The 249,233-nt window shown below is 39.0% G+C and overlaps 9 protein-coding genes, 1 long non-coding RNA gene and 1 pseudogene across 13 annotated transcripts in view; 6 read left to right on the top strand and 5 right to left on the bottom strand.

Moving 5' to 3' along the window:
* Nucleotides 1-1,834, bottom strand: part of LOC117291395 (nuclear receptor subfamily 4 group A member 2-like) — a 9,197-nt gene extending 7,363 nt beyond the window's left edge. Inside the window, exons 1-2 of the mRNA XM_033773048.1 lie at nt 1,819-1,834; nt 419-601 (exon numbers count right to left, since the gene is read on the bottom strand). Coding sequence (XP_033628939.1) covers nt 419-601; nt 1,819-1,834 — 199 coding nt within the window. The remainder of the gene's footprint in view (nt 1-418; nt 602-1,818) is intronic.
* A 28,908-nt stretch (nt 1,835-30,742) lies between these two features.
* On the top strand, nt 30,743-51,313 carry LOC117291796 (glycerol-3-phosphate dehydrogenase, mitochondrial-like). Of its 2 annotated transcripts, none has more exons than XM_033773712.1 (15): nt 30,743-30,885; nt 32,047-32,184; nt 34,056-34,227; nt 35,087-35,309; nt 36,549-36,712; nt 41,036-41,197; nt 42,495-42,639; nt 43,109-43,302; nt 44,384-44,518; nt 45,111-45,289; nt 46,109-46,240; nt 46,975-47,133; nt 48,246-48,431; nt 50,181-50,279; nt 51,018-51,313. In XM_033773712.1, the coding sequence occupies exons 2-15, from the start codon at nt 32,071-32,073 to the stop codon at nt 51,129-51,131; spliced, it is 2,178 nt and encodes a 725-aa protein (XP_033629603.1). In that variant the 5' UTR covers nt 30,743-30,885; nt 32,047-32,070; the 3' UTR covers nt 51,132-51,313. The 2 variants fall into 2 exon arrangements, with proteins under 2 accessions (XP_033629603.1, XP_033629601.1); XM_033773710.1 differs by having other exon boundaries at nt 32,042-32,184.
* Nucleotides 51,314-82,478: 31,165 nt separating this feature from the next.
* LOC117291475 (protein transport protein Sec61 subunit beta-like) lies at nt 82,479-95,600 on the bottom strand. The gene is made up of 4 exons (XM_033773198.1): nt 95,494-95,600; nt 92,697-92,800; nt 85,661-85,774; nt 82,479-83,413 (listed from the first exon to the last, which is right to left on the bottom strand). Exons 1-4 carry the CDS (start codon nt 95,494-95,496, stop codon nt 83,326-83,328), a joined length of 309 nt encoding a protein of 102 aa, XP_033629089.1. The 5' UTR covers nt 95,497-95,600; the 3' UTR covers nt 82,479-83,325.
* A 1,184-nt stretch (nt 95,601-96,784) lies between these two features.
* Nucleotides 96,785-113,475, top strand: LOC117291474 (aqualysin-1-like). 2 transcript variants are annotated; one of them, XM_033773196.1, is made up of 9 exons: nt 96,785-96,912; nt 101,649-101,773; nt 104,369-104,515; nt 105,151-105,283; nt 107,293-107,399; nt 109,889-110,033; nt 110,576-110,766; nt 111,385-111,556; nt 112,277-113,475. In XM_033773196.1, the coding sequence occupies exons 2-9, from the start codon at nt 101,654-101,656 to the stop codon at nt 112,408-112,410; spliced, it is 1,149 nt and encodes a 382-aa protein (XP_033629087.1). In that variant the 5' UTR covers nt 96,785-96,912; nt 101,649-101,653; the 3' UTR covers nt 112,411-113,475. The 2 variants fall into 2 exon arrangements, with proteins under 2 accessions (XP_033629087.1, XP_033629088.1); XM_033773197.1 differs by having other exon boundaries at nt 96,889-96,948.
* A 2,778-nt stretch (nt 113,476-116,253) lies between these two features.
* On the bottom strand, nt 116,254-179,222 carry LOC117291393 (ras-related and estrogen-regulated growth inhibitor-like). Its single transcript, XM_033773045.1, has 4 exons — nt 178,982-179,222; nt 129,735-129,791; nt 120,104-120,177; nt 116,254-117,918 (listed from the first exon to the last, which is right to left on the bottom strand). The coding sequence occupies exons 1-4, from the start codon at nt 179,220-179,222 to the stop codon at nt 117,478-117,480; spliced, it is 813 nt and encodes a 270-aa protein (XP_033628936.1). The 3' UTR covers nt 116,254-117,477.
* Nucleotides 179,223-184,275: 5,053 nt separating this feature from the next.
* LOC117291576 lies at nt 184,276-191,942 on the top strand. Of its 2 annotated transcripts, XM_033773383.1 has the most exons (11): nt 184,276-185,189; nt 185,330-185,355; nt 186,600-186,698; nt 186,838-186,891; nt 187,110-187,202; nt 187,315-187,572; nt 187,693-188,106; nt 188,226-188,303; nt 188,474-188,566; nt 188,761-188,823; nt 189,317-191,942. In XM_033773383.1, exons 1-11 carry the CDS (start codon nt 185,161-185,163, stop codon nt 191,011-191,013), a joined length of 2,904 nt encoding a protein of 967 aa, XP_033629274.1. In that variant the 5' UTR covers nt 184,276-185,160; the 3' UTR covers nt 191,014-191,942. The 2 variants fall into 2 exon arrangements, with proteins under 2 accessions (XP_033629274.1, XP_033629273.1); XM_033773382.1 differs by lacking the exons at nt 184,276-185,189; nt 185,330-185,355 and having other exon boundaries at nt 185,775-186,698.
* Nucleotides 191,943-192,425: 483 nt separating this feature from the next.
* On the top strand, nt 192,426-200,231 carry LOC117291482. Its single transcript, XR_004519154.1, has 3 exons — nt 192,426-192,518; nt 199,341-199,624; nt 200,193-200,231. It is a non-coding gene; the product is annotated as an uncharacterized LOC117291482 (long non-coding RNA).
* Nucleotides 200,232-201,707: 1,476 nt separating this feature from the next.
* On the top strand, nt 201,708-211,822 carry LOC117291390 (protein Hikeshi-like). Its single transcript, XM_033773042.1, has 5 exons — nt 201,708-201,729; nt 204,754-204,928; nt 210,443-210,666; nt 211,275-211,356; nt 211,622-211,822. The coding sequence occupies exons 2-5, from the start codon at nt 204,836-204,838 to the stop codon at nt 211,820-211,822; spliced, it is 600 nt and encodes a 199-aa protein (XP_033628933.1). The 5' UTR covers nt 201,708-201,729; nt 204,754-204,835.
* On the bottom strand, nt 201,734-203,418 carry LOC117291480 (annotated as a pseudogene).
* Nucleotides 205,826-210,436, top strand: LOC117291481. The gene is made up of 3 exons (XM_033773212.1): nt 205,826-206,748; nt 207,703-207,828; nt 209,891-210,436. The coding sequence occupies exons 1-3, from the start codon at nt 206,625-206,627 to the stop codon at nt 210,028-210,030; spliced, it is 390 nt and encodes a 129-aa protein (XP_033629103.1). The 5' UTR covers nt 205,826-206,624; the 3' UTR covers nt 210,031-210,436.
* A 32,557-nt stretch (nt 211,823-244,379) lies between the features above and the next one.
* On the bottom strand, nt 244,380-249,094 carry LOC117291816 (sodium bicarbonate cotransporter 3-like). The gene is made up of 4 exons (XM_033773736.1): nt 248,931-249,094; nt 248,129-248,278; nt 246,973-247,193; nt 244,380-245,540 (listed from the first exon to the last, which is right to left on the bottom strand). The coding sequence occupies exons 1-4, from the start codon at nt 249,075-249,077 to the stop codon at nt 245,351-245,353; spliced, it is 708 nt and encodes a 235-aa protein (XP_033629627.1). The 5' UTR covers nt 249,078-249,094; the 3' UTR covers nt 244,380-245,350.
* Between the last annotated feature and the right edge of the window lie 139 nt (nt 249,095-249,233).

The raw sequence follows: 249,233 nt of genomic DNA, 5'->3' as shown, positions 1-249,233 counted from the left end.
AATGACAGAAAATAAAATCTCTGACAAAAACAGCAAAACAAAACAAGAAATTGAAAGTTTATACGAACTGAAATTATAACACTAAAGATATAACACTAATTGTGCAAGGGATGTCATGGCGAACAGATGTTAAAATGCTGGGTACACGAGCGGTTCAAGTTTCATGCTAGAACTATTGCAACAATCTTCAAACGATTTGCATTATAAGAAAGCGTTTCACACTACAAAACAAGGAGCTTGTTGTGACATGACACCACAATACACAGCACTCTATAGTCAAAACCAATTCAAAAGCCAAAATCAAAACTTGTTTTCAGGGATTAAATGGCAGAGGGAAGGTAGGTGGGGATATATACAAAGACAGTTGGGTTTGGACATTTTTGAAGAAGCTAATTAAAAACAATGAACAATCATGCACCTTGGAGATAGTCAAAGATGTCGGCGAAATCCACGTTTAGTATGGACGGACCTGCCTGTGAGTGCATGGGATAGGTAGAAGACGAAGACGGGCTAACTAGCATCATTCTCGGTTGAATGTTCCCTCCCTGGAACCGGCTGCCTAATTCTTCTGGATCTGATCTCTCCTTGAATCTCAACCTTCCTGTAATTGGGAAGAGAACAAAAACAGAAAACAAAATTACTTATAGTTGTAAAAAAGAGCATAGGAGAGCTGACAAGAGCAGCGATTGAAATAGATTTCACCAAACTCTTCCTAACTTCGGATTAATCTTAGTACTTAAGACGAGTTAAGTTCCGTATATCCAAAGCCGTATGGACGCATTGAACCCATCCTAAGTTAGGTCGGGTTACTCGTCCTAACTCGATATAGGATTAATCCTAGCGTTTCATAAAATCGGCTGCAGGTGATGTCGGCGACTCCAGGCGTGCCGCCCCATAACATGTTTTAAGGATGAGGCGGCCACGGACGCAAGTCTTTGCCGAATGACGATGATGATGATGATGTAAAAAGAGATAGTTTCAACTGCAGTTTATAAAAGTAAAATACAAACTTTAGATTTTGTAGTCTAAATTTCATAATTGATAGGCTTACAAAACTTATGCAGTGCGTTTTTGAGAGAGTTCCAGTAAGCACGGTTCAGCAGGGGGGACGAGATTGAAGCTCCACATTCGAGGTTATCCCAGGTTCTACTAATCGTGAAGTGAACCAGTGTCATGATTATATATCTTGCCCCTCGCCCGAGAAAAAGCCCATGACGTACAAAGTCCACTCAGCCATAAACGGGCGAGCATTCGGGGAAACTGCGAATTTGCAACAATAATGTGCTGATCACACACGAAGCGATGGTGTGAACAAAGGGGCAACGCGCACATTGACACGTTCTGTTACCTATTGAGTCGATAAATAATGTATTTATTTAATAATGCATAAACATTCAATGAAATGTCTGGTGTGACGAAAAAACAAGTTTCTCTAAAAATAGGATGTAGGTTCACGCGGAACCAAGTTACACAAGTTTTATGATACGAGAAATTAGGGCCTACAGTAATTAACATTTTGCTTTGTCAGCGTTGTTGTGTATTTGGATAGTTTAGTCTCCCTATCATGCCTTTGTCTGAAAAAAAAAATTAATTTAAAAAACAATTTTTGCTTGGTGGTCTCGTCGGGCTTCGAAAAAAGAAGAAGAAGATTTCTGTACCCCTGTCAATAGCCATGAAGACCTGATCAAAGACGTCCAGCATATATACAAAGATGGGTTCCGTTTATGTGCGCAATTGTTGAGTGCATATTCAAGTACGCCATGAAGCCAAAACATGCGATTGAAACTTCTAAAATTTTGAATGATTAATTATTCGTACCTTCTAATGACACCATCTGTCTAAGAAATCAACTTGTTTACGAAGCTAGCATAAATCAACCGAAACATTTCGTTTCCTAAAATCGTGTCGCCAAAACTTCATTGCTGGATACCTTTGTGGTTTAGATTGGAACAGAAACCAGGAAACCAGTGGAGCTATACATTGTTTGTTTTACGAGCCCATTTTCTTTAGCCAAAAGCACCGAGCTCCACCGAAACTGTAAATTGTGACGTAGACCTGCGTCATTAGGGTGAACCTTGGGCCGCGCAGGGTCTAAAACGAGCCGACTCTTCCCGGAACTTTCTCGCGTGGCTGGCGTTCACACATACAGCATGAGCGATGGTTGGTTCCGAACTTCAACTTGAAAAAAAAAAACCGAACAATGAAAACTTATTTTTAGTGCACACAGTATCATTATAATAGATAGAGTCTATACAGCTGGCACTATTATAACAGGTCAACCATGGCGGTAGGCCAGAACGGTATAGAATACATCTGCGTAAGCCGAATTTCGAGAATTGGAAAGCGAGAGCGCACGTACGTGATCAGGCGCTTTGTGTGTAGGTAGTGCACTGCCGGCACAGCGGCCTTGATGCTGGTTGTTTTTGTCAATATAAGCGCCCCTCGATATCACAGTGGTAGTTCTCATCAGTGGCTGACTCCAGGCTCCAGGAGAATGAAGTACAATCTTGACTTGCTGAGGGACTTGATGAACCGACTGAGTTAAGAGGCTATCCAGCTCTGCCCGTATACAGTCATGACCAAGTTGTCGTTAGGCTGCATTGTCTTGCTATAGCCTCCTTTCCAAGTATTTCACTAATTCTCATCGATGAATCAGTTCTTGAATTTGTTGAACAATTGTTGATAGTTTAATCCACATCGGCGCAGATTTTCATCAGTGAAGATTTCCACAAAAAAACAATTGTCATCGGCAGATGTACAAACTCATTTCAAAAATGTACAAGTAAATCGTATACTTTGTCATCACTCACAAGTACAACAGCAGAACAGCAAAAGTCTGTTTGAAATACACATATGCCTTAAGAAAGACCGGAGGCCCACATCACAAAGCGAAAAATAAATACTGTGAAGAGTTTTAAAAACAGGCTTGATTTTATAACAACACGTAAACTGCAAGTGCTTTAAGTCTAAACACTGGATTTAGTTTGACAGATGCGCCAGGCATTGAGTCATATAACTAGTGATATAATTCTGTGTGCGATTATTTGATAATGTAGAGAGCCTTGGATCGAAGCTATCAAACGCACTCCGCCTACGTCATCCGATCTCTCCAGGGGCTATAGAGCTCTGACGTCAAATTCTGCACCCCATTTAGAACGTGAGCTCAAAACGTTGCCGCTAAACTACGGGCGATATAAATAGAACTGCGAGTGGGTATTAGCGCATGTATTATGTGGCGTAGAGGTTTGTGTACACGCTCTGCATGAGGTATAGGGAGGGACGGTGGAATATCATTATCAAGTAGAATCCGGAGAAATAAAAACAAGCCAGTCTACTCGCCTTCACGCGGCGATTTTTATAGGATAATCCAAGAAGAATTTTGTAATTTATTAGGACATTTTGGTGGAAAAAAAAGAAATGAAATTTAGATGTATTAGGAGAATAAATGTTGCTAACAGTTCGCATAGTGTGAGGTTAGGCTTGGTACTTAGTATGTAGTGTAATTGCAAGCATACCTGGAACCCCTGACCGCTGTCAGTGATGGGACCGTGTAATTCAACTCAACAGTAGGGCCGGCTGCCTGCCGCACCACACAGCTGATCGTTGCCACTTATTTCAAATGCTCCAAATATTTCACCCACAGAATCGATAGTCTCTTTTTTCTTTTGCTCGTTCTTGTTTGCTCATTCGACGAAATTGTAAACTCTTAATGACCAACGCGAATGTAACAACAAAATATCTCTTAGAAGTTTCGTAAAAATATGACGAAGGAAAATAAATAAATAACAACAAATATCGGTAACTGATATAATTGGTTTTTTTTTAACTAACTCAATTCATTGTTAAGAACAGACACAATGCTTTTTGCCTTTATTACAATTTTGGTTAAAACAAAGTATTGCCATGGTGATGCTTTTTCCAAGTGAAATGTCAAAAGTAGAATATGTAATGATTTTAACTCTAGAATCATCGCAATTCAAAGAACATTTTATTTCGAATAGTTATCAGCGAATTTTACACAATATTGAACAAGTGGTGTATTTATGAATCGAAATTAATTCACAAAAAGCAGAAATGAAGACAGCAAACAATTACATTCGGCAAATTTGACTTATCCACAATGATTTTGCTTTCGGTTTTGTATAACAAGAACATTTACGAATGCTTGCCTTGGAGTTTCGTAAGGCACTGCTTCGAATTTGTTTTCAGTCAGTCATTTATTTATTGTTTCTATAGAGTCTCTTTTGTCCACATTTTTAAAAGTCAGTATCAATAAATAAAACAGTTTTACTGTACTCAAAACTAAATATAGTTTTCATAGATATCCATAAATTAATTGACAAGCAATTCTTAAAAAACACCGAGTTATTGTAGAACCGTACCCCAAATCGCAGGATCGATCCCAAAGTTTACTCGTCCCAAAGTTTACTCGTTTGTTTCATAAAAATCTTTAGTTGTTTCACGAGTTTTTGTAATGTCACTTAAAAAAGCCGACTTGAATATTAAACAAGAAAAACCACCATAAAATGAATACAGACCCATCAAGCTGGGAAAGTAAAGTTATTTTAAATTTTTGAACTCTTGTTACACTTATTTTGTTTCACCATTATTTTGTATTGTTTTATAAGTAGAGCTGCAGCGAAACGAATTCTTCTGAACCTAGTGTGCAACACTGAACAAAAAGTTTTTCAAAATGTTTTACTAAAGTGACTATTGAGTTTTGAGTGGGTATAATAAAACAGGGCAGCATATTATAAATACATAAATCCACATTTTGGATAATTTACAGAAATTTTTGAGGTGAAAAATGCAGCAATTGCAAGGTTTTAGCTGGCTGTATCTGGGTACAAAAATCTCGAGAATTACTCACCCAATCGTGCGTTTCGTGTAGTGTCCACTTTGACGGTGTGGTTTTAAAAAGCTCCAAATGTTCCGTTAAGAGGTTTGCCGAGCCGTCAAGTTACCGGACGATGTATAGTATATGACCGGGGTATATATGCAATCACTGCACATCCAGGCTCAGGGTTGTAGCGTGTAGAGAGAGGAGATGTTGCCGACTCGCCGCAGACAGCCTATCTCACCAGACTCCGTCCGATCCGCTCAACACACAATGCCACGCTGGATTCAATGAACTCAAGGTATATGGCTATATGCCGCGAACGCCAGATCGCAGTCGTTAACGACGTCATCACAATCTACATTTTCGTCATAGGTTTTCGTCATGCATACCTTCACCAATGGAGACCGACCAATCAGAGCGCCTGAAAAATTGTGCTCATCGTACACACGGCAATGGAGCCTCATCGACGTGTGACGTCATACACACGCTTCTTGTGAATCGTTATAATTTATTCAGCAGAGAGAGAACATAGACAGTTGATTACCATAAAGCATTAGCATAATATAACCAGCAACGTCAATGGATGCGGTCCTCCAATGGGATGGTGCGTTACATGACCTGATTATACTGCGATTAATTTTCTCTCTCTATGAAGAAGACATCAAGGGCTTACGCACGGTCGTAATCTCGATGTATGTGGAGAGCTCCCGATATTTTTAGTAAGGAACGAGAGTGCTGGAAAATTAGGCAACTTGATTCAGTTGCAAATACTGCAACCATATGCCTTGGATTTGCCTAAGTATTCTGTGTATGCGATATGTTCAAGCAAACTGTCACAGAGACATGGGTTTGTGACTGGTTGCCTGTCGATGTGAAACTGTATTTTCATTTCTAGTTTGCGGTATATATATTGAGAAACCCTTGCTGTGGGAAAGGCTTGTTCTTTCTAGAAAATATTAAAACTAAGTTAGCAGAATGACGACAAAATATTTTAACGACGTTTGCTTTTTGCAATAAGAAAAAACCCTGTAATCCCCTTTTCAAGGAAAAATTAAAATATCACAACTTGTGCCCCTTTTGGTGGAATTGTGTGGGTTCAGTGTCAATATTGACTGTATCTAGAATAACTGACTTTTTAAGCAGTCACAAACTGTGTTAATCATACATTCACTACGAGCTCATCAACTTGTGGCTAGTCCAGCGTACTGAGAACGTGTGCATTATTCAGTGAGGCTCAAGTTTATTTTTAAAACAAATAAATTTAGTAACAGATTCTATATCGAAGCCGACTTCCGCTTTTAGCGTTTAATTATGCGTTTTGTTAGGACTGTTCTCGGAATAAAGAACCGTCATCAGAGGAAATAGACATGTTATAAAACCTTGTTTACTATTGAAGGGAGAAAACCGTCTGATGTGTTTTTTGATTTATTTATTTTTTATTTATTCATAAAAGAGGTTATGTTAGGACGAAGTTTTAGATGATGCTCTTGTTTCACAAGTATAAACAAAAACAACAGGATGCCGATGGCGTCATTATTGGAATTACGTGATTTGAAAATAATTGTGAAAACTCAACCATTACATAGATTTTAAAGTAATTTTTCAATAAAAGTAGTATAAACTATTCATCCAGTTCCAATACAAAACTGATTATTGCTCATGTTTAGCGCTCCATTATACAATTATCCAAGTAAGAGAAACGTACAGTTTCCGAAATACGTGAAAAGAGTATCTTTTAAACATCTTTCACAAAAAAAGAATCACACTATTTTTATCTAAAGAAGGGTCCAATTTTTATTGAAAAAAAGTAAAAAGCTGTTGGTCTCATTGCCTATAGAAACGATTTCAACTATTCTGGATAACGTCTTCAAGTATCATGACGTATTTGGACTGATAAGCAATACGAATTTAGGCGTGGTGGCTGAGTTAAAGTAAGATACTTTAAGAAAGTAAAACAAACTCAATTTTGTTCCCCCGCAACGCAAATGCCCCCCCCCCCCCCATTCTGGTAACCCATCGGCCCGTAACCCTGCCCACCGCCCCTGTATCGACGCTGGTACTCGGCCAGAAAAGTTGAGTGCCATGGGTTCTGACACGGATAGCAATCAGTCTATGCCTACCCCTCAATTTGGGGAACATTGTTGGTTTACAACTACCTCATCAACTCAATTAAAGTGAAAATATCATGTAAAAAATGTTGTCAATTACTGTTTAGCGATTCTCAAGAAGAGGTTTTTAAAACATTGACAAGTCCAAAAAAAGAGTTTAAAAGTGTATACTTATATAAAAAAGAGATTAACATCGATGGATGCACCGGTTCTAGATTCAGTGCAGCGCATGATTTTAAAAGTTCAAATACTTTCTACCGCTTTTGTTGATGGGTCGTAAAGACAGTGGGTGGGGGTGTATGGGTTTTTTTTCCAAACCGAAAAAGTACAGCGTACTTAAACGCTATACATCTATACAATACAGAAAAGTCCATCAAATATTCAGAGAATTGTGTTTTCTTTTGAAAAACATCATTGGACAACAACACGTATCATATTCAAAACAAAATTACCAAAGAAAACATAGAAATCTCTGATAGTTCATCTTGTTTTCCCCACAAATCAGACCCATCTTGTATTTCTTGTGGTGTTTTGCACCTGATAATGTCAGTATAACTGTTGAAGAAAAATCTAGGCTGGGGCTTTTGTCTCGTAAAGTTCGAGAGGGTTACTTGAAAACGCCTCCTTACAAAACACCGTTTCTTGATAATTTTAATGAGGAAAATATTTACCCAAATTTTACGCAAAACAACCTGTTAATGCATTCAGTATTATATGAAAAAGCACTGGCTATGTTTGTGTGCAGGCCAGTTGCGGGGCGCGTGTGTATCTTATCCGCCCACGTACAACTCAGTATTACGTACGTGTTTATGAATGAACTCGTTTTGCGTTCGAGTTGTATGACGACTGTTTATCGGCTCTTATGATTTTTTCGCGCCTAAAATTTTGAGCTGATTGTTGTGCGGTGTAACTTAGAGGTGATCAGGAATTTCATTTCATCAAGACAAATAAACAATTGAATGGTGAACTATAGTGAATTCAAAGCCAAGTTCAATCAATATATATATTTACAAATATTCGCGTTTTAAAACTCTAGAGTCTGATGATGGTAAGAGTGCTTGAAAGACAACAGTTTGTGAATTTGGAAAAACCTTATCAAAAACCGAAGATTTGGTTTCATGAAGATGAGCGTTAAATCTTCAGAACCCCAGTGAATCAAATAGAAAAACCACTTCCAGGAAAAAATAAATATGTGACCGCCCTCGAATCAGAGAAGCATTTGTTTCGTAACGCAAACTTTCTGATGATCTGTAAACCTCAGATTAAGGCTATTTCTTATACGTCTATTTTTCTTGTGGCGTTCCCCGAAAAACTCGTTTCGTAACTTTGAGAAGTGGACATTTCTAGATAGAGATTTATTTATTTTCTCCGGATGTATAAACAAACGCAGACGGAACAGCCGCATACAGGAAAACAGGGATCAGCCAAAAGATAATGTGGCGATTCAATTAGTTTAATTTCTTAGATGATCTAAACAATAGCAAAAACAAAAACAGGCGGCGGGGGAGTTCTGCTGTGGGAAAATACTTTTTTTTTTCGCCTCAAGGAAGAGTGTTGCTAAAGCCCAATGAATCTGTCACGATTTCCGGATTTCGTCTTCATACTGACTTTTAGTTTCTTAAAAAAGAACAAATTTGGATGTAATGAAGTTTGTACATCTGCAGACTGTTCAACTTTACAACGACCAAAACTATTTTTTAAAAGAACTTTTTGGAAGAGTGCGACGCGATTGAGATCATGAGACATCCCAATTTTTTTGAAGTCATTACAGTCGGCACAACAACACAATACAAGAATACAAAGTGATTCAAACCTACCAAGTCTGTTCTGAAGCAGTACGAAGAAACTTTAAATTCCTAGACCAAGTCCAGAAGCTAGCACCACCCAAGTTTGTGCCAGGGTAGCCCGTAAAGTTCAGCCTCTGCTTCAACACAAGATTCTATGCTTTGTCTTCCTTGCACAATAGTCCAAGTGTAGTGTATGGTAAATGACGCATTTAAACTCGCGAGTGCGTTAGTTTATAACGCATCTGTTTTGGAGACGGGAGTGGGGAAGAACACCCGACCAAGACCGTGTTTTGGGGAGAACAGTCAGGTGGGAATTAATGCTTTCTATAGCTGGAGCAGATCGTTCCCGGTTTGTAACGTTTGCTGAGGCCGTTTGACGTCAGAGTAAGACCTCGGCCAAGTCCGGTCGCTTCCTAATACGGCATCACAGACTCATTATCGGCTTGCTATGACGTGTATTTGACGTCATACAGGCAGACCCTGGAGCCTGGATATGTGAGCAACCGGGGAATGATAAAGAGGGTTATGACGGTGTTCCAGGGTCCGAAGTTTGACTGGGTGCGCCTAAGTCATCAAAGACTTATTTGCGTTTTGGTACCAAGCACACATCCCAAGCCAAACTTTCAAGCAGTTCCCAAACAGTTGTAAACTGCTTTACCAAAGTGCAACTCGCTACTACAAAATGGAATGACTTTAATACTTCTTGATTGTTTGCCATTTCAAGTTTTGTTGTCTGCAAGACGGTTGGAACTACATCTTAATTGATCTTGCCTGTGTTTCTACTCTGAACATCTTTTCACAACACGACTTTCATTAAGGAGCATTTATGTACAGACACCAGACTGGAGAAGTTTATCTGTTAAAGCTATCGTGCGTAAACTTCTCTGGTTCTACCATCATCAAGTCATTATACAGTAATTTCTTGATTACGCAAAGTTCACGCGGGGTGCATCTGAACTCTATGGCTGTAATATAGTATTGGGTCTGTTTGTGAAATGAAATCTTCAAAGTTGTTAAACTTAAGTTGTTAAACTTTGACTTTACAGAAAGTTTTTGAAAGTTTGTTGACGTTAATGATACCCACTCATAGTATTTGTCAGGAGTTTTAATGAATGGGATTTCTTAATGATGTAATTTACTTACCTCATACGTTCACGTGGGTCCAGGTAAACACAACAACATGATCCCAGTGATTACGTTCTTCCACTCCAGGACAAATATTTTGATATCGGGGCGTTCGTAAATCCCCTCCAAGCCATCGTCATCCGGGATCGTACCGTGAATATTCAATTTCACCACCCGCGTAAACCCCAGTATTTTGATCCGTAGACCCCTGGCCAAGGTTCTGTTTCTCCAAACATCCGGTCTGCTCTCCATACATATCGAAGCAGTCTTTTTCCATCTGAATAGCTCTGACGAACCCTTTCATTTCGACTCTGTAAATGAAGACGCGCTATTCCGGAATCCTCGCTGTAAAAAAAAAGAACCAAAAATAGATAAGTAACTGAATACATGAATCGCAATTGTACAGTTACATAAAAGTGTTTCATAAAATGCGTGGGAAGACACGTGGAGAGACCTATGAATGGAATTCTTGGGTATTTCTAGACCTGCTCGATGGGTTTAGAAGAGCATTTTCATGATAAAGTGGGACCGATCAGGACGTGGGTTTTTCCTCTAGCGGACCTTGTGGAATTTTTTGATGAAACAAAAATGCATTTTGAAGACCAAAACACAGCAATTTTACAGCAGCCCGCCCGGTACGTTTCGATGAAAAAGGTAAGGTTATTATTTTTTCTACAGACGGTAATTTTTACATCAGTTTGTACGACGGCTATTGATGGTTAACGTGTCGCATGAAATCGGGCATTTTCGTTTTTACGATTTTGTTTGTACCGGTACAAACGTTGGGGATAAACATAAATTTTACATAATGTGAGCGAAGGCAACACGGTATTTGATTCTCGTTTAACTAACATGTCATCCAAGCCTCGTTTTGGGTACATTGATCGGAATGTGATTAAAAACAAAATGGCTGCGTAATCGATGTAGGTGAAAGTAATTAGTACTGAACAGGATTTTGTTTTCAGTTTTAGCAAATCTGTTGTTTATTCGACGGTTGTATTCCCCGGATAATTTGTATACAAGGAAATCTTGCTCAATTTGCTCAATTGCTACTTGCAATTCCAAATAATGACGTCAGAATGGTCATTCTTTTTGAACTAACATCAGTGAAACAGTAAAAAAAAATTGTTTTTTTATTTGTGATCATTTTTTTTAATGGGATTTGTCATGGTTACAATTAAAATCAAGTTGAAACAATTAGTTTTTGTCTTTGAATTTCAGATCAAAATGAGATCAATGCACACGTAATAAAACTGTTCGCAAACCACAAAAGGTGACAGTTCATTTGCATAGCAATAATAAAATATCTTTAAAAAAAAAATGTGTAGTTATAACGTGAAACAATTATTTCTTACTGAATTTACCATGTCTATAATTTTCAGCAGTCATTAAATCGAACGACGCCACAAAATAATTTGCAAGTTTCAAAGTCCCTTTCTTAGCATTGAATTCGAAATGTAATTACTAATTGTTCGAGGTTTCCAGCTCAGATAAAAATCATTGTCGATCTAAAGAATGAGACAATGCTCCATCATCTTATATACTCTCCGTATACGGCTATCACTCACAGACCGTAATGAAAGCTCTCCCTAAAAATAGATTTCTTTATCACCCAGCTAAGGCCAAACCTCATCTTGATTTACGCACTGACGTCACAACTTGGCCCCGCGTAAGACATACCTCCCCAATATATACCCTGCGACCATGGCAAGCGTGCCAATGACGTCATTAGGCTGGAATATCTCATCATCTGTAGCCAAGCCCCAGTTAACAAGAAGACAGGTTTCTGCGCGGGCATCTGAAAATAAAGCATCTTTGCACACTTCTCCTACGTCATGTAGCTTGTCCCAGCGATGAAGTGACGTAAGCAGAATTATACAGTGCGCCATGGCAGCGGCGATTACTTTAGCCTTTTGAAGCGACATTACCTGTTATAATTTAACGCTGACGTGTGTGCAATGCTTGCCTACTTTGCGCTTTGACCCTTACCTTGCTGTATTTTTAGTTTTATTCTAAGTTGACAGCAGAGGACAATGTTCCAATTAACTGTTCATAATTTTAGAATTCAAATATTTGAAAGAATTTTTGTTGTGAGTTTTTCCAAACATGCTGAAATTAACACAACGGTTAGAAGCTTAATTTGTTTGCATCCCTTATAGTATATTTGCTGTGTCAAGTTTAACTCATTTAAATGAAGTTATTTTGAAGATGTAATTTGGTGAATAATAATGATTATTTGTTTATTATGTTGATTGCCAGTTTGTTTTCATTGGTCATTTTATTTGATCGATTTTATGATGTTTTTTTAAACGACTATCTTACACATGTTTTTATGTTAAACTTATTTTAAATAAAATATGTCAATTATTTATGTAACCAAACAAAAATAAATATTTTCAGGTGATTATTCAATTCCATTATAAATTAATTACTAATTAACTAAATGCAAATTGAAGTAATAAGTGATGTTTCTGGAATGTTCGATTTGTGGAATGTGACCGGGACATTTATAGTCTTGTTGCTAAATTCGAAGCGTTTTGCCTCGGGTTAGAACTTGATTGTTTTATACCAAATAGTGTTTGTTGTGGCTGAGGAGCAAATATATATCCCAAGATACTTTTCTTTCGATGAAATTAAAAGAGGAAAAAACAAAAAGAAAAAAAGAAAATTTAAACTAGATTTAGATCTGGTGTCGAGGGTCCAGTGCAAGGTTGAGCTAAGTGTTTTGTTTTAAAGATTCTTGACACTATTGGAAATTGTCAAAGACTAGTCTTCTCACTTGGTGTATCTCAACATATACATAAAAAAAACTGTGAACATTTTAGCTCAATCGGCCGTCAAAGTTGCGAGATAATAATGAAAGAAAAAACACCCTTGTCACACGAAGTTGTGTGCTTTCAGATGCTTGATTTCGAGACCTCAATTTTTTAATCTGAGGTCTCGAAATCAAATTCGTGGAAAATTACTTCTTTCTCGAAAACTACGTTACTTCAGTGGGAGCCGTTTCTCACAATGTTTTATACTAACAACCTCTCCCCATTACTCGATACCAAGTAAGGTTTTATGCTAATAATTATTTTGAGTAATTACCAATTGTGTCCACTGCCTTTAATCGCGCGATCGTAGCTTTATATTTTGACTCCCTTGATTTTTGCAGATTTATCGCAAAACAGAAGAAGAAGAAACACAAATATTTCACCCAAAATTTTAATTCCATTTAAATTAATGGAATGTGAATTAAATAATACTTCAGAGTTCAAAGCTGAATGACTTTAACCCAATTATTTTTTCTTAACAATTTGATCTAATTTATAAAAAAAAAAAAAAATTGTGAGCATTTTCGGGAACTATTTTGATTGTTCCGCCAGATTTGCAAAGTACACGTGGTTGTCGGCGTTTTCTTTGAGTTGTGCTTTTTGCACGCTGTAAATAATTTATACAGATGTTGATGTCATTAAAATTAAGCTGGTATAACTGCCAGTGCACTATCCTGGAATATTCACAATGAATGTGAATAAATTCATCAGTTATAATTGGCATAATAGTCGGCAATTTCGAGGGATGTATCACAAAGGAAAACAAATGTGTACGAGGTAAACAAAAGTGACACGTATGAATGGTTGAGATTGCGTTTCTGGCCATGTGTGGATAAAAAAACAACCACGAGGCCAACCTAATGATTCAACAAAAACACCATAAAAAAACTCTTTAAAATTTAAGCCTCGACAAACAACACACCCAAACTGTTTTGTTGGACCATGATGTTTGTTCAATAACGATGGCAGCTTTGTTTTTACTTGGGCATTGGTCAGTGCTTTGTATCAATTCATGAGGCAGCGCGGTGAAACACTTGTTTCATTTAATTGAATGTGCATGGCCATCTCACCTATTGACTTCATAGCATTCGCATGTCAACATTTCTCAACGGAATAATAATATTAAATTAATGATAATTCCAAAGTTTAAAAGGTTAGTTTTGGTCCAAAACAATCACAAAATAAACCACCACATTGCCTGATTGGTGATGAGCGATAGAAGTTTTTGGTGTGAATTCATATTATATTTTTCCCCGTGAGTGCAACACGGTATACGCGCATCGTGATGGCACAAAACCACTGTGGATCGATTGGTCTTGCATTTGTAACATAGACAACCTGTAACAAAGTCAGAAAGTTAGAATACAATATCAAAAACAAAGTATGGATGAACATTATGGGGAATATAATGTGTACAGTTAGACTGTTCAGACAAGCCTCGTGACTTACCGTGTTTTCTTTGTTTGAAAATATATATCCAAAAAGGGTGGTGTTGATATGCGTTCCAAGATAAAATTCAGTCCATATAAGTCACCAAAGTTAACGGCAGGGCAAGAACTACCAATTGTCCCCTCCGCGACATAACGGTCATATTCAACGAATGCTAGATGTTTCGTCTGGTTTTGGGTAAGAATGGGAGGACGGGAGCCCAGCTCTGGTCCTCGTGTGGCTCCCCTAAGACGTCATTCAACCGGATTTTCCGGCCAATACGAGACGCATGGAGCAGTGGCACAGTGCTAGCGATACCATGGTCGCACTGACGTGCCCAGTACACGGCAAGGCCTTAGTCAGTGTCGTACTCTCAAGCCTTTGTGCGTCAGCGCCTACGTCAGAGCCTTCGATTTTTTTTCTTTCGGTTACCCTGCAAGGTTGACGAGCCGTCGTCAAGAACACATCTCGTCAGTACGATGTACGTCAGGCGTGATAACCGTGCTCCGCTATTATCCTGACGCAGACATTATAAATGTAATTAGCCTTCCTCCATATAAGGAACGCTCGACGTACGCCATAGGCATTGGTAAATCAGCCCACTTATCTCACTACGCATGCTCCGGGTTGTTAATTAACATAATAAACTCAGGAGCGGTAGTTGTTAATTTCCAACCGGCATTATTCATGTCCGCCGTGTAAATGGCTCCTCGTGCAGTGTCGTCCTGTATCACACGTTTTGATGACATCATTCTACATATATAACCAGCTCAACTGTTATTTTACTAGCATGTATTTTGGGCATTAGCACGACTCTCATCTTGTTGTGGTTTGTCGGCTTTTCCATATGGTAGATTTTGGCCTCTTTTTCCGAAAGGTTGCCGTCGTGAATGAGTGAACGGGTGACACTCAACTCTATGATCATGTAGGTAGTTCTACCTCCATGGTATGAGTGAAGCGACGCTATAGTCTCGGAGGTTTGTTTTTTTAACCCACGCAGTAAAAAAACTTTGTTTGCCTACACTGGCCCAGTTTGACCATGGTATGACCCGTATATTATTTGCATTATTATCTTGGGTCGAGACTACTAGCAGGCGTGTTCACTTTGTAATGGATGGAGGTTGGACAATATTGATTCTAACAAGATAATAATATATTGATTCTAACAAGATAACGATGTAATTTAAAAAGCTAAAATTTACATCATAGGCGAATTTGTGTGTAACTTGTACAGCTAATTCATCTCGCACTTGTAATTTAGTGAGAAGAATTCTTTAAAACAAATACCTCTCGAAACCCAACCAACCTATCATTGAGCACATATTGCACTAGGGTTGTGTTGCATTGGCATGCAGTGCATGTCAGTTTTCTGGCTTTTAATCCTGCTCTGAAAGCATCAATATGCTATAAATAGCCCTTGACGCAAGTGGCGCCCTTGCTAACACATGGAGCACTTACGGACTGGCCGCTGGTCAAAAAAGGGCGGGAGTTCAATGTGTATGGCCCTTTTCGAATCCACGGCTTCTGCTCCAGATTCGGCTCAGGCTAGCTTGGCCCGGCCGGTTGTTTTGACAAAATGCGCGTGCTTTGAGTATTACGTGGTCAGGGCGGAGCCTGAAAACGAACCAAAGGTCGAAGCCTTGGATTCGAAAAGGGCCTACGCCTGCCTCTCGCTGACCGTTAGTGTGACGTAGTTCCAAAACGAGCCCCGCCCACTTTGCATAACCTGGCCCCCAGTCAGAGGAGTTGATGCATTGAGCTAGTTTCCCGATTTATGCAAAACAAAGTTAAACATTGTCCCGGGCTTGTCTTTTAATACGTCACTAAAAAATACTCTTTTTCTGTTTACGGTAATTTTTTTTTTTTTTTTTTTTTTTGGGGGGGAAATGCACATAAACGTATAGTTGTTTTTGAGCTTTTGGTTGTGAGCCGCAGACGCGAGTTTGACAAATGACCCGCCAAAACAACAACCAACAACAACATCAGCAACAACAAAAAATCGATACCGTCACAACTAACCTATTTCACTCGGTGTAATAAAAACAAAAATGATTGACTTATTCAATTACATGTTTGCATTCCTCACACCGAGAAGCGATTCCATCTGGAAGAGAAAAATTCCAACAGAATCTAAACAAGTTGTCCTCGAATAACATGAGCAGTTTGTAAAGAAATATCATCCTTTGCTTTATATACGCGTGGTGACTTCTACACTAAAACACGGCTGCCTGCATGCTCTATAAGCAACAATTGTGCAATGTTGTTTTGCCAAGAGAAGCAATTTGTATGATTGTATTATTTAAAATGTCAACCTAGAGTTCCACTTACAGACAAATATTTGGATTTCACAAACCTGTTGACACCGACTAGGACGTACAAGCCGTCAGTATTTCGAGGTATCTCGGGCCAAGTTGACGTCAGCGTAACGTCATTACCGAAGCGAGAGAGGCAGTTTCGTTCTCCACGATTTACCAGGAACTGCGGGACGATGACGTGGACATAAATTACTCGCCCAAAAAAAAAAAAAAAAACTCATTATACAAAACGTATAGCTTGTTGGTTGAATATAAAGAATGATTTATTCCAGGCACGTCGGCTACTAAACCGCAATTTCCATGAATGAGGTCGTTGTATCTGTCAGCTTGGCATCTCGACAGTATTCACAAAAACATTTTCTTTATTATTATTATTAATGTATAAAATTAGCATACTAATGTCACTAGAAGTGACGTCTATAGTTCCAGTCACATCACGTGATGATGCATCCGCTCACGACATACATAAAGAAGCCCGATTTTAGTGGAAACTTTTGTTGACATCGAATGGTTAACCACTTTACGTTTTTTTCTGATACTCATTTAAAGGAAATGAAAAGAAATTTTGAAACATTAACAGGTGAAAAAAAGACAGTATTTTGTGACGAAAGTATTTTTTGTCTTTCTGTATACATTCAACTCGCCATCCAATAGATTAAGTTTTCCTGGTGAAATTGGTTGACCAATTCACACTTGGATGGCTCACCCTGCAAATTCCACGGGTATAACCATTTCCCGGGAGTTACCCCTGCTTGGGAAAGTTGGGAGCAGGGTTGAGCATGCATTTTTTTAAGGGAAATTGAAGTGTGTGTGAAATGAACATGAGGTGGCAGCGGTGGAGTTAAAACTCCCTAGGAATTTCCTGGAATTTTATTTCCTTGAAATTGGTTCTGTAATGTGAACAGGGCTTTATTTGTCAAAAAAGCAGTTACCGTTTATCTTGTAAACGTAAGCTAGTTGAAAGACTTGTATACAAAAACAAGCAAGGCTAGTGGTTGACTCGATTACGTTGGGGAGCTTTGCGGTAGCGCTGTATTGCAACCACAGTGGTTGCGGTCGCTCCGAAAAAAGAGCCGTCGGTTTATACCATCGGTCGCAGGGTGGACCCAGCTCTATAAAGTTGCGTAGCAAGATTTTCGCCAAATGCATGAAATGTGTTAAAGATTGTATTTCTATGAACAAATTTTGACAGGTTGCACTGTTTCAACACGAAAGCCGGGTTGGGGGGGGGGGGGGGGTGTTATCAGAAAGCTTGAAATACTTACAGAGAAACGAACCTAGCACCTAGGATCAGAGAGTGCTGCTGAAAATCTGTAAAAAAAAAAAAAAGTGAAAATAAGGATTCAAAGCTTGGCTGGTTATCTCATCTCTCAGTTAAAATGAACACAAGGACTAAAATATAAACAAGAACCACAAAACACCTTGAAAGATTTGTATGTCAAAACAAGCAAGGCTAATAGTGGTAGTTTTACTTACGTGTGAAGCTTTGCGGTAGCACTATTATACCTTAATCATGTTGCCTCCATATTGGTCATGTTCCTTGTATCGAAGAACAACAATGAATGCGAATAACAATTTTGCAATTAGGAAACAGACTATTCTGTTCTTCCAGCCTCGGATTGGTCACATTGAAATCAATGGGAGAAATTCAAGACGGCAGCACCGTAATAAAGGTATATTTAAATCACTGTGGTTGCGGTTGATCTAAGAGCAGTTGGTTTATATCAACGACCGCAGGATGAACCAAACGCTTCAAAGTTTAGTGGCAAGAGTTTCGCCAAAAGAAAGTTGTTTACAAAATTCTCGTACCAACGAACGTTAACAGATGGTGCTGTTTCAAAACGAAAGAGGGGGGGGGGGGGGTATTAGAAAGCTTGAAATACTTACAGAGACAAACCAGCCCGGACATGGGAGTAGGGAGTGATGCAGTTCGACCGTAGTGTGTTGTAAATCTGAACATATATACCTAGAATAAATTAAAAAGAAAAAAAAGAGAAAACATGTGAAAATAATTATGTAGATTCAAAGCTTGGATGGTTACTTTCTCATTTTCATCTCTCAGTCAAAATGACACTTAGCCAGGGTCAAGAAACACGGGCGAGAGTTTATTGCAATCGAACGGGGTTCGATTCTGATGCCTCGGAACCTTCGGGTATTGTTAGTTTGTTCGTCGTCCGTTGTCTCACCACAAACTCCTCCACGGGTTTGGGTTGAACATCGCAAGGGTTCAGAGTGGGTTGAGGAAGTCATGCCTAGTGAACGATTGACGGGCTGCTCACGGGCCAATAAACGAAAACAGAACAACAAAAAGAACAACAGCAAACACATCAAGAAGAAGAATAAACGAACATTTATTAATATTACCTAAAAACAACTTTAAAAAACAATACCAACAAAACACCAACAAAAACACAGGTAGAAGAAAAAGAAGACTGAAGAAAAAGAAGGCAAAACAAGAACAAGATCAACAACAACAACCCAACAATTAGTGCCAAAGAAATCGTAGGAATTTTTGACGGATAACTTTCTCAAGATGTTACAAATTTGCCCAAGTGGGGCATAAACATATATATAAAAGTCAGATGCAATGAAGAAATTCACTGTATTTGGTCAAACTATAGAGACAAAGGCTTTTAATCTCATATGTCGATTTTAGGTGGTAGTTAATATTATTTAAGAAAGTTTGTGTTTTGAGGTTGACGGAAGAAAGTAATAATTTTGTAAATGATAGGATGAACGGTGCATATCTGTGATTGATGTACACCCTATGATAGTTGTACATCACTTCACTTAAAACCACAAAATCGCACTCCAAAGTAAACAAACCCTAAACTTACCCTTAACTGAACATCCAGCTTCTTTGATGTCGAGACCCAAATTAAGACGTTGCAAAACGCAATTGGTTTATAAGGGGACTCCTCTCGGAGAAAAATAAACACTAGGCATGACGTATCACTACGTCATCACCTCCTATCCAATGGAGTGTGGATAAACAGTGTAGCGCGGCCGTAACGAAGCACTCGGAATTTACCTGTGCGGTTCGAATATGCACGTGGTATTTGCTGGCTTTACTGCTTTTCGTATTCTAGGAAAACCTTGCTAATCACACGATTTCCTGTTGGCCTAAATAATATTTCTTGCGGAACTGATTCTTGATGTTGTTAAAGCGGTGCTCTATGCTGAATGTCACATGGTTTAGCCCCGTGCCTGGAATTATTTACGTGAAACTGGCATTCTCTCTTCTGGCATTGATTTGAATTTTAGGCCAGCTATTTCGGTGTGGACTGAGGACCAATGTGGAATTAAACTGACTTAATTTACTGTCTTGAAATTTCTCGTTGCAATCTTAAACCAGAGATATCTTCATTTGCTACGGTGCTCGGGAAGGGGCAACACTCGGTCGTTTTGAGGTTGGCGATTAAACTAGAAATGAATGCCCTCTCCAGTTGGAGTTATCATCATCTTCGTCATGCACAGCCTTGCGGCCGTCGGGGTGACCCTGCACAAGTTTTACCGGCACAAATTCAGCGTGCACATTAACCAATGAAGGACGCCCGCACCGCGAAGTTGCAGTAAGCATATTCTCTCTTTCAAAGTTTTATAACTTGTGTTCGAACAAAGAAACAATTACTGGGGCTGGACGTGAACCATCAACCTCCGCACTAACGTACCGGGGTTGTTTATTGAACTGCCAAGCCCGATGATGGCGGTCTCACTATAAGTCAATATCTTTGCTTGGTGCCAGTCATAATAATCCATATTTACCGGTAGCTAGAAATGTGGGTTATTTATAGGGCTTCTTGTACTGCTAGTCATTAAAATTTTATTTTGCACCAGTGGTTAGTTATTTTTAAGCAAAAATAAGTAAAGCAATTACTTTTTGATCTCACAAGAAAAAACTCAATTTTTAAAAGCAGCGAAATTTAAGTTTTCCCCCTCCCCCTTTTCTCGTCACTCCAACGACTGATTGTGCTGAAACTTCTACAGGTTTGTTATTTGGGTCACATAGTGTGGATACTGGCCGTGACAGTTACCAATGTTATACACGATGGGCTTTAGAGGGTCCCTAACCCCCGCTTCCAAGGTTGTATCGTAAACTTGGGTGGGACACCATATGGCTTTTGACCGGCTTTTGAGAGAGACTGCCAACACAGGTGCTAGCTACGTTGATTCGGAGGTTGCAAGTTCAAATTTCGTTAATTTGTCTTTGTTCACCCCAAAACTAAAATAAGAATTAATCGTGCACGCATATTGACTTATATCTCTTACACCAATAAAACACAACCTATAAATAGAATATTTCAGTGTATGTAATGGGTAATTTTTGCCATTACTGCAGTTAATGTACGAAGTGAAAAGATGTTTAAAACAAGATATTTGCTACCAAAGTAAAAATGATGTATGTGACGTGAGTAGAAGAACGCTCAGACGTATAATGATGTCGAATTTTGTCCCCTCTTTAAATCGGTTTATCGTCAACTGTTAACTGTAAACAAATGGGTAAAACTCAATATTTCTAGTCTTAATACTTTCAATCAGTATCGACTAAGATTAGTTTTATACCCGGTACAAATCTTAAAACATTAACAATAATATATATAAATTGGGATTTACTTTGTGATCGTACTATTTCATAGATCTTTCAGTGGTTGCCTTTTAAGGCCATCGCGCAAGAGTTAAAGGCAGTGGACACTATTGGTAATTACTCAAAATAATTATCATCATAAAACCTCACTTGGTAACGAGTAATGGGGAGAGGTTGGTAGTATAAAACATAGTGAGAAACGGCTCCCTCTGAAGTGACGTAGTTTTCGAGACCACGAACTTGTTTGGAGACCTCAATTTTTTTGAATTTGAGGTCTCGAAATCAAGCATATGAAAGCACACAACTTCGTGTGACAAGGGTATTTGTTTCTTTCATAGTTATCTCGCAACTCCGACGACCAATCGAGCTCAAATATTCACAGGTTTGTTATTATATGCATTATGTTGAAATACAGCAAGTGAGAAGACTGGTCTTTGACAATTACGAATAGAGTCCAGTGTCTTTAAACAGTCAAACTGCTTGTTTAAAACATTCTTTGTAACTATAATATTAACAATCATTTAGGGAAAATTTGTTTAGAAATTGACTGGGCTTACACAAAGGAACCATGTTTGAAATAAAGGTTGACGCCAATTCATTTTTAAATGGTTTGCCACTCAAAAGCGTAAAAAAAAACCCTAATTGTCTTGCTGTCTTGCTTGCACTCAACGGGTTTAATGCGGCTAATCGCTCTATGGAAACAATGTGTTTGCGTATATCCACCCGTAAGAAATTGCATCAAGTATTACAGACTGACTGCTAGTACCAATTATACTCAAAATTGTATATACACCGACCAATATACCCGAGTGTTATAATCTGCTGAGCAGATATTCAAGTATAGGCCTCTAACAACATAACACCCATCGTTCGCTCTCCTCATTGGCTTCCAATTCACCAACGCATCCACTTCAAAATTCTTCTTCTTGTGTAAAGCTGTTCATAGTTTTGCTCCGGTATATCTCCAAGACCTCATAGCCCTTCGTTCTTCTTCACTTTCATCAGCTACCCGATGCCTTCGCTCTTCTTCAATCGCTCCTTTCCAGCTTTCCCGGGACCCCGCACCATGACACGCTATGGCGATCGGGCCTTTTCAGTCATATAGCTCCAACATTTTGGAACAATCCCGCCACCCACATTCAAGCAGCTCCTCCATTGGACACTTTCAAATCTCAACTTAAAACCCATCTGTTTTGTCAATCTGGTTATAGCGCCTTAGAAACTTCCGTATTTAGCGATCTGTAAAATGTTGTCATTATTATTATTATTATTTTGTAGTAGTGACAGTTTGAAACTCGACAGTTAAGTTAGCATAATCTAGTTTATCACTCGGTTAAGACCGAAAATTAGAGGCAAACTATGGATTGTTTAATATTTTGGTACTAAGGTGGAAAATAGAACTTAGTTTGAAAGTGATAATAAAGTTTGAATAGACATTACTAAAACAAACGTGTTTACCATATTGCTTTTTAGGGATTTGATTACAAATATCTTATTTTTTTAGGAACAACATAATTCTTTCATTAACTTATACTTTATTATATTATATTTTGTAAGTTATTACACCAACATTATTGTTGTTTTAAAATGGTTATTGAAGTTCATCTGGTTGTTTTATAAATGTTATTTTGAAGTTCATCCGGATGTATAAAACGTATATCAATAAATCATCTGAAAATAAAAGCACTTGTTGACGCCGCTTCAGTCGCTTTACTACAGTATCCCGGTTGACCATTACAAACCTACAACAATAAAACCACCTGCCTCAGTATGCAAATGAGGAAATGACGTCATGCATCGTCCAGGTGCTCGCCAAAAAAACAAAAAAACAGCGTGTACTCACTTGAACGAATAAACAACGACATCATGACGTCATTAATGGCATACGGAACTTCCTTAAAACTGTATTCAGCAGCCCACGAAACACAGTGGGCTATCTTAAGCAGTGACGTCATCAAAATGGAGGTACTAGTTGTGCCTTTTGTCTTCTTTCGTTTTACTCAGAAATAGAAGCTAAATCGATGTTGGGGTTTTAATCCTAATAACATGGGCAGTGAGTAGGTTGTTTTACCCCCGGGGATATGGGAACAGGAAGTGCCGAAGCGGTGGAATTAACGAAGTTTTAATGTATCTCCCTGAGGAGTAAAATTATATTTTATTCAAACCGGATATGGCCTGATCCTAAAGAAATCCCTTTGAAGTTCCACCATTAGCACTTGTTTTGAGTTTGGGGCTTCACTGATGTGACGTCACTCATAAACTGCGTGATGTGATGTCACTTTATCACGTGACTTGCTTCTGATGATGTCAGTAAACCACGTGTGAACCTCTGATTGGGTTTTTGCCCAATCGGCATCGAGCTGCAGGTTAGCTACAAGTCACTGACTTTTTCCTTGTGTTTTAATTTGATTGGTCCAACTGGTCCTTCGTGGCATCACGTGTATGAAAAGTCCACCATTGAAACTCATTTGTCTGTCGCCTGCTCTTAGTGCATTAGAGTGTATTTATTTTTTATTATCAACATCCATGTAGAATCGGAATGAAAAACTATACGTTGTGAAACTGTGACAAACTTCAATATTGTGCCGTCCTAATTCGTGTCATTGTCCCTTTCTGTATGCTGATGTGCGGTATGACTGCAACTGCTCAAAGTAGATTTGTTTGCTGTATCTTAAACTGATTCGAATACAATAATACAGTCCATTAAAGGGACTCGTATACAAACAGTGTTCGCAGGAACATACCAATTTTGACAGTATTTTAGTTGTACCTTTTCTTGATTCAAAGAAATAAATGTTTTAAATATTTCAAAAGTAGATTTGTTTGCTGTACCTTATACTCATTCGAGTACATTATACAAACCATAGACGAAGGGCAAGTTTGTATAAACAGTGTTCAAACGAACATACCAATTGCGACAATATGTTTGCTGTACCTTTTATTGATTCAAAGAATCAAATTCAACATACTATATATCTCAGAAGTAGTATTTTTGCTGTGACTCTTGATTCAACATCAGTTTACAAAAACAATGCAGACGGATAGCTCCGCCAGCACAAATATAATTATGTTCGAATGAGCATAAACCAGTTGGGGGATTTTTGGTCTGTACCGTTTTTTATTCTAAAAGAGAAACGCTATATAAACACTCACGAAGTAGCATTTTCAGCCGTACCTTCTATTGATTCAAAGACAGTCTACATTGCATTGAAGTTTGGCAGCTTCGCCACCATAAATAGTGTTCAAACGAACATAAACCAGTATATATTATGTATATATTTTGTAACTGTACCTTTTCTTGATTCATAGAGAAGTAGTCTGTTTTTTTCTGATTCAACGACAATGCAAAATGTGACGAAGACGGGTAGCTTCGCGAACATAAACAGTGTTCAACATACCAGTGGTTACGCATTTTTCGCTCAAAAGGTATCCCTGAAAGAATACATTTTGACAAAAAAGAAACCTTTTGGGCTCAATGCCCACCCAAGTGTGTCTCCCATCACTGAAACTTTGGCCCAATAACTTCATCATTGGCGGGGAGAAGAAAAATAAACCCTCTACCGCAATTAAATCTGTAAAGCTTCACAGAAAAGGTCGGGAAAGCGGGTGGCGCTCGTACATTTTTACGAAATGTGAAAAAATTGTTCGAACAATTTGGTTCAAACTTTAACCATTACGGGGGTGGAAAGTGGGCACTGAATTTAAATTTTTCTCTTGACCATCTCAAGATACAATTTCTTTGTTGTTTTCTTGTATCCAAAACACACTTTTAAATTGTCACTATTTATTATTAATGACATGCTAAAGTATAGGTCTAAGCCATGGCATATCAAGTTTGTAATCTCATGGAAAAAGGTAAACAGGAAGAGTGGATTGTTGAGGACTTGAAGTCCTAGTTTTATCTAGTGGAGTGGGTGAACACAAAATGCAATCACATGAATTATTAATGATAATGGTTAATCACAATCGGTGTATGCCCTGTGTAATTTTAACTTGGTTCTCTGTTTTGATAGACTCTTAATTCCAGAAACTCCACCACTAATGAGAAACAAAACGCCGTCCTCATTCTGACTGGGGTTGAAATTTCAATAATCTATTCGTTTTGGCGTATTTCATCGTGAGGTTTATGCGAATATTATTGACTGCACAGACTGCGAAATGATCAATTTCATCACCCACGCTGTGAACAACAATTTGTTGTTGCCTCTGTTCATATGAACTTGAAGACGAAGCAGCGACTCAGTGAGAAGGAATCTTGACCAAGAGGAGCTCGCAATTAAACCATCCCTAAACAGCTTGGCATGTTTCTCAAACCAACCATAAACAATATGTAGTTGTTGCCACTGTTAATATGAACTTGAAGATGAAGCAACGGCTCAGTGGGAAGGAATCTTGACCAAGAGGAGCTCGCAACTCTAAACAGCGTAGCATGTTTCTCAAACCATCCCTAAACAGCTTAGCATGTTTTTCAAACCAACCGAACTGACATGCTTCTTAAACCATTCTTATACTGCTTATGTTTTTTCAACTTCAAGCCAAAGGCTTAGCATGTTTCTCAATCTACCCAATAACATGTTTCTTAAACCATCCCCATACCGATTAGCATGTTTCTCAAACCAACCAAAGGCTTAGCATGTTTCTCAATCTACCCAATAACATGTTTCTTAAACATCCCTATACCGCTAAGCATGTTTCTCAAACCAACCAAAGGCTTAGCATGTTTATCAACCTACCCAATAACATGTTTCTTATACCATCCCTATGCCGCTAAGCATGTTTTCTCAAACCAAACCAAAGGCTTAGCATGTTTCTCAACCTACCCGGTTTCTTAAACCATCTCTATATCGCTTAGCATTTTTCTTAAACCAATCAAAGGCTGTAAGCATGACCTACCCAATAACATGTTTCTTTAGCCATCCCCATACCGCTTTGCATGTTTCTTAAACCATGGAGGATGCTTAAACCAACCAAAGGCTTAGTATGCTATATTTCTCAAACCTACCCAACTTCAGATTTCTTAAACAATTACTAAAAAGCTGAGTATATATGTTTCTCAAACCAACAATTATGTCTGTCTTCTTGCTCAGTATAGTCCTTCCCGTTCCTCAAAATTCAATCTTCAGATTAGGGAATTATTTCCAAAACGAAGTTGGAAAAAATAAATCAAGTTTCGTACAGCAATGAGATTAAATAAACCCGCGTAATTTGAATGCACGTGGGATTTCAGACTGGAGCCTTAATCAAAGATAACACCTCGAAATTTTAAATAATTTGCAAATTTGATATCGTTTGTGTTTCACAGAAATGAAGTGGACCATTATATCAAATCCCGGATATATTTTTCGATAATGTTATTCGCCAGTTCTTTTATGTTATTTTTGCAAGATTTTCCTTTGGGAAAACCCATTAACAGCAACAGCTATAAGTAAGTCTGTCTAAAAATAAAACAATTTAAGATAATTAAGCAGGAATTACTGTCTAATGTTCCATTAAAAAAAACAAGCTCACTGTTTAGACTTCAAAAGAATATGAAATTTTATCGCCATCTTCGGTACTTTTTGTAGGACACGAAACACAATGTCAACAGATTTAACTCACACATGCAGTTTGAAGATAATGATGGTAGAAAGCTTTCCTTAAAATATTACTTGCTGAGGTGCTATAGTTTTTAAGAAATGAGTACAACAAGCCACAAAAATAATTTTCGTCTCAGGAGACGAACATGTAAAACGTACTTTCGTGAATTCGTTTACTCATTTCTCAAAAAACTATAAGCACCTCAGTTAGTCCTTTAAAACCAGTAAAACGTAACAAAGATTTTGGTGAAAACGATTCTGATGTACCATGTGTTTTTGCTCCTATTTCTTTATTTTTTCTCTTCGCAAATATTACCTTCTTAAAGACACTGGACACTATTGGTAATTGTCAAAAACCAGTCTTCTCACTTGGTGTATCTCAACATATGCATAAATAACAAACCTGTGAAAATTTGAGCTCGATCGGTCGTTGAAGTTGCGATGAAAGAACAAAACACCATTGTCACACGAAGTTTTGTGCTTTCAGATTCTTGATTTCGAGATCTCAAATTCTATATCTGAGTTCTCGAAATCATTTTTTTGTTTTTATTACTTCTTTCTCGAAAACTACATTACTTCAGAGGGAGCCATTTATCACAATGTTTTATACTATCAAAAGCTCTCCATAGATGTTACTGAGTAAGTTTAACAATTATTCTGAGTAATTACCAATAGTGTCCAGTGCCTTTAAGATAGATTAAAATAGCGTTTACCAGATTTAATATTGAATTACAGCAAAAGATCACTTGTAACTGTTTTCAACGTAAAATTTAAAGGGAGACTCTATGGAGGACCTTTGATATTCTAACTTGTGGGTGTTTGTGTTTCTTTAATCTGTATGGTAAACTCTCCCCCAATTTGAATAGATTCAATTACTTGTTGTAAACATCATGACATTTATGGTCACTATAGTGTTTTCCCGATCATGAGTAATTTGTTTTCTCTTGGGTGGGACTTGACCCAGCCAAGGAGTGAAATTCGTTTTTTGTGATGCACTTATATTAGACATAGTCCTCCTGAAAAGGTATGCAAATTACGATTTAGTAGGATTTGAAACGTTGCATGGTGGAAATACGATATGGAAAGGTTGGCGGTAACACCATGTAATGACATATATTTCATATTAGTTGGGGGTGTTTCTGAAAAGAACTGTTGATTTCAACTCTTTAAATTACAAGTCTCATAATTAAAGGAACACGTTGCCTTGGATCGGTCGAGTTGGTCTTTGAAAAGCGTTTGTAACCGTTTGTTATAAAATGTATATGGTTAGAAAGATGTTGTAAAAGTAGAATACAATGGTCCACACAAACATGCCTCGAAACTGCAGTGTTTTTCTTTTACTGTGCGAACTAACACGGTCGGCCATTTATGAGAGTGGCCGACCGTGTTAGTTCGCACAGTAAAAGGAAAACCACGCAATTTCGAGGCAAATGTGTGTGGATCATTGTATTCTACTTTTAAAGGACCTTTCTAACCATATGCATTTTATATAAAAAAACCGGCTACAAACGCTTTTTATAGACCAACTCGTCCAATCCAGGGCAACGTGTTCCTTTAAGTGTTTAAACTTGTATTTTTATTTTACAAATTAATGGGTCTGGATCATAGAGCTATTATATAGCACATGATCTGGATTCATTCCTAATTTTTTGTTGTGCCAGTCAAAATGTCACCTTTAATTGCATTTGATTGCAATCATTAACATTCAGGAATAAGTTGAAAATTCCCGGTACAAAAATGTTCAAACCACATTTTAAATATGTGACGTCATCGAACGTTTTTGTGTTTTGAAGATCAATGGCGTTTGACAGGTTAGAGACTTGCGCTGATACACTGTTTGATGTGTGGCCCGAATGCCAACCAATAATCATTGTTATATAACTGACATGCAGATCCTTGTTATTTGATTGGTGGAACTTACTTCACGTGACATTCACTATTACTCCCATCAAAAAGACCTATTCGGTACAATCATGGGGAATAGCATTTCCCTCAACAGTAAGGATCATCCTCGTTCCCAATGTTTTTGAGGAGTACAGCGCCGCCGCGCCGCTGCTAAAACAAAGGAGCACCTACCTGTGTGCAAAAGGTTGTGATCCGATTTGTGCATTGTTGCCGCAACGCGGCGCTATATGATTTTTGGTTGTCAGTAATTTGTGTGATTTTTCATATGTTATACTTTTAAAATACATCAAACATGACAAAGGATCTATATGTCAGCTATAAACAAATATTGAGTGACTTTAATTCGTGGAATGGAAGGAATATTATCCACTCTGAGCCACTCAATATATCCACCCTTAAAAACTAAAGAGTTGGATCATGGTCTAATCCAACACTCTTGCATGAGTTCGGTGAGTGACTACACTTTGAAAGTGTTGGATCCAGCGTTTTGTTTGCTGAAATCTAGCGTGTTACATTTTTTATCCGACGCAAAAAGGGTCAATTCAACAATTTAAGTGTTCTTCCATCAACATTTCTAAAAAAAATCCTTTGAATTGTTGGATGAGCTTTTTAAACGTTAAACTGGCACTTAAATTGGTGACCGAATATTTTAAAAAGCTGGATTTAAAGGCAGTGGACACTATTGGTAATTACTCATTATAGGTATTAACATAAAACCTTTCTTGATAACGAGTACTGGGGAGCTGTTGATAGTATAAAACATTATGAGAAACAGCTCCCTCTGAAGAGAAAGAAGTTATATTCCACGAGTTTGATTTCGAGACCTCACTTTTAGAATTTGATGTCTCGAAATCAAACATCTGAAAGCACACAACTTCGTGTGACTATAGGGTGTTTTGTTCTTTCATTATTATCTCGCAACTTCGATGACCGATTGAGCTCAAATTTTCACAGGTTTTATGCATATGTTGAGACACACCAAGTGAGAAGACTGGTCTTTGACAATTACCAATAGCGTCCAGCGTCTTTAACATATAAAATGCTGGATTCCAACACCTTCAAAGTGTAGTAGTCAACCACCGAACTCATGCAAGTGTTGGATTCAACTCTTTAGTTTTTAGAGTGTACAGTGGCTGACAAAACAGCTATACATCTCCTGCCTACCACTTATCCAGGCGTTGATCCGTTCACAGCTCGCTGATGCATATGAACTAAAATGTGCCAATAAATATTAATTTATTGATTAAGAATTGCTTGTTTTGCTAAAGGTCGCTGTTTCAATTATAGGCTTATCGACATTTAGTATAGATATGTGTATAATTAAAGAGAACTGCCACTAGTTTGGGTGAAAATTGTGAATGAACAAATAAATATCTTGGTTGGAACATTTCTTGGCCCGATTTTCGCCGTTTTAATTATTTTTTTTAATTAGGCCTACTTTGTATTTTTCCTCCATTTTGTTTCTCTTAACGGAAGGAATTTAGCAAAAACACAAAGCAAACCTCAGTCGCTCAACGAGCTTTACCATCCCTGGTTGTGGCAAAGTTTACGTGACTTATGCCTTTTCCATTTGGGAACGTCACGAAGAAATATATTTGAAGACAGTAATATTTGCTATTTGCGAGCAAATGACAGGCGCGGTATGAGTGTTGCGGAGTAGTTGCAATGTATTTTTTGATGAGCAACTGTAGTAATGTGTTCGAGTTTCTTGAAACAGTATTTTGAGCACGCTAGAAAAGAAACGGTTGAACCGACAAAGTCTCATCATCCGACATCTTGTAGTTGAACAGTTTAGCGAAGGTCTTCCACAAAATTATATTCGACATGCAACAGTCGTAGTTACTATAGAGCTGGATACGCATGCGTATGTTTACCATTGTTGAGCCGATAGACAGGCACCACCCCAAAATTATTTGAGTTACCTTTAGTATAGGTCTAGGTTTCTGACTCAAGTGCAACTTCCCAAGGATGAATTTTTTTATGGAGTCCACTAGTGTACATTCAATGATATTTTAACTCACAATTACTAAATAATTTTGTATAGATGGAAGTAAAAAGACTTGTAATATTTTTACGTAATTTGCAAATTAGTATGTGAAGTATAAATAAGTAAAGTTTGTGACAACCAAATAATAGATAATCTATATTTACTATTTTTATTTGAGAAATGTCATTAATCTGTTGGCCTCCGTACTATGGTGCTATGCCTAGCATGCACAAAATGCGTGCACACGACTATTTGGCACAAAAAAAAATCAACACTAAAGAATTTAATAGAGTGTGTGTGTACTAATATGTAACATGCTAAGGTAGGAAGTAACAACCAAAGTTAACGCAAAATGACGACAGTAGATAAACCAGCAACTTCTCAAGACTGCATTTCCAGTTGTCAATAATCAGGTAGGGCTCGAGTTTAACAAAATATCATGAATGTTTCGCCACAGGGTGGGGGGAGTGTCACTGTCAGTGATCCGGTAAATGCCGGTCAGCATGCGGTAGCGCCCTACCGTACTACCTAGCCCGCGCCCGGCCTAGCTCACCATAGCGCGGCAGTACAGAGACGTGACTTGACAGAACGGACCCGTCCCTTGGCCATGGGCCGGCTGCTCTTGGCATACAGCAATGAACAGTTTCCTTGACCTTGCTCTATGCTCTGCTGCTGGGAGAGCAGAGACAGCCAAGCCTTAGCCTAGCTACACTCATGACACTTGAGTATTTATATGATTACGTTTACGTTTACGTTGGTTTACTCAGCAGAATCCACAACTCAAGTTTGGACGTAAAGCCAAGGGTGGTGACTGCTCAAGCAGTAGGAATACAAATGACTCCAGGCTAACAGAATGGGCCTGAAGAAAAAAGTGCTATATTATAGTACACTTATTATATAATTACTACTACAGTACTAAAGCTATGATAAAGTAAAAGTTCTGTGTCTCGTTCGTGGAGACGATAGCTGAACGAACCTCAATCTCTAAAGTCAAGGAAGCTTCGAAGGGACAGTCTGATCAGAGACAGCGACTTAGACAGTTTTCGTACACTCGCCACTAAAGCTAACCAGTCCAGACCATTGGCTTTGACATATATAAAATTGCGACAACTCATGAGAAAGAAAGGCCAATATATTATAAGACTGTGATGACGACTTGGAAAAGAAATGTCATATGACATTGTTATGAATTGTTAAATACGGGTACTTTAAAAATAAGACATTCATTATTAATTTACTTTAAAAACTACATTAAGATTAATTTTTCCCGAGGGACTGTATATATTTGACCAGCAGAGTTTCAAGTTTGATACAACTATTTTAATTCAACAACTCATGAGCAATTAGTAAGCATAGATGCAATAATAAACACATTTAGTTTTCGCCAGATTCAGTTTTAGTTGCTGTTCACGAATCATGATAGGGCACTGTAACCATTAAAAAGGTAGCATGACAGAAGAAAGTAGTCTCTGAGGTACATGCATTCTTGGTTTCATTGCTTTTATTCATTCAGTCAATTTTTGATTTAGTTTTTTCATATTTTCTTGTTGTTTTCTTTGCATGATGAAGTGCAGTGCCAGTAGTGTGTGTAAATCACCATGGCTTCATCGGGCCGGCTACGCAAGGTAGTGATAGGAGGGGGACTCCTTGGTGCTGGAGCACTGTTTGCAGGATACGTCGTGAATAAGAACTCCTCTAAGCAAATATCAAAGGTACCTTAACTTTAGGCAGGCCTGGGCCCAATTTCATGGCTCTGCTTACCGTAAGCACAGAATCGGTGCTTACGGAAGCAGGGAATAGCTTATGGTTAGCAGCAAATTTTGGCTTGTGCACGTGCGTACTCCATGTTACTAGGCATTCTACGCTTACAAGGCTAGCGCAGAAACTCAACGCTAGCATGTCAAGCGGGAAATCGTGATCGTTAGCGCAGAATTTGGCGGTAAGCAGAGCCATGAAATTGGGCCCTGATACTTCACACGGAGGCGACGAAGGAGATTGCAGGCCTGTATGCTTCGTTTTTGAAAGGGCAATTGGGCACCAGGGCATGTTCTCCTTAGTTAAGGGCACCCTAAGAGGAAATTGTAAACTTCTAAGAGCAGTTCAATGGCACCAAGGCATTGACGTGGGGGCATGGAGGCAATTGCCTCTGTGAAGTATCAGGCCTGCGATTGCCTCCATGCCCCCTGGTCATTGCCTTGGTGCCCTTGAAATGCTTCAGTAGAATTTTACAATATCCTCTTAGTCATATGGTGCCCTTTACCAAGGAGAAAATCGCTTGGTGCCCTTGGAAGCACACAGGCCTGATTAGGTACCATGTGATTTCTTGCAGGATCTTTCCTGATTTCAGGATTTTTTAACATCATCTTGACTTGAGCTATTGCATTTTCTTGAAAGAAGTTAAACTCAATCACCAAAAGGAAAAAGAAACAGTCCACATTGGTTTCCAACCTGTAGTTTTTCCGATGATGAACAAAAGGCCATGTTTCACAGGGCAATTTACATGCAACCAGGTTTCAGGCAGTCTGTTTTCTCATTATTTTCCTGGGGATAGTAGTGAGTTACAGATGAAGGGCTAATCCTTTGCTGCCAAAGTTTTCCTTGTGCATACAGTGCAATTGGTTGCCACCAAGTTGCCTGTAAAAATTGCCCTGTGGGGTAGGTGGGACAAGGCCTGAAAGCCATTGGACACTTTAAAACAATATCTATTCTCGATATCAAGAATTATGTATTTATAAAAAAACATGTCATGACATGGCGAAACGTGCGGAAACAAGGGTGGGTTTTCCCATTATTTTCTCCCGACTCCAATGACAGATGAGCCTAAATTTTCACAGGTTTGTTATTTTATATGTAAGTTGTGATACACGAAGTGTGGGCTTTGGGTAATACTGTTTACCGAAAGTGTCCAATGGCTTTCAACCTCCTGAAGTGTAAAATCTTGTATGTGATTTCTCAGGAGTTTTCCTGATTTCAAGACGTTTTTAACATTGCCCTGAACCATCAAATTTTCTTGGAAAAATAAAGAGTCCCCAAAGGGAGATACATGTAGAAATAGTCAACAGATTCATCTTTGCTAAACAGAGTCTTTATTAAATCTCTTGAATAGGTGTGAGTTTCTGGGTAAATAAAAAGAATGCGGGCAAGAGAGCCATTTTCAGAAATTAGAATTTTGTCAAATGTCATCCTGTGTTCATTATTCTGTCATTCATTAAAGTGTTAATGATATATCACTACTCAGTAAACAACAAATCTTGGTTGCTGTGGTTATTATAATTAGAAATTTAGATTCAAGCCAGCGGACAATGAGGTAAAATAAAATGCAGACTTTACAAGTCTCTTTTAAGTTGCTTTTTTTTGTGAAGAAAATCCTGAAAAGAGCTGGTGGTTGACAGCTTTCTCCTAAAAACGTTACTGATCGAATTGGCAATCTCCATTTTTTCAGAACCAACACTTTTTTAAGAGATTTACACACAGTGCTACCGCGAATCTCACCTGATTACACCCCACCATGCAAAGTTTCAAATAATACGTTAGTGTAAAATGCACTAAAATATTAATGATTATTATATTTGTCCTGTGACAGAATCGTCAGGCACATGTGGTTGCTGCTGAACTTCGTAATGCTCACCTTAGCATTCCACTCCCTACTCGTGAGCAACAGATACAGACTCTTCAGAGTACTCACGAGTATGACGTACTCGTAATAGGGGGTGGAGCGACGGGCAGTGGGGTTGCTCTTGATGCAGTCAGTCGAGGTAAGAGTGCGTAGAATATTTAACCACCTTAGAAAGGTAATAAACAATTTGTCTTACTTGTATTGTTAAAATGGGTGTGATCCCTGGCTATACGGCAGTCTTAGGTTGTGTGGCTTCTGACTGACACCACCAAACCAAAAATATTTACAAAATAAGGAGACTGGCTGGCAACATAGTGCTGGATACATGGTAGAGCACTGGCGCGTTAATCCTGAGTTCGCAGGTTCAAGTCCTTGTAAAGTTTCTCTTTTTTGACCCCAATTTTTCAAAAATGTACACTATATTAAACCTTGGCTGAGTGTTAGCACAATGAAGACAAACAATTTACAGCTAAATTAAAGCCATTTTCTCCTTCCATACAGAGAAACCTTATATCAAAGCCTTTCTGTAGCATTCCAACTTCACTGGCTCTCACAACGAATCATCTTCAAGCTAAAACTCATTTTCCACAAAGCACTCAACGGCAAGGCTCCCACTGTATCTCAGAACTTCTTTCAAGTTTACACCCCATCAAGGAATCTTCGGTCAAGTTCCATGCTTCTCCTCAATGAACCCAAGTCTCGACACTCCTGGGGTGACAGGTCTTTTCCTTCAGCTGCACGATGCATCTGGAACTCTCTTCATGTACCATTGAATCTTAGATCTTGTCCTTGTACCACAACATTCAAATCTATTCAAAACTTATGGTTTTCAAGGACTTATTTTGTTTTGTCTGTTCTTTCGTTTGTTATTGGTTTTTACTGTGCCTTGAACACCCAACAGGGTGAATACATGTATGTGCGCATTACCCAAGTGTATTATAATAACATTAATATTATTATTTTTATTATTATAACACATCTGCTTGTCCCCGTTCCAGGGCTGAAGACAGCGATGGTGGAGAAATATGATTTCTCTGCTGGTACGAGCAGTCGAAGCACAAAGCTAATCCATGGTGGAGTCCGATACTTAGAGAAAGCCATTAAGGGTCTGGACTTGGAGCAATACCGTCTTGTCAAAGAAGCCTTACATGAGCGAGCAAATCTACTTGAGATTGCGCCTCATCTGTCTTCTCCTCTACCCATCATGCTGCCGGTTTATAAGTAAGTATCAAAGTTACTTTTGTCAACCATGGAAGTATTTACACAGTATCAACAGTGTTTTGTGCCTTTAAAGTCTATTGGAAACTTCTGAATGGGCAGCGAGGCCAAGCCCACGGGCAACAGAGTCCGTGGTCGTGTATTTTCAGGCCTGTGGTATATGAATTTAGAACTAATCTACTTGAGATTGGCCCTCATTTGTCATCTCCTTTACCTATCATGCTGCCGATTTATAAGTAAGTATCAAAGTTACTTTTGTCAAACATGGAAATTAGGCCTTGGTTACTATTGAAATTTACTACGTGACTAGTCGCGCTGCAAATAGTCGCGACTTTGACACTAGTCGCGACATATTGCTTGCAGCAGGCACAATAAATTAAATTATAACACACCTCTTGCTTTGTCTGTATTCTGGATGGCTGAAACACGGTCACGTGGGATGAACCAATATAGTTTAGTGATTGCGCGCGGTGTTTTGCTGGAGCTAGTTCCTGAGCGGGCACTAGTCTGAAAATAGTGCCCGGTTACAGCGCCCTCTCTTGACTTGAACGTGAACAGCAACTACAAAACTTCCTTCCTTTTCCAGATTTCTGTTCTTATTTCACATTTAAGACCGAGCTGTGTTATAAAACACATATTGACTGGCATAATTCGGTAACTAGTGTACTCTATTCCCCTTCGGGCCTGTGAGTGACCAGAAGAGGAGCTTATTTCCCTCGGCCCTTGGCCTCGGGAAATAGGTCCCTCAGGGGGAATAGACGTACACTAGTTCCCTCATTGCCAGTAAATATGTGTATAATAGATGCTAAAAGGATTGAAGGATTGTGCCACTGAGGTTTGATTGTATTTTGTAAGTAAATCATGTTGTTGTGAATAGTCGTGAGCGACACAATTGGTTCACAAAGCAGGTAGTCACGACTGATTTTGGAGCAGTCTAGGAAGCACGATTAACCGAGTAGTTGAGAAACAGTAATCGCAAATCTGGCTTACACTATGCATGCAGCTACTGTCTGTCTCACAATGTTTTATATTATCAACAGCTCTTTTTTTTTGCGTGATATCAAGTATGTTTTTATGCTTACAATTATTTTGAGTAATTACCAATAGTATTTAGTTTCTATGGGAAACCTCTGTATTGGCACCAGAGCCAAGGCCAGGGGAAACGGAGTCCATGGTCGTTTATTTCCAGGACTGTGGTAAACAAGTTTAGACGATACTCCTATTTTCTCTATTGGTCTACAGATGGTGGCAGTTGCCATACTTCTGGGCGGGCATCAAGATGTATGACCTCGTTGCTGGGCGACAATGTCTGAGGTCAAGCTACGTCCTCTCTAAAACCAGAGCACTAGAACTCTTCCCGATGCTCAAGAAGGAAAAGCTGGTCGGGGGAATTGTTTATTATGATGGTAAGTAGAATACTATGGGTGCGTTCATTTAGCTTCCCTTGGTCAACCCCGGTCTGCCCCTGGTACGTTCGAATAGCTTTGACGTCATTCAAGGGGCTCACCCGGGTCAGTGCCCTGCTTGTGGAGTGGGTCACTTGGGGGTGACCCGAGATGCATGACGTCACCACAAGAGGGCGAGTTTGATCGTTCGATAAGTTCTTGTCGGGGGGTCACCTGAGTGAGCATCGCGGGCTGACCCAGGGAAGCTTATCGAACGCACACCCTATGATTGTCGAATGAGGTTTTTATATATTGAATTATCCATTTTTTTCAATTAATTCTTTCCAGTAAGTGCAGTTTTTTGTTTTTTTCTCTGCATTTCTTCTGTAACTTTGTTGTGTCTCGGGCCAGGAATTACACGCAGGCCATGGCCTCCACTGCCCCTGGTCGTGGCCTTGGTGCCCCTTCACAAGTTTCCCTTTGACTCTAAGATTTTCCAAAGGAAGTGCCCTTTGCAAAGAGAAAATGGCCTTGCCCTTTTCAACATGTTCAAAGATGAAATTCCAGGCCCGGTGTCTACTTAATTCCAGACTGCTTAATTCTACTTACCTGAGCCCAATTTCAAAGAGCTGCTTAGCACAAAAATTTGCTTACATGAAACTTCTTCCTTGATAAAAACAGGATTACCAACCAATTTTCCCACGTGATTTTCAGGATAAGTGAACAACAGCTGAAAACAAGTAACGAGTAATATACAAACAAATGGAAATTTGGTTGGTAATCCTGTTTTTACTAAGTAAGAAATTTCATGCTAAGCAAATTTTTGTGCTTAGCAGCTCTATTCAATTTGGCCCTGGAGAGTCACTACTACAATAATGCATTTTTTCTAACTGACAGTTTTAAAAATACTTTATACAGTACATGCACACAACATCTCCAATCATACTTCATGATACATGCATGGAATTTTGGACATGGAGTATGTCATGAGAATAATAATTGTTTATAAGGCCATCACAGATTTGTCCTTTGACTGAAATATAGACAGAACAATACTTGAATACTCTGGACACTATTGGTAATTGTCAAAGACCAGTCTTCTCACTTGGTGTACCTCAACACATGCACAAAATAACAAACCAGTGAAAATTTGAGCTCAATTGGTCGTCCAAGTTGCTAGATAACTATGAAAGAAAAAACACCCTTGTCGCACAAAGTTGTGTGCTTTCAGATGCTTGATTTTGAGACCTCAAATTCTAAATCTGAAGTCTCGAAATCAAATTCGTGGAAAATTACTTCTTTCTCGAAAACTACGTCACTTCAGAGGGAGCTGTTTTTCACAACGTTTTATACCATCAACCTCTCCTCAATACTCTTTACCAAGTGAGGTTTTATGCTGATAATTATTTTGAGTAATTTCCAATAGTGTCCACTGCCTTTAAGCAAGTGGCAGCCTTTTTGATGGGTTTGAAATTGCTTGTTTTTCCACCATATTTTTTTCCAAATTCAAATCTGCGATGGCGCTACAGCCAAATATCTTTCTCTGAATGTGTGCCAAATCCCATACCTGTATCATCAAAGGCACAACTCACCCTAATTATCTGCCCATTTTTGCTACACTAGTGTACACACATTGCACAAAACATGTGTCTTAAAGACACCGGACACCTGTGGTAATTGTCAAAGACCAGTCTTCCCACTTGGTGTATCTCAACATATGCACGAAAAAAAACAAACCTGTGAAAATTTAAACTCAATTGATTGTCGATTGATTGAAAGAAAAACACCTTTGTCACACGAAATTGTGTGCTTTAAGATTCGGGACCTCAAAATCTAATTCTGAGGTCTCAAAATCAAACTTATGTATTTTAGTGGAAAATTACGTTTCTTCACAGGGAGCTGTTTCTCACAATGTTTTATACTTTCAACAGCTCTCCATTGCTTGTTACCAAGTATGTTTTTATGCTAACAATTATTTTGAGTAATTACCAATAGTGTCTAGTGCCTTTAACTGAGGTTGCTCTGCAGGAAACTATTTCCCTTGTGTCCATGTATCATAATGCTACATAAAATTTACCAGGCTTATTCAACTACCTCATTTCCTGTTCAATGTTTTATGTACACAAACCATATTCAGTCTGAACAATTTGCTCTGCAAAATTGCTGACAAAAGTGTTTCCTGCTGAAGGTACTAACCACGCATCCAGTTAGTGTTTTTTCTAATTTTATTTAATTTAACTTTATTTTTTTGAGGGAGGGGGGGGCCGGGGGAATTTGTCTCCCAATGTCATCACCCTTCCCCAATTTGAAATCTGAATTGTTAAGATTGAAGTTTACCAGAATTAAATGTTATAATTTCATAGGTTTTTATGTAGTAATTTCAATGTTTTTAACACATTTTTGTTCTGTTTACATGCAAACGGTGCATTCAATTACATCCACCTTAAATATTACCCTTTGAAAAAAAATGAATAGGAAACGGGGAAAGTCAAGAAGAAAGTCCATTTAAACAGGGACTTCAGACTCACTATGATTCTTCTCTATTATGTTGACATTTGATCCTGCCTTATTCGTCGATCGCTGTAGATGGTCAAGATAAACCAATATGAAAACTTCACTTGTTTTTCCTATTTACAGTATCATCTTACTTTTTAATGTCATCGGTGTATTTTTGTTGTAAAATTGTAAGCCGCCCACACGTTTAGTATTTGCCGTGTAGTCGACTCTTCATTTCAGCCAACTTGTTTGTTTCTCCCGAAGACGAACAGAGTATGTTTGAAACATTGAGACCAAACCGGCTCTTTTCAGAGCCAACACTCCCTCAAAAGAGAACTATTACATGGTTTATACCCACAAGTTTAATAATGATAGTTTATTCTTATCGATTACACCATGCAAAGCTCCAAGCATCACTTAGAGTAAACGACTTGCTCAGATGCGGACTGTGTAGATGCTTTCACCACATGATATTATATTGCATGCTCTGCTGTGCATCTGTTATTTAAAATCATGTTCATTATGTCGACTGGTCAGACAGTATAAGTGAAGGGTTAATGAGATAGCCAACTGGTGTATTCTTCATATGGTTGAATGATGAGAGTAATAATTAAAACAACGCATCAATGCAATGTGTAAAAGAGCCAAGTGTGGTTTGTTTCACTGTAAAACCAACAGATTTCAAAATAGCCCCTTGCCTTACCTCACCAAGCTCCTGAACACCTAAAACGATTTTAATGTAAATTTGCTGCTAAATTTTCTGGTCTTAATTGTATATAAATCAAATTGTTTGTACATTCCTGCCAGGCCTTTGTTTTGGGATTTTTATCATATTTTCATGATGTATTTTTTTTTGTAAAGCTTTTAATAATGATTTAAGATTGTGAATTATGTCGCAATTCAGCGGTATGCTGCGATGACATTTTAAAATAAATAAACCATTTATTATTTTAAAATTTATATCACGTTCTTGTAGTAGATAATAACATCCCTTTAATCTTTCTCAGCTCCCTGGGGAGTATACAGCACCAGCTATCGTGTTGCTTCAAAGGCTTTTTCATACACAATATCAACCTCTACCCTCGCAGATACCCATTTATACCAGAGAAGCAATTATAGCAAAGTATCTTGCTCAAGGACATAAATGCCATGATCAGTATTTGAACCTACTCTCCGATGACTTAACCACCAAAACTTAAATTTCTTGCTCTAAGCGGCTCGTCCATGACACCCTATGCCTTGTACCTCCATACTAAATGCTTTATGGTTGAACTTGTCACCAAGTCTGAAGGTGATCGTCAAAATGATGAAAATGACCTCCGATAATTACAGAGCCCACAATAGCAGACTTTCTGGGCCAATAGGTGGCAGGAGACTTGCCGGGTAAAGCCATTGTTCTCAGAATTATGCGCATGTTCAGAACTACGTAAATAATGGAAATTTACCCAGTAAGTCTGCTGCCACCTAGCGTTTGAAAGTCTCCCCTTGGTCGCTCAGCTAGTGGTTGCATTATTTAGTCTTTTCATTGTGAAATCAGCAGCTATCTTGGTAGGATTCAGACGGACAACCTTGTGATTGCAAGTCCTACATGTACGGTCTACAATCTCGGCCAAAATGCTTGGGTCACCCATTCTTAATGTTACACAAAACCATTCCCAGTCCCCGTACCCATGACAATAATCATTCTATCCCCCATCCCCCCGCTCAATGTTGACTGTAACGCAGAAGACCGTGCAATCAGAACCAACATTGAAAGGGGGCAGGGGGGCCCCCAACGAGATTGTAGCCACTGGACCATGATAGATAGAAAGTGAACATTTCTAAGAATATGTTTGATTTCTTTGCCAGGTCAACACAACGATGCCAGAATGAACATAGCTATAGCACTAACGGCTGCAAGGATGGGTGCCACCATTGCCAACCACACTGAGGTGCTCAGCCTGATCAAGGGGAATGATGAGAATGGGAATGAGGTTGTCAAAGGTGCTCGCATGAGAGATTGTATAACAGGTAAGGAACAAGGTTGTGCTCTGTTCATTGATTGCTAAAGACAGCTGTAATATACTGACTGTAATCTTCTTCACTTAAACAAACATTTCATTGTTGTGTGTTGCGCTCTAACCTTTACCAATCACAAGAACCATCTCTGCCCCGACAGGCACCCATTTTCCCCCCATGGTGATGAGAAGCAATTATAGTTTCAAGGGAAGGTACACCTTTTGTTATTGTCAAAGACCAGTCTTCTCACTTGGTGTTTCCCAACATAAGCATAAAATAATGAACCTGTGAAAATTTGAGCTCAATTGGTCATCGAAGTTGCAAGAAAATGATGAGAGGAAAAAACACCCTTGTTGGACGAATTTGCGTGCTTTCAGATAGGAATAAAAGACTTCTATTATTTTAGTGAGAAATTACCTCATTCTCAAAATCTATGGTACTTCAGAGGGAGCCGTTTCTCACAATGTTTTATACTATCAACAGCTCTCCAATGCTCTTTACCAAGTCAGTTTTTAGGTTAGTATTTGTTTTGAGTAATTACTAAACGTGTACCTTCCCTTAACAAGTGTCATGACCAGGATTCAAACCCTCATCATAATGACACGGCAATGAGAACTTGGCTCTTATGCACTAATCCACTTGGCCATGTCCAATAGTTAATAATTTTGAGATGTACACTGTATATGTACATTTGTAATGTATGTGAGGCTTTGGCTTTTGTCAACTTGATGTCAACACGTATGTACAGTGCGTGTCTGGCACAATTGGCTTGTGGGTAAAGCGCCTCTCACCAAGGTGACCCTGGTTCGATTCCCAGCCAGGGCCATATGTGAGTTGAGTTGTGCGCTGGTTCTCTGCTGTGCCACAAGGGTTTTCCAGACCATTTGGTTTTCCTCCCTCCGAGAAAAATCAAACACTTTTGATCTTGGCTGTGCTCCGTTGTCATAATGGGTTGATGTGGCTGGCAGCCAGAGGCGCCCTTGCATGCCTGCTTCTCGAACACGTTGTAGCCATGTCCTTCGCAATTCAGCTCTTAGCTGTGAGTAAGGATGATTTGCCTCCCCAAACTATTATTGTACTATTTTAAAATGCTGTTGACACGCCTTGACTTTCATCTGAAAAAGGGCAAGACCATTTTTCATTTTGCAAAGGGCACTTCTATGAATCATTAAGTCAATGGGGAACTTTTGATGGGGCACCAAGGCCAAACCCAGGGGCAATGCCTATGTGGCCTGCATGATATACCAGTGTAGAAAGTAGATACATTCATATATTGCTGTTTAAAAAATGACGACTGTTCAATCCACAGGGAAAAATTTCAGCGTCTTGGCAAAGTCTGTCATCAATGCCACTGGGCCGTTCACAGACTCGATAAGAAAAATGGCAGAACCGAATGTCACTCCGATCTGTGCTCCGAGTTCTGGAATTCACATTGTACTTCCAGGCTACTACAGGTAAGTTTGATTACTGATGACCATTTTATTCATATTGCCCTCATGTGAGCATAGAATGCATGATGGTAAGATCCCAAAGCCCTGGGCCCAGTTTCAGGGCTCTGCTTACCGCCGAATTCTGCGCTTGCGATCACCACTCTCCGCTTAATGTGCAAGCGCCGAATTTCTGCAGTAGCTGTGTATTGGTAGAATGCCTCGTAGCGTAGTGTACACACGCACACAAGCCAAAATTCTTAGCTAACCCGTGAAATATGCTTGACGTAAGCACTGGATTCCCTGCTTACGGTAAGCAGAGCCATAAAATTGGGAACCAGGAACCAGGACCTCCAACAGTATCCACTGCCTTCAAACGCGCTCTCATCAAGACCCACCTTTTCCCCTAGTCTGTAGCCGGTCGGCAGCGTCTATTTTCTCCAGCGCCTCTGGCAATTTGGCGCTTTATAAATACAACTACTATTATTATTCACAGTCCTGAAGCCATGGGTTTGCTAGACCCTGCAACCAGTGATGGTAGAGTGATCTTCTTCCTCCCATGGCAGAACTCGACAGTAGCTGGAACGACAGACAACCAGTGTGAGATCACCCATAATCCCGGTCCCACTGAGGATGAGATTCAGTTCATCCTGAATGAGATCAAGGGATACCTCAGCCCGGAGGTTGCAGGTACTCCTGAAATTATATTGTTTGTAAATAATGTTCAGGTGACGACCGTTAATCAGTTTGCAACTTAGTGTACGTTTGGTTATTCAGAACCCACTGTTTGTCTAAAGGTTCTATGCACTTTTTTCTAACACAAAACACAATGTCCAACGATTTCGCATTAAACTTGCACGGTTTGAAGATAATGGTAGTAGAAAGCTTCCAAGAAAAAGTACCCGAATCCTTTAAATCCTAATAAAATTAACCTGTGAAAATTTCATTTCAAAAGGTGGTAGTGTTATTGGGATATTGCTGTGAATCTGGAGCAGTTATTTTCAAGCAGGAAGAATAATCTGCAATTGAAATACACAATCTGATAAAATGTACTGTCAGTAACACTGCTCAGATTCTAATTTTTGGGGGATAAAAAGTGATATCTTTTGAATAACTGCATAAGTGAAAAGTTTCTCAAATTGCATTGCAAAGCTGCTTTACTCCTTATCAATTAAGTTGTTTCAGAGTGATTACCAAATCTATACAGACCAATTAAAGGCAGTGGACACTATTGGTAATTACTCAAACTTATTTTTAGCATTAACACTTACTTGGTGACGAGTAATGGAGAGCTGTTGATAGTATTAAACATTGTGAGAAACGGCTCCCTCTGAAGTAACATTGTTTTCGAGAAAGAAGTAATTTTCAACGAATTTGATTTCGAGACCTCAAATTTAGAATTTGAGGTCTCGAAATCAAGCATCTGAAAGTACAAAACTTTGTGTGACAATCTGTGACAAGGTTGTTTTTTCTTTCATTGTTATCTCGCAACTTCGACGACTAATTGTTATTTTATGCATACATGTATGTTGAGATACACCAAGTGAGAAGACTGGTCTTCATTTATTCATTCATTTCGTTCAATGGTTTATTAAAAATCTATTCAATTCGCTGCCAGCAGCAGAATTACATAAACAGTAACATTGATAAAAAATGGAGTAAAACATCTTTGACAATTACCAATAGTGTCCAGTGTCTTTTAATCACACATGTGTGGTCTGTTTTTTCGTTGTTTTTCACTCTTATTGATAATTCTGATTGTTGTTTACAGTAAGACGTGGTGATGTACTAGCAGCATGGAGTGGCATCCGACCATTAGTCAGAGACCCCAAGGCTAAGAATACAGAGTCTATAGCCAGGAACCATGTCATTGACATCAGCAGTAATAAGATGGTTACTATTGCAGGTCAGTCAATGCTAAGAAATTGTCATTATTTCAGAATCGGGAATCCAACAGCTTGGCATTTGGATATAATAATGGATGCATTCGATTAGCTTCCATGTTTCGACCCCACGGTGCTCACTCGAGTGAGCCCCTGACAAGAGCTAATCAAACGACCACTCACCGCTCTCGTGGTGGCATTATGCACCTGGGGCCAACCTCAAGTGACCCACTCCACAAGCAGGGCACTTGGGGCTGACCTGGGTGAGCCCCTGGAATGACGTCAAAGCTATTCGAACGTACCGGGGGCAGACCGGGGTCAACCAAGGGAAGCTAATCGAACGCACTCAATAATAAAAGTGGCTTCTTATATGGAGCTCTTATCAGTACTTTCCTTCAAGGTATTGTGGAGCTACATTTTAAAGTATTAGACGTATTCCTTAACGTATAATAGCACCATGTATTAACATGTGTAATGGTTTACTAGGTGGTGTGCCGCAATATGCTGCCATTCAAATCAGGAACACTGGGGGAACAGTTCATTGAAAACTGATGGAGCTACCCTTTTTAAATAAGATGAAATAAATAAATACAACTTTATTCTGTCTTTGTTAAGGTGGTAAATGGACAACCTATCGAAGTATGGCTAAAGATGCAGTGGATGCAGCCATTCAGACTTGTAAACTTCAACCCAAAAATGATTCCCTCACTGATGGTCTTCTCTTGGAAGGCTCCCACGGCTGGACACCCAACATGTTCATTCGTCTCGTTCAAGACTTCGGATTGGAAGACGAGGTGAGTGAATCTGGGCGTAAAAAATCCCCGCTTAGCAATAACGAGCAGAATACCAGTCACAAATTGTACTAGTGACTTGGTAGTTTGGTTGGTAACCTTACTTCGAACTGCCTCTAGCTACCGGGCAACCTCGGTAGTCTAGTTGGTAAGACACTGCTCTAGAATTGCAAGGGTCGTTGGTTCGAATCCCACCCGAGTAACATGCCTGTGATATTTTTTCACTGGACTCAGGAAAGTACTGAGTATACAGTGCTAACACACATCGGTGTATGGGTAAAAACCAAAAATTAATATTCTTTATCACGATGCAAATTTAACATCTATTATATCGTTGCGGTACCCGCTGCTAAAACATAGGATTCGAACTGCCTCTAGCTACCGGGCAACCTCGGTAGTCTAGTTGGTAAGACACTGCTCTAGAATTGCAAGGGTCGTGGGTTCGAATCCCACCCGAGTAACATGCCTGTGATATTTCTTTCACAGGACTCAGGAAAGTACTGAGTATACAGTGCTAACACACATCGGTGTATGGGTAAAAACCAAAAATTAATAACCTTACTTTGGTTAGCATAATTTTGTTTTGCTTAGCTTATTTTTATTTTTGACATGCAGGCCTTGAACTCTTGACGGGGCACTTGTGTGGAGAATTTTTAAAGTATGTATTGGAACCTTACAGAGGGCACCACAGCAAATACACAGGGTATCGTAGCAATTGCCGTAGGGTGCCGTGGGTTATTTTAAGTCTGGGCATTCTGTTAACTGATTGTATGCAAAATGCAGAAGTGTTACCCTTTATTTTCTATTTTTGAATGTGACTAGGTTGCGAAGCATCTATCGGAGACCTACGGTGACAAAGCAGTGGAGGTTGCAAGGATGGCAAATCTGACCGGGAAAAGGTGGCCAGTTGTCGGCAAGAAGCTAGCTGAACATTTTCCCTATCTGGAAGCGGAGGTAAGCAACATGATCATCTAACTGATCATCAGAGTCACTCAAAATCAGCAAATTTTAATCAGCATTTTATCAACCAGTTTTAGGGGGTTTTCCTCCTAAAAAACTCACTGTGATGCAACTCTCGTATACAAAGGCATTAAACAGGATTGGCAAAGGTGAACAAATACAGACAGCATTCATGTTTTATGTGATCAACCCTACACATGAGTTTTAAAATGACCACCTAGGTCCCTATTCTACTGGGTTTTGTGTACAGGGTTTAAGAACACCCCAGGGTTTTACCGCTTACCCCTACTCCAGAGCAGGGGGGGCTACTCCCCAGGTCACTATATGCTATATGCCCATTTACCGGGGTAGATCATGGGTAAAAGCGATCCAAGTGTGAAAAGGGCCGGCCGTTATTCTCCAGGGCTGCCCCCGAGAATGGAGTAGTGTGAAATAGGCTTTGTTGGAATGAATGTGCTCTTTCAGAAGCCATTGTAATTTCCATTTGAGTTCTTTACGACTACAGTCTCCTGACATGACTAGAGCAAGCTAGAACTCGCCCTGCGACAGTTCACAACGAGAAGTTCTTTTCAGATCTGAGAAGTCTTCCGAATTCCAAAAATGTACTCAGCGATGGTAGAATATAAAGCAGATAGTTCTCAAAAGAACATAGCCTACCTGGCAAGTAGATACACACATGGTGTTACCGCAAACCAAATATATACTCTCTGCAACTACTTGTAATCCAGGTGTCATATGCAGTGAAGGAGTATGCATGCACATCAGTGGATGTCATTGGTAGGAGAACAAGATTGGCGTTCTTGAATGTGATGGCTGCTGAGGAAGCCTTGCCCCGTATTGTTGAAATCATGGCCAAGGAGCTCGGATGGAGTAAGGCCAAACAACAGGTACGTGTCTTCTTCCATGTTTTTGGACGGATTGCTTATAAATATCAAGTAATAAACCATAAAGGTATACTTAAGGTGAACGCCTGGCTGCTACTTCCCAGGTAATATCGTAAACCTGGGTGTGATCCCTGGTTACATGGCAGTCACAGGCTGAATGGCGTCTGACTGGCACCCCAAACACAGATATTGAAAAACTAAAATAGGGAGACGACAAACATACTACTCTATTTTTTCATTGGACTACAGGCCCGAGCCAGTAGTGTTGGTATCAATAAAGCATATTACCTCATCGGGTGCGTTCGATTAGCTTCCCTCGCGGTGCTCACTCGGGTGAGCCCCTGAAAAGAGCTAATCGAACGATCACACTCGCCCTCTCGTGGTGACGTCATGCACCTTTGGCAAGCCCCAAGTGACCCACTCCACAAGCAGGGCACTGAGGGCTGACCCGGGTGAGCCCCTGGAATGACGTCAAAGCTATTCGAGTGCACCCGGGGCAGACCGGGGTCGACCCAGGGAAGCTAAACGAATGCACCCATTGTGTAACATCTTGTTCAAATGATGACTTTTGAATCTGATAAAATACATTTCAATTCCACTGAGTACCTTAATGAATGACATCATTCAGTATGGTTCACACCCATACAATGAAGTCAAAATTCTTTTGCACGTCTAAGCATTTTTTCAAATTAAAAAAGGGTCAACTTATTTTGCATGTTAAACTGGGTCCGGAAGTTATTCCTTATTTTGACACTGGTCTTGTAATAAACTAATTTCTTTGACATAATTTGGGTGTAATTAATAAGTAAGTGCCTTTCCCTGGAAATAAAACGGAGTGACTCTATCATTTTTGTCTGTTGGTCCATAGGCTGGGGAACAAAAGCTTTTGCTCCACCTCGGACCTAGATGTTGCCAATTGTTTAAAGTTCACTTTTCTCACTTTTAAAAAATGTACATGTACTATTAATTTGACTATTCGCTAACATTTTGTATTATTCCTTTTAAATAAACGTATTATTATTAATAAGGTTTTGTTCATCTACAACTTAGAGAAAAAACTTCCGCCAAAACTAAGAAGTGGAAAACGAGTAACCTGAGTTTCTTTTGTCCGTCAGGAAGAGCTAGCGAAGGGAATGAAGTTCCTGAGTGTTGAGATGGGTTTGAACTGCCACTCCTCCTTATTAAAAGTACCAATCAAGTTCAGCAGAGAAGAAGTAGATAAATACACCAAACGGTTCCATCTGCTGGATAAAGATAATAAGGGGTACATCACACCCGTTGACATGAGATTCTTCTTAACGGTGAGTCATTATGTAAGCACTCTGTTCTCGGTAGAGTGCTATCTAAATGCTTCATATCATTATTATTGAAGGAACACGTTGCCTTGGATCGGACGAGTTGGTCTTTGAAAAGCGTTTGTAACCGTTTGTTATAAAATGCATATGGTTGGAAAGATGTTGTAAAAGTAGAATACATGCCTCGAAATTGCACGGTTTTCCTTTAACCTTGTCGACTATTACGGTCGTCATTTACATGTATGAGAGTCAAATTTCTTACTCCCATAGATGGCCGACCGTGTTAGTTCGCACAATAAAAGGAAAACCACGCAATTTCGAGGCAAATTTGTGTGGATCATTGTATTCTACTTTTAAAACATCTTTCCAAAAAAACAATAATGCTTTTTATAGACCAACTCGACTGATCCAAGGCATTGTGTTCCTTTAAGTTGAAATTAAGCCTGGGTAACTAATAAGTTTAACAACTTGACTAGTCACGCTTCAAATAGTTTTAATTTTGACACTAGTCGCAGCTGTAATTTAGTTCCCAAGATGATGGCTTATTCACACTGAAAGCAATGAAGGATTGTGTAACTGATGTCTGATTGTGTTTTGTAAGTAAATTATGTTGTTGTGAATAGTCGAGAGTGACTCAATTGGTTCACCATCAGGAAGTTGTGACTATTTTTGTAGAAGTCATGGCAAAACGATAGTCGTGACTTGACTAAGCAATCAATAGTCGCGACTTTAGCATTAGTCGCACTAGTCACCTAGGCTGAGTTGAAATGTTTCAATAGAGCACCACGGCAGGAGTGGGAGAGGCATGTACAACTGAATGGGCACAATCATCATCCCGACGTAGCGAAGTTAAAAAGTGACCAGCGAGAAAAGTCTTGGTAAAAATTTCTCGGTTGCAGCCCCCCGCCTGTGGAACGGCTTGCCTCTCACCCTTAGATCACAACCTGACATTTCTTCATTCAAATCCAATCTCAAAACTTACCTCTTCAGTCAAGCCTACCATTAATTTTCCCTTGGTCATATCACGCAGTGAAGAGTTGTTTTCTAGATACCAGCGCCTTATATGGTTTATTTATTATATTATTATTAGCTATTCAAGTTGATCCCTCGGAAAAATCACGCATTTCACAACAAATCCATGTACATACTTATCAATTTAGTAAATGATCTGCATTTTTTGTGATCCCCATTGGCCTTGAAAGAGCCCATAAATAACAAAAACAATTACTTCAAGAGAAGGTATCCACCATGACTGATCTTCATACCATGTAGCTTATTTATAAATAAAATGTGAACAGTACCAGTAATTGTTTAAAAAACCATCTCCTGGAACTGTTTTTGTTTAAAGGCAGTGGACACTTGGTAATTACTCAAAATAATTATTAGCATAAAACCTTACTTGGTAACGATTAATGGGGAGAGCATTGTGAGAAACGGCTCCCTCTGAAGTGAAGTATTTTTCGAGAACGAAGTAATTTTCCACAAATTTGATTTAGAGACCTCAGATTTAGAATTTGAGGTCTCGAAATCAAGCATCTGAAAGCACACAACTTCGTTAGACAAGGGTAATTTTTTTCTTTCATAGTTATCTCGCAACTTCGACAACCAATTGAGCTGAAATTTTCACAGGTTGGTTATTTGATGCATCTGTTGAGAAACATCAAGTCAGAAGACTGGTCTTTGGCAATAACCAATAGTGTCCAGTGTCTTTAAAAAACCTTCTCCTGGAACTGTTTGTTGTTGATACCATGACAGAGTGTTGGTGAGACGATAACTGAAGACCAGCTGAGAGATATGCTGAATGAGGTCGACTGTAATAAGAACGGACGTGTGGAACTGGATGAATTCCTTCAGGTAAGTATCACAATAAAGATTCTTGAACATCCATCTGTGAAACTTCTATTTTAAGAGGGGGGGGGATGGGAATATAGCTGTCGTAGTAGACCAAACCTTTGTTTAAAAAAATCTACAGTACTTTCCAGGGCCTATTTGGGAAACTTCACGTTCTGCAACATAATTTCCAAACCAAAAAAATTAACATCTGAACAAGTTTGGAAATGAGCCCCTTTTCTTTGATAAAATCAGACAGTTCAATCTCCATAAAATATCACATTTAATGTCTTCTTCCAAAAATCTTGCCTGCAGGATGTCCATGCTCTGTACAGGAGCCAGTTTTCCCGCTATTGTCGGAATTCCGGCGGTGACCCCTTTCCTTCGCGGCGAATTTTGTTCAGGCTCTGAAGGAAAGAGTCACTGGCTTCCCTGTCTGTGGGTTTTTTGCAAACTTGTGATATCAGAGGTTGCATGGTCTATAATGCATATAATCAGAAGGTCTAAGACTTGAAATCCTTGCATCCGCCGTGCATTGTTAATAATGCAGTCCTTTGTAAGAAAACACATGCCAAAGATTGCACATAATTTTGAGTGATTTAGCAGTAGGAATTGTGTGTATTGTTTGGCATGTAATTTAGTTTTATGCATTGCGGACTAGGCACAACACATGACGGACGCATGGATTTCCGGGCTATAGTAACTTGACACTTTTATTTTAAGTTCTGAAATAATAGTTGATATTTTCTTTATCAATTACAGTTGATGAGTGCAATTAAGACTGGTGCCATGGCGAATGTTCGTCTAGAGATAGCCTTGAGTATGGGAGAAAAGCGTAAAGTCATCACTACCGATCGCAGCGGAGGGGGTCTGTAAAAGTTTCTCATTTTTGTTTGCGTTTGGTTGTTGGTTCTTTATAACCTTTTCTGAGGTAGCACAGTCTCTCTTCTTTTGCGTGCACCTCGGTATTTGGAATTATAATAACATTAAAGGCACTGGACACGTTTGGTAATTGTCAAAGATCAGTATTCTCACTTGTTGTATCTCAACATATGCATACAAAAACAAACCTGTAAATATGTGAACTCAGTTGGTCGTCGAAGTTGCGAGAGAATAATGAAAGAATGAAAAAACACCCTTGTCGCACAAGTTGTGTTCGTTCAAATGTTGATTTCGAGACCTCAGGTGTGAGGTCTCGAATTCAATTCAAACATTTTATTGAGAATATACTTCTTTCTAAAAATTTATGTTACTTCATCAGAGGGAACCATTTCTCACAATGTTTTATGCTATCAACAGCTCTCCATTTTTCGTCACCAAGTAAGTTTTTATGCTCACGATTATTTTGAGTAACTACCAATAGTGTCCAATGCCTTTTAATTATATATTGTAAGTTTCCTTGTAGACCGTAGCAAGTTTTGTAAATAGAATATTATGAAGTTTTATATATTATGAGGTATCTTTTATTCTACATTCATTTTCAAACCTTCACCAGTATCTAGCCCGTACCATTAGAGATGTGCTTAAAGGTAGGCTCATACTTTAGTAATGAGTGACCCCGAGAAAAAATGTAGCATTTGTATCTAAAAGCCTTCTTGTTGTAAAGATGATAAAGTGTTAGTAAGCATCATGCAATATAATTGTTTTCTGAAGTGTTGTCGTTGTACTTGTACAATGTATAAGGGTAAAAACCAATTAATATTTTTTTCTTCTAAAGAGTCTTTAGTTTTGTAGTCTTAAGTTTTTTGTTCGTTTACAAAGAGCAATACTCCATCTACATGTAGTGAAAGTATACATGTAGCTAAATTGAACATTATAATTCTTACATACATTATGTAAGTTTAGTTTAAGCTAATAGAGTCCACTCAAATTTTGTAAAGGGTTTTAGGTACTTTTTGTACAGCACAAAACAAAAACGCATTCACCTTAGATTTGCATTGTTACTAATGAATCACAATGTGCCGATGTACACGGATGTTCAATTCCCAACTTCAAACCTCTTTTCTCTCAGTTTTATTCTCTCACATCTTTTGGTGGTTCTTTTTTTTTCACAACTGTGTTGAACCAAAGGTGGTATCAACATGGGATTTAAACAGCATTAAAGCACAGATGCTCTTTTGTTTAAATGTTAAAAAAATTAACCTTTAATGACCTACATGTACATGTAGGTCGCAAATGTCAAATATTGACACTAGGTTTAACGAAGGCCTCTGAAATCATTTAGCAGCGTTTTGAGGGGATGTTGTGTTTTTCCCCCGATTTTTCATGTTTGTAGTTGCTGTAATTTACATATATAAAGAGTAGCTGTGTTAGTCAGATAGATACAACTAGGAAGGTAGTGGTAACACTTAAAGACTTATTACTTGCAAAACTGTACTATTTTTGTAGCAACTTACATACATGCACTTTACCAGATGCAAAAATAAAGTTCCGTAGTTGTTTTATTATTTTATTAAACACTGGACACTATTGGTAATTGTCAAAGACCAGTCATCTCACTTGCTGTTTCTCAACATAAATGCATAAATTAACAAATCTGTGAAAATTTGAGCTCAATCGGTCATCAAAGTTGGGAGATAATAATGAAAGAAAAAACACCCTTGTGTTAATTCAGAGGGAGCCGTTTTATTTTATCAACAGCTCTCCATTGCTCGTTTACCAAGTAAGGTTTTATGCTTATAATATTTTGAGTAATGACCGATAGTGTTCAATGCCTTGAATGACTCATTACATGAAAAACTGCAGTAGCTATTGTAACAACTTATTTCATTCAACTAAGTACCGTAGTTGTTTTTGTTATAAGTCAGTCGTTAAGTGCTACCACTATCTACAGTGTTTTATATAAACAGTGTAATGCCTGCATTCTCTATCCTTGGGTGCTACAACGTGAATCAGTTTGGTTGTGATCTCATCAAGCACAATCTTACAGTATTTTATTATCTAATTATGTCTAGAAACATATGAGCTAACAATTTGATTGTTCTCTGTATTTTTTCTGCGCTTTTGGATTGTACATGTTTAAAGTTGACAAAAGTGAAACTAACTTTACTGCAGTGTTTGTGGTTCACGTAGTCATCCTTTACTTTAAATTTGAAGATTTGCGAAAGGCGCTAACTTGTTATTATTATTATTAACCAATTTTGCATATTAACAAATTCAGAAATAATTGTAAATGATCATCCCTACACCAGATGTTCAGTACAGAGCCGTGTACTTTATCCAATCATGATTGTTGTAAATCTTTCTCATCTGTTAATAAATAACATCGTTTGATTACTGATCCGTGTATGTTTGAATTATAACTTTCAAATTTGCATCTTTAGTGATGAGACTAGTTAGCAAGGCATGATGATTTGTTATTAACGGACAACTTGCCTTTCTCAGCAGTCGCTGTAGCCTACTGTTGAAACCAATGTAATCAAAACTTGATCTGAATAAAACAATTTATTTTCACATTAGCCCATACGCGTATATCTCAATGCGTATGATCAGTGCGCAAAGGATTCTTGGTGAAGTCCAAGCCCAAGCAAAAACCGTAGCGCGCTCATCTTGAAGCAACGCGGTACACAAATACAAAACCTTGCATAGTAAACATGTACACTACGGCATGCCGTCCAATCCGCCCATCTTGACAGCATGATTGATTGCTGAACTTCTTGGTTCCCAAGGCAGCATTTGCAGTATATTTTTAAGATGGCTGTTCTGCAAAATGGGCTGTTTGAGCTATCATTGTCATTCAGTATGAAACATCAGTTGACAACACTATTTCATCTCACCCAATACTGGAGTATTTGCACATCATGCATGTCAAGCACAGACGTTACTTACTAGAATTGCTGGAGCGAAATGCAATGCTGAATGCACTACACTTACCATGTGCAGAGTACTCCAGCTTGGTAAACATCCTGTGGTGCTAAAGAAATGTGACATCTGTGTGAAGGCTCTATTGATCCTTCTACATGGCGCACAACACACCCCTGAACAATCATGTCCACACAGCTTTGTGTTGCAGTCACTCTGTGGACATTCCTTTTTCTGTACCAAGGGAAATCTAATTCTCTAACTCTATTAATAACACTGTGGACATGTGAAAGTCCACATAGTGTTTCAATTTTCCTACATTATGTGGACTTCTTTTGTTCTCAGGTCCACACGTCCTTGTCCACACAGCTCTGTGCTGCAGTCACTGTGTGGACATTCCTCTTTCTGTACACTTAAGGGAAATCTAATTTTCTAACTCTGTTAATAACACCGGACGTGTGTAAGTCCACGTAGTGTTTAAATTTCCCTACATTATGTGGACTTCTTTTGTTCTCAGGTTCACACGCTGCTTGTCCACACAGCTCTGTGTTGCAGTGACTGTGTAGACATTCCTTTTTCTATACACTTGAGGGAAATCCTACTATTCAACACTGTAAATAACACTGTGTAGACTCCTTTTTCTGTACACTTGAGGAAAATCCTCTTCTTCAACACTGTGGATGTGTGTAAGTCCACACAGTGTTTCAAGTCCCTACATGTACCTTATGTGGACTTCTTTTGTTATCAGGTCCACACATGTTCATGTAGTAAATTTGACTCCTATTTCACTCCATTTCCAAAATAGCGGACATGATAGGATCGTGCAAGTTTGCTGCATGTCATGAAATGCACCAATAGGGGGAATTTAACGTGGGTGACTGCAGTGCGATAAAGCTGCATGTTTTCCTAATCTTATTTTAATGAGCATTAGGAAAGTGGTATAATATTTGAATGAAATTCTTAATCATTTGCAGGAAGAAGCTGGGAGCTGTAGACAGTTTGACTGATGTGTCTGTAATATTGGGAGAGGGGAATTTGGATGGATAAATTATTTCACTTTGGGATAGCTGTCTATTGGTGAGCATACAACACTATCTGAAAAAACTCTACTTCACTTATTTAACATGTTTATTTTGTCAAAATTATGACAAAAGTTTTAACCACAGTTTTTTATACCTAAATGTTCAAGAGTCCAACAATATTGTCATGAATGGACAGCAAAATCTTAAATGTAAAGCGCACAACATTTTGAATTCTTATACGACTATAATTTTGCCACAAACATTTTTAAAACAAACAGTAAACTTTCAGTTGCATTTTGAAGTATTGCATTCTTACAAAGCTTGACTATTAACTATTAAAAACTAATGATAAATGTAAAAAGGAAAGTGTTTGACGTTGCATGTTTTAAACAATGGTTGAGTAGAAACTAACAAATGTTGCACATTAAATCGCTAGAATTGTATCGATCGGTGTACAGTTGTATGGCAAACAAAAATGATTCACTTTTGGGATGGTAACCCATTGACTTTTGATTGTCACCCATTGGCTTTTTAGAAATATCAGGGGTGACGTCTTTGACGACGGTGGAGGGACATAAAAACACTTTAAAGGCACTGAACAACTTTGGTATTTGTTAAACACCAGTTGTCTCAACATATGCTCAAAATAATAAACCTGTAAAAATTTAAGCTCAATTGCTCGACAAAGTTGCATCAAATTTTCATCAAATTTTGCCGGAAAAGGTGTACAAGGCCTTGTGAACTTTTCATCAAATTTTGTATGAAAATGGTGTACAAGGCTATAGCCTTCTGAACTTTTCATCAAATTGTGCATGAAAAGGTGTACAAGGCTATAGCCTTGTGAACTTTCACCAAATTTTGCCTGAAAAGGTGTACAAGGCTTACCCTGCAAGATATGCGAACAAAAATTTTACCACACAGGCGGTGTAGGATTCTACTCTACTCATTGACCTCTGTGCTTTCTGCTCTACTCCATATACTACTGTACAAAAACCAATGATTGCTAAAACCAACGGAGGGCTAGATAGGGCGCCCTCTGCCTTGTTAATCATGGATCATTATAATGCGTTTGCAGAATAGCATGCAGAGTTTTTATGACGAAAGTGTCAGAGAATGCTACTCAATACTAAAGCATAGGGCCAGAATCCTACACAATGTTAAAGCAATAGGGGAAGAATCCTACACAGTGCTAAAGCATAGGGGAAGAATCCTACATGCTGAAGCATAGGGCCAGAATCCTACACAGTGCTGAAGCATAGTACCAGAATCCTACACAATGTTAAAGCAATAGGGGAAGAATCCTACACAGTGCTAAAGCATAGGGGAAGAATCCTACATGCTGAAGCATAGGGCCAGAATCCTACACAGTGCTGAAGCATAGTACCAGAATCCTACACAGTGCTAAAGTATATAGGGGAAGAATCCTACACAGTGCTTAAGCATAGGGCCATAATCCTACACAGTGCTGAAGCATAGGGGAAGAATCCTACACAGTGCTGAAGCATATAGGTAAGAATCCTACACAATGCTGAAGCATAGGGCCAGAATCCTACACAGTGCTGAAGCATAGGGCCAGAATCCTACTCAATGCTGAAGCATAGGGCCAGAACCCTACACAGTGCTGAAGCATAGGGCCAGAATCCTACACAGTGCTGAAGCATAGGGGAAGAAGCCTACTCAGTGCTAAAGCATAGGGCCAGAATCCTACACAGTGCTGAAGCATAGGGCCAGAATCCTACTCAATGCTGAAGCATAGGGCCAGAATCCTACACAGTGCTTAAGCATAGGGCCAGAATCCTACACAGTGCTGAAGCATAGGGCCAGAATCCTACACAGTGCTTAAGCATAGGGCCAGAATCCTACACAGTGCTGAAGCATAGGGCCAGAATCCCACACAGTGCTTAAGCATAGGGCCAGAATCCTACACAGTGCTTAAGCATAGGGCCAGAATCCTACACAATGCTGAAGCATAGGGCAAGAATCCTACTCAATGCTGAAGCATAGGGCCAGAATCCTACACAATGCTATTAGAAGCATAGGTCAAGAATAAAGCATGTAAAGAGGAACAATCTTAATCAATGCAATGCAAATTCAAGTTGACAAAATTAATTCAATTTAATATAAAACAGGTTTATTGAAAAAATCCATCGCAGTTACAAAACTGAGTTCCACATATTAATGTCAAATAATCACATAAAAAACAAATTTAAAGGTTGCGTTTAACCATAGAGCTATACATGTATATATCACATATATGTTGGTTCGAATCCTACCAAGCTAACTGCTGGTTTAACAATGACTAATATAAGTATTGTTCCCTAGTTACTGAATCACAATTTTGTGATGGTTTAGTGGTTCGACTGCAGGACTTGCATTTACAAGGTTGTTGGTTCGAATCCTACCAAGCTTACTGTGGTTCAGTGGTTAGACTGCAGGACTTGCAATCAAAAGGTTGTGGGTTCGAATCCTACCCAGCTAACTGTGGTCCAGTGGTTGGACTGCAGGACTTGCAATCACAAGGTTCTGGTTTTGAATCCTACCAATCAAACTGTGATCAAGCGGTTAGACTGCAGGACTTGCATCCACAAGGTTGTGGGTTTAAATCCTACCAAGCTAACTGTGGTCCAGTGGTAAGACTGCAGGACTTACAATCACAAGGTTGTGGGTTCGAATCCCACCAAGCTAATGGTGGTCCAGTGGTTAGACTGCAGGACTTGCAATCAGAATGTTGTTGGCTCGAAATCTACCAGCTAACTGCTCATTTTACAATGACAATTTTGTGATGGTTCAGTGGTTAGACTACAGGACTTGCAGTGACAAGGTTGTGAGTTCAAATGCTACCATGCTAACCGCTATTTTAATAATGACAAGCGTCTAGTTACTGAACCACAAGTTCTTGATTTACAATTCATAATCGTGGGCGTCCGGGCTGGAATTTTAGGAGGGGTCATGGAGATCACTGGGCTGACTACCCATGTCATATTAACTGCTCATCCATTAATTTTTATGAGCCAAGTAATTCAAAGGCCACACTTGGAAATTCTTTTAAAGAGCTTTCCTAATGTTCAATACAAATTATGCAAAACGTAAAAGACTATTTTACTTAAAACTTCAATATGGGCAACGGTGTCAAAGCAAATTTAATGTCAAAATTCAAAGACAAAAACAACCCAGAATCCTGGGTCATTATTCCTTGAATATAAAACCTTATACAATTGCAATATAACTGTATATACAATTACGATATTACCTTTATACGATTGCGATATAACCTTTTACATTTGCGATATAACCTTATATGATTGTGATATAATCTTGAACTATTGCAATATTTCCCTGATTTAATTTGCGATATAACCTTATAGAACCGTGGTTCAGCATTATACAATTCCTTTGAAGGCTACTGGACACAATTGGTAATTACTCAAAACAATTGTTATCATTAAAAACTTACTTGACGAGCAATGGAGAGCTGGAGATAGTATAAAACATTATGAGAAACAGCTCCCTGTGAAGTAACATAGTTTTTAAGACAGAAGCGATTTCTCACTAAAATATTTGAATTTGATTTCGAGACCTCAGAATTAGAATTTGAGTTCTCGAAATCAAGCGTCTGAAAGCACACAACTTGTGCAACAAGGGCGTTTTTGCTTTCATTGTTCTCTAATTGCAAGTTTGACGACCAACTGAGCTCAAATTTTTACAGGTTTGTTATGTTATGTATATTTTGAGATACATCAATAGTGAATACTGGTCTTTGACAATTACCAAACATGTCCAGTGTCTTTAAATCAACATACAATTGCAGGTTTAATGGCAGAGGACACTATTGGTAATTGTCAAGGACTAGCCTTCACAGTTGGTGTATCTCAACATATGCATAAAATAACTAACCTGTGAAAATTTGAGCTCAAACGGTCATCGAAGTTGCGAGATAATAATGAAGACAAAAAACACCCTTGTCACACGAAGTTGTGTGCGTTCAGATGGTTGATTTCGAGACCTCAAGTTCTAAATCTGAGGTCTCGAAATCAAATTTGTGGAAAATTACTTCTTTCTCGAAAACTATGGCACTTCAGAGGGAGTCGTTTCTCACAATGTTTTATACTATCAACCTCTCCCCATTACTCGTCACCAAGAAAGGTTTTATGCTAATAATTATTTTGAGTAATTACCAATAGTGTCCACTGCCTATAAATATTGTGATTTAACCTTATACATTTCTGATCAAGCCAAATGTGTTATATTGTACTATTCCAATAAACAAAATTACAAAACACATGACTTATGCCTTGTGATTTTATTTATTTGCATTGTTTGACCACATTTTTGAAGTTCTATTTGTATGCATTAAAATGAAGCTGGTTTCTTCAGTGATGGCATGTACCTTTCATTTTTTTTCTAAGATTGAGATTTGATGTTGACCAATCTATATCTAAAACCATTCCTCAAGTTGAAAATATTATTTATAAAAGTTATTCCTCAAGTTAAAAACACATCAGAGTCAGAGGTACCTATCGCATTATTTTAGAGAATAAAAACAACTCTTTGTGTTTTCTTAAATTTATGGCCCAAAATTTGATAAACTGTAGGACATCTACCCCTTGTTTTGTTTGTGTTGTTTTAATTTTTTTTTATTGATGTATGTATTTTGAGGCACAAGGCTCATCTCTTTAAACTTTTTCAGTAAACAAAAACGGTTTACCCTACAAAAAATGGATGTTCAAAGCCTTGCATTTTTTGTTACAAAAATTCAAATGGTAAGCCTTGCGTTTTAGTAAAATCCTTGCAATTTTCTAACACAACAACATGCATAAGATGGCCATATTTTGTTATTAATATTTTTTTATTTATTTATTTATTTTTTTTGGGGGGGGGGGTGGTTGAAGTGTACCGAAGGCTTTAAAAGTTAGATTATTTGGTGGCGCAAATTTGAGTGAGATATTTTCGAAATAAGGTCACTTTTTAATAATCTACCTACAAGTTATTTATTCCTACATTAATAATAAGCTGAGAAACGAACAAAAAATAGACCTCATATATTACCTTTAGTTCTTTCAACTTTGCGCTAAATCATTTCAAGTTAAACAAACGTAAGGCTACTTGGTTTAATTACCACAATTAGTTACAGTGTAAGCGTTTATTCATCCCTTTTAATATGATTCAAGCCTTCGATTCTCGCATTTCGAATCATTCCGCGAGATCTTGCGGGAGCCAGTTTGCCCGTTTGATCTTGGACAGGCACCGGTGATTGGAACCAGCTAAAGCAACCGACAGGTACCCGATTTCCACGCTACGCGAAATAAACATCAACAGAGTAGTAGAGGTCTGGGTACTCGACGGCTTGATACCGTGACGCGATATTCAAAATGGCCACCAGCCATGCTTTATTTTGTCAACACGGTGAATATACTTACGATGATTTGATGTGATTTAATGTCTATATGGGTAAGCTTTATCGTGTAGTTTATTCAAGTTCATAATGTAGAATAGGATGAAGGCCTCGTGGAAGGCGTGTAACCACCTAGTTTGTCATAAAACGGGCAATTCTTGTCGCAATTTTATTCCACCTTCATGCTCAACATAAACAACGGCAATCCGGAAGTAGCTGTAACGTTAGAGCATAGGTCATTGCATTGTCATTGCCAATTTGCCGTCAATCAGATACTGGATGAAGAATTCCTCCATGATCTGATGAAACAATCGACTTTTCTGTGTGGTTCTTATAGATTATCTACTTCAATTCGTGTCGGCCACTCCTACGTGTTTCTATGTCAGTTTTTGTTTACATGTTATGTAACACTGAGCTGTCGTAAACTGTTTACCAACCAAAATGACCGGTGCTCTGACATTCGGAGTCGTAGGCCTACCTTCCAAAAGAATTGATACATCATGTTTAGGCCTTTGCAGATTGCCTTTCTCATATCAAGTTGTAAATCTAAAACTGGTTTGCCACCTATACTGCCAAATGATAATGTAAATTTTTAAAGTCTGAACATGGTCTGAATAAAACTGGCGGGTTTTTTATTTTTATTTTTTTAATCGTCTGAAATTTCATCCAGATGTGTAATGAAGGACGAGGTGCACAGAAAAACCTTGGTCTGAGTCGTAGGCAACTTTTTGAGATATTGTCTAGTTTTCGATGCCCCCAAATCAAGATTAAAATTAACATTAATTTGAGGCCCTTCCAATTGTTCCAGCAATCTGTAATCCGTAGAGCGTCTTTTGCACATAAAGAACTTTCTTTGGTTAAATTTTGAGGCAAATCTGAGAGAATTTTTTTTTGAGGGTGAAACAACGTCAAGTTATACCCCATGCCGTTTTCTCAAAAATCTGCCGAAAAAAATTGTGTTTTTCAAAATCGCCTGAAAACTTGGGTTTAGTCGTCTACCTTAGTAACTTTTTGATGTAATTGTTTTTATTGTCTGATTTTCGATATAACAATGTCTCAAATAATTATTGTATCAAACTCAATAAAACCAATTGTACCATCACGGCGAGTACCCACCAAGAACACTGGTGGAAATTCAAAGAAGTTATATTCCCGCCGTCATGTTGATCCCAGCTAGCCTACTAAAGACTCAGCCACCCAACCCCAGTGTACCCCGCTACCCTTTCCACAGCGACCGACAATCCCCAATTCACATCGAAATGCCAGACCAACTTCCCCTGTGAACTAATTTTCTATACCTACATCGTGTGCCTTCGACTCAAATATTTATTTTGTAAGTCCCCTATTATGCCTATGTTTCCTTGTAAACCAATGCGCCATACTTACAGCGTGTGCCTTCCATCCACTCACCAATTTTTTAAATCACAACCAAAGAGTCCCCTGTCTACCCGTCAGTAAAGCGTATGCCTTCCACTCTCAAATTATTTACCAAGTCCAAAGCAAGGATTTCCCTATGCCATAGTACCATGCGTACCCCTTTTCCCATTTTAAACTATACAGTGTGTAGATTTTAACTCAAATATGTTTTAAGTCCGAACCAATGAGTTTCCCATGCCTATGTAACCAGCCCACAACTTGTGCATTTCACTCGAAATTACTAAGTATAAAGCACTGATTTTATTATGCCATAGCATCATGTGGAAAGTGTTCCCCTCGCAAATTATATACCAAGTATAAAGTATAATATACTAAGTATAAAGCATTGATATTCCCATACCATAGTATCCTATGAAAAGTATTCAACTCGCAAATTATACACTAAGTATAAAGCATTGATATTCCCATACCATAGTATCCTATGATGAGTATTCAATTATATACTAAGTATAAAGCACTGAAATCCCATGCCATAGCTCTCTGTGTAAAGTATGAACCGAAGGTTTATCAGGTCTAAAATGCGAATTATCCTGGGGGGGACCCAAGTGGGTGTCGTGGGTAGGTGTCGGCCTCCCAAGCAAAGGGTCCCCGGTTCGAACCCCGGTGGTGGCAGCGCGGTTGCCGTCCGAGAAGTCTCGACTCACCAGACAGTGGCACACACCGCGCAGTGGCACTCACCGCTAGCACTCGCTTAGGAAAGAAACTTAAAACTTAAAACGAACCTATGCTCTTTTTTATATAAGTATTAAAAAAATAAAAAATAAAACATTTTTAAAACGTCTCCAACTTTTCTGAAGCTGGATTCGATCCCGGGACCCTCCGGTCCAGAGACCAGAGCCCTTCCACTGGGCCACTGCTCCTTCTTACTAATATGCGTTCGAGTTTTATTTTAAGCCTTCGTATGACAAACTTTTAATTAAAACGTAGTAAAAGAACACCCTGGAATCGAACTCCGCACCATTGGGTGTAGAGTCCGGAGCCCTTCCATTGAGCCACGTCTCCTCTTACTTTTATGGCGTTCGAGTTTTATTTTAAACCTTCGTATGACAAACTTTTAATTAAAACGTAGTAAAAGAACACCCTGGAATCGAACTCCGCACCATTGGGTGTAGAGCCCGGAGCCCTTCCATTAGGCCACTACTACTCTTACTTCATTTGCGTTCCAGTTTAATGTTATACCCTAGAATGAACAACTTTAAATCAAAACGTAGTAAAAGAACACACGGGAATCGAACCCCGTACCATTGGGTGTAGAGCCCGGAGCCCTTCCATTGGGCCACTACTCATCTTACTTCATTTGCGTTCGAGTTTAATGTTATACCCTATAATGCACAATTTTAAATCAAAACGTATTATAGCTTATGCCTTCCACTCGCAAATTATTTATCAAGTGTAAAGCAAGGATTTCCCTATGCCATAGGGAACCGCGCAAACCAATGTTCTCAAGCATACTAAAAGAACACAGACCGGGGTTCGAACCCCGTACCATTGGGTGTAGAGCCCGGAGCCCTTCCATTAGGCCACTACTACTCTTACTTAATTTGCGTTCGAGTTTAATGTTATACCCTAGAATGAACAATTTTAAATCAAAACGTATTATAGCTCATGCCTTCCACTCGCAAATTATTTATCAAGTGTAAAGCAAGGATTTCCCTATGCCATAGGGAACCGCGCAAACCAATGTTCTCAAGCATACTAAAAGAACACAGACCGGGGTTCGAACCCCGTACCATTGGGTGTAGAGCCCGGAGCCCTTCCATTAGGCCACTACTACTCTTACTTCATTTGCGTTCGAGTTTAATGTTATACCCTAGAATGAACAATTTTAAATCAAAACGTATTATAACTCATGCCTTCCACTCGCAAATTATTTATCAAGTGTAAAGCAAGGATTTCCCTATGCCATAGGGAACCGCGCAAACCAATGTTCTCAAGCGTAGAAAAAGAACACAGACCGGGGTTCGAACCCAGCACCATTGGGTGTAGAGCCCGGAGCCCTTCCATTGGGCCACCACTACTCTTACTTCATTTGCGTTCGAGTTTAATTTTATACCCTAGAGTGAACAACTTTATATCAAAACATATTGTAACTTATGCCTTCCACTCGCATTAATTATTGATTAGAGGTTAAGCAAGGATTTCCCTATGCCGTAGGGTACCGCGTAAACCAATGTTCTTCAACGCAGAAAAAGAACACACACCGGGGTTCGAACCCAGCACCTTTGGCTTCAGAGTCCAGAGCCCTACCACTGTGCCACTGTCCTTCTTCATAACAAAAGGTTCGAGTTTAAATATAAACCTTAGAATGAATTCAACTTTAAATCAAAACGTAATAGCGGGTGCCTTCCACTCGCATGTTATTTATTAGGTATAAAGCAAGGATTTCCCTATGCCATAGGGTTCCGCTTAAACCAATGTTCTTACGCGTAGAAAAAGACACACGCCGTGGCTCGAACTCAGTACCTTTGCGCTCAGAATCCGGAGCTCTACCACTGGGCCACCGCTCTTCTTATGAACAATGGGTTCGAGTTTAATTATAAACCTTAGAGTGGACAACTTTAAATCAAAACGTATATAGCGAGTGCCTTCCACTCGCGTGTTTTACAAGGATTTCCCGATGCCATAGTACCCCAGGTAGTGTAAAGATTGGGACTGGGTACAACAGAGTTGATGCATGCACAAATTCGACGGTGTTTGAGATAAATAAAATGCACGGGACTAAAACGGGTCAATCTAACTGAGAAAATATCAGCGATTGAAAAAGTCTCTAGAAGCCGGGCAAATCGGGCGAATGGGGGGGGGGAGGGCATATTCAAACAGGGGGCGTAACAATGTTTATATGTAATAAATATTTGATAGTCTAAGGAAATTGAACTCTAAATAAGACACGGGACGGAGTATTCTTTATGTTTTAATTCAATATTTGTTTAATGTTTGAGTTTCTACATTTCACATTATGACTGCTCTTTATATCAATATAAAAAGAATTCAGACAATAATTGACATACACATTCAAATTTATTTTAAGCAGCAATTTTTTATTTTTTTTTTATTTATTTAAATAATTAAAATCATTAAACTTAAAATTTAAACGTCAAGGGTTTGTGCATCGTAAAAGAATTTTGTTTTTCTCCAAAGGCGATCAGAGAATACTGACCGAAACGTCAATTGAAACCAACGGTTATTTTCAGAACCACCCCATATTTAGAGATGATAGTCATTGCATGGTGTTACCGCAAACCTGTCCATATCGTATTTCCACCATGCAAAGTTTTAAATCCAGGGTACAACATCAAAGCATTTCCATAGATAGGCTGTACAATTGTATGCAGTGAATAATTAGATTGGAACAATTTTACGACCTCACCACCAATTTCTGGCCGTTTTGTTTTAATCTCCGAATAATCAACGGGAAAACAGCAACCTACAGGCCTACTAACTATAACAGAGAATTATATTGAGCAAAATACCCATTGTGTTGTGCACAGTTAACCAGCATATCAGCTAACGTAGTGTAGACCTATAGCTAATAGAAACAAACAAATCACAAATATTGCTTTTACCATTGGTTTGAACGACTTTATATTGAATCAGAATAAACGAGTACACATTAGTCTTGCCTGAACAGTTCCCTGAAGATTAAAACTACATCAAAAAGGCTCTAAATATCGTCCACGGAGACAGCCAGAGTCAACTGCATGGTTGGAGATCATTTTGAATACATGTGTACGCGGTAAATTACTGGGTACGAAGCATGGGTTATAAGACCAACTATAGGGTACCCGACTAATCGTGTTCTTGTCGCAATGTCGCTTACTGGTTGATATAGCAGTGCCTCCAAAAAGAGAGGTTAAAATGAATATTTGAGACCCATCCTATTGTTCCAGCAACCTGTAAAAAGACAGTCTCCAAGTTACTGGAACAACAGGATGGGTCTCAAATATTCATTTTAACCTTGATTTTAAACCGTCGTACTGTCCGAAATGAGGCATTATCTCAAAAAGTAGCCATCGTAGACAACTAAAACCAAGATTTTCCTGCTCCTCGCCCTCTATTACACCTAGGTATGAAATTTCAGGCGATTTGGAAGACACAAATTTCGGCCGATTTTTGAAAAAACGACAAGGGGGTGGTAAGCTTGACGTTTTTTCAGCCTCGGAAACATTTTCTCTCCGAATTGCCTCAAAATTTAACCAAAGGAAGTTCGTCATGTGTAAAAGACAGTCTCCAAGTTACAGGTTGCTGGAACAATAGGATGGGTCTCAAATATTCATTTTAACCTTGATTTTAAACCGTCGTACTATCCGAAATGAGGCATTATCTCAAAAAGTAGCCATCGTAGACGACTAAAACCAAGATTTTCTTGCTCCTCGCCCCCAAATAAACCTAGGTATGAAATTTCAGGCGATTTGGGAGACAAAAATTTCGGCCGATTTTTGAAAAAACGACAAGGGTATAAGCTTGACGTTTTTTCAGCCGCGGAAATATTTTCTCTCCGAATTGCCTCAAAATTTAACCAAAGGAAGTTCGTCATGTGTTAAAGACAGTCTCCAAGTTACAGGTTGCTGGAACAATAGGATGGGTCTCAAATATTCATTTTAACCTTGATTTGAAACCGTTTCAGCCTCGGAAACACTTTCTCTCCGAATTGCCTCAAAATTTAACCAAAGGAAGTTTGTCATGTGTAAAAGACAGTCTCCAAGTTACAGGTTGCTGGAACAATAGGATGGGTCTCAAATATTCATTTTAACCTTGATTTTAAACCGTCGTATTATCCGAAATGAGGCATTATCTCAAAAAGTAGCCATCGTAGACGACTAAAACCAAGATTTTCTTGCTCCTCGCCCCCAATTACACCTAGGTATGAAATGTCAGGCGATTTGGAAGACAAAATTTTCAGCCGATTTTTGAAAAAACGACAAGGGGGTAAGCTTGACGTTTTTTCAGGCGCGGAAACATTTTCTCTCCGAATTGCCTCAAAATTTAACCAAAGGAAGTTCGTCATGTGTAAAAGACAGTCTCCAAGTTACAGGTTGCTGGAACAATAGGATGGGTCTCAAATATTCATTTTAACCTTGTTTTTAAACCGTCGTACTATCCGAATTTAGGCATTATCTCAAAAAGTAGCCATCGTAGACGACTAAAACCAAGATTTTCCTGCTCCTCGCCCTCTAATACACCTAGGTATGAAATTTCAGGCGATTTGGAAGACATAAATTTCGGCCGATTTTTGAAAAAACGACAAGGGGGTAAGCTTGACGTTTTTTCAGCCTCGGAAACATTTTCTCTCCGAATTGCCTCAAAATTTAACCAAAGGAAGTTCGTCATGTGTAAAAGACAGTCTCCAAGTTACAGGTTGCTGGAACAATAGGATGGGTCTCAAATATTCATTTTAATCTGGATTTTAAACCGTCGTACTATCCGAAATAAGGCATTATCTCAAAAAGTAGCCATCGTAGACGACTAAAACCAAGATTTTCCTGCTCCTCGCCCTCTAATACACCTAGGTATGAAATTTCAGGCGATTTGGAAGAAACAAATTTCGGCCGATTTTTGAAAAAACGACAAGGGGGTAAGCTTGACGTTTTTTCAGCCTCGGAAACATTTTCTCGCCGAATTGCCTCAAAATTTAACCAAAGGAAGTTCGTCATGTGTAAAAGACAGTCTCCAAGTTACAGGTTGCTGGAACAATAGGATGGGTTTCAAATATTCATTTTAATCTGGATTTTAAACCGTCTACTATCCGAAATGAGGCATTATCTCAAAAAGTAGCCATCGTAGACTACTAAAACCAAGATTTTCCTGCTCCTCGCCCTCTAATACACCTAGGTATGAAATTTCAGGCGATTTGGAAGAAACAAATTTCGGCCGATTTTTGAAAAAACGACAAGGGGGTAAGCTTGACGTTTTTTCAGCCTCGGAAACATTTTCTCTCCGAATTGCCTCAAAATTTAACCAAAGGAAGTTCGTCATGTGTAAAAGACAGTCTCCAAGTTACAGGTTGCTGGAACAATAGGATGGGTCTCAAATATTTATTTTAACCTTGATTTTAAACCGTCGTACTATCCGAAATGAGGCATTATCTCAAAAAGCAGCCATCGTAGACGACTAAAACCAAGATTTTCCTGCTCCTCGCCCTCTAATACACCTAGGTATGAAATTTCAGGCGATTTGGAAGACATCAATTTCGGCCGATTTTTGAAAAAACGACAAGGGGGTAAGCTTGACGTTTTTTCAGCCTCGGAAACATTTTCTCTCCGAATTGCCTCAAAATTTAACCAAAGGAAGTTCGTCATGTGTAAAAGACAGTCTCCAAGTTACAGGTTGCTGGAACAATAGGATGGGTCTCAAATATTCATTTTAACCTTGATTTTAAACCGTCGTATTATCCGAAATGAGGCATTATCTCAAAAAGTAGCCATCGTAGACGACTAAAACCAAGATTTTCTTGCTCCTCGCCCCCAATTACACCTAGGTATGAAATGTCAGGCGATTTGGAAGACAAAAATTTCGGCCGATTTTTGCGGAAACATTTTCTCTCCGAATTGCCTCAAAATTTAACCAAAGGAAGTTCGTCATGTGTAAAAGACAGTCTCCAAGTTACAGGTTGCTGGAACAATAGGATGGGTCTCAAATATTCATTTTAACCTTGATTTTAAACCGTCGTACTATCCGAAATGAGGCATTATCTCAAAAAGAAGCCATCGTAGACGACTAAAACCAAGATTTTCTTGCTCCTCGCCGCCAATTACACCTAGGTATGTAATTTCAGGCGATTTGGAAGAAACAAATTTCGGCCGATTTTAGAAAAAACGACAAGGGGGTAAGCTTGACGTTTTTTCAGCCTCGGAAACGTTTTCTCTCCGAATTACCTCAAAATTTAACCAAAGGAAGTTCGTCATGTGTAAAAGACAGTCTCCAAGTTACAGGTTGCTGGAACAATAGGATGGGTCTCAAATATTCATTTTAACCTCTCTTTTTGGAGGCACTGCTATATCAACAAATAAGCGTCATTGCGACAAGAACAGTCGGGTACCCTATAGTTGGTCTTATAACCCATGCTTCGTACCCAGTAATTTACCGCGTACACATGTATTCAAAATGATCTCCAACCATGCAGTTGACTCTGGCTGTCTCCGTGGACGATATTTAGAGCCTTTTTGATGTAGTTTTAATCTTCAGGGAACTGTTCAGGCAAGACTAATGTGTACTCGTTTATTCTGATTCAATATAAAGTCGTTCAAACCAATGGTAAAAGCAATATTTGTGATTTGTTTGTTTCTATTAGCTATAGGTCTACACTACGTTAGCTGATATGCTGGTTAACTGTGCACAACACAATGGGTATTTTGCTCAATATAATTCTCTGTTATAGTTAGTAGGCCTGTAGGTTGCTGTTTTCCCGTTGATTATTCGGAGATTAAAACAAAACGGCCAGAAATTGGTGGTGAGGTCGTAAAATTGTTCCAATCTAATTATTCACTGCATACAATTGTACAGCCTATCTATGGAAATGCTTTGATGTTGTACCCTGGATTTAAAACTTTGCATGGTGGAAATACGATATGGACAGGTTTGCGGTAACACCATGCAATGACTATCATCTCTAAATATGGGGTGGTTCTGAAAATAACCGTTGGTTTCAATTGACGTTTCGGTCAGTATTCTCTGATCGCCTTTGGAGAAAAACAAAATTCTTTTACGATGCACAAACACTTGACGTTTAAATTTTAAGTTTAATGATTTTAATTATTTAAATAAATAAAAATAAATAAAAAATTGCTGCTTAAAATAAATTTGAATGTGTATGTCAATTATTGTCTGAATTCTTTTTATATTGATATAAAGAGCAGTCATAATGTGAAATGTAGAAACTCAAACATTAAACAAATATTGAATTAAAACATAAAGAATACTCCGTCCCGTGTCTTATTTAGAGTTCAATTTCCTTAGACTATCAAATATTTATTACATGTAATAATAAATGGTTTTGTTGGTCACATTGTTACGCCCCCTGTTTGAATATGCCCCCCCCCCCATTCGCCCGATTTGCCCGGCTTCTAGAGACTTTTTCAATCGCTGATATTTTCTCAGTTAGATTGACCCGTTTTAGTCCCGTGCATTTTATTTATCTCAAACACCGTCGAATTTGTGCATGCATCAACTCTGTTGTACCCAGTCCCAATCTTTACATTACCTGGGGTACTATGGCATCGGGAAATCCTTGTAAAACACACGAGTGGAAGGCACTCGCTATATACGTTTTGATTTAAAGTTGTCCACTCTAAGGTTTATAATTAAACTCGAACCCATTGTTCATAAGAAGAGCGGTGGCCCAGTGGTAGAGCTCCGGATTCTGAGCGCAAAGGTACTGAGTTCGAGCCACGGCGTGTGTCTTTTTCTACGCGTAAGAACATTGGTTTAAGCGGAACCCTATGGCATAGGGAAATCCTTGCTTTATACCTAATAAATAACATGCGAGTGGAAGGCACCCGCTGTTACGTTTTGATTTAAAGTTGAATTCATTCTAAGGTTTATATTTAAACTCGAACCTTTTGTTATGAAGAAGGACAGTGGCACAGTGGTAGGGCTCTGGACTCTGAAGCCAAAGGTGCTGGGTTCGAACCCCGGTGTGTGTTCTTTTTCTGCGTTGAAGAACATTGGTTTACGCGGTACCCTACGGCATAGGGAAATCCTTGCTTAACCTCTAATCAATAATTAATGCGAGTGGAAGGCATAAGTTACAATATGTTTTGATATAAAGTTGTTCACTCTAGGGTATAAAATTAAACTCGAACGCAAATGAAGTAAGAGTAGTAGTGGCCCAATGGAAGGGCTCCGGGCTCTACACCCAATGGTGCTGGGTTCGAACCCCGGTCTGTGTTCTTTTTCTACACTTGAGAACATTGGTTTGCGCGGTTCCCTATGGCATAGGGAAATCCTTGCTTTACACTTGATAAATAATTTGCGAGTGGAAGGCATGAGCTATAATACGTTTTGATTTAAAATTGTTCATTCTAGGGTATAACATTAAACTCGAACGCAAATGAAGTAAGAGTAGTAGTGGCCTAATGGAAGGGCTCCGGGCTCTATACCCAATGGTACGGGGTTCGAACCCCGGTCTGTTTTCTTTTAGTATGCTTGAGAACATTGGTTTGCGCGGTACCCTATGGCATAGGGAAATCCTTGCTTTACACTTAATAATTAATTTGCGAGTGGAAGGCATAAGCTATAATACGTTTTGATTTAAAATTGTTCATTCTAGGGTATAACATTAAACTCGAACGCAAACGAAGTAAGAGTAGTAGTGGCCCAATGGAAGGGCTCCGGGCTCTACACCCAATGGTGCTGGGTTCGAACCCCGGTCTGTGTTCTTTTTCTACGCTTGAGAACATTGGTTTGCGCGGTTCCCTATGGCATAGGGAAATCCTTGCTTTACACTTGATAAATAATTTGCGAGTGGAAGGCATGGGCTATAATACGTTTTGATTTAAAATTGTTCATTCTAGGGTATAACATTAAACTCGAACGCAAATGAAGTAAGAGTAGTAGTGGCCTAGTGGAAGGGCTCCGGGCTCTACACCCAATGGTACGGGGTTCGAACCCCGGTCTGTGTTCTTTTAGTATGCTTGAGAACATTGGTTTGCGCGGTACCCTATGGCATAGGGAAATCCTTGCTTTACACTTGATAAATAATTTGCGAGTGGAAGGCATAAGCTTTAATACGTTTTGATTTAAAATTGTGCATTCTAGGGTATAACATTAAACTCGAATGCAAATGAAGTAAGATGAGTAGTGGCCCAATGGAAGGGCTCCGGGCTCTACACCCAATGGTACGGGGTTCGATTCCCGTGTGTTCTTTTACTACGTTTTGATTTAAAGTTGTTCATTCTAGGGTATAACATTAAACTCGAACGCAAATGAAGTAAGAGTAGTAGTGGCCTAATGGAAGGGCTCCGGGCTCTACACCCAATGGTACGGAGTTCGATTCCCGGGTGTTCTTTTACTACGTTTTAATTAAAAGTTGTTCATACCAAGGTTTAAAATAAAACTCGAACGCCATAAATGTAAGAGGAGACGTGGCTCAATGGAAGGGCTCCGGACTCTACACCCAATGGTGCGGAGTTCGATTCCAGGGTGTTCTTTTACTACGTTTTAATTAAAAGTTTGTCATACGAAGGTTTATAATAAAACTCGAACGCATATTAGTAAGAAGGAGCAGTGGCCCAGTGGAAGGGCTCTGGTCTCTGGACCGGAGGGTCTCGGGATCGAATCCAGCTTCAGAAAAGTTGGAGACGTTTTAAAAATGTTTTATTTTTTATTTTTTTAAAACTTATATAAAAAAGAGCATAGGTTCGTTTTAAGTTTTAAGTTTAAAGTTTCTTTCCTAAGCGAGTGCTAGCGGTGAGTGCCACTGCGCGGTGTGCCACTGTCTGGTGAGTCGAGACTTCTCGGACGGCAGCCGCGCTGCCACCACCGGGGTTCGAACCGGGGACCCTTTGCTTGGGAGGCCGACACCTACCCACGACACCCACTTGGGTCCCCCCCCCCAGGATAATTCGCATTTTAGACCTGATAAACCTTCGGTTCATACTTTACACAGAGAGCTATGGCATGGGATTTCAGTGCTTTATACTTAGTGTATAATTTGCGAGTTGAATACTTTTCATAGGATACTATGGTATGGGAATATCAATGCTTTATACTTAGTATATTATACTTTATACTTGGTATATAATTTGCGAGGGGAACACTTTCCACATGATGCTATGGCATAGTAAAATCAGTGCTTTATACTTAGTAATTTCGAGTGAAATGCACAAGTTTTGGGCTGGTTTAGGCATGGGAAACTCATTGGTTCGGACTTAAAACATATTTGAGTTAAAATCTACACACTGTATAGTTTAAAATGGGAAAAGGGGTACGCATGGTACTATGGCATAGGGAAATCCTTGCTTTGGACTTGGTAAATAATTTGCTAGTGGAAGGCATAATACGCTTTTACTGATGGGTATTGGTAGTACATAGGGGACTCTTGTGTTCGGACTTAAAAAGTATTCGACGAGTTGAAGGCACACGCTGTAGGCATAAAGATAGACAATTAGTTTAATTAATGGGGAAATGGTACGCATGGTACAATGGCATAGGGAAATCCTTGCTTTGGACTAGGTAAATAATTTGAGAGTGGAAGGCATACGCTTTACTGACGGGTAGACAGGGGACTCTTTGGTTGTGATTTAAAAAATTGGTGAGTGGATGGAAGGCACACGCTGTAAGTATGGCGCATTGGTTTACAAGGAAACATAGGCATAATAGGGGACTTACAAAATAATTATTTGAGTCGAAGGCACACGATGTAGGTATAGAAAATTAGTTCACAGGGGAAGTTGGTCTGGCATTTCGATGTGAATTGGGGATTGTCGGTCGCTTTGGAAAGGGTAGCGGGGTACACTGGGGTTGGGTGGCCGAGTCTTTAGTAGGCTAGCTGGGATCAACATGACGGCGGGAATATAACTTCTTTGAATTTCCACCAGTGTTCTTGGTGGGTACTCGCCGTGATGGTACAATTGGTTTTATTGAGTTTGATACAATAATTATTTGAGACATTGTTATATCGAAAATCAGACAATAAAAACAATTACATCAAAAATTTACTAAGGTAGACGACTAAACCCAAGTTTTCAGGCGATTTTGAAAAACACAATTTTTTTCGGCAGATTTTTGAGAAAACGGCATGGGGTATAACTTGACGTTGTTTCACCCTCAAAAAAAAATTCTCTCAGATTTGCCTCAAAATTTAACCAAAGAAAGTTCTTTATGTGCAAAAGACGCTCTACGGATTACAGATTGCTGGAACAATTGGAAGGGCCTCAAATTAATGTTAATTTTAATCTTGATTTGGGGGCATCGAAAACTAGACAATATCTCAAAAAGTTGCCTACGACTCAGACCAAGGTTTTTCTGTGCACCTCGTCCTTCATTACACATCTGGATGAAATTTCAGACGATTAAAAAAATAAAAATAAAAAACCCGCCAGTTTTATTCAGACCATGTTCAGACTTTAAAAATTTACATTATCATTTGGCAGTATAGGTGGCAAACCAGTTTTAGATTTACAACTTGATATGAGAAAGGCAATCTGCAAAGGCCTAAACATGATGTATCAATTCTTTTGGAAGGTAGGCCTACGACTCCGAATGTCAGAGCACCGGTCATTTTGGTTGGTAAACAGTTTACGACAGCTCAGTGTTACATAACATGTAAACAAAAACTGACATAGAAACACGTAGGAGTGGCCGACACGAATTGAAGTAGATAATCTATAAGAACTACACAGAAAAGTCGATTGTTTCATCAGATCATGGAGGAATTCTTCATCCAGTATCTGATTGACGGCAAATTGGCAATGACAATGCAATGACCTATGCTCTAACGTTACAGCTACTTCCGGATTGCCGTTGTTTATGTTGAGCATGAAGGTGGAAACAAATTGCGACAAGAATTGCCCGTTTTATGACAAACTAGGTGGTTACACGCCTTCCACGAGGCCTTCATCCTATTCTACATTATGAACTTGAATAAACTACACGATAAAGCTTACCCATATAGACATTAAATCACATCAAATCATCGTAAGTATATTCACCGTGTTGACAAAATAAAGCATGGCTGGTGGCCATTTTGAATATCGCGTCACGGTATCAAGCCGTCGAGTACCCAGACCTCTACTACTCTGTTGATGTTTATTTCGCGTAGCGTGGAAATCGGGTACCTGTCGGTTGCTTTAGCTGGTTCCAATCACCGGTGCCTGTCCAAGATCAAACGGGCAAACTGGCTCCCGCAAGATCTCGCGGAATGATTCGAAATGCGAGAATCGAAGGCTTGAATCATATTAAAAGTGATGAATAAACGCTTACACTGTAACTAATTGTGGTAATTAAACCAAGTAGCCTTACGTTTGTTTAACTTGAAATGATTTAGCGCAAAGTTGAAAGAACTAAAGGTAATATATGAGGTCTATTTTTTGTTCGTTTCTCAGCTTATTATTAATGTAGGAATAAATAACTTGTAGGTAGATTATTAAAAAGTGACCTTATTTCGTTGTTGAAAATATCTCACTCAAATTTGCGCCACCAAATAATCTAACTTTTAAAGCCTTCGGTACACTTCAACCACCCCCCCCCCAAAAAAAAAAAATAAATAAATAAATATTAATAACAAAATATGGCCATCTTATGCATGTTGTTGTGTTAGAAAATTGCAAGGATTTTACTAAAACGCAAGGCTTACCATTTGAATTTTTGTAACAAAAAATGCAAGGCTTTGAACATCCATTTTTGTAGGGTAAACCGTTTTTGTTTACTGAAAAAGTTTAAAGAGATGAGCCTTGTGCCTCAAAATAAATACATCAATAAAAAAAATTAAAAAAAATACAAACAAAACAAGGGGTAGATGTCCTACAGTTTATCAAATTTTGGGCCATAAATTTAAGAAAACACAAAGAGTTAGAAATAAAATCACAAGGCATAAGTCATGTGTTTTGTAATTTTGTTTATTGGAATAGTACAATATAACACATTTGGCTTGATCAGAAATGTATAAGGTTAAATCACAATAGTTATAGGCAGTGGACACTATTGGTAATTACTCAAAATAATTATTAGCATAAAACCTTTCTTGGTGATGAGTAATGGGGAGAGGTTGATAGTATAAAACATTGTGAGAAACGACTCCCTCTGAAGTGCCATAGTTTTCGAGAAAGAAGTAATTTTCCACAAATTTGATTTCGAGACCTCAGATTTAGAACTTGAGGTCTCGAAATAAACCATCTGAACGCACACAACTTCGTGTGACAAGGGTGTTTTTTTTCTTCATTATTATCTCGCAACTTCGATGACCGTTTGAGCTCAAATTTTCACAGGTTAGTTATTTTATGCATATGTTGAGATACACCAACTGTGAAGGCTAGTCCTTGACAATTACCATTAGTGTCCTCTGCCATTAAACCTGCAATTGTATGTTGATTTAAAGACACTGGACATGTTTGGTAATTGTCAAAGACCAGTATTCACTCTTGATGTATCTCAAAATATGCATAACATAACAAACTTGTAAAAATTTGAGCTCAGTTGGTCGTCAAATTTGCAATTAGAGAACAATGAAAGCAAAAACGCCCTTGTTGCACAAATTGTGTGCTTTCAGATGCTTGATTTCGAGACCTCAAATTCTAATTCTGAGGTCTCGAAATCAAATTCAAATATTTTAGTGAGAAATCGCTTCTGTCTTAAAAACTATGTTACTTCACAGGGAGCTGTTTCTCATAATGTTTTATACTATCTCCAGCTCTCCAGTTTTATACTATCTCCATCTCTCCATTGCTCGCTACCAAGTAAGTTTTTAATGATAACAATTGTTTTGAGTAATTACCAATTGTGTCCAGTGCCTTCAAAGGAATTGTATAATGCTGAACCACGGTTCTATAAGGTTATATCGCAAATTGTATAAATTTATATCGCAATTGTATCAGGGAAATATCGCAATAGTTCAAGATTATATCACAATCATATAAGGTTATATCGCAAATGTAAAAGGTTATATCGCAATCGTAGAAAGGTAATATCGTAATTGTATATACAGTTATATTGCAATTGTATAAGGTTTTATATTCAAGGAATAATGACCCAGGATTCTGTGTTGTTTTTGTCTTTGAATTTTGACATTAAATTTGCTTTGACACCGTTGCCCATATTGAAGTTTTAAGTAAAATAGTCTTTTACGTTTTGCATAATTTGTATTGAACATTAGGAAAGCTCTTTAAAAGAATTTCCAAGTGTGGCCTTTGAATTACTTGGCTCATAAAAATTAATGGATGAGCAGTTAATATGACATGGGTAGTCAGCCCAGTGATCTCCATGACCCCTCCTAAAATTCCAGCCCGGACGCCCACGATTATGAATTGTAAATCAAGAACTTGTGGTTCAGTAACTAAACGCTTGTCATTTTTAAAATAGCGGTTAGCTTGGTAGCATTTGAACTCACAACCTTGTCACTGCAAGTCCTGTAGTCTAACCACTGAACCATCACAAAATTGTCATTGTAAAATGAGCAGTTAGCTGGTAGATTTCGAACCAACAACATTTTGATTGCAAGTCCTGCAGTCTAACCACTGGACCACCAGTAGCTTGGTAGGATTCGAGCCCACAACCTTGTGATTGTAAGTCCTGCAGTCTTACCACTGGACCACAGTTAGCTTTATAGGATTCGAACCCAGAACCTTGTGATTGCAAGTCCTACAGCCTAACCACTGAACCACAGTTAGCTTGGTAGGATTTGAACCCACAACCTTGTGGATGCAAGTCCTGCAGTCTAACCACTTGATCACAGTTGATTGGTAGGATTCAAACCAACAACCTTGTAACTGCAAGTCCTGCAGTCGAACCACTGGACCACGGTTAGCTGGGTAGGATTCGAACCCACAACTTTTTGATTGCAAGTCCTGCAGTCTAACCACTGAACCACAGTAAGCTTGGTAGGATTCGAACCAACAACCTTGTAACTGCAAGTCCTGCAGTCGAACCACTAAACCATCACAAAATTGTGATTCAGTAACTAGGGAACAATACTTATATTAGTCATTGTTAAACCAGCAGTTAGCTTGGTAGGATTCGAACCAACATATATGTGATTGCAAGTCCTGCAGTCTAACCACTGAACCAGTTAGCTTGGTAGGATTCAAACCCACAACCTTGTGATTGCAAGTCCTGACGGTTAGCTTGGTAGGATTTGAACCCACAACCTTGTGATTGCAAGTCCTGACGGTTAGCTTGGTATGATTCGAACCCACAACATTTTGATTGCAAGTCTGGAGTCTAACCACTGAAACACAGTTGGCTTGGTAGGATTCAAACCCACAACTTTGTGATTGTAAGTCCTGCAGTCTAACCACTGACCACCATTAGCTTGGTAGGATTTGAACCTACAACCTTTTGAGTGCAAGTCCTGCAGTCTAACCAATGGGCAAATAGTGATTCAGTAACAATAGCGGACAATATTTATTTTAGGATTCAAACCCACAACTTTGTGATTGTAAGTCCTGCAGTCTAACCACTGACCACCATTAGCTTGGTAGGATTCGAACCCACAACCTTGTGATTGCAAGTCCTGCAGTCTAACCACTGAACCACAGTTAGCTTGGTAGGATTCAAACCAACAACCTTGTAACTGCAAGTCCTGCAGTCGAACCACTGGACCACAGTTAGCTTGGTAGGATTCGAACCTGCAACCTTGTGATTGCAAGTCCTGCAGTCTAACCACTGAAACACAGTGAGCTTGGTAGGATTCAAACCAACAACCTTGTAACTGCAAGTCCTGCAGTCGAACCACTGGACCACAGTTAGCTTAGTAGGATTCAAACTAACAACCTTGTAACTGCAAGTCCTGCAGTCTAACCACTGAAACACAGTGAGCTTGGTAGGATTCAAACCAACAACCTTGTAACTGCAAGTCCTGCAGTCTAACCACTGAAACACAGTTAGCTTGGTAGGATTCAAACCTTTAATCTTGTGGTTGCAAGTCCTGCAGTCTAACCACTGAACCACAGTTAGCTTAGTAGGATTCAAACTAACAACCTTGTAACTGCAAGTCCTGCAGTCTAACCACTGGACCACAGTTAGCTTAGTAGGATTCAAACCTACAACCTTGTGATTGCAAGTCCTGCAGTCTAACCACTGGACCAAGTTGACCACCATCCTGGAATAGTTTCATTACTTCTGTTGATGAGTTGTGGATTGAACTATCATTCAAGAGGTCAAAGTGCAAAAGAAGACATCTGGAGATGCTGCATGTTGTTCCGAGCTAAACAAAAAAAGGGAGACGGACAAGTAACCTGTTAAAGGCAGTGGACACTATTGGTAATTGTCAAAGACTAGCCTTCACAGTTGGTGTATCTCAACATATGCATGAAATAACTAACCTGTGGGGTGTCGTGGCCGAGTGGATAAGAGCACCGAACTCAAGCTCTGATGCTTCTGTTCAGCAGAGTGTGGGTTCGAATCCAGGTCGTGACACTTGTGTCCCTGAGCAAGACACTTAACTATAATTGCTTCTCTCCACCCAGGGGTAAATGGGTACCTGTGAGGGCAGAGATGGTTCTTGTGATTGGTTTAGCCATGTAGCGCATATAATTGTCGAACAGGCTGTATACTCCCCAGGGAGCTGAGATGGTTTAAGGAATGATTTAAGGCCCAGTGACCAGGGGTAATAATGTCGGAAGCGCTTTGAGACACCCCGTGAAAAAAGCGCTATATAAAAACCGTGTATTATCATTAATATTAACCTGTGAAAATTTGAACTCAATTGGTCATCGAAGTTGCGAGATAATAACAAAAGAAAAAAACACCCTTGTCACATGAAGTTGTGTGCGTTTAGATGGTTGATTTCGAGACCTCAAGTTCTAAATCTGAGGTCTCGAAATCAAATTCGTGGAAAACTACTTCTTTCTTGAAAACTACATCACTTCAGCGGGAGCCGTTTCTCACAATGTTTTATACTATCAACCTCTCCCCATTACTCGTCACCAAGAAAAGTTTTATGCCAATAATTATTTTGAGTAATTACCAATAGTGTCCACTGCCTTTAAAGAGCTGTTAAATGATCAGGTTAAAGGAAAGGGATATGTTTGGTAATATTAGTGGCAATGACAACCTTTGGTCAGAAGCCTACAGCGGATTGGAATACATAAAGCATTGTGGAAACTAGTTAACCTCATCAACAACCAATAGCTTGTTTATTCCTCTTGTCAGGAAGTCGGCCACTGTGAATGTCGGCTTAATCATACCTTCATTCAACTGTTTGTTTATTTTTGTTTAATTTTTATAACTGTTGTTCATATGCGATGCTTTCCAGATCTGGTTAGGGATTGTTCTGTGATTTTTATGTTTTTTGTGCAATTCTGTGTCTTTTGCCCTGTTACTTTTGTGGTCTATTGTCATTTGTGCATTTTAATTTTTTATGTTTTTTAATCGTATTACATGAAACTATCTTATTATTGTATTAACTGACCAATTGTGAATTTAAGACCGCAATTCAGGTTTCTTTTACTGCCAGTGTCTTTTTTAAATATTGTTGAATAACTAAACCATTAATTATATATTATTACATTTCACTTTCGATTCGAAAGACGTGGTTTTTTTTTTTAAGCCAAGCAGTGACGCTTCTCAGTATGTGTATTCCCATCAGGGAATTTCCTTCATGCGTTGACATATTTTCTCTGGATTTTCAGCGATATCTCAAAAACCTGACCACCCTTGAAAATGTCAGTCTTATCGTGCACACCTACATTTTAAAGGATTAAACAGTCAAACTGTTCCATAAACTAAAGGTTTACTTGCCCTTTAAAGTCTGCATTTCTTCTGTTTGGACACCTTTGGGTAACTGTCAAAGACAAGTCTTCACAGTTGGTGTATCTCAACTATGCATAAAGTAACGAACCTGCAAAAGTTTGAGCTTGATTGGTCATCGGAGTTGCGAGATAATAATGAAACTTGGAAAAAACACCCTTGTCACACAAAGTTGTGTTCTTTCAGATGCTTGATTGCGATACCTCAAATTCTACACCTGAGGTTTTGAAATCAAGTTAATTGAAAATTGCTTCTTTCTCGAAAACTTTGCACTTTAGAGGGAGCAGTTACTCATAATGTTTTATACTATCAACCTCTCCCCATTACTCGTTACCAAGTGAGGTTTTATGCTAATAATTATTTTGAGTAATTACCAATAGTGTCCACTGGCTTTAAAGTCTGCATTTCTTCAAATCAAATTTTATGTGTATGGTGAAAACAAAATACTGTGAATATTGTTTACCGTCAAAATAAGTGGTGTCCGTTCTGTCATCTGGGGCTGGGATGAAAGGGGCTTCTGTCTCCCTGATTCGCTTCCAGTCGATTGCGTGGAATAGTGGATGGGACTTCAGGTCTGAAGAAAGCAAGATAATATATTTGAAAATTGCAAAGGCGTTCTACAGAAAGGGCAACACACTTTCCTCAGGGCGCCAAACTATTGCAGCTATAGATGGTTTCTATTGCAATGCCATGGCCCATGTCTTTGCCTACCAAGGTTGGAAAGGTGTGGAAGCCATGTAAACGCAAATCCAAAAACAGATGGCCACAGTTTTTATCAATACAATGCAAATTCTAAAAAGTAGTGTTAAATTTGTTGGAAATGAAACAACCAATCATGGGATGTATGGGATATGCGCTTTGCTTTTCAACAATATAAATCTTTGTTTTTTTAACTTGGCTTTTGAACTATTGTAAAAGTGAGGAGTAAGGCATTCTATTGGTTAAATTGCTTCACACAGAAAATGCACACGCTCATTCAACCAATAGCATGCGATATATTCGTGTCCTGATCATTATTGGGTTTGTTACCGCTGCAGTGTGACTCGGCCTTTAGAGTCTAGCCACACTAATGTGAGTCTTTTTACAAATATTTGCAAGGCTGTCTTGCTGTGCATGTATCTTTACCTGATAGTTCGTGCACGGAATCCCTCATTTCTCTCTTAACAGTAGTCTGCTGGCAAAATTCCTGTTAAAACACCTAAAGACCAGTCAGAATTCTCTCCATGTGGTCCGGCTGGCTTGTTCAGTGTTGGAAAAGCTATCGTATTTCCAGCGATACGGACGTGAAAAAGCTGGCGGACTAGTTAAATGACAAGCAAACTGGTCCTGCACGTGTCATGAAAATTTTGACGAAAAAAGTCGCAAGGCTATAGCCTTGTGAACTTTACAAATTTTGACGAAAAAAGACGCAAGGCCATGTGAACTTTACAAATTTTGACGAAAAAAGTCGCAAGGCTATAGCCTTGTGAACTTTACAAATTTTGACGAAAAAAGTCGCAAGGCTATTATAGCCTTGTGAACTTTTCACATTTTGACGAAAAAAGTCACTATATAGCCTTGTGTACTTTTCACAATGTGACTTTTTTCGTCAAAATGTGAAAAGTTCACAAGGCTATATATATAGCCTTGTGACTTTTTCGTGACTTTTTTCGTCTTTCACCAAATCTTGCCTAAAAGGTGAATATAGCCTTGTGAACTTTTCACCAAATTTTGTCTGAAAAGGTGTACAAGGCTATAGCCTTATGAACTTTTTATGAGATCAGTTTCTGATCAGTGTCTGGTGGTAGACACTGTTTGGCCAAGCAATTTGAAATTTTGCAGTAGATGTTTAGGTGTTGGCCGAGAATTACTACCTACATAACTTTGTTTTTCTTTTTGCTGTGGTTACATAATACTACATAAATGATGTATTTCCATGTTGTAGGGATGAAAGCCAAATTAGAATATCAAATCAATATTGCCAAAGTACTTTATCAGGGCTGCACATTGTAGATCAACTAATCGGTATTAGTGAACTTTCCTGTTAAGCAACAAGCTTATTGCCACTATCAGATACTGTGCAGCGCCAAAGTTTTAACCGTATATGTATTTGTATATATTACACCTTTCAGATAGCGCACATTGTAAATGTAGTGACATAACGCACAAATTGTAATGAACTGTAGGCAGATCTTTCTGAAGTAAAACTTTTATTAAAATTGTCTGACAAAGTACATCTGCATTAGGAGCTTGAAAGAATTGACATTTGTAGACATTCCCGAGAAAAAAAACAACGCATTCAATTTGCTTGATGAAACTGTCACTGTTAATAAAAATTATTGTAGCTGAATTTCATTACCTCCTAAACATTAAATTATATTTTATAACCAAACAACCTCAACAACAAACTCCTGTACATGTAATTCTCCACCTAAGATGTGAGGGTGTCTTCGATCTGTGTGGAATGTTTGAAAAATAAAAAGCCAGAAGTTGGCGGTAAACAACTCATAAAGGTCGTTTCTGTGTCAATAACATGTTGTTGATTTGGTTGATTAGCAGGAGGGTATTCATCGGATGATACCCAAACCCACCCACCCATTGACCTGTTATAAGTTCGGCAGCAAGTGGTTTTCAAATTCCTGCAAACATGTGATAAACACCTCACCTATAAACAAAGTTCGTTCACAAACAAAGTGTGCAAATCGATCCAATCTGGGGGCAATTTTGTTTTCCACGCAAATGTCGTCAGGGTAGTGGGGAAGGTCAAGCTATTGATCGATAAATTATGTCCAGCAATTGATTATACCATTCATTATGAAGTAAATCACGTGTTCAAACAAGCTGTGATCCAACGTCCTGGGTATCCATCTCCATTGAAGCGCTGCCTTCTTTAGCAGTTGGGGTTAATGGTCAGACAAACGAAGGGTAGAAAGAGTTCTTTTCTGGCGACAACTTTGAAGGGGTCTGACGATGGTATACTAGCTGTGACATAAGATGGCATGATTGGTATCCGAGATGGCGAGATGAGAATGCGTGGAGTTTAGCCTCTGGTGTACTTTCCCCATATGTGAAGCATAAACACTGACGCGATGAAGATGAGACTCATTACAAGAACTGGGACGGGACCGCTGGAAGAGAAAGAAAAACAAAAGTAAAGACGAGATAAACATAAGGGAATAAAAGGGTAGCGTTGAGTTCTTAAACTGCCACTTGAGCCGGGAGGGTTGTGGCCGTGCGATGAAGGCCTGAGCCGACGCTCGTCACGACCCTACAAGATTTTAAACAGCAGTTTAAGAACTCTTTTATTACAACTCATAAGGCATTAGTAAGTATGAAACTCTGTAAAACTTATCTGTTTTCCGACTCCTTGAGCTCTGTACGTGTGTTGCATTTTATGAATGAGACAGTTTTCAGATATGCATTTGTGCGCATAGCAGTATGCATCTCAACGTCTCCAAAAACAACCGGTTATAAACGGCTACAGCTGGTCATTATCAACCCTTTAAACAACCCCACGAGACGCGTTCTCCACCAATAGGAATAGCGAAACTGTCTAAGGTATTTATGAATGACATATATATGTACTTCGGCACAATGGTGCTTTACCTGGGTCCAATTTCATGGCATATCTTACCGTGGAATTCTGCGCTTACCTTGCTATGGGACCAAAGCGCAGAATTGCATTGTAAGAAACTGGACCCTGGTTAGCTACAGTTCCGGACATATCTCATTGGGCCCCCCTTACCCCCTTTCAATGTTGGTTGTGATTGCACGGTCTTCTGCGTTACAGTCAACATTGAGCGGGGCGACGGGATTGGGGGGGGGGGAATGTTTATTGTCAGGGGGAAGTGGACTGGGAATGGTTTTGTGTAATGTAAGGAATGGGTGACCCAAGCATTTTGGCCAGGATTGTAGGACCTGCAATAACAAGGTTGTCTGTCTGAATCCTACCAAGATAGCTGCTGATTTTACAATGAATAGACTAAATAATGCAACCACTAGCTGAGCGACCAATTGGAGACTTTCCAACGCTACTTTTTACTGCTAGGTTGCAGCAGACTTACCGGGACGGGGACAGGGGAGAGAATGATTATTGTCATTGGAAAGTGTACAGGGAATGGTTTTAGAAACGTTAGAAATGGGTAGCCTAAGCATTTTGGCCGGGATTGTAGCTTGCCGTTGTAGAAAAGGATTCGTTTGGTAATCACTCATAAAGCTAATGGCAATAAAAACCTCTGTTGAGAAGCGTACAGCAGCTTCCGATAGTATAAAGCATTTTGAGAAATAATTCATTTCGTAGTACTGTGGTTATGTCAAAACTTGACTCTGAGAAGTGTTACTGTCAGTAATGTTTCTCAGGTTGTGTGTTCTTATTAGGGATTATTGTTCGTGTGCGGACATATTCCCTCGGGAATTTTGACAATATTTCAAAACACAAACACCTTTTTAAATGAAATTTCCACTAAAAAAGATTAAAAAACAATCAAAGGGTTCCCAACACCAAAGGTATCCTTTACCTTTAAAGAAACTGGAAACTATTGGTAATTGTCAGTACCAGTTTCTAAGTTTACTAGCTTTATTTTTCTGGGAATACCAGTGATTCAGATTTTGAACTGAAAACAACATATTTAGTGTATGCTTAGTTAAATTTTAAGAGGGAAAAATAAGGTCTTAAATGTATGTAGCGCTTCATCACACCCGATGGGCATAACAAAGCGCTCAGTATTTTGTCTTGCAAGGTCTGTGGAGGTTACCTTTTGAACCATGAGAACTATATAAAGCACCATGTAATGGTTTACCATAACATGGTGCTGGGACGTAATACATGTATGCTGCCGATCAAACTTTATGATAAGTGCACTGGGTTCAGTTAAAGCCAGTGGACACTATTGGTAGTTGTCAAAGACCAGTCTTCTCACTTGGTGTATTGCAACATATATGCATAAAATAACAAACCTGTGAAAATTTGAGCTCAATCTGTCATCGAAGTTGCGACATAATAACAAACAGAAAAAACACCCTTGTCACACGAAGTTGTGTGCTTCCAAATTCTAAACTTGAGGTCTCGAAATAAAATTCGTGGAAAATTACTTCTTTCTCAAAAACTGTGTCACTTCAGAGGGAGCCGTTTCTCACACTGTTTATAATATCAACCTCTCCCTGTTACACGTTTACCAAGTAAGGTTTTATGCTGATATTTATTTTGAGTAATTACCAATAGTGTCCACTGCCTTTAAACAACACATGGAATCTACACAATTTTACAAAGCAATAAGTGAACGCCCACGACCAGGGCAACAGAGGCCATGTTATTCATTGCATGCTGGTCACTAACAGGTCTGCATTCCTGCAGTGTTATGACTTGATGGACTTACACTTTAAGACCAGGTGAATCTTCAGTGTAGAATCTCCACATACCACCACCTCCACTTCCGCTGCCACCACCTGCTACTGATCGGCTCGTTCTGCCAGCGGAACTTGTGCCTTTTCTGTATAGAGGGATAAAGAAAGAAAAAACAAGTATGAAGTATCTACAATAATCTTTGGCTAATAAGCCGCCCAGCATATAAACTGCAATGCCCCCCTCCCCCCACCCCCCAAAAAAGATTTAGGTGTCAGCGTATAAGCCGCCCGGTTTACATGTATAAGCCGCAGTCGCGGCGCACACACAGAGGGGCAGTGCGCGTTTGTGGTCCTTTGTGGCGATGTGCAGTGACTGACAAGCGGCACATCAGTCATTGTACGCCACCACAAAGTGCAAGTTGCGTTGCATAAGTCAAAATGTATTGAAGTAACACCATTGATCACGGGCCATTTCATTCTTCTTTATTATTGGTATCATTATTGTGACAACTGATCAACGTTGTAGCTGGTCGATCCTGACTGGCTTCAGCTTTACTGACCGGGATCCAATAAAAATTAGTAAACTCCAGCTGGCATAAATTTATGTATAATTATTTGAAAACTTGTCGAAAGTTATTGTAAACTCCTTATTAATGTGTTTATTTTTTTAAATGTTAAAACAATCAAAACAGTCATCTTCTCCAAAACCAGCTATTATTGCTTACATGTACATGGGCTGCTTGAATGTTGTGAGTTGGCAGCGGCAGCACAAACAAGTCCAATCAAATTCTGCTCTAAAAAGCATACACATCTCTGGCAAGCATTTATTATTCAGAACGATGTCTGTACAAGCATTACTAAGGCAGTCGAAACCCAGAAAGCTATTTTAATGACATTTAGCAACCCAACTTTATTTCTTTTGCAGCTATCTCATAACCTGTATTCATAAATACCTAAGACAGTTTCGCTATTCCTATTGGTGGAGAGCGCAACACGTGGGGGTGTTTAAACCTTTGATTATGACCAGTAAAAAGTGTTGAAACAGGGGCGTGACACGCGAGCTTGCACCTGTGCTTATAAGAGTTTCTTCATTCCTATTGGTCGAGAGCAACGACCAGGACAGTTGTGCCACATCACGCGATACGCGTGACGCGCACAGCAATCTCCTTATAAGGAGGGCCTTACCATTTCATAGCTGGACGGGTGTTGTGTTGAAAGAAATCATTGAACGATTCAAATTTTTGCATTTATTTTACTTTTTGACAAAAAGTGTTGATTTTTTTGACCGAAAAGGTATTTATGAATGGGAATCAAAGTTTGTTGAATCTGTTTTCAACAAGTGGTTTATACCCGCCGAGGCCTGGTTCTTGATAATTTACCTCGACTTCGTCTCGGTCAAATTATCAAGAACCAGGCCTCGGCAAGTTTAAACCACTAGTTGAAAACCTCTTCACCACACATTGACTCCCTTACTCATGATCGTGCCTTGTGATCGACCCCACTTTGTTTGTGAGACATTACAGAGTATATCATGAGTCCCAGGATGACAATTATTTTTAATTCCCCATTAATAAGAAAAGTTACATCATTTGGATGAATGTGTGTTTAAGTTATGTACAACAAATTAATATAATACAGGGTACGAAATTAAGAAAATTTGCTGGTTGCCCCCAGGGCAACCAGCAACTGAAAAAAGGTTGCCCACAAGAAAAATAGGTTGCCCGAAAAAAAAAGAGATAAAGGTAAGTCTTACTCATCGCTGTCATTTGACTTAATTTTTGCTGATTTGGATACATGGTGCTCTTCATCATCTGTAAAACCAGCGTCGGTATCACTTCTTACATGTTTTGGGTTTTTACCCAACGTGAAACCAAACTTTAGGAGGCTCATTGTTATTCTTTGTGTCATGCAACTTTCGTAAATATTAGAACTGTCAGTGTCAACCACGCAAATTAAAGTAGCGAGTGGATCTGCGCTCACACATGCTCGCTAGCTGTTCCCACACGCTTGTTATGTGCGCGTGCAGCATAACACGTGTGGCACCAGTGATCCCCGGAAAAGCGCAATTTCTAGAAAGCGCGTGTGCCCGCAGCCTCCATTCATCGTGTTTATCATTTGCAAGCTGGTCCCGCGCGCGGCACACTGTGCAGCATGACAACTGCGCGGCACCAGCGGTTGCTAGAAAGCGCGTGTGCGACCAGGATTGACGTCGTGGAATATACAAAAATGGTTGAACATCATAAATATTTTTTTTGTGTGGAAAATTCAAACGATCTTTGGAGCTGGCACAATATAAGCAGGTTAGGCCTAAATTGTTGTTTTTCATAAGGTTGCCCGTCGGGCAACGGCGACACAATCACAGGTTGCCCGGATGATTTTTTGGTTGCCCCGGGCAACCGGGCAACCGTTAATTTCGCACCCTGTAATACCAAGCGATCTTTCTTTAAAAACGCACGCTGTTTATTTCCTGCTCTTCATCATTAATATATCCGCATATAAGCTGCCCGGCTCAAACCACAGGAGTTTGTAAAAGGGCCAAAATCAACGTATAAGCGTAGCCTCTAAGCAAAAGATGAAAGTTATCTCAGATGAGCAAATCTTTCTTTACTGTTGGGGACCTGTACAATCGTATCTGAGCAATATTTCTAAGACCTACTTAACCAGCAGGAACTAATGCTTGAAAAAAAATTGTCCTTGGTCTCACGGTCTCCATTAAGCCAAACCAAATAATATGTGTGTTTCCGGTTACCCGACCGTCCCTAGACAAACACGCCGACCCTATGGAATTTTATACCGTATATTCCTGCGGATAAGACTTTTTAGACCCCAAAAACATCGATGCGTCTTATCTTTCGGTGCGCCTTGTCTGCTGACGATTGATTTTTTTTTATGATCACTGCGTGAAACAAAAAATACCTTCATGTCCAGTTCAAATCAACGATCTTTGTGTGAAGAATCCTTACTAAATAATGCGGACAAACAAGGCTATTCAGACACTGAGACCGTATTTTCGTTCGAACAATGCGCAATCCCCCAGACGGTCCAATTATTCCAACAGTACTGCAACGTGTTTATTCCCCATGACCGTGCTTTCATTCCATTGATGCCGCAATGCATCTATACTACATTGTAGCTTTCGGTCCAACAGACGTCGGCGGTGTACAAACGTTTTTCTGTGTGGCCGGGTATTCGTTCCGAAACGATTGACAGTCAATTACTTCATACAAACGTCATTCACCCAACCGCTAGTGTGTGGTAAACTTTGAGGGTTTTTATTGTAGAGAACAATGATCTCTGAAGTGTGCTTTAGGCTGAACGTATTTTAAAAGGATGGGGTAATAATTTATTTTTGTATTTGCCTCTTTGGAGACCTTTGTGATTGATTAGTGCTTTGGGAACTTAACTGTCATCTTTGGTAGGACAAGAGTTTTATATTATTGTTACAATAAACGTTCAAATCGTATTAATATTTATTGCCTCTTTTTAATTGCTTTAAAAAGTATTATGGGAACGTAGCATAATCTTACCAGGTATGATTTGTATTTGTTTCATTAGGCCAAATAAAATAATACAACACCAGCCAAAAAAATTTGGGACGAAAACACATTTTATTTTATTTAATTATTTTATTGCTTCAAAACTTCGGGTAGGAACGGTTGTTAAAATCATGTTTGCCCTTGCACGAAACTTGCCTGTAAAATCAACGATGTCCAAGTTCAGACTCGAAAATCTCTCAAAATGACACAGAAATTTAGCCCAAAAACGAAACCGTTCCGAGGTCTGTGAATTTAATCACGCAACACAACAGCAGATATCACGCCTAAAGTCGCTGTTACTGTGCGTGTGTCAATAAATACAAGAAACATTGAATGCTCGAGGGCATTTTGGAACAATGTTATAGCGTTGAGACAAGACTCGACGTGTCTGGGCATGCTTGGGATCTGTCACGTGGGAATTTTAGCGCATTTCCAGGCAGCGCAAACGCGAGGGCGTAGCACAACCCGTCGGCGAACATCGCTCAATACGGTGCCCACATGTCTCCAATATCTGTTGTGCAATCTCGAGATTGAGCAGCGCAATCCACAGTGTACATGTGCATATTAACGTGAATGCAGCGACATCCCGGCCGGCGGATACATTACTACTACACACACACACGCTACGTCTGTCTGTCATTGCAATGTATCTGTATCAACGAGGATCCTCGTTGTGGGACGTCGGATGTCCAGGGAGGCATTGTTTTCATGTTGCAAATAAAATTAACTTCAGACAGTGCGTGGACAATGGTTTCTGCCCGCTGATTGGGCCGAACTTTATGTTATTTACAATATACAGCGTTGGCTGTTTGGATAAAGGTCGGTATACATGTACGTAGGTTCTCAAAGGCAACAAACTTTGTCTTTGTGTCAATGTACCGACACCCGGTGGCGTCAGGTGTTCTTTTGTGTGCAGTTAAACATGCGCCTTGTGCGGCGGTGCGCCTTGTCTGCCGACGTTTGAATTTTCTTTGGTCATTTTAGCGTCCTGCGCCTTGTCCGCCAAGCATCTCATCCGCAGGAAAATACGGTACATGTACATATTTACAGACAAAATAAAATAAAACAACCCCGATCCCACTCCTGTGTGACAAAAAAACGCATGATTTTAAGGTTTTTATATTTATTGGTTCCTTTTTTTTAAAAATGTTTATACATTTGATAAAGAGCATTAGAAAATAAACATTTTCTTACGAGAAAAGACGTCCTTGATCCATCGTTGATAGTATTGGCATTGCAACGACGGACGGACGTACATGTACGTAGCGTGTGTGTAGTTTATGGGATCGGTTGCTGCTGCATTGTACACGTGCAAGTTCGTAAAGCTAGCAATCGCTAGCAATCTATTAATTGCGCTGCTCAATCTCGAGATTGCACAACAGATGTTGATTGAGCGATGTTCGCCGCAACTTGCGCTACGCTCTCGCATTTGCGCCGCCTGGAAATGCGCTAAAATTCCCACGTGACACGTCGAGTCTTGTCTCAATGCGTTTATTGCTGGTTCGCGTACTTTATACCAATAGAGGACGTTTAATCTCACACTATTGCATTGTTCCAAAACAACCTCTCGCGTTCAATGTTTCTTGTATTTATTGTCGCACGCAAAGTAACCACGACTAAAGAAATGAAATCTGCTTTTGTGTTCGTGAAATTTACAGACGTCGGAACGGTTGCTTTTTGGGGCCTATTTTCTGTGTAATTTTTTTGAGATTTTCGTTTCTAACTTGGACATCGTTACATGCAAGGGCAAATATACTTTTAACATTCGATTCTACCCTAAGTTTTGAAGCAATAAAATAATTCAACAAAATAAAATGTGTTTTATGCATATGTTGAGATACACCAACTGTGAAGGCTAGTCTTTGACACTTACAAATAGTGTCCACTGCCTTTAAAGGAACATTCCACTATTGGTTTTTGCTATCAAAACAGTTGCTGGCAGTGTAAGTACTTTATGTAATCCACCATACATAAACCTGTACAGTGTAGAAGTTCGAGATCGATCAGCCATCTCAGTCACGAGAGAATAGTGAAAAACTGATACCAAGTTTTGCATGGCATATGTGCCAAAATAAAAATGAATAAAACGCTCAATGAGTGGATAAACTCCAAACGCAAAGTTAGATTATTTATTTCTCATCAACGTTCCTTTAAAGCCATTGGACACTTTTGGAACAGAAGGAAATTAAAAGTTCACAGATTTACAAACGACTCACAGGGTTTACAGCATGTAATGGTGAAAGACTTCTCTTAAAATATTATTCCATGAAACGCTTCACTTTTCGAGAAAACATTTCAAAAAACAATATCAACTCTCGATATTGAGAATTACGGATTTATTTTAAACACATGTCATGACACGTGCAGGACCAGTTTGCTTGTCATTTAACTAGTCCGCCAGCTTTTTCACGTCCGTATCGCTGGAAATACGATTGCTTTCCAACACTGAACAGGCCAGCCAGACCACATGGAGAGAATTCTGACTGGTCTTTGGGTGTTTTAACGGGGATTTGGCCAGCAGACTACTGTTTAAAGAGAGAAATGAGGGATTCCGTGCGCGAACTATCAGGTAAAGATACATGCACAGCAAGACAGCCTTGCAAAATATTTGTAAAAAGACTCTAAAGGCCGAGTCACACTGCAGTGCGAAAAACCCGATAATGATCAGGACACGAAGAGAACGCATTCTATTGGTTGAATGAGCATGTGTGTTTTCTGCGTGAAGCAATTTAACCAATAGAATGCCTTACTCCTCACTTTTACAATAGTTCAAAAGCCAAGTTAAAAAAACAAAGATTTATATTGTTGAAAAGCAAAGCGCATGACATATCCCATACATCCCATGATTGGTTGTTTCATTTCCAACAAGTTTAACACTATTTTTTAGAATTTGCATTGTATTGATAAAAACTGTTGCCATCTGTTTTTGGATTTGCGTTTACATGGCTTCCACACCTTTCCAACCTTGGTAGGCAAAGACATGGGCCATGGCATTGCAATAGAAACCATCTATAGCTGCAATAGTTTGGCGCCCTGAGGAAAGTGTGTTGCCCTTTCTGTAGAACGCCTTTGCAATTTTCAAAAGAGATAAGGACCTTTTGTCTAACATGTACACATCATTGTTGCAGAGTTACACTGTGCAAATTGACGTGTTGCACAAGGCAATGTACAGAACTAACAGGAGAATTTGCAATCGTTTTGTGTTTTTCCCAAGATTATTTTTAAATAATGGTAAGTATACTAAAGTCTTGAAGACTTTGCAGTTGTAAATTTTAGTAAAATTGTTGAGCTTATTTGACTCAGTTTTGCTTTTAGCCTCCAGGAATATAAGCTGTGTAGCATGTTTGAAGGCCTTTAAACAATTCATAAGTCGCAGCTTATGGTGTAATCATTATGGTAGATATTTTTTCTTTTTTTACACGGGATGGCGATGTTTGTAAAAACCAAAACAAGAGACAATTTGGGAGAGTCCTTTTCTCCAAAATATTCTTCACCTGAAGTCCTGACCCTCCAAAGAATAATCTAAACTAACCTTTGTCTGACTTGACCGCCTCCTGAGGCTCCTCTAGCTGATACCTGCTTAGATGAAGGAGAACGGCTCCCTCCTACCGATGTTGATGATTGCGATGGAACAGGCTTTTAACAAAAAACACAATCAATGTTTGACTTATAAATACCTTTTTCAAAATAGTTGGTTTTCCAAGCAACCACCATCATTGAACAGCAGCATGATGTGAGTATTTTGCTTCTTCGAATACATAAATTCAATATTGTCTTATTACCTCTTTTAAGAGGTTTGATTTCCAAGAAATAATTTGCAACAGCCTTGAACAGCATCACGATGTGAGTATTTTGCTTCCAAGAAAATTAAATGCCAACTTTGATACGCAAAAAAAAAGGAAGAATTTTTTTCTCTTCGTACCCAAGCCACTTCGTACCCAAGTCACTTTGTACCCAAGTCCTGTCATACGCATATGAATCCTGAATCATGTCATATGCATGAATTTGGTACGGTTATTAAAACATTGAAACCGACCTTCATTTTTTGTTGTGTTTTTTTTTCTCAAACCAAAGTAACTTAGGAATTGTTGTTTTAGGGGGGAAAGTGTAGTAATTTACGGAGGAAACGCTTCGAGTGTAAAATGTGCCCTTAATGCGAGCCATTCTCCAGCGTCAAGTGAAGGACATTATAGCAATAAAAATAAAATAACTGGACGCTTTTTTACAAACGAAGAAACTTTAAATATGATCTTCCTGCAATTCCTTTTTAAGTAACATGAAATATAATCAGTGTTGATGTCAACATGAAAGAAAAGAAAATAGTGACGGCATGCCTCATCAGTCAGATTCAGACAATTGAGGTACAAAGTAACTTGGGTACGAATAGTTGCAAACGACTTTAGTAAGAAGTGACTTGGGTACGCAATTTGAGTACAAAGTGACCAACATCGGAAAATTGTGCATAGTTTTCCAGTACTTTCTTCTGAATCACACAGTGGTTGAATAAGCCCACATTTTCACACACTAACTCAGTATTTCATGTAGGCCTACATGGTTGATCAGAAAAACATTAACATGTTGACAACTGTGTATGTCTATGCTTGTTTGCCTTTTTAAATTGTTAGTGTTTTGTATTATCTTCTGTGCTTTTTGATATGCCCCCTCTTGCCTTAAATGTATTTTTAGGGTTTTAGGAGACATACGCCTTTTGGCGACAGTTATTTTTTTTAACTTTTATGCTCTCCTGGGCACCCCACTGTTGTTTTACTTTGATTTCTTAAATATTTTTAATGTATGTACATGTGCTTGTAAATGTGATTGCCCGAATAAATATTAATATTATTATTATTATCTGCTGTGACGGGTCCTACTAAAAGCCGACAACTCGCCGACAACGCCGACAACAAGTCCAGAGCGCCGACAACTCGCCGCCAACAAGTTTTAATTACCTCGAAAATTGCCAATATACCATAGATGTATTAGAACTATATGTGTTCTGTAATATAAGCATAAATTTAATGGAAAACTTCACGAAAAGTGTGAATTTTTAACCAGAAAAAAAACTGAACGTTCACGGAAAACGGTCGGACGCCATCTTGGCTTAAAATCGTGTTCGGACCAGTCCATTATGATGCGGGTGAGTCAGACTTAGCAATAGAGGGCGGGCGTCATGCACTGTGCACACTGCAGTGAAGGTCTTCACATGAAGCCCGCCCTCTGTTGTTGACAAGTGCTAAATCTACCCGTATCATAATGGTCTGGTCCAAACACGGTTTGTAAGCCAAGATGGCGTCCGACCGCTTTTCGTGCAAGTGAAGTTTTTTTCTGGTTAAAAATTCACACTTTTTGTGAAGTTTTTCCATTAACTTTATGTTTATATTACATAACACATATAGTTCTAATACATCTATGGTTTATTGGCCATTTTTGAGGTAATTACAACTTGTTGGCGGCGAGTTGTCGGCGCTCTGGACTTGTTGTCGGCGTTGTCGGCGAGTTGTCGGCTTTTAGTAGGACCGGCTGTGACTACTATTTTTGTCAGCCCTATCAATCCTGTATAAAACCTAGTAAAAGTTTCCGTATGGCGCCACCACTTTTTCATTCGATATGAAATAATATAGTATCTAATTTACCTGATTGATATATCCCTATTTGTAAAAAATAGTGAAAAAGTGGTGGCGCCATACAGAAAGTTATTAATATGCATCAAAACTTTCGGAACCAAACTTTCTTGACTTTGTCTTTAGTAGTGTGCAACTTCCTTGGGATAACTTTCCATATGGCGCCACCACTTCTTCACTATGTTTTACGAATGTATCTCATATACTATATTATTTCATAAAGGATGAAAAAGTGGTGGCGCTGTATGGAAACTTTGCCCTTCCTTGTGTTGTATGAAAACTAAAGGGGAAAGGCTTCACCTGTTTGCACATCTTTTTTAAAACCAGCCAGAGGCCAGAGAAGATCTTGCCAAAATAGACTCTATCTATAGACAGTCTATGTATGTGTTCTTTGTACTAGTGATAAGACGGAATGTTGGAATGGCCAATCACAAACCAACCATTAACAGCATTCAATAAACCTTTACAAACATTTGTTTTTTTAAAAGAACTTGAATGAAGAAGGGTTTATTTATTCAATAATATATAACATTGTCCGGTTATTGGACAAAAAATTTCTACTCGGTAAACATTTTTGGGTTTTCTTTTCTTGCCAAACCATTACAGACACAAAGGCTCATTTATTTCACCTAATTTACCTTCATCCAAAGAAAATTCAGACAACTTCAAATAAACACAAATAGTTCCTTTAAAAGTTGTAATTCTTACCATTTTGAACAGATTATTGTGCTAAGTCGACGCGATAACTCACAACAAGCAAAGTGGAAAAGAGCGATGTCGATCGTGTACGTGTCAATTGGGTCATGGTTCTCTTCCTTTTTAGTATACAAATGTATAGGAAAGAGCGGATACCAGGGAAAACCTAACCTGCCTGTACCAGTTGGTGGCGCTATAACAACTCGTCGGACATGTCCAACGCAATTTTATGCAAATTATTTACTCTTACTATGTTGACGAGGCGCTTTGACACTAGGGTGTTGGGGTGGGGGGGGGGCACAAGACGATGACAACACAAATGACAATATCAAGGGTTGGAAGACGGGGACAAATTTATAAATTATTGACTGAGGTAGCCTAAAAAGGGGAATATCCGTTGGGAAAGTGAGGAGTAACCTCTATGAAAAAGAGCCTGGAATGGTATCTGTTAGAGGAGAGACGGCTTAGACGCTAATTGACTCTTCTCTACAAAGCAGCCAACCAACCCGCAGCCGTCGACATAAGTAAATTCGCCATCAACAAAAAAGACAGTCATCATCGTCCTACAACCAGACATACATCAGCCACCTCATACATGAATTACCCAAAAGGGATAGGGTTTTACGTTTCAGTTATTGGATGTTCAGACCATGGGTTAAATGGTCTGAATGCACCTCATCGACAGTTTTTCCCTACTCAAACGATCAGTCTCTCGGTGGTTACCTACTGCCCCAATGTCATGTAAAATTATATCAGAAATGGAGTGATTAGGTCGAAACAGCAGGCGATAAGTTTTGTTTTTTGGTTTTTTTTGCATTCAATATTGTTCTACCAAAGTAGTTCATCAGAGCAGCTTAACAACAAAATACATAACATCAATTTCCTCTTTTTCAAGATGTTACAGGTTCACCAACAGGCCGTTAACCATGGTTCAATTGTATTATAGTACTTCACAAGAAGACTCATGGGCTTTTCGAAGAATCCCCAAGCAACGACTGCCAAGTTCATTACAATTAATTAGGCCAGCCGGCACTGTACCAACAACATTCAAAATTCATTAAGTTATTAGCAATGCTTCAACGGACCATGGAGCAATAAACTATGAACGGACCCACATGTCCATGGTTTTATGATTAAACTACACATAAATCGAGGTTGTAGAGTGACAAACAGATGTCACTATTTTCATTCACGTTGGTCCAATACTCATAAGATCCAATTAGTTTAGTTCCTCGGCACAGAAAAACTAATCATGCCGAACTCTTTAAATGAAAGTCATCCATTACCAAGCAGAGAAGGGTATTATTTTAATGTCGAGAAAGTTGTATAAAATTCGAGGCAGACAACCACTTGCCGCAGTGGAGTTTTGTGAATGAGAGCGTGTTGATTCCACTTGGTGCAAGTCGTCATACGCATAAGTCCACGTGAGAGGTAAGCTAGGCGGATTAAAGGCTCTGGACATTATTGGTAATAACTCAAATAATTATTAGCATAAACCTTTACTTGGTAACAAGTAATTGGGAGCTTTTGATAGTACAAAACATTGTGAGAAACGGCTCCCTCTAGTGTAACGTAGTTTTCGAGAAAGAACAATAATTTTCAACGAGTTTGATTTCGAGACCTCAGAATTACATTTTTGAGGTTCCCGAAATTAAGCACTTCGTGAGACAAGGGTGTTTTTTTCTTTCCATTATTATCTCCCAACTTCGACGACCAATTGAGATCAACCAAGGGTGTCCAGTATATTTAAAGGCACTGTACACCTATGGTTATTGTCAAAGACCAGTGTTCTCACTTGGTATTTACTAACATAATCATCAACTAACAAGCCTGTGAAAATTTGAGCTCATCGAGGTTGCGAGAAAATGATAAGAGAAAAAACACCATTGTTGGACGAATTTGTGTGCTTTCAGATAGGAATAAAAGACTTCTGGCTCAAAGTCTTTTATTACTTCAATGAGAAATTACCCCTTTCTCAAAATCTACTTCAGAGGGAGCCGTTTCTCACAATGTTTTATACTATCAACAGATCTCCAATGCTCGTTACCAAGTCAGTCTGTAAGTTAATCATTTTTGGGGGGTAATTACCAATGTGTACCTTCCCTTTAAAGGCACTGGACACCTGTAGTTATTGTCATAGACGAGCGTTCTCTTTTGGTGGTTCCAAATATATGCATATATTATAATAACAAATCTGTGAACATTTTGACTAAATTGGTCGTCGATGTTGCCAGAAAAAACACCCTTGTCGCACAAGTTGAGTATTTCCAGATGCTTGAATTCGAGACCTCTATCTGATGAGGTCTCTTAATTCAATTATTTTAGTGAGATTACTTTTTTTCTCAAAAACTACTTTACTTCAGAGGGAGCCGTTTCTAACAGTGTCTTATACTATCAATTGCTCTCCATTGCTCGTTACCAAACAATAAGACTCACTTAGTAATGGAGATAGTAAGTGATAGTAGCGAGAAACGGCTCCCTCTGAAGTAACGTAGTTTTCCAGAAAAAGGTAATAGTCTACTAAAATATTTGATTTTGATTTCGAGAGCTCCAAATTTGAAAGCATCTGAAAGCACACAACTTCGTGTGACAAGGGTGTTTTTCTTCCATTTTATCTCGCAACTTCGACGACCACTTGAGTTCAAATTCCCACAGGTTTGTTGAGATACACCAAAGGAGAAGACCGGTCTTTGTCAATTACCAAAGGTGACCAGTGTCTTTAAATTCTCATTGGTATTATTCACAATACAATAAAAAGAATCGCGACTATTAATACGTCACGTTTCCGTCACGATAACAGTTTTTAAGTTTAGATAAAAAGGTAATAGATAAACAAAATTACTACCAAAAAAAAAAACGAAAAGCATGCATGGCGTCAACATTGATTTTCATTACGTCCGTTGGATTAATCGAATTGGCCTAATTTATAAAAAGGCATGCTGGGCAGTTAATCTTTTTAATATAATACCCTTGAAGGCAATTTGCTTTAAAGGCAGTGGACACCATTGGTAACTACTCAAAATAATTATTAGCATAAAACCTCACTTGGTAACGAGTAATGGGGAGAGGTTGGTAGTGTAAAACATTGTGAGAAACGGCTCCCTCTGAAGTAAAGTAGTTTTCGAGATAGAAGTAATTTTCCACGAATTTGATTTCGAGACCTCAAGTTTAGAACTTGAGGTCTCGAAATCAACCATAAACGCACACAACTTTGTGTGACAAGGGTGTTTTCTTCTTCCATTATTATCTCGCAACTTTGATGACCGATTGAGCTCAAATTCACAGGTTAGTTATTTTATGCATATGTTGAGATACACCAACTATGAAGGCTAGTCTTTGACAATTACCAATAGTGTCCACTGCCTTTAAAGGCACTGGACACTAGTATTGGAAATTACACAAAATAATTGTTAGCATAAAAACTGATTTGGTAACAAGCAATGAAGAGCTGTTGATAGTATACAACATGCTGAGAAACGGCTCCCTCTGAAGTAACGTGGTTTTTGAGAAAGAAGTAATTTTTCACGAAAATAAATTATTATTTGAATTTGATTTCGATTACACAGCCTTGTATGACAAGGGTGTTTTTTCTTCCATTATTATCTCACAACTTTATCTCGACCAATTGCGCTCAAATTTTCACAGGTGTGTTATTGTATGCATGTTGGTACACAGCAAGTGGGAGGACTGGTATTTGAAATTTTTCAAAGGTGGCCAGTGTCTCTCAGTCTGTTAATGATTCTCCAGTTGCAGTTGTAAAACTGATAAGAGCATGAATAACAAAAACGGTGTCAAACAAAATTGAATAATAATAATTAACTAATCTTGTTTGTGTTAAATTGGTTTTCACTCTTACAAAAATACTTCATCTAAACATGGCCGTGTAATTCGACAACAGCATTATAATTTCATGCAATAAATATCAATATTTCCATAGTGACATTTATTTAGGTGACAATGGTAAATGGTTAACTTTCATAATCGGTAAGCGATCGGTAAAATTAACACGTCTTTGGCGAAGCTATAGAATTCATTGCCTGCAACAATCACGAGTAATCTATTTACGGTTTAAAGGCAGTGGACACTAATGGTAATTAATCAAAATAATTACTAGCCTAAAACCTTACTTGGTAACGAGCAATGGAGAGATGTTGATAGTATAAAACATTGTGAGAAATGGCTCCCTCTGAAGTAACGTAGTTTTCGAGAAAGAAGTAATTTTTCATGAATTTGATTTCGAGGCCTCATATAATTAGATTTTGCGGTCTCGAAATCAAGCATCTTATAGCACACAACTTCGTGGGACAAGGGTGATTTTTCTTTCATTATTATCTCGCAACTTTGACGACCAATTGAGCTCAAATTTCCACAGGTTTGTTATGTTATGCATATGTTGAGATACACCAACTGAGAAGACTGGTCTTGGACGAAAACCATTAGTGTCCAGTGTTCTTAAGCAAACATGGACGCTGAAAGACTTACTTTTCACACTTATTGAATCAACTCCCCCTGACGTCACCGTCACCAATAATCTTGGTTGGGACATGGTGTGAATGTACTTTTCTGAAACTGTAGATATGCCATAACAAAATATTAATTACAAATGAAAGTTTTGTCAGGTCAAAAAGGGTGGATCATAAATTAAAAAACAAAAACAATAATCGTTCTGTCAATATCACGCGACTAGTATTGTTTACACAACCCAGATAACAATGGCTCGAGGTCTGTTTTTGCTGACGTACACAAATCAACAATGAGTCTAACGAGGAATAAATTAATAACCACTGACCGTCAATAATCAACCATAGTTTGCTTTAATAGCCACAATGGCATTACTGCTGGGACAAGAGTGGACACAAGTAGGATACAGCTTCCGGAAAATGGATTTACGGACGTACGGTTAAAATCGACCGGAATTTGATAGTTTCTTTGGACTTAAGGTTTGGAGCAAGGAAATGCAGCGATGAGGTATAACTATTTTAAAGGGGTTTGATACCTTTTGGAGATAATTTTTTGGGGGCCAAGACATGAATCCCTACTCACTGTGAATGAAGATGTATGCGAGGTTATTTTCTTGTAGAAGTTTTAGCTTCACTGAGAAAATATGTGACAATCACAGAGCAAGTTGTTAGAAGAGTTGCGTCAATCCGTTATACATTCTATAAAAAATATCCGTCTCATTGAGAAGAAAATCATTTTCGTGAACTTGTTTTTTTCTTTCTCAAAAACTATTTAAAAGCCATTATACACAGAAAGAATTAAATAAAAGTTCACAGATTTACAAATAACTTACAGGGTTTACAGAAGGTAATGGTGAAAGACTTCTCTTCAAATGTTATTCCATGAAACGCTTTACTTTTTGAGAAAACATTAAAACAATTATCAATTCTCGACATCGAGAATTACGGATTTATTTTAAACACATGTCATGACACGGCTAAACGCGCGGAAACAAGGGTGGGTTTTCCCGTTATTTTCTCCCGACTTTGATGACCGATTGAGCCTAAATTTTCACAGGTTTGTTATTTTATATATAAGTTGTGATACACTAAGTTTGGGCCTTGGACAATACTGTTTACCGAAAGTGTCCAATGGCTTTAAGGAAATCTTTCTGCTATCATTTTTTTTAAACCATGGATAAAGTTTCTGGTAAATCTTTAGAATTTGGTGTTTTATATCGTACACATATTTCGTACACCAAAACCCTTTAAGCTTTAAGTATATATAGTTTATGCATATCTGGCATGAATTATGCTTTAGAAATCAACAAGCTAATTAAATGTTGCATGAAATAACAATTAAAATGTGAGAAAAACAATACTCAAATGAAATTATCAGCAACAAAATAGGCATGTCATGTCAGGCCCCGGCAACAGTCCCGATGTGGGATTCGAACTTGGTTTAGGCGTATCGGTCAATATTTATCAAAACCTCAATTCTGGAGATATTAAACATAGGCTATGTTCCTAATCTGATGCAATGCAACACCGACACTGTAATTATGTTGTGTGTCGTCACCAAACACGTTTCCCACGTACCAGTGCTTCCCTGTGTCTGTAAAAACAACCCACACGCAAAATACTCGGGTTGGACTTGAACACATGGGTGCCGCATTACTCCGTTTCCGTATTGCTCTACCCATTGGTCATAATTTTGTTTCTTTTCAGACATCATGAAGATTTGGATTTTGACGCTATTTGTGGCGAGTTGTAACGCCGTTCACAAAGCGCCATTTCTGACGGCAGCCAGAGGCGGGTATAGAGTTCACGGAAAGTATCTAATCAAATTAAAGGTAGGTTTTTAGAAAGTAAGAAACAAAATAGATTGAAATACGTTTGACTGTTAACCACTCTTGAAGGCACATGACACCGTTGGTAATTGTCAGGGGCCAGTTCCCACTTGGTGTAGCCCAACATAGGCCTCTCTTGATACTTATGCATGACGTCATAATTCTTACCCAACATGAGGCTATGGGCGCACTTCCCCCATCCCTTGCAGCGGCTGCGCCCATCGCCTCGTTTTGAGTTAGCATTGTGACGTACACCTCATGCATTAAGAGAGGCGGACATAATGGTAATAACAAACATGTGGAAACTTTGACTCACTATTGGTCATCGAAGTTGCAAGAGAACAGTGTTCGAAATTTGTGTGCTTTTAAATGCCTGCATAAAATGTTTCAGGCCTGGAGTTTTGACAGTGAGAAATCACATCTTTCTCAAAAACTGTGTTATGTTTTATATAGGTTTTTAAAATGATACCACAATTGCAATGAGTACATGTTGCTGGACTTGACCACGTTAATGAGAATGAGACAAAGTCACAAATCAAATGTGCCAAAATTAGCAATTTTGTGTTACTGTGTGAACAATCAAATTGACACTGTAATTCAAACAAGCAAGACAACTTACTGATCTTAATCCATTTGATTGAGACAAGAAGTTTATGGTATAGAGCAAGACAACTAACTGATCTTAATACACTTTATTGATTAAACAAATTCAGTAACGAGTGGATGATCCGAAGGCGTTGATGACAGCCTGGCACCTTCTTCTCATGCTGCACACAAGTCTTGTGATGCGCTGATGATGAGGGATGGCAGTCCATTCCTCATTAAGGAACCTGGTTCGGTCAGCCAGGATTCAGGTCTGGACTGTTAGCGGGCCAATCCATCCGGTGCACCCCAACATTTTTCAGGTAGTCAGTCACCAGTAGGGCTCGATGGGGGCGAGCGTTGTCATCTTGAAAGATGGCACTTGGTCCAAGAGTCTGCAAGTATGGGACTGCATTCGGCTGTAGAATATCGTCTTGCAAATACCCATCAAACAAGGTGTTTTTCAAGAGATGAGGGTAAATTGTGTCCGATGAGCTCACTGGTGCAAATCATTGTGTAAACCATTAATGGTTCTGAAAAGCTTGATCGGTTTGATTAATGAGCATTACCTATTGACCATTCACAGACAACGGTAATTTTGGCACATTTGATTTGTGACTTTGCCTCATTGTTATTCGTGTAGCCAAGTCCAGCAACATGTAATCATTGCAAATGTGGTATCATTTTAAAGAGGAACAGTTCAGCTTTGCATTGATATATACCATATACAAAGAGAGTATTCAATAATAACAAATATACTGGATTGAAAAAAGTTTCCTTACTTTTTGTGAGCAGTTTATTTCGCGCGAAATCAAATGCTAGTGGAAAGGGTCATTCGATTTCGTTTTATGGTTAATCAAATGTAATGTTGCGTCATTCGATTTTAATTTTTTTTTAATTCAATTTAACCATTCATCAAAGCTGCATTCAAATTCGCAGACGCTTCTTGAGGCGTGTGTGTCACGAAAAAGAATGACGATACGCTTATTTGAACAGAGTGTTAAAGGAAATTGACTAGACTCAAAATGAAATTGAATGGCCGAATTCTGCATTTGACACGCAGTAACAACTGAAGCCTCGGCAAAACTGCTTTAACTCGAACGCATAATAATGAAATTGGCTGCTCATTTTCTTAATTTGACCGAGAAAACCTATACTATCAACACCTCTCCATTACTTGTCACAAAGTAAGTTTTTATGCCAACAATTATTTTGAGAAATTACCAATAGTGCCCAGCGCCTTCAAGACGACGTATTTATTTGCACCTAAGGGTGGTCAGTGGACGTGACCGATTCACTCGACTGCTCTGTTCCCATCTTTTTAGTTTATAAAACAAAAATTATAGAAAAGTAACTGAGATAAAAATTCAATTAATTTAAAATATTTATTTATGTTCCGCTCTTTGCCTCTAATTTCCGTCTTTTTAGCTTCTTAGATGTAAACAGATAAAGTGAACTTTAATTAAATAAAATTAGAGTCAGACTTTCGTTAAAGGAGTATGTTTATTTTTGTATACATAATTATTAATCTAACGTTATTATTGCACTTAAAGGCACTGGACACTGTTTGTAATTACTCAAAATAATTACTTTTTCAACGATCAATAGAGAGCTGTTGATAGTATGACACATTATGGGAAACGGCTCCCTCTGAAGTAATGTAGTTTCGAGAAAGAAGTAATTTTCCATCGAAATATTTGAGTTTGAATTCGAGACCTCAGAAATAGATTATCAGGTCCCGAAATCAAGCATCTGAAAGCACACAACTTCGTGTGACAAGGGTGCTTTTCTTTTATTATTATCTCGCAACTTCGACGACCAATTTAGTTCAAATGTTCACAGGTTTGTTATTTTGTGCATATAGTTTGGGGTACACCAAGTGAGAAGACTTGTCTTTGACGAACCAATGGTGTCCAGTGCCTTAAGTTATGATGATACTGATGATTGATACAACTCTGCATGTTGCTGTATCTTTCACTGACACAAAATGTGTGACTTTCGTTTGTGTACTTATAGGATGATTCCAATGTAAATGGATTTTTGTCAGTAATGCGTGGCCAAGACAGTAGAGCTTTTCGTACTGGACAAGCCAGGATTACGGCACGTCAGTATGATGTCATACAGGGTTTTCAGGCCTCCTTAAGCCCCCCGTTGCTAGATAAGGTAAGATTGAAGTAAGAGAATCGTACAGTTTTAGGTCATGTGATTCAATCCGCCCACAAAATGGAGATATGCGCATTATGCGCATGACGTCATTTCGAGTGTTGCGCCCTTGGCTCCAATGGACCGAGCCTTATTAAAAATTGTCGGCCTACGACACAAGTACATACTTGAGACCCCCCCCCCCACCATCGGGGATTTTTCTAATAAGGTCCAGAAAAATTGTTCCTTTGTTGCTCACAAGTGTGTGACCCGTTTTCATGATGGCCGCTTTCCTAATTCGAATTTAGCTCTCCTGCAGCGACCCCCCCCCCCCACCACCTTTGGTGACTTGCGTAGCTCGGGAGGACCCTGGGCTAGTCCCGTAAAACAGAAAATACGAATGAAGTTAAAATGTCACTTCAATTACTTCACTTTTGTGTTGTTTTTTTAAACACTGAGAGTCTTATAATTGTTTGCTTTAGTGTTTTTGAAATTTGGTTGTATACAACATTTGTGGGTTGCAACCACCACAGATTTGCGTTTTCTTGTTTTCAATATGGCGGCTTGATGACGTCAGTTCTACAGTGCGTATGAGTTTCTATTTTAAATCCATGATCCGATTACTCACTGGGGTCTTCGTTCGATTTCCAATTCAGGTTCGAAAATTGCCGGAGGTGGACTACGTACAGGAATTAAACAAGGCCCGTTTGGGGGGTACTACGGCGAATTGGAACCTCGACCGTATCGACCAGGATCGTTTGCCGCTAGACAATCACTACAACGTGGTTGGTAAATACAACTCTCTTTGGTTATTATACACTCTCCCGATTGAGGTATTACAGCTAGACAATCATTACAACGTGGTTCCCGATTGAGGTATTACAGCTAGACAATCATTACAACGTGGTTGGTAAATACAACTCTCTTCAGTTATACTCTCCCAATTGATGTATTACCCGGTTTAACCTTCTGAAACCTGCAAAAACTCAAAACAGGGTGTTTATACCCTGGTTGAATCTTGGAGAGCTGAGCGGTGAAATTGGATTTAAACTCGGACTCTGCGCCAGTTTAACCCATTTCTGGGTCATGGACACAGATTGCGGGTCATATAGACCCAGAAATGGGTCAGGCCCCACGGGGGGAAAGGAGCTAAGAGATATAAAGATCTTCTACCAATATTCAAACTGTTATAACAACAACGTTCGACAACGTCATTTAATTAAAGGCACCTTTGGTAACTGTCGTAGACCAGATTCTCACACAACTTTCGCAACTTAAAAATTGGCATAAAATAACAAATCTGTGAAAACTTGGACCCATTGGTCATCGAAGTTGCAAGAAAATAATTAAGGAAAAAACACCTATGTTGCAAAAGTTTGTGTGCTTACAGATGCCTAAAAAGGCCTCAAGCTTGAAGTTTCTCACAATGTTTTTATACCATCAACCTCTCCCCATTACTCGTCACTAAGAAAGGTTTTATGCTAATAATTATTTTGAGTAATTACCAATAGTGTCCACTGCCTTTAATACTTGAGTGAGAAAGTACCTCTTCCTCAAAAAACTGCGTTACTTCATCAGAGGGAACTTGTTCACATTGTTCTATCAACAGCACTCAATTTCTAGCTATTTATTAACTTATTTTATTCTAGTATAACAACCAACAGTGTCCAGTGCTTTGAAAGGCAGTGGACACTATTGGTAATTACTCAAAATAATTATTAGCCTAAAACCTTACATGGTAGCGAGTAATGGGGAGAGGTTGATAGTATAAAACATTGTGAGAAACGGCTCCCTCTGAAGTGACATAGTTTTCGAGAAAGAAGTAATTTTCCACGAATTTGATTTCGAGACCTCAAGTTTAGAATTTGAGGTCTCAAAATCAAGCATCTGAAAGCACACAACTTCGTGTGGTCAGGGTGTTTTTTTCTTCCATTATTATCTCGCAAATTCGATGACCAATTGAGCTCAAGTTTTCACAGGTTTGTTGAGATACAGCAAGTGAGAAGACTTGTCTTTGACAATTACCAACAGTGTCCACTGTCTGTAAACCATGTTACAGGAAATGTATACGTTTGTACTCTTAAACTAAAGCCAATACAAACTATTGGTTAAAAGCTTACAACAGCTGTCGATATAAAAAAGCATTTCAGAAAGATTTCACTTCAAAGTAAAAGTGGTTATGTAAGAAATATATCAATTATTATTCTCCAATTTTGAATCTGAGAACTGAACGCTTCCCAAATTATGTATGATTTTTCTTTCTGTCGGCGATATATAAAATAAAAGCACCTTTTGGAATTAAATTTTCACAGTTCGTTTTATATGGGGTGCGTTCGATTAGCCTCCCTGGGTAGACCCCGCGTGCTCACACGAGTGAGCCTCTGACAGAGCTTAACAAACGATAACTCACCCTCTCGTGGTGACGTCATGCACCTCGTTTCACCCCCAAGTGACCCACTCCACAAGCAGGGCACAGGGGGCTGACCCGGGTGAGCCACAGGAATGACGTCAAAGCTATTCAAACGCACCGGGGGCAGACTTTCCAAAGTATTAAGTCTTTGGTAATTACATACAGAAAGTCGTCAGCCGAATCGATTTAAAGAAGAAAAGCGCGCCCTCTGTCGGGTTATCACGTTTACGTTACGTTACATTACGTTAGGTTACGCTACGTTACGTTACATTAAGTTACGTTGCGAGATAGTGACGTCTTTAACCAAGACTAGGAACTGTATAGGGCAAACGACTTGTATTGAACTTGCCAATTTATGATGTTGGGTTTTTTTTTTTTTTTTTTTCAGGAACCGGCCAGGGTGTCAATGTGTATGTCATTGATACTGGGATCAACCCAAAACACTATGATTTTGGAGGCAGAGCGAGTGTACTATTCGACGCAAATGGCGGCAATGTAAGTATAAGTCAATGTGAACCCGATTTCATCTAGCAAGCACAAAGGGCAACACCTTTTGACAACTTCGAGCGCGCAAATCCAAGGCCCAATTTCATAGGGCTGCTTATAGGCGCTGGGCACTATGGGAGACTTTCTGGGACGATAGAGGGCAGCAGACTTACCGGGTAAATCCATTGTTCTCAGAATTATGCGCATGTTCAGAACTACGTAAACAATGGAAATTTACCCGGTATGTCTGCTGCCACCTAGCGTTGGAAAGTCTCCTATTGGTAATTACTCAAAATAATTATTTGCATAACAAAAAACTAGGTAACGAGCAATTGAGAGCTGTTGATGGTATAAAACACTACGAGAAAACGGCTCCATCTGAAGTAACGTATTGTTTGAGAAAGAAGTAACTTCTCACTAAAATATTTGAATCGAATTCGAGACCTCAGCTTAGGTCTCAAATTCAAGCATCTGAAAGCACACACCTTGTGCGACAACGGTGTTTTTTTTTCTTCCATTATTCTCTCGCAACTTTGACGATCACAATTGAGTTCAAATTTTCAAAGGTTTTTTATTTTATGCGTTATGTTGAGATACAACAAGTGAGAGGACTGGTTTGGCAACCACCAAATGTGCCCAGAGCCTTTAAGCAGAAAACATTGCCTTAAAATAACAACTGTCTGCTATGCAGATTAATGTGTAGGATACCAGTCACAAATTGTATAGTGACATGGCAATTTAGCTAGTAATTTTTTTTCTGGTAAGCATAATTTAGCTTAGCTTAGCAACTTTTGTGCTTAAGCAGCTCGATGGAATTGGGCCATATGAAAACCTACTGTTTTATGCTGTTTTCTAAATGCATTTTGTGGTAAACACACACACACAGCTGTTTGTATCGCAACACAAAGGCTGCATTTCGAAAGTTAACCTAAACACAAATTAACGCAGAATTTTTATGAAATATTATTTTGACAGTACCCCCAGGGATTGACAGATGCATTGGATAACCTAAACAAAATACGAACCAAACACTTTTGTTTTTAAAGTAAGCCCCAGGGATTTGTTATTAAATGCATTGGGGGTGAAACAGACTGTTGTTTAGATTGAACGATTCAGATTCTTCCTCAGAAAACTCAAATTATTCAAGGATGGACTTTGCGAAAACCTGAACATTTGAGTAAAGACACTGGACACTTTTGGTAATTTGTCAGAGACCAGTCTTCTCATTTGGTGTATCTGAACATGCATAAACAAACCTGTGAAACTTGAACTCAATTGGTGGTCAAAATTGCGAGAGAATAATGGAAGGGAAAAACACCCTTTTGTCGCACAAATTGTGCTTTTAAGGTGTCTTAAAAAGTCTATGTAACTTTTGTAGGACAAAAAAACACAATGTCCACAGATTTACACTAAACTTACACAGTTTGAAGATAATGATAGTAGAAAGCTTCCCTGAAAATATTACGTGCTGAGGTGCTGTAGTTTTTTTGAAATGAGTAAAACAATGTCATGAAAATAATTTTCGTCTCATGAGACGAAAATTATTTTAATCATTTACAAACGTATTTTCATGACATTGTTTCACTCTCAAAAACTACAGAAGCTTTCCACTATCATTATCTTCAAACCGTGTTAGTTTAATGTAAGTCTATGGACATTTTGAAAAGGTACCCAAATCCTTTAAATTCGAGACGTCAGCTGAGGTCTCGAATTCAGTTCAAATATTTAAGTGGGAAATTACTTCTTTCTAAAAAACTACGTTACTTCAGAGGGAGCCGTTTCTCACAATGTTTTATACTGTCAACAGCTTTCCATTGCTCGTAACCAAGTAAGTTTTTATGCTAACAATTATTTTGTGTAATTACAAATAGTGTCCAGTGCCTTAAACCATCATTAGTTGTCAATTAATTTGTGATGTATTTGTATCAGCGATTAGAGTGCCGGGTTCTGATCCATTCCTGTGTCATATAAGGTTATGACCCGGGTGCTGTGTCTAGTCAAATACGTGGGATCTAACTGGCAATCCCAAAATCTTCTAGATGGTCTATAGAGATTGTATCTCACAACTCCAGGGGCGGACCCACAAGTATTTTCACGGGTGGGGTCAGATGTTTCAAACAATTTAGACTAAGGCTCGTTTAAGACAGCGGACTAGTATGTGTTGTGAAAAAAATGCAGTGTGTAAACAACGTTGCCAGGGCCACTTAAACTTTAAATTATGCTCCTCCTTATTGTATTCTGTTTAAAGTCACGGGGAACGGGATTTCACCTAAATCCTACGCATGCAAAGTAATACAACAAGTAGCAAATATTATTAGCCAGTCGCTATTGGCAGTACATACAACGCACACAGGGTTAACATCTGAAAGGTTTTCGGATCAATTTGACCCAGATTCCCGGTCAAGTGATCCAGAAACTGACCAGGCTCCCCTTTATGAATCCCAGTCAGTATTTTGATCGAACGCTTTGTTTTAGAGTGACTTACCCCTTCTTTGCAGGGTTTGGACTGTAACGGCCACGGCAGTCATGTAGCAGGTACTATTGGAGGGACTGTGTTTGGCGTAGCGAAAGGAGTCAATATCTTCAGCCTTAAAGTTCTGCCAGCTTGTTCTGAGGAGTCAGATGAGGGTAAAATCATTCAAGGTCAGTTTCACAATCATTTTGGGTTTTAACTGTTGGGGTTGGACGAAAACGTACACAAAATATATAGTATAGCTCTTTAGTAGGCATTTTACACGACCGAGAATCTCGAAAGAATCTATAGTTGTTGCTGTTGTTGTTGGTTTACCTTCCTTCACGCGTTACCGTTAGTTAACGCACCGGTGTGGCAGGAGATTCTGTACCCATGTTTTATTCGGTCCCCCAATATAGCAAACTTTGTACAAACTTCTTCTGATAGCGCCCTCTGTTGAATCATCCTCCTCAGCCATGTTAATTTCCCATTGGGAGACCTAATCTCCGCTGGCGAACAGAATTCCCTGGGACACCGGTTGTGTCCGAAATAGCGACACCCTTAGCAACAGCCGTAGCCATAGCTGTAGACGCCAATTCGGGTACGGCCTCCTTATCGAGTTACGGAAGCTCGGAGTGTTTGTGTCGCGTTTTAATAAACGGGAGAGGGCGCGCTTGCTCTTTCATAGGAGTCAAACGATATCACTAAGAATCTGTTTTCTGTTTCTTTTTAGCTTTTGAATATCTGGTGACCAGAGTTCAGAGTCCAGCTGTTGTGTCCATGTCCATCTACGTTCCTGGTGGATCCGCCTACCTTGATGACGTCGTCAGGAACTTCATCCTCAAGACTAATACAACAGTCGTCGTGTGTGCTGGAAACGACGACACCGACGCCTGCTCTGATTCGCCAGGCAGGGTAGCCGAGGTGAGTAAAGTAGTAGCCTGAACAAGCCTTGAACCTACGTCAGGATCCTACCAAATGCACCTTTGCCATCGCATTCATTTCACATGGAGATTCACAGTCAAATCATATAATACGTATACAACAACATTTATATATTGTACATGCATGTAAATGAGGCATACACGTACTATAAACAATATGCACGCTGCATGCAGACGACCAAAAGTCCTAAAACAGCATTGGTCGTACGTATATGGGGGATAAGTGTGCTGCAACCTCCACATGATACATCTAGCGACCTCTTTATTGAATGTACAGGTGCAACTATAATCCCTGACAGTCGAAAGTGTCCTGGATAATTCATTTCCAAAAATGCTAGTTTTTTGTACCCCAACGTCGGGACAGAGATACAATAATGATGGTCTGTGAGGAAAGACCCAGGGGAAGACTGGTCAAGAAAGACACAGGCCTACAGCGAGAAGTGAGGCATTTTCCAGTGGTCTCAGCCTCAAATTGCACCCCGCTTAAATCACTGGTACCGCTCCGACCAAAGCCTGTATTTCCAGTGCCGCTGCTTTGAGTTCACTGGTATCAGAACCTGACAATTTTCGGAATAATTCTTATTTTCACTCGCTTCAGGTTCTGACTGTTGGTGCCGTCGATGATGATGATAACCGGGCAAGTTTCTCCAACTACGGCTCATGTGTAGACGTGTACGCTCCGGGTGTCGACATCCTCAGTGCTTCATATAGAGGAGAATATTACGTAGAAAGGTACTCCGGAACATCAATGGCGTGCCCTCACGTTTCTGGTAAGACTGGCTTGGTTCCGTCTATGGCTTGGGCACTGTCAGTCATGTTGATGATGTGTGCTTCAGGCACCTTGGTTGCGAAACCACGGCTTGAGCATTTTGGGAGTTGGCTCGGGCTTCGCCTGCCTGTTTGTTGTCACATTAAGAACAATACACATGTTAGACTAATAACTGACGAAGACCAAGCCCATTAAAGGCTAAGTCGTAGTTTCGAAAATGGCAAGGGCAGCGAAGCTTGCATGGCCCGATTATTGCCGAAAGAAATTTTAAAGAAATCGCTCCAATACGACAAACATACAAACACTTTCGCACTATGCCATTAAGTGTCACATAGACGTACAGCATACAAGCTGTAATGGCTGATGGACTTTTCAGATGTCGGGATCGGTCCACTGCAAGATGATGGCCTCACGATTGTCTCAAAATGTCTCTATTTTGTGTTTTGTATACCAACTGAATGTCCCCCATTGTTGTTCCAGCTCGTCTCTCCATCTGTTTCTCTCATGTCCTCTGTTGTTCCGTTTGCTCCCTTAATGGTGTCCACAGTGATTGATTGCTGAGCTCCAACAGTTATCTGTCCAGTGGACTGTTATCCTACCCACCTCCATTTTCCATCTTTCCTTTTTAATTGCTTCATATAGATGATTAATACAGCCTCCCTTTATTAATAGTATAAATATTACGTTTGTATTGATTGTCGTATTTTCTTTCGTTGTTCAGGTGCCGTTGCCCTCATGTTGGAGCTAACACAAAACTTGTCCACAAATGAAACCCATAAGACGATAGTGGAACAAGCTACCACTGGAGTCATTCAGGATCCAAAAGGGGCCAATCTCTTGCTGCGAGTCAATTGATTGAATAGTGTATCACAGGAGCGTTATCGGAAGACAAAAACATCTTCGGTATTCGTCGGGGGTTTCATGAGCCAAATACAATCGGACCTGTTCTTAGTGGATTTTATTTCATGTCATTCATTCATTCATTCTGGTTGTGAAGCAATGGTTCGAACTTAATCAATGTAGGCCTACTAGCCAAGAACCCATTAAAGTGAGAGCAGAAGAAAAAGTTTCAGGAAAAACCCCAGATAATTATTCCAGGGAAAGACCCTTGAAAACCCACGCAGCCACCAGAGGGACGGAAAACCCTATACACGAAGTGCCCCTTGTGAATTTGAACCAGGGTCCTTGGGACTTAATTGTCAAGACGTGGACTAGAACCCTGATCAGAAACACCAGAACCAAAGTGAGACAATACATTGAAGGAAGTTTCAGGAAAACCCCAGAAAATTATGTCAGGGAAGACCCTGGAAAACCATCAGTGGATCGTGGATGAAGTTTCGAAGTTGGTTTCAAGTCACGTTTAGTCCCCCCCCCAAAAAAAAAAAAACTTGTAATTGTCGTTGGTTTGTTTTCATACTGTCAGATCGATTAACCATAGACGTTTTGTACCAAACACAAGACTACATCTATTTTATACCCCAAAGAACCACCTGTACATGCACATGTACTGCATAATACAGATGCAGTGAGGTAATAAGTCACATGTAGAGCCGTGGTGCGCCCTCTTTTGACAAAGTTACACCTCGCATGACGTCATGGGCTCGATTGAAAAAAATTATCTCTTTCTGAAAATGATCCATGTTCCAAGACTGATACTAGGGTTGAGTAGCCAACCGGAAGGGAGGTTAACATTTTTGGGAATTGTTGACTCTTTAAAATAAATATGATAGAATATCTATATAATTGTAAGTCGGAATTCTAACATGATTTTCAAATTACGTGTTTTGTAGGAAATAGGTAATGACTCTTTTCAGACAACTCTGATTAGCTTAATTAATGAGTCCATGGTGACTCTGTTCTTCGAAATATATTGAACTTTTGAGATGTCAAATAAAACTGCGAACAAATACTGTAATAGTATTTATATGTGTGACTCATTGTCATCCCCCCTAAAAAAATAATAATAATACAATAAAAAATAAAATGGCTCAACAACCCCATTGCTTAGGTGTCTATCTCATGGAAGGCTTTGGTCTTACTTTCTTAATAGCAGTCTTGTAGGAAATGATAAATAAATGTACGGAGCCCCAAAAGGGAGTTTAAAACAATCAAATATCTTGGACACTATTGGTAATTGCTAAAGTCTAGTCTCCTCACTTGGTGTATCTCAACATACGCATCAAATAACAAACCTGTGAAAATTTGAGCTCAATCGGGCGTCGAACTTGCGAGATAATAATGAAAGAAAAAACACCCTTGTCACACGAAGTTGTGTGCTTTCAGATGCTTGATTTCGAGACCTCAAATTCTAAATCTGAGGTCTCGAAATCAAATTCATGGAAAATTACTTCTCTCTCCAAGACTCCCTTACTTCAGAGGGGACCGTTTCTCACAATGTTTTATACTATCAACCTCTCCCCATTACTCGTTACCAAGTAAGGTTTTATGCTAATAATTGTTTTGAGTAATTACAAATAGTGTCCACTGCCTTTAACAACTACTTCGGGTTATATCTCACTGGTCGTGTGAAACAAATTAAAAAGTAATGCTCAGCAGAATTTTAATTCCTGACATATTTCATTCCCTCATAACACGTTAAATTTTGATTTTTTTTTATATGTCCCTTTATTAGCGGCGATCGGTACAAAAAAAACTTTCGAAATATTAAATATGTCCACAAAAAAATATGAAATGTCAGCTTAGTTGTAAATTATAAAGTTCCTGAGATTAAACAGGGTTTGCATGAATGAAGTTCAAATCTCTGAATATCAACAAGCATCCGGACTTACACTATACACACTGACACCCGCAATCCATTCGTCTCAAAAAGCTATAATATTAATTTTGCTGTGTTTTATTCATTATCATAATAATAGACAATAAACCCATGTGTCGACCTACATACAGGTCTAGATATATATATTATACACAATATTCATATTATATACAGTTTTTATAAATAAATCTCATACAAAACGCAACAAATTGAAGACCCTTTTCAAGTATCACAAAGGCCCACGTTTTCCATCTAAATCCAGTGTGGAAAAAAAAAACATGGCGTCTGCTTTGCTTGAGCCATCCGGCCGAGGCTTCTCCCAATCACAGTCAATTACTTGAAACTCTCTTTCCCTCTCTCTCTACATCCCTTTCTCTCGAGACGTGGCGACGATTATGTGCAAAGAAAGCAACCAGGTGTAATAACAGTAACATCCCGAGACGGATGTCAACGTCATTCATTCGTGCGTGCATCGCTTCAAGCAGTATTTGAATGGTTCGAGATTCACAGGTGAAATGTATACAATGTACACCCACGTATACCCTGTCAAAAATGTGCATTAATGACGCGTGTATTCAATCCATTGCGAAAGTGCGTTCAAAGGGAAGGGGTGTTTAATTGTATTGACAGGTTATTGTCTGCTCTTGAATTACTGTTTGGAAACTGTTGTGTGGTTTCCAGTTGGTTTAATGGCGCGGTATCCAAAAGCAAATATAATGGTATGTTGTTGTGAACGAAACATGGTTCGAAACCATACAGTGGAACAAACGCAATCAGCCTGCGTGTTTGCTCTTTAATTTGGTTGAAAGGAAGGTAGAGTTATACCTAAATGACTGAAACACATACGTCATCACATACGTCATCGAATGATGTGTGCTTTTTAGAGGTTAATAAACGCATCTTACCTTTTCTCAGTCTTCTCTTGTAAGAAAATCTACGAACACACGCATCCGGGACTAAATAACGTGCGATGCAAAAAAATTGCCCGAGTGCGCCCTCCATGGGCTGCTTTCAAGCTTAGTAATTTATGGTGGATTTTTTGTCTCTCTCTCAGAGTGTGTCCCTAGTGAATCTGCACTACTAATAAAAGACTCGCATTACATTTTGCTATCAATTTGTTGGGACTCTGATGTACCTTATCAGCAGTACTGTTATTCTTAATGATGGGATCTGACCATTTCACATCTAGCCCGATCAGTAAAGTACGGCTTCTTAAATATTGACGTTGATTATTTTCCAAAGAAAAGAAGCAAAATCGGATGGTCACACCATCTTAAATGAAACAAAGATCTTCATTCTTGTACCTATGTTTTCAGCATGTGAAAGAGACCATCGTCGTTTTGGAGCAACATAGTTGACTTAAAAGCACATGACACCTTTGGTAACACATGTATTGTCTAAGACCAATATTCTCACTTGGTGTAGGCCTATCCCGATCATACGCATAAAATAACAAATCTGTGAAATATTGGACTCAATTGGTAATTGAAGTTGCAAGAGAATAATGAAAGGAAAAACACTCTTGTCGCACAAATTTTCGTGCTTTCAGATGTCTCAAAAAGGCTTCAGGCCTGAAGTCTTTAATAATTTGAGTGAGAAATTACCTCTTTCTTGAAAACTATGTTACTTCAGAGGGAGCCGTTTCTCACAATGTTGTATACTATACCAACAGCTCTCTCTCTTGCTTGTTACCCAAGTCAGTTGTTATGCTAACAATTATTTTGAGTAGTTACCAATAGTGTCCAGAGCCTTTAAGACATTGTATTCTATACCGAAACTGTAATGGTGACTTTCGACACCTGTCTAGTATCTGCATCATCGAGGTTTAATTGCATAATACAAACTAAATGGGAGACTTTTGGGACGCTTGGTGGAAGCTTACTTACCAGGTAAAATCCATTGTTATCGGTAATGTGCGCATGCTCAGAACTACGTAAACAATGGAAATTTACCTGGTAAGTCTGCTGCCACCTAGCGTTCCAAAGTCTCCCATTGACATTGGATATTGATTTACAGAATATTGCACGTACTGTTAAAATTTGGCTCGGTGATGTGATACTCTCGGTGTATTATGTTTGGAGGCTACGGCTACAGCTACGACTGTGGCTAAGGGTGTTGCTAAGGACATCCTGTACTTCAATGATTGATGACGCAACGATCAATTTGTAGCCGTAGCCACCAAATCGGACATAGCGTAATAACATAGGCTCTTTTCGAAACCACGGTTTGTTTGCAGGCTCCTCCGCCTGATTAAAGCCCCGTAAGGATAGCGCACGTTTTCTGAATAACTGATGGTGCCCAAGCCCAAGCTCAAGTCGGGGTTTCGAAAAGAGCCATAGTTTTGCCCTTTACGGCAACATGAGTTCTGGCTTTCAGCTGCTGGTCGAGCATTCTAACTAACTCTACTCATAGCAAAGTGATCATGACCAGTCACACACGGAACTTGACCAAACTTTGATAAGGCATATTATGTTGTGCGTTCAAAAAGAGAGATTGATTTTCCCGCCAAGATGACCGACTTTACACTATGGCGTCAAGTGGGAGCTATCTATCTATAGGCATACTTCGACGTGGTTACAATTTTTGTGAACATGATCTCCACAAATGTTACAAAAAGGTACAGCATTAACAAAAGGGTATGGCGTACGTATGCGTTATCAGCTTTGCATATTCACAAAGATGAAATGGTAGAAACTTGAGAATAACTTTACTACTGGTCTGGCAGCCCGACAGCAATATTGTCCATTATTATTAAAAAGGCAGTTGTTCTTAAACAAGTAACACAAGTTTGAATAAGATGTCTCTACGATGTGATTCTGATATCTTGATATCCAAAACATACTACTGTAGTTACATAAAATATCTACTGCTAGAAGCCGGGAAAAGCCGGGAAGCCGGGCCGTGATTTAGCATATCTACACTCGGGCCACGGGCTTCATTCTTCGTTGATTACAGATTGCTGGATTGGCAGGACATTTTGACTGGTCACATTCTGGAAAATTATTTTGTTTTGAACAAAATCTTACAATTTGTATAATAGATATAATTAATGTACAATATATAACTGTGATACACCGATTTGACGCATTTCATGTGTCATGTGTAAACGTCACTGGCAAGTACAATTTGGTTATCGTCAATAATCGTCATGGGAGCGAGATTTTACGAGATCTTCTCGGTGAGCCAAACATGGCTTGCATGACCTTGTTAGCCACATTGCGGGTTACGCTGCTCCTCCGTCGTTTAACCTGCAATTTGTTCTTCGTAGCTTCGTAAACTTCCTTCAGCAAAACCAGGAACGCCTCACGCACTTCCGTGTACCCGTCCGCTGCCGACACCTCAAAAAAGAAGCACCCGTATTCCTCCGCCAGGTCTCGACCCTCATCGACCATGATCTCCCGCCGATGCTCTAAGTCGGCTTTGTTTCCTATGATGGCAATGGGTACAGAACACGGAGACTTTGCAAGTTGTATGTGCTTGATTTGTGTTTCCACTTCTCTGAAGGTAGTTCGGTTACACACGCTGTATACGATCACAAAAGCATTTGCCCAACGTAAATGCGAGTCCCTCTCTGTCAGTTGCTCTCCCTGAGGGTTAAATAAACAGAGTACGGGTGTTAAAAAGTGACATATTTCATTTAAAAACAATATTTAAAAGGTAAGAAGAGAGTGTGTGTTATTTGGTTTGCAGTAACACCATGTAATTACATCTACTTTGCGGTGTAGGTTGTCATTCCGAGAACTGAAGATTGATCTCTTGCAAAAGGAACACAAACCCCATATTATATTCTGTGTGAAAGAAAATTGATCTTGTTAAAAACATTTCTTTTGAAAATGGACTTGATACGGACTAGGTACACAGTTGTATAATTGAAGTACAATGCACAACGTTCAAAACTTCTCTTCGTGCCCTTCGTGCATGGTGCACTGCCACACAACTGTTTTTGGAAAGCTTGATCGCGAAATGGTAGACCAACCATGTTTGGAAATCACTCAACCGCGGTTTAGTGGTTAGACTGCCGGACTTGTTATCACAAGGTTGGGGTTAGAACCCTACCAAGCTAACCGCTGATTCCACAATGACCACAATACGTATTATTAGTCGTCGAATGACCGAATTAAAATTTCTTGATTTGTGCTTTTTATAATCATAGACGTTAAACCAATGCTTGTTTGAGACAGATTGGTTTAGTGTTTATGTCTTCTTGTGCGAGTTTGCCGAGTTCCAAAGTTGGGAAGATCATCTAAACACAGCTTTCAAAATATTGTGAAATGTTGTGAATAATTAATGGTTTATTTAATCTGAATAAAAAACATCAAAAGGTCGACAACATTCAAATTGCGCCTCGCAAATAAAGCATTTGATGTGTCATTATTTTTGGATCTCTTCTCACAAGACGGTCATGCAAAAGTTCAAAGTGTCCAAAAGATAAGCTTAGATTTTAAGATGAAAAAAAGGTCGTTAACCATGACATGCTCAATGTCTGAGAGATGAAAGAGAGTTTGTGACTTGCATGCCGGGGGAAGACGGTGGAGTATTCGAGGCAATTTATCACAGTGGATTTATGCACCCGAACCCTGGGCAATGAGAGGGGTAACACGATATGCATTCAATCTACAAGACAAATCCGTAAAATCGAATAGATACGCTGGGCTCAAGACCGTAAAATCCTCCAACTGATCTGTGATGTTGTCTCCAATAAACCGTTTTTATGCTCCTGTTTAATTTAAATATGACAGATTGAGCTTCCGTTCTCAAGGAAACTTGAGATTTTCGTTTCAAAGATTTAAACTAACAAAATAACAGAAGGTAGTTTCTTACGATGTGTGTAGCTTTATCAACCGGACAAAAATAGGCTTACACGCGAACGTGAGTGGCAAAACTACTGTGTGCTATTTTGTTTCATCCAAACAAATCTTGATTGTAAAAACACAAGGACAAAAATACAGCAGTAAGATGGCAAAGGTTTTTACTTATTAATATAGGTTTCCTCGGTCAAATTCAGTAAATGAGCAGCCAATTTCATTTTCATGCGTTCGAATTAAAGCTGTTTGCGTGTCAATTTCAGAATTCGGTCATTCAAATTCGTTTTGAGTCGAGTCAAATTCCTGTAGCACTCTGGTTAATTTAGCGAATCGGCATTCTTGTTCGTGACACACACACCTCAAGAAGCGTCTGCGAATTTGAATGCTTCTCTGATGAATTTTTAAATTGAATAATTTATTTTGTTAAATCTAATGACGCAACATGACACTTGACAAATCATAAAACAAAATCGAATTACCCTTTGCAGTAGCATTCGATTTCGCGCGAAATAGAATAGCTTGGTGGTTAAATTGGCTGCTCATTTTGCCTAAATTGACCGAGAAAACCTATATTTGTGTTCACTTGATTTGTGTATGGATTCTGATAAAAGTTGTCATGTGTACAGTAGCCTAGGTTCCAACAATTCGGTGAGTTATGTTCGAAGCTTTGCATGGTGTGGAATAGTGTGGATCGTAAGAAAAACTGGTATCTAAAAATCTGGTATTTAGCAAACTTGCGGGTACAACAATCAATACAACTTAAGTGTGGGTTCTCTGAGACGAATCGGTGGTGGACTGTGATCTCTACGTTTCGGACGGTAGGCGTATCCGTCTTGAAGACGAGCAGAGTCGAGACAACACCGGTTCTTCTCAGAACCAAAACTTCTCACGATGAGTTTTACGCATACAAATATTGTACACGCATGATTACTACTACGGTTTTTATTAACACTTCAGTTGTTTATACCTTGGGACATGTGTCAAGAACCTCCATATAAACTGGCACTTCGTTGTGCACCACGGTCTGTCGATAGAGAAGATCTGCAAAATGTGAACAAAATGTGGAAAAAAAGATGTCCATTATTAGACAGTTCATTGTGAAGAGAGATAAAGATATAAGGGCCTTGTCACACACGACAACCAACTGCAATGCATGCTACTGTTATGGGACTACTTTTCGTATGATGGCGTAGTAATATTATGAATACTAATTAAGTACGGGGTATAGTACTTATACCAGGGCGCGGCCTATGATCGCCAGTAGCCGTTAGCCTGGTCTGGGAGGTTGGAGTCTCCGTCTTTAATTTAGCTAAGTTTCGTAAGTTAAGTTATTAAACAAAGCTATTGTGTTCTCCAATAAGAAGTCTCACTAGCCTGGTTTATTTGAAGTTGTGTACTAGTATCCCGGTAGGCTGACAAAGCCATAATACTACATGACCGCTGTGGCAGCACTTGATTCATTTTTAAACATTGTCTTACAGTCCACAAGAGAAATAGTTGAACATTGAAATGTGAATGGCTTTTCTTTTCGGAGATTGCCTGGAACTGGTTGCATGGACTAGTTATTAAATTTATATAGCGCCCTCAAGTATCTATGCCAAAAGGAATGATTGTAAGCATAATTGTCTATCAAAACAATTAATATAACTTATACGAAAAATGAAAAGTGAAACAAAGTATCTAAATTTTAATTGTAATATCTAGAGTCTAATCGCACATGACGGAATGCATCAGGGCAACAAATTCATGCGCCCGTCCTCATTAAAATTTAAAATTTTAATCAGCGTTGATTCAATAGAATGCCAATGATGCGTTGAGTTGGTCTATGGGGGATTTTAATTTAGCTGTGCTGTCATGGCAACGCAATTCTCCTGCTGATGTTTCCCCTTGAAAATATCTGGATCGTGCAGGGAGGAGCGCTATTGTGTCGTGCATGATTGCAGCAAAAATCATCAATTATTGTCCATGTATCGTCAACGACCAAACGCTTGTTATTAATTATGAGGTGCTTCCATTGTATTAACTATTATATATATAAAATGAATAGGGTATAGATGGCGATAGCTTTTGATCCAAACCGGACCTTCTTCAGAGGCATAAAACAAGTACAAACAAAAGCATATCCATTTATAGCAAAAAGAGGAGCAAAGGATTAAGGGAAGGTATTCAGAAAAAAGCGGGAAATTTACAACCGATCAAAATTACCAATTTATAAACAATTTATAAAGCCATCTCACTCAAAGGGACTGGACACTATGTCTACTGATCTGTGTCCATAGGGGTCGATTTTATAAAGAGTTAGGACTAGTCTAACTTTAGGACTAGTTGAGATGCTTAAAACGTTTGGCTAGTCCAAAGTTAGGACGAGTAACTAGTTCAAACTCCAGATAACTAGTCTTAACTCTTTGTGAAATCCACCCCGTATCTTTAAAGACACTGGACACTATTGGTAACTGTCAAAGACCAGTCTTCTCACTTGGTGTATCTCAATATATGCAGAAAATAACAAGCCTGTGAAAATTTGAGCTCAATTGGTCGTCAAAGTTGCGAGATAATTATGAAAGAAAAAACACCCTTGTCACACGAAGTTGTGTGCTTTCAGATGCTTGATTTCGAGACCTCAATTAATTCTAAATTTGAGGTCTCGAAATCAAATTCGTGGAAAATTACTTGTTTCTCAAAAACTACGTTACTTCAGAGGGAGCTGATTCTCACAGTGTTTTATACTATCAACAGTTCTCCATTGCTCGTTACCAAGTATAAGGTTTTATGCAAATAATTATTTTTAGTAAATACCAATAGTGTCCACTGCCTTTAATACTATGTTATTTTAATAAGGCGCTTGATCACATCCAGGTGCGCTCAGTAGTTTCCCCCTGCAAGGATGTGTAGCTACGTTTTGAAGCATGATACTAAGCCCTTTTCGAAATGACTGGATTTGGCTTGGGATTCGGCTCAGGCTAGCTTGGCGGTTAGTTTGACAATGTGCGTGCTTTGCGTATACGCGCCGAGGGTTTCAGACGAGAGGACGGAGCCTGAAGCCAAATCCAAAGCCGACGCCGTGGTTCCGAAAAAGGCCTATAATTCCTTCATAGCGGAAGATCGCGAAGGCCGCGTTGTCATAAGACAATATTGATATAAGAACATAAGTATGTTTAGGTCTGGGTTTTAATATTGTTTATTCTGTCAGGATTGCTGCTGATGATCACGCCCCCAATCAGTCAATAATTTGTCGTGTTGTAACTTAATCAGATACCTGTATCTTGATGTATAGCGTATTGGTTTACAGTGTTATATTTAAAGGCAGTGTACACTATTGGTAATTACTCAAAATAATTATTAGCATAAAACCTTACTTGGTAACGAGCAATGGAGAGCTGTTGATAGTATAAAACACTGTGAGAATCAGCTCCCTCTGAAGTAAAACGTAGTTTTTGAGAAACAAGTAATTTTCCACGAATTTGATTTCGAGACCTCAGATTTAGAATTTGAGGTTTCGAAATCAAGCATCTGAAAGCACACAACTTCGTGTGACAAGGGTGTTTTTTCTTTCTTTATAATCTTGCAACTTCGACGACCAATTGAGCTCAAATTTTCACAGGCTTGTTATTTTCTGCATATTATGTTGAGATACACCAAGTGAGAAGACTATTCTTAGAAAGTTACCAATAGTGTCCAGTGTCTTTAATTGTGATTATCTTAACCATACATTCAATATGATAAAATATCTGGGGGAAAAATACACATTCCAATATGCATTACTCGTGGCATTACAGCAATAAATGTACAATTTTTAAAGGCACTTGACACGTTTGGTAATTGTCAAAAATAAAATGGCAAGGCACTTTTTACTACTAGATCAATCCCTTAAAATAAAGCACTATTGACATTTAATTCTACCAAATCAAGTCTCTACGTGCGTTTATGCCACAACCACCCCCAGAGCTGGACGTGTTCCTGATGAACCTTAATACGCCGCATTAAGGCCAGTGGAATAGGCCGGTAATCCTGGTAAATCCAACTCTAATCCGTGACTGACTCTCCACATGTTAGAAGAGCCAGTGGCAAGAAAGCTTCCTTGTATTGCTTGTACATTTCCTCGGGAAAAGCGAGCACTACCGCGGTAAAAACTGTCGCCACTAATTTCTGAATAAAATAACACTAAAACGACTAATAGGGTTTTCTTGTATACCGTATACTGCCCTTGATTTCTGTCAATCAAAACCATACAAGATTTGTGCGGAAATTGCAGTCCTGGTCCCTAATGGTGGTCTTATGAGCATTACGTTTTGGTGATTGATGTTGCATTTGCCCAATTCACCAGACGTCGTAGTCACAATTATCTCGAGTAAGCCTTTTTGAAACAGGCTTCTTACACGTGACGTCACAAGACCCAAACAGCGCCCTCACTGAGGCTGGCAGTTGTGCGCGGCGTGTACACGAGTGCACGTTACCATCGTTTGACATCAGTAATGGCGGCCACTGCAAGACTGTGCAGACAAGAGCAAGTTCAAGTGCGCACCATGGTTAACTAAGGGTTGACTATTTTGACTCGGAATCCAGGCTTGTCAACCTTTGGTTGACTGACTATTTTGGTCGACCATTTGGAATCAGCCCGGCCCATGGTTTCTTCACTGGTCCCGATAGTTCAATGCTAACGCGTGTAAAGCTCAGTAGTAGGGAACCAATGGCGCTACATCGAAAATGCATAAGACATCGGAGTGTTGAATACTGTGGTACCGATGGTTGACTAGACTTCCAAACGAGTCGTTAGAGTAAGTGCGGCACTGCGCATGTACGTTGCTGGTCAGTGGTTGACTAAACGCGCGCACTCGAACTTGCTCATAGTCTTGGCCCTTTTTTAGTGGTCTGACTGATGTTGTATCTATCAATTCACCTGACGTCATCATGACACTAATCTTGGTCGCGCCATTTTGCAATTGTCAACGCCCTTGTTTGTTTTGTGTAGTACACATTGTAGGTGACACGGCGTTTACCATAACTTTCACATCACGTGCAATCGACTCTCAGAATGGCGATCGTGGCAACAGACAGGGGCGTACCGTGCATCCTCGCTACGACCAAGCAAGGCATTCTGGAAACGGAAAGAACACGGCGCATCGAGATCGTACACCTATGGAAACGAGGTTGAGGGGCGTCTGACACCAGTGCAAGTAATCGAGAGTCAATAGAGGTGATGACAAACAACAAATTAGGCATCATAATGCGGGCTATGATTATTCACCAAAGTAACCATGTGGCCATGGCCACACGTATCAGTTCTTCATTTCAAAACTCGTTCTGAGCGTTCATAATGTATAAACCCTATGGCAACTGATTCAGTCTACAGATCAGATAATTACTGCTACACAATGCCTAGTTCCACACGACGTGCAAAAAAAACCCCCAAACATTCTCTCTCCATTCGGATGTGTGATCATGCAGCACCAAAAGAAACCTTGCCATGCGCCAAAAATTAATCAAAATTAGCTGATTCCATCCAGGGTTCTCCCCGCGGTGTATCGGGAAGAGAAGTGCAATCGTATAAGGGGGAAAAAAAGTGTAGCGTCCCGGCTCGCTTCCTTTGTGGAGGCCGCCTCCTTTTTTTTTACGAAAAAAAGGATACACTTTTTAACGATCTCAGACGACTGAGGAATAGCCTAGCCGGTTGTCTTTAAACATATGTTGGGCGGTCATTTTGTAAAAAGAGGAAGACAAAAAAAAATTTTTTCTTTTCAAAAAGGCTGACGCTAAGCATATTTTTTTAAATTCATGGCCTAACGAGCTGATGAGACAATACGTCAAGTAAAGCTCGACTGATTTTTTTAATCTCAGAAAGTCAGGACTGCCGTGACTCCACTTGATTGAGTTTTCCAGGAGTAACCAAATTAAATCTTGCCCCCTTAACATTCAAACAATTCCCAGCCACCAAAGACTTGAATTTCGCTCTTCAATAGATCCGCTGCCTTCTCCTTCCTTTCTCAATCGATGTGTTTTTAGAATCTTGAAAGTTGATAAGGCAGAGGGGGTTCTCAGGTATTGAAATCAAACCCAATGAAACTAAATGCAGGAATCTTAACCATTTGTAATAACTGCAATGATGAGTGATGGAACATTCTACTCATTGACGTGAACGATTCCCTTTAAAGGTTGGGTCGTAGTAGTTAAATAATGAGCCCGAAAAAAGGGAAAGTGTAATATCCGAAAGCTTAAAGGCTCTGGACACTACTGGTAATTACTCAAAATAATTATTACCACAAAACCTTACTTGGTAACGAGTAATGGGGAGAGGTTGATAGTATAGAACATTGTGAGAAACGGCTCCCTCTGAAGTGGAGTAGTTTTCGAGAAAGAAGTAATTTTCCACGAATTTGATTTCGAGACCTCAGATTTAGAACTTCGACGACCAATTGAGCTCAAATTTTTACAGGTTTGTTATTGTATGCATATGTTGAGATACAGCAAGTGGGAAGACTGGTCTTTGACAATTACCAACAGTGTCCAGGGTCTTTAAAGGCACTGGACACTCTTGGTAACTACTCAAAATATTTGTTAGCATAAAATCTTGCTTGGTATTCGAGCAATGGAGAGCTGTTGATATAGTATAAAACATTGTGAGAAACGGCTCCCTCGGAAGTAACGTAGTCTTCGAGAAAGAAGTAAATTCTCAGTAAAATATTGATTGATATCGACACCTCACACGTGAGGTCTCGAAATCAAGCATCTGATAGCATGCACACAACTTCGTGTAAGGGTGTTTTTTCTTCCATTACTCGCAACTTCGACGAACAATTGTGTTCAAATGTTCACAGGTTTGTTATTTTATGCATAATGTGAGATACACCAAGTGAGAAGACAGGTCTATGACATTTTACCAAAGGTATCCAATGTCTTTAAGCGGAGGGTATATCATTTTTGGACTTTGGTAATTACTCAACAAAAAATGTAACCATAAAACTACTTAGTAAAGATGATTGGAGAGCTGTTGATAAGAAAATAATGTGTTTAGAAACGACACTAATTTAAGTATTGTTTTAGAGACAAAGGTAATTTTTTTTCACATACAAAAATTTTATCTGAGAAAGGCATTCGAAAACAAAAACAAAAAACTCCAAACAAGGTTTTTATTTATTTATTATTTTCTTGTAACTTCAATGACCCAAAACCTGAATCTTGTTGTTGTATGCATGATGAGGGGAAGCACCAAGTGAGGATACTGGGCCCAAATTCATGGCTCTGCTTACCGTAAGCACAGAATCGGCGCTTACGTAAGCAGGGAATTCTGTGCTTACAGCAAGCGTATTTCACGGGTTAGCGGCGAATTTTGACTTCTGCGCTTGCGTACTCCACGTTATTAGGCATTCTACGCTTACAAGGCTAGCGCAGAAATTCGGCGCTTGCACGTAAGCGGGGAATCGTGATCGTAAGCGCAGAATTCGGCGGTAAGCAGAGCCATGAAATTGGGCCCTGGTCGTTGACCGAAAGTATACCATGTTTTTAAGTGTTATAAAGATGGTAATGGTAGTAAAGCACCCTATGAAATTGTTTCGTCTAAAATGCACCCGTTGATTGTAAATTAGTATAAACATTTCAGTAAGAGAACGATTGAACGAACCATTTCTCAGAATTCTGAGGGTTGGTGCTCGTTAGCGATTGCTGCAGCCAGAAATGCGGTTGGTACCCGTTGTAACCTCGCTTCGACGTTCTTGAGAAAAATGTTTTTTTTTTTTTTTTTTTTTTTTTTTTTTTTTGGGGGGGGGGGGGTGTTTTCCCAACAAGGAAACACTGTATTTGATCTTTCACATGTGACTTATTGTAATAATTCTTGATAAATTTGCCAATAAATCAGCATTGACAGAAACCAATCTATGACCCTGTAAAATCATAAACGCAACACTGAAATAAATAAATACTCAAAAACACTAAAGTAGAACCGGGACAAATAATCAGGGTTAACCCCATCCGTCATAAATGATTCCAAAGTCAGTCTTTACGATCATGTCAAGCAATTGGACACACACAAAAACAACCCTAAACCCAGCTTTCTTGAACAAACAACCGTATTGTAGCTTTTACAGTCCTTGAGGGCGACAGATAGATAAAGGATTGGATTGAGTGTCTTCCTCCTAAACAATGTGAGACCATCCCTTTAAAAAAACATCAACCGATTCACTTGCCTCGTGCGTAGTTTACGACAAATCCAACTTTCAACAAAAGTCACTTAACACTTGCATCCGTTTTGAGCGACAGAAATTGTTCACGGCAAGAGTTAAGCCAGTATATGACCTAGGTTTAACCCGTATACAAGTGTACAATTTATTTACTACTTTAAATTATTGAACTCTCCATGTTTGAACATTCCTCCATGGTTTACAGACAGTGGACATATTGGTAATTTTCAAGACCAGTCTTCTCACGTGGTGTATCTCAACATATGCATAAAATCATAAACCTGTGAAAATTTGAGCTCAATCGGTCGTCGAAGTTGCGAAATAATAATAAAAGAAAACACACCCTTGTCACACGAAGAATGCTTTTAGATGCTTGATTTCGACACCTCAATTATTCTAAATCTGAGGTCTCGAAATCAAATTCGTGGACAATTACTTCTTTCTCGAAAACTACTCCACTCCAGAAGGAGCCGTTTCTCACAATGTTTTATACCATCAACCTCTCCCCATTACTCATTACCAAGAAAGGTCTTATGCTAATAATTATTTTGAGTAATTACCAAGAGTGTCCACTGCCTTTAAAGTAGTCTGTGACGTCAAGGCAATGCTTTCGTATCAGTACTTTTATATGCAAAGTGTGATATTATTAGACAAGTTGTATTTACAAATTTTACACATTGGAGGATCAGAATAATGTTCAAGGTTTAAGTAGCATAGAGCCACCACTTTTTATATGGAATTTCAGAGTTCAAATATTTAGTTTAGTCGCTGCCTTTCTCATTTTGCAAGTCTAGCAGAAAAACAGTGCCTTAAAGCGCAGCGTGCCACCATGTAATCCTTTTGGAACACACAAAAAGGGAGAGTCACAATATTGCTATGACACTAGTCCAAATAAAAACAAAAAACAGTTGATCGTCCCCTCCCTCATCCCTTTTTGAGGCCTCATCCCTCTTTTTTCAGAAAGAAAAATACAAGCTTTCTGTGTTTTTCTCAATAAACTTTTTAACCTTTAAGAATATGTAACTACATAAAGTAAGTGGTGATTTTAACCTGAAGAATTGGTAGCCAATTTGAACTAAAATTCTTGGTAGCCACCTTTGAAAGATATAAAAAATAAAAAATAAAAAGGCCCTCATCCTCCTCTTTTTGGAAATCCCCGGACGACTAACTGGTATTTTCTGTTGCTTGGCCTTACAAGGCCTCAGGCCACCTACTAATCCGGATAATCCTCTTGTCTAAGGATTAGCTGGCTTGAAAGGGAAATAAGAAAAAATGGCTTTGAACAATTTCGAAAAGAGTATGACTTTGAACATTTCAACTTGATAAACCTGCCCTTGGGTGCGATATCATACGTAGGCCTACTATAGATTAAAAACTCTATCAAAGAAACTTTCTTCAAACCAGCGACCGTGGTTTTAGTTCAAGGGTGCCCTTGAGTTATGCTCTGTGTCACTGCATGGTATTAAAAAGGCAAGACTTCCGCATTGATGAAATATTGAAAACAAGGCTTTAAGACACACTGGTTCAGAGAAAATGTAACCTTCGTACTTGGAAATGGCACAATGCTCCAAGTGGAAGTCTTCCGATTTCCAAAAATCTATCCCGCGGTAGTAGTCTCCGAATTCCGGAAATTATACTCAGCGATAGGAGTAGGAATGAAGAATATATAAGAGCAAGACAAGTTCTCAAAAGAACATTATCTACCCAGCAAGTAATATACACATGGTGTTACCGCAAACTGTATACACAAATTGAGGATTTTTAAATTATTTTTATGAAAACCAAAAATGTATGGATCCGTACGTCGTAGGTTGTAAGTCAGTTACCCGGCCGATTCAAATAAAAGGCGACAGGGACACATAAATCACACTTTGTTTTAAAGTAGACGGTTTTAAAGTAGATGGTTCTTGAATTCGTCACTTCGATGTACAATAATATTTAAACAACAGTGTGAACTGAATAATTTTTGTTTCATGACTACTGGATGCAACCGTCTTTTGGTTTGTATTCGCGGGAAACTCGTGCTATTCAGTCGTGGGTCCTTTAGTTTACTTTTTTTTAACGATAGGAACTTCTTATAATTTTGGAAGAGGCAGGCGGACATGTTCATCCGTATGGACCGTAACACGTATGGACGAGGTAACAAGAAAACTACCCAATTTCGTGGCATGCTTGTGTGGATCATTGTATTCTACTTTTAAAACATCTTTCTATCCACATGCATTTCATAACAAACGGTTACAAACGCTTTTTAATACTGACCAACTCGTCCGATCCAAGGCAACGTGTTCCTTTAAAGTTAACTCACATATAAAACACCATTCAATCGTCTTTGGATTTGCAAGATGGCATTGGAGCTGAAAAGACTGTTTCGTGAAAAAATGAAAAATGATACTTCATTGTCTTAGCACTGAATGCAATGCTTACCTATGTTAGATTCGTATTCTCCGATGTATCTTTTCGTCAGAAACCGGACTGTCACAGCTGCAAGATAAAAAAAGAACAAAACACATTTCATAAAAAAATACTACATAGACCTACATCACCGATGGGTAAAACTGTGTGAACAGACTGATTGATTTAGACTAATGGACAGTTTTATGGACTTTGGAAAACGACACATTTCGTCCTCTGAAATGTGAATTTCTCTTCAGCAAAACTACACATCAAAATTGTAGTTACAATTCAGTTTGTATTAACCACAAGGTTATATGAAAGGCAAAGTGTTGGTTTTAAAACTAACACAAAACCCCACCCCAAAAACCACCATAAAACCCCCACATACATCGAAAGATCATTACAAATATATATTGTCATCAAGGGTGTGACAAGGGTGTTTTTTCTTTCTTTCATAGTTATCTCGCAACTCCGATGACCAATCAAGCTCAAATTTTCACAAGTTTGTTATTTTATGCATATGTTGAGATACACCAAGTGAGAAGACTGGTCTTTTACAATTACCAATAGTGTCCAGTATCTTTAAGGCCTCATTTTTCACCCACAGGGTTCCAGGAATCTCTAACCATCTCTCTAGACGCGTGATGTTATAATTTATTCAGGTAACACTATGTAATCTGCAAGTCGTGCTTCAGAGAGCAGGTCCGGGCCATCCAAAGCAACGAAATAAAAAACATCGCAGTTTTCTTTTTGATTATAGTCTCAATTAACTTTGGGCATGTATGTCAAATGTCGGCACGTGTCTGTCAGGCGACTGGGGTCACGTTTTATGGCGGGAAACCGGATTCAGTTCACACTCGACACCCACCAATATAAAATAATGTTCATTATACACGGAATTCACCCATATAAATTTCATTTAAAGGGGCTGTATGGCATGATCAAAGCAGGCCTATGGCTATCTTTTGCACCGGTTAACTCGCGTCACTGTTTGATCAAGCATTCTAGGAAATAAAACAAAATGGCGCGGCGAGAGCGTACACCAGAGGGAACGAGGTTGATCTGAGCGGTATAGACCTTTCTATTCCAACGTCACAGCCCAAGTTTTTGCCAACCGAGGTTGGACAACTATGGAAAGCCAAATGTAAAACAACACAGATCGCTACTGTTTTCATGAATGTAACACAAATATTTATTATCGTGTTGATTTTGTTGAAAACAAAGCAACTAATTATGGAAGATATTTTATTTAATTGAAAGTTAGCAGAACAAAATTAATTTGGTTAAAACATCTGTTAATACGATTGAGTGTTTTATTAACATTCGGCCGTCCATGCCAACCGAGGCGATTTTTTTTAACAACAATGGAAAGGTCTACTTTGAGAGTTTCGACAACTTGCGACTAGAAGCCATTTTGTGCCCCCTAAAAACGCATGTGCGACTCGGGGTGCCAGACCAAAATGCGCATTGGGTTGTGCAGCATTTCGATGGAAAATGGCGCCCAGCAACCACGTGACCAAAGAAAACTGGTCCCTCTATGTCGCAACTCTCTCAAACAAAACACAGCTCCTGGGTGAGACTTCAAATACTTTTTGTTAGCACCATACCAGACGCCTTTAACATGATATTTTAAGTTAAAAAAAAATGAATTCAGACAAATTGAAAAATGAATTGCAGCGAGGAGTAGGCCCTAAACATTTCAAATTGTGTAAAACCAAGTCTAACCAGAACCTGGATTGTATCAACACAGTCGGTTGTTGAAGTAGCTGAACATAGGTGGAACAAAAACCATCGTGATAAAATAATACACAGAAAAAAAAAAACATTAAAACGTCAACATAATTTCAGTGATATTTCCTTTGATGTATTATGATGCGAGACTGTGTTCAAATACTATTACTACGTTACTTCAGAGGGAGCCGTTTCTCATAATGTTTTAAACTATCAACAGCTCTCCATTGCTCATTTAACACCAAGTAGGGCCTAAGGTTTTTATGTTAACAATTGTTTTGAGTAATTACCAAACGTGTGCAGTGTGCCTTTAAACTATTATTTACAACTTATGGACAGGTGTGATGGTCGGGTAACGATGAACAACGATGCAATAATATGACTTAAATATTTCTGTCAATCCATGATTTGCTACTATCCAAATAGGCATTGTTGTGACACTTTGACGCTCTCACAACATTGTCTCTCCCGCCGGTACAATCTTCGCTATAATTAGAATGGGTGCATTGATTCTGGTTCGCTTTCTAAATACCACACTGGTGCCTGGATGATAGGCATGGACACGATAATTTATAACCGTCTGTCGAATCCTAAGGGTCAAATGGTGGAATTCCGGTGGCTGACGTTTGATGCTCACACATTTGATTCACATGGGCAGATGAATGATCATAAACCATTGATATATATGCGAACTGCTGACCAATGTTAAATTTACAGAGACTAATGTCACCGTAAGAACCTTCATTCCCTTTGGTATAGTTTCCTATGCAGCTGCTTGAATAATGTTCACAAACTCGTATATTACTAAAATTCCCTATCTTTGAATCTACGTTACTAACATTCCATGTGCCCAAACTCATAGAGCTGCTTAAGCAGACAATATTTCTTTAAAAAATAGTGTATGCTAATAAGCCTCCCCAGAGATAAGCTGCAGGATACCAATCACAAATTGTACACGTTACATACTTTTGTTTGGGCTGGTAACCCTATTTTGCTAAGCAAAGTTTTGTTGTGCTTAGCTAATTTTGTGCTTAAGCAGCTCTATGAAACTTGGCCCCGAGTGTAGGCCTATACTTTTCCCAGAAGTAACCTGAGTGTTTATGTATCTACGCCGATCAAGAATCATATTATAGCAAACTCCGGTCAAGATTCCAAGATGTTCGTTCTTAGATTTTTCTTCACCTTAAGGAACGACCTCAACCAGAGATCTCTCTGCATCCTTCCACACCTCAGCAAATACATCGATACCATGCCTCTTACTAATACAGCCAGGTGCAGTATCTGCATTCATCAAGAAACCGCGCAGGCGGCACGACCAAGGAATTTCCGTTGAAATTTTCCCGCCATTTCGAGGGCGGACAGGCAGTTTCCGCAACGTGCTCGCGTTACGCTCTCGAGATCTCCTCCATGGTTCTCGTGTTCACTATAGAAACCGCGGGAAGAGTGTTTGTTGACGGATGCCAATATCTTCAACGTGCGGCCACTACTTGTTTATTTTTCTGAAAACATTAACCCGGTCGAAATCTTGTCAAATATTATCAGAATGAATAAAAAAATCTTCAAATTCGGGCTGAAATATTTACTTCAGTTTAACAACACCGTACAGGAAAAAGTAAATATGTGATACATTTTTGGCGGGAAGGAAGACAAGCAAACGGAACACGTTCTTGTCGGTACGCCCACTCTGCAATTTCGCAGAATTTGTCCCGTTTCTCATATGTAACATAGTCGCGTCAGAATACATGATCAAATGTTAAAGGAACACGTTGCCTTGGATCGGTCGAGTTGGTCTTTGAAAAGCGTTTGTAACCGTTTGTTACAAAATGCATATGGTTAGAAAGATGTTTTTAAAGTAGAATACAATGATCCACACAATAGTGGGGGGGGGGTGGCAATGTACTCTCGTGGAAATTTCATGTTAATTTATGGCAACAAATTACAAATTTGCCTCGAAATTGCGCGGTTTTCCTTTTACTTTGCGAACTTACACGGTCGGCCATTTATGGGAGTCAACAATTTGACTCCCATAAATGACCGACCGTGTTTGTCGACGAGGTGAAAGGAAAGCCGTGCAAATTCGAGTAATACTTGTGTGGATCATTATATTCTACTTTTAAAACTTTTCTAACCATATGCATTTTATCACAAACGTACATAAACGCTTTTCAAAGACCAACTCGTCCGATCCAAGGCAACGTGTTCCTTTAAAGTTGCATTGCCCATTATTTGCTGAAAGAATTTGTTGAAAAGAATGTTCTCTGAACGAATTTTGACATATAATAGGCCTATAATGGTGTTTAAAAACAATTACAAAATTTCGCATATACCGTGGACAATGCACCTGAGAAATGTAGGCCATAACATACACAGATTTTTAGCTGGTTAACGTGAGATATCCATAATAATGTCCACTATAGATCCCCTTAAACAATTCATTGTTTCCAATTAAGTACTGGCAAATATATTTGTGCTGTTACTTTAAATAAAAGATTATAATTTTACCAAATATATAACGAAAGCTGCTCTTTAACAAAATTAATCCTAATTTTGGGGTTAAATCGGCTGCTGACTGGACCTATCATCCTTAACGTTATAATAGAACTTGCTCTTTATCAGCTGTTTAAAAAAAAATGATTACGCGATCCTGTTGCATCCGATGGGATGTTCATAGAATCGTCAAACATTTTGTTGATCTATTCCTCTTGGGATTTTCGGGAAAGGTTTTACGCTCCATCCTCAGAGAAAGGTTTACTCGATTCTAAAAAGCTTGGGATAGTGAACGCCGTGACCAAGTTTGATCAAACCCTTCATCCATGATCTAACCACATCCCGTCTCACAAAACCGTCTCCAGGAAAGGGAGTTCTTCACGACAATCTCGAAGGAACGAGTCTCTTGGTTCCTCTTATAAAACAATAGGGTTTCTTCGTCTTATTAGTGAATTACTGACGTCAATTCCTCCCGAAGGCTAACGAAACATCTCATGAAACCTTCCCTCAAGTAAGTTGATTACGGAGTTATTACGTCTACATCTTGTGTTCGTCATCTGGAAACGATAATTTATCGACCTTTTCAAACTTTCTATTGGATGCAAGGCTGTGTCCGAAACGACGACTTCGGCTAGAGCTACGGCTAGATCAGCGCGTCTGCCAGTGTTGAAGAATAGGCAGACGCGCACTATCTAGCCAAAGCTGTTGCAGAAGTTGCCGTTTCGGACAGTCGACACAGCCTAAATCTAGTGATGTATTGTGAAGAATAAGTGTGATATTTACCCCTTGCATTTTGTCGATTTCAACCCTACACCTCTAAATATCCCGGGTCAGAAACTGACCCGGATTACACGTCCCATGGGTCCTGGGGTCGATTTCACAAAGAGTTAGGACTAGTCCTTACTTAGGACTAGTCCTATGAGATATACAAATCGCATGGATAGTCCTAAGTTAGGACGAAAAACTGGTCCTAACTCGAGATAAGACTAGTCCTAAAGAACTTAGGACTAGTCCCAACTTAGGACTATAGTCCTAGAAGATATTAAAAACTGAAGCTAGTCCTCATGACAAGTAACTAGTCCTAACTCGAGATAAGACTAGTCTTAACTCTTTGTGAAATCCACCCTGACCAAGTAAGTGGTTTAAAAAAATGTTTGTTTGTGTAACTCGATTATGCATCAGTTTGACCCTTTTTGGATCATCTTGATACGATTTCGGGTTATACTGACACAGAAACGGGTCAGGCCCAAAGGGATCCCGGTCAATTCTGACAAGAAAGTTATCATTATTTGAGTATAATTATTTATTGTTATTTGTTAAAGTATGGATAGAGTCTCTGTTTCTCCATCTTTTCACTTTACTCGCCCTGCTTAGATCGGTTAGACTATGTAATAAAGGGTTTTGATACTTTCGGGGTAGTACATGCTAAAGTTATTTTCGCGACATTGTTGTACCAATTTCTCAAAAACTTCAGCACCTCAGCAAGTAATATTTCAAGGAAGGCTTTCTACCAGCATCATCTTCAAACCGTGTAAGTTTAATGTAGTGGATATCGTGTTTTGTGTCCCACAAAAGGTACCCAGACTTTCATGAGGCCCTGTCACGATTCCCCTGAAAAGTGCGCACCGATTCTTTGATCTCATGCATCGTCAAAGCTTTGGTTGCAGTATTAAAACAACAATCCAATCCAGACCTTACATCCACCTTTAAAAGGTTTTTGGATAAGCTGATTGTCCTATAAAAGCCAAGTCACCTACTCCATTGAACTACACTCCTATAGGCCCCAACAGAACACTTTAACAGATTAGTCAAATATCCTATCTCGGTTTTTCTAAGAAATCATCCGCAAGCTATCTCTGTCTTGTACGGAATTGCTGTTGACATATTTTAAAGTAATGGTACGAAACCAGTTAAACACGAGACATTTTGCTTAGGCGGTCAGCAAAACCGATTCGACACTAGACCTTTAAAGGCACTGGACACGTTTGGTAATTACCAACAACCAGTATATGGTGTATCCCAAAATATGCATAAAACAACAAACCTGTGAATAATTTAGCTCAATTGGTCGTCGAAGTTGCAAGAGAACAATGAACGAAAACGAAAAAAAAGAAAAAAACACACCTTTGTTGTGTGCTGAGTCTCGCAATCAAATAAAAAAAAAAAATTATTGAGAAATTACTTCTTTCTATAAAACTACGTTACTTAAGAGGGAGCCATTTCTCACAATGTTGTTTATTATCAGCAGCTCGATCCATTGCTCGTTATCAAGTAAGTTTTTATGCTAGCAAAGACCAGATATTCTCACTTGGTGTATCCCAACATATACATGTACGTACAAAATCTGTGAAAATTTGGGCTCATTGGTGTTCGAGAGTTGCGAGATAACAACGAAAGAAAAAACACCCTTGTTGCACAACTTTGTGTGCTTTCAGATGCATTAAAAATGCTTCAAGTCTGAAGTTCCTATTTGAGTGAGAAATTACCCTTTTCTCAAAAACTATGTTATACTTCAGAAGGAGCCGTTTTTTTTTGTTACTACCAACAAATCTCCTTTGGTCGTGTTTTTATGCTAACAATTAGTTTGAGTAATTACCAACAGTGTCCAGTGCCTTTAAAGCAATCGCACAACATGGGTAAACATTATTGTCCAAAGGTCCACACTTCGTGTATCACAACTTATATGTAAAATAACAAACATGTGAAATTTAGGCTCAATCGGTCATCGGAGTCGGGAGAAAATAACGGGAAAACCCACCCTTGTTTCCGCACGTTTCACCGTGTCATGACATGTGTTTAAAATAAATCCGTTATCCTCGATATCGAGAATTGATAATTGTTTAAATGTTTCCTCAAAAAGTAAAGCATTTCATGGAATAATATTTCAAGGAAAGTCTTTCACCATTACCTTATGTAAACCCTGTAAGTTATTTGTAAATCTGTGAACTTTAAATTTTTGTTCTGTTCAGAAAGTGTCCAATGGCTTTAAAACATATCACACTCACTGCACTGCACAGAGACAAAATGCTAATCCGACGACAGAACCCTCACCTGAATCAGTGCTTATGTTTACGTTTTTAAGCAATATCTAGAAGAAACAAATCAATGTAAAACCAGGCGGAAGATTGATCTGAAAGCAGAGTACGTGATCTTCAGTGCAGAACATCCGTAAAACCCTTTCCCACTATATAAGGCAAGAATACGAACTAATAGATGCACCGTCACGACTTCTTCTATGCTCCAGCATGCACGACATACAGTGCAGGTTATATCCATCATTTTACACCCAAAATCCTTTCCTGCTGCACTGTTGAGCACATCGTCTTAAAGGCAATGGACACTACTGGTAATACTCAAAATAATTGTTAGCATAAAACCTTACTAGGTAACATTCAAGCAATGGAGAGCTGTTTATAGTATAAAACATTGTGAGAAACGGCTCCCTCTAAAGTAACGTAGTTTTTGAGAAAGAGGTAATTTCTCACTCAAATATTAAAAGACTTCAGGCCTGAAGCAATTTTTTAGGCATCTGAAAGCACACAATTTGTGCAACTAGAGTGTTTTTTCTTTCATTATTCTCTTGCATTTTCGATGACCAATTGAGTCCAAATTTTCACAGATTTGTTATTGTATGTATGTTGGGATACACCAAGTGAGAATACTGGTCTTTGACAGTTACCAAAAGGGTGGCCAGTGCCTTTATCATAAATACAAAAGAGCAGCTAACATGATCATCCTTTGCATTAAATATGCCCCCACCTGGAATATTATATTCCACTGTGGTTAGTTGAGGATGTTTTCTCAAGCGCGTTTTTATATTGCAGGGGTTTTATTTTGAGCCAGTGTTTTCTTCATCTTGTGTGTGTATAAAATTCAATAAGGTTCTTGAGTGCTATCGGCTGTCCGGAACAGGCGCGACAACGGGTGTGTGATCGTAGTGCACTATCGACTTGACTCGGTAAATAATGTACGCTGCATTTATGTTAGAAAATAATATATATAAAAAGAGCAAATTCGGAATCGTTTATGCATTTTACTTTACCTATCCCCAAGGCTATATACATTACTGTGTCTACATACTCCTGTCATAATTATAAAAGACAATCTGATAATACATTTCCGTCTTTCATTATCTTGAAGATGACCTATAAAGTTGAGAGGGTTTGATTTAATTACGGGGGCAGTTTCCGGAAAAAGGACATTTTTTTACCAATCAGTTGAATTGTCTGTCGCTGTGATATCGAATACTGGTAATTTCATTCCCCCGTAGACGGTGAAGACAGACGTTCTAGAGAATCAAATTAACTCATCCTTTACTTTTCCCAAACCCTTTAATTTCATTTGATTTGCAAAATGGTTGTCTCTGTCACAGATCGCTTTATAGTTAAAGGTGTATAACTTGGTTATGATATCTGGTGTTACTGGAATGTCTATTGCCAACTTGTATAAGTAAGATTCAATTTCAGTCACATTCGTATTTTACCTATTAGCTGGATTTCATCATATTCTATGAATAAATTAGGTGCGCTTCCTTCTAACCAGTACGGTCAGTGACTGTGAATGTACCCCAACATGGCTATAGGCTTTTCACTAACCTCGAACCCACAACTAGACCTACTTGTTTAAAGGCTTTGGACACCTTTACAAGTTCGCTTGGTGTATCTCGTCATATGGACAAAATAGCGAACCTGTGAAAATTTCGTCGCCGAAGTTGCGTGAGAATAATTAGCAAACCTGTGAAAATATGAGCTCAATTGGTAATCGAAGTTGCGAGAGAATAATGATAGAAAAAACATTCTTGTTGCAAACAACTTTCAGATTCCTTATAATAAAGGGCTTCAGGCCTCAAGTCTTTAAATATTTGAGTAAGAAATTACCTCTTTTTAAAAAACTACGTTACTTCAGAGGGAGCCGTTTTTCACAATGTTTTATATTATCAAAAGCTCTCCATTGATCGTTAACAAGTAAGTTTTTATGCTTACAATTATTTTGAGTAATTACCAATAGTGTCCAGTGCCTTTAAAAACGAATCATCAAAACATTATTTGCAAACAACCAATTACAGTTCAAAACTGCAGGTGACGCGTCGTGACTTTATGAAAAACGTTCTGAATTATAATATGACACTGTAGCTTTGTTAGCATCTTTTGTGTCACAACAAACGCAACATCTGCAACGACAAACAAACCACTTAGATTGCTTTCCCCCAAACTCGACACAACTCCCCGATCACAAAAACTCACGAAGAAAGAATCACTTGAAAGTGAATTACTGATGTTATTTGATCAATTTAGTGACATTGTGTGGAGATGTTACATCTGTATTCCGTCGACAATGTTCGAGAACATTCTGAAGTGTTTTTTATTGTTGTGTGTATTAAGTAAAACTTTCATGGACACAGTAAGTATTGTTGGAATCGAATGAGTCGTTTAATTCTCTATTATTTGGAGGGATTTGTGCCATAAACCGATTACGCGTTTACTCCCTCTGTGAAGCCTACTCGTCCTTGGTTGGGCCGTATGGTTGGCCATCCACCTCTCTTTCCAACCAGGCCCTATTTCATAGAGCTGCTTAAGCAAAAAATTTGCTTAAGCACGAAAATAGCTCGCCTATTTTTCACATGTTACTGGCAAAAATGTCATGCCATATACATTGCCTGTGACTGGTATTTAGCTGTTGTTTACTTAGCATAACAATTGAGTGGAGTCTTGGCCGGTAATCTGATTTTACTAGGCAAGGTTTGTTTTTGCGTAAGCAAAATGTTGTGCATAAGCAGCTCTATGAAATTGGGCCCAGGTCCCAATTTCACAGAGCTGCTTATTAGCATAAATATTGCTCAACAAATTTCTGCTTAACGAAAAAGGTCAGGATACCCGTCATAAATTGTACATGTGACATGGTATTTTGGCTGGTAACCTTATTCTAGTAATCATAATTAATTGCGCTTAAGTACTTTTTGTGCTCATAAGCAGCTCTATGAAATTGAGCACTGACGACGGTAGTGTCTTTAATTGGTTTCAAGCAGGACAGTGTAGGTTAGAACTAGTACAAACAATTGCTGGTATCAATTGCAAGTTTCTTAGCGTCGACGTTTACAGGCAGTGGACACTATTGGTAATTACTCAAAATAATTATTAGCATAAAATCTTACTTGGTAACGAGTAACGGGGAGAGGTTGATAGTAACACATTGTGATAAACGGCTCCCTCTGAAGTGACGTAGTTTTCGAGAAAGAAGTAATTTTACAAGAATTTGATTTCGAGACCTCAGTGTAAGAATTTTTAGGTCTCAAAATCAAGCATGCTTAAAGTACACAACTTCGTGTGACAAGGGTGTTTTTTCTTTCATAGTTATCTCGCAACCCCGACGACCAATCGAGCTCAAATTTTCACAGGTTTGTCTTTTTATGCACATGTTGAGATCCATCCACCAAGCGAGAAGACCGGTCTTTGAAAATTACCAAGTGTCCAATGTCTTTAACAAAAAGGAGCAGGATACCCGTCATATATGTTTACATGTGACATGGTATCTTGGCTGGTAACCTTATTCTAGTCATCATTGCGCTTAGATACTTGTTGTGCCAATAAGCAGTTCTATGAAATTGGGCACTGGCGACGGTAGTTTCTTTAATTGGTAACAAGCAAGCAGGACAGTGTGGGTTGGAACTAGTACAACAAATTGCTGGTATAAATAAATTGCAAGTTGTCTTAGTGTTGACGTTTAAGAGCAAAGTTGTGTTCGAACCAATTTAAACCGATGCTGCATCAAACCATGAAATTTATGTTTTTTTCTAAAAGTAATTTAAATCTCCCTGCTGCTGCTGCTGCTGCTGCTGCTGCTGCTGCTGCTGTTGTTGTTGTTGTTTTGATGTTGTTGTTGTTGCTGCTGATATTGCTGCTGCTGCTGCTGCTGCTGTTGTTGTTGTTGTTGTTGTTTTGATGTTGTTGTTGTTGCTGCTGATATTGATGTCGCTTTGTTGTTGTTGTTGTTGTCGTCGTCGTCGTCGTCGTCGTCGTCGTCGTTGCTATTGCTTTTGCTGTTGCTGTCAATATTTATCGGTTGTTAATGTTGTGTCTTGTTTTCCCATTGTGGTTGTGCGCTTAAACAATGTAAGTAGATACAAAACTGAATAAGCCTTCTTCGTATGCCGTATATTTAGTTTCTGTAATTTCCTCTTTAAAAACAAAATCTAATTTTGATTTTGTGACGATAAATCTTTCAACCTTCAACAGTAGTGGGAAAAAATAACTTTGCTAAGTATCACAAGGCCGAAATATCTATCACCAAAACCCAAGAGGCATGAGTCAAAACCTTGCGTCTCCTGACAGTTCAACAATTACTGTTTATATATCACGATTAAACATGTACATTAATAGGCCATGGCCGCTAAACTACAAAGGTGAATTATGATGTATACCTATTAGCTAGGATGAAGACTGTCCCCTCAGACCGGAGGTTGACAACCTTGATCGATGATTTATATATGCAAGACAAGATTTATTGTAGATGCCCGTGAAACATCCTTACTGTCAGCTTAAAGGCGGGTATACATAGACCTACATTTGGTAATACTTTTCCCCCAAACATAATATGCATAACAAAATAAACCCTGTAAAAATAATGACTCAATTGGATCGAAGTTGCAAGTAAATAATGTAACACCTTCCCAGAATGTGATTCCCGTAGAGAAAGGCGTCGCCCTGAAGCCTCTTTAAACTCAGATTCAAATTTAAAATTACCTCTTTTTCTCTATACCACTTTACCGAGTAAGTGTTTACTGTCGTTTTTTAATAGTATTTACCGAAGGTAAAGTCTCCCTTTAAGGGCAAAGTATACCCATTTATGATTGTATCCGTCATAAATTCACAATCTGAGAAAAGTTTCATGAAGAAACGCTTCTCAGATTGTTTTTTTCTAGTCCCATTCTCTAAAACCACATTAAGAAGGGAATCGTTCCTCAAAATGTTTTTCATTGTCAACAGCTGCAGTGCTTTTCACAAAGTTTTTATGCCCATTAATGTTTGTAAAATTGTAGTAAGCCAATGGTATCCCCTACCTAAAAGAACCGCGCATTAATTATTCTGCGTTCACAAATTTAACAACTATTATCATAATCGTTTATAGCCCCACTGTTTGTTTTTGTTGGAGCGGTTGATGAATGTTACATTTGAGGATTGAAGGAATACACTATTCAATCGAAGAACTGTATTACGTTGACACACAAAATAATGACACTTTGGATGATCTCCATAAGGTATGTGCAGACGAATGTCTAAATCATAAATATAAGGCCAACTACCTAGCAAGAGTCTGTATACCATGTGAACTTTGTTTACAATAAGTGTAACCTTGTACATTCTTTCAGTATTCTGGCAGGCACATGTCCTATGGGAACATTTACATTTTGTGTAATAATTTCCACACAAATCAAATAATTATGAACGTAAAAGCTGGACAAGTTTTGAGATCTGTCCCATTTCACCATATCAAAAAGTTGACACGAATTAGACAGTGCAATCTCAATAAAATATAAGATTTTATGTTTTAGTTCCGTTGAGCTGTGTACAAATCCTGCCTGCAGGAAGTCCACGCTCTGTGGCTTTGTTGTAAACATGTGATGTCACAGGTCACATCGTCTTTTGTCCGTAAAACATGACATGACCTATTTATGGCATTACCCTCCAGTGCAGAGGGACTGCGCTATAGTCCCTCACACCATGAAGGTAGAAATACAATTTTAGCGGCACGGAATGAACTGGATACAGAGGCGAAGGTGCAGTTCTTCAGTCTTACTCTATAAACAGCAATGCCCTGATTTAAGTGACTCTGAAGTGGGTCAAAAACACATGCTCTATTTATTTTATGTTGTACCCACGGCACAGTGTTACCCTCCCTCCGTGAAGTAGCCTACCTCAGGGCCAGACAAACGATTAATAACACCCCAGTTAAAAACACCCCAGTTAAAAACACCCCAGTTTAAACACCCTTTGAACTTTGGGATATTAGCATCCACAGCCAACATAAAAACAACACCACTCCACTGTATAAGAGTGCAACAATATACCCTTTGGCATTGGAACTTTGGTAACTTTTGAAACACTAAATGCAAGCAAATCCCATTGGGCACATATACGTATATAGTTTGTAATTGAAGTCCTGACGCCAAGATAATCTGGGGGCTTTTAAACATATCTAGACCTCTCACTAAAAAAATAACATTCAAAACATACCCAAATAGCTACACATAGACACTTGTATTAGCACATGACCACTCTCAGACGCTTAAAGGCACTGGACACCTTTGGTAACTGCCAAAGACCAGTATTCTCGCCTGTGCATAAAATAGCAAATCTGTGGACTCAAGTGGTCACCGAAGTTGCAAGAGAATAATGAAGGAAAAACACCCGTGTTGCACAAATTTGTGTGCTTTCAGATGCCTTAAAAAATATTAAAAGACATCAGGCCTGACGCCTTTTAATATTTGAGTAAGAAATTACCTCTTTCTCAAAATCTACGTTAATTAAGAGGGAGCCGTTTCCCACAATGTTTTATACTATCAACATCTATCCATTGCTCGATATTTAAGTTTTTATGCTCATAATTATTTTGAGTAATTTCCAATACTGTCCAGGCCTTTAATGTACATTCATCGCAATATCATAATGGTGAATGGTGCAAGCTATAATTGATGTGAAAGTTGGTGACCTTTTGCTAGCTTTACAGTTTGTCCAAAGACTAGTTTTTACGAGTTTCCGATAGGGACTTGTGTCCTTGATCGCCGGTTGTTTGTTCACTGCGAGGTCCCTGGACGCAAGGCGAGTACGGGGCCAATCAAAGTTCTGTACAAAACTCAACAAAAGCCACAATAGTTATTCATTTTAAGGGAGTTGCCCATCTAATATGTTCTTTGATGTACTCTACCATTCCACCACCACGCCAAGTAAACATTGGCTCATAATATTTGCATCCGCAAAACCATGCCACACGAGGCAATTTGCAGGCAACTAATTCCAGGTTATCTCTAATGAGAAACCTCATTCACATTTCAGTCTTCCAGTTATTTTCCTGAAAATAGTGAGTTATAGAAGAATGTCTCTTATAAGTGCTTTGAATGGCCGTTTGAATGAACTCTCAAAATTCGTAATCCTTTTAATGGTTTATGGATTTACCTATAATGCCTTTCACTGCGCTCTATTAAATCCTATGAGTTTTTCTCAAAAGGTATACGTCCTGCGTTTTCAGTAGAGACACCCTTATACGGGCCATTTCAAAACAAAATCCTCTGCTGTGCCAATGCCTCTTTGCCAAGGAAGTCAATACTGCGTCGAGACACATTGATAGCATCATGCCCTTAAAGGCACTGGACACTATTGAAGGCACAGGACATGCTCAAAATAATTGTTAGCATAACAATTTACTTGAGAGCTGTTGAAAGTATAAAACATTGTTTGAAACGGCTCTCTCTGAACTATCATAGCTTTTGAGAAAGAGGTAGGCCTAATTTCTCACTAAAATGTTAAAAGACTTCAGGCCTGTAATATAAGCACACAATGCAACAAGGGTGTTTTTTCTTTCAGTTTTCTTTTGCAACTTCGATAACCAATTGAGTCCATGTTCACAGGTTTGTTATTTTATGCATATGTTTGGATACATCAAGTGAGAAGACTGGCCTTTGACAAATACCAAAAAGGTGTTCAATGCCTTTAACTCAGAAGATTCCCTCTCGTCAAAGTTATTAGAAACCCAAACATAACTAATCAGATCATGGCTGATTTTTCTCGCTCTCCTCAACAAACCTTCCACGCCGAGCGGGCGCCAGGGATGTATGCTCAGGGTGTAAAATGGTCCAAATACCTTGGGTTTACAATATCTAATCAAAGCAGGTGACTAAAAGGACCTAAGGGCAAACATATTATATGTATATATCGATAGATGATCGATTTGTATACTTAAGGGTCAATAGTCTCTATGCGTTTTAACAAGAGGCCACTTCACACAAGCTGTTTTCTTTCATTCCATGGCCTTCCTTCCCTTAATACAAAATATGTCTCTTTTATATTTTCCCCTACTAAAAAGGCGCTAATGACTGCAGCGTATAAATCATTGGAACTCTAGTTCAGTTTTTGCCTGTCAAGTCCCCATTCAATACCTGTGTATTATTATTTTAAATGATGTGTTGACCGATTACTACCAAGGTTTTTTTTATTAAATTCCACAGTCGATTTAATTTAAGCAACGACCTCGCTGTAAATGCGCGATAACGAACAATTTTTAAAGGAAACAATTCACAACGAGGACAAAATGTTTGAGCTTTAAAGGCACTATATACACTTTTGGTAACTACTCAAAATAATTATTAGCGTAAAACCTTACTTGGTAACGAGCAATGGAGAGCTTTTGATAGTATAAAACATTGTGAGAAACAGCTCCCTCTGAAGTATTAAACGTAGTTTTTGAGAAACAAGTTTTTGGATACACCAAGTGAGAAGACTGGTCTTTGACAATTACCAACAGTGTCCAGTGTCTTTAAAGGATGGTCAAGACGTTCTTCCATTTCTCAAGATACCGGTTCTCCGTATCTGAGACAGCAACATCACCGTTGCGAAAAGATCCACTTTCAGATTCAAGAGGACAGGTGTAAGGGAATCAACAACTAACATGCAGGATTCGACCCCTTGGTAGAGATTGCCAAAGGCTATAAAGCACCAGTCCGCGCTTTCTAAAAGGGTAGACTTACCCAGAGGGCGAAGAAATGCAGACTGGGGAACATTATTGGGTTTTTAAATCGCATTAGTATTGAACACATTTCATGTGGGAAAGGGAATATTTGCCTCGCGTTGAACACGGTACTTAATGGTGGACAAAATAATGGTGTAATATATCAACCTGATTTTCGGTAACGTAAGCAACACCATGTGTATTTAAACTTACTGGATAGACTATGTTCTTTTGCGAACTTGTATTTCTATATAAATAAAGTTTTAAATCACCAACGCAAATGAAGCTCCGAACTGTGCAGAACCGTGGGCGATGCACTAAAATGGATTAATTTGATCGTTGACGAAGGACCACATGATTTGATGCAATGCGAACATCGATTTGCGGTACCAGTTCAACTAGCTATGAACAACCTTAATTCCACGAACAAAACTGTAATGGTACACTTTTGGTAATTACTCCAAAAGTTATGACCACAAAAATGTACCTGGTAAAGAGCACTGGAGAGCTGTTATTGAGACGACACCCTTTAAAGTAATGTAGTTTCAGAGAAAGGGATACTTTTTCACTCCCAAATTTGAATCGACTACCTCAGGCATCCGAAAGCATGAGTACAGCAAGGGTGTTTTTTCTTTCACTATTTTCTAGCAACTTTGATAACCAATCTAGCCAAAATTTTCACAGGTTTGTTAATTAATGCATGCGTTGGGATACACCAAGTAAGGATCTGGTCTTTGACAATTACAAGTGCATCTGCCGTTAAAGATACTCCAATGAATAAAAAGCCTTTAAAGTGAAGCAAAATCAGATAAAACAAAGTAAACCTAACCTTATAGCAGGCTTAGTTATCTTTTACCATGTATAATTGATAAGCAAGTGGCGAGTGAACTTGAATCGCATAGCTTCTATAATACAACACACGACAGCGCTACCGTTAATCATTTAAGAGGATTAACGAGGATTATAAACACTAATTACTTCTGAAAGAATTCCAATACCTTTTGATTGACAGATTTTTAAGGGTAATGACAGGGGACGTGGGGCGTGGTTATTTGCCCCCCTTATGTTTTCCCATCACTGGAAAAAAAACACCCGAAAAACAAATTCTCATCCACTCGTCGCCACACTGCTATGCACGGACTTTCATGGCGCTTTATTCAATTCAATACAACGTTTATTTCAACACACGCAAATGGTATAATATTATCTTCATGGCAAAACAAATTAATTACAGCGTACCGAGGCAGAATCCAGAAAGTGAGGCGTGTAGTGGATATGTCTTGAAAAACAGTAAAACAGTAAAAATACACACAAAAAAACACCCATAAACATTATACTACATGAACAACAATAACTACAACAACACATCATGATTCATGATAGTGAAATCATAATATGTACAAGCAATTTTGAAACAAAGGATGGTGTGGTGATGAGAAAATAACAACAATTGTAAAGTGAAGTGGGTTTTTTGTTTAATGTACTTGGATGAATTCTTATTGGATGTTATTGATAATCAACTGTAAATGGGTCAAATGGTGTTGTTCTGTTTAATAACAATGTATCTTAAAGACACTGGACACTATTCGTAGATGTCAAAGACCAGTCTTCTCACTTGGTGTATCTCATTCTCAACATAGGCATAAAAGAACAAACCTGTGAAAATTTGAGCTCAATTAGTCGTCGAAGTTCCGAGATAAACATGAAAACATGACAAACACCCTTGTCACACGAAGTTGTGTGCTTTCATCAGATGCTTGGTTTCGAGATATCAAAAGTTAATTCTGAGGTCTCGAAATCAAATTCGTGGAAAACTATACTTCTTTCTCGAAAACTATGTTACTTCAGAGGGAGCCGTTTCTAACAATGTTTTATACTATCAACAGCTCCCCGTTACTCGTTACAAAGTAAGGTTTTATGCTAATAATTATTTTGAGTAATTACAAATAGTGTCCAGTGTCTATAAGAACACGAAGACAACACAATTTTTACCGTAATCAAGGTTTTGACGGGGTTTGGGCCACCGAACATCCTCCTCACCAGGCATGTGGGTGATTTTTTATCTCATGCATCAAAAACATCATTAAAATCAAATGAATGTGTTTGTTTTTCTCCATCTCTCTCAGGGATCGTTGTCCTCTGAAATTGACATGGGGCAAATCATTTCACATTGAAGATAAGTGCTCGTAGAAATATTCGCCTTTATCGGGAAATTGCCACCGCAGAGGATGATTAAACATGATTACGTATGTAATTGGCAGGTATCAATCATAAATACGAAGTACGTGTTGTAAACCACTGAGAGGAAAAGTTTGCACGATTGGTGACACGACCTTGCTGCACCTCACCATTGAGGGGTTTTCATACTTCTTAAAAACCTCTCTTTTTGCGAAGTGTAAAGCTAAACAAACAACACATTTTTCAAACGCAATCAGAGGCATGGGAACAGACTGGGGAACATTATTGTGTTTTTTCAATCGCATTTGTATTTGACGAATTTCACTCATTCAACTTGAAGTAGTAATTAGTGATACGAGAGCTGTTCAAAGCTCAAATTTCAGCAATTTATCATTTTATTATCAGTATATTGTTTTTACTGCACCTACACTGATGTAGTATACCTTTGGCAATTGTCTACATGGAATGTCTACTCAATTGGCCATTGAAGAAACACATTTTTGTACCTTCAGATGCCTAAAAAAGGTTTTAGGTCTTGAGTGAGAAATTACTTCTTTCTCAAAAACTACGTTACTAGAGGGAGCCGTTTCTCACAATGTTTTACTATCAACAGCTCTTCATTGCTCGTTACCAAGTAAGTTTTTATGCTAACATTTATTTTGAGTAATTACCAATAGTGTCCAGTGCCTAAAAAAGCCCACCCAACAACAAAGCATTCTTTTCGTCATTTTGAGGTCTCGAAATCAAGCATCTGAACGCACACAACTTCACCTGACAATGGTGTTTTTTCTTTCATTATTATCTCGCAACTTCGACGACCTATCGAGCTCACATTTTCACAGGTTTGTTATTTTATGCATATGTTGATATACACCAAGTGAGAAGGCTCGTCTTTGACAATTGCCAATAGTGTCCACTGCCCTTAAGAATCCTGACTGTCATGGCAAACATAAGACCATAACTTGTGACGTCACCGCGTAATGTGACGTAGGAGGAAGGTTGAGTTTTTGAAATGTTGGGGTCACAAGCCTTTCGTCTCGCTTGTCAAAAAAGTACACCTGCGTGGACATCTGCTTTCGTTCTGTATACAACCCTTGCTATTCCTAGCAGTCACGGTATGCCGTTGGGAGATGGGCCAAAATTAAATTCCCAACATTATTAATAGTTTTCTTCCTTTGCAACGTTTGGAAGGCGACTCGTAAGCAATCGTAAATGTCCGACGAGATCATTTGGGATTTGCTAATGTTAGAAACATTATAAATCATAAAACTGGGTGATTGGTTTCCTATGTTATTTTTATATGCCCAGAGGGACTTATTTTGGCAATAAAAGTAACAAATGGCCTCATTGTTAATGGCATCGTCGAAGTCACATAGTGGAGTTATGTTTTCATCTTGCTTCATTAAAGACCCTATCTGGGTTTTTTTTTTCAAGAGAGCGAATCTGTAATTTGAGACAAAACAATCACCCAACCAACAAACAGAAATTGTGTAAATTGGTAAAATCTGTTTCCATGTTCATTTTATATGCTCCAATGTGCCTGCTTTGGGCAATAAAACATCTAAATTGCTTCATTTTTTATATATATATTTTTTCAAGTGAGCGAATCTGTAGTTTGAGACAAAACAATCACGCAAGCAACAAGCAGAAGTTGTGTAAACCGGGTTTATTGTTTCTATGTTCATTTTATATGCTCCAATGGTCCTGCTTTGGGCAATAAAACATCGAATGTCCTCTTTTTTGTTGGAATATTCTGAGCACTTTGGAGTTAAGTTTTCATCCTGCTTCATTAAAAAGCCTTTTGTCCTGCTTTCTTTCAAGAGAGTGAATCTGTCAAGTTTAAGACAAAAGAATCACGCAACCAACAAGCAGAAATTGTGTAAAATTAAATGGTTTCGATGTTCATTTTATATGCCCACATAGGACTTGATTCAGCGTGAAAAAACATCGAATGGCCTCATTGATCTATAAGTGCAGTAAAGTGTCCATACTGCCTCATTTAAAAGTCGATACACTTCGGTTTGGTATCTTTTAAAGACACTGACACTATTGCTATAATTGTCAAAGAAAAAAACCCTACTTAGTATAAAAACCTACTTGATAACGAACAATGGAGAGCTGTTGATAGTATAGACCTAAAACATTGTCAGAAACGGCTCCCTCTGAAGTAATATAGTTGTTTAGAAAAAGGTAATTTCTCACTCAAATATTAAAAGACTTCCACAGGCCTGAAAGCACACAATAATATTTAATGCATATGTTGGGATACACCAAGTAAGAAGAATACTGGTCTTTGACAATTACCAAAGGTGGCCAGTGCATGTAAAATAAATTTGTATTTTAGAAAATAACAGTATGATGGATATTCTAGAAGTCACCAATGTAACTCGCTGTTTTAACCGTCTTTATCTGACAGATGATTTCTACTTTGAACAAGTAGGTATAGGCCCATTCTTTGCATGGAATATAAACAGGCTACAGTCAAATTGAAAAAAACCTCAACAACCCCAAACAGATTTGAAGATGTAAATGCCATTTCTTAATCTTCCCAAAAGTATACTCACCGAGTCACTGATTGGCGTTTTGCATTTAGAATTAGTGGACCGAAATGAATGGAGGGGGAAATTACAAACTGCATGAGACAAGATCCTTTTTATACACATGTCATTTATAACTGTGTTGGACATTATCCTTTACAAGTGCAATACAGTGCATTCACATCATCCTATTCAGTTGATTACAGCTACAAGGGGTTAAGACACGCGGGATTTGGACATCTCTGTATGTATCTGCAAGTAGGTTTTTAATTGAACCATGCTAGTAGTGCCACTGTAGGTAATATACGAACATTGGTCCTGGACCATCTACCGCATTACACACACATAAAACCCTTCGTTGCAATCTCGAGGAAATTTGAGAGAAACATTCATCTATAAAGCCCGCGGATGTGCATCTCACTACCAAGTCAAACCGTACACTTGCTTTTACACAAGTGCATGGCGAGCAGCGATGATAAGAGGTTGTTGCCGTGGCAACGCATCGGACCGGGGATGAGCACTTCTCAGAGAGTCGCTAAGAGCGGGGTTTGAGAAGAAAGTGAATGTGTTCAATATCAGTTTGCGCGACAGTGCCTTAGGGGGGCTTTGAGAGCGAAGGGACAATATAACCCAAATAGAAGACGAAAATCCCTCACCAAGGCGACCCGTGTATCTGCAGTAGAGATCACGACAGTGTCTTAGCCCTATATAATACTGCCGCCCCGCAAGATAGTGATGTTGTCAGGGTTGGGGTACATAGATGGCTGAGATGATAAAGAATTTGTCTGTAAACCGAGGCAATCGGAAGAATGTGTTCCAAAGTTTATCCTCACTCGTTCTCACTGTCCAGCCTGGAGAACTGCTTGTCAATGTCGAGTGCTTCATGATAAATAGTGCGTTGTTTAAACAAGAAAAAGAACCTCTCCATGGTTGTGCAATTAAAGAGGTATACGGGAAGGTTTTAGACCACGGTCTTATTGGAAACCAACCTCACCAGTACAAGATCAATATCACAAGCAAATATTGCTCAAGAATGGAAGTTGTCTCAGAAAGTGTTATCGCACTGTTTTCTTACAACTGTCAGATCTTAGACACAAACATATGGAAAGTACACTCAAATATCCTTATGTTGAAATAAGGATCGAACTGTAAGTTCAAATTACAGGTAAAATGCTTACAGCTGAGCATACCAGTTTAGTCAATACTTTTTGTGTTTGAGATTGAAATTAATAATTTGACGACGCACATGGGTTTCAAAGGCTACACATCAAGTTAAAGGAACATTACAGAATTTGTAAGAAAAAAATCGTCTAAGATCGCAGATTTACATAAAACTTTTCACGGCCTAATGATGATTATAGTAGAAAACATCTCTTGAAATATTCCTGTCTGAGATACGATATTTTATAAGAAATTTCCCGTTTACATTGATGTCATGCAAATGTGTAATCAGTTTTTCACTATTTTCTCGTGACCCAGATAGCCGATCGATCTCAAACTTCTACAGGTTTGTCCGTTTATGTATAATATAGTGAATAACATAAAGAGCTTACACTGCCAGCAAATGTTTTTTTATAGCAGAAAACAATTCTGTAATGTTCCTTTAAATATCCCTTTAATTTACAATTGAAAAAAAAACTTGCAAGATGGCAAGGGATGATGACACTCAACGCGGCGTGCAGGATCACAAAATGCTAATGCACGGAATCACCACTGGTGCATGGTACTGGCATATGCCGTCACTCAGCAGGCGGACCTTGCAAAATTAAATTCCTCATTCTTCTCTCTCTCTCTTTATATATATCTTATTGTTCGGGGAATTGTTATTGCTGGAAATAATTTGATTAAAAAATCTCAGCGAGCCTATTGCATTTTAATAACGAGACAATTTTCACGGCGAATTGGCCGGAACAAGGTCTATAGGTCTTTGTGTAGTGTGTGAGATGAAAGGTGAATTTATGCGTAGAAGATGATATGATAATGGTTTGACAACGGGCAGGATACCAGTGTAACCTCTTTGTGATAGGGTTTATTGACATTAAAGGCACTGGACATCTTTGGTAATTGTCAAAGACCAATCTTCTCACTTGGTGTATCTCAACATATGCATAGAATAACAAATCTGTGAAAATTTGGACTTAATTGGTCATTGAAGTTGCAAGAGAATAATGAAAGAGAAATTAATATAAAGGCTTCAGGACTGAGGTCACTTAATATTTGAGAGATAAATTACCTCTTTCTCAAAAACTACGTTACTTCAGAGGAAGCTGTTTCTCACAATGTGTTATACTATCAACAGCTTTCCATTGCTCGTTATCAAGTAAGTTTTTATGCTAACAATTTTGGGGAGTAATAACCAATAGAATCCAGTGCCTTCAGAGTCTTACCAGAAAGACTTGGCCAAGGTCGAAATACCAGACCATTAAAGACACTGGACACTATTGGTAATTGCCAAAGACGAGTCTTCTCACTTGCTGTATCTCAACATATGCATAAAATAACAAACCTGTGAAAATTTGAGCTCAATCGTTCGTCGAAGTTGCGAGATGAAAGAAAAAAAAACCTTGTCACACGAAGTTGTGTGCGTTCAGACGCTTGACCTCAAATTCTAAATCTGAGGTCTCGAAATCAAATTCGTGGAAAATTACTTCTTTCTCGAAAACTCAGAGGGAGCCGTTTCTAACAACGTTTTATACTACCAAACTCTCCCAATTACTCCTTCCCAAGAAAGAAATGCTAATAAATATTTTGAGTAATTACCAATAGTGTCCACTGCGTTTAATTTAACTATTGTTTGCATTTATACCATAGGTCCTTTTGGTTGGTAAGCAGTTTGCAACAACTATTTTCTCAGGATTTTTTTAAATGCTCAAATTAATGTTAAAATGATCACCCTCACACAACGTATACACCTAATACCTTGGCCGAAAAGAAACCATCAAATATCCTTTACAGAATCGGAGATAGATTTTCAACCCCCCCCCCCCACCCCCCCCTCCCCCCCCCAAAAAAAAATGGAGGGTTTACGTTTTGCACGAAGAAAAGAGATGAATTGATTTGTAAAACATCGATGGTATCTTCAATGCATGACGAAACTCGGCTGTATTTTTGCAAATTATTATACTGATATCGTCAGCTTGTATAAGAAAGCAAAAAGTTCAGGTGTCTGCCTAAGACCTGGAAGCACCAGGTTCGTTAAGATTGATTCTGCCTGCTGCAGATTCCATACTGCACAATTTAGTCCCAGCCGATCCGTCCCTTTTGTATTGTAAGTGAGCGCTCTTTATGGTTGAAGACCTGGGCCTCAAGGGTATCTTTTTCCGTTATGAAGAATTTTGTAAATCTTAAACGATTGCATGTCTAGCTCCCTGACTGCTTATGTTAAAACAAGCTGTAATCGTTATGAGCCCCCAAGCCTCTTTTCGGTGAATAAGATTGTTTAGTCTGATCGAAACAGACCTTGTGCATTGACGTCATCATGCCGCCATCTTGGAGTTAAAGCGATGACGAAACAATTGCATTGTCTGCCATCGTTAGTGAAACGTGCACGTGTGAAGGATATCATTGGCTAAGGCCGTATCCGGCTAAGGCTACGACTGTTACTATAGTGCGTTGATGAGGACGTCCTATACTGCAAGGCATAATGACACGGAAATCTAACCGTAGCCGTGGCATAGGTATAGAATATAATATAACATTCTACATCTATGAGCCGTAGCTGTAGCCACCTATAAGAGTCGTGCACAGCGCCTACACACGTGCACTTTTCCGTTGTTCATAATCAAAGATGGCGGTCAATGACGTCACGTGCAATGCAAGAAACGCACTTTGCGCGCAAGATGGGTCAAAGAGCATCCTTCTTTCGTCATCCTGTCATTACAAACCAATAACTTTACGTATTGGCAACATATACTACTATTGATAAATGGGAAAAACAGCAATGAAACTGCCAACCAGTATTAGGTTGTTGATGGCCAAAATAGCCGCTCTATTCTGCATACATCTACATCAAAAAAGTGTATCAATTATGTACGGTATTATGAATAATTCTTTAATGGTGTATTCTGGAGGAAAAACAACCAACCACCAAATTGAATGCATTTTCTTGAGTTCGAAATTAAAATCTGGAAAAACGCGAAGTCCTGTTGTGCTCGAATGCAATATTGAACGCCCTAGTATATATGAATGTGGACACCACGATTAGCACAATACCCAAGTGTAATGTTGCGCACGTGTTAAAGTAATTTTGTCTTTAAGGCCAACCAAGCCATCCGCAATTCTTGTTTATTTTTAGCTCTCCCCTGCAGCTATACACATTTCTTTTTTTTTTCTTCTTCTTCAGCCTCCAATCACGTGCCCCAAGAGCCATTGGAAGACACAATTAAACATCCTTGAAAGAATTGGCAAGGTGAACGTCTAGGAACAAGACCTATATCAACAATTCATTTTTGAATTGTCATTACTTTTGGTTGTAAAGGGTTGTAACAATCAATATCAGCTGTTGCGCTTAAAAAAAAAAGATTTTCAGAAACAGTTCTTTAGAATTTTGCTACATTTCAGTGGAAAATGTTCCGCAGAAAAATACTTCTAACTGAACTTCGTAATCAAATAAGCTTCTAGTCATTATGCTTTCTTTCCTTTTCATGTATACCTTTAAAGCCATTGGACACTTTCGGTACAGAATCTTATTTTAAAGTTCACAGATTTACAAATAACTTACAGGGTTTACAGAAGGTAATGGTGAAAGATTCTCTTGAAATATTATTCCATGAAATGCTATACTTTTTGAGAAAACATTAAAACAGTATCATTTCTCGATATCCAGAGTTACGGATTTATTTCAAACACATGTCATGACACGGCGAAACGTGCGGAAACAAGGGTGGGTTTTCCCGTTATTTTCTCCCGACTCCGATGGCCGATTGAGCCTAAATTTCCACAGGTTTGTTATCTTATACAGAAGTTGTGATACACGAAAAGTGGGCCTTGGACCTGTTTACCGAAAGTGTCCAATAATGACAAACTTTGGATCCAAAAGTAAACAAATATATTTTTCCCCTTAGAACATTTTCCTGTGGATACATTCCTACTCGAGGAAAGACTAAACAAACTGACCAGGGTTTATAATGACACTCTTATCACGATGTAATGAAAACAAAAACAAAATTGCCGAGGAAAAAAACACGTCACCCTCCAAAGGGAAAGGTATATTACACGTTTGGTATTATACAGTCTTAAATGTATGGCGTTAAAAAGTTTTGGTTATGAAGCATACATCAGCTTTCGAAACATTTCAATTCGAAGTAATGTGGTTATTTAAAAATATGTGCTACGTATAACAGTTGTTATGCCCCCAAAAATTGAATCTGAAAAGCGTTGTGTATTTCGGATTATTCCACCTAATGCGTAGACATATTTGCATCGAATTTTCGGAGATATATCAACAGTGCGAGCACCTTTTAAAGTTTAAGATGGACATGTTGGTTCTATTGTACACATCTACATTTATATAAGACTAAAACAATCGAACGGATCCAAAAACCAAAGGTATACTTTTCCTTTAAAGGCAGTGGGCCCTATTCGTAATTACTCAAAATAATGATTAGCATTAAACTTTACTTGGTTACGAGTAACGGGGAGAGGTTGATGGTATAAAATGTTGTGAGAAACGGCTCCCTCTAAAGTGACATAACCGAAAAACATTTCCTTTTCGTAAAAACATCAGCTAAAACAAATCTGAACAGAGTGTTCCTTGGTACTTTGGTCTTATAGCAGTTACGGAGTGCCACACTTGTGAAAACGGAAAACGTTCCCGACTATTAAACAACATCCATTATGGCGCGAAGATGCACGCGGTGTGTTTGCACGGGCCTTATTGGATTAGCCCATAAAGGCGCAGAGTTGCCAGGCACGCTCCGTCGCACCATTCTCCCTCAATCAGTCTCGCCCTTGTGGGAAATAAAGCTTGCTGTGCATACCATTACTACTACTACACAGCAGAACTTGCAGCTATTCTCGCAGGAATTGGAACACAAATATTATGAAAACAACCTCACGGCAAAATGGTTACGGGATTGTGGCTTTGAGAGGACACTACGCTGGCTATGTTATCAGACAGTGTGGACCCTTCAATTACCATGCTGTCTCCATCTTGGTCATGCTCCTCGTATCAAGTAACAATAATGAATGATAATAATCATTTTGCAAATAGGAACCAGACTATTTTGTTCCTCCAGCCTCGGTTTGGTAACAATGATATCAATAGGAATAAATTCACGATGACTGCACTATGATAAAGGTTTTTAAGTCACTCGAAAATAATACACACATCTGAAACCCCAAAACCTGTATTTTTGATAAAACATGTGTTAAAGAGAGCGGGTGTAAGGATGGGGTTGGTTGGGATATCAAATTTGCATATTCATGCATCAAATGCCACTTCCTTGTTTCACTTTGTAACATACACAAATCATTATAGTAGGCCTACCAGCGAAATATCATTTACAATTTGGCCTTTTAGTGTTCGCATTTATTTTTTACATACTTTTATCGTTGTTAAGTAACCCTTTCAACTACTGCTGCTGGTCACTTTATCTGTGAATACCCCCCCCCAAAAAAAAAACAAAAAATATTTGAATAATTATGTATGTTCATGATTCGCAAGCCACTTCCATGTTTCACTTGGTAATATAAATAATAGTTTCAACAGCACACTAATTTTATGGTTTAATAGTAACTTTTTACTATTAAAACCCACATAAGATTATCACAAAGGAAAGTGAAATCAGTATTATTTTGATGAGTAACTGTCAGGAGAGTTTCTGTTTTTGTTTATCAATAACATTTAAACCCGACTGTTAAAGGCAGTGGACACTATTGCATGGTAATTACTCAAAATAATGTTTAGCATAAAAACTTACTTGATAATGAGTAATGGAAAGCTGTTGGTAGTATAAAACATTATGAGAAACGGCTCCCTCTGAAGTAACGTAGTTTTCGAGAAAGAAGTAATTTTCAACGAATTTGATTTCGAGACCTCAGATTTAGAATTTAAGGTCTCGAAATCAAGCATCTGAACGCACACAACTTCGTGAGACAACGGTGCTTTTTTCTTTCATTTATCTCGCAACTTCGACGACCAATTCAGCTCAAATTTTCACAGGTTGGTTATTTTATGCATATGTTAAGTTGAGATACACCAAGTGAGAAGATCTTTGACAATTACCAAAGGTGTCCATTGTCTTTAAGACATTACGGAAGCTGAAGAGACGCGAGACTGCACAACACTCAACTTAATCTCTCAAAAGTTCATTTGTCTGTGCATAAAAAAACCTTTCAGGCAAATCCGGGGGTGGCAACTCACCGACGTAAATCCTGAGTAAAGTTTAGCTAATGTGTAAGAGGTTGTATACCTTAGTGTAGGTGTGAAACACCTGTCAAGAGGCTGTATCTTTACAACATAAACTTCCTTTGTGGTCGTCCCCTCCTCGCTATACAAATTAGATTCCACGCAAGTAGTTTTATCATTGTGTTTCCATATTATATCAAAACAGCATCATATTTTGATTGCAATCAAAATGGGGAGTGGGTAAAACCGCACCGTGGGTTTGAATCTCAACAACCCGCCACGAAGGAAAAGAAAGAAATGACCGCATTGCGTAGGTTGTTCTTGTGGTTTTTCCTCCCACATCCGAAATGCATCCTCGGCACAGGGTGATAGTGGTTGTCTCTTTTAAAGTCTGATGGTGGTTTCATGACAGAAAGACAATAATAATCACACCATGTTTTAACGCTGTATACGACCTGGACCTTTGAACAAAAGAAGTCCACACAATGTAGAAACAGTGTGGACTTACACACGTCCACACAGTGTTGTTTATACTGTGTTGCAGAATATGATTCCCCTTAAGTGTACAGAACACATGGATTTCCAAACAGTGTCTGCAACACAGAGGTGTGTGCTTACGGAAGGGCCATCGTGTGGTCTATTACACCCCCAATGGACCCCACAAGGGCAATAGTTTTACCAACGGACCCCACAAGGACAATATTTTTACCAATGGACCCCGAAAGGGAAATATTTTTACCGATGGACCCCACAAGGGGAAAACAATTGTGTTCAACCTGTACCCCATAAGATAATTATTTGGAAAAGGGAAAAATAGAACACCCACAAACCGGATCCGTAAGGTTGTGTGTGTGACATGTGGTGGGACAGTCATTTGGTGTTGGGGCAAATCAATAATTTGGAAAGGCTTTTTTACGTACCGATCAATTCATTACGGGAATTTTCTCCAATGGGCCACCTCCAAGCTTATATCCACTATACAAACTTGGCTTGTATATTCGTACATCATGTCATAGTCCGAAGACATGGCACCAATAACCCAATACAAGCTGCAGCAATTCTAAACGCGTCTTTCACGAAAACCCAACCGTAGAATCAAATTTCATGCAACCTTTAATCCAAACGTTTTCTTCGATCGAGAAATAACAAAATAATTAAAACATCTCGGGATGGAATTGATGACCATTTTGGAAAGGAACTGATGATAGCAGAGGAAGAATCAACCATGAATAACCAAACAAAGGTTCGGTAAACGGAACATTACCGACGAACCGACGGAGGAAATTGGGGAATTAGATGGGCGCTTCCAATCGCAAACAGACGAAATTAAATATATTCTCAAATTACTCTTCATTTTCCCGCTCGAGTAGTCTGGCTCTCTGCTTTCGCAGCGCATGACGATCATAAGTGGAAGGTGTGGAAACAGACAAGGATCAAAGCACTAAGGAAGACATTTTGTGGAGGAGACTCAAACAAAAAACGGCCGTTCACTGATGATCATTATGCTATCAGGTTTCCGCCTTCATGTCAAGTCATGCGCCATCAACACTGTCTGGGTTTCAATATTAAACAGTTACAGTAAACAGTCGTCTAGGTTTCCATCTCAAACAGATACAGTAAACAGTTGTCTGGGTTTCCATCTTAAGCAGTTACCCATCTTAAACAGTTACAGTAAACAGTCGTATCAACTTGTAATTAAAACTTATACCGGCTCCTCGTGACGTACACCCTATAACATTTCCGAGTCAAAATTGAACCGGATCTGGATCCCGCGGGGCCTGACCCACTTCTGGGTCAGTAGAACTGGGTCAGTATGACCCGTAATCTGTGTCAAAATTACCAAGAAATCGGTCAAAGTTACGCAAATTTGAGTAGGAATCCCATGCGTTTAACTACTTTCCGGGTCACCCTGACCCGGAATATTAGTCTCAGCCCCCTGAGACCTGGAATCCGAGTCAGATAGATATGACCAGGAATTTTTTTTTAAATAATTTGTTTTAATGTCTCTGCTGTTTGCGAGGAAAATGCCTTGATGCCAGTCGAGTCACGTATAGTGCAACTCGTATCCAGTCTACAAGTTAAATTATGGTGTCTACCATGTGTCTACACCGACAGAATTCGCAAAGAAATTGGAAGGGAAGATTTACTTTAAACTCGTGTCAGTTGTTATTTTAAGAAGAGATTGGCATGTTTACCAACATTTCAGCCCAACAGGAAAACAACAATATTGAAACTTAAACATCATTTTGTTATACGATATGTATGATACTGCTTGAGCTTTCTTAGATGGGATTTGAGGCATGGCATGGTGAGGTTTCAATATTTATTTCTTTGGTTTGCGGTATTACACACTATGTATCTACTGGCAAGGTAGACTATAAGAGATGTTAAATTTGCATCGGGGATCAAGAATAATAATTTTGATTTTTACCCATACACCGATGTGTGTTAGCACTGTATACTCAGTACTTTCCCGAGTCCTGTGAAAACAAATCTTACTCGAGTGGGATTCGAACCCACGACCCTTGCAATTCTAGAGCAGTGTCTTACCAACTAGACTACCGAGGTTGCTAGAGGCAGTTCGAATCCTAAGGTAGACTATGCTCTTTTGAGAAATTGTCTTGCTATGTATATAAATTATACTACCGCGAATTAGATTTATGGAATTTGGGAGACTTCTCGTGTTCTGAAAAGAAAGAAGAAACAAAATGAAACTATCTTTTCTTATTGTGGGATGTGACCAACAAGAAGCCGGACCTTCTTGTGAATTTAAACTTAATAATGATCGAAGTCTTATATAGCACACGTATCTACAAAACAAGGTACTCAAGGCGCTGATCATATACAAACTTTCAGAAAGATAGGTAATTGCAGTGATGAATTCTGAGACCCAATTATTTAGCACATTGTAAGGGTTTACAAGGTGCTACGACGGCGCATACAGCAGCCACAGCCAGGAACACCTGGGCGATCCCCCTCTCTTTTCGAAAAGACCAACGGCTTTACGTCCCATCCGAAGGACGAAGCAATGGTTTAGTGTCTTGCTTAAGGACACAAGTAACACGGCTGGGGATTCGAACCCACACTCATGCTGATTAGAAACACCAGAGTCTGAATTCAATGCTCTTAACCGCTCGGCCCCGACACTAAACCCTTAGCAAGCCTTCATCTTTATTTCCACGTCAGATATCTTATATTGGCATTGCTTCAGAGTTCTTCTCACAGCTAGCTACCGTACTCTCAGTGCGGCAGCAACGAGATATACAATCCGTCGATCCAATTTCTATGTCAATTCTTGCCAGATGGTCATCCGACACCTTGCGACGACACCCCGGGCGATCAGATGAAAAGATTGCCACATCATGACATAAAGAAATGAAGACAATTATCCATTCGGTATTTCGAGAAAAAAGATTCCGTCTAGCGCATGAATTATGTCCACCTTGGATCACACATAAGAGCCTACGGCAAAGCCAGAGCTATACTTGGTTCCAAGTCTGTGATCGTGGTTTTCAGTCGTCCTGATAGCCGATACATTATTGTGGGGGAACTCTGGGTGGCTGATGCAGAGAAATAACCGCAGTCTCAGACTTGAAATCAAGTCTAAGCCTGAGACAGTCTGAGACCTTTAGTTTTTTGTGCTCCACTTGTAAAAGTCAAATTCCACATAGTTGACGGCGTTGTAGGATTTACGCACAGTATAGCACATTCAGTGCCCAGTTTCATGAGGCCGCTTAAAGACACTATTGGTTATTGTTAAAGACCAGTCTTCTCACTTGCTGTATCTCAACATAATTGTGCACAAAATAACAAACATGTGAAAACTTAAGCTCAATCGGTCATCGAAGTTGCGAGACAATAATGAAAAAAAAGGCACCCTTGTCACACGAAGTTGTGTGCTTTCAGATGCTTTACTTCGAGACCTCAAATTCTAAATCGGAGGTCTCGAAATCAAATCATCGTGGAAAATTACTTCTTTCTCGAAACTACTCCACTTCAGAGGGAGCCGTTTCTCACAATATGTTATACTTCCAACCCGTTACTCGTTACCAAATAAGGTTTTATGCTAATATTTTGTTTTTTGTAATAACCAATAGTAAGTGTACTTTGCCTTTAACGGTAAACAAATTTTTGTGCTTTCTGTAGCAGAAACATTTGCTATAAGGTGCAAGCGTATTTCACAGGTTAGCAGAAAAATTAGGCAGCAATATTGCACAATCACTCATTATGGATCGCATTGTGACGTCATTTATTTTCGTGCAGTAACCACCGAAAGGTTGGCGCACCTTTTCGTACGCTTACAGTTAGCAGCGATATGAAATGTTAATCGCACAGTAAACACAAAATGGCCGCTAAGCAAGCTCTATGAAATTGGACCCAGGTTGCAAATGGTTGAAGATTATGGTTAGCCTTGACTAATAAGCAACAACCAAAAGAACAAAATGTCACAGCGTTCGGCAAAGGTAACAAAATAACACTCAAGTAGTGACCAACGTTACCCGAGCCTTGATGACTTCTTGCAGGCATGATTTGTATACAGCTCAATGCAATACAAAATTAAACCTTATATTTCGTGGAGATTGTACCGTCTGTATTTTACTAACTTTTGATATGAAGAAAGAGGCACATTTTTGGTTAATTTTTGTAACTCCAGTTTGTCAGCATGGAAACTATGATATACAATGGAAAACTGTTCACGTGTAGTGTAGAATCTTGCCGGTCAGAAAGGCCATGGAATGTACAACCCATGAAACCACTCTTCTTGTAAACAAAGAGTTCATGTCAATGATGCACATTGCGGAAGGTTAACAGGATACAGCAGAACATGGTTTTTCTTGTAACTGGACAATAAACAGCTAAAACAGTAATCAACAACTTCAGATTAAGTTTTAAAGGATTTGGGTACTTTTTCAAAATGTCCATATAGATTTACATTAAACTTACAGGGTTCGAAGATAATGATAGTGGAAAGCTTCCCTTCAAATATTACTTACTGAGGTGCTGTAGTTTTTGAGAAATGAGTATAAAAAAAGGAATGAAAATACGTTTTGTAAATGCTTAACATAATTTTGGTCTCATGAGACCAAAATTCTTTTCATGACATTGTTTTACTCATTTCCAAAAAACTACAGCACCTCAGCACGTAATATTTCAGGGAAGCTTTCTACTATCATTATCTTCAAACTGTGTAAGTTTAGTGTACATTTGTGGACATTGTACATACATCCTTTAAACCTGCACCCACAAACAACATATTTCGAAACAGTGAGAATAAATTACACATTTCATGAAATCCGTTTATAGGAAAAGGAGCTTTCGCAATATCCAACAGTGCACGTATAGAAACCGCAGATACAGGTTGAAATGCACACTACTTTATGCTAATTTTGTTCTTTGAATTTGAGGGTCCATTATCGGCTTTAACTTACTCTCTACTTCTTGTTTGTGGAGGCGGTCACAGCAACGCAATTTATACAAGTCTATTGTAAACTTACATAAAATATTGTGCAAAACTACAGACTGGAAAACATCCTCTTTATATATTGTAAAAAGGGTTCGACTAAAATATTGTTTTACTACGAAAGGCGATTCTCCCCCCATAATCCTTCATTAGGTGTTTTCCATGATTGTGCAATACAATTCTGGAACAATATACAAAACGGTTTCACAATATTGTATGGACAATTCGACCTGTTGATAATTTAGAGGGGAACTGTGCTTTTCTTATATAAAATGTAGCTATACACAATTAAACATACATATGAACATTTACTTTCAAAAGGACGTCCCGTTTCTGAGATATCGCCAAAAATCCAGGGCGAATATGTCCACGCATGAAGAATAATCCCTGAGGGCGAGGAATACACAATTTGAGAAGAGTTACTGCAGTAACGATTCTCAGATTCAAATTTGGGGGATAAAAACTGATATCTTTTTGCCTGACCGCCTAACACTGAAGTGAACTTCTCAAAACGCTTTATAAAACATACTATCGAAAGCTGATAGGTTTCTCACCAAAAGTTTACGATGCCATTAGTTTTATTTATGAGTGATTACTAAACGGATTAAAGCCATTATACACTTTCGGAACAGAAAAAATTGGACACTCAGCTTTGAATAGAACAAAAAAAAAAAGTTCACAGATTTACAAATAACTTACATGGTTTACAGAAGGTAATGGTAAAAGACTTCTCTTGAAATATGATTCCATGAAATGCTTTACTTTTTGAGAAAACATAATTTGTTTTATCAATTCTCGACATCGAGAATTACGGATTTATAGTAAACACATGTCGTGACACAGCGTAACGTGCGAAAACAAGGGTGGGTTTTCCCGTTATTTTCTCCTGACTCCGATGACCGATTGAGCCTAAATTTTCACAGGTTTGTTATTTTATATTTAAGTTGTTATACACGAAGTTTGGGCCTTGGACAATACTGTTTACCGAAAGTGTCCACTGGCTTTAAACTCGATACCTTCCCTTTAAATGAGCTTTCTTTGCCATCTGAAATTTCCAAATCGATTTGGGGAGCTCCAGACTACATTTTCCAGCGTTTTGAATATCACACAGGTCTATATTAGAATATTTACATAACTAGACCTTTGATAGTTCGCAAAGAGCACACGTGTTTGTCGACAGGTAAATCGAGAACGTCTCATTGTTATCCAGTTATTTGGACTTGGTTTTATAAAGTTTGTTTCAGCAACACCCCAAGTTGATTTTGGACGGGAAAGCGAAGCAAAGACGTCCTTGCTCTGTCACACGTCCCGTATATATCTCTTTCATTAAAGCTATCTTTGGTTTTTGGAACCGTTCAACGGTATAAATCGTCGTATCATGACATGTGTTTAAAATAAATCCGTTATTCTCAATATCGAGAATTGATAATTGTTTTAATGTTTTCTCAAAAAGTAAAGCATTTCATGGAATAATATTTCAAGAGAAGTCTTTCATCATTACCTTCTGTAAACCCTGTAAGTTATTTGTAAATCTGTGAACTTTTATTTGTTGTTCTATTCAAAGCTGAGTGTCCAATGGCTTTAAAGACACTGGACACTATTGGTAATTGTCAAAGACCAGTCTTCTCACTTGGTGTATCTAAACATATGCATAAAACAACAATTGGTCGTCGAAGTTGCGAGAAAAAAAAACCACTTGTCACATGAAGTTGTGTGCTTTCAGATGCTTGATTTCGAGACCTCAAATTCTAAATCTGAGGTCTCGAAATCAAATTCGTGGGAAATTACTTCTTTCTCGAAAACTACATCACTTCAGAGAGAGCTGTTTCTCACAATGTTTTATACTATCAACCTCTCCCCATTACTCGTAATCATGAAAGGTTTTATGATAATAATTATTTTGAGTAACTAGCCTTTAAAGCCCGGATTCAACGAAATAAACACACTGCTCTGACCAGGTGTATACACATCCTGACATAATACATACACGCCGTGTATAGCAATCTGCTCGAAATACAACACGCAACGCAGGTGAAACATTGTTCATAAAATAATCGTCTGATATTGGAAATTCTGATTGAAGAAACATATAACCCTGGGCACTGGGCCCTCGCCTATGGCAACACAGCCACAGATTGGGACCGGATCAAAGAGACTGCAAGAAGATGCTAGAGTTCCCTTGCTGATTTGAAACTATATACGCGTCTTATGAATATTCATAAAGCCTCAACCATCAAGGCTGTCGTTTTGTTTCTGCGTTTCACTTCGGGAAAGGCGAAATGATGTCCAGCTTATGGACACCATATCGGTATTGAACACTTGTTTGTGCTGACGAAAAATACCTCAGGATAGTTTTTTGGAAATGGTCTATATTTAAAATCAACATGTACGAGTAGATATTTTGAATGGTTATTTGAATTGTAGGTCGCTCAAGTGTAGGTCCTTATTGATTTACATAATAACCTGACTTTTTATTATCTCAACCAAATCTATATGGCTGTTGCACAGTCGATCTTTGAAGTGTTCCCTGCATTTATAATCAGCATACAATCTTAAATTCATACAACAAAAGGCACTAGAAATATTGTCGAGAATAGGAAGTATCAAACTCGATTCAGATCATACACGACCTCATATTGTCCCTCTTTTGTTTGTATTTCGTTGGCAACAGCTCATGTTGGTTTTGTACACACTTTCCAACTGGGGACCTTCATTCAAGGGGACGCTGTTGGCCTTTTTTGTTAAACAGCGCCGGTTTGAGTGTTCGTGTGTATCCACACACCCAGCTCTGTGTAGCAGTCACTCTGTGGACATTCCCTACATAGTTCTGTATAAGCAAATCATATTCTTCACCACTGTGTCGAACGTGTGTAAGTCCACAGAGTGTTGCAAGCCCCTATACAATACGTGGACCTCTTTTAGTTCTCAGATCCACACTTCGTTAAAACACAGCTCTGTGTTGCAGTCACTCTGAGGACAATCCTTTGTTATATACGCTTAAGCAAATCATATTCTTCAACACTGTAAAAACACTGTGTGGACGTGTGTAAGTCCACATAGTGTTTCAAATCTCTACACTTTTTTTTGTGGGCATCTTTTGTTCTCAGGTCCACACTTCGTAGTAGCTTTAAAACACAACTCTACGTTACATACAGTCACTCTGTGGCAATTCTTTCTTCTGTTCACTTAAGGAAAACCCCATTCTTCAACACTGTAAACAAAAACACTGTGTGGACGTATAAAAGTCCACAGAGTGTTTCAAATCCCTACGTTACATGGACCCCTTTTGGTTCTCAGACCCACACTTCGTATTGTGGCGTTAAAAACACACATGAAAAAAAAATCGCATGACATTGTTTATCTGCCTTCAAAATCTACAGATAATAGTGTTGAATATTGAGCGGGTTGTGACGACGTTGGGCATCGAAGGCCCGTCGGACCTGCACAAATCAAGACTCCCCAAAGACGGACACAGAATCGGGACTCTTTGATTTCTATAAAGAAAGATACCCTCATAGCGTGCAGATAAAAGTGTATAATTATCTCGGCAAGTAGGGCTTCGTCTAGTCCCTATTGGATTATATCTACGGCTTCTGAGACTGCTCCGGGCTGGATACTCTCGCTGCACCAAGGGCAAAGCGAGATTATTCCCAGGAAAAAAATCGATCGTGAGAGCTTCATTTAAAAAATGTTAAGGCCAGTTCTAAGAAGGGGTTTATGGGGGAAATCAAGTTAGCGAGACGTTGGGTAATTTTATGGCACCGTGATGATCTCGTTTTGCGGTGATCTTACCCCGATTTAGCAAGATGTAAAAATTATCTTTGCATTTGGAGGAAGGGAATATACACCAAGGTCTTGCAGGCCATTAGCGTCAGTGTACTTGTGCAACCACGTTGTGTTGGAAAGATAAATCACTTCATTTGGGTCTGGTTAACAAAAGAGTGGACGGTGCAGTTTCAATGTATGCAATTTGAAGGGCATGTATACGTTTGGTAGTCACTCTTAAAATTAATTGCAATACAATATTTGGTTATAGAATCTACAGCAGATTTCGCTATAGTATAAAGCATTTTGATCGAGAAACATTTCACTTCGTAGTAAAGTGTCTATGTCAAAAGATATCAATTGTTTTGCACCAACAGTTACGCTCCGGAATTTCGGAGATATCTCACATGTTAGTTTGATTGTATACAACTAAATGATTAAAGAAAATGGACACTATTGGTAATTGTCAAAGACCAGTCTTCTCACTTCGGGTATCTCAACATATGCATAACATCACACACCTGTGAAAATTTGAGCTTAATTGGTCGTCGAGGTTGCGAGAAAATAATAAAAGACAAAACACCCTTGTCTCGCGAAGTTGTGTGCTTTCAGATGCTTGTTTTCGAGACCTCAAATTCTAAATCTGAGGTCTCGAAATCAAACTCGTGGAAATTACTTCTTTCTCGATAACTACGTCACTCCAGAGAGAGCCTTTTCTCACATTGTTTTATATCAACCTATCCCTATTAATCGTAACCAAATTTTGCGTAACTACCAACAGTGTCAACTGCCTTTAAAACAACCTATGACAGGACGTATAGAGAATTGACTAAAACTCCAAACAACACCTTGTCTCGCTTTCATAATGTCGAAATTACCATAAGGCACCCTTGCACAGTAACAAGGACTTCCTCTGAAGTACCGTAGTTTTTGAGAAAGATGTAATTTCGCACTCAAATGTTAGAATGCTTCCGACCTGAAGCATTTTTATGCATTTTAAAGCATAATATTGTAAGCAACGATGATGCTTTTCTTTGTCTACATTCTCTTGCAACTTCAATGGCCAGTTGAGCCCACATTTTCACGATATTTGTTATTTGTATGCAACTGTTCACATTGTTGTGCATTGGTTGGGATACACCAAGTGAGACTACTGGTCTTTGACAATTACCAAAGGTGTCCAGGGGTGGATTTCACGAGTTAGGATGAGTTACTCGTCCTAACTTGGGACCAGCCTTTAGAGTTTAATATCTCCTTTAGTATAGGACTAGTCCCTAACTCTTTGTTGAATCGACCTCAGTGCCTTCAATCCACACATTTTTAGATACAATCGTCACCCCGTAGATCTAACTTCACGATAGAGGATGCTAAAAACATCCAGCCGGATCTAACACAGGTCGAAATCAATAAATAGGAAGCTCAGCAGGTGAAAGTGAGGCTGGCTATTTTGTTGGACATACTGAAGCCGGAGGCAGGCTTTTACTGAACGGGAAGCAAAACCGATAATATTGTGAAGATCGCTATATAGCTCCTTCGTCGTCTCGATGTAAAGGCACTGGACATTATCAGTAATTCATAAAACCTCACTTGGTAACGAGTAATGGGGAGAGGTTGCTAGTACAAAACATTGTGTGAAACGGCTCTCTCTGAAGTGACGTACTTTTCGAGAAAGAAGTAATTTTCCACGAATTTGATTTCGAGACCTCAAGTTTAGAATTTGAGGTCTCGAAATCAAGCATCTGAAAGCACACAGCTTCGTGTGACAAGGGCGTTTTTTTTTTCTTTCATAGTTATCTCGCAACTCCGACGACCAATCGAGCTTAAATTTTCACAGGTTTTTTATTTTATGCATATGTTGAGATACACCAAGTGGGAAGACATGTCTTTGACAATGACCAAAGGTGTCGTGTTTGACAATGACCAAAGGTGTCGTGTACCGTTAAGACATGCATTACAATATTATTGCTTGAATAAGTGCCTTCATACACGACAATTTCGTTGGCATTGGCGTATTATGCAGATATTAATAAGGGTAAAAAAAAAAGTTTCTTTCTTTCTTTCTTTCTGTTTAAGTGAGCGTAATTGGTTAAAAAGGGAATGACCATTACAAACTTCCATCATAATAAAGATCACTAGAGAGGTTGATGAAACATTATTAGAAACGACATCCTCTGTAGTAATGTAGTTTTTGAGAAAGAGACACTTTTTTTAACCAACAAATTTGAATCCGATAGCTTAAGTCTTTCTCAGGCATCTGAAAGCACACATTAACTCCGTGCAACAAAGATGGGGTTTTCTTTCATTTTTGTCTTGCAACTGCGATTATTTTAACGCTCCATATGGTGTCAAATCTGATTATTTTTTCGGTTCCTAAATATATATGTGACAACACCCATTATATCAATTCTAAGACACCGGTTTTTGCAGTGCATAAAACACAACTAACCGTTGATCATATTTATTATTTTCGGCCTAGCAGCTGTATAGAAAAAAACAGAGGGCAGTCATTTTATTTTAATCTAGAATATTAACGGAAAATACCTGACGAGTGTTTTTAACCCATGCATAAACTAAAGTCTCTTCATGTGATTGATTTAAATGGCCAATTAATTCCCGTTGCAAAATAAACAAAGGGGCAAGTTTTAACACCACAATGTCAACAACAAATAAATCTGACGGGTTGTTGGTTGCCTCTTGCGGTCTTCATGTAAATGTATTTGTTTGTTTGTGTTGGTTACGAAGTGTCAACAACACTGAGGCATAGACTGGCTGCCCTTCCATGGGGCTCTGAGCTCCGTGCACCCACCCCAGTTAAGCAGAGGAAAGCCCGCAAGCCACGCTAGGTATTTTGCTATGAAAACAAACAAGAGTTAGACCAGCGGTGTTGTGGCCCATGATTTGGGTCGGCACAAAGGGACTTAGGTAAACAACACAGGTGAGCCTAACAGAATTACTGATTGCTATTATACACAATTTGCCTATACATGTACCTGTACTTCTTGCACCGGGAAGGAAAAGGGAAAAGTCCGATACCATTTTTTGTGTTTACTTATTGCTCGGTTCTGACATTTTAAAAGTGGACACCAACACCATGGGTATTATGAATGCCGAAAAAAACATGATAATTGACACTATTATAATGGTGTTAAAACACCAAATTATGCCAAAACTATTACATTTTTGTGTTATTTTAACGCCCTGTTATGTACATTTTTATTCTCTCTTGGATATAAATCAACACCCATGGTGTCAACTTTACCACCCCAGTTTGTGCTGTGTTTTGGGTCCGATTGTTGGACATATCATAGATTTGACCTATACAATTTAATATTGGAGTCCACTGTGGTTCGCAACGCGTCGTTCCCAAAACAATCGTTCCCCGAAAGTTTGCCGAACGAGACAAGCTGGTGTCGCATGAAACTATACTGAGATTTTTGTTTACTTCTGAGTGTCTCAATGTGCTAGGATTTATAACGTCATAATGAGAATGTTCTGAGTATGTTACATATCAATTACGGTGAGGGACGACATACACCTTTGTGCTGGAGGGTCATTGTAATGACACAACCTCAGCCCCTTTCAAACGAGAGCAGTTTAGCAAGGGTCCCTTGCTAATCTGCATGGTTGTAAAAATTTACAATATTATGTACCTTGTGTGAAAGAGCAACAACTGTTCTACTCTCCATGTTCTCTTGCAACATCTTGTCACACATTGCTACATTTTACAACCTTGCTAAAATAAAGCGAGGGACCCAAGTTAAATTGCTGTCGTGTGAATAGCACTTTAATGGTTGGTAAGAGTCGCACAAAACCTTTATGGACAACCAACGTAAGCTGCTACGACATGGTGACATATGTGTTTATTTGGTTGGGGGTTCTCTATGCATTTTTGTTCTGCGTGTGCGTTTTCATGCCTGTGTGAATTGGTGTGTGCGTTTTTTCAAGTTTGCTATTGTTTGTCTGTTCGTTTGGGTGTTTGTTTGTATGTTCGGTGCTCGCTCATGGGACGGTTATCCAAGGAGGCTATAAGGCGGCTAAATAAGTTAGTAAGTGCTCGGTTTAAATCAAAATGACATTTGATACAGAAGTGAATTATACATGTTCTAAATATTTATGAATGTAAACATTTTCATAAACAATGCCCATCAAAGGGACGTGGTACAAAATGTTGCTAAGCAGACAAATGGTAAGCAATATTTTCAGCTTAAGTAGCTTTAAGAAATTGGGCCATGGCCCGTTGTTATGTACAGTGTCTATTGGCACGGAGCGACTTCTAGATTTACGGCTTCTGGAGCACGGTAAATCACGCTCCGATCCCGCGCCGTCCAAATTAATTTGATCTTCCAGTCTTTGAAGCGAAGCGGACACTCAGTAGCACGTATACAAATGCAGACAAAAAAAAAGGAACCCGTCATCTGTGCGTGTTCGATGTGCTTCACATCTCGAATTAATTTCGACACAACATTCAAATTCTACACACTAAAGTCAGGATGATGTGATAAAACTAGCAAGGGTCTGATCACGGGCCCGACCTTAATTCGAGATATAATTTGGGCTGAAACTGAGCGACATTGAATTTGACATCAGGGCCCAATTTCATAGAGCTGCTTAGCATGAACATTTGCTTAGCATGAACATTTGCTTGGCATGAAATTTCTTCCTTGATAAAAACAGGATTACCAACCAAATTTCCACGTGATTTTCAGGATAAACAAACAACAACTGAGTACCAGAAACAAGCAACATGCAACAAATGGAAATTTGGTTGGTAATCCTGTTTTTATCAAGGAAGAAATGTCATGCTTAGCAAATTGTTGTGCTTAGCAGCTCTATGAAATTGGGCCCAGGTGCCATCTTGATGCGACACACAAGTGAAAAAAAGTGGGGTAATAAATTGGTGCAATATCAGACACAGCGACCGCTAACTGAATTTATTGCCGGGTGTTTTTGTATATGATAGAAAGCATATACTAAAGGCAATCTGGCGATTTATTTGTCAATAATTTCCCCACTTAGTGTCGAATACTCCATGCGCGGCCTCTTCAAATGATTGTTATTATTACAAATGAATACAAATGTCACCAACACTTATATTTACCAACAACTGAACACGTGTGCAACTCGAGACTGGAATACAGATGTTTGATCGAGTCTATCTGGGCCAATAAGTCTCACTCTCAATCGGTGCATGGAGGAAGGAAGAGCTTCCTCCATGATCGGAGACAGAGACTTAATCCTAGTGACACTGACACCCCCTTCCAGACAGGGACACGCCCCTACCATCAACTCCTCTTAATTCCAAGCTGACCCCATTAAAGGGACGGTAAAGCTTTCTCCACAAATTTATGACCATATTCAAACTTATTTGGTAAGAAACACCGCAGCTGTTGATACTGTGTAACAATTTAAAGCCAGTAGACACTATTGGTAATATTGTCAAAGGCCAGTCTTCTCACTTGGTGTATCTCAACATACACATAAAATAACAAACCTGTGAAAATTTGAGCTCAATCGGTCATCGAACTTGCGAGATAATAATGAAAGAAAAAACACCCTTGTCACACGAAGTTGTCTGCGTTTAGATGGTTGATTTCGAGACCTCAAATTCTAAACTTGAGGTCTTGAAATCAAATTCGTGGAAAATTACTTCTTTCTCGAAAAATATGTCACTTCAGAGGGAGCCATTTATAACAACGTTTTATACTACCAACAGCTCCCAATTACTCGTCAACAAGTAAGGTTTTATGCTAATAATTATTTTGAGTAATTACCAATAGTGTCCACTGCCTTTAAGAAACGATTCCTTCCAAGGATTTTGGTATAACTTTAGAAGGAATGGATTTTAACAAAAATCTGAGAAACATGTCATGCATGAAATGTTTCTCAGAATGTGTATTCAAGTTATGGATTGATCTTCATGCGCTGACATAGCCTAACGGTTCAAGATTTCCAACTACATCTCCACAAACGCTTTCCAATTTATGAAATGTTTTTACTTGTTTACAGGATTAAAATAATCGGACGGTTCCAACAACCAAATGTATACATTGCCTTTAAGTTTTTATTAAAGGGTGTTGAGGTACAGCTTTGCATCATTGAACTGTAACTTGCTGAAGCATTAAGGGGCAATTACGTCCAAACCGATCTGTTGTGCGTTCATTAAATACGTAGTAAAAAATCGGTGTTTTGCGGAGAAGAAAATAAAAATGGTTGGATCCATTCTGAAAGCTCACTCAATATAACGTTTATTCCAGCACTAGTCCTCCAGCGAAATATATCCATCTGAAAGCTCATACATATGTATAAACTTATGACAATTATAATTCAGACTCTGACTCGGCTTAAAGGCAGTGGACACTATTGGTAATTATTCAAAATATTTATTAGCATAAAACCTTACTTGATTACGAGTAATGGGGAGAGGTTGGTAGTATTAAACATTGTGAGAAACGGCTCCCTCTGAAGTGATGTAGTTTTCGAGAAAGAAGTAATTTTCCACGAATTTAATTTCGAGACCTCAGATTTAGAATTTAGAAATCAAGCATCTGAAAGCACACAATTTCGTGTGACAAGGGTGTATTTTTCTTTCATCATTATCTCGCAACTTCGATGACCGATTGAGCTCAAACTTTCACAGCTTTGTTATTGTATGCATATGTTGAGATACATTAACTGTGTAGAGTAGTCTTTCAAATAACCAATAGTGTCAATTGTCTTTAATTTATTCGTGACTCGGACTCAACTTAAATTACTCATGACCCAGACTCGTTTAAGTGACTCCTGACTTCAAGTCCGTGACTTGTTGACGAGTAATTGGGAGCTGTGCCTTTTGTGACTCAGGACTCGATGGGGAGAACTTAGACTCAGTTTTCGACAAGTATTGCATAAATTTTAATTTTCGTTGCATAATTTTAAATGATGCAATCGAGAACAGCTGGAAAAGAATGACAACCACATCAACAAGACCAACAACACCAACACTGCAACAACAACCGCGAACAGCAACAACAACAGCAGCAGCAACATCAACAACAGCAACTTCCATGGCAAATCAAATTTTGGTAAATAATTGAAGTCCTAAAATCTGATTAGAACTCATATTATTTTATGCAAACAGCAACTGCATGTGATATACGTTGGGGCTATTTTGCCTGTAATGTAACCCTTATTTTTCCTTCCACCGTGATTTAACCATAGCCTAAAAACAAAATTTCGCTAACACGCCGACCATAGAGTTACCCCCAAACCCGGAAGAAACAAAACCCAGACAGACCATGCTTACGCTCAAACCACACGCGAGAAACATGACAAGTTCGCTTCCCCAGCAATATTTGATGTATATACCCGCAAGCATGTTGAAAACATCTTTCAACAAAATAATATTCTTCCACCGAGTCTTTTCCCAGGATCAAATTTCAGTTCACCTCACGCACACGTCTCAATAAATACATCAACCTAGGTGACAGTCAACAACATCATACACAAAAATTTGTTTTTTTGCATTTTTTTTTTGATTTACTGCTAGCAGATGTGAGTCGTCATGGCCTTTCACTCGGTCATATAACGCGCACTAATATACAGCATTACCTTCCCGTATCATATTGCATGCAAAAATTGTTTGATTTTGATGTTTCCGGCATACGGTTACATTTTGTATCCGTCCTTGGTTAGTTACGTCATAATAGCTAATAATTTAGATTTTACAGGGGTTTAATAAAGTTGCTGTACTAGTCGCTCCAGCAGAAGTGTTTTTCAAGCTGCCCGCATTTTATGATGACGAAGCGGTTAAACCATAGAGCAACAAAGAGTATTTGTTGCAAATGTAAATCTAGGGATAATATCTGCTCAGCTGGAGTGTTGGAGTTGACGGAAATACAAGACGTATCAAAACAAGCAATAATGGAAGAAATGAAACGACTAGCCGCGCTACCATAACACAAAAATTAGCACAGCATTTCAATAAACAAATGTTAACTTGGAACTTCACGTGGCGATAACTGCGTCGAAGTTGTCTTTCGTGTTATGTCAATATTCTCTCTACTAAATTTTTGCAAACATTGCAGTATTTTTCCTCCACCTATTCGTGAGACTTGTTATAGGCTAGTGATCGAGTACCATGTTAGCCGTTGCAGTATTTTAATCAAGATAAGGCAATATTAATCCAACATAGTTCTTGTTAGAGGCGACAGCGGTGGGTTTGGAATCACCTATGATAGATTAAAGGCAGTGGACACTATTGGTTATTGTCAAAGACTAGCCTTCACAGTTGGTGCATGTCAACATTACGCATAAAATAACATACCTGTGAAAATTTGAGCTCAATCGGTCATCAAAGTTGTGAGATAATAATGAAAGAAGAAAACACCCTTGTCACACGAAGTTGTGTGCGTTTAGATGGTTGATTTCGAGACCTCAAGTTCTAGACTTGACGTCTCGAAATCAAATTCGTCGAAAATTACTTCTTTCTCCAAAACTATGGCACTTCAGAGGGAGCTGTTTCTCACAATGTTTTGTACCACCAACCTCTCCCCATTACTTGTCACCAAGAAAGGTTTTATGCGAATAATTATTTTGAGTAATTACCAATAGTGTCCACTGCCTTTAATACCCAGTCATTTTAACACTGTCTGCTTCTCAAATAAATCTGTATATAAAATCGTGTGCTCGGTAAAAAACGAACCTTAAACTGTTACAACAATTGTAGGATAGTCAGTGGTGTAATTCAGAATTAGACCTAAATGTTCTGATAATTATACCTAGTCATTATCCAACACTGGCTGCATCTCAAATCAAAGATAGACATATATTTGTTGGGTCCTCAGTAAACCAATTGTACTAAACTGCAACCTAAACACGTAGGATAGTCAAGAGTTAGACCTCACTCTGCATCATTTTATACCCAGTCATTTTCTGCTGCATCTCAAGAAAGGCCTATCTAACAAGTAGAGTGCATAGTCGGTCTAACCAAGGAGGAAGAAAGAACCAATTGTAAAACGAATCTATATAGCTACCTATAGGATAGTCAGTGCTAATCCAGAATTAGACTTCAATGTTTCTAATAAATAGAGTCAAGTAATTTGTCACTGCCACGTGAAGGGATGTGTGTTGTGTGTGTGTGTGTGTGTAATTCATCTGACGATTGGTAGCTCCAGATTCCAGGAATGATTTCTATTCTAAGGACACGTTCGTCGACAGAGTCTGCCACGCGTTTTCTCCATCCAGAAATAATAAACATACACGGCACACTGATGGACGTGGTGTTATTGTGACCGGGTTAAGCTATAAACCATTCTGGACACAAAATTACACTGTCGCTGATTTACAGTTTCACAATTCGTAATTTATATTTCGGAGAAGAGTCAACACAGCAGGCCATGTATGTACATTACTTAGCATGTGTACATGTGTACAACATTGCATTACCACGAAAGAGAGCATTCTTGTTGCGTAATGTATAGACATTATTGTCAGGCATGATGGCCGTGCATGGAAAAAAAGTAGGAACATTTGGTTGAATGAGTACAATAGCTGACCTATTTTAAGTACAGTACACATGATGTAGATTCGTAGTACACGTTCCAGGCTATTATCACAACATCATATTATTCAGAGATTTTTCTAAAGGCATCAAATCGGAAATCAGACTAAAAGCAGTAGGAATTTCATGCCTGAATTATAGTTTTCCACTCCCCTGTAGGTTTGTGTTGCATATTGCAATGAGAATAAAATAAAGTTTAAATTTAGTGCTGCGTTGTTTTATCTAAATGGGAAGGGTTAACACTCAAAATTAGTCAAAACAACACTAATTAGTCATGATTTTGACTAACTTACATCAAAATCATGTCTCGTATGACTACTTAGTGTTGTTTTGACTAATGTATTTTTTTAGAGTGAATTGGCTTCATCAGCTTTGTAAAATTTTACATTCTACTTACAAGCCTATATTCTCTATACTAGCCAGAATTTTGTAAAAGGGTGTCCAAATTTTGCTGGGGGAAAAACAACTGGTGTCAAAATTGTTCACTTGTTGACTCTGCTTTAAAGGTCGAAACGTCAGACCATTAACTATATTGTGCATTTACATTACAATATACATTTACATGTTAATGAAAGATAAAACATGGTGTCCATGTTTCAAACAGGGTGTCCGAAAGGCACCCATACACCCCCTCTGGCTAACAATATTGTGTTAATGCCCCCACTTAATGGATTTAATGTACACGATTACGTTCTTGCCGTTAGATAAAATATTGTCATCATTCGTTTGCTCTTGCGTCAAACACAAGGCTTTCCCTTTCCAAGCTGCCTTCCCTCATTAGTGACTGACCACTAACATCACAATTAGTTTGTTTACCCACCGATAAATGCCCTTAAACATCGCTCCCAGGGTCGGGTTTTTCCTCCCCCTATTCTGTCCTTTTCCGTAAATGCGTTTAGGCTTTTACCAACCCTCTATCAACTGGTCAATTACTTTCTAAACATCATCGGATTAGTCGCACAAAGGACCCGACTTTATGGCCACACAACTGTTGAGGATTTACTGTTGATGCTTTAATTTTAAAGGCAATTTAACCACTAATGACTGCCATTTAGAAGCATGGGACTCGAGTAATTGTATAAACAGTTATTCAGAATATTGTGTCTTACACAATGATGGCGTTTTTTTGTTTACCTCAAAAACTAACTGAACCCGTTACGCGTTATCCATAAAACCCTACCAACTATTTCGCTATACATTAGTATGCTTATTTTTCAAGAACACGCCATCAACAAATAAACTTGTTCTGTTATCAACCATAGTTTGGTTCTCAAAGCTAGTACAGCTGATGAAGACAGCTTCCAGGGTCTCCTAATGACCAACAGAGGACAATAATCGAAACTTCAGGCAAACCAAACCAACAAAGTTGTCTGAGCCAACACAATCTCACCAGACGATGTTGTACTCAAAGCATTACATCAATAATCTACCGCCGTGCAAAACCCAAATTTTAGCATCTTTGAGAAAAAAAAAACCGGCATGTTGTCAACAATGTATGTATACACTTACTTACAGACACAAAGATAGGTACACTTTTCTTTACCAAATTAACAACACATTGAGTACCTCTTTGCAGATCTCGTATTCGACAAACTCAGCACGTTTTGAGATAATGCTACCGCAATGGTTTCCAAACTGGTGTTCATTAAAAATGGCCGGAAAGGAGAACACAAATTCGAGTGGTTGTGCACATTATGCATGTGGTAAGCCACATTTTTATTATTTGTATAAATTAAACTCATCCTGAGAAACTATTAACCAAGGATGAACTATGTACTTTATATTATGTATTCCTCATTTAAAAAAAATATATATTTCCAGTATTTTAATGTCTTTTTTTAAGCACGAGATCCAAAGGATTTTTATTATTTTGTATAAATTAAACTCATCCTCGGAAACTATTAACCAAGGTTGAACCATGTCTTTTATATGTAATTCCTTAATTTTTAACAATATTTCCAGTATTTTAATGTCTTTTTAAGCACGAAATCCAAGAATTTTTATTATTTTGTATAAATTAAACTCATCCTCAGAAACTATTAACCAAGGTTGAACCATGTTTTTATATGTATTCCTTAATTGTTAACACTATTTCCAGTATTTTAATATATTTTTAAGCACGAGATCTAAGGATTTTTTATTATATTGTATAAATCAAACTCATCCTCGGAAACTATTAACCAAGGTTGAACCATGTCTTTTATATTTAATTCCTTAATTTTTAACAATATTTCCAGTATTTTAATGTCTTTTTAAGCACGAAATCCAAGGATTTTAATTATTTGTTATAAATTAAACTCATCCTCGGAAACTATTAACCAAGGTGGACCATGTCTATATTATGTAATCCTAATTTTTGTTACAATATTTCCAGTATTTCAATGTCTTTTTAAGCACGAGATCCAGCGTAATTTCGATTGTATTCTTGTATGTAAATAGCAATAAACCCAAATCAAACAAACAATCTATCAATCAATTGCAAACTTGCTTACAAAACTAAACAAACTTGCTTACCGGATTTGCCAACGCTCTCTGCTCCCAGGACCATGATCCTAGCGTCCGTAACGTCCTGATTGATACCATGACCGAGTGTGTGACCGTGGGCCGACTCGACGACCAGGGTACCCTTGCAGGTCGATTCCCTCGGCCCGGTAATCCTCATCTCCCCACTGGAGTAACCACCTCCTCCTTCACCGATCCGGATCTCAGTTATAGAGTCCGAGTTTGTAGGGGTTTCAATTGACGGCGTCTTCATTGAGACAACCAGAAAGTCCACAGGTTCCGGCTCCAAACTAATATATTCTATTCCGAATTTTGAGGTGTCACGGTTTGTCTTCTAAAAAATCCGACAGTGTTTTTTCTGCATTAAGTTTTTCCTTATTTTAAACAACCGATCTTATGAAGAAGGCTTTAACAGATAAATAACCTTTCCAGTTATAGGTATAGCGAGATGATTGATTGACAGCTTATCAATCTATAAAACAGATAAATCCATTGGGAGTTTTATGGCATCGCTGGCACATCCGCTGTCATCAGGTACTTGACTAAACAGTTAAATACTGACGTAAATAAAAGCCCAATAAAAGTTCACAGCTTCTGTTCTGCACAATAATAACAACGAACACCGTGTGATTGTTGCTGGGCGAGCCTCGCACACCATAAAGTGCCAAACAAGTTTGACTCGGCCAGAATGTGCCCTTCAAGTCTCCACTGACGTTGATATTGAGTTAAACAAAATCCTCTTCAAGATAACTGCATCCAGCCTTCCTTCGTATTTCACCAAGGACAATTTACAGTAGATTTCGTTTTTAAAAAAAACCAGCGTTGAGCTTCCTCGAAAAGCATGCGAATCAGCGACACACGTCCACCGTCACTTCAGTCTGCGTACTCAAATGAATGTACATGTACTGAGATCCCATACGTTCTTTAACCATGCGTGAAAGGTGATTCGACGGCTATTGCATGACGTGTGTTGGCGGCTGACTTTTTCAAATAAGGGTAATAAAATGCGCGCAAATGGACATGTTCATAAAGGGGGGGGGGTGTATACATTTAGGCTACACAGAGTATTTATTTACATTTTTGTTACTGGGAAGATGAAGTATCATTGCATACTTCCATTGCCAATAACTAACATGATCTAACTAAAACATTTAGAAAATTGAGGACACATTGATACAGTAAGCAAATTGCGAAATTGAACTTACGGTTTTATAAAAGAGGTTCCCGAGCCCAATACACACAGTGAGTTGCTTTGGCAGTTTTTATATATTATTTTTACGGTAAAACATCTTTCGTATAATTCACACACAAAAAGAGTTAGAGGCAGTGGACACTATTGGTAATTACTCAAAATAATTATTGGCATAAAACCTCACTTGGTAACGAGTTATAGGGAGAGGTTGATAGTACAAAACATTGTGAGAAACGGCTCCCTCTGAAGTGACGTAGTTATCGAGAAAGAAGAAATTCGAGGTCTCAAAATCAAGCACCTGAAAGCACACAATTTCGTGTGAGAAGGGTGTTTTTTTCTTTCATCGACGACCAATTGAGCTCAAATTTTCACAGGTCTGTTATTTTATGCATATGTTGAGATACACCAAGTAAGAAGACTGGTCTTTTACAATTACTAATAGTGTCCATTGTCTTTAATACGGTTACCAAAATAAAATAGTTAATGGCCTGACGTTTCGACCATAGCAGAGTCTTTCTCAAAGGCAATTTCAGTTAGGCCTAGTTGTATCCTAACCCCCCCCCCCCCCCCCCCGAGGAAATAAGAAAGAAAGAAAAAAAGAAACAGATTATTATTGGTAATCACTCAAAACAAGTATTAACTTTAAAACTGGCTTGGTAACGAGCAACGGAGAGCTGTTGATAGTATAAAACATTGTGGGAAACGACTCCCTCTGAAGTACCGTAGTTTTTGAGAAAGAGGTAATTTCTCACAGTAATAATAAAAGACTTCTAGCTAGAAGTCTTTTATTCCTATCTGAAAGCACACAAAATCGTCCAACAAGGGTGTTTTTCTTTCACCATTTTCTCGCACCAAGTGAGAACACTGGTCTTTGACAATATTACCAAATAATAATATAATAGTGTAATTATTATTTTGTGGCTATTGACTTCGACCTTCTAGAACAGCCGTTACAAACTGGCAGAGTCTTGGCCAACCTTCACCTTCGGATCCTTTATCACACGGCCATGACCTTGTCAGGTCTAATCGGCCATTCAAGATCTCGTCACCACTCTCTTTTATTCCCCCCTTATTATTGATTTCAGTCAATCACACAATGACATCAACTTTATGCTTTTGTAAAAAGAAATCAATACATAGAATAGCCGTTGACCTACCTGGAACCAGTGGAGCGAATACACCAAAATAAACTCAGCGACCGTGATGGAATGCGCTATTTTTAAATAATAGGGGTCGTTTCAATTAATCAGAATTAAACCTCTACTCAGGAGAAATTTAGAGTGTTAAAATAAACAGACTTTAGGAAGGGAATAGTCATGATAAATATCCTCAATTACGGGCGAGTAATTCAGGGTTGGTCGATTTTACAGTTGACTTGCCGACTAACAGTCAGCTAGAAACAAATAGGTCAATACAATGCTTTACAAAGGATACCTCTTGTTTTTGTTTCTTACTTTTTAAAGAGCATGGGTTATCTAGGTTATCCTTGTGAGTTGAGAACTGTAGTGTAGGCCTCCGCGAAGGAACATTTTTGGATTATTTAGATCACCAAATAGTTGGCTGGGGTGATGTATTTTGGGGAATTCTGCCTATAAAGGCACTGGTGCAACAGGGGTGTTATCTTTCATCATTATTTCCTCGCAACATCGACGACCAACTGAGTCAAAAAAATGTTCACAGATATTGTTGTATGCATACGTTGTGATACACCAAGTGATAATACTGGTATTTGACAATTACTAAAGGTGTCCAGTGCCTTTAAACCTTGATTCTACAAGCATGGCATTTTTAATGAAGGAGATAGAGATTTGGCTGTATGGCAATCGCAGATTTGTGTTCATTGACAGAATTAATTAGCAATTTTCAAACTATCAATTAGGGTTGTAATTGCATGTTATCCCGACCTGTGTTTTCTCCCACCTTGTTTAAGGACAACTCAACGATCATGACCCATCAGCCAAATATCTTTCTCATGACACTGACTGTGTGTCAAATTCCACGCTTGTATCATCAATGGCACGATGGTGGCCCTGATGAAGGGACATCAAAGATACGTAAATACTTTGCGATTGGGCAAAATTTAAGTGAATATTCACGTAAATACTTACGTGAATATTCACGACTTTGGGAACAAGTTGTGAATAACTAGTATAAATATTTGCGAGTTGGGGCCCAAACCGTGAATATTTACGTAATTATTCATGTACCTCAATCTCAAATATTTACCTGAATATTTTCAAATTTAGGCAAAAACGTAAATATTTACGTAATTATGACTGATCTCCCTGCCTTGCTAATGTCCACTAGTAGACAGAGATTTTTTGTCTAAGATTTCGATTAGCAGTCGACGAATACTTGACACTAAATCTCTCTGATCCACCTTATTTCGATTACTTCCGCCCATTGCTTAAACAATTTCGTGTTTCTCCAATAGATCTTACCGAACACTTCCCCTGTCTTTTGTAGCATTTTAGTCACGCACGAGTTCTACTCAAGTAGCAGGTGATGGGTTTGTGCATGGACTTTGATATCTAAGACGAAGGACAAGGAGTCAGAAAGTACTTGAAGAGGAAGCGTTTGACAGACTCCTGAAGAAAGTCGCCATAGAATGATAAACTGAAATAATTAAGCCGATACAGCATGCTCCATGGGGAATTTTGGAAGCCCACGTACAGCTTGAGAATTCTGAGACTACAAAGAGATGTTTCAAAAATCAAATAGGCTAATTTAAATCGTCATAATATAGGTCAAAAGTCCCCCCCCCCCCCCCCACACACACAAAACCTTACGGGTCAGGTTTGGGGTCCTGCTATTGATGTTATATTTTGCCCTTTTCTAAAACAATGTATTGTGGAGTCCAGGTTAAAGAATTCCCTTGTGGGGTATGTTGCTCTATTATCTAAAAATAAATAAATAAATAAATAAATTTAAAAAATATAAAACTACAGAGCCCGCAAGTCAATAGCATACGAATTATCACACCACCTGAACTGGGAACATAAATTAAACGGACAATGGGGTCCCCAGTTGAAAGTATGTACACATCCAAAAAAGGAGCTGTTGCTAAAAAGAAGTACAAACAAAAGAGTGAGGTCCCCTGATTGCAGCTGTTTACACAAACTAATGTGAGTGTCTGTGCTCGTTCACACGCCGACTTACGGGGTACTTTAAACAATGGAACAATAATACCCCACAATATGTTCTTTATATTCTAGGGTACCCCATAAGGGGACTAAGAGAGCAACAATGGAAGTACCCCGAAACTCCTCTATTGGCCTTCCGTCATAATTCCAGCCCACCTCGCTGCTCACAAATTTGTGAACACCCCTTTGGTTGAAATGTTCATTTAGGACACAATATTGGCTTTATTTGCAGACGGCATGCCTCGCGGCAACTATTGTACGATTTAATACTTTACCTTAAGAGATTAGACTGATAATGAACAACATGAAATGTCTTCTCATCTGTAACTGGAATTTGGTTATCTGATGGCGGTATTTATTTTGATATAAATGGCATATCCACGTTGCCATATCGTCTGCAAAGAGGGGCTCCAAGGCCAAAATGAAGTTTCGTGATGCACTAATTTCCCAATAGATAGAGTCTTCATGAAGGTGGTGACAAAATACAAGTCTCTAACCTCGCCTTAAAATGATGTAGAATTCCATTTATCGGATCTTAATTTACAGCAAATGACGTTTTCGGAAATCAACAAAAACTTGGGTGTGTGCATTCCCGAGAAAATTCGTTTCAGTTGAATACAGTGCCTTTTGAGAAAACAGCGAACCACATGGATCAAGAACGTCGAGAATCTCGTTGTGTCCCGCCGCATCTCTGACCCCCGCTTGAGGGCAGCATTCACACGGACACGTAAATTTAACACGATTGGTGCAAGATATGCGAAGAGATTTCCTATGGTACATGTACGAGTAGGATTCTACTCTACTGTACTCACTATATAACTGGTACTCTTCACGTCGCTGTGTTAAGCCAATGCAAAAATAACTGAGTACCAGCATACACCATACCATACACATACACGCATACATAACGTACATACATACAGTGCATGCTCTCTCGTCCGTCGTCGCAAAAGCGTCGTCCACAGCTCGGCCCTGTTTTGGCAAAAGGGTGTAACCCAATTTTTCAACTTTTTGAGAAAATACAATTTCTAGGGAAAGTGAGGGCGCTTTTCCCAATGAACGAAGTCTCAAGTCCGTACGATGTACCATTTTAAAGATAGTATGTGCTATCTTCACATATTTTTCATATTTTCATTCCGATTTCTTTGGCAAAACGGTGTATCTCATAGATAACACCCGCTTATAGATGAGTATGTTGAGGCAAAACAGCCTAACTTAGTGTTAAATATGTTTGCCCTGAAAGAATATTGCACTACAAGCTACTTGTTTTATGTCAGAGAGACGTATCTTATAGATACACTCTTCTGCTATGTGAAGAGTATGTTGCTATCACTGACTAATTCTGCGTCAGAAAGATGTATCTCTCGGATACACCGTTTTGCCATATTAAAGTTTGTTACTCCCAAATTATTATTTTCTATCAGAGGGCCGTATCTCTACATACACCGTTTTACCATCAAAAAGGTAGATTGATCAATAGTAAACAGCTTTATGTCAACAAGACTTATCTCTTGATACACACTTTTGCCTTGAAGACTGTTTATTAATTGCTAGCCGGCGGCGGGTGTATTCTGATGTTACGCCCTTTTGCCTTGTTTACAACCTGACAGAGAGGGCGCCATCATTTTAGTTTTGACTTATACCCTGACTGCACATGTAGTGAAAGTACATGCAGGCGGCATGCAGACTAAAGGCAACACACAGCTAGCTCGACCTCGTCCCCAGGGTGTGTCGAGCAGTACGAGGACTATTGTAAACATGGTTGGAAATAAAGTAAACCATGGGGACGAGGTTGCAGCTAGCTAGCTGTCATGCAATTTGTTGTTTGCTTGGACATGCAGTAGCTGTAATACAAAATGGCAAGTAGAGGACTTGTGATGTTAAAATTGGGAAAAGTTTCCGTATGGCGCCACCACTTTTTCATTCGATATTAAATAATATAGTATTTAATTAACCTCAATGAGATATCCCTTTTTGTAAAAATGAGTGAAAAGGTGGTGGCGCCATACGGAAAGTTATCCTAAAATTGGCCCGGCTTAAAAATCGTAAAGGTATGTAGAATATTACTGGTTGATATTTATAATTTCAGCAATAATGCTGTTTTATCACTGATGCTAAATCAAATGCATTGGCCGTCGCAGTCTAACACGACGGTTGCCGGTCATGTATTTTTGGTCACTTATCGTATATTCATCAAATCAATGTTCATACAAAATAAGTTTTACTTTCTTTTTAGGCCTAGTTCGTTATTATCATCACAAGCTTTAACAATTACAATACACGTTGAAGTTTAACACCCCAAAATATTCCCAAAAATGTTTCAGCTGTAAAAACTGGAAGTCGAATGCAAATTGAATAACATGGTCATGGTAATGGTTAAAAAATAGCTAGTGCAGTGGCTAGACCCAGTAACTGGGGCGTCCTTTTTTTTAAATGTTGGCATCATCGGTCGTATTAGCGCCCCAGGTTATTAATGTATGGTTCATACATGTTCCTACTCTCAGCATGATTGATGGGTGCCCTGCCTCAAACCGCGTAATCGTCACTGTCGAGGCAGGGCAGGTCTAAAATTTTAGATGGGTGCCCTGCCGCAACCGTTACGACTACGCGGTTGAGGCAGGGCACCCATCGGTCATGCTGAGAGTAGGATCATGTATGAACCATACAGTAATAACCTGGGGCGCTAATACGACCGATGATGCCAAAATTTAAAAAAAAGGAGTACAGCTGCGCCCCAGTTACTGGGTCTAGCTAGTGGCAAAAGACGTCAAAAACAAGTTGTCAAGATTAGAGTTAGACTGATCCCCACCTCTATCATGATTATAATATTACAAGTTTTAAAATTGAACTGATAAGTGATAAAATAAGTTATGTAAAGGCCTAGACCCAGTAACTGTGGCGATGTACTCGTTTTTCGTAGATGTTAACATTTCAAAAAAACAAGTACAGCGCCCCAGTTACTGGGTCGTAGGCCTATGTTATTGTAAATGTACTTGTAGTACATAGACCTCCCTAATGCTTTTACTAGAATGAGCGATTTTTTTTTCTTAAAACATCATCAGAACGGTAAAAGGCTAACAATAACTAATAATAAACAAACATTAACACGGATTAACAAAAATCACAATAAATTACATGTTGCTGTTTTTGACAACACTATCACCCCAAGTGCATGAAGACCATTTGCCTTTATTGAAAACAGTAATAAATGTTGATGCCTGCCTTTTAGATAATTGTCTACATGTAGTTGTAAACCATGGCTGGATCTATTTTCGATTTTTTGTTTCATTCCTAGCAACCCAGCCAAAATGTGAAGTGCCATCATCAGCTGCATGTGCATTGCTGCACACACCTCATCCAACTGCAGCAATTACTAACCCAGATGAGGAAGCAGGTAAGCAAACTCAGGAAATTCCAAGTAATCTTGTTTTCTGGTTTCATCAAAAAATCACCAGCTTTACATACATGTACGTTTTTGTCATATATAAAACACTTTAATTATTATTATTATTAATTGTTTTTGTCCTAAACAGCTGCCTTACCAGCCCCAGCAGCAATGACGGTTACTGTGCCTACAACTAGCAAAGGTTGGTAAACTAACATTTAGAAATGTAAATAAAGTATTTTTGAGTAGACATGCCTTAAGTGGATCAAAAATTCAGTATTGAGGCATGTAAAAAAATACTTCTTGTATCAGAGTTATTGAGGATGTGGAAGCAGTTTATGGAAGCTGTTGTCTTCCTTTTTCATACTACTCTACTTTTAACTTAAATTTCTATTAATATGTTATTTACTTTATTCCTAGGAACCAAGCCAACATGTGAAGTGCCATCATCAGCTGCAAGTTCATTGCTGCACATGTCTCACCCAACTGAAACAATGAACCAAGGACAAGTAGGTAAGAAAACGTCAAATGTATTTAGAAATTCACTTTCTCAAGACCTCAACTCTCTTAACCTGTTTGCGCTCTCTTGTTGTTATTCTCTATGTGATTTTTCCCTCGATTGCAGCCTTACCAGCTCCAGCTACACTGAATGAGGCCATACCTGCAACTGGTAGTATTGAACTTTCCAAAACTCAAACTGAGTCATGTGCAAGAGCATTACCTCTCGTAGTTGCTTTGACTAGGTCTAAAAGAGTTGCCTCAACCATGTGGGTCACCCCAGTCTTTCAGCCTTCAATGGATGTGCCCAGTGATGTGCAGGAAGCAGCACTGCCTTCTGTGACCGATTCACCATCATCATTCGTTCCCACAGATGAGGAAACAGGTAAGAAAACTTTGGAAATCTCAATTAAAAACTATTTTCTGGTTATATCAAACTAGCCTTGGCTTTACATACAATATTGTCCTTACATTAGGTTTGTATATTTTTGTTTACCCTCGACAGTGGCCTCACCAACTCCAGCAGAAACAGTTGCCTCGACCACTTGGGTGCCCCCAGCCTTTAAACCTGCAACTGATGTGCTTAGTGATGTACAGGCAGCAGCATTACCCACCGTGACTGATTCAACCTCACCCAGGTGTGTCCCCCAAGCCTTTAAGCTTGCCATTGATGTGCCTAGTGTATTAGACATCAATGTGCCTGTTACAGATGCAGAAGTGACGGCCTTGCCCCTTTTGCCTGCTTCAACCAGCCTTGTATCTAAAAAGGCATCATGTCGTAAACAATTGTTTCCGTCTGCACCAGCTTTCTCCTTCACCAACGCAGGACTGCCATCTTCTAGCCACGCACCTGCAGCACAATATGAGGACCAGGACTTTGACATGCAAAGCTTATCAGATGAATCTGATACAATATTTGGTAAGTAACTGTGGTCTTTATTATTTTTTATAAAAGTAAAGGATGATCAAACTAAAAGTAACTAAACAATAAAAAAAATTGTTATTTGAAATATTGAGTTTTTTTTCTCATTGCAATAGATGATATCATGATATGCCCTTCAGCTGAAACTGCGATAAATGACATGCTGATGAGCTGCATAAGTGGCGACATTGAAAGTAAGTTCAAAAATGTAGTAGTAAGTTGTATGACAAGATTTTGTGTATGTATAGTATGATTATTTGTTTTCTTTTAAATTACACAATCATTCACCTATATTTGAATTTTCAGCATGTACATGTGAGCCAGCCTTTGTACTCAATAACATTTTCCAACTTTTTTTCCCAAGGACCGAATATCATGCCTGTTACAGGCAATATTGATCAGATACTAATACATGTACCTGTTGAAGAGGATGAAGTCATGGCCGAGGACCCGCAAGGTATAGTAAATGACAGTGAAAAAAATAATAATAATAATGATTATAGGAGGTCGTACACCATTGCGTTTTCGCAAGGTTCATTTCTTACAAAAACATTTTGACTAAATTGATTATAAAAAATGTAAACAAATTTAAATTATAAATACATTTTCCTTTAATATTTTATTATCAATCACCCGTATTTGATTTTACAGGCGATATTGATCAGATACCAATACCTATTGAAGAGGATGAAGTCATGGCCGAAGCCCCAAAAGGTAGAGTAATTAACAGTTAAAAGAGAACGAATGTCATGTGACATCCCCAAAAGTAAACTTTTTAGAAGTTCAACACTGAGGGCGCACTTGGGCTCCCTACATAAACAAAACAACGTGCAAGACTACTTGAAAGATCTGTATGAAGATGTACAACTGGGGAAAATTTATTTGGAGCTTCTCAAACACAAAAACAGCTCGGTGCAAGATTTGTTTTGCTTAGCAGAAAGAGGTTTATAGCTAAAATTCCATATCATCTGCACAATTTGTGACTGGATCCGTTCTTAATTTTTTTCAGTAATTATTTGTCAAGCATTTTTTCTGCTTAAGCAGCTCTATGAAATTGGACCTTGGTACATACCTACCCACTAAAAGTGAGTCATTTTCTCGTTAATGCATACCAATATGAATACTTGCCAACCAATAACATTCTCGAACTAACTATATGTATCTTGGGTACTTTTTAAACACTTTCGATGTATTATTTTCTTTGCAGCTAAAAAGCGCTCTCGAACAAGTTTTGAAAAGAAGGAAACTAATCGGGGGAAGCATCCAATGCTACCAGTTTGTCAGTGCTCAAAAAAATGTCCAGAGCTAATCCCGGAAATCCAACGGCAAGCAATATGGAACAACTTTTGGGATCTTCAATACAACCGTCAAAGAGACTGGCTCGTTCAAAATGTTGACCGAATCCAGAAGCGTTCTGTTACAAACACTGCCAAACACTCACGACGTTCTAACACACTTGTGTGGCGCTTGGGAGCAAATGTAGTGTGTAAGACTTTCTTTTTACACACTCTAGGTTACAGAAGTGACAAACTTGTACTTACTGCCTTGAACAATATTCGAAATGACGGGGATGTAATTGTTGGAACTACAGGAGACAAAAGGGGTCATCATGAACCGAAAAATAAACTTTCCCAAGAGTATCATGACAAAGTTGTTACTCACATTAACTCATACAGGCCTCAAGTTTCCCATTATAAGAGGCAACATGCTCCCAACCGAAGGTACCTTCCGTCTGAACTATCGATTACACTTATGTACAATCATTTCAAAGACTCCCTGACTGAGGGTGAAGTAGTGTGCTCTTACACTTACTACTTTGGAGTCTTTCAATCAATGAACATATCATTTGCACAACCTGAAAATGACTTGTGCAAGAAATGTATGGAACATAATCATACACATTCGGAATTGGAACATAGTTGTACTACATGTGACTGTGCTGCATGCTCTGGTTTTCAAAAGCACAAGAATGATGCTGAACAAGCAAGACAAGCCCTTCATCTTGATACGAAGAAAATGGAAGAACACAATAAAGTAATTGTGGCAACAGTAGACATGCAAAAAGCAATAACGATACCAAAAGTGCCAACTAAAGATCATTTCTTCTCCCGGAAGTTAGTTGTCTTCAATGAGACGTTTGCATGTCCCGGTAAAGACGGACAAGCGACATGTGTCCTATGGCATGAGGCGGAGGCAGGTAGGAAGGCGTTCAATGTCTGCAGCTCGTACGTTGCTTTCATCAAACAAAACAGGGACAAAGAGGAAATCATATTGTATGCGGACAACTGCTCCTCTCAAAACAAGAACTGGACTTTGCTCTCAGCAATGCCAAGGATCGTAAATGACCCTTCAGTGGGAGCCCAGAGTATCACAATAAAGTACTTTGAACCTGGTCACACCTTCATGGCTGCAGATGCTGTGCATGGAAACATAGCAACTAAGATGAACCGTCAAACTGCTATATACGATTTTACAGACATTGTCGACATAATCAACAATTCTCGTAAAAATATGAAATGTGCACTAATAGACCATAGTTCAATGTACCTGTTTGAAAATCGTGCAAAAAAGGTAAACTTGGTTTTGAAGGACCTTAAAGTAATCCAGTTTCGCCGAGGTTCTTTGAGCATGCACATCAAAGAATCCCACGAGGAAAATTGTGTCTTCAAAGAGATCAAGCTGTTGAAGAAAGCTGAAGTTCGGGAGATAGAGAACAAACTGTCTCGCAACGAAAATCCACTTACGTCCGTACCAAGAATGGAAGCACCAAGAGGTGTAGCGTTATCAAAAAAAGAAGAAATACTGAAGCTTACCACAACAATGCCTATTTACAAGAAGGAGTTCTTCGAGAATATGGTCGTAACTGAGGAGGCTGTAGATCTGGAAACATCGCGGGAGGAGTAAAATGCAGTGGGAGTAGAGTGGATAAATTTGTAAAATCAGAAATACAGTCAAGCATCTTTTCAGCTGGAAATGTGTTGGGCCATCCCTTTGTTGGTTTGCAATACATATGAAACAACATTTCATGTCTGTAAACAGTAACACTTCATTATTTGAAAAAATGGTTTGAATACAATTGTTCTATCATAACCTTAAAGAAGTATTGATGGGTACTGATGAAGTATTAGTTTGCTAATTGGTTTAAATTTTTTAAGTTGTGGATATTTTCCGTATCAATTCCCTGTTATCAATTCCCTGTTACTGTTATTATTTATTAAATATGGATGTTATGGAAGTAGGCAAATATTGCCGTGAATTTAAGTTTGTGTATATTGTGTGTTTTGTATATTGTGACTTCTAATGTTAAGTAAAATCATACAATAATTATGTACTGATTTTTGCCATTATTGCATACAAACATTTGAATTTACTTCTTTTTGCCAAATGTCTCAATGGAAAAGATACAAAGTATCTTCAGATGCACCCTTTTGCCAAAACAGGCACGTCAATAAGGAATAGCTATGACGAGATACACCTTTTTGCCAAAGAAAAACATTAGCAAAGAGTTGAGATATCTCAAAATACACCCTTTTGTTTAAACAATACACATATCTTGATTTGACTAACATGACATACACCCTTTTGCCTAGAAAACATTACAACCTTCAAGCCACATTTTGTAGTCAGAACGGAGTAACTATTAAAAAATGGTTATTACAGAAAAAACAACTTTACAAGAAGGACGAAATTTGTTCTCTTATTTAAATTATAAATCACACATTTAGTTAAAGAACAATTTGACCATTTATTATTGAATATCTATAAATGGTAGGTAATTGAACTTAAGCGCCGTTTATCTCAAAATATGATTTTTTGAGATACACCCTTTTGCCAAAACAGGGCCGAGCTAGTTTTGACCTAGACTTGTGGACAAGTCGTTAAATCGGCCCCACCACGTGCTGAGATAGTGCTCCCCCGACAACACTGCTCTCGCGCGAACTCACTGCTCTCGCGCGAACTGATGGCTCCCCGAATTTGACCAGACTTGTGGACAAGTCGTTAAATCGGCCCCACCACGTGCTGAGATAGTGCTCCCCCGACAACACTGCTCTCGCGCGAACTCACTGCTCTCGCGCGAACTGATGGCTCCCCGAATTTGACTCCTATAATGAGGAGTCAAATTCGGGGAGCCATCAGTTCGCGCGAGAGCAGTGTTGTCGGGGGAGCACTATCTCAGCACGTGGGGCCGATTTAACGACTTGTCCACAAGTCTAGTTTTGACCTGGACGTATTTATTTATGCCTGTATGTTGCGTGCTACAGAGTTTGTGAAGGTGGTGCTCTAAACTCTAAAGAGAAAGTCTTTCTTTGGAATTCCCGAAAAGCAAAACGTGTGCTCTCCTCTGCTCCCCCAGGAATCAACTATGGAAATTGGAAAGTGTTTATTGAATTGAAGTGATTTGCATGAAGGTACCTGGGTTATTCGCTTGAATTTTACCTGACTAACTAGTACTACTACTGGCTCCTTAAATTGTGTTGGGTAAGATTGTTGATTATAAAAGTAAAACATGTTTATGGAGGAAGACAACATGCAACATAACAACACTCACTCACTTTGCAGCTCTGGATCTGGATATCTCCCAATGTAGGTTGCAGGTGTGTGGTGCATAGTGTGTAGTTGGTGTCCACTAATTGACAATTACATTTTTAGCGTTTTCGTACGAAAATGCAATGTCAAATTTATATTACTTTCTTTACAAATCGGATGGCACTGACTTTTAGTTTCACTTCCAAAGTGTTTTGTTGTAATGTACAGTGTATCTGTATCTGTATTGGTCTCCGTACAAACGCCTGGTGAGGTTGTCGTAGTACGTCGGGTAGGGGTCTAAACGCAACGCAGCTTGGCAAACCATTAGTTGTTGTAATGCGCTTTTTCTGTCGCTTGGTGGATGTTGATGAAGTCTAGCGCAGCCTTAAATGACTTAAGGTCAGGTGCAGTACGGATGTCTTGGGGAAGTAGGTTCCACTCTGGCAAGGTCTTGGGGTATAATGAGAACCGGTAACAGTCTTTGTGGGCACGGATTTGTTTACATGTATGCTGGCTACTAGATGATCTTGTGGTTGTACCGGTGCATGAGTTGAGATATTCCTTTATATTGTTAGTTAGATGTTAAACCATGTGTTTCTTTGTAGACGGATGTTAAACGAGATTTAGTCCTTCTGTCCCGGGGTGATTCCCAGTTGAGGTTTCCTAGGATTGCAGTAATGCTGGATTCACGGCTGTAATCACGAACTGTGAATCTGGCAGCCCGATTTTGGACCTGTTCAAGTTTCTTAATGTCTGTGTCGAAGTGGGGATCCCAGATAGTAGAGCCATACTCGAGTAGTGGTCTGACTAGCGTTTTGTATGCTATGGATTTCACATTGCTATTACAGTAGTAGATGTTCCTCTTTAGGAGCCCTCATCCTGTTGGCCTTGGAGCTTATTTGACTAATATGTGTTGACCATTTCAGGTCGTGGCTGAGATCAATTCCTAGGTATGGGTGATGTTTAACTTCTGCAAGGTTTGAGTTGCCAATAATTTATGTTAGCTAGACACAATTGTTTTTTTCTTATGTGTAACCCTTAGCAAGGGGCACTTGGAGGTGTTGAAACAGAGCTGCCAATCAGTTTCCCATCTGTTGAGGGTGTTGATGTCATTTTGGAGTGTAATCGAGTCCATAGGTGAGGTAATGTTGCTTGTTGTTGGTTAAAATTTAATAAACTTTAAAGGGTCTATGTACTTTTTGTTCGCTTTCTACTACCAATCTTCGAACGGAGTTTAATGAATGTGAATTTGTGGACATTGTGTTTTGTGTTACAAAAGGTACCCAAATCCTTTTAAAGGGTTGAATATAATGTAATCCTACTTTCATACTACTTCGCTACGCTCATACGCATGAAAAGCAGTTTCATTGTCTATGGACGACAAGAAACAAAACACACTACAAAATACAAACAATTTGTTTCAGATAATTGTATTATAGCATGGGATTGGGCCGTAGCGCAACGGTGAGTGTTAAATTGATCAATAAGGAGTAGCATATTATTAATATTAGTTAGTTACAAGGTTTTAATGTTAGTTAAAATAATTATAAATATCCATCATAACTCAATCCAGACTCATCGAGTCTCTGCCCTTACGGCCCTTCGGGCATCGCCCGGTATCCTCTTTTATCTTCTTACTACATATCGAGTACAGTCAACTGTAACATTTACTATTATTTATATTTATGTTTTAAATACAATTTTGGATGATCGCCATTCCTCACTATCAAGACTCGCCGATTCTCGGTCATCTAAAGCCTTTTCGAGCATCGCCCAGTATCCTCCCGCATTTACTTATTACAATGGATTACAGTCAACTACAAAAATTTTCGTTAATGCATACACTTAGATAAACACCGTTCATCATATTTAGGTATCAGTGTCAAGCCATCGAGCCTCGACTCAAGCTTTATATACTAAACACATTGTGTTAACTTAAATCCAATTCGAAGGAAGTGTATATTCCCAGAATTTAAAACATTATACGTGTACAAATTGATACAACTTTACATGGTGATTATTAATTGATTTACAACTTGATAATTTTCGGAGAATACTTCTCACGTATAAACAAAATTCTCCATTATTATATAATTTTGCTATTACTCTTTGGAAATTATTGAGGACACAAGCAGTCTCTGATCAAAGTCTCTCTTCACATATCTGTTTTTTGCTACTGTTGTCTTCCATCTACCATGTTGCATGATTAATTCTTCGCCTACTCCTTTATTTGCCAAATGGGAGGCTCCCCCCGATCTCAGACTATGCAAACCGTATATCTTCGGGTTTTGAATTCCTATTAATTTAAGAGCATCGATAAATAATTCACGACATCTAGTATAACTTAGGGGCTTATTCACATGAGGTTTATACATTTTAATACTGGGATGGTATGATAGTGCTGTAAATAGATGTACATCTTGGCCAATTGTAACACTAGATCTGGACATAAAATTCCTTAATATCGCAACGGGGGAGTATGAGGTGTGAGTATCGGCTAGATAAGCTTTATTCCCTTCCCCCTCTAAAAATGTCCGTCTTGGATCTGGGTATGAAAATACTAAATCCTTTATTATTCGGAAGTTCTTCAATATGAGAAGCCTTAATCTGAACCATTTCATCGTGCCTGAAAAGTAGGGCAAATTTTAAGGAAACGTAGCAGGCTGTTCTTAGTTCCATTAATGTGTTATCAGCTCCTCCTAATTGGTCTTAACTATACGTTTAACTTGCTCTAGAGTTATTGGTTCTTTTTGAATTGGTGGTTTGTGAAGTTGACGTCTGGCACTTACTAAAATCTGTTGAACTATTGGTGAATCTACCGGGTTTATTTTTGCATTAACTAAAGTATGTACCCATTTGATGGCTGCTGCAGCTGATGTGAGAACGCTATCCGAGTTTGCTTTTTCCTTTAATTGAACAAAGTATGCGGCTATTACTTCCTCTTGAATTGGAAGTTTTATGTCTGTACACATTTCCTTAATCCAAGCAAAAAATTTCCTGCATTTGTATAAATATGCAATAGTTGTGCCATCTGCCTTAGACAACACAGCTTCATTGAAGATTTGTCTTCTCATACTGTCCAGCTGGATTGGAAATTCTGTCCAAAACGGTTGTGAGTATACTATCTATAGTGCAAGCAAAAACAAATAAAATATATTGAACAAGTAATAATTCATTAAAGATTTGGAATCAGTTAGGTTGCAGTGCAATCGATGAAAACAGCACAAATAACACCTTTAAATCTCTGGGAACCGAGTAATGAATTTTTGTTCCTTCCGAGTTCCAAAGCATTTTCCCCTTCGACTGAAACAAATCCCTTTATCCATATTTTGTAGTGTAACCACATAATTGGCCAAAACACTGAAGAAGGCCACTGTGGGAAAACTAAAGTACCTTTAGCTTTACAGTTGAGGAGTGTCTGTAAAACACTCGGAATCAAAACTACTGGGGGTACTAATAGACAATTCTCTCCTGACCAATTTTGGACAAAGGCATCTACTCCAGAAGTGCCCGGGTTCCAAAATCTCGAAAATAAACGTGGAAGTTTGGTATTATAATGACAGGCGAAACAATCTACGGAAAATGGACCCCACAGCTTTGTTAGAATATGAAAAAATGGTGTTGATATCATCCAATCATCAGTGTCAACCAATCTACTTACGAAATCTGCTTGTTCGTTTTTATTCCTAGGGATCCATTCAACTTCAATTCTAATGTTGTGATGCATGCAAATCTGAAATATGTCATTTGCGATTCCTTGTAATTCTGTATTCATACTGCCCACTTCAACAATCCTTGCCGCAGGTTGACTATCTGTATAAACTTTTAACTGGGACCCCGAAACAATAGGTAAGAAGGAAGAAATAGCGAAGAGAATGGTGTTAAGTTCTCTCCATGTGGAACTTTTGGTTGCTTGTACTTTTGACCATTGCTTATGGGCTGTATGTACATCATTACAAACGATTGCACCCGACCCTGTTGCACTTGCATCACAACATACAATCTTATTCACTTTCCTACTTGCAAATACGTGCCGAACATTTAATATAGAAACATTTCGGGACCAGAACTGAACTTCAGAATTGGTTTGGTGAGTTAAAGTTATGGAATCAGCTTCGTCGTTGGCTTGAGCGATCTGAACTTGGCAATGCCTAGTCATAAGCCTAGAAATATTGCCACATACTGGACCAAGTGAAATAATTTGTCCAACAAAGGAATGTAGTTTTCGAACAGTTAAGTTGTGCGTTTCTTGAATTTCACGAATGTTTTTTTGTATTTTATCTATGCGCCTGTCAAGTACTCTAAGTGTTCCTTCTCTAGTGTCCCAACGCATACCTAACCATTCAATTGACTCTGAAGGCTCCCATACGCTCTTGGCAATGTTATAAATGAATCCCGCTCTTAGCAAATCAACTCTCACATGTTTAGATATTTTCTTAGCTTCAGTTGCATCAATTTCAGTATTATTCGTTAACTTTGGAATGACAATAAAACCATCATCCAAGTATAGAGCAATTAGAATACCAGAAGCTCTCCAATGTGTGACCAAAGGTTTAAGCACTTTTGTGAAAATTAGTGGAGCAGACGATAAGCCAAAAGGAAGAACAGTGAATTAGAAATATCTTTGAACTCCATTAATTGTCCGTGAAAACCCGAGATACTTCTGATAAGCGTTAGCTATGTCTATGTGATGATAACCTGATTTAAGGTCAAAAGATAAGCTGTGCGTTTTCAGAGAAAAACTGCAAGGCAACTTTCCAGTCATCGATTTTGAAATTATTCTTTTGTACAAACTTATTTATTCTGCTCAAGTCAAGTATTAATCGTTTCTTCCCTGAAGGTTGAAAAGCTTCAGATAACGGACTAACTGTGTAAGATGGGTCTGGCTTCTCTGATATTCTGTTTGAAGTTAACAATTCAAGGATGGAATCAGTGACAAAGGAAATCTCGTTTAATGCTGAATTGTTGTTCCGATAAAACATTGGTGGTGGGAATTCTATAAAAGGAATTTTGTAACCTTCAGTAACTACCGACATGATCATTTTAGATGCACCTATACTTTGCCAAAATTGGGCACACTGCTTTAGTCTTCCCTTTACATTCGTTTTATCAGTTTTTAGCTCTTTGTTAATGTATTTATCGAAATCACATTGTACCTCTAACACATCCCCGAATTTCTGCTCTAGGTGGGTGACTTTAAGCTGTCCCGCTTGATCCTGTGCTGCTGGCTCCGTTGTTGATGGTTGCCGTATAGGGGACTGGGATGTTGGAATTTGTGAAGGTGCTGGCGATAAGAGCCGGGCTTGGTCGCTGATAAACTGGGACCTGCCAGGGTGAGGTTCTACTGAACTGGTTGTATCCAGCCGTCGACATTGCTCTATCTCTTGGTTTGGCCTTGGAAGTGATGGCGACGGGGTAGAATGGGCACTCTCTTGCCCAATGCCCTGGCCTTCTACAACTGAAGCACATGTCAGCATGTGGCAAGCCTAAAAGAGAAATATATCAATCAGAAGAGTTATAAGAGTTTAAACGTTATCAAACGATATAGAAACGCCATGATTGTGAAAGATAACCATTGGCAAAAAAATTTTGTTAACCCCAAGTTAACACTCCCGTGTGCGGTGTTACGGCCTGAACTGATTGACCGAACCTATTGTCCCCTTATATACGCGTATACGCTTCATTGATTTTAACTTTCCCGCACTCAATAAACCACGTGACCCTGACGATTGGATTAGACATGCTTTCAAGTCATCCCTCCAAATGAAACTATATTTTCATATAGTTGAACACCTTGGAATGGGACACCTTAGAAAGGCGACGCCAGGCAGCCAGCCTCACCCTCCTCTACAAAATCCAGAACCAAACAATTGCAGTCAATCCAGACCTATACCTCAACCCAGCAATCCCATGTAATACTAGATCATTCCACCCAAACATATATCAGATCATCCCAGGTAGGATACAGTCATTCTCGAACTCATTTTTCCCAAGAACTGTCATCTGGTGGAACTCACTCCCCGGCAATATCATCACCTCCCCTTCAGTTGAGGTTTTCAGGGGAGTGGTGACCCTGGCTCACCTATGAGCAGCAATGAGTCTTTTTTACTTGCACCATGTACAAACGCACCCCTGCACCGCTCATGGACAAGTAGTCCCTCGGCTTTACGTCCTGTCTTATGGACCCTACCGGGTATACAAGTAGAAGTAGAAAGGAGGTCAGGAGAGCGTCGTCTAATTTGTTTTGTTGTTGTTTAGGCCTAGCTAGATTGTGAATGTAATTACTTTTGAAGATTTGGTGGGATTTGGAATCTATATATGAGGGATTGTTGCAGATTATTCCATAATTTCTCAGTGTTCTTTGAAAAAAAGATTGTTCGTAGATGGTAGATGAGATGCTGGGTATTTTGAACTGATTGTCTTTGCCCTTTCTTGCCCTCTGCGGTTTCGATTCTAAAATGTGGCTGTGGTCGGCTTTGATTACACGTGACGAACGACTAGGTGTCAGGACACTTCGTACTTTTGCCACTTCGTACCCTGGACACTTCGTACCTTTGCAAGGTACGAAGTGACTATGGACACTTCGTACCTTGGACACTCTTTGGATTGGACAAAAATGTGTTCAGTGGACGTGTTGTTTTGCTTACAGGCTTTATAAAATTAGGTTTAGTTCTGAAATATTTTTCATTTCTCTTCATATCCAGATCCACACAGATAATCGTCATTCTATGTTACCAGTGACCAGGATACCAGCTGTCCTGGTTCTCTCCTTGTTCTCATTGGTCCATATTTTCTGCTCGGCATACTACGATACACCCAGGTGTTCAAGGCTTGTCGGATACCAAGACGTCGTACAAATACATTGATAAGTTAAGTCTATCAAATGACAATAGACGAGAGATTCAGGAGATACTGCTGGACTCCGGCGCCCAGCATGAAAAGCTGCTAGCAGAGTACCAGGCAGAGACATACAGACCATTGACCATCGGTAAGAGATATTTGTCAAGTTTACTTATTGCAATAAATAGTTATGCCTGAAGTTGTGTTTCCAACTTCTTTTGGGCCCTTTTTCAAACCTCGGCTTGGGCTCTGGCTTATAGGCTCCAAGCTCTATCTACTGGGCCCAATTTCATGGCTCTGCTTACCGCCGAATTCTGCGCTTACCCGCATTCCCCGCTTACGTGCAAGCGCCGAATTTCTGCGCTAGCCTTGTAAGTGTAGAATGCCTACATGTATGTAACATGGAATACGCACGCGCAGAAGCCAAAGTTCGCCGTAACCCGTGAAATACGCTTGTCGTAAGCACAGAATTCCCTGCTTCCGTGAGTGCCGATTCTGTGCTTACGGTAAGCAGAGCCATGAAATTGGGCCCTGATGTTCTAACCACTACGTGAAATACGCGCTGGTCCAAAAAGGCAGTTTAAAGGCTGAGCTCTGCGTTTCAACTGCGTACCAGTGCGCAGAGCCGGAGCCCAAAAGCCTAGGTTTGAGAGAGGCCCCTCGTCAAAACTCTTTCTTTTTCTGTGTGCTTTCAAATTCTGCCTCTTTCGCTTTAGGGTGTCATGGCCGAGTAGTTTTAAGAGCATCAAATTCTAGTTCTGGTGGTAAGTCATCTGAGTGTGGGTTCAAACCCTAGTCATGACATTTGTGTCATCGTCATCATCATCATCATCATTCTCTGTGGTCCATCAAGAGGGACGTATCGATTTGTTTTAGACTGCCACAGCTGCTGTGCCGGTGAGCCATGGTCAACTTCTAGCTGGCGCAACCAGGTGTTGTGTGGTCGCCCTCTGGGTTTCTTCCAGGCTGGGCCGGGACGGATTCCCACTCGAGCCTTGCACTCAGCTTGAGGGGGGTATGTGCTGGAGTATATGCTTTACTATAATTCGTTCTCTTCACCCAGGGGTATAAATGGGTACCTGCGAGGGTAGGGGTTGATATTGTGAGTGAAAAAGCCTTTAGAGCGCCATGGCAGCTCGGGGTTGAAATCCCCAGGGAGCTGAGAAAGTTTATAGGAATGTTATTGACTCGATGACAAGGGCAATAATGTAAATCGCATTGATTTGGTCAGTGTAAAATGTGCTATAGAACTTGGTGGTTAAAGGCCCGGTCCCACTGCAGCGATAACGAGAACGATAACGATAACGACACAAAGAGAACGCATTCCATTGGTTGAATGAGAGTGTGCATATTCTGCGTGGAGCAATTCAACCAATACAATGCGTTCTCTTTGCGCCGTGATAGTTATCGTTTTCGTTATTGCTGCAGTGTGACTCGGCCTTAAGTCATTGGAGTGTGGGTTCGAATCCTGTTCAAGACATTTGTGTCCTTGAGCAAGATGCTTTACTACCAACCATGTAAAATGTCTGTCATCTATCACAGATGAGAGGATTTCTGAGGCCCAAGTTCTACTTCTGACCAATCTGCCTGCTGCGGCCACTTTACTTGAAGATACGCTTAGCTTCCCAGAAATATCTACTGAGCAGGTAAGTTTAAAGGCACTGGAGGTGTTTGGTAATTGTCGAAAACCAGTGTTCTCACTTGGTGTATCCCAACAAATGCATAAAGTAAACCTGCACAAATTTTGGCTCAATTGGTCATCGAAGTTTCATGATAATAATGAAAGAAAGAACACCCTTTTTGAAAAATTTACATTCAGTGTGTGCTTTCAGATGCATATGAAGCCTTTTTATTTGACCGAGAAATTACCTCTTAAACACAAAGACAATGTTTTATCAATAGTTGCATTGGCCGTAAGTGCAGTTTTCCGCACTTAGTTGATCCCAGTTCTGTACCCCCCTTTAACATTTTGCGTTTATCTTCTCTTTTTGACAGAAAGTGAAGTATATAGGATTTGAGGCATTGCATGGTGAGGTGTCTTGCTTTATTCTACTGCCGTGGAGTAGATAATCGGAGGTTCGGGAGACTTCTCAGTTCTGAAAAGAACTGTCCTGCTTTTTAACTATTACCAGGGCGGATGGTATAGAAATTAGACTGGACTACTACTTTAGCTTATAAGACGCGGAGTCAGTTCTGAAATTGGTCTCAACGTTTCGACTAGCTTGCTCTAGTCATCGTCAGGAGACTGAAGAGGTAAGAGAAGAGTGGGCTTATTTATAGGGGTTCAGTGGATCCACTGCAGGTCAATCAATGCTCTGATTGGTTGTGTGGTTGGCGGGCTCAGGGCTATTGTTAGGGTTGGCCATTGTGTGAGAAACCTCTCGGGTGTAGTGAGGCGTGTCAGTAGGTTGGGGGTTGTTAGAGGAGGAGGGTGGTAGGATAGTATGCCAAATGCTGCTGATGAAATAGCTGATATCTTGTGGCACAGTGTCGTGTCTGTATATTTCGATAGCTTCCCTTATTTGCCTTGTATACCAATGTCTCTCAGGTGCTATGATACGAGCCTGATCCCAATCTATGACATGGTCTAAATCGGTGGAGTGTTTGACAATGGCAGATTTGTCATATTCTCCTCTGCGGCCGTGTGCTTTATGTTCTTTTAGCCTGGTAGTTAGGTCTCTACCGGTCTTGCCAATGTACACTTTACCACAAGTACAAGGAATTCGATAGACCCCTGCCTGACTGCTAGAGTCATGCTTGTCTTTGTGAGTGTGTAGCTTAGTATCAAACTTGTTGCGAGTTCGGTAGTAGACCTTGATTTCGGCCTCACGGAGGATCCGTTGAATTTTGTGTGAGGTATGACCAATGTACGGAAGGACCGCAATGGGCATATCTTTGGATTGTGCAGACTGAGAGTTGTGTTTTGAAAGGGACTCTCTTTTGTTTGGTTTATACCCATTCTCTTTTAGCACTGTGTTAAGGTGCTCCAGTTCATTAGGTAAATGTTCCTTATCACAAATAATGTGTGCCCTTTGAAGTAGGTTCTGGTTCACTGAGGCTTTCACAGAAGGAGGATGGAATGACCGAGTGTTGAGGTAGCGGTCTGTATGGGTGGGTTTTCTGTACACGGAGTGTGCTAGAGAACCATCAGTCTTCTTGGAAATGAGTACATCAAGGAAAGGTTATGAATCGGATGTCTCAGTTTCCATGGTGAACTGAATGTTAGGGTGTTGGCGGTTAATGTGACTAAGGAAGTCATCAAGGTTTTCCAATCCATGTGACCAAATGATGAATGTGTCATCCACATATCGGAGCCAAAGTTTGGGTTTGAGTCGAGCGGTACCCAGGGCTTTCTGTTCAAAATCTTCCATGAAAATGTTCGCTAAGACTGGGGAAATAGGAGACCCCATGGGAGTTCCTAAAGCCTGTCTGTAATATCCATCTCTCCATTGGAAGTATGTGGACTTCACGCATGTCATTTTAATAGATCATGAATCTGGTCTGGCGTTAGGCTGGTTCGATCGGTTAGAGTTTCATCTTGTTCTAGTACCGCTTTGGTTATTTGGCAAGCTTCATCGGTGGGTACGTAAGTGAAAAGAGATTTGACATCAAAACTCACTAATATATCGGATGACTGTAATTCAATTCCCTTGATAATATCGATAAACCCTGCTGAATTGGGTACATGGTGAGGTGTTTTGCCCACAAGTGGGTGTAAAAGCTTAGTCAAGTGTTGGGCGAGGTTGTAGGTAGGGGAACCTCGAGAGGAGACAATAGGGCGGAGCGGTTTATCTGGTTTGTGAATCTTTGGCTGACCAAAGAATCTCGGGCACTTCGAGGCCGAAGGCCTGAGATGTCTGTACAATGGAGTGGGTATGGCAGTGCTACGGTTTAGTGAGAGGAGCATGGCAGCGAGCTTCCTTTCAACTGATGGGATCGGGTTCTTCTTGAGCGGGCATAGGTATCTGTGTCAAGGATACTTTGAACCTTTTGATCATATTCATAGCTTGAGGGGGGTATGTGCTGGAGTATATGCTTTAGGCCTGAGATGTCTGTACAATGGAGTGGGTATGGCAGTGCTACGGTTTAGTGAGAGGAGCATGGCAGCGAGCTTCCTTTCAACTGATGGGATCGGGTTCTTCTTTAGGCGGACATAGGTATCTGTGTCAAGGATACTTTGAACCTTTTGATCATATTCATAGCTTGAGGGGGGTATGTGCTGGAGTATATGCTTTAGGCCTGAGATGTCTGTACAATGGAGTGGGTATGGCAGTGCTACGGTTTAGTGAGAGGAGCATGGCAGCGAGCTTCCTTTCAACTGATGGGATCGGGTTCTTCTTGAGCGGGCATAGGTATCTGTGTCAAGGATGCTTTGAACCTTTTGATCATATTCAGTGCGGTCCATTACAACAGTGGCATTACCCTTGTCAGCCTTCAGGATGTGTATTGAGGGATCCCGGCGTAGGTCATTTATAGCCTGGAATTCTCGTTTCGATAGATTGGATTTAGGAGGTTTAGAATGTTTCAAGACCTCATGAATCTGAACACGGATGTCGTCTGCCTTTTGTTTGTCCAGCTTTCACTTGAAGTACCAAGTTTACATGTCCATTGGGCCACTTAGCAAAGGCCTGGAGGCTGCTCAACAAGAATATAAAGCAGCAAAGTCTACACCATTGGGTGCTAGCAACCTGCCAACACCAAAGGAGGGTTCCCCAGGAATCATCATTGAGGGAGATGCACTTTCAGGCGGCGTTGGACTTGGGGAATGCTCACCGTTTCCTCGGCAACTTGCAGGATGCCAAGACGTATCTTGACGAGGCTGAGATGTTGGCCGTCGAGATGGGCGACGTGGACAAGATCAGCCGCTGTTGAAACGGAATATGAGCGACAAGAATAGGGGGCATATGTTAATACAGTCATTTGAAAATGCTTGTAGGTAAGTTTGTCGAAGCCACCGATCTTTTTTTATGCTTCAAAATTTTAATTCAGATGCCCAATTTCATAGAGCTGCTTTCAAAACACAAAAGTAGCTAACACCAAACAATATTGCTTACCAGAATAAGTTTACCAGCCAAGATATTTTGTCATGTGTGCTATCTGTACCTGGTATCTTGTTTGGAATTGCTAAAAGCATGGAGTATTGCTCCATGCTAAAAGCAACAATTTTCTGCTTAAGCAGCTCTCTAAAATTTGGCCCTGGTAAACGTCGTCATATGACATTTTTCAACCAATGGGATAAAACCAGCCTAAATTTATGATTGTTGCATTGCATTCCAGGGCTTCAGCAGACTTCGGAACAGCTAAAGAGTACTTAAGAGAAGCCATCGACTTGAAGATCCTGTTGCCGTGGCAGATCGCCATGGGGACTTGGGAACCACTTTTCGGTCGGAGGGGCGGTTCACCGATGCCCTTACCCATCAGAAAAAACAGTTTGTGTTTGCAAAACAAAGAGGCAAGTTATTTCAACGTTTCGAACAGTATGCTCTCTCATTCATACCTGGGCCCAGTTTCATAGCGCTGCTTAACAGTCGATTTTGTGCTTACTGTGCAATTTCTATTTCATAGCACTGCTAACCGTAAGCACATGAAAAGGCATGCTAACCTTCCGGTGCTTACCGCACGAAAATAAATGACGTCACAATGCAAATCCATGGTAAACACGCAATGGCCGTCCAATTTTTCTGCTAACCTGTGAAATACGCTAAGGCTTAAGCAAATTTTTCTGCTACAGTAAGCACGCAAATTGGCTTACAGTTAAGCAGCGCTATGAAATTGGGCTCTCTCGTTCATACCTGTTCTTCTTTCCTAGGTGACAGGCAGCTTTAGTGGTTTCCTGCTTCAACATTGGCTTCACTCATTACTGCATGAGCCCACCGGACTACGAAATGGCCCATGGTCTGCCACGCCATACACTTGGAGCTCTCAGACAGGATCGGATATGTTGATAACGTGAACGACCCCTTACATTATACCTGTTCTTCTTTCCTAGGTGACAGGCAGCTCTAGTGGTTTCCTGCTTCAACATTGGCTTCACTCATTACTCTATGAGCCCACCGGACTACGACATGGCCTTGGTCTGCCACGCCATACACTTGGAGCTCTCGGACAGGATCGGATATGTTGATAACGTGAACGACCCCTTACATTATACCTGTTCTTCTTCCCTAGGTGACAGGCAGCTTTAGTGGTTTCCTGCTTCAACCTTGGCTTCACTCATTACTCTATGAGCCCACCGGACTACGACATGGCCTTGGTCTGCCACGCCATACACTTGGAGCTCTCGGACAGGATCGGATATGTTGATAACGTGAACGACCCTCTTACATTATACGTGTTCTTCTTTCCTAGGTGACCAGGCAGCTCTAGTGGTTTCCTGCTTCAACATTGGCTTCACTCATTACTCTATGAGCCCACCGGACTACAACTCAGCCTTGGTCTACCACGCAGTGCAGCTAGAGCTTTCTGACACTGACAGGATCGGAAATGTTGATAACTGTGTACGACCCTCTTACATTATACCTGCTCTCGTTCCCTAGGTGACCAGGCAGCTGTAGTGGTTTCCTGCTTCAACATTGGCTTCACTCATTACTCCATGAGCTCACCGGACTACAACATGGCCTTGGTCTACCACACAGTACACTTGGAGCTCTTGGACAGGATTGGAAATGTTGATAACTGTGAACGACCCTCTTACATTATACCTGCTCTCGTTCCCTAGGTGACCATGCAGCTTTAGTGGTTTCCTGCTTCAACATCGACTTCACTCATTACTCCATGAGCCCACCGGACTACAACTCAGCCTTGGTCTACCACGCAGTACAGCTAGAGCTTTCTGACACTGACAGGATTGGAAATGTTGATAACTGTGAACGACCCTCTTACATCATACTTGTTCTTCTTCCCTAGGTGACAGGCAGCTCTAGTGGTTTCCTGCTTCAACATTGGCTTCACTCATTACTCCATGAGCCCACCGGACTACAACTCAACCTTGGTCTACCATGCAGTACAGCTAGAGCTTTCTGACACTGACAGGATTGGAAATGTTGATAACTGTGAACGACCCTGTTACATCATACTTGTTCTTCTTCCCTAGGTGACAGGCAGCTTTAGTGGTTTCCTGCTTCAACATTGGCTTCACTCATTACTCCATGAGCCCACCGGACTACAACATGGCCTTGGTCTACCACGCCATACACCTGGAGCTGTCCGACAGGATCGGGTACTTGGCGATGAAGTCGCGTGCCTTAAACTGCCTCGGCAAGATATACACAGGTTTGAATTTTAAATATTATAAGTTATCACACACACGCTCATGGAATACGGAAAAATTAGCCCTGGCGGCCTTACACTTTCGTAATACTACAGTGACATCCTGGATTCAGGGTACATTTCTGGGGCGGAAAATTTTCAAAGCTTCATAACTCAAATCTTACCTGCAAGAAAGCACTAATTTCAACAGATTCACACTCCATGGCAGCATATATTTTTCTGTGGTGGGTTTTGATCGTCATATATTTTTCAAAAATCCGTCATTTTCATGAAATAATGCAGCTCCCAACGTTAAGGAATTCCCATTTTTGTTCGTACTCTCACAGTCTGCCGTGTTTACGCAAGATGCGCAAATCTTGCGTTGCGTTTGTGTGTTAATGCTGTGCAGTATGGTGACCAAGAATTCATGCGTCTTGCATCATGCGTCTTGCATGTAAATGTATACGCAGACTCACGGCAACAGACAACACTGTGAGAAAACGATAAAAACAGGATTTCTTTTAGCGTTGGGAGCTGCATTATTTCACGAAAATGACGGATTTGTGAGGAATATATGAGGACCAAAACCCACCGCAGAAAAATGTATGCCGCCATGGAATGTGAATCTGTTGAAATTAGTGGCTTGTTGCAGGTAAGATTTGAGTTATGAAGCTTTGAAAATGTTCCGCCCCAGTAACAGGCCTGAATAGTTAGGACTCTGTATCTGTGTACAGAGGAAGAGTTCTATATAGGGCTAACGGAAAACTATAGTGCGTCTGCATCTCACATCCAACAAGACTTCGGCCTTGGACCTCTTTGGATATGGGACGTAGTTGAGCTATATTTTTCCTATTGTGCTACTATAAAGGAAGCCACTATCAGATAGCACCCCCAGGGATAATTACTTTAAAGAAGTCAATAATTATTTGAAAAACAAAATCATTTTTGATTTGTGTCTGTTCTTCTCTTCATCATCGGCTCTGAAGGACAATGAGGCGGCCATCTTGCTCCTTGTGGAATGCTTGGAAGTCCACAGTCAAACGGGAAACCATCGCGGACTGGGCATAGCCTACGGGAACATCGGTACGGTGTACCGAGCCATGGGTACGTTGTGTAATGTTTGTTATTGAGACATTAATGAGCCAGTCAGCATTCTCCTTTAAGGCAGTGGACACTATTGGTTATTGTCAAAGACTAGCCTTCACAGTTGGTGTATCTCAACATATGCATACAATAACGAACCTGTGAAAATTTGAGCTCAATCGGTCATCGAACTTGCAAGATATGAATGAAAGAAAAGAAAAAACCTTGTCACACGAAGGTGTGTGCGTTTAGATGGTTGATTTCGAGACCTCAAGTTCTAAATCTGAGGTCTTGAAATCAAATTCGTGGAAAATTACTTCTTTCTCGGAAACTATGGCACTTCAGAGGGTGCCGTTTCTCTGGAGAAGTGAAAAAGAAAAACGTGAAATCTGTGGATGAAAATTTGAAAATAAAAAATATTAAGAAAGCACTCGATTGGTGAAAAGAGGTAAAGTTAACAAGAAAAATGAGCAGAGTTTCTGTTGGGCGCGATAATAATAATAAAAATAATAACGAGGTCTTATAGAGCGCACAAATCCACAAAAGTGCTCTGGGCGCTATTACAGAGAAAATACTAACAAAAATAACAAAGAACAGATTAAACACAAAAGAATGGATCTTTGAAACTTATTAATAAAAAAACTAAAACACCCCAAAGAAATTAAAAAATAAACCTGATAAAAAAAACTAAATAAACAAACTCAAATATGATTAGAGTGCCACTGCACTGACGTCCTGGGTATAAAGGTTCTTTACAATGCGAACACAAATTTGACTACAATTTTCTTAATTTTTTACCTGATTTGAGAAGTTGAAATTCCGTTCATATATTCATAGTGTCCCTCACTATATTTTCAACGAGTTTACAGCTAACAAATATATCCATGGAAGAAATTATTTCTGAAAATATGTCGAAGTTCTGCACTGGCGATGTTGATCATTGTATACCACTTGATAGTGTGAGCTCAAGTGCGCATGGCTTTAGAGTGCAGCACGTTGTCTTGCCGCTATTCGCCGTCAACTGGGTAGGTGCCATCAAATCGCCTTCAACTCCTCCAATACACATTTAAAATCCAGGAGGCATAAAACTGGAAAGCACTACACCTCAAATAGAATTTTTTTAAGTTTCAGGTTGAATTTCGGTTACAAAGTGAGTTTTTTTCTGCCGCCATCTTGCTTTTTTACATGGCTTCTTCTTGTCATATAGACGGACAACAGAGGGCGCTTTCCTGCGCGCGTATATTTTTTTCCTAGGACCGATGAGGCCACTTAGCATGCGCCAACTTAACGGCCTCATCTGTCCTGGGAAAAAGATACGCTTCCAGCACATGGAGTCTTGGCACAAGACGTCTATGCTCGGTATACTATGTTCTGCGCTTTGTGTAAATTGCTCGCTGACTATTATCCATATGCTTAGTGAGTGGTTGATGGCGCCGCCAGTGATCAGTGCAAGAAAGTGTTTACACGGAAGTTAGTGGACGACGTGGGAATGGAAAACGTAAATTTCAATTTTCTTTTCACAAAATATTAACACCAAAGGAGACAAGTCAACAATTTTAAATAACGCAGGCTTGGAGTTCCAACCACAAGGAACATGTGAGTAAAAGTTCAGACTCCCAACTTAGGTAGAAATATTTTTAACAGATTTTTGAAAATCTTTCGCAATGGTACGGGACCTTTGGACTCCGTCGCGTTGCATGCAACGGAGGAGTCCAACCTGGGCTATATAAAGTACAATGCTCTCTTGTCTGAGTTGTTGGCCATGGGAATAACTTATCAAAATGATATTTGGTTGTGTTGACGGAGTGGACGACACCAAACGAGTTGACGGCAAGTAGCAGTAGGATTGCGAGTGTAAAGTCAGGTTCATACTTCCTGCAAATGCGAATGCAATTATGCGATAGAACAAATGGTGACGATTTCACATGGCTGTTTAGCACTTAGCAAACTGATGTGAACTATTCCTTGCGAATTTGGGGTGCAAAATTACAACACATTCACATTCGCTTTCGCAGGAAGAAGTATGAACCGGGCTTTACACTCGCAATCATCTCTTAACTATTCTCACCCATTCTATTCTCAGGTCCAGACGGACATTCAAAGGTTTACGACGCCACGTCATCCTCTAACAATGACAATGCGGCTAGCATCAACCACATCGTTGTCTTTCTACAGAGACCTCGGAGTGAGGGAGATCCCTCTGTTCCCCATCCCCAACACTAAACTCGCAATCAGATCAATTGTGGTTTTACCCTTTACACCGATATGTTAGTACTCGGTACTTTCCCGAGTTCTGTGAAAAAAAAATCACAGGCATATTACTTGGGTGGGATTCGAACCATCGACCCTTGCAGTTAACGAGCAGTGTCTTCTTACCATCCTAAATAAAGGGTTCAAACTGCCTCTAGCTACCAGGCACTCTAGGTGGTCTAGTTTGTAAGACACTGCTACAGATTTGCAAAGGTCCTGGGTTCTAATCCCACCCAAGTAATCGAGTATGCCTGAGAACTTGTGAAAGTTACTCGTCGGTGTAATGGTAAAATCAAAAGTATATGAAATTCTTTATCCCAAATGCAAATTTAACATCTAGTTCTCGCAACCATCTCTTAACTAGTTTCACCCATTTACTCTCTAGGTCCAGACGGACATGCAACAGATAGACGACACTCATGTTCTCTTCAACATTTTCAATGCGGCTACCATCAACCACATCGTTGTCTTCCTGACCGGGACTGGAGCGTTTCCAGAGGGAATGGGCGGGGCCATCTACTTCAGTTGGCCGTCACCGGAGGGCGAAATGGTCTGGATGTTTCTCGGTTTCATCACCAACGAAAAGCCAAGTGCCATTTTTGAAGAAAGGTATGGTTGACAAAAAAATGTAGTCCATATGTTTCATCAGGCCGGTGTTTATATCCCGTTTTATTGGCATAACTGTCACATCTCCACCCGCAAAATATTATGATTACATGTCCATGTACGTGCAAATGGGCAATTCCACGGTCAGTCACATAACACTTTTCAGTGTCATTTCTCGATCGTGGTGCTAGAAGTTCTGTGTGAGATATTCTTTCCTCTAAGTTTATAGACTGATTTGTACTTGACACCCAAGGCTTTGAATTGATAATTATTAGAAATGTTGTGGGCTTTGTGCTCTGGATGTTATAACGTTGTAAAGACCGGTCAGTCGCATTACACAAAAAGGACATGGTAAAAAAAACACTTGTCACAATTCAAAAATCTCCTCTATCAAAAAGATTGTGAAAGTGTTACTATATGTAACACACAACTCTTATACATGAGTATCCAACAGGATACTTATAAATGGTCAGCAACTTGAACTTTTAGGTATACATGGCAAAACCATGGTCAGTCGCATTACGGTCAGTCGCATTACAGTTTTCCAGGCAATGTAGCCATGTCAACAACTAAAAATAAATTGGTTTCATATGTTAGCTATAACTTTTAAGTGGAAAACCTACAGGAACAATCCTTCTTTCCCAGAGCAAGACTATTGAGATATTCCCTAAAGCAAAGCAAGAAATCATCTTGGTTAGAAGCATTGGACACTATTGGTGATTACTCAAAATAATTGTTAACATAAAAACTGACTTGGTAATGACAATGAGCAACGGAGAGCTGTTGATAGTAAAAAACATTGTGAGAAACGACTCCCTCTGAATCTGAAGTAACGTAGTTTTTGAGAAAGTAGTGATTGGTCAATACGCAATGATGGGGCGGAGCTAAATGGATCGACCTATTACCAAAGGGGTCCAGAGCCTTTTACTTACTTTTTGTTTTCTCTCCATTTATTTAGACGTCGACTTTGACCAGCTTCTCAGAGTTCTCCATGAAGATGTTGGAGAACTTCTACAACTACGCCTCGTCGTTCGGAATAAACCAGTCGCAGATGACACCCCAGCCAAACATCAGCTGGATCCCCATGACAGTCCTAGATAAATGGTTTCAGAACTTCAAGAAAAAAATGGCGCAGGATCAGAACTTTTGGAGGAAGTAACTGTACTTGTGTAATTTTTGTATTTTAACAATTTTAAGATTTGGGTACTTTTTGTAACACAAAACATAATGTCCACAGATTTACATTAAACTTACTCAGTTTGAAGATAATGATGGTAGAAAGCTTCCCTTACAATATTACTTGCTGAGGTGCTGTAGTTTTTGAGAAATGAGTACTAAAACAAGTCACCAAAATCACTTTCTTCTCACTTTCAGTGATTGCAAGTAAAAACGTATTAACCAGTTACATGTATGGTATGTTATGGTTTGTACATGCTAATACGTTTTAACATGCTAATACTGAGACTTAAATAACTTGTGTGACATTGTTTTACTATTTCTCGAAATCTGTGGACATTGTGTAAAAAGTACCCAGACCCTTTAAAGGCACTGGGCACTGTTTGGTAATATTGTCAAAGACCAGGGGTGGATTTCACAAAGAGTTAAAGACAGTGGACACTTTTGGTAATTGTCAAAGACCAGTTTTCTCACTTGCTGTATCTCATCATATGCATGAAATAACAAACCTGTGAAATTTTTAGCTCAATCGGTCATCGAAGTTACAAGATAATAATGAAAGAAAAAACACCCTTGTCACACGAAGTTGTGTGCTTTCTTATGCTTGATTTCGAGACCTCAAATTCTAAACTTGAGGTCTCAAAATCAAATTTGAGGAAAATTACTTCTTTCTCGAAAACTACATCAATTTAGAGGGAGCTGTTTCTCACAATGTTTTATGCTATCAACGTCTTCCTATAACTTATTTCCAAGTAAGGTTTTATTCTAAAAATTATTTTGAGTAATAGTGTCTACTGCCTTTAAGACTAGTCTTTTAACTCGAGTTACTCGTCCTAACTTAGGACTAGCCTTAGGATTTTAATATCTCCTAGGACTAGTCCTAAGTTAGGACTAGTCCCAACTCTTTGTGAAGGTGACCACTGTATTCTCAATAGTGTCCAGTGCCTTTAACATTTACTAAACAATTTTTTAATAACTGTATATAAATCATTTTGCACGATGTCTTTACTTTGAAATTGATGCAATTATTATGGTGATTTCAATTGGGCATGGCGTTCTTTCTATTTTAGTCTAATTACCGTATTTTGTTCACCCTTGAAAAATCTGAAAAATTGTGATTAAACAGACTTGAATGTCTATTAAAGACTATGCCATGTGTACTTATCTTCTGCGCTGATCCTCTAATCGATGCTCGAACCGGAGTGTGCTCCTGTGTGTTGTGTAATGCACAGTAAAGAACTAAGTGCGTATATCAGAAGAGTAGGGGTACGCCGCGGTGTTCCTGGTTTAATCGGAAGCATATTGCACCACAGCACCTTGTAAAACAATTTACATGGTGCTATAAGATAACAATACCATACTTCAAAAATCTGGCCCCACATACCTTGCAGGGAAAATACTAAGCGCTTTGTTTCGACCCTTAAGGGTGTGATACAAAGCGCTATATAAGAACCAAGTATTATTATTATGTTGATGCATTTAAAGGGTCTGGGTACTTTTGTAGGACAAAAAACACAATGTCCACAGATTTACATTAAACTTACTCAAATTGAAGATAATGATGGTAGAAAGCTTCCCTGAAAACATGACTTGCTGTGAAGCTGTACTTTTTGAGAAATGAGTAAAACAATGTCATGGAAATAATTTTTGACTCTTCGAAAATTATTTTAGCATGTAAAAACGTATGTTCAGGACATTGTTTTACTCATTTCTCACAAACTACATCACCTCAGCAAGTAACTTTTAAAGGTAAGCTTTCTACTATCATTATCTTCAAACGGTGTAAGTTTAATGCAAATCTGTAAACATTGTGTTTAGTGTTACAAAAAGTACCCAAAGAATTATGTAATGTATTTATTTGCAACTGCTTTTAGAGATTAACAAAAGAAATAAACTTGGTACATAAAGGTCATAGGATTTGAGGCATTGCATGGTGAGGTATCAATGTACATGTATATTTGGTTTGCGGTAACACCATGTGTGTATCTACTTGCCAGGTAGAGTTTGTTCAGTCTCCTGACAATGACTAGAGCAAGCTAGTCGAAACGTTGAGACCAACCCAAGAACTTACTCCGCGGTAGTATAGTTAATTACGATCGAATAGGCCTAAGCTAAAGTAGTAGTCCCAGCCTATTTCTTCACCATCCGCCCATGTAAAAGTTAATAAGCAGGACAGTTCTTTTCAGAACTTAGAAGTCTCCCGAATACCCGAATATCTACTCTGCGGTAGTAGAATAAAGCAAGAAAGTTCTCTAAGAACAAACTCTACCTGGCAAGTAGATACACACATGGTGTTACCGCAAACCAAATATATATACATATAGGACGTTTAAAAAGAACTTCGACATATAGCCATACCTAAGTTATTTGTACACAATCCTCAATATCGTCACTGCTTAGCAAGGTTTAGGTGCTAAGCACATAAATTCCAAGTTGAGGTTGGGAGATATACAGGTGTAGAATTTAAGGATCGTATGTATTCACTGCTTGGAGGATGTTGAAATCCAAATTCATTTGTTTTGCCAAATGTTTACTGTATTCGGAAAGACATTGTATGATACCATGGGTCAAAGTTTACACAGGTTTTAGTATCTTATCTGACAAGAAAAAAATAATTTTCCTTGTGAGTTCTCAAAAGAAAACCATTATTAATTGTGTTTCGAAACCCAAACATAATTTAAAATTTGTTCTTGCTGACCTCTCGAGAGCTCTTCTTCTGTGTTGTATAATAAGTTTAAGTTTTGTTATTGTTGTAACCCTTCCCGTAGGGAATGAGGTTTGTTCCGTTTAAAGAACAAAATTTGATACAATACAATACAATTATTATTATTATTAATGCATCCAATATTTGCAAAATATTGCGTGTAGTTATTTAAATGCCCGTAGTTTTAATAGCAACTGTACGAAATTAAATTGCAATGGAATAAGGTTGAATCTGTGTTTCATGTTTTCTCTTTCATTATTGTTGTGCAAAGCCTTTAACGTAAAATCAAACTTCAAAACTGTGCACCCTCAATATTGGAAAACATCACAAGGGGTAGTAAGTCCAGGATTTTTATCCATTACGGGCCCGAAATTAAACAAAATCACATTAAAAACAAAACAAAAGAGGTCGTGATTCCAGCATTTTCATCAAAAAAGACCTAAGTGTAAAATTTAAGGAACAAACATTTTTCATCGTCAGAAGTCAAGCATTTTAGTCGTTTTTTAAAATGATTTCAGTGATGAAAATGCTGGACTTACCCCTTGCCTTTCTTCAATTTTAGGCAAATTTTTGATGAGAATGCAGCTGTACGTTTTTTTTTTCAGTTTATAAAAAGAAAGATAATTTGAATACACATAATTGTCCAGAAGAAAAAACTTCCGAGGTCAAATAAATAAAACAAAAATTACGTCTTTAATGGTGTGGTTAATTGGGTTCATTTAATTAATTGTACTAAATCTCATAGCATGATAGGTGGCGCCGTAGCTACACTAACTACGTATGGGACTGGGAGCCACGAGACCCTGGTTCAACTCTACTGGGTGTATGTTTCTTTTCTTTTTTGCTTGAGTGGACGCAGTGAATTATTATAAGTAGTATAAAAATCCCCCCCCCCCCCCAGACACACCAACAGGCACCTAGGTGCACTGGATAGTTCCAATGCGTGTTCTACCGAGAGCTGGTACACCCGGTTCGAATCCTGTACCCGTACATTATATAGACTTGATTTTACTGCTTGTCGCGGGAATGAATTTGGGGTAGGTCATACCCAAACTAGGTTGGATTATTTAGCCAGGTGGTAGAGTAAAAGACAGTCTCCAAGTTACAGGTTGCTGGAACAATAGGATGGGTCTCAAATATTCATTTTAACCTTGATTTTAAACCGTCGTACTATCCGAAATGAGGCATTATCTCAAAAAGTAGCCATCGTAGACGACTAAAACCAAGATTTTCCTGCTCCTCGCCCTCTATTACACCTAGGTATGAAATTTCAGGCGATTTGGAAGACATAAATTTCGGCCGATTTTTGAAAAAAACGACAAGGGGGTAAGCTTGACGTTTTTTCAGCCTCGGAAACATTTTCTCTCCGAATTGCCTCAAAATTTAACCAAAGGAAGTTCGTCATGTGTAAAAGACAGTCTCCAAGTTACAGGTTGCTGGAACAATAGGATGGGTCTCAAATATTCATTTTAACCTTGATTTTAAACCGTCGTACTATCCGAAATTAGGCATTATCTCAAAAAGTAGCCATCGTAGACGACTAAAACCAATATTTTCCTGCTCCTCGCCCTCTAATACACCTAGGTATGAAATTTCAGGCGATTTGGAAGAAACAAATTTCGGCCGATTTTTGAAAAAAACGACAAGGGGGGGTAAGCTTGACGTTTTTTCAGCCTCGGAAACATTTTCTCTCCGAATTGCCTCAAAATTTAACCAAAGGAAGTTCGTCATGTGTAAAAGACAGTCTCCAAGTTACAGGTTGCTGGAACAATAGGATGGGTCTCAAATATTCATTTTAATATGGATTTTAAACCGTCGTACTATCCGAAATAAGGCATTATCTCAAAAAGTAGCCATCGTAGACGACTAAAACCAAGATTTTCTTGCTCCTCGCCCTCTAATACACCTAGGTATGAAATTTCAGGCGATTTGGAAGAAACAAATTTCGGCCGATTTTTGAAAAAACGACAAGGGGGTAAGCTTGACGTTTTTTCAGCCTCGGAAACATTTTCTCTCCGAATTGCCTCAAAATTTAACCAAAGGAAGTTCGTCATGTGTAAAAGACAGTCTCCAAGTTACAGGTTGCTGGAACAATAGGATGGGTCTCAAATATTCATTTTAATATGGATTTTAAACCGTCGTACTATCCGAAATAAGGCATTATCTCAAAAAGTAGCCATCGTAGACGACTAAAACCAAGATTTTCTTGCTCCTCGCCCTCTAATACACCTAGGTATGAAATTTCAGGCGATTTGGAAGAAACAAATTTCGGCCGATTTTTGAAAAAACGACAAGGGGGTAAGCTTGACGTTTTTTCAGCCTCGGAAACATTTTCTCTCCGAATTGCCTCAAAATTTAACCAAAGGAAGTTCGTCATGTGTAAAAGACAGTCTCCAAGTTACAGGTTGCTGGAACAATAGGATGGGTCTCAAATATTCATTTTAATATGGATTTTAAACCGTCGTACTATCCGAAATAAGGCATTATCTCAAAAAGTAGCCATCGTAGACGACTAAAACCAAGATTTTCTTGCTCCTCGCCCTCTAATACACCTAGGTATGAAATTTCAGGCGATTTGGAAGAAACAAATTTCGGCCGATTTTTGAAAAAACGACAAGGGGGTAAGCTTGACGTTTTTTCAGCCTCGGAAACATTTTCTCGCCGAATTGCCTCAAAATTTAACCAAAGGAAGTTCGTCATGTGTAAAAGACAGTCTCCAAGTTACAGGTTGCTGGAACAATAGGATGGGTCTCAAATATTCATTTTAATCTGGATTTTAAACCGTCGTACTATCCGAAATGAGGCATTATCTCAAAAAGTAGCCATCGTAGACGACGAAAACCAAGATTTTCTTGCTCCTCGCCCCCAATAACACCTAAGTATGAAATTTCAGGCGATTTGGAAGACAACAATTTCGGCCGATTTTTGAAAAAACGACAAGGGGGTAAGCTTGACGTTTTTTCAGCCTCGGAGACATTTTCTCTCCGAATTGCCTCAAAATTTAACCAAAGGAAGTTCGTCATGTGTAAAAGACAGTCTCCAAGTTACAGGTTGCTGGAACAATAGGATGGGTCTCAAATATGCATTTTAACCTTGATTTTAAACCGTCGTACTATCCGAAATGAGGCATTATCTCAAAAAGTAGCCATCGTAGACGACTTAAACCAAGATTTTCCTGCTCCTCGCCCTCTATTACACCTAGGTATGAAATTTCAGGCGATTTGGAAGAAACAAATTTCGGCCGATTTTTGAAAAAACGACAAGGGGGTTTAGCTTGACGTTTTTTCAGCCTCGGAAACATTTTCTCTCCGAATTGCCTCAAAATTTAACCAAAGGAAGTTCGTCATGTGTAAAAGACAGTCTCCAAGTTACAGGTTGCTGGAACAAAAGGGTGGGTCTCAAATATTCATTTTAACCTTGATTTTAAACCGTCGTACTATCCGAAATGAGGCATTATCTCAAAAAGCAGCCATCGTAGACGACTAAAACCAAGATTTTCCTGCTCCTCGCCCTCTAATACACCTAGGTATGAAATTTCAGGCGATTTGGAAGACATAAATTTCGGCCGATTTTTGAAAAAACGACAAGGGGGTAAGCTTGACGTTTTTTCAGCCTCGGAAACATTTTCTCTCCGAATTGCCTCAAAATTTAACCAAAGGAAGTTCGTCATGTGTAAAAGACAGTCTCCAAGTTACAGGTTGCTGGAACAATAGGATGGGTCTCAAATATTCATTTTAATCTGGATTTTAAACCGTCGTACTATCCGAAATGAGGCATTATCTCAAAAAAGTAGCCATCGTAGACGACTAAAACCAAGATTTTCTTGCTCCTCGCCCTCTAATACACCTAGGTATGAAATTTCAGGCGATTTGGAAGAAACAAATTTCGGCCGATTTTTGAAAAAACGACAAGGGGGTAAGCTTGACGTTTTTTCAGCCTCGGAAACATTTTCTCGCCGAATTGCCTCAAAATTTAACCAAAGGAAGTTCGTCATGTGTAAAAGACAGTCTCCAAGTTACAGGTTGCTGGAACAATAGGATGGGTCTCAAATATTCATTTTAATCTGGATTTTAAACCGTCGTACTATCCGAAATGAGGCATTATCTCAAAAAGTAGCCATCGTAGACGACGAAAACCAAGATTTTCTTGCTTCTCGCCCCCAATTACACCTAAGTATGAAATTTCAGGCGATTTGGAAGACACAAATTTCGGCCGATTTTTGAAAAAACGACAAGGGGGTAAGCTTGACGTTTTTTCAGCCTCGGAAACATTTTCTCTCCGAATTGCCTCAAAATTTAACCAAAGGAAGTTCGTCATGTGTAAAAGACAGTCTCCAAGTTACAGGTTGCTGGAACAATAGGATGGGTCTCAAATATTCATTTTAACCTTGATTTTAAACCGTCGTACTATCCGAAATTAGGCATTATCTCAAAAAGTAGCCATCGTAGACGACTAAAACCAAGATTTTCTTGCTCCTCGCCCTCTAATACACCTAGGTATGAAATTTCAGGCGATTTGGAAGAAACAAATTTCGGCCGATTTTTGAAAAAACGACAAGTCTCCGAATTGCCTCAAAATTTAACCAAAGGAAGTTCGTCATGTGTAAAAGACAGTCTCCAAGTTACAGGTTGCTGGAACAATAGGATGGGTCTCAAATATTCATTTTAACCTTGATTTTAAACCGTCGTACTATCCGAAATTAGGCATTATCTCAAAAAGTAGCCATCGTAGACGACTAAAACACATATTTTCTTGCTCCTCGCCCTCTAATACACCTAGGTATGAAATTTCAGGCGATTTGGAAGAAACAAATTTCGGCCGATTTTTGAAAAAACGACAAGGGGGTAAGCTTGACGTTTTTTCAGCCTCGGAAACATTTTCTCTCCAAATTGCCTCAAAATTTAACCAAAGGAAGTTCGTCATGTGTAAAAGACAGTCTCCAAGTTACAGGTTGCTGGAACAATAGGATGGGTCTCAAATATTAATTTTAATCTGGATTTTAAACCGTCGTACTATCCGAAATGAGGCATTATCTCAAAACGTAGCCATCGTAGACGACTAAAACCAATATTTTGTTGCTCCTCGCCCTCTAATACACCTAGGTATGAAATTTCAGGCGATTTGAAAGACAAAAATTTCGGCCGATTTTTGAAAAAACGACAAGGGGGTAAGCTTGACGTTTTTTCAGCCTCGGAAACATTTTCTCTCCGAATTGCCTCAAAATTTAACCAAAGGAAGTTCGTCATGTGTAAAAGACAGTCTCCAAGTTACAGGTTGCTGGAACAATAGGATGGGTCTCAAATATTCATTTTATCCTCTCTTTTTGGAGGCACTGCTATACCAACAAGTAAGCGACATTGCGACAAGAACACGAATAGTCGGGTACCCTATAGTTGGTCTTATAACCCATGCTTCGTACCCAGTAATTTACCGCGTACACATGTATTCAAAATTATCTCCAACCATGCAGTTGACTCTGGCTGTCTCCGTGGACGATATTTAGAGCCTTTTTTATGTAGTTTTAATCTTCAGGGAACTGTTCAGGCAAGACTAATGTGTACTCGTTTATTCTGATTCAATATAAAGTCGTTCAAACCCATGGTAAAAGCAATGTTTGTGATTTGTTTGTTTCTATTAGCTATAGGTCTACGCTACGTTAGCTGGTATGCTGGTTAACTGTGCACAACACAATGGGTATATGGTGTGTTATTGCTCAATATAATTCTCTGTTATAGTTAGTAGGCCTGTAGCATGCTGTTTTCCCGTTGATTATTCGGAGATTAAAACAAAACGGCCAGAAATTGGTGGTGAGGTCGTAAAATTGTTCCAATCTAATTATTCACTGCATACAATTGTACAGCCTATCTATGGAAATGCTTTGATGTTGTGCCCTGGATTTAAAACTTTGCATGGTGGAAATACGATATGGACAGGTTTACGGTAACACCATGCACTGACTATCATCTCTAAATATGGGGTGGTTCTGAAAATAACCGTTGGTTTCAATTGACGTTTCGGTCAGTATTCTCTGATCGCCTTTGGAGAAAAACAAAATTCTTTTACGATGCACAAACACTTGACGTTTAAATTTTAAGTTTAATGATTTTATTTATTTAAATAAATAAAAATAAAATAAAAAATTGCTGCTTAAAATAAATTTGAATGTGTATGTCAATTATTGTCTTAATTCTTTTTATATTGATATAAAGAGCAGTCATAATGTGAAATGTAGAAACTCAAACATTAAACAAATATTGAATTAAAACATAAAGAATACTCCGTCCCGTGTCTTATTTAGAGTTCAATTTCCTTAGACTATCAAATATTTATTACATATAATAATAAATGGTTTTGTTGGTCACATTGTTACGCCCCGTGTTTGAATATGCCCCCCCCCCCCAATTCGCCCGATTTGCCCGGCTTCTAGAGACTTTTTCAATCGCTGATATTTTCTCAGTTAGATAGACCCGTTTTAGTCCCGTGCATTTTATTTATCTCAAACACCGTCGAATTTGTGCATGCATCAACTCTGTTGTACCCAGTCCCAATCTTTACATTACCTGGGGTACTATGATCGGGAAATCCTTGTAAAACACGCGAGTGGAAGGCACTCGCTATATACGTTTTGATTTAAAGTTGTCCACTCTAAGGTTTATAATTAAACTCGAACCCATTGTTCATAAGAAGAGCGGTGGCCCAGTGGTAGAGCTCCGGATTCTGAGCGCAAAGGTACTGAGTTCGAGCCACGGCGTGTGTCTTTTTCTACGCGTAAGAACATTGGTAAGCGGAACTATGGCATAGGGAAATCCTTGCTTTATACCTAATAAATAACATGCGAGTGGAAGGCACCCGCTATTACGTTTTGATTTAAAGTTGAATTCATTCTAAGGTTTATAGTTAAACTCGAACCTTTTGTTATGAAGAAGGACAGTGGCACAGTGGTAGGGCTCTGGACTCTGAAGCCAAAAGTGCTGGGTTCGAACCCCGGTGTGTGTTCTTTTTCTGCGTTGAAGAACATTGGTTTACGCGGTACCCTACGGCATAGGGAAATCCTTGCTCAACCCCTAATCAATAATTAATGCGAGTGGAAGGCATAAGTTACACCATGTTTTGATATAAAGTTATTCACTCTAGGGTATAAAATTAAACTCGAACGCAAATGAAGTAAGAGTAGTAGTGGCCCAATGGAAGGGCTCCGGGCTCTACACCCAATGGTACAGGGTTCGAACCCCGGTCTGTGTTCTTTTTCTACGCTTGAGAACATTGGTTTGCGCGGTTCCCTATGGCATAGGGAAATCCTTGCTTTACACTTAATAAATAATTTGCGAGTGGAAGGCATAAGCTATAATACGTTTTGATTTAAAATTGTTCATTCTAGGGTATAACATTAAACTCGAACGCAAATGAAGTAAGAGTAGTAGTGGCCTAATGGAAGGGCTCCGGGCTCTACACCCGATGGTACAGGGTTCGAACCCCGGTCTGTGTTCTTTTAGTATGCTTGAGAACATTGGTTTGCGCGGTACCCTATGGCATAGGGAAATCCTTACTCTACACTTAATAAATAATTTGCGAGTGGAAGGCATAAGCTATAATACGTTTTGATTTAAAAATGTTCATTCTAGGGTATAACATTAAACTCGAACGCAAATGAAGAAAGAGTAGTAGTGGCCCAATGGAAGGGCTCCGGGCTCTACACCCAATGGTACGGGGTTCGATTCTCGATCTGTGTTCTTTTAGTATGCTTGAGAACATTGGTTTGCGCGGTTCCCTATGGCATAGGGAAATCCTTGCTTTACACTTAATAAATAATTTGCGAGTGGAAGGCATAAGCTATAATACGTTTTTATTTAAAAATGTTCATTCTAGGGTATAACATTAAACTCGAACGCAAATGAAGTAAGATGAGTAGTGGCCCAATGGAAGGGCTCCGGGCTCTACACCCAATGGTACGGGGTTCGATTCCCTTGCGTTCTTTTACTACGTTTTGATTTAAAGTTGTTCATTCTAGGGTATAACATTAAACTCGAACGCAAATGAATTAAGAGTAGTAGTGGCCTAATGGAAGGGCTCCGGGCTCTACACCCGATGGTACAGGGTTCGAACCCCGGTCTGTGATCTTTTAGTATGCTTGAGAACATTGGTTTGCGCGGTACCCTATGGCTGAGGGAAATCCTTGCTTTACACTTAATAAATAATTTGCGAGTGGAAGGCATAAGCTATAATACGTTTTGATTTAAAAATGTTCATTCTAGGGCATAACATTAAACTCGAACGCAAATGAAGAAAGAGTAGTAGTGGCCCAATGGAAGGGCTCCGGGCTCTACACCCGATGGTACAGGGTTCGAACCCCGGTCTGTGTTCTTTTAGTATGCTTGAGAACATTGGTTTGCGCGGTACCCTATGGCATAGGGAAATCCTTGCTTTACACTTAATAAATAATTTGCGAGTGGAAGGCATAAGCTATAATACGTTTTGATTTAAAAATGTTCATTCTAGGGTATAACATTAAACTCGAACGCAAATGAAGAAAGAGTAGTAGTGGCCCAATGGAAGGGCTCCGGGCTCTACACCCAATGGTACGGGGTTCGATTCTCGATCTGTGTTCTTTTAGTATGCTTGAGAACATTGGTTTGCGCGGTTCCCTATGGCATAGGGAAATCCTTGCTTTACACTTAATAAATAATTTGCGAGTGGAAGGCATAAGCTATAATACGTTTTGATTTAAAAATGTTCATTCTAGGGTATAACATTAAACTCGAACGCAAATGAAGTAAGATGAGTAGTGGCCCAATGGAAGGGCTCCGGGCTCTACACCCAATGGTACGGGGTTCGATTCCCTTGCGTTCTTTTACTACGTTTTGATTTAAAGTTGTTCATTCTAGGGTATAACATTAAACTCGAACGCAAATGAAGTAAGAGTAGTAGTGGCCGAATTGAAGGGCTCCGGGCTCTACACCCAATGGTACGGAGTTCGATTCCCGGGGTGTTCTTTTACTACGTTTTGATTTAAAGTTGTTCATACCAAGGTTTAAAATTAAACTCGAACGCCATAAAAGTAAGAGGAGACGTGGCTCAATGGAAGGGCTCCGGACTCTACACCCAATGGTGCGGAGTTCGATTCCCGGGTGTTCTTTTACTACGTTTTAATTAAAAGTTTGTCATACGAAGGTTTAAAATAAAACTCGAACGCATATTAGTAAGAAGGAGCAGTGGCCCAGTGGAAGGGCTCTGGTCTCTGGACCGGAGGGTCCCTGGATCGAATCCAGCTTCAGAAAAGTTGGAGACGTTTTAAAAATGTTTTATTTTTTATTTTTTTTAAACTTATATAAAAAAGAGCATAGGTTCGTTTTAAGTTTTAAGTTTAAAGTTTCTTTCCTCAGCGAGTGCTAGCGGTGAGTGCCACTGCGCGGTGTGTGCCACTGTCTGGTGAGTCGAGACTTCTCGGACGGCAACCGCGCTGCCACCACCGGGGTTCGAACCGGGGACCCTTTGCTTGGGAGGCCGACACCTACCCACGACACCCACTTGGGTCCCCCCCAGGATAATTCGCATTTTAGACCTGATAAACCTTCGGTTCATACTTTACACAGAGAGCTATGGCATGGGATTTCAGTGCTTTATACTTAGTATATAATTGAATACTCATCATAGGATAATATGGTATGGGAATATCAATGCTTTATACTTAGTATATTATACTTTATACTTGGTACATATTTGCGAGGGGAACACTTTCCACATGATGCTATGGCATAGTGAAATCAGTGCTTTATACTTAGTAATTTCGAGTGAAATGCACAAGTTGTGGGCTGGTTACATAGGCATGGGAAACTCATTGGTTCGGACTTAAAACATATTTGAGTTAAAATCTACACACTGTATAGTTTAAAATGGGAAAAGGGGTACGCATGGTACTATGGCATAGGGAAATCCTTGCTTTGGACTTGGTAAATAATTTGCGAGTGGAAGGCATAATACGCTTTTACTGACGGGTATTGGTAGTAGATAGGGGACTCTTGTGTTCGGACTTAAAAAGTATTCGACGAGTTGAAGGCACACGCTGTAGGCATAAAGATAGACAATTAGTTTAATTAATGGGGAAATGGTACGCATGGTACAATGGCATAGGGAAATCCTTGCTTTGGACGGTAAATAATTTGAGAGTGGAAGGCATACGCTTTACTGACGGGTAGACAGGGGACTCTTTGGTTGTGATTTAAAAAAATTGGTGAGTGGATGGAAGGCACACGCTGTAAGTATGGCGCATTGGTTTACAAGGAAACATAGGCATAATAGGGGACTTACACAATAATTATTTGAGTCGAAGGCACACGATGTAGGTATAGAAAATTAGTTCACAGGGGAAGTTGGTCTGGCATTTCGATGGGAATTGGGGATTGTCGGTCGTTGTGGAAAGGGTAGCGGGGTACACTGGGGTTGGGTGGCTGAGTCTTTAGTAGGCTAGCTGGGATCAACATGACGGCGGGAATATAACTTCTTTGAATTTCCACCAGTGTTCTTGGTGGGTACTCGCCGTGATGGTACAATTGGTTTTATTGAGTTTGATACAATAAAAATTTGAGACATTGTTATATCGAAAATCAGACACTAAAAACAATTACATCAAAAAGTTACTAAGGTAGACGACTAAACCCAAGTTTTCAGGCGATTTTGAAAAGCACAATTTTTTCCGGCAGATTTTTGAGAAAACGGCATGGGTTATAACTTGACGTTGTTTCACCCTCAAAAAAAAGTTTTCTCTCAGATTTGCCTCAAAATTTAACCAAAGAAAGTTCTTTATGTGCAAAAGACGCTCTACGGATAACAGATTGCTGGAACAATTGGAAGGGCCTCAAATTAATATTAATTTTAATCTTGATTTGGGGGCATCGAAAACTAGACAATATCTCAAAAAGTTGCCTACGACTCAGACCAAGGTTTTTCTGTGCACCTCGTCTTTCATTACACATCTGGATGAAATTTCAGACGATTAAAAAAATAAAAATAAAAAACCCGCCAGTTTTATTCAGACCATGTTCAGACTTTAAAAATTTACATTATCATTTGGCAGTATAGGTGGCAAACCAGTTTTAGATTTACAACTTGATATGAGAAAGGCAATCTGCAAAGGCTTAAACATGATGTATCAATTCTTTTGGATGGTAGGCCTACGACTCCGAATGTCAGAGCACCGGTCATTTTGGTTGGTAAACAGTTTACGACAGCTCAGTGTTACATAACATGTAAACAAAAACTGACATAGAAACACGTAGGAGTGGCCGACACGAATTGAAGTAGATAATCTATAAGAACTACACAGAAAAGTCGATTGTTTCATCAGATCATGGAGGAATTCTTCATCCAGTATCTGATTGACGGCAAATTGGCAATGACAATGCAATGAGCTATGCTCTAACGTTACAGCTACTTCCGGATTGCCGTTGTTTATGTTGAGCATGAAGGTGGAATAAAATTGCGACAAGAATTGCCCGTTTTATGACAAACTAGGTGGTTACACGCCTTCCACGAGGCCTTCATCCTATTCTACATTATGAACTTGAATAAACTACACGATAAAGCTTACCCATATAGACATTAAATCACATCAAATCATCGTAAGTATATTCACGGTGTTGACAAAATAAAGCATGGCTGGTGGCCATTTTGAATATCGCGTCACGGTATCAAGCCGTCGAGTACCCAGACCTCTACTACTCTGTTGATGTTTATTTCGCGTAGCGTGGAAATCGGGTACCGGTCGGTTGCTTTAACTGGTTCCAACACCGGTGCCTGTCCAAGATCAAAGGGGCAGACTGGCTCCCGCAAGATCTCGCGGAATGATTCGAAATGCGAGAATCGAAGGCTTGAATCATAATAAAAGTGATGAATAAACGCTTGCACTGTAACTAATTGTGGTAATTAAACCAAGTAGCCTTACGTTTGTTTAACTTGAAATGATTTAGCGCAAAGTTGAAAGAAATAAAGGTAATATATGATGTTTCAAATATTCATTTTAACCTTGATTTTAAACCGTCGTACTATCCGAAATGAGGCATTATCTCAGAAAGTAGCCATCGTAGACGACTAAAACCAAGATTTTCCTGCTCCTCGCCCTCTAATACACCTAGGTATGAAATTTCAGGCGATTTGGAAGACATAAATTTCGGCCGATTTTAGAAAAAACGACAAGGGGGTAAGCTTGACGTTTTTTCAGCCTCGGAAACATTTTCTCTCCGAATTGCCTCAAAATTTAACCAAAGGAAGTTCGTCATGTGTAAAAGACAGTCTCCAAGCTACAGGTTGCTGGAACAATAGGATGGGTCTCAAATATTCATTTTAACCTTGATTTTAAACCGTCGTACTATCCGAAATGAGGCATTATCTCAAAAAGTAGCCATCGTAGACGACTAAAACCAAGATTGTCCTGCTCCTCGCCCTCTATTACACCTAGGTATGAAATTTCAGGCGATTTGGAAGACATAAATTTCGGCCGATTTTTGAAAAAACGACAAGGGGGTAAGCTTGACGTTTTTTCAGCCTCGGAAACATTTTCTCTCCGAATTGCCTCAAAATTTAACCAAAGGAAGTTCGTCATGTGTAAAAGACAGTCTCCAAGTTACAGGTTGCTGGAACAATAGGATGGGTCTCAAATATTCATTTTAACCTCTCTTTTTGGAGGCACTGCTATATCAACAAGTAAGCGACATTGCGACAAGAACACGAATAGTCGGGTACCCTATAGTTGGTCTTATAACCCATGCTTCGTACCCAGTAATTTACCGCGTACACATGTATTCAAAATTATCTCCAACCATGCAGTTGACTCTGGCTGTCTCCGTGGACGATACTTAGAGCCTTTTTGATGTAGTTTTAATCTTCAGGGAACTGTTCATGCAAGACTAATGTGTACTCGTTTATTCTGATTCAATATAAAGTCGTTCAAACCCATGGTAAAAGCAATGTTTGTGATTTGTTTGTTTCTATTAGCTATAGGTCTACACTACGTTAGCTGGTATGCTGGTTAACTGTGCACAACACAATGGGTATATGGTGTGTTATTGCTCAATACAATTCTCTGTTATAGTTAGTAGGCCTGTAGCATGCTGTTTTCCCGTTGATTATTCGGAGATTAAAATAAAACGGCCAGAAATTGGTGGTGAGGTCGTAATATTGTTCCAATCTAATTATTCACTGCATACAATTGTACAGCCTATCTATGGCAATGCTTTGATGTTGTACCCTGAAATTAAAACTTTGCATGGTGGAAATACGATATGGACAGGTTTGCGGTAACACCATGCAATGACTATCATCTCTAAATATGGGGTGGTTCTGAAAATAACCGTTGGTTTCAATTGACGTTTCGGTCAGTATTCTCTGATCGCCTTTGGAGAAAAACAAAATTCTTTTACGATGCACAAACACTTGACGTTTAAATTTTAAGTTTAATGATTTTATTTATTTAAATAAATAAAAATAAATAAAAAATTGCTGCTTAAAATAAATTTGAATGTGTATGTCAATTATTGTCTGAATTCTTTTTATATTGATTTAAAGAGCAGTCATAATGTGAAATGTAGAAAATCAAACATTAAACAAATATTGAATTAAAACATAAAGAATACTCCGTCCCGTGTCTTATTTAGAGTTCAATTTCCTTAGACTATCAAATATTTATTACATATAATAATAAATGGTTTTGTTGGTCACATTGTTACGCCCCCTGTTTGAATATGCCCCCCCCCCCCATTCGCCCGATTTGCCCGGCTTCTAGAGACTTTTTCAATCGCTGATATTTTCTCAGTTAGATAGACCCGTTTTAGTCCCGTGCATTTTATTTTTCTCAAACACCGTCGAATTTGTGCATGCATCAACTCTGTTGTACCCAGTCCCAATCTTTACATTACCTGGGGTACTATGGCATCGGGAAATCCTTGTAAAACACGCGAGTGGAAGGCACTCGCTATATACGTTTTGATTTAAAGTTGTCCACTCTAAGGTTTATAATTAAACTCGAACCCATTGTTCATAAGAAGAGCGGTGGCCCAGTGGTAGAGCTCCGGATTCTGAGCGCAAAGGTACTGAGTTCGAGCCACGGCGTGTGTCTTTTTCTACGCGTAAGAACATTGGTAAGCGGAACTATGGCATAGGGAAATCCTTGCTTTATACCTAATGAATAACATGCGAGTGGAAGGCACCCGCTATTACGTTTTGATTTAAAGTTGAATTCATTCTAAGGTTTATATTTAAACTCGAACCTTGTGTTATGAAGAAGGACAGTGGCACAGTGGTAGGGCTCTGGACTCTGAAGCCAAAGGTGCTGGGTTCGAACCCCGGTGTGTGTTCTTTTTCTGCGTTGAAGAACATTGGTTTACGCGGTACCCTACGGCATAGGGAAATCCTTGCTCAACCCCTAATCAATAATTAATGCGAGTGAAAGGCATAAGTTACAATATGTTTTGATATAAAGTTTTTCACTCTAGGGTATAAAATTAAACTCGAACGCAAATGAAGTAAGAGTAGTAGTGGCCCAATGGAAGGGCTCCGGGCTCTACACCCAATGGTACAGGGTTCGAACCCCGGTGTGTGTTCTTTTTCTACGCTTGAGAACATTGGTTTGCGCGGTTCCCTATGGCATAGGGAAATCCTTGCTTTACACTTAATAAATAATTTGCGAGTGGAAGGCATAAGCTATAATACGTTTTGATTTAAAATTGTTCATTCTAGGGTATAACATTAAACTCGAACGCAAATGAAGTAAGAGTAGTAGTGGCCTAATGGAAGGGCTCCGGGCTCTACACCCGATGGAACAGGGTTCGAACCCCGGTCTGTGATCTTTTAGTATGCTTGAGAACATTGGTTTGCGCGGTACCCTATGGCATAGGGAAATGCTTGCTTTACACTTAATAAATAATTTGCGAGTGGAAGGCATAAGCTATAATACGTTTTGATTTAAAAATGTTCATTCTAGGGTATAACATTAAACTCGAACGCAAATGAAGAAAGAGTAGTAGTGGCCCAATGGAAGGGCTCCGGGCTCTACACCCAATGGTACGGGGTTCGATTCTCGATCTGTGTTCTTTTAGTATGCTTGAGAACATTGGTTTGCGCGGTTCCCTATGGCATAGGTAAATCCTTGCTTTACACTTAATAAATAATTTGCGAGTGGAAGGCATAAGCTATAATACGTTTTGATTTAAAATTGTTCATTCTAGGGTATAACATTAAACTCGAACGCAAATGAAGTAAGATGAGTAGTGGCCCAATGGAAGGGCTCCGGGCTCTACACCCAATGGTACGGGGTTCGATTCCCTTGCGTTCTTTTACTACGTTTTGATTTAAAGTTGTTCATTCTAGGGTATAACATTAAACTCGAACGCAAATGAAGTAAGAGTAGTAGTGGCCGAATTGAAGGGCTCCGGGCTCTACACCCAATGGTACGGAGTTCGATTCCCGGGGTGTTCTTTTACTACGTTTTGATTTAAAGTTGTTCATACCAAGGTTTAAAATTAAACTCGAACGCCATAAAAGTAAGAGGAGACGTGGCTCAATGGAAGGGCTCCGGACTCTACACCCAATGGTGCGGAGTTCGATTCCCGGGTGTTCTTTTACTACGTTTTAATTAAAAGTTTGTCATACGAAGGTTTAAAATAAAACTCGAACGCATATTAGTAAGAAGGAGCAGTGGCCCAGTGGAAGGGCTCTGGTCTCTGGACCGGAGGGTCCCTGGATCGAATCCAGCTTCAGAAAAGTTGGAGACGTTTTAAAAATGTTTTATTTTTTATTTTTTTTAAACTTATATAAAAAAGAGCATAGGTTCGTTTTAAGTTTTAAGTTTAAAGTTTCTTTCCTCAGCGAGTGCTAGCGGTGAGTGCCACTGCGCGGTGTGTGCCACTGTCTGGTGAGTCGAGACTTCTCGGACGGCAACCGCGCTGCCACCACCGGGGTTCGAACCGGGGACCCTTTGCTTGGGAGGCCGACACCTACCCACGACACCCACTTGGGTCCCCCCCAGGATAATTCGCATTTTAGACCTGATAAACCTTCGGTTCATACTTTACACAGAGAGCTATGGCATGGGATTTCAGTGCTTTATACTTAGTATATAATTGAATACTCATCATAGGATAATATGGTATGGGAATATCAATGCTTTATACTTAGTGTATAATTTGCGAGTTGAATACTTTTCATAGGATACTATGGTATGGGAATATCAATGCTTTATACTTAGTATATTATACTTTATACTTGGTATATATTTGCGAGGGGAACACTTTCCACATGATGCTATGGCATAGTGAAATCAGTGCTTTATACTTAGTAATTTCGAGTGAAATGCACAAGTTGTGGGCTGGTTACATAGGCATGGGAAACTCATTGGTTCGGACTTAAAACATATTTGAGTTAAAATCTACACACTGTATAGTTTAAAATGGGAAAAGGGGTACGCATGGTACTATGGCATAGGGAAATCCTTGCTTTGGACTAATAATACGCTTTTACTGACGGGTATTGGTAGTAGATAGGGGACTCTTGTGTTCGGACTTAAAAAGTATTCGACGAGTTGAAGGCACACGCTGTAGGCATAAAGATAGACAATTAGCTTAATTAATGGGGAAATGGTACGCATGGTACAATGGCATAGGGAAATCCTTGCTTTGGACTAGGTAAATAATTTGAGAGTGGAAGGCATACGCTTTACTGACGGGTAGACAGGGGACTCTTTGGTTGTGATTTAAAAAAATTGGTGAGTGGATGGAAGGCACACGCTGTAAGTATGGCGCATTGGTTTACAAGGAAACATAGGCATAATAGGGGACTTACACAATAATTATTTGAGTCGAAGGCACACGATGTAGGTATAGAAAATTAGTTCACAGGGGAAGTTGGTCTGGCATTTCGATGGGAATTGGGGATTGTCGGTCGTTGTGGAAAGGGTAGCGGGGTACACTGGGGTTGGGTGGCTGAGTCTTTAGTAGGCTAGCTGGGATCAACATGACGGCGGTAATATAACTTCTTTGAATTTCCACCAGTGTTCTTGGTGGGTACTCGCCGTGATGGTACAATTGGTTTTATTGAGTTTGATACAATAAAAATATGAGACATTGTTATATCGAAAATCAGACACTAAAAACAATTACATCAAAAAGTTACTAAGGTAGACGACTAAACCCAAGTTTTCAGGCGATTTGAAAAGCACAATTTTTTTCGGCAGATTTTTGAGAAAACGGCATGGGGTATAACTTGACGTTGTTTCACCCTCAAAAAAAAGTTTTCCCTCAGATTTGCCTCAAAATTTAACCAAAGAAAGTTCTTTATGTGCAAAAGACGCTCTACGGATAACAGATTGCTGGAACAATTGGAAGGGCCTCAAATTAATATTAATTTTAATCTTGATTTGGGGGCATCGAAAACTAGACAATATCTCAAAAAGTTGCCTACGACTCAGACCAAGGTTTTTCTGTGCACCTCGTCCTTCATTACACATCTGGATGAAATTTCAGACGATTAAAAAAATAAAAATAAAAAACCCGCCAGTTTTATTCAGACCATGTTCAGACTTTAAAAATTTACATTATCATTTGGCAGTATAGGTGGCAAACCAGTTTTAGATTTACAACTTGATATGAGAAAGGCAATCTGCAAAGGCTTAAACATGAGGTATCAATTCTTTTGGATGGTAGGCCTACGACTCCGAATGTCAGAGCACCGGTCATTTTGGTTGGTAAACAGTTTACGACAGCTCAGTGTTACATAACATGTAAACAAAAACTGACATAGAAACACGTAGGAGTGGCCAACACGAATTGAAGTAGATAATCTATAAGAACTACACAGAAAAGTCGATTGTTTCATCAGATCATGGAGGAATTCTTCATCCAGTATCTGATTGACGGCAAATTGGCAATGACAATGCAATGACCTATGCTCTAACGTTACAGCTACTTCCGGATTGCCGTTGTTTATGTTGAGCATGAAGGTGGAATAAAATTGCGACAAGAATTGCCCGTTTTATGACAAACTAGGTGGTTACACGCCTTCCACGAGGCCTTCATCCTATTCTACATTATGAACTTGAATAAACTACACGATAAAGCTTACCCATATAGACATTAAATCACATCAAATCATCGTAAGTATATTCACGGTGTTGACAAAATAAAGCATGGCTGGTGGCCATTTTGAATATCGCGTCACGGTATCAAGCCGTCGAGTACCCAGACCTCTACTACTCTGTTGATGTTTATTTCGCGTAGCGTGGAAATCGGGTACCTGTCGGTTGCTTTAACTGGTTCCAATCACCGGTGCCTGTCCAAGATCAAAGGGGCAAACTGGCTCCCGCAAGATCTCGCGGAATGATTCGAAATGCGAGAATCGAAGGCTTGAATCATATTAAAAGTGATGAATAAACGCTTACACTGTAACTAATTGTGGTAATTAAACCAAGTAGCCTTACGTTTGTTTAACTTGAAATGATTTAGCGCAAAGTTGAAAGAACTAAAGGTAATATATGAGGTCTATTTTTTGTTCGTTTCTCAGCTTATTATTAATGTAGGAATAAATAACTTGTAGGTAGATTATTAAAAAGTGACCTTATTTCGTTGTTGAAAATATCTCACTCAAATTTGCGCCACAAAATAATCTAACTTTTAAAGCCTTCGGTACACTTCAACCACCCCCCCCCCAAAAAAAAATAAAATAAAATAAAATAAAATATTAATAACAAAATATGGCCATCTTATGCATGTTGTTGTGTTAGAAAATTGCAAGGATTTTACTAAAACGCAAGGCTTACAATTTGAATTTTTGTAACAAAAAATGCAAGGCTTTGAACATCCATTTTGTGTAGGGTAAACCGTTTTTGTTTACTGAAAAAGTTTAAAGAGATGAGCCTTGTGCCTTAAAATAAATACATCAATAAAAAAAACTTAAAAAAATACAAAAACAACAAGGGGTAGATGTCCTACAGTTGGCTATAGAGTCATACTAAGAGTATCAAAGAACACTTGTAGTCACTGCAGATGTTTCTCCCATGTATGGCTTCACCGGGAAACCATACTTTCTCGTTTGCCGTGAAAACAGGAAAAACTCGGAACAAATGAGGCCAGTTGAAGTCATCGAAGATCGGTGTGTGGTGTGAACATTTCAATGTCCATCAAGTTTTAATATATGTTTGCATACTTCATATTAACAAATAAAGATAATTAGGGCATCGGTTGATATAATATATGGCATCATTATTTTTTTTCCAATTCAAAGAAAAAGGCATAATAGCGTGAAAACTGGTAAGCGGAGGATACATGTAAAGATGGGGCAAGAGATTATGTGACTACACAGAAAAGAATCGTAATATAAACAATTTGGGGTCACTGCTGAGAGAACTACAGTACTCGCCAGGGTTATCGCGGCGGTATCTGACAGGTCACCCGGAAAACTGAACACGCCGGAAAGCTAAAACCGTTCGAACAACATGTTGATATGTCCGACTACGTCACCCGGAAAACTGAACACGGCGGATAACTGAAACCGCCACACCGGGGCGAACCCTAGCCGTGGTAGGACGTCAGTCAGTGCCACTGCACTGACGTCCTGGGTATAAAGGTTCTTTACAATGCGAACACAAGTTTGACTACAATTTTCTTTATTTTTTACCTGATTTGAGAAGCTGAAATTCCGTTCATATATTCAGTGTCCCTCACTTTATTCTCAACGAGTTCACAGCTAACAAATATATCCATGGAAGAAATTATATCCGAAAAAATGTCGAAGTCCTGCACTGGCGATGTTGATCATCGTGTACCACTTGATAGTGTGAGCCCAAAAGTGCGCATGGCTTTGAGTACAGCGCATTGTCTTGCCGCTATTCACCGTCAAACTCCTCCAATATACATTTTAAAATCCAGGAGGCATAAAATATTCCAGCTCAAATAGAATTTTCATAAATTTCCGATTGAATTTCGGTTACAAATATCAAGTTTTTTTTCTTGTAAAAAAAAACAATTCTAAGCGTGCAGCAAAATCGTCTGCCGCCGTCTTGCTTTTTCACAGTACATGTGCGGACCACAGAGGGCGCTTTCCTGCGCGCGTATATGTTTTTTCTTGGGACGGTTAGCATGCGCAAATTTATGGTAAAAATTTGCCTCATTTGTCCTAGGAAAAAAAAAAACGCTTCCGACTCATGAAGTCTTAGCACAAGACGTCAATGCTCGGTATCGCATAGTTCTGCGCTTTGTGTAAATTGCTCACCGACTATTATCCATCTGCTTAGTGTTAACAAACAAAAAATCGCGGAGGCGGTCTTTTCAGATGCCCCTTCGTCGGCATACTTTGGTTGATTTCTAATCAAAGGGCCAAACAGACTACACAAACAATTCACATACAAAGCAAATAAGTTCTCTGATATTATAAACATTACTTCTGTCCGGTTCAGATATGGCCCTATACATTTAAGGGCACTGTAGGGTATTATTAAGAAAGAAGTAATTTCTCACTCAAATATTAAAAGACCAGGCCTGAGTCCCTTTTTAGCTATCTGAAAGCACACACAAAATTCGGGTGAAAAAGGTGTTTTTTTCTTTCATTATCCCCTTGCAACTTCGAGGAAAAATTGAGTAAAAAGTTTGAAAAGCATTATGTTGGGATACACCAAATGAGAAAACTGGTCTTTGACAATTACCAAAGGTGTCCAGAGGAAGAGATTTGCAAATTTACAAACAGTCTTTAATATAACACATCAAAGCAAGAGGTTCAACTTTCATATCTACTTTTGTTTTATTCGTTTCGCTTTAAATACTTCCGCATTTTTCGAGGTCTGTTTTTACTGAACAAAGCACTGGTTTAAAGGCACTGAATACGTTTGGTAATTGTCAAAGACCAGTATTCTCACTTGATGTATCCCAACATATGCATAAAATAACGAGCCTGCGAAAATTTGGACTCAATTGGTCATTGAAGTTACAAGAAAATGACAAAAGAAAAAACACCCTTGATCAATAAAATACTGTGCTTTCAGATAGGTATAAAAGGCTTCTGGCCAGAAGTCTTTTACTATTTTACTGAGAAATTACCTCTTTCTCAAAAACTACGTTACTCATAGGGAGAAGTTTCTCAATGTTTTATACTATCAACAGCTCTCCGTTGCTCGTTACCATGTACTCTTTATGTAAATATATATTTTGAGTAATTACCAAACGTGTACAGTGCCTTTAAGTCATCAAAAGAACAAATACATTTGTAATTTAATAAATATATAAACACACATTGTCAGCTCTGTATATGACCCAGTTACAAGAAATACTTGTAAGTACAACCCAATTGTAGATGTTCAACTTTACATTATTAAATAAACTTGACATCAAAATGAAACACATGCACGTCACAAAGTTGATCCCACGTATACACCAATTCAGGCGCGCACCGGGCGCGCAGTGTTGAGCACCGCCCGCCATTGCTGAGGTGTACCAGTGCCTAGTTTTGTGCACAAAGAAATGCGGAAATCATGTTCCTTTTCACTCTTTAAGGAAATTAAATGTTTTCCTCAACGACTTACATCATTTTGAGCTCAATTGGTCGTCTAAGTTGCGAGATAAAAGTGAAAGAAAAAACACATTTGTCACACGAAGTTGTGTGCTTTCAGATGCTTGAATTTCGAGACCTCAAAATCTAATTCTGAGGTCTCGAAAACAAATTCGTGTAAAATTAATTCTTTCTCAAAAACTACGTTACTTCAGAGGGAGCTGTTTCTCACAATGTGTTATACTATCAAGCTCTCCCCATTACTCTTTACCAAGTATTAGGTTTTATGCTAATAATTATTTTGAGTAATTACCAATAGTGTCAAGAGTCTTTAACCTTGGGAATCACACAAGAGTTTTAATCTCGGACATGACACACTCATAAACTTCCTGGTCCACACTAGATCTTTATTTTTAACAGTGAGTGAGAAAGAAATGTTTACTATGTCGTTTGTTTTCACACGACCATTTAAGCCAACTTTTTGACATTTGCATTTAATCAAACTGTCTGACTATTCAATGTTATCCATAGGTTTGAAATAGCACACAGTCAACCCTCCTACTGTCTGACCGTTCAATGTTATCCATAGGTTTGGAATAGTACACAGTCAACCCTCCTACTGTCTGACCATTCAATGTTATCTATAGGTTTGGAATAGCACACAATCAACCCTCCTACTGTCTGACCATTCAATATTAACCATAGGTTTGAAATAGCACACAGTCAACCCTCCTACTGTCTGACCATTCAATGTTATCCATAGGTTTGGAATAGTACACAGTCAACCCTCCTACTGTTTGACCATTCAATGTTATCCATAGGTTTGGAATAGCACACAATCAACCCTCCTACTGTCTGACCATTCAATGTTATCCATAGGTTTGGAATAGCACACAATCAACCCTCCTACTGTCTGACCATTCAATATTAACCATAGGTTTGGAATAGCACACAGTCAACCCTCCTACTGTCTGACCATTCAATATTATCTATAGGTTTGGAATAGTACACAGTCAACCCTCCTACTGTCTGACCATTCAATGTTATCCATAGGTTTGGAATAGCACACAATCAACCCTCCTACTGTCTGACCATTCAATATTAACCATAGGTTTGGAATAGCACACAGTCAACCCTCCTACTGTCTGACCATTCAATATTATCTATAGGTTTGGAATAGTACACAGCCAACCCTCCTACTGTCTGACCCTTTAATGTTATCCATAGGTTTGGAATAGCACACATTCAACCCTCCTACTGTCTGACCATTCAATGTTATCCATAGGTTTGGAATATCACACAGTCAACCCTCCTACTGTTTGACCGTTCAATATTAACCATAAGTTTGGAATAGTACAGGCAACCCTCCTACTGTCCGACCCTTTAATGTTATCCATAGGTTTGGAATAGCACACATTCAACCCTCCTACTGTCTGACCATTCAATATTAACCATAGGTTTGGAATAGTACACAGTCAACCCTCCTACTGTCTGACCGTTCAGTATTAACCATAGGTTTGAATAGTACACAGTCAACCCTCCTACTGTCTGACCGTTCAATATCATCCATATGTTTGAATAGTACAGTCAACCCTCCTACTGTCTGACCATTCAATATTAACCATAGGTTTGAATAGTACACAGTCAACCCTCTTACTGTCTCACCGTTCAATATTAACCATAGGTTTGGAATAGTACACAGTCAACCCTCCTACTGTCTGACCGTTCAATATTATCCATAGGTTTGGAATAGCACACATTCAACCCTCCTACTGTCTGACCATTCAATGTTATCCATAGGTTTGGAATATCACACAGTCAACCCTCCTACTGTTTGACCGTTCAATATTAACCATAAGTTTGGAATAGTACAGGCAACCCTCCTACTGTCCGACCCTTTAATGTTATCCATATGTTTGAATAGTACAGTCAACCCTCCTACTGTCTGACCATTCAATATTAACCATAGGTTTGAATAGTACACAGTCAACCCTCTTACTGTCTCACCGTTCAATATTAACCATAGGTTTGGAATAGTACACAGTCAACCCTCCTACTGTCTGACCGTTCAATATTATCCATAGGTTTGGAATAGCACACATTCAACCCTCCTACTGTCTGACCATTCAATGTTATCCATAGGTTTGGAATATCACACAGTCAACCCTCCTACTGTTTGACCGTTCAATATTAACCATAAGTTTGGAATAGTACAGGCAACCCTCCTACTGTCCGACCCTTTAATGTTATCCATAGGTTTGGAATAGCACACATTCAACCCTCCTACTGTCTGACCATTCAATGTTATCCATAGGTTTGGAATATCACACAGTCAACCCTCCTACTGTTTGACCGTTCAATATTAACCATAAGTTTGGAATAGTACAGGCAACCCTCCTACTGTCCGACCCTTTAATGTTATCCATAGGTTTGGAATAGCACACATTCAACCCTCCTACTGTCTGACCATTCAATATTAACCATAGGTTTGGAATAGTACACAGTCAACCCTCCTACTGTCTGACCGTTCAGTATTAACCATAGGTTTGAATAGTACACAGTCAACCCTCCTACTGTCTGACCGTTCAATATCATCCATGTTTGAATAGTACAGTCAACCCTCCTACTGTCTGACCATTCAATATTAACCATAGGTTTGAATAGTACACAGTCAACCCTCTTACTGTCTCACCGTTCAATATTAACCATAGGTTTGGAATAGTACACAGTCAACCCTCCTACTGTCTGACCGTTCAATATTATCCTTTGGTTTGGAATAGTACACAGACACCCCTCCTACTGTCTGACCATTCAATATTAACCATAGGTTTGAATAGTACACAGTCAACCCTCCTACTGTCTGACCATTCAATATTAACCATAGGTATGGAATAGTACAGTCAAACATTCTACTGTTTGACCATTCAATATTTTATCCATATGTTTTGGTATAGTACATTGGTATAGAAAAACCTAAAACAACTTGCCAATTATTTTTCTTTTAAGTATTTTATTCAGATGACAAATTAATACTCATGCCCATTGAACAATAATTAAAATAATAATTAATCTCAATGCAAACCATGATCAATAAATCTAAAACAGAGTTCATTAAAAAACAAATTTTAATCCAATTCGCAATTCAGCACACATTGGTTGTTCAAAAGTCACTGGAGAATTAAATCATTTTCAACCACATTATTAAATAAATGGACAGGATTGTATGAACAAAATTCAACCTGAAATAATTTTTTTAAGCCAATAATGTTCAAAACTCCCAAAAAGCTTAAAGTGGAGAATTGCAAGTGTGGACGAGTTCAATATACATGTACTAGCTTCTGTTTTCTTGCAGCAGTGTCGACTTCAATCGTAAAATAACTTGTGAAAATTCATGGAACATTAAAGTGGACTTTCCGAGACAGAAAGTAATACAGCATACACTTACAGCAACTCCGTTTGAGGTGAACTTTGTTTATAATAAGTGCGACCTTGTACATTCTGTAGCATAGTCTGGCAGGCAAGATACTGCACTGGTCATGGGAAAGTTGACATTTTGTGTCATAATTTCCTAAATCCAAGAGTTATGCAAGTAAAAGCTGGACAAGTTTTGAGATGTGGCCCCTTTCATCACATCAAAAGTTGATAAGAAACGGACAGTGCAATCTCCATAAAATATAAGATTTTTTCTTGCATTGGGCTGTGTATAAATCGTGCCTGCAGGAAGTCCAGGCTTGGTGGCTCTTTTGTAAACATGTTATGTCACAGGTCACATCGTCTATAAAAATAAGAATAATACCGAAAAAAAACCTTCTCTCTCTCACACTACACATGTCCCCCAAATGGTAATTTTCTCAAAAATGTGAATTATTATGCTCAGTAAAAAAAAAAGTATCTTATACAATTCAAAACTCATCTCTAAACATATCTAATTCGGAAACCATAGCTTTAAAACCTTTGGTTGTCATGTGTATTTGGCAGAGTTCTTGTTTTTTGCGCCAGAAATGTCATCATGGACAGACATGGGACACTAGAAATGTTAAACATTATTATTATTATTATTATTATTATTATTATTATTATTATTATTACATCCGTATAACTTATATTTGTTAGAAAGATATCTTTTGAATTCTGTGTAGATCAGACAGCAACTTTCTACAAAGCACCCGCATAAGAGAATCAAGAGCATTGATAATACATATGTACACCATACTTGAAATTTGTTCAACCTCCCTGTTCTTCCCCCTCCCCTTTCCCCCCTCCCCACCCCTTCCTCTCCCCCACAATGCAACGTTTACTTTCCAAATCATGATAGAGGGCGCTTTTAGTTACAACTGGGAGCAAGTTCGAGTGCACACATTTAGTCAATCCATGGTTGACCACTGACTAGCAACAATAATGCTCAGTGACGTACTCACTCGAACGTCTCGGTTGGAAGTCTAGTCAACCATCCATACCATAGTATTCAACACTTCCATTGCCTTCCACCTTTTCGCTAAGCGCCTCTCTTAATATTCATGCATGACGTCAAAATTCTTACCCCAAATGAGGCTATAGGCGCACGTCCGCCACCACTTGCAGTGGCTGCGCCTATGGCATCGTTTTGGGTTAGAATTGTGACGTAGTCATGCATAAATATTAAGAGAGGCATATAGTGTCACTGGTTCCCTTCTGCAGGTTACACATGTAAGCATGGAACAGGCTATCGAGACAGAAACCATGAGCAAATTCGGGTGGCGACCAAACTGGTCAATGTTTCATGGTTACCTATGCATTCAATACATCCTGGGTACCATGCAAATTCAACCTATGCTCGACTATAGTCGACTATAGTGCCTCACTCGAACTTGCTCCATGGTCATTAGGCTGGTTAAAAATGGCCGACCACAGTAGTCAACCAATGGTCGACCAGCCTGGGTTCAAGTCAAATCTGTCAACCTTTAGTTAACCATGCTGCACACTCGACTTGGCTCCAAGTGATGTCATTAATTGTGACCTTATCAATACAAGGTGATACAATCCTAGTAAATTTGCATACACAACGACGGAGCAAATGCCTACTTGGCTATACACGTTAGTTACATTTTCATTATTCAATTTTATTTTGTATTTAAGATTCCAACCACATAATTTCTCAGTTTTTGCAAGCTCAAGCTCAAGCTACAGTGGTAAGTAGTTAATATTTAACCTTATTATTACAAATCACTAAAGTTGTTTATTTGTTACGTTCTTTAAAAACTTGTTTACAGTCTTTGTTTACAATCGTGTTTACAGTCTTGTTTACAGTCTTCTTTACAATATTGTTTACAGTCTATAAAACACAACAACACTGAGATTACTATTTGGTGAACAGCAAAGTACTGTAGAAAAAACACATCGGGCAGTTTTGCACATAGCCTTAGGTTATCAAACCCGCACTCACACATACACATTTGTCGACCGAGTAACTCAAGGAATTCTTTGCTACTAAAACAGGAATCAAACAACCTCGGTCCAATTTCATGGCTCTGCTTACCTCCAAATTCCGCGCTTACAATCGTGATTCCCCGCTTACGTGCAAGCGCCGAATTTCTGCGCTAGCCTTGTAAGCGTAGAATGCCTAGTAACGTGAAGTACGCACGCGTAGAAGCCAAAATTCGCCGCTCACCCGTGAAATACGCTTGCCGTAAGCACAGAATTCCCTGCTTCCGTAAGCGCCGATTTCGTGCTTACGGTAAGCAGAGCCATGAAATTGAGCCCTCTAGCTGCCGGGCTAGCACGGCGGTCTGGTGGTAAGACATCTGCTCTAGCAATACAAAGGTCGTGGGTTTGAATCCCACCCGAGTGATTTGCCTGTTTATTACACAGACCTCGGGAAAGTACTGAAAATTATTTTACGGTGTAAGGGTGAAAATAAAATAAGATTCTTTATCCCCGATGCATAACTAACATCTACCAACAAAGGATTCTTTCTTGTTATTGTTTTGTTATCAAGTAATGACCACAAGTGAAACTTCCGAGGTAAATTTGTAAATAATTTGCGGTTGAACAAAGAAACATTGACTTGAAAACGATTTGAACCTGCGATCCCCAGCAAGTTAATCCGGAGGACACAGGTTCAAGTTCCGGCTCGAAAAAAATAAAGAGCTGAGATAACTTTCAGAACTCTTTTGTTAAAGTTGTCTGTTTCTCACTCACAGGTTTGTCATACTAAGTTGCATATTAACATGAATAAAATATCACCATTTTACCTACAGGAATTATCACACAACAGGGTTTCAAAAAATATCTTACTAAGACAAACAAAATAAGACAAAAACAGGGGAAAAAACAAAACCTTAACAACAATTCATTTTTTGTTGCTTTTTTTTTATAGTTCATCAAACAGATACCACAATTAATGTTACAGTTGTCATTACAGTTATCGCCAAAATGGTGTGGTTAAAGCTATTCAAATTTTTGAAGGAAAAAATTGAATTAATAATATCAAATAATAATATCGAAGTCTTATATAGCGGACGTATCTACCAAACAAGGTACTCAAGGCGCTTTGTATATACAAACTTTCAGAAAGGTAGGTTATTGCAGTGATGAATTCTGAGACCCAATTATTTAGCACCTTATAAGGGTTTACAAGGTGCTACGGCGCATTAAGCAGCCACAACCAGGAACACCGGGGCGAACCCCGTCTCTTTTCGATAAGTGCACTGGGTTCTTTTACATGCATTACACAACACATGGGACCAAATAATAATGATAATACAAAAAGTTAAAGTGATAGAACCTTAATAAGACAAGAATACTTGTGTTTTAAGTTACTGTACCATTTAAAATATCACACACTTAGAAGCCAAGCAATGTACACTAAATGAAATTTACTCCGAAGTTCAACATTTTCTTGATTTTGCTAAGCTGGTTTAATTTTTCAGAACATAATTTCTGTGCTTAGGATGAGATTTCTTTCTCCTTAGACAGATTCAAAAGACAAATTGGAAATAACTTTTACTTCAATGGACGACTCAAGCATTACTTTCCGTTGAAGCATTTTCTCTTAATAATTATTGTTACCAAATAATTATTTTCCACCCCTCACTTTTGAATACCATAACAAGTAATATTGAAACAAAAAAGTACTGAGTGAAATTTTTGACACAATGGGAAATAATATAACAATTATCAGTGAGACAGTATGTTTTTGCCCATACATAAATTAATAAATTTCAGGGAACAACGATAGTATATTTATACCTCCCCCCTTTTAATATCTGCCCCAAAATATGGTCTTCAGAACATAAACTAGCATTTATATGCACCTTAATAAATCAGATAAATCAGGGAAAACATCAAAACAAAAAGTACTAAAACTTATCTTTCAAAATCAAATTAAATAACTAAAATACGTTTTCAAAAGGAAGAAACAGTTTCAAATTCATCCATTAAAAAGCAAATAAAGGAAATCAACAAAGGAAACATTTTTACATGTGGACATAATTTTGAAAACAAAAAGATAGTTTCATGAAAATGTTAAAAATATTAAAATCTATATCACATTGATGGACAGAAACTTAAACATTTACAATATTTTGCTTCCTTTACATCTTTACATCTGTAATATCCAAGTACTGCATGTTTTTGGGTATTTTTATCTGAATGTCTTTTCGTACTTATAACAGAACTTGTCGATCAACAGCCTTTCACAGTCGGCCATCTTTGCCATACCTCTATCACTTGATCAGTGCGTCTGCCAGTGTTGAAGAATGGCGCGCTTCTCTGGCCAAAGTCCCCGTTTCAGACACGACCTAAAATTCTTTCCAAAGAGGCTGAAAACATTATTAGTGAGTGGCTGGAGACATTAAACCCAGCAAAGCTCTTCTCAATCAGACCAGAAAATCAACCAAGTTGAATTGGCTTTTTTTTCTGTTTTAAGTACAAACTGGACTAAACATTGAAAAAGTCTACCAGAGACAGATTTCATGAAGCTGCTAAGCAAACCAACATCAAAAAGTCTTGCTACAGCACACACAAGGTAACCAACCAAAATGCCATGTAATGTACAAAGGTTTTAACAGGTTTCCTGCTGAATTCACTTGGCGACACTTTTGGCCCAACAGCTCCATGAAATTTCGACCCCAAAACTTACACATTGCCAGACAGCATTTCTAACTTTTCAACTTTATAACTTAGTAAATTTTATTTTTGGTTTATTTTAGTGTATTTCATTGCTTATAAACACTCGACTAAAACAGACTCCACCCACAGCGATTCTACTACACATGCCAGGAAATCTCGTCCAAGAAATTGTTTTGTTTTTAAATCACACAATCAACATCACTTTTGATTTACAGGGGGGGGGGGGGACTTCCCATCTTGCACTCTTGGGCTCCACAAACCCCTAAAACAGAGCATGCCTTTTAGTCTATCACAGATGAAATGCTTAATATATTCAAAGGAGGGAAAAATCTTTTTTACACAAGTGGATGGTACATTGCATTTTCTTTATTTATATTAATCTATAAATACAAAGTTTCTGTACACTATCAAGGGATGGTACAACATTGCTTTTTTTTTTTTTTAAGAATTACCCCGATTCAACTGGTTGTTCACTAGTGATAGTGTAGTTGATTTTTTAAGCAGACTGGTGATTCACGATCACCACTGACGGTGATCCAATTTACATAGATGGTGATTTCCGTCTGATTTAACCGGTGATTTAGGATCACCACTCACTGATGATTTTGAGTGAAGCCAATATGGTGATTTCCCCATAGCTCAACTGGTGATTCACTATTACCATAGATGATCTGAGTGACAGTGAAGATGATTTTTGAAGTAGACTGGTGATTCACGATCACCACTGATGGTGATTCCCCTATGATTTAACCAGTGATTTAATATCACTACTGATGATCTTAAGTGACGCCAATGGTGGTTTCCCTATGACTCAACTGGTAATTCACTATTACCACGGATGATCTGAGTGACAGTGAAGATGATTTCTGAAGTAGACTGGTGATTCACGATATCCACTGATGGTGATTTGTGACACCTGCTGGTGACTTCAACGGGTTCCACTAGTGATTCACACTCACCATCTGACTAAACTGGTGATTCTCTATCACCACTGATGGTGATCCAAATGACACTTGGTGATTTCTCCGGGTTCCACTAATTCGTGATTCACACTCACCACTGATGGTGATCTGTGTGCGCTGATAATGATTTCTGTAAAGGTGATCAGAGTGACTAGACTGGTGATTCCCTTTCACCGCTGATGGTGATCCAAATGACACTGTGGTGATTTCCCTGTGATTATACCGGTGTTTCACCCTCACCACCGATGGTGAACTTGGGAACATTGATGCTGATTTCCCCGGATATACTCCCGCTGGGTTGCCTATATGGAATCGAAGCGGCTTCTTCGTCATCTATGGTGGGTAGTTTGTCCATATCGGGGCTGAATTTCTCCTGTTTAAGTGGCATGTCATGCATCCTCTGCTTGCTGTGGAAGACAAATAGAAAAAAAATGGGTTTGGGTTACTAAATAATACAACTCATTTTTATTAAATACAATTAGCTGTTGCAAACTGCTTACCAACCAAATGGACTTGTGGTATAAATGCGAAAAATAGTTATTGATGTTAAAGATGTTTTAACCCAAGCAGAGTCTTTCTCAACGGCTATTTACATGTAGGTGACAAACTCAGGAGAGTTTAAGACGTGGTGGGATGTTGGGAGATTGACAGATTTTCTGTGAGTCTATCTCACAATCCAGAAGATTTGGCAGCTGTATTTACGAAAAACACAAAACCTTTTCGTCGAATCTGGGCCCAATTTCATAGAGCTGCTAAACACACAAATTTGCCTAGCATGCCTTGATAAAGACAGGATTACCAACCAAATTTTCACTTGATTTTCAGGATTTATAAGCAAACAACAGCTGAAAACAAGTAACAAGCAAATGTTTTATACTATCAACCTCTCCCCATTACTTGTTACCAAGTAAGGTTTTATGCTAGTAATATTATGAGTAATTACCAATAGTGTCCAGTGCCTTTAACACAATTCGCTGAGCTATTTTGTCCGTCACAAACAAAACAAAATATTAAAAAGGGGCACTGAAAATGTAAAGGACACGAGTGCCATGACTAGCACCCAAACTCACACTCTGACAGCACCAGAGCTTCTGCAAACAGGTGCCCTGCTATTCTTATACTACATGTATTTGAAAATAGACCTTCACCAGGCATGATATTTTGTCAGTGAAAACAAGTAGGAACATTTTATTAAGTACAAGAGCTGACCTACATGCACACATGGTGTAGGCTTTAGACTTTTCAGTCTTTATCATCACAAATTTTCACATTTTTCCTAGGGCCAACAAATTTAAATCAGACTTGAAGGGAAGGTACACATTTGGTAATTACTCAAAACAAATATTAACTTAAAAACTGACTTGGTAACGAGCATTGAAGAGCTGTTGATAGTATAAAACATGAAGAAACGTAGTTTTTGAGAAAGAGGTAATTTCTCACTTGAATAATAAAAGACTTCTAGCTAGACGTCTTTTATTACTATCTGAAAGCACACATATTCGTCAAACAATTTTGGGTGTTTTTTCTTTCATCATTTTCTGGCAACTTTGATGACCAAATTTTCACAAGCTTGTTATTTTATGCTTTTGATAGGATACATGTACACCAAGTGAGAACACTGGTCTTTGACAATTACCAAACGTGTACAGTGCCTTAAGTAGAAAAAAAAGAAACTGCTCACAATTGAAATTGAAATTTTTACTTCTTGCTCTTTATTTTGTGTATTTAATTACTTTTATGTTTCAGCGCTTAGAAACCTTTTATAAGCACTACATAAATGCATGTTTTAAAACTATTATTATTAAACCAAATGAAAATAACAAAATAAAAAACACTTACGCGTCTGATTCATCTCTTCCGGTTCGTCTCTTTGGTGTGGATTGGCACAATTTTGAGTCGTTGGCGTTCGCCGCGAGGGTCTTCCAGATGCCCGTCTTGGACATCTCCTCCGAGATATTGATTGTTCTTGAGTCGGGATTGAAGTCCAGCTTGTCTACGGGTATCGTCAGTACGTTTCCTCCTGCCAGTGGGAGTTGGACGCGACCTCCTACTATGGTGTCCTAGAGGAGACATCAAGAATAATGATCAGGGCCTAATTTCATAGAGCTGCTTAAGCACAAAATTTGCATAAGCTAAACAAAATCATTGCTTAGTAAAATTAGATTTCGGGTGAAGACTCCACTCAATTATTAAGCTAAGTAAACAACAGCCAAATACTAGTCACAAGCAATGAATGTGGCATGGATTTTGGGCCAGTAACATGTGTAAAATAAGCAAGCTATTTTGATGCTTAAGCAAATTCTGTGCTTAAGCAAACTCTGTGCTTAAGCAGCACCATGAAATTGGTCCCAGGGCTTGAAGGTAAAGACTTTTATGGCAAGAGTCCAGTAACTTTTCCATTAACCATGACAGTTAAAGTTCATTCTAGGCTACCAGCTTAAAGGCACTGAACACTATTGGTAAGTACTCAAAATAATTATTAGCATAAAAACTTGCTTGGAAACGAGCAATGGAGAGCTATTCATAGTACAAAACATTGTGAGAAACATCTCCCTCTAAAGTAACAATTTTTTTTTGAGAGAAAGGTAATTTCTCACTTAAAAATTCCTTTTCAGAGGTAGCGCACATATATGTAGTCTTTCGTGATCAAGCAATTTATTACTCTTTGTAATGCAATATTTCACCAACAGAGGGCGTATGCTTATCATTTTAACAATATTTGAAGAGATTGTATTAATGCATTTTTACTTTATTTTTATCATCATTGGAAAGATTGGATCATTCTCTTTCAAATGATGGTATACTTAGGTATGGAGGGTGAACATCAACAAACTGTAGATTTCAACAAATGGCCTTTGTGCTCAAGCTAGAGCGCTTTTTGTGTGTCCATAAATGTCACCTTTGAGGCCCAAGCAGGGTATTGTACACAGTTGACTTTGTTAGTAGGGCTGAAAGAGTTAATGTAGAGAAGAAATTTGAGCGCCCTCTTGCTTACCCCAGCTACGATTGCTTCTTCCTCTGCCATTTTCTTCTGGTCTTGTTTTGCTCGTTTGACGATCTCAGGCATCACATCGTCCAACATCTCCAGCTCTCGCTGAGTGAACAGCTTGTCCATCAACTTGCGTACGACTGCAACAGCTAATACCTGAAGATTAAGAACCAGAAGGGAAGTTCTGTAAAAAGCTGCACCCTTGAAAACATCAGCCTTCAACGACCCCTATAAGTTTGGTGAAAGATTACCGTGGTCCAGTGGTTTTACTGGAGGACAAGGTTGTGGGTGCGAATCCCCAAAGCTAACTGTTGATTTCACAAAGACATAGACAAAGTATTGCTGTCTAGTTACTGAATCACAATTTATGTGCAATTTATAATCATACATGTAGATGTCAAACCAATGTTTGTATCAGAGAGATTGGATGTGGCCAGCTTGGCCTTTATATCCCCTTGTGGGAGCTTTGCCGAGATCCCTTGACATGAAGTGCCCTTTGGAAAAATGAAAATGGCTTGGCCCTATCAAAGATAAAACTTCAGACCTTGGAAGATCATCTAAACAATGGTCATCTGACCTACAACCTACGACCTTTGACCTACCATGATAGAGAGGGAATACAAGTGCTGCATCAGTGGTTCTGGCCTTGGTGCCCCTTCAACAGTTTCCCATAGACTTTAAGATTTTCTAATAGAAGTAGCCTGTGCAAAACGAAAATGGCCTTGCCCTCTCAAAGATGAAACTTCAGACCTTGGAAGATCATCTAAACAAAGGTCGTATCACGGACAACCTATGACCCTCGACCTACCATAATAGGGAATACAAGTGCTGCATCAGTGGACTTGATGACCCAGAGTATGACGAGGCAGGACAGCTGGATGAAAGTGAATATGTGGACCCTCCTCAAGCCGACCTGGCGCAGGTAGATGTAGTCCGGTTGATGCTTAGGAGGCATGAAGAATAGAAGCAGCCGATCCACAAACTTATATAATATATATAATGAATAATGATAATGATATGATAATGATAATGATAATGATAATGATAATGATAATGATAATGATAATGATAATGATAATGATAATGATAATGATAAGGATAATGATAATGT

This window comes from Asterias rubens, chromosome 6 (assembly GCF_902459465.1).
Source record: "Asterias rubens chromosome 6, eAstRub1.3, whole genome shotgun sequence".
NCBI lineage: Eukaryota > Metazoa > Echinodermata > Asteroidea > Forcipulatida > Asteriidae > Asterias > Asterias rubens.
Note: the sequence above shows the minus strand (reverse complement) of the source record. Positions and strands in the feature narration are given on the sequence as shown.

Bases quoted from the DNA above. Each gene is read 5' to 3' on its own strand.
- LOC117291816 (XM_033773736.1), bottom strand. From the start codon at position 249,077: ATGCCTCCTAAGCATCAACCGGACTACATCTACCTGCGCCAGGTCGGC. The intron at 247,194-248,128 runs GTAAGCAAGAGG...TGTCTCCTCTAG, and splicing joins AAGAAGCAATCGTAGCTGGG to GACACCATAGTAGGAGGTCG. The intron at 245,541-246,972 runs GTAAGTGTTTTT...TGTCTTCCACAG, and splicing joins GGAAGAGATGAATCAGACGC to CAAGCAGAGGATGCATGACA.
- LOC117291393 (XM_033773045.1), bottom strand. From the start codon at position 179,222: ATGAAGACGCCGTCAATTGAAACCCCTACAAACTCGGACTCTATAACT. The intron at 120,178-129,734 runs GTAAGCATTGCA...CACATTTTGCAG, and splicing joins AGAATACGAATCTAACATAG to ATCTTCTCTATCGACAGACC. The intron at 117,919-120,103 runs GTATAAACAACT...TTTAACCCTCAG, and splicing joins TTCTTGACACATGTCCCAAG to GGAGAGCAACTGACAGAGAG.
- LOC117291390 (XM_033773042.1), top strand. From the start codon at position 204,836: ATGGGGACTTGGGAACCACTTTTCGGTCGGAGGGGCGGTTCACCGATG. The intron at 210,667-211,274 runs GTATGGTTGACA...ATAACTTTTAAG, and splicing joins AGTGCCATTTTTGAAGAAAG to TGGAAAACCTACAGGAACAA. The intron at 211,357-211,621 runs GTTAGAAGCATT...CCATTTATTTAG, and splicing joins CAAAGCAAGAAATCATCTTG to ACGTCGACTTTGACCAGCTT.
- LOC117291576 (XM_033773382.1), top strand. From the start codon at position 186,440: ATGTTGCTGTTTTTGACAACACTATCACCCCAAGTGCATGAAGACCAT. The intron at 186,699-186,837 runs GTAAGCAAACTC...TGTCCTAAACAG, and splicing joins TAACCCAGATGAGGAAGCAG to CTGCCTTACCAGCCCCAGCA. The intron at 188,567-188,760 runs GTATAGTAAATG...TTGATTTTACAG, and splicing joins CATGGCCGAGGACCCGCAAG to GCGATATTGATCAGATACCA.
- LOC117291796 (XM_033773712.1), top strand. From the start codon at position 32,071: ATGGCTTCATCGGGCCGGCTACGCAAGGTAGTGATAGGAGGGGGACTC. The intron at 32,185-34,055 runs GTACCTTAACTT...GTCCTGTGACAG, and splicing joins CCTCTAAGCAAATATCAAAG to AATCGTCAGGCACATGTGGT. The intron at 41,198-42,494 runs GTAAGGAACAAG...TTCAATCCACAG, and splicing joins CATGAGAGATTGTATAACAG to GGAAAAATTTCAGCGTCTTG.
- LOC117291474 (XM_033773196.1), top strand. From the start codon at position 101,654: ATGAAGATTTGGATTTTGACGCTATTTGTGGCGAGTTGTAACGCCGTT. The intron at 104,516-105,150 runs GTAAGATTGAAG...TTTCCAATTCAG, and splicing joins GCCCCCCGTTGCTAGATAAG to GTTCGAAAATTGCCGGAGGT. The intron at 111,557-112,276 runs GTAAGACTGGCT...TTCGTTGTTCAG, and splicing joins GGCGTGCCCTCACGTTTCTG to GTGCCGTTGCCCTCATGTTG.
- LOC117291475 (XM_033773198.1), bottom strand. The intron at 85,775-92,696 runs GTTAGTTTAGAT...CCCTCTATACAG, and splicing joins GGCGGTCAAGTCAGACAAAG to AAAAGGCACAAGTTCCGCTG. The intron at 83,414-85,660 runs GTAAGTCCATCA...TTTCTCTTCCAG, and splicing joins GATTCACCTGGTCTTAAAGT to CGGTCCCGTCCCAGTTCTTG.
- LOC117291481 (XM_033773212.1), top strand. From the start codon at position 206,625: ATGAGCCCACCGGACTACAACATGGCCTTGGTCTACCACGCCATACAC. The intron at 206,749-207,702 runs GTTTGAATTTTA...CTTCATCATCGG, and splicing joins CCTCGGCAAGATATACACAG to CTCTGAAGGACAATGAGGCG. The intron at 207,829-209,890 runs GTACGTTGTGTA...TTCTATTCTCAG, and splicing joins TACGGTGTACCGAGCCATGG to GTCCAGACGGACATTCAAAG.